Here is a 288,358-nt window from a genome sequence, read left to right as displayed (position 1 = left end):
AATTTATGCCCCAGAAGAATTGTTCGGTACTTTTGCAATCCGAAGATGATCGCCAGAAGTTCTTTCTCGGTGACAGTGTACAACAACTCCGGACCTCGCAGAATTCTGCTTGCGAACGCGATAACACCGTGCTCGCCGTCCTCCAGGAGTTGATATAACTCGACACCTAGGGCTACACCAGAACCATCCGTCTGCAGATAGAAAATTTTGTTGAAGTCGGGAAATCTCAACAGGACAGTGTCGAGGGAAAGTCGCTTTGTTTGCTCGAAAGCATCTCGCTCAACTGCAGACCAAACCCAACGGACACCCTTGCGAAGCAGGCGAGTGAGTGGAGCGATGCAGTCGCTATAACGATCACTGAATCGTCTATAGTAACCGCACACACCCAGAAAGGCTCTCAGATGTTTTTGGGTTTTGGGTGTTGGAAAGTCTTGGATGGCTTTGAGTTTGTCGAATGCTTTGAAATCTTGCAGATGTTTTAAACATATGATAAGCATAATAAATTTTTATTCAAAATATATTTACTTATCCCCTCCAAAAAATTGATGACGTCAGCCCAAAATTTTGCCAAATGAATCCCCTCTAAAATGTCCAAGATAGGATGAGACTATACTTGTGATTTATCATTCCATTCATATTTTTTAGTTTTGCTTATAGGGGGTGTCTCAAAAAAATTAATCACTGAGTCAATTTATTTTATTGATTGAATCAAGAATTGCAAAACTGAATTTTGAAATATTGCAGACGTTTTGAAGTTACTGTTTGACATGGTAGGTTTTTAATCAAAATATATCTGTTTATCAAGCCCAAAAACTCGATGACGTCATCTCAAGATTTTGCCGAACAAATCCTATCTAAAATGTGCAAAACATCATCAGTATATTTTCGTAATTTATCATTGCATTCATATTTTTTAGATTTGCTTTTACAGTGACTCCAAAAAATGTATGGATCAGTCAATTTATTTTAGAGAATAACTCAAGAGTTGAAGAAATGACTACTTTGAGATCTTGCAGACGTTTTAAAGTTATTGTGAGCATGGTAAATTGTTAAGAATATTTACTTATTCCCCCCAAAAAATTGATGGAACGGCCCACTCGATTTTCGCAGATAATTTTGGGAATACAATACAGCTATTTTTAGTATTACACTGCACCAATCCAAGGTGGTATACGTGTTGATCGTAAATGTTGATTAGGTCATCACAAAATTGTGTGAAGAAAAGACTCAACTCGAAAATGCTGAATATGTTTCATTATACTTTTGGTGCGAAGGAAGTTCTGTCGAAACAACGTTCGATCAAATTTTTGACAATGGTTGATATAAATAAAACTCAGTAGATGCTCATACTCGAAATACGATGTATCTACTCGAATATCAAATCAAAATATTTCTAGTTTTTCTAGATGATGCTAATACTTCAGTAGATAACAGTTGATGCTCAAGTAGTATCTCGATACAACAAAAACGGAAAACAGTGACAGTGTTCAACCATCAAGGCAAAAATCGAGTCACCAAAATATCAGTTAGTATGGGGTAGACACCTTGAGTTGGGAATCTCTATGGTCAGTGTTAGAAAGAACGCACTGCACAATTTATGCATAAATAAAAGCTAATTATCTTACGACTTTAGTTTTAATTTATCGGATTCCGTGATTCCTTCACTCGACAATGTTTAAATTTTGGGAAAATTTTCGAAACGATTGAAGTCGGTTGATCAAAGCTATACATTTGCATGATATAAATTAATAAATTTTAAACATAATTAATATCACTTATAATGTTTAAATATGATAAGCATAAATATATATAATAATAATAATAATAATGATGAAAACAGCCATAGCACGTCGCGATTTCATAAGAAATCGTGGCATACAACGTCGATATTATTACGCGGGATTTTGTACTTATGGGTCATGTTTGAAATTAGTAAAAAGTCGATAATTTTAGCCAAGAGCTCGAATTTTCTTGGTTTGAATCTGTACTAAATAAAATCTTATTAAAAACAACGTGGTGTAGTTTGTCCAATAACTTTCAGATGGCGCATTAAATTAATTTTTATACGATTCAAAGGAAATCATCTTACCACGTCGATTTTAGAAAAAAAAAAACTCTCATGGTTGTGAGATTACCTTATGTTCTTATGTATTTTCGCTAATGTCGAAGAAAAAAAAATGTTTATATAAGTCAAACACCTCATCCCACTTCGTCATAAGACATCGCTAAGCGATCCTGTAGGAGTATGTCTTAAGAACTGATTTACAAAATACGAGGCTTACTTCCACAAGGAATACTTTTTTACATTGTTGCCCCATATTTTCGTTTATTTCAAAGCCAGTACGCCTATGTAAAACGTGTTGAAAGAGAGCTAACACAATTTGAACCTTCATTGCTTATCGAGGTCTTGCTAACGTAAGATTTACTGAACAAAATCTACAGATGCCGTCGTTTCAATGGATCTATCTAGTGTCCCTAGATTTTAGAATTATTTTAGAAATCTAGAGACACTAGATCTATCTACTGAATAGTCGTAAAAGATACACCCTAATATAGCATGCGCAGTCACCATGTGTAAAGTTACCGCGTAATTCAAAAGTCTGACAATGAACGAGACAGGCAGCGTTCTCGGATATAACGTGGCAGATCGTGTAGGTGTGCTGTAGTTGTTTGTTTACGTTCATTATGTCAAAGAAATGCAAGACAAACCGATATGACTCAGTTGCCTCTCGAGGATGCCGATCGCCACCAAGCGTTTTAAATTGCACGATGTTGATTCGCTGTTTTAAAAATTGCGGTAAAGATGTTATACGCAAACCTCTGTCTCTTACTAACATGCAGTAATCCCCGGTCTGTTCGTGTTTACGACTATTCAGTAGATAGGTCCATTAATGTCCTGCAATCCCCAAGCCAATGTTAGTGTCTTCCAAAAATTTCAAAGAAATCCGTTATTAATAATTATTTTCTTAGATAAATTGTAAAACTTAATGATAGAAATTATTTTTTTTTCGAGGAAAACTCATATGCGTAAAGTTACAAAACTAGTGCATTATAAAAACATAAGCAAGGCAGCATATCATGCTGCAAATTACAAGTGGGATTTACTTAACAACATTTTAAGATGACTACGGCTCATGGTTGTGAGATTACTGTATGCACCTCAGCTTATGTAACAGAAAAATATATTTTTTATAAATAAATCAAACACCTCATCGCACTTCGTCATAAGACGTCGCTTAGAGATCCTGTAGGAGTATGTCTTAAGAGCTGACTTACAAACCACGATGCCTACCTCACACGAGCAACACCTTGTTGCATTGTTATCTAATATTTTAGTTTATTTGAAACCCAGTCCGCCTATGCCATTTTGGCATTGAGGCTTAACTGACAAAAGATCTTTCTAGATAACATAAATATATAAATCTTAAATATATAGGTTAATATATCCAATTGACGGTAGCATCGTTACATATGTATCAGTGTTTAAAAACGCGGAAATTTATAATTACATGATATTGATAATTTAAAGTTAAATTTAAAAAAATTAGTAACAAGTTTTCAAAAATATAAAGTTTTGAAATTTAATTTTGTTTCCTAGGATGAAAGGAACTCCCATGCGTAAATTTTACTATTTGTTAGTTATATGAGGCACGTGGAACAAAAACACGAACAACAGTTAACACATTTATTATACAAACACAAGTAAATATACATTACGGTGAACTTGGACACACGCGCGCGGATAACCGACCAGCCATTAGTGTGACGTTCGTCTTCGTCATGGCTAGGTCATCGCTGGCGCAGTCGCGCAGACTACCGCCGAACACGCGCTCCATCTATGTTTCCTAACTCTTCCCCTCGTGTTCAAGGGTCGCGAGTAACCGCACTTTAGTCCTCTAGCCTAGAACACTCAAACCGCTAGCCCGCACGCACTCGACATGTTTCGCTCTCGGCAGTCCTTTGGTCAGGAAATCCGCCACTTGTTCTTCAGTACACACGTAGTCCAACTTCAACTTAGGGTCTCGCGCAGAAAGTGATGACGGATGTCAATATGTTTACTACGCGCGTGGAAAACCGTGTTTTCCGCTAGTTTCAGCGCACTTTTATTGTCGCAACGAACAGTAACGTCAGAAAGAGTCCCGAACGCTAGCTCTTGCAAAAGTCGCTTTAGGTGCATTGCTTCTTTCACGCACTCGGATAGAGGCATGTACTCGGCCTCCATCGAAGAGAGAGTCACAGTCCTCTGTTTCTTGGCATCCCACGAGACCGGGCTACTATTCAGAAGAAGCACATATCCAGTGAAAGATCTTCTATCGTCGGGACAGTTACACCAATCTGCATCCACCAATCCTGTTAACGGACTCAGTTTCGATCCGAAAGTCAGTCCCAATTTGGAGGTCCCCTTCAGGTAGCGGAGAACTCTTTTCGCAGCTTTCCAGTGTTCCTCCCCAAAACAGTTATTGAACTGACCCAATCTGCTTACCGCAAAAGCAATGTCCGGTCTGGTTGTTGTTGATAAATAGGTCAGTGCACCCACCAATTCTCGGTATGGAACCTTGAGATCTTCTTCGCTTTGATTGTCTTTCTTAAAAAGCTTTGAGCCTATGTCGACGGGTGTGGCAACAGGCTTACATTCGGACATGCCAAACCTGTTCGGGATGTTGTCAAGGTGACATTTCTGAGTTATTACCACCCAACCTCCTCTCTGCTCGAATTCGACTCCCAGGCAATATTTGGCGTCGCCTAAGTCCACGATGTCGAACTCTTTTGTGAGAGCTCTATTTATGTCGCCAATCGTGCGTTGGTGTTTTGATGCGATTAAGATGTCGTCCACGTACACCCCAATCACGACTAAATCTTCCCCTTTACCGATATGATACAACAGGGATCTGAAACTGTCGGTCGTGCGCCCAAATTTCGCAACACCTCGTCCAATCTGCGGTTCCAACTTCTTCCTGCTTGACGTAATCCGTATAAGGCCTTCTTCAGGAGACAGACCTTGTTCCCCTTACGGTATGTCTTTAGCATCTTGTCGGCCTTTTGTTTAACCGCACTATCGCAATCGGACTCCAGGATGTCAGCTAATATGCCTTCGAAATTCTTGGGCACCTCCATGTACACCGCCTCCTCAAGTTCACCATTTAGGTACGCAGTAGCAACGTCGAATTGCCTGATACGCATTCCGTAACGAGTAGCTAAGGAGGCCATGACCCTGATTGATGAGAAACGGGCAACCGGGGCAAATGTTTGGGTAAAGTGGACACCAGGGCGTTGGCTAAAGCCCTGTGCTACCAGGCGAGCTTTTCTTCTCTCGAGTGTCCCATCTGATTTCAACTTATTTCGTAGGACGAGTCGACTGCCGATGGTTTCCTGTCCTCGGGCACGACGACGACCACCCAGGTATCATTTATCAGAACGGATGCCATTTCAGACACGATGGCGTCGCGCCATTCATCCGCGTCTGCACCGTTCAAAACTTCCTTCATCGAAATTTCAGAAAGTAACCCGACTTCGTTCAATTCGATGACATTCGAGTCGGGCCTCGGCACTTGATTGAATTCCCTCCTGGGTCGTCCCCTCTCTCTAGTTCTGACGATCTTAGGGCGACCAGGTCCTCGTTGTGTCTGGGGCTGCACCTGAGGTGGTTCGTCGCCGTCGTCGTCGATCGGGATCGGTTCATCTCGCGTCACTTCCTCGATTTCCGCATTAATGGAGGTGGGCTTTCTAGTATGGGATCTGCGCCTAAATTCTCGTCGACTTCTTCAGGAATCTCTCGCTCTTCGCGAGCAGGAAATCTGATGTCGACAAATTTCTTCGTGTAGTTCACTTCCTCGCAACATCTATCGACTTCAATTTCGCGGGGTTCGTTCGAAGAATCTTCTAAAAACTTCACGTCTCTGCTGATGATGACTTTGTGTTTCTTAAGAGACCAAATGCGATACCCCTTGTGAGAGTCGTCCTATCCGAGAAAAATCCCCTCTTCTCCTCGGGGAGAAAATTTTCTGTTATCCGGTTCGCGATTCAGGTAATAGACTTTTGACCCAAATACCCTAAAAATCGAGATGTTCGGCACCTTACCGGTCCACACTTCGAATGGGGTTTTGTCATCTAGATTTTTCGTCGGCAGCCTGTTTCTAACATAGTTCACGGTGTTAACCGCCTCTGCCCAGAATGAGTCAGGCAACCTGGCATCCAAGAGAAGACATCTTGCCGTTTCCAACAGTGTCCGGTTCTTCCTCTCCGCGACTCCATTCTGTTCCGTGTTGTAAGGAACGGTCAACCTTCTGGTGATGCCTTTGGACTTCAGATAAGCATCGAATTCGCCCCCCGTATATTCGCCTCCGTTATCGGACTGAAGGCACTTAACTGTCCTGCCCTTTTGATTTTCCATCAGCGTGATGAAATCCTTAGTCGCTTGAAGTGCGTCGCTTTTGTATCTTAGGAAGCGAACTTCTGTCCATCTCGACTTTTCATTGATGAACTCGATAAAGTACCTGGCCTTGCCTAGAGATTCGGTTCGCATGGGCCCGCAAATATCAGTGTGTACCATATCCAACACCTCTGTGTTCCGATTCGATTTTTTGGGAAACGGGGTCCTTATCATCTTCCCCTGAAGAAATGTCACGCATTCGAAGTTGCCACTGTTAGGTTTTAAGCGAACTCCGCGTACGACATTTTGCGAAACGGCACTCAACAAATCCTTCGCGTTCGCGTGTCCCGATCGCTTATGCAACAGCTCAAGCGATATGACGTCATCGCTGTCGATCGGTTTCGAGAATGCTACGCGAGCATCGTGCTCGTCCTCGCTTGCAAAGAATAAATCCCCGACCCTTTTGGCAACAAGGTGTATTTTACCTTTTGAGTCCGCAATTGTTGCCTCGTTTTTCCGAAAATTCACGCTGAAGCCCCGATCCGCGATTCTGCTCACCGAAAGAAGATTCGTCCGTAGATCAGGCACGAATAATGTCTCGTCAAGTGTCACCACAGTCTCTTTGGCGCGCACATTTGATTTGAACCGCACTAGCCCTTCGCCAGAAATGTCCGTTGTAGAGTTGTTAGCGAGATTTAAAGTTCCGCAATTACGTTCGTTAAGTTTTTCGAAACTTCGCGCGTCACAACACAAGTGCGCCGTCGCGCCACTGTCCAGGCACCATCTAGGGTCGGCGGGAGGAAAGGTTAACTTGTCCTTCGAAGCATTTAGACAGATATTTGCGAATTTCGTCCTGTCATTTTTGTTGTGGCTCCAACATTCCGCCGCTTTCTGACCCTTCTTCTTACACTTAAAGCAGCGAATCTCTTTCTAGTCTCTCTGTTTTGCGCCATTCGTGCTGCCCCCATCTACCCTGTCCTTGTTTCGCCGTCTCTGGTTTTTGGCCATCATTGCGTCAGATGAGTTCTGTCGACCATTGCTGCCGCGCATGCTGTTCTTGCGCGCGTCACTCTCTTCTATAATTTTAATACGCAGAATCTCGGGGGTGGGGAGTTCATCCCGCGATTCAATCGCGTATCGGAACATTTCGAAATTCGCGGGCAAGCTGTATAACAATAGAATTGCTAAAAGATTGGGATTTATTGTGATCTCCATATCGCCATGCTTGTCCACTGTATCACAAAATTCGCGCAAATGCTCGCGCACGTCGCCGTTTTCAGGCATCTTACACAAAATTAAATTTTTCAAGAGGGTGGCTTTCCTGGCTGGTCCCTTGGATTGATATATGTCCTCCAGTCTTAACCAAATCTCCCTAGATGTACCGCAGTTTTTTATCTGCTTTAACTCCGGCGGACTAATAGATAAAATAATCTCTGACCTTGCCTTAGCATCGTTCTTCTCCCAGTCTGTGACGGCTGCAACATTCGAACTATCCGCCAATAACTTCGGCTTCGGCGTCTGCCCATTGACGTAATTCCAGGCGTCTCCTTTAATCAGTACAGCTTCCATCTGCAACTTCCACGTGTCGAAGTTGTCCTTCCCCAAAGCTGCAATTCTGACCGCACCTGATGCCATTTTGTTTATTCACCGCCCAGATAATTTCGAGAATAGAGAAAAGAACCCGCAAGTACTCGTGCTACGTTAACACGGCACATGAAATTCGAATGTTCGACTTAACACCACGTGTTAGTCCTCAATGGCCGACGCGCACAGCTTCCGGTTCACCGTTTCGTTTTTTAATTCGCTCAAGTGGTTTTCTGGGCCCATAACCTGTTAGTTATATGAGGCACGTGGAACGAAAACACGAACAACAGTTAACACATTTATTATACAAACACAAGTAAATATAGATTACGGTGAACTTGGACACACGCGCGCGGACAACCGACCAGCCATTAGTGTGACGTTCGACTTCGTCATGGCTACGTCATCGCTGGCGCAGTCGCGCAGACTACCGCCGAACACGCGCTCCATCTATGTTTCCTAACACTATTCTTCTTTGTACATATTAAACATATATAATATAAGTTTTAGAAGATCACGTCTCTTGGTTGTGAAATTTTTGTATGTACCTCCGCTTATGTAGCAGAAAAATAAATTTTTTTCACTAGCAGCCATGAAGCATGCAAATGTCGACTCATTTAGAGGTAGCAAATTCAACTTTTGCGACCACGGGTTAAAAAAGAAGATTGAGGTTATGTACGCAATACTTGATGTGATTATTTCTTAAAAAATGAATAAATGTGTGCTACTAACATTACTTGAGTATACGCATGGTAGTTGCAGACGGTAGAAGATAAAATGATTAATTCAGCGACAAGTGTAAACGGTTTACCCTGTGTTGAAGATTTAGATTAAGTTTGATTAGAAATCCAAACAAAATCATGTTGCGTCAAAAAATTGAACGTTTATTTTTTCAATTTATTGTCTTATGGTTTCTACTAGTGAAAAAAATAGTACATTACCCACGGTTACAAAGCCGCTTCTAGACCTCGCGCTTCAGAGCCCTCGACGCTGCGCGTCTCGGGTTCTAATTTGCGCTCGGTCTAGAATGCTTGGCTTTGCAACCTTGGCTAATAATATACTATTTTTAAAAATAAATCAAATACCTCATCGCACTTCGTCATAAGAAGTCGCTTAGGGATCCTGTAGGAGTAAGTCTTAAGAGCTGATTTACAAAATACAACGCTTACCTCACACAAGGAACACCTTGTTGCATGGTTATCGGATATTTTTACAAAAGATCTTTCTAGATAACTTAAAACAATATTTCTTAAAATATATATGTCAATATTCCAATTAACTCTAGCAACGCTATATATGTATCAGTGTTCAAAAACGCTGAAATTCATAATTACGTGATAATTCACACTTAAATTTAAAAACATTAGTAGCAAATATTCAAAAATATAATATTTGGAAATTTAATTTTGTTTTATGAAAACGAAGAAGCTACCTAGGATCAAAAAGAACTCTTGTGCGTAAATTTTACTATTCTTCTTTGCACATATTAACCATATATAAGTTTAACTATGGAGACTTCAATTGAAAAAAAAGTTTCATATCTAGCAATTACTTTATTTTGTATTTTTTATTTCTTCTTTCTTTAAAAGTTCTACTGCAGCACACTTAGAGAAATGTTTACCTCAGACAATTTATTCCTTTTTGGTTTGCCGGTATAATATAATGCATTTTGTTTTAACAATTTTTGCAGATTGAAATTCAGATGGTGACGCAATACGTGTAGAAAGAAAGCTAACAGAATTTGAACCATAATTGTTTATCGAGGTTCTGCTTACATAAGATTTGCTTAACAAAATTTACAGATGCCGTCATCAATTTTTTTAAAAGGGATGAGTAAATAAATTTTAATCAATGTCCTGTAATTCTCAAGCCAATGTTAGTGTCTTGCCAAAATTTCAAAGAAATCCGCTATTAATTATTTTCTAAGAGAAATTGTAAAATTTAATGATAAAAATTTTTTTATTTTTTCCACGAACAACTATATGCGCAAAGTTACAAAAATAGTGCATAGTGAACAAAGCAACATATGCTGCAAATTCCAAGTGAGATTTAATTAACAACATTTTTAGATGACTACGTCTCATGATTGTGAGGTTTCTGTATGTACCTCCGCTTATGTAGCAAAAAAATATTTTTTTTATAAATAAATTCAATACCTCTTCGGACTTTGTCATAAGACGTCGCTTAGGGATCCTCTAGGAGTGTGTCATAAGATCTGATTTACAAAGTACGACGCTTACTTCACACAAGAAACACCTTGTTGCATTGTTATCTGATATTTTGGTTTATTCGAAACTCAGTCCGCCTATGCCATTTTGGCATGGAGGCTTAACCTACAAAAGATCTTTCTATAAAACCTAAAACTATATTTTTTAAAATAGATATGTTAATATTCCAATTAACTGTAGCATCGTTACATATGTATCAGTGTTTAAAAACGCTGAAATTTATAATTACGTGATAAGTCAAAGTTTAATTAAAAAAAATTAGTAGACTTGAATTGAACAAAAGTTTCATGTCTAGCAATTACTTTACTTTAAATTTTTTATTTCTTTTTTCATTAAAATTTCTACTGCAGCACACTTGGAGAAATGTTTACTTCAGACAATTTATCGTCTTTCAGTTCGTCGGTTCTGTATAGAGCATGTTATTTTGATAATTTTTGAAAACTGAAATTCAGTTCTGTTATTGACGCACTACGTGTAGAAAGGGAGCTAACATAATTTGAACTATAATTGTTAATCGAGGTTCTGTTTAAATAAGATTTGCTTAACAAAATTTACAGACGCCGTCGGCAATTTTTTTGAAAAGGGATGAATAAATAAATTTTTCCGGTTTTCTACGATTAATTTTTGACCTTGAATCTTCTAACTTTAATTTTTTAAAACAACCGCAATGCGTCAACTCGAAAAGAGCGACGGATTCTTAGACTACACACAAAGGAGCATTTGAGCATTTCGTGGTGCACTTTCAAGTGATAATTATTTGAGAAAACGTTGAATTGACATGATCTGTTTTTGGGAGGGGATTAGTTGATAAATATTGGTTAAATTCTTATAATCCTTGCATTCATGCTAGAGTCCTTATAAAATTTCTAAGAAATAGCTTACAAATTTTCCACGATTAATTGTTGACCTTGAATTTTCAAATTTTAATTTTTTTAAAACAACCGCAATGCGTCAACTCGAAAAGAGCGACGGATTCTTAAACTACACGCAAATGAGGATTTCTTGGTGCACTATTCAAGTGAGAATTATTTGAGAAAACGTTGAATTGACATTATCTGTTTTTGGGAGGGGATGAGTTGATAAATCTTGGTTAAATTCTTATAATCCTTGCATTCATGCTAGAGTCCTTACAAAATTTCTAAGAAATCGCTTACAAATTTTCCACAATTAATTGTTGACCTTGAATCTTATAATTTTAATTTTTTTAAAACAACCGCCATGCGTCAACTCGAATAGAGCGACGGATTCTTAAACTACACACAAAGGAGCATTTGAGCATTTCGTGGTGCACATTTCAAGTGAGAATTATTTGAGAAAACGTTGAATTGACATGATCTGTTTTGAGAGGGGATGAGTTTATAAATCTTGGTTAAATTCTTATAATCCTTGCATTCATGCTAGAGTCCTTACAAAATTTCTAAGAAACGGCTTACAAATTTTCCAGGATTAATTTTTGACCTTGAATCTTGTAACTTTAATTTTTTTAAAACAACCGCAATGCGTCAACTCGAAAAGAGCGACAGATTCTTAGACTACACACAAAGGAGCATTTGAGCATTTCGTGGTGCACATTTCAAGTGAGAAATATTTGAGAAAACGTTGAATTGACATGATCTGTTTTTGGTAGGCGATAAGTTGAGAAATCTTGGGTAATTTCTTATACTCCTTGCATTCATGCTAGAGTCCTCACGATATTTCTAAGAAATCGCATGCAAATTTTCCACGATTAATTGTTGACCATGAATCTTCAAACTTTAATTTTTTTAAACAACCGCAATGCGTAAACTCGAAAAGAGCGACGGATTCTTAAACTACACCCAAATGAGGATTTGTTGGTGCACTATTCAAGTGAGAATTATTTGACAAAACGTTGAATTGGCATGATCTGTTTTTGGGAGGGGATGAGTTGAAACATCTTGGTTAAATTCTTCTACTTCTAGCATTCACGCTAGAATCCTTACAAAATTTCTAAGAAATCGCTTACAAATTTTCCACGATTAATTGTTGACCTTGAATCGTCTAACTTTAATTTTTTTAAAATAACCGCAAATCGTAAACTCAAAAATAGTTTATTCTTAAACTACACGCAAATGAGGAGTTCGTGGTTCACATTTCAAGTGAGAATTATTTGAGAAAACGTTGAATTGACATGATCTGTTTTTGGGAGGGGATGAGTTGATAAATTTTGGTTAAATTCTTATAATCCTTGCATTCATGCTAGATTCCTTACAAAATTTCTAAGCAATTGCTTACAAATTTTCCACGATTAATTGTTGACCTTGAGTCTTCTAACTTTAATTTTTTTAAAACAACCGCAATGCGTAAACTCGAAAAGAGCGACGGATTCTTAAACTACACGCAAATGAGGATTACTTGGTGCACTATTCAAGTGAGAATTATTTGAGAAAACGTTGAATTGACATAATCTGTTTTAGGGAGGGGATGAGTTGATAAATCTAGGTTAAATTCTTATAATCCTAGATTCCTTACAAAATTTCTAAGCAATCGCTTACAAATTTTCCACGATTAATTGTTGACCTTGAGTCTTCTAACTTTAATTTTTTTAAAACAACCGCAATGCGTAAACTCGAAAAGAGCGACGGATGCATAAACTACACGCAAATGAGGATTTCGTGGTGCACATTTCACGTGACAATTATTTGAGAAAACGTTGAATTGACATGATCTGTTTTTGGGAGGGGATGAGTTGAAACATCTTGCTTAAATTCTTATACGTCTAGCATTCATGCTAGAGTCCTTACAAAATTTCTAAGAAATCGCTTAAAAATTTTCCACGTTTAATTGTTGACCTTGAATCTTCTAACTTTAATTTTTTTAAAACAACCGCAGTGCGTAAACTCGAAAAGAGCGACGGTTACTTAAATTTCACGCAAATGAGGATTTCGTGGTGCACTATTCAAGTGAGAATTATTTGAGAAAACGTTGAATTGACATGATCCGTTTTAGGGAGGGGATGAGTTGATAAATCTCGGTTAAATTCTTATAATCCTTGCATTCATGCTAGAGTCCTTACAAAATTTCTAGGAAATCGTTTACAAATTTTTCACAATTAATTGTTGACCTTGAATCTTCTAATTTTAATTTTTTTTAAACAACTGCAATGGGTAAGCTCGAAAAGAGCGACGGCTTCTTAAACTACACGCAAATGAGGATTTCTTGGTGCACTATTCAAGCGAGAATTATTTGAGAAAACGTTGAATTGACATGATTTCTTTTAGGGAGGGGATGACTTGATAAATCTTGGTTAAATTCTTATAATCCTTGCATTCATGCTAGAGTTCTTACAAAATTTCTAAGATATCGCTTACAAATTTTCCACAATTAATTGTTGACCTTGAATTCGTCTAACTATAATTTTTTAAAATAACCGCAAATCGTAAACTCAAAAAGAGTTTATTCTTAAACTACACGCAAATGAGGAGTTCGTGGTGCACATTTCAAGTGAGAATTATTTGAGAAAACGTTGAATTGACATGACCTGTTTTTGGGAGGGGATGAGTTGATAAATCTTGGTTAAATTTTTATGATCCTTGCATTTATGCTAGAGTTCTTACAAAATTTCTAAGAAATCGCTTACAAATTTTCCACGATTAAGTGCTGACCTTGAATCTTCCAACTTTAATTTTTTTAAAACAGCCGCAATCCATAAACTCGAAAAGAGCGACGGATTCTTAAACCACACGCAAATGAGGATTTCCTGGTGCACTATTCAAGTGAGAATTATTTGAGAAAACGTTGAATTGATATGATATGTTTTAGAGAGGGGATGAGTTAATAAATCTTGGTTAAATTCTTATAATCCTTGCATTCATGCTAGAGTCCTTACAAAATTTCTAAGAAATCGCTTACAAATTTTCCACAATTAATTGTTGACCTTGAATCTTCCAACTTTAATTTTTTTAAAACAGCCGCAATCCTTAAACTCGAAAAGAGCGACGGATTCTTAAACTACACGCAATTGAGGATTACTTGGTGCACTATTCAAGTGAGAATTATTTGAGAAAACGTTGAATTGACATGATCTGTTTTAGGGAGGGGATGAGTTGATAAATCTTGGTTAAATTCTTATAATCCTAGATTCCTTACAAAATTTCTAAGCAATCGCTTACAAATTTTCCACGATTAATTGTTGACCTTGAGTCTTCTAACTTTAATTTTTTTAAAACAACCGCAATGCGTAAACTCGAAAAGAGCGACGGATTCATAAACTACACGCAAATGAGTATTTCGTGGTGCACATTTCACGTGACAATTATTTGAGAAAACGTTGAATTGACATGATCTCTTTTTGGGAGGGGATGAGTTGAAACATCTTGGTTAAATTCTTATACGTCTAGCATTCATGCTAGAGTCCTTACAAAATTTCTAAGAAATCGCTTATAAATTTTCCACGTTTAATTGTTGACCTTGAATCTTCTAACTTAAATTTTTTTAAAACAACCGCAGTGCGTAAACTCGAAAAGAGCGATGGTTACTTAAATTTCACGCAAATGAGGATTTCGTGGTGCACTATTCAAGTGACAATTATTTGAGAAAACGTTGAATTGACATGATCTGTTTTTGGGAGGGGATGAGTTGAAACATCTTGGTTAAATTCTTATAATCCTTGCATTCATGCTAGAATCCTAACAAAATTTCTAAGAAATCGCTTACAAATTTTCCACAATTAATTGTTGACCTTGAATCTTATAATTTTAACTTTTTTAAAACAACCGTCATGCGTCAACTCGAATAGAGCGACGGATTCTTAAACTACACACAAAGGAGCATTTGAGCATTTCGTGGTGCACATTTCAAGTGAGAATTATTTGAGAAAACGTTGAATTGACATGATCTGTTTTGAGAGGGGATGAGTTTATAAATCTTGATTAAATTCTTATAATCCTTGCATTCATGCTAGAGTCCTTACAAAATTTCTAAGAAACGGCTTACAAATTTTCCACGATTAATTTTTGACCTTGAATCTTGTAACTTTAATTTTTTTAAAACAACCGCAATGCGTCAACTCGAAAAGAGCGACGGATTCTTAGACTACACACAAAGGAGCATTTGAGCATTCCGTGGTGCACATTTCAAGTGAGAAATATTTGAGAAAACGTTGAATTGACATGATCTGTTTTTGGTAGGCGATAAGTTGAGAAATCTTGGGTAATATCTTATACTCCTTGCATTCATGCTAGAGTCCTCACAATATTTCTAAGAAATCGCATACAAATTTTCCACGACTAATTGTTGACCATGAATCTTCAAACTTTAATTTTTTTAAACAACCGCAATGCGTAAACTCGAAAAGAGCGACGGATTCTTAAACTACACGCAAATGAGGATTTCTTGCTGCACTATTCAAGTGAGAATTATTTGAGAAAACGTTGAATTGACATGATCTGTTTTAGGGAGAGGATGAGTTAATAAATCTTGGTTAAATTCTTATAATCCTTGCATTCATGCTAGAATCCCAACAAAATTTCTAAGAAATCGTTTACAAATTTTCCACGATTAATTGTTGACCTTGAATCTTCTAACGTTAATTTTTTTAAAATAACCTCAAAGCGTAAACTCGAAAAGAGCGACGGATTGTTAAACTGCACGCAAATGAGGATTTGTTGGTGCACTATTCAAGTGAGAATTATTTGACAAAACGTTGAATTGGCATGATCTGTTTTTGGGAGGGGATGAGTTGAAACATCTTGGTTAAAATCTTATACTTCTAGCATTCACGCTAGAATCCTTACAAAATTTCTAAGAAATCGCTTACAAATTTTCCACGATTAATTGTTGACCTTGAATCGTTTAACTTTAATTTTTTTAAAATAACCGCAAATCGTAAACTCAAAAATAGTTTATTCTTAAACTACACGCAAATGAGGAGTTCGTGGTACACATTTCAAGTGAGAATTATTTGAGAAAACGTTGAATTGACATGATCTGTTTTTGGGAGGGGATGAGTTGATAAATTTTGGTTAAATTCTTATAATCCTTGCATTCATGCTAGATTCCTTACAAAATTTCTAAGCAATTGCTTACAAATTTTCCACGATTAATTGTTGACCTTGAGTCTTCTAACTTTAATTTTTTTAAAACAACCGCAATGCGTAAACTCGAAAAGAGCGACGGATTCATAAACTACACGCAAATGAGGATTTCGTGGTGCACATTTCACGGGACAATTATTTGAGAAAACGTTGAATTGACATGATCTGTTTTTGGGAGGGGATGAGTTGATAAATCTTGGTTAAATTCTTATAATCCTTGCATTCATGCTAGAATCCTAACAAAATTTCTAAGAAATCGCTTACAAATTTTCCACGATTTATTGTTGACCTTGAATCTTCTAACTTTAATTTTTTTAAAACAACCGCAGTGCGTAAACTCGAAAAGAGCGACGGTTACTTAAATTTCACGCAAATGAGGATTTCGTGGTGCACTATTCAAGTGAGAATTATTTGAGAAAACGTTGAATTGACATGATCTGTTTTAGGGAGGGGATGAGTTGATAAATCTTGGTTAAATTCTTATAATCCTTGCATTCATGCTAGAGTCCTTACAAAATTTCTAGAAAATCGCTTACAAATTTTCCACAATTAATTGTTGACCTTGGATCTTCTAATTTTAATTTTTTTAAAACAACAGCAATGCGTCAACTCGAAAAGAGCGACGGATTCTTAGACTACACACAAAGGAGGATTTCGTGGTGCACATTTCAAGTGAGAATTATTTCAGAAAACGTTGAATTGACATGATCTGTTTTTGAGAGGGGATGAGTTTATAAATCTTGGTTAAATTCTTATAATCCTTGCATTCATGCTAGCCTTACAAAATTTCTAAGAAATGGCTTACAAATTTTCTACGATTAATTTTTGACCTTGAATTCGTCTAACTATAATTTTTTATAATAACCGCAAATCGTAAACTCAAAAAGAGTTTATTCTTAAACTACGCGCAAATGAGGAGTTCGTGGTGCACATTTCAAGTGAGAATTATTTGACAAAACGTTGAATTGACATGATCTGTTTTTGGGAGGGGATGAGTTGATAAATCTTGGTAAAATTTTTATGATCCTTGCATTTATGCTAGAGTTTTTACAAAATTTCTAAGAAATCGCTTAAGAATTTTCCACGATTAAGTGTTGACCTTGAATCTTCCAACTTTAATTTTTTTAAAACAGCCGCAATCCTTAAACTCGAAAAGAGCGACGGATTCATAAACTACACGCAAATGAGGATTTCGTGGTGCACATTTCACGTGACAATTATTTGAGAAAACGTTGAATTGACATGATCTCTTTTTGGGAGGGGATGAGTTGAAACATCTTGGTTAAATTCTTATACGTCTAGCATTCATGCTAGAGTCCTTACAAAATTTCTAAGAAATCGCTTATAAATTTTCCACGTTTAATTGTTGACCTTGAATCTTCTAACTTAATTTTTTTTAAAACAACCGCAGTGCGTAAACTCGAAAAGAGCGGTGGTTACTTAAATTTCACGCAAATGAGGATTTCGTGGTGCACTATTCAAGTGAGAATTATTTGAGAAAACGTTGAATTGACATGATCTGTTTTAGGGAGGGGATGAGTTGATAAATCTTGGTTAAATTCTTATAATCCTTGCATTCATGCGAGAATCCTAACAAAATTTCTAAGAAATCGCTTACAAATTTTCCACAATTAATTGTTGACCTTGAATCTTATAACTTTAAGTTTTTTAAAACAACCGCCATGCGTCAACTCGAAAAGAGCGACGAATTCTTAAACTACACACAAAGGAGCATTTGAGCATTTCGTGGTGCACATTTCAAGTGAGAATTATTTAAGAAAACGTTGAATTGACATGATCTGTTTTTGGGAGGGGATTAGTTGATAAATATTGGTTAAATTCTTATAATCCTTGCATTCATGCTAGAGTCCTTACAATATTTCTAAGAAATGGCTTACAAATTTTCTACGATTAATTTTTGACCTTGAATCTTGTAACTTTAATTTTTTTAAAACAACCGCAATGCGTCAACTCGAAAAGAGCGACGGATTCTTAGGCTACACACAAAGGAGCATTTGAGCGTTTCGTGGTGCACATTTCAAGTGAGAAATATTTGAGAAAACGTTGAACTGACATGATCTGTTTTTGGGAGGCGATAAGTTGAGAAATCTTGGGTAATTTCTTATACTCCTTGCATTCATGCTAGTGTCTAGAGTCCTCACAAAATTTCTAAGAAATCGCATACAAATTTTCCACGATTAATTGTTGACCTTGAATCTTCAAACTTTAATTTTTTTTAAACAACCGCACTGCGTAAACTCGAAAAGAGCGACGGATTCTTAAACTAAACGCAAATGAGGATTTCTTGGTGCACTATTCAAGTGAGAATTATTTGAGAAAACGTTGAATTGACATGATCTGTTTTAGGGAGGGGATGAGTTGATCAATCTTGGTTAAATTCTTATAATCCTTGCATTCATGCTAGAATCCTAACAAAATTTCTAAGAAATCGCTTACAAATTTTCCACGATTTATTGTTGACCTTGAATTTTCTAACTTTAATTTTTTTAAAATAACCCCAATGCGTAAACTCGAAAAGAGCGACGGATTGTTAAACTGCACGCAAATGAGGATTTGTTGGTGCACTATTCAAGTGAGAATTATTTGAGAAGACGTTGAATTGACATGATCTGTTTTAGGGAGGGGATGAGTTGATAGATCTTAGTTAAATTCTTATACTTCTAGCATTCACGCTAGAATCCTTACAAAATTTCTAAGAAATCGCCTACAAATTTTCCACGATTAATTGTTGACCTTGAATCTTCTAACTTTAATTTTTTTAAAACAACCGCAATGCGTAAACTCGAAAAGAGCGACGGATTCTTAAACTACACGCAAATGAGGATTACTTGGTGCACTATTCAAGTGAGAATTATTTGAGAAGACGTTGAATTGACATGATCTGTTTTAGGGAGGGGATGAGTTGATAGATCTTTCTTAAATTCTTATAATCCTAGATTCCTTACAAAATTTCTAAGCAATCGCTTGCAAATTTTCCACGACTAATTGTTGACCTTGAGTCTTCTAACTTTAATTTTTTTAAAACAACCGCAATGAGTAAACTCGAAAAGAGCGACGGATTCATAAACTACACGCAAATGAGGATTTCGTGGTGCACATTTCACGTGACAATTATTTGAGAAAACGGTGAGTTGACACGATCTGTTTCTGGGAGGGGATGAGTTGAAACATCTTGGTTAAATTCTTATACGTCTAGCATTCATGCTAGAGTCCTTACAAAATTTCTAAGAAATCGCTTATAAATTTTCCACGTTTAATTGTTGACCTTGAATCTTCTAACTTTAATTTTTTTAAAACAACGGCAGTGCGTAAACTCGAAAAGAGCGACGGTTACTCAAATTTCACGCAAATGAGGATTTCGTGGTGCACTATTCAAGTGAGAATTATTTGAGAAAACGTTGAATTGACATGATTTCTTTTAGGGAGGGAATGACTTGATAAATCTTGGTTAAATTCTTATAATCCTTGCATTCATGCTAGAGTTCTTACAAAATTTCTAAGAAATCGCTTACAAATTTTCCACGATTAATTATTGACCTTGAATCGTTCAACTTTAATTTTTTTAAAACAGCCGCAATGCTCAAACTCGAAAAGAGCGACGGATTCATAAACTACACGCAAATGAGGATTTCGTGTTGCACATTTCACGTGACAATTATTTGAGAAAACGTTGAATTGACATGATCTGTTTTTGGGAGGGGATGAGTTGAAACATCTTGGTTAAATTCTTATAATCCTTGCATTCATGCTAGAATCCTAACAAAATTTCTAAGAAATCGCTTACAAATTTTCCACAATTAATTGTTGACCTTGAATCTTATAATTTTAACTTTTTTAAAACAACCGTCATGCGTCAACTCGAATAGAGCGACGGATTCTTAAACTACACACAAAGGAGCATTTGAGCATTTCGTGGTGCACATTTCAAGTGAGAATTATTTGAGAAAACGTTGAATTGACATGATCTGTTTTGAGAGGGGATGAGTTTATAAATCTTGATTAAATTCTTATAATCCTTGCATTCATGCTAGAGTCCTTACAAAATTTCTAAGAAACGGCTTACAAATTTTCCACGATTAATTTTTGACCTTGAATCTTGTAACTTTAATTTTTTTAAAACAACCGCAATGCGTCAACTCGAAAAGAGCGACGGATTCTTAGACTACACACAAAGGAGCATTTGAGCATTCCGTGGTGCACATTTCAAGTGAGAATTATTTGAGAAAACGTTGAATTGACATGATCTGTTTTGAGAGGGGATGAGTTTATAAATCTTGATTAAATTCTTATAATCCTTGCATTCATGCTAGAGTCCTTACAAAATTTCTAAGAAACGGCTTACAAATTTTCCACGATTAATTTTTGACCTTGAATCTTGTAACTTTAATTTTTTTAAAACAACCGCAATGCGTCAACTCGAAAAGAGCGACGGATTCTTAGACTACACACAAAGGAGCATTTGAGCATTCCGTGGTGCACATTTCAAGTGAGAAATATTTGAGAAAACGTTGAATTGACATGATCTGTTTTTGGTAGGCGATAAGTTGAGAAATCTTGGGTAATATCTTATACTCCTTGCATTCATGCTAGAGTCCTCACAATATTTCTAAGAAATCGCATACAAATTTTCCACGACTAATTGTTGACCATGAATCTTCAAACTTTAATTTTTTTAAACAACCGCAATGCGTAAACTCGAAAAGAGCGACGGATTCTTAAACTACACGCAAATGAGGATTTCTTGGTGCACTATTCAAGTGAGAATTATTTGAGAAAACGTTGAATTGACATGATCTGTTTTAGGGAGGGGATGAGTTAATAAATCTTGGTTAAATTCTTATAATCCTTACATTCATGCTAGAATCCCAACAAAATTTCTAAGAAATCGTTTACAAATTTTCCACGATTAATTGTTGACCTTGAATCTTCTAACGTTAATTTTTTTAAAATAACCTCAAAGCGTAAACTCGAAAAGAGCGACGGATTGTTAAACTGCACGCAAATGAGGATTTGTTGGTGCACTATTCAAGTGAGAATTATTTGACAAAACGTTGAATTGGCATGATCTGTTTTTGGGAGGGGATGAGTTGAAACATCTTGGTTAAATTCTTATACTTCTAGCATTCACGCTAGAATCCTTACAAAATTTCTAAGAAATCGCTTACAAATTTTCCACGATTAATTGTTGACCTTGAATCGTCTAACTTTAATTTTTTTAAAATAACCGCAAATCGTAAACTCAAAAATAGTTTATTCTTAAACTACACGCAAATGAGGAGTTCGTGGTACACATTTCAAGTGAGAATTATTTGAGAAAACGTTGAATTGACATGATCTGTTTTTGGGAGGGGATGAGTTGATAAATTTTGGTTAAATTCTTATAATCCTTGCATTCATGCTAGATTCCTTACAAAATTTCTAAGCAATTGCTTACAAATTTTCCACGATTAATTGTTGACCTTGAGTCTTCAAATTTTAATTTTTTTAAAACAACCGCAAAGCGTAAACTCGAAAAGAGCGACGGATTCATAAACTACACGCAAATGAGGATTTCGTGGTGCACATTTCACGTGACAATTGTTTGAGAAAACGTTGAATTGACATGATCTCTTTTTGGGAGGGGATGAGTTGAAACATCTTGGTTAAATTCTTATACGTCTAGCATTCATGCTAGAGTCCTTACAAAATTTCTAAGAAATCGCTTATAAATTTTCCACGTTTAATTGTTGACCTTGAATCTTCTAACTTTAATTTTTTTAAAACAACCGCAGTGCGTAAACTCGAAAAGAGCGACGGATTCATAAACTACACGCAAATGAGGATTTCGTGGTGCACATTTCACGTGACAATTGTTTGAGAAAACGTTGAATTGACATGATCTCTTTTTGGGAGGGGATGAGTTGAAACATCTTGGTTAAATTCTTATACGTCTAGCATTCATGCTAGAGTCCTTACAAGATTTCTAAGAAATCGCTTATAAATTTTCCACGTTTAATTGTTGACCTTGAATCTTCCAACTTTAATTTTTTTAAAACAGCCGCAATCCTTAAACTCGAAAAGAGCGACGGATTCTTAAACTACACGCAATTGAGGATTACTTGGTGCACTATTCAAGTGAGAATTATTTGAGAAAACGTTGAATTGACATGATCTGTTTTAGGGAGGGGATGAGTTGATAAATCTTGGTTAAATTCTTATAATCCTAGATTCCTTACAAAATTTCTAAGCAATCGCTTACAAATTTTCCACGATTAATTGTTGACCTTGAGTCTTCTAACTTTAATTTTTTTAAAACAACCGCAATGCGTAAACTCGAAAAGAGCGACGGATTCATAAACTACACGCAAATGAGGATTTCGTGGTGCACATTTCACGTGACAATTATTTGAGAAAACGTTGAATTGACATGATCTCTTGTTGGGAGGGGATGAGTTGAAACATCTTGGTTAAATTCTTATACGTCTAGCATTCATGCTAGAGTCCTTACAAAATTTCTAAGAAATCGCTTATAAATTTTCCACGTTTAATTGTTGACCTTGAATCTTCTAACTTAAATTTTTTTAAAACAACCGCAGTGCGTAAACTCGAAAAGAGCGATGGTTACTTAAATTTCACGCAAATGAGGATTTCGTGGTGCACTATTCAAGTGAGAATTATTTGAGAAAACGTTGAATTGACATGATCTGTTTTAGGGAGGGGATGAGTTGATAAATCTTGGTTAAATTCTTATAATCCTTGCATTCATGCGAGAATCCTAACAAAATTTCTAAGAAATGGCTTACAAATTTTCCACAATTAATTGTTGACCTTGAATTCGTCTAACTATAATTTTTTATAATAACCGCAAATCGTAAACTCAAAAAGAGTTTATTCTTAAACTACGCGCAAATGAGGAGTTCGTGGTGCACATTTCAAGTGAGAATTATTTGACAAAACGTTGAATTGACATGATCTGTTTTTGGGAGGGGATGAGTTGATAAAACTTGGTTAAATTTTTATGATCCTTGCATTTATGCTAGAGTTTTTACAAAATTTCTAAGAAATCGCTTAAGAATTTTCCACGATTAAGTGTTGACCTTGAATCTTCCAACTTTAATTTTTTTAAAACAGCCGCAATCTTTAAACTCGAAAAGAGCGACGGATTCTTAAACTACACGCAATTGAGGATTACTTGGTGCACTATTCAAGTGAGAATTATTTGAGAAAACGTTGAATTGACATGATCTGTTTTAGGGAGGGGATGAGTTGATAAATCTTGGTTAAATTCTTATAATCCTAGATTCCTTACAAAATTTCTAAGCAATCGCTTATAAATTTTCCACGTTTAATTGTTGACCTTGAATCTTCTAACTTAAATTTTTTTAAAACAACCGCAGTGCGTAAACTCGAAAAGAGCGATGGTTACTTAAATATCACGCAAATGAGGATTTCGTGGTGCACTATTCAAGTGAGAATTATTTGAGAAAACGTTGAATTGACATGATCTGTTTTAGGGAGGGGATCAGTTGATAAATCTTGGTTAAATTCTTATAATCCTTGCATTCATGCGAGAATCCTAACAAAATTTCTAAGAAATCGCTTACAAATTTTCCACAATTAATTGTTGACCTTGAATCTTATAACTTTAAGTTTTTTAAAACAACCGCCATGCGTCAACTCGAAAAGAGCGACGGATTCTTAAACTACACACAAAGGAGCATTTGAGCATTTCGTGGTGCACATTTCAAGTGAGAATTATTTAAGAAAACGTTGAATTGACATGATCTGTTTTTGAGAGGGGATGAGTTTATAAATCTTGGTTAAATTCTTATAATCCTTGCATTCATGCTAGAGTCCTTACAATATTTCTAAGAAATGGCTTACAAATTTTCTACGATTAATTTTTGACCTTGAATCTTGTAACTTTAATTTTTTTAAAACAACCGCAATGCGTCAACTCGAAAAAAGCGACGGATTCTTAGACTACACACAAAGGAGCATTTGAGCGTTTCGTGGTGCACATTTCAAGTGAGAAATATTTGAGAAAACGTTGAATTGACATGATCTGTTTTTGGGAGGCGATAAGTTGAGAAATCTTGGGTAATTTCTGATACTCCTTGCATTCATGCTAGTGTCTAGAGTCCTCACAATATTTCTAAGAAATCGCATACAAATTTTTAACGATTAATTGTTGACCTTGAATCTTCAAACTTTAATTTTTTTAAACAACTGCAATGCGTAAACTCGAAAAGAGCGACGGATTCTTAAACTACACGCAAATGAGGATTTCTTGGTGCACTATTCAAGTGAGAATTATTTGAGAAAACGTTGAATTGTCATGATCTGTTTTAGGGAGGGGATGAGTTCATAAATCTTGGTTAAATTTTTATAATCCTTGCATTCATGCTAGAATCCTAACAAAATTTCTAAGAAATCGCTTACAAATTTTCCACGATTAATTGTTGACCTTAGTCTTCTATCTTTAATTTTTTCAAAACAACCGCAATGCGTAAACTCGAAAAGAGCGACGGATTCATAAACTACAGGCAAATGAGGATTTCGTGGTGCACATTTCACGTGACAATTATTTGAGAAAATGTTGAATTGACATGATCTGTTTTTGGGAGGGGATGAGTTAAAAAATCTTGGTTAAATTCTTATACTCCTCACATTTCAAAGGAGAATTATTTGAGAAAACGTTGAATTGAGATGATTTGTTTTTGGGAGGGGATGAGTTGAAACATCTTGGTTAAATTCTTATACGTCTAGCATTCATGCTAGAGTCCTTACAAAATTTCTAAGAAATCGCCTACAAATTTTCCACGATTAATTGTTGACCTTGAATCTTCTAACTTTATTTTTTTTAAACTAATCCCAATGCGTAAACTCGAAAAGAGCGACAGATTGTTAAACTGCACGCAAATGAGGATTTCTTGGTGCACTGTTCAAGTGAGAATTATTTGAGAACAAGTTGAATTGACATGATCTGTTTTTGGGAGGGGATGAGTTGATAAATCTTGGTTAAATTCTTATAATCCCTGCATTCATGCTAGAATCCTTACAAAATTTCTAAGAAATCGCTTACAAATTTTCCACGATTAATTGTTGACCTTGAATCCTCCAACTTTAATTTTTTGAAATAACCGCAATGCTGAAACTCGAAAAGAGCGACGGATTCTTAAACTACACGCAAATGAGGATTTCTTGGTGCACTATTCAAGTGAAAATTATTTGAGAAAACGTTGAATGATATGATGTGTTTTAGGGAGGGGATGAGTTGATAAATCTTGGTTAAATTCTTATAATCCCTGCATTCATGCTAGAGTCCTTACAAAATATCTAAGAAATCGGTTACAAATTATCCACGATTAATTGTTGACCTTGAATCTTTTAACTTTAATTTTTTTAAAACAAGCGCAATGCGAAAACTCGAAAAGGGCGACGGATTCTTAAGCTGCACGGAAATGAGGATTTCGTGGGGCACATTTCAAGTGAGAGTTATTTGAGAAAACGTTGAATTGATATGGTCAGTTTTTGGGAAGGGATGAGTTGATAAATCTTGGTCAAATTCTTATAATCCTTGCATTCATGCTAGTCCTTACAAATTTTCCAAGAAATCGGTTACAAATTTTCCACGGTTAATTGTTGACCTTGAATCTTCCAACTTTAATTTATTTAAAACAACCACAATGCGTAAACTCGAAAAGAGCGACGGATTCTTAAACCACACGCAAATGAGGATTTCGTGGTGCACATTTCAAGTGAGAATTATTTGAGAAAACTTTGAATTAAAATGTGATGTTTTTGGGAGGGGATGAGTTGATAAATCTTGGTTAAATTCTTATAATCCTTGAGTTCAAACTAGACTCCCTACAAAATTTCTAAGAAATCGGTTACAAATTTTCCACGATTAATTGTTGACCTTGAATCTTCTAACTTTAATTTTTTTAAAACAACCGCCATTCGTAAAATCTAAAGGAGCGATTGATTTATTAAGCTACATACAAAGGAGCATTTCCTGGTGCCCATTTCAAGTGTGATTTATTTGCCAAACTTTAAGTTTACATGACCAATTTTTTGGAGAGGACGTGGTGCACATTTCAAGTGAAATTTAATTGAGGAAACGTTGACTTGACATGATCTATTTTTTTGGAGGGGATGAGTGGATAAATATTGGTTAATTTCCTATAATCCCTGCGTTCATGCTAGTGTCCTTACAAAATATCTAAGAAATCGGTTACAAACTTTCTACGATGGATGAGGAAACGATGAGTAGACATGACCTGCTTTTTGTAGAGAATTGTATAATCACTGCAATCATGCTAGTGTCCGTACAAAATTTTTAAGAAATCAGTTATATTCTTTGGGCGATGTATTGTTGACCTAAATTTTTAGAGTCGAAAAGAACGATAGATTAATTAACCACATGCAAAGGTGCATTCGTCGGCAAAATGTTTTAGCTAGGGCTCACTCGGCATCGTTTCGGCGCACCAGGCGTAGACGTCTGAAGATTTCAGACAAACACGTAAACGCAATTGTCGATACGTGAAAATTCATTTGCCTGGGCCTAATCAGGTTTAGTTGAATTCACTAAAAGCCCCAACAAAATCTCATGCCAGCTGTTTATTAAAAAGAAATATGTGAAAGGAATTTCATGTATTGTTAAAAATAACCATAATGTATTTGATATAATAACAAAAATGACGTAAGAGTAAAATATAAAAAAAGTAAAAGAAGAAAAATTGATCACACTTTGGTAAATGTTTTTCACAAATTCTAAGATCGTTAAAGCGACGTATTGTTGCTGTAAAAATGCAAGTTACAATGTTCGACCAGAGAACATAGTTCGACCGTCAAAGTGTAATTCCAATTCAATATCCCTTGGCGCCATCTAGAGAGAAATCATGTCTCAAATGCGTGGTTTGCAATTTTAAACCTTACGTGTTACGAGATTTTAGCACGTCGACGTTGTGAGAGCAAATTTTCGACGTCCTATGACTCTTTTAGGGGGCGATCTTACAACGATTTAGCGACGTTCGAGCGACGCGCTATACCGCTCGTTAATGGCCAAATGACGCTCTAAAGACATATTCATCATTATAATAATAATATTATTAATATTATTAATAATAATAATGATTACAAAGCTAGACACGACAACGCAGCCAAAATCATTCACAAAGAATTAGCAACACTTATGAACTTAATCGAAGATACGACACCCTATTACACTTACATTCCGTCTCCATTCCTTGAAAATAACAAATACAAATTATACTGGGATCGCACAATACTTACAGACTTAAACATTACAGCTAACAGACCAGACATCATACTTATCAAAAAACACACGAACGAAGCCATTCTCATTGACATTGCTATTCCTAACACAAACAACATTATTCAAACATACGACACCAAGATTTCAAAATATCTACAATTATCGATAGAAATGAAATCCATGTTGAATCTTAAAAAAATTTCAATTCTACCCCTAGTTATCTCTAATGTAGGTGTAGTTCCAAATAGCTTAGTTGAGAATTTAAAGTCTTTGCATTTGAATGATTCAATAATTGTCAAAATTCAAAAAGCTGTTTTGTTAGGAACATGTCATATTGTTCGTAAGTTTCTTGAACAGTCTGATCATGTCAGTCAGATTAGATTAGCACCAGTAGGTCAGAGTAGTGTAGGTCACTTTTCATGTGATGCGCGGATAAATGGTCGGTAGTTACGCTGGACTTTTGGGGATGGGGTGAGATTAGAGAATAATAGCAGACTAATTTGTATGCTGTAATTCTAGAATCTCGAAAGTTGTTCTGTTAATCTAATCAATGCATATCATTACTTGGTCTTAGTACCCGTAATGATAGAAGTCTTGCCTGAATGCCGGTCATTTCCGGGTCAGTGGTGGGTCTTAATAATAATAATAATAATATTTCTTGAAACGAGCTGAAAGAAATGAAATGTTTCGCACCATCACAAGAGCAGATTTGAACCACACACCCTTAAATCTGTCGAACACCGAAGAAATCCACACCCCCCACACAATAGATAAAATAATAAGTGGACTAAAACAAAAACAACTACATGGAAAATTCTACAAAGACTTAGAAGAAACTCATGTCAATAAGAAGATGTCATTGATTTGGTTAAAAAAATCAAGTTTGTATGCCGAAACAGAAGGATTTGTGTTTGCTATTCAAGACCAAGTAATCAATACCAAGAATTATAGAAAATACATCATCAAAGATCCGAACATAAGAAACGACTGCTGTCGCCTCTGCAAAGCAAAACCTGAAACAATCCAGCACATAATCTCTTCCTGCAGCATCCTAGCACAAACTGATTACAAAGCTAGACACGACAACGCAGCCAGAATCATTCATAAAGAATTAGCAACACTTATGAACTTAATCGAAGATACGACACCCTATTACACTTACATTCCATCTCCGTTCCTTGAAAATAACAAATACAAATTATACTGGGATCGCACAATACTTACAGACTTAAACATTACAGCTAACAGACCAGACATCGTACTTATCAAAAAACACACGAACGAAGCCATTCTCATTGACATTGCTATTCCTAACACAAACAACATTATTCAAACATACGACACCAAGATTTCAAAATATCTACAATTATCGATAGAAATGAAATCCATGTTGAATCTTAAGAAAATTTCAATTCTACCACTAGTTATCTCTAATGTAGGTGTAGTTCCAAATAGCTTAGTTGAGAATTTAAAGTCTTTGCATTTGAATGATTCAATAATTGTCAAAATTCAAAAAGCTGTTTTGTTAGGAACATGTCATATTGTTCGTAAGTTTCTTGAACAGTCTGATCATGTCAGTCAGATTAGATTAGCACCAGTAGGTCAGAGTAGTGTAGGTCACTTTTCATGTGATGCGCGGATAAATGGTCGGTAGTTACGCTAGACTTTTGGGGATGGGGTGAGATTAGAGAATAATAGCAGACTAATTTGTATGCTGTAATTCTAGAATCTCGAAAGTTGTTTTGTTAACCTAATCAATGCATATCATTACTTGGTCTTAGTACCCGTAATGATAGAAGTCTTGCCTGAATGCCGGTCATTTCCGGGTCAGTGGTGGGTCTTAATAATAAGGCTTTATTCCTAACAGGTTTACACCCAATAACAAGGAAAACTAAAACTTAGGCTCAAATCAACCGCAAACAGTAAATAAATAACATACAATTCCAAAGTCAGTGAACTTAAGTATAACATAAGGCATTATTAATAATAAAAGCTCCCACAAAACTACAAACTATAAATCTTACTACATACTTACTAATACAAAAAAAGGATTTGATTATAACCGATAGCGAATCGTAATGTATATCGCAATGAGTAGATATTTCATTAAACTTATTACACATAACAACTACTGGAGATTTACGTAATACGTTTGTCTTATATGGTGGACTATAAAAAGTTTGAGATTGGCGTGAATTAATACGAGGTACGACCAAGTTAAATTTATCCAGAAGGCTCGGACAATCTATTTTGTTGTTAAATAAATTAAAAACAAATTTAATGACAATAATATTGCGCCGATCCTGGAGAGCTAGAAATTCAAACCTACTCAGAAGTGCAGCATGATCACACCCCCTTTCAGGATAAACTTTATCTACACAATAACATAAAAATTTGAGAAATTTACGCTGAATAGCTTCGATATTTTTCACATGCACATCATATAAGGGATACCAAATTATAGTACCATATTCCAATCTAGATCTAATAAGCGCAAAATATAAATTACATAAAGTTCTTGTATTTGAGAACTCGCTACAATTTCTGTAAACAAAACCATACATCCTAAAAGATTTTGCTATTACATCATCTATATGTTTCACAAAATTGAATTTAGAATCAAACGTAATGCCTAAATCTTTAAAATTGTCACAACGATGTAACTCAGTATTGGCTATGGTGTAAGGAAATATACTAGGATTAAGTTTTCTTGTATAGGACACAACGAAACATTTGTCTTGGTTAAGAGATAAACGATTACGAATACACCATTGCAAAATAATCTGAATATTAGCTTGAAGAGTCACGCTATCGTTAATATTTTTAATCTCCATAAACAACTTGAGGTCATTCGCATATAAAAGTTTCTCGCATGATAGACCATCAACAATATCATTAACAAACAGATGAAACAATAATGGACCTAAGTTCGACCCTTGCGGCACACCAGAGGTAGGAGAAAATGGTTGTGAATAAAAGTTACGATATTTAACGATTTGGACTCTGTTCGTTAGATATGAACGGAAAAAGTTGATCAGAGGAGTGGAAAATCCAAACTGTTGTAATTTAGCAATCAAGACATAATGATCAATTTGGTCAAATGCTTTACGAAAATCCGTGTAAATAGTGTCAACTTGACCCCTATTATCAAGGCAAACAGAAACATATGATAATTAAACCGAAACTCGTTGTCCTAAAAGCCCGAAATTATTAAAAACAAATCAATTTGTTTAAACATTATTAAATTATCCCCGAAAATGTGCATTTTCCCGGCCAAAATATGAAAAATAATTTTTGCAATCTCATCGTGACGCACGATGACGTCACTGTCACCTGAGCTACCTGTACGAAGTTCACGTTTCGCGGTCCTTTGTGTTCAGTATTAATTTCTGTTTGATGGCGGCAAGATCGTCGCGTCGTTTTGTCGTAAAAGTGGGGCGTTTTAGCCAATTTCTACTTTATTATTAATAAATATTGCGGAAAGTATGTTGTGTTAGTGTTGTGAACACGAACGAAAATGGATATTTTTCCGAAAAGGACCGAAAACAGGGTAAGTACGATCTCAGTTTTAATTTATTGGGTTCGGTGATTCGTTTACTTGACAATGTTTAGATTGTGGGAATATTTTCGAAACGATTGAAACTAGTTGATCAAAGCTATACATTTTCACGATATAAATAAATAAATTTTAAACATAATTAAAATCATTTAATATGTTTAAATATGATGATTAAACCGAAACTCGTTTTCCTACAAACCCGAATGTATTAAAAACAAATCAATTTGTTTAAACAGTGTTAAATTGTCAAATATAATATAACAAGTGGTCTGATTTTTTCCGACAAAATTTGTGACACAAATTACCGAGTAGCTGTTGCGACGAAAATCACACGAGTCGACGAAGGAGACGAGTGTGATTTTCCAAAAGCAACAGATACGAGTTAATTTTCACACAAATTTTGAAGAAAAAATCAGATCACGAGTTATATTCGGCTTGACAATCCAAAGAGAAAATTTTTATTTATTTTTTTACGGACAATAATTCACATATTTTATAGTTAGCGTAGTAGTTGAGTAACCATACCTACCTAGTCTAAATAGTAACAAAACAACAAGGCAAAACGTAAATAAATTTCTAAACATCAAATTTTGTGTGTGCTGCTGGTTGATTTTCTTAATTATGGGAGCAAGATTTGGTAACAAGACTGTGTTTGAAATTCGAAATGCAGTGAAAGAAAGTCAGTACCGAAACACTGCAAGAACGCAAGATTCAATTTGGAAGCAGTGTACAGAATTTTATGAAATACGCAAGTTTTCTCTAAATAAAGCAGTCGAAATGAACGAGGTGGCCAGTATTTTGGAAGATTATGCCTTTAACGCCAACAGAAAAGTAATTTGTATTATCATTTTTTTATTAAAGTTCATTTGACAAGTTTGACAAATTAATTTGACATAATTTATTTCGCTGAAAAACAGTGTTGTTGCCTGACAGAAGAATGTTTTTTCACTGAAAAAATTTTTCGGTGGATGCCATTGGACAAATTTCAAACAATTCTGCAATTGTATTGGTTAAGAATTTTCGAGTTGGATTGTCCCCGAAAATGTGCATTTTCTCGGCCAAAATATAAAAAATAAATTTTGCAGTGTCATGGTGACGTACGATAACGTCAATGTCACGTGAGCTACCTGTATAAAGGTCACGTTTTGCGGTCCTTTGTGTTCAGTATTAATTTCTGTTTGATGGCGGCAAGATCGTCGCTTCATTTTGGCGTAAAAGTGGAGCGTTTTAGCGAATTTCTACTTTATTATTAATAAATATTACGGAAAATATGTATTTTTCCGAAAAGGACCGAAAACGAGGTAAGTACGACTCCAGTTTTAATTTATCGGATTCCGTGATTCGTTTATTCGACAATGTTTAAATTTTGGAAAAATTTTCGAAACGATTGAAGTTGGTGGGTCAAAGCTATACATTTTCGCGATATAATTAAATAAAATTTAAACATAATTAATAGAATTCATAATGTTCATATATGATAACTATCAATATATGATAATTAAACCGAAATCCATCTTCCTAAGAACACGAGGTTAGCAAAAACAAATTAGTTTGTTTAAACATTGTTAAATTAACCCCGAAAATGTACAATTTCTGATCTAAAACGTGAGCTACCTGATAAAAGGTCACATTTTTCGGTCCTCTGCGTTTACTTTTGATTTTGGTTTGGTGGTAGCAACATCAGAGTCCGTTTTGGCTTAAAAGTAGGGCTCTTTTCACGAATTTCTAATTTATTATTAACAAATAATAGTGAAAATGTGTTGTATTAGTACTGTGAACACGAACAAAAATGGATATTTTTCTGAAAAGGACCGAAAACAGGGTAAGTTCGAGTTCAGTTTTAATTTATCGGATTCCGTGATTCGTTCGGTCGACTATGTTTAAATTTTGGGAAAATTTTCTAAACGATTGAAATCGGTTGCTCAAAGATATACATTTTCACGATATAAATAAATAAATTTTAAACAAAATTAATATCTGTGCACGCGGGGTGCCGTGACTTAACTTTGCGCGAAGGACCGAGAATAACTGAGAAGTACCACTAACCTGGAGTATCCTGCTGGAGGTGACAGGGGCCCCTGGTTCTTGGTAGCCTGATGTTGAGAAGTACAACGAGGAACACGCGAGAGGAAAACCGTTCACTCATGCACCTTTTACGTTCAGTAGCGTACTACTTCCGCTCACTCGCGCGTGCGCCGGAATGGAGCACTTACTGTTCGAACATAACCGCCCACCAATTTTAACAAAATTTAACGAAAAATTAAACGAAAATTAAAGAGAGTTCTTTATGCACATTATGAGAGCTCACTCAATTCTCCATTGAGAATTGGGTTGGGAGAATCACGAGCTTGTTTACCGGACGCGTATATAAACCGGTCGAGGTTTTCACTGTGGCCACACGGACGACTCCATCGGTTCCAGGATGTACCTCTTGTACGCGTCCTAACGGCCATGAAAGGGGGGTAGTTTCTGCGCCATACAATGCGACAATGGCGCCGGGTTGAATGTTTGGTTGATCCTTATTCCACTTCTGACGTTGGAGTTGAGTATGGAGATACTCCGTAGACCACCTCTTCCAGAACCGCTGATACAGCTGGGAGAGTAGTTGCCACCGACAGGTCCAATTCAAGTTGTCCTCCAAGGGAGCTTCAGGAGGTTGCAATAACGGTCTGCCGACTAAGAAATGTCCAGGGCTTAGGTAATCTACAGCGTCTTCGGGGTTAGAGGTGACGGCACATAAGGGACGGCTGTTCAATACCGCCTCAATCTTACAAAATAGCGTGCTGTACTCTTCGAAAGTTAAGAGAGAGGTGCCGATTGATCGATACAAGAGACTCTTTGCGGATTTGATCGCAGCCTCCCATAGGCCGCCAAAATTGGGGGCGGCTGTAGGGTTAAAATGCCATTTTATCTCCAAAGAAGTTAAGGAACTCGTTATCTCAGAGGAGTGCGAACGTAGAAACTGACTCACCTCCCTCAGGTGTCGAGCGGCGCCGAGAAAGTTACGTCCGCAATCAGAGTATATGTCAGAGGGTAGACCACGGCGTGCGGTGAATCTGTTGAGCGAGGCTAAGAAGGCTTTCGTGGAGAGTTCCGAGACCATTTCTAAATGGACCGCTTTCGTAGACATACATATGAATAAACAGAGATACCCTTTGTATGTGTGGGCCTTACGTCGACGACTTTCCCTGACCGTGAAGGGTCCGGCAAAGTCAATGCCAACAGAGGAAAACGGTTTGCTAGGTTGAACTCGAGCTGGTGGTAGATCAGCCATGAAGGGAAATACAGGTTTCGATTTAAACTTAAAACAGCGAATGCAGCGAAAAATGCGCTGCCGTAGGAGGGATCGAATCGATATTATCCAGAACTTCTGCTGTATAAGCGTCTGCACGCTTCTAGGTCCAGCGTGGCAAGCGTACAGATGATAGTAGTCGCAAATTAAAGCCGAGAGATGAGCTGTCTGAGGTAAAAGCAGAGGGTGTTTCGCATCTAGGGGAAGGGCGGAGTGTCGTAGCCGTCCGCCCACCCTAACTATACCCATTGCATCCAAGAATGGGAACAGCTTCCTTAATGGAGTTGTGGTGTGACCTTTGGAACGCAACTCTTCTATAAGCAGAGGAAAATGGTTTTGCTGTGTGAGACGCACAAGCGATAAGGTCGAGTATCGCATCTCTTCGCTTGAGAGTGGACCCTTCATCTCGGGACATCTTATTCGGAGTAGCCATCGGCGAATAAATGCGAAAGCGCGTTGTAGTCTACTAAATGAAGAAAATCGTGACACAACTTCATACAGAGGATTTTCTGGGTCGGCTTGGATGCGCAAAACTATAGGATCGTTTTTACGCTCCGGGAGCTCTTCGGGTGCGACATAATTATCGCCTCTTACGGGCCACTTGGACGGCGGATTCTGCATAAAATCTGGTCCATTCCACCAGGAATGACAATCCATGATCTCTTCGGGAAATAATCCTCGAGACGCAAAGTCGGCTGAATTTTGATTCGACACTGTGTGTGCCCATTGGTGAAGAGATGTATGCTCTAATATGCGAACTACACGATTGGCCACGTAGGTTTTGAGAAGATGAGGAGAGGTGTGGAGCCATGCAAGGACAATCTGAGAATCGGTATAGAGATGAACATTTTCAAATCTTACGGCTTTAAGAGATTTAATCACATCACGAAGTAGTCTAGATAATAACAACGCTCCACAGAGTTCCAATCGAGGAATAGTCAATGTCTTGAGGGGTGCCACTTTGTTCTTGGCCTTCAAAAGATAATTGCTACAAGTGCTACTGGAATCATACGCATGTAAATAGATGCAAGCGGAGTATCCTTTAGAGGAAGCGTCCGAGAATCCCACCAAGAGCAAACGTGGCAAACTTTGGAGAATGTATCGAGGAATTTTAAGTGCGCGTAGACACCGCATTTGAGAAGAAAACCTTCCCCAAGCCTCCGATAGGGAAGGCGGCAGGATATCATCATAGCCCACTTTAGAGATCCATATCTGTCGCAGAAAATGCTTAGCCCAAAATACAATTGGAGATAACCACCCCATGGGATCAAAGATTCGAGCGATATAAGAAAGAACAGTGCGCTTGGTAACTTGAGAATCAAATTCTTGTACATAATAGGTGAAAGTATCAGACCGAGGATCCCACCGTAATCCAAGAATCTTAATAGAAGGATCGTCACTTGAGAAATTCAACGGAGATTCACGATGCTGTTCTGGAACATGATCTAGAGCAATTGGATCATTACTAGCCCATTTTCTCAGCTGGAAACCGCCACGATTGAGTAGGTTTGCGAGTTGTAACTGTAGCGACTTCGCTTCCTCAACTGTAGAGGCACCATGCGCAATATCGTCCACATAGGTGCTTTCTGTGATAGCTTGTACTGCCAATGGGAACTCATGCCCTTCGTCCTCGACGAGCTGGAGAAGGACACGTTGAGCAAGATATGCTGATGGTGCTAAACCATATGTCACTGTTTTTAACTCATACTCCTGCACATTAGAAGCGGGATCTGGCCTCCAGAATATGTGCTGGAGATAACATTGCTTTGGATTCAACCAAATCTGTCTATACATCTGTTGAATATCCGCTGTGACTGCTATAGCATGAAGGCGAAAATTCATGAGAATGTGGCTCAAATCCTTTTGTAGCTTAGGACCGGGCAGAAGTTGCTGATTAAGCGTTGTCCCGTTTGAGTCAGGGGAGGATCCGTTAAACACAACTCGCACTTTGGTAGTTGAACTAGTTTCCTTTTGAACACAATGATGAGGCATTACGTACATGGAAGGTTGTGCGGCTAGTTGCACATGTCCGAGATCGCGGTATTCTTGGAGAAAAGTAATATAAGCAGCGTTGAGTTGGGGACGCCGAGGCATTCGAGCTTCCATTTTGAGATAAGTGTTCAGAGTTGTCTCTCGGTTGCTGAGAAGCGGCGAGCGCTGCTCACGGACTGGCATTGATACCACATATCTGCCTGAGCGATCGCGACAGTGCGTGTCCTTGAAATGAGCTTGACAAAAGTCATCTTCAGGATTGGAGACTGAAAGCGAGAGTCTCAGTTTCCCAAAACTTACGAACGGTATCATCAAGAGAATCGGTGCATGTGAGAAGAGAACACAAGGGGGAATTTGTTGAAGATGAAATCGAGCCTATAATTATCCATCCAAAGATTTTGTCAATGGCAGAGGGTTGTCCTTGAATAACATTAGGCTGCGTATTACATAAAATGTGAGGATATAGATCTGCTCCAATTAAGAATTCAACTCGAGCAGCTTGATGGAAGTTTTCATCAGCTAACGTTAGATGACTGAACTGATCCTTAATGTGAGAAGGTAACGTCTGACTAGGAAATTTATTAGGAATATCCGAAAGTACAACAGCGTGAACGTTTACGACATCAGCACGAGTTCTAGAGCGTAGTGTGGTACGAATGAGACCTTGAGTTCGGACAGGAAAACTGGCGATGCCAGTAACTTCAATGGGAGATCTGCTTCTTTTTAATCCCAAATGTTGCGCCGTTGATGAAGTAATCACTGATACTTGAGAGCCGGGATCAACCACAGCTCTTATCTTGTGATAATCTCCATTACAGTCTTGGATCTGGGCTGACACAGTCGCTAGTAAAACAGTGTTGCGCTCCGCTGAGGTCTTGCACGAAAACACAACGGGAGATTTTCTTTCCTCTACAGAGGGAGAAGTACTAGTTTCGGAGGTATCCACCTTGGACTCCTGGTGTAACACGGAGTGATGCTTGTTGCTGTGACAAATACGACAAGTTTTACGAGATTGACATTCATTTCGATTATGAGCACCCAAACAGTTGAAACATCGTCTCAATCTCTTCAACGTATCATATTTCTGTTCATTTGTTTTCTGGAGAAATTCGCTGCATGCCGGAAAGGGATGTGAACCTTTGCAGAGCACGCACGGGACAGAGCACGTAGAGGGGGCATCGGATTTGGCATTTGTCATGAGTGAAGCACGGAATGACTTAACTGATAGAGATTTACATTTCGGTGATTTTGTGTCCTGAGAGAGAAGTTCGTACGTTCGATTCTGATCCGTTATGAAATCAATTAACGCCTGATAGCTGGGAACGGAATTTGAACTTTGCCTATTCTCAAAAGCTTTTCTAGATACAGGATCCAAATTTGCAAACGATAATTGAAACAGCAAAAAATCACCAAGGTCTTGAAGATTCAAAGCCTTAAGAGCATTAATGGAATTCGAATGAATATTCAAAAAATGTCTCAAACTGCTAGAACTTGGGGATGATAAAGGAGTAAAACCTAGAATTTGATTGACGTAGTGAGTCGCCAACCGTCTTTTATTCTGGTAGCGAAGTTGCAATGCCTCATACGCCAGTGCGTAATTTTCGGGGGTTAAATGAAAATTGGCAATGACTGTTAATGCGTCATCTCGCAGATAAGAGCGCAAATACTGGAATTTTTCAGCTTCTGATAACGCATCGTTTTTGTGGACAACCGAATCGAACAGTGAGAAAAACGCCGACCATTCTTCGATGCGACCGGTGAACGTAGGGATATTTATTCTGGGCAAATGCTGGTTGCTGTTGGCGACCGAATTACTGCTGGTTTGCTGCGGAGGTTGTGTCTTCACCAGGTCTAAATAACGACCACGTGTGTTAAATACTAAATCATCGAAAGCTGTTTGCACCTTACAGACTTCGAGAGCATGGCGATTATCCAATAAATCTGCATTTAGCTGAATAATTGCATTCTGAGTCTTATCCATTTCTATCTCAATAACCTCTAGTTTTTTGTACCGAGGCTTGAACTGAAGAGCTGTATCAACGGTGGTTCTCTTCACGGAGTCATAACAGTTTTGAACTTGAGCAAATAACTTTTCCCGTGTAGATTTCAGTACGGCGAGCTTCTTAATTTGAGATTGCAACAATTCTTCGTTAGTCATTGCGGCGATACGCGATAAAGCGTCGATCGAGAAACCGATAAACCGACAAATTTGAGGTTATGATCCGGCTTCGATTAGGACCAAATGTGCACGCGGGGTGCCGTGACTTAACTTTGCGCGAAGGACCGAGAATAACTGAGAAGTACCACTAACCTGGAGTATCCTGCTGGAGGTGACAGGGGCCCCTGGTTCTTGGTAGCCTGATGTTGAGAAGTACAACGAGGAACACGCGAGAGGAAAACCGTTCACTCATGCACCTTTTACGTTCAGTAGCGTACTACTTCCGCTCACTCGCGCGTGCGCCGGAATGGAGCATTTACTGTTCGAACAATATCATTTATAATGTTTAAATATGATGAGCATCAATATACGATAATTAAGCCGAAGCTCGTTGGCCTACAAGCCCGAAGTTATTAAAAACAAATCAATTTGTTTAAACAATGTTAAATTATCCCCGAAAATGTGCATTTTCCCGGCTAAAATATGAAAAATAATTTTTGCAATCTCATCGTGACGTACGATGACGTCACTGTCACCTGAGCTACCTGTATAAACGTCACGTTTTTCTGTCCTTTGTGTTCAGTATTAATTTCTATTTGATGGCGGCAAGATCGTCGCTTCATTTTGGCGTAAAAGTGGAACGTTTTAGTGAATTTCTAGTTTATTATTAATACATATTACGGAAAATATGTTGTATTAGTGCTGTGAACACGGACGAAAATGAATATTTTTCCGAAAAAGACGGAAAACAGGGTAAGTACGACTTCAGTTTTAATTTATCGGATTCCGTGATTCGTTCACTCGACTTTGTTTAAATTTTGGGGACATTTTCGAACGATTGAAATCGGTTGATCAAAGCTATACATTTTCACGATATAAATAATTAAATTTTAAACATAATTAATATCATTTATAATGTTTAAATATGATAAGCATCAATATACGATAATTAAACCGAAACTCGTTTTCCTACAAACCCGAAATTATTAAAAACAAAGCAATTTGTTTAAACAATGTTAAATTATCCCCTAAAATGTGCATTTTCCCGGCCAAAATATGAAACATAATTTTTGCAGTCTCATGGTGACGTACGATGACGTCAATGTCACGTGAGCTACCTGTATAAAGGTCACGTTTTACGGTCCTTTGTGTTCAGTATTAATTTCTGTTTGATGGCGACAAGAAAGTCGCGTCATTTTGGCGTAAAAGTGGAGCGTTTTAGCGAATTTCAATTTTATTATTAATACATATTAAGGAAAATTTGTTGTGTTAGTGCTGTGAACACGGACGAAAATGAATATTTTTCCGAAAAAGACCGAAAACAGGGTAAGTACGACTTCAGTTTTAATTTATCGGATTCCGTGATTCGTTTGGTCGAGAATGTTTACATTTTGGATAAATTTTCGAAACGATTGAAGTTGGTGGGTCAAAGCTATACATTTTCGCGATATAATTAAATAAAATTTAAACATAATTAATATAATTCATAATGTTCAAATATGATAACTATCAATATATGATAATTAAACCGAAATCCATCTTCCTAAGAACACGAGGTTAGCAAAAACAAATTAGTTTGTTTAAACATTGTTAAATTAACCCCGAAAATGTACAATTTCTGATCTAAAATATGAAAAATAATTTTTGCAATCTCATCGTGACGTACGATGACGTCACTGTCACGTGAGCTACCTGATAAAAGGTCAGTTTTTCCATCCTCTGTGTTTAGTTTTGATTCCGGTCCGGTAGCAGCAACACTGGAGCTCCGTTTTGGCTTAAAAGTAGCACGTGTTCGCGAATTTCTAATTTATTGTTAATAAATATCAGCGAAAATGTTTTGTGTTACGTGCTGTGAACACGAAGGAAAGTGGATATTTTTCCAAAAATGCCAGATTTTTTTTGAAATATGTTGTTAATGACATGCATTCAGGACTGATAAAGTACGGCTTTGGAATATACAAAGTGCAGCGTTCATAATTCACAAGATACCGTGTGCATCATTTTTAAACTACGGCGTCCAAATTTACAAAATACGGTGTCCTTCACCCATGCTATCAAACCCTAGTCCTCTCTTTTAATGGCAAGACGCACTCCAGACCTCCTCGTATTGTTTGGTTCTTGCTGGGCAACAGGAACGAGCGAGCACAGTCATCGCTCTTTGGCGGCAAACGTGGAGAAATTTGTATATTGTAACTTTTGTAATTGAAGCATGTTCTACTGTAAATTGTATTTGTTACTAACTTAACTTGGGTCTTGCCAATTTAGCTCCAGTGGTGCAAATGCTTTGTTTTCACGGTGCATTTGCTTGGGTTTTAATTTTGCAACAGTGCATTCTTTGGTTCCGAGGCTGAATTCTCCATGTCGTCAGACGCTCTGGCCTGGCGGGATTCTGCTGGCCCTTAGACGCTGGGTCATCATCCTAAACGGATGAGGTTCATCATCCTAAAGGGAAGAGGTCAGTCGGCCCTGTATCTATGCGGCTGCGTTCTCCCTTGGGCGTGTGAGCGCTGCGACCTATAGATTTCGTTTCGAGTTCCATCGGTGTGCTTGCTTGGGTATTAATTTTGCAACAGTGCATTCTTTGGTTCCGGGTTTGAATTCTCCATGTCGTCAGACGCTTTGGCCTGGGGGGGTTCTTTTGGCCCTTAGACGCTGGGTTGCATCGTTCTTTGAGAATGAGGTAAGACGACCTTGGATTTATGTGGCCGCGTTCTCCCTTGGGCGTGTGAGCGCTGTGACCAATAGATTTCGTCCCGAGTTCCATCGGTGTGCTTGCTTGGGTTTTCATTTTGCAACATTCTCAATTTTTGGTGCAATTTCTTCCGGTGGTGTATTGGGTACTAACTTTGCATTTGTATTGTATCTGAATTGTATCTGTATCTGTAGTGTATTCTGTATTGTAGCTAGATTGTAGGTACCTGTACTGTATTTCCGTTGTATTGTACTGTATAACGTTCTATCCCTCATTAACAATTCCTAGCCCTCTCCTTTCCTAGCGAGATCTGCTCCAGACCTTCCCGTGGTTCTTGCTGAGCATCAACTATCGAGGACAGAAAATTCAAATTCAAAACCAGCAAAGTTTCACAAAAATCATAAAAATCGCTCGTTGGTTGCCAACGTGGAGCAAAAGAGACTTTTGTAACTCAACTAACTTTGTTAACTCTACTCGTATATTCTTAAGGAAAAAAGAATATATTACATTTAATTTATTATTTATAAGGACAAATAGTCATTTGCCACGTCGATGCTCATTTTTAGATTAAATGCTCACAAAACGCGTAAATGTTCAATTTGTGTCCGGGGAGATACAATGTTTGCAAGTAGATACACAGTACATCGGGTAGATGCTCAGGTATATAAGATTATTACTCTTTCTAGGTACTTCGTACTTCGAATATGAGTATCTACTCACTTTTATTCATACCACCCAATGTCTCGCTTCAATGTTTGATGATGTTGATTATGAGCACAACGCTGATCAACTTCCGTATCCGAATTACCCATGAAATAAATCATTGCGATTTGCACTTGAAGTAGTTCGTCGAACATTTGATAGACTTCGTGGACCTATGTCAGCTTGTCGTCTTCTCGGCATTGTAATGAACTTCATAAAACGACATAGAATTATTTTCACAGTCAATCAAATGTGTAAATTTTGTCTTGAGAATTTTAAAATACTGAAAACTTCGAATTAAATCTTCGAATAACGGTAAAGTTTGAAGTTTTGTCGAAACCAACAAAGTGAATATAGGTAAATAGAATGGCAGATCAAAATTAATAAGAAACTTTCGCAATGCGTAACTAAATTCACTTTAACGAACACTTTTCTTAAAATAAACGACGTTTTTTGTTACGAAAAAACAAACAACGACTTGAAATGTAATAATACTTTTCACAATCGCACGGAAGAAATAGTTTTGTATGACACGTCAGTTAGACGACAGGTCCGTCAGGAACGCCAACTATTCAAATTCATTCGAAGTGGCGATTCCCATGCAAAATTTTTAAAATTTTTTTATCTTTTAGCCGTCGTATTTTTTATAAATTTTCTTACATATAAACCTTGTCCTGACAATGAGGAAGTAAATATAGTTTTTAAAACATCTGCAAGATTTCAAAGCATATGTCTCTAGTGTGTTAAACCACAAATAAAGTTTGAAAAAAAAACACGTAAAAAAAAGAATCGTCCAATTCGGTGCGGTCGTTCTGAAGTTATGGGCGTACATACATTTCGGCGATTCATTTTTATTAATATAGACTAGCTGACCCCGTGAACTTCGTTTCACCTACAATTTAATTTTGAATCTGCAAAACCGAATGCTTTGAAATTTTGCAGATGTTTTAAGCATAATAAATTTTTATTCAAAATATATTTACTTATCCCCTCCAAAAAATTGATGACGTCAGCCCAAAATTTTGCCAAATGAATCCTATCTAAGATGTTTAAAATAGGATGAGACTATACTTGTGATTTATCATTCCATTCATAGTTTTTAGTTTTGCTTATAGGGGGTGTCCCAAAAGAGTTACTCACTGAGTCAATTTATTTTATTGATTGAATCAAGAATTGCAAAACTGAATTTTGAAATATTGCAGGCGTTTTGAAGTTACTGTTTGACATGGTAGGTTTTTAATCAAAATATATTTGTTTATCAAGCCCAAAACCTTGATGACGTCATCTCAAGATTTTGCCGAATAAATTCTATCTAAAACTAACTGACCCCGTGAACTTCGTTTCACCTACAATTTAATTTTGAATCTGCAAAACCGAATGCTTTGAAATCTTGCAGATGTTTTAAAAACTATATTTACTTCCTCCAAAAAATTGATCTCGTCAGCCCAAAATTTTGCTAAATGAATCCTAACTAAAATGTCCAAAATAGGATGAGACTATACTTGTGATTTATCATTCCATTCATATTTTTTAGTTTTGCTTATAGGGAGTGTCTCAAAAAAATTAATCACTGACTCAATTTATTTTATTGATTGAATCAAGAATTGCAAAACTGAATTTTGAAATATTGCAGACGTTTTGAAGTTACTGTTTGACATGGTACGTTTTTATTCAAAATATATCTGTTTATCAAGCCCAAAAACTTGATGACATCATCTCAAGATTTTGCCGAATAAATCCTATCTAAAATGTGGAAAATATCATCAGTATATTTTCGTAATTTATCATTGCATTCATATTTTTACTTCCCGAGCGTAAGCAAAGGAAGTATTGTAATCGAGTCCGTCGGCCGACTCTCTACTTTTACGTTTTGTCGATCTTTCATGACCCCTAGAAGACGAAGAAATAGGTCTGCCATTTCCGTCTGTCTGTCCGTCTGTCCGTCTGTCTGCTGTCCCGGATTTTTATTAGACAGATAATCTCCGAAAGTACTGGACCGATTGTTGTGAAATTTTGTACTTATATTAGGAATATCATGTAGACGGTAAAACGCTAACCAAAATTAGTATAATCATCCCCACCACTTATGCGATGACGTCACTTCAAAATTGTACATAGTAAATGGGTTTTAAATTGTATAAAATAACATAGTCCTATACATGTAGTTTACGACTCCGAATTGAGTCTTTACCCGAAACGTCCAGATTTTTGGAAAAAAAATCAAAACTATAAAACAACATTTTGCAATTTAATTTTGAATCCGCTAACCCGAATACTTTGAAATGTTGCAGATGTTTTAAGGCTATAAAGAGCATCATAAATCTTTAGTCAAAATATATTTGGTTATCCCCTCCAAAAACTTGATGACGTCAGCTCAAAAGTTTGTCGAATAAATCAAATCTAAAATGTACAAAATATGGTGAGTCTGTAGTTGTGATCTATCATTCCATTCATATTTTTTGGATTTGCATATACAGGGTGACTCAAAAAAATTAATGAATGCGTAAATTTATTTTACTGATTTACTCAGGAACTACAACACCGAATGCTTTGAAATCTTGCAGATGTTTTAAGGTTATAAAGAGCATAATAAATGTTTAGTCAAAATATATTTGCTTATCCCCTCCAAAAAATTGATGACGTCAGCTCGAAAGTTTGCCGAATAAATCCTATCTAAACTATACAAAATATGATGAGTCTGTATTGTGATTTATCACTCCATTCATATTTTTTGGATTGCGTATACAGGGTGACTCAAAAAAATTAATGAATGCGTAAATTTATTTTATTGATTTAATCAGGAACTACAAAACCGAGTGCTTTGAAATCTTGCAGATGTTTTAAGGTTATAAAGAGCATATTTTGTCTATTATTTCTTGCGCTCTCGACAGTGTATGCACTTGTATGAAAGAACGTCTTCCCGCCATTTTTCAAAAACAAAAAAAAAACACACAACGTAGGTTCTCATTTGTTACACGATCACAGCCAAGGCCAAACTTTGAATTTTTGAATTTTTCGCGGGCCTTTCAAACTTTTTCAAGGTCAATTTAAAGGCGGGAAGGTTGCGTTATCACAAGTGACTGAAAAAAATATATGGATCAGTCAATTTATTTTAGTGAATAACTCAAGAGTTGTAAAAATGAATACTTTGAGATCTTGCAGACGTTTTAAAGTTATTGTAAGCATGGTAAATTTTTAAGAATATTTATTTATTGCCCTCAAAAAATTGATGGAATGGCTCACTCGATTTTCGCAGATAATTTTGGGAATACAATACAGTTATTTTTAGTATTATACTGCACCAATCCAAGGTGGTATACGTGTTGATCGTAAATGTTGATTAGGTCATCACAAAATTGTGTGAAGAAAAAACTCAACTCGAAAATGCTGAATATGTTTCATTATACTTTTGGTGCGAAGAAAGTTCTGTCGAAACAACGTTCGATCAATTTTTTGACAATGGTTGATATAAATAAAACTCAGTAGATGCTCATACTCGAAATACGAAGTATCTACTCGAATATCAAATCAAAATATTTCTAGTTTTTCTAGATGATATTAATACTTCAATAGGTAACAGTTGATGCTCAAGTAGCATCTCGATACAACAAAAAAGGACAACAGTGACAGTGTTCAACCATCAAAACAAAAATCGAGTCACCAAAATATAAGTTAGTATGGGGTAGACACCTTGAGATGGGAATCTCTGGCCAGTGTTAGAAAAAACGCACTGCACAATTTATGCATAAATAAAAGTTAATGACCTGAAAAGTTTTCGATATTCTCGCTCCTAATGTGTTTTTCAAACTGAATGCACCTTTTGACGACGTTCCACGTTCATGAAAGTCGCCATGTTTAATGTTTGTATTGATGAGGCTGATACATGTTTAAACTCCATATTAATCTTAATAATAATAATAATGAAAAAACTTTCAGAGTTTAAATAATATATTCGTAGTCACTGCTACACGTGTTTCGGTACACAGTACCGTCTTCAGGCAGAAGAGAAACTGGAGTTTTACAGAGCTATTTTTGAATTTATACCTGATTTTAACAATAGTGTTTACAAATTTATGTTAAGTAAGGGAGACTTGTTTATTTCAGTTTGGTCGTTCATTAGTATATTAAATCTATTGTACCTATTTATTTTCAGACATTCTAACGCGTTTAATTTTGCACCTTTATTTTCTATGTGTAAAATTTTGAATTCGTCGTTGAAATTATTATGTTCTTGGATAAGGTGGTTCGCGTACGTAGAATTTGATTTTTTATTGACATATGCTGATTTATGTTCTTTGATCCTTTCCTCAAATTTTCTCCCTGTTTGTCCGATGTATACTAAGGGGCAGTCACTACAACTTAGCATGTAAACTCCAGAATTCGATTTCTTGGGTGACTTGTCTTTACTATTGTTTATTAATTTATGTAACGAATTGTTGGTACGGAAGGAAATTTTATAGCCTGCATTTTGCAGTTTTAATAGAAAGTTTTCCAAAATGAGTAATAATGTTATACTGTTATATTGTTGTCTTCTCGGCATTGTAAAGAACTTCATAAAACGACACAGAATTATTTTCACAGTCAATCAAATCTGTAAATTTTGTCTTGAAAATTTTAAAATATTGAAAACTTCAAATTAATTCCTCGAATAACGGTAAAGTTCGAGGTTTTGTCGAAACCAACAAAGTGAATATAGGTAAATAAAATGGCAGATCAAAATTTATAAGAAACTTTCGCAAATGTTCTTTTTGTATGTTAAATCTCACTATTAAAACAATAGTTTAATCGAAAGGACGAATAAAATGTTTATAGCAACACTATATTCACACTGTCATTGACAACACGAATAAAGTAATAGCTATTTAACGAACAAGTTTTGTTAATAAAGGCGATTAATAATCGAGATATTTTAACGCGCGAGGAACGAGCGCGTTAATGGTCGAGATTATTATTCGCCGATTAACAGTCGAGTTAGTTACAATACTTTTCCGGTGATCGTAATTTTAAAAAAATTACTGAAAATTCAAAATAAATAAAGTGGATAGAAGCATAGAATACTTTGGCCGCAAGCGTGCTATTGAACCTTTTTGGGAAATTTCGGAGAAGGATCCAAGTAATACAGATTCCGAATACCTTACAACCAGCTTTCCGGTGCACCAAGCAACAGACTCATCCTAGGTTTTTTGGTAAAGCATTTTGCTTCTTTCTGGAAGTAAATTTAGTGACTCCCACATTTGCGTTTTCTACTTCAGGAAGAGTTAAAGAATCCATTTCTATGCAATTTTCCATTTTGAATCTTGATTTGGGAAATTTTTGACATTCAGAAATATGACGTTATACGCAAGGACCTGTATATCTGGTTGCCTAAAATCATGCATTAATAGCCCTTATTAATGAACGATTTTCGTACAGAAATCATGCATTAATCGCCTCATTAATAAACGATCACCGGAAAAAAAACTAAAAATTCGCACTACCACTGAAATTTTCGTTGCTATGGATGTGTGGATATTCAACTAAAATTTGCAACGCTTGATAGTCTACCTCGTCCAGCTCCTGTAAAACAATCGTAATGAAAGTCCAGGAGCATCGTTTGAATTTGACCGTGACGAAAGTACAGGAAGCTTAGGCAATTTACCTTCTGCAAATGTTCATCATATTAGTAATAGTGGTTACAATCTTAGATCATATAATAAATAGATACCAATACTCAAACTGAAAGCTGTGACTAGACATGAAGGTGTATGTTGTCGTTTTCTACGTCAAGGGGAGTAGTATAATGCTATCCTTGTGTAATCACCACATCTTCATCTTCGTTATATGCATTTCATCTGTATATGTCTATTTCACTTCCATCCTTGTACCGCACCAGCACAACAAATCTTTTGACAGATGTTTCTTCTAACCTCTCTTTCGAGTTGTTGTACAAAAAACAATTTTAGAATTTAGAACAAAGATCCTATTTTAAGTGATGTAGTCATAAAGGATCACAATTGCTGCCCAATAATTTACTATTCCTTTCGTTATCTACTGTGAATTATTTATAAAATCAAGCTGTCAACATCTTTCTTCCGAAGTTAGTTCAGACATACTTCCTAAAATTTAGGCGCGCAAAATTCAAATAGTGATCAGGCAAGGATAGCTTCATTGTAATCCCTCCATGCACGAGAAAGATGTGTGACAGGAGGATGTCGTCACAGGCTGTCCTAGGGAACGAACACGGCATGGTGGTATCTATTTATTATATGATCTAAGGTTACAATTAATATTTATGTATATGGATTTTATTCACTTATACCATAAATAGCTATTTCACAATCGCACGGAAGAAATAGTTTTGTATGACACGTCAGTTAGACGACAGGTCCCTCAGGAACGCCAACTATTGAAACTAATTCGAAGTGGCGATTCTCATATAAAAATTTTAGAATTTTTTGATTTTTTAGCTGTTCTTTTAAGTTTTCCCTATTTTTTTTTATTTATAAACCATTCCCGTAATATATAATAATAATATAATATGTATATATTTCCTTCCAGACTTACAGTCTATAGCGGAACTTAAATACAAATTGGAATTCGCTATATAATAATAACATGTAACTAATAATTAATAAATGCTATGTATGACGAATGTACAACAAAAAAATAAAAAAATACAACAGGGTGGTACACAACGCTCTAATTAAGCGTGCATCATATGGTCATTATACAAAATCGCAAATAATTTTTTCCTTATGTTAACTTTACAGAAGTTATAAAATATGTCTACAACTTTTCCTACACTGATATTATAAAGCCTAAGAGTAGTTATATTAGTGGACTGTTGAAATGATATGTTGTGTTCGCCGAATATCAAAATAAAAAGTTATTGATGTTCGATTATTTGTTCTTGGGCAGACAAAATGTAATAAATCTAAAAGCACTGGGCAGTTTATTTGGACATGAATAAGTTTTTGTAAAAAAATTAGAGATGCAACTTTTCTACGGGCCCATAGTTGGTCTTCATTAACTGTGCTGCATAAAATATCAGTTTCACAATGAAAAGGGGGATACAAAAGAAATATTTTTAAGTGCAAATATTTGCAAAATTTCCGCAATACATTTTCTAACATAGTAATATAAACCTGGTGATAGGGTGACCATATAGTACTACAATATTCTAACTTAGATCCTATTAATGTGTAAAACAACAATTTAATACAATGGATATTTTTAAATTCACTGGTGTTTCTTATTATAAAACCTAGATTTCTTAAACATGCTTTTACAGTTGCTTCAATATGCGGTATAAACGTTAGCTTCTGATCAAATATAATACCAAGATCCTTATACTGATTGCAATGCTCTCATGGTATACCGTTGATATTATAATAGTAGTTATGGCTTATTAATTTCCTTGTATAAGTCACTTGTTTACACTTATCTATATTGATTTCTAGAGCATTATCAGAACACCATTCGATCAATTTGTCTAAACTAGGTTGTAATTGCAGGCAGTCATTAAAACAATTAATTACATTTATGATTTTTGAATCATCTGCATAGATCAACATTTTGCAGCCTATATGTCTTGCAACATCATTGAAAAATATAACAAAGAGCAGAGGTCCAAGTGTGGAGCCTTGTGCGACACAGCTTTTTACATCAACATCAAAGAATTTAAAACCACCATATTCAACAAATAGCTTCCTCCCCGTAATAACAGATCTTAATACAAACAACAAATTTTTACAAATACCGTACATTTCTAATTTTCTCAAAAGTATGCAGTGGTTTACCCGATCGAAAGCTTTGGTTAGATCAATATATATTACATCCACTTGCATTCGATTATCTAAAGCTGACGAAACAAACTGCGTGAATTCATATAAATTAATTGCCGTAGACTTTCCTTTAACAAACCCATGTTGCTCCGGTGTAATATAGTTAATCACATGTGAGTAGATCTTATCTCCTAATATAGTTTCTAGAACTTTCGAGAAGTTTGACAAAAGAGCAATCGGCCTAAAATTACGTACGTCAGAGTTGTCACCAGATTTAAAAATTAGCCAAATACACTGACGTCATCCGAGGTCATCAAGATGGCAGCGTTTGACAACTAGCCGGTTTTCTCATAAGAGTCAATGCTAATATTTTCGGAATTCAGTACACAGTTTCTAGACTGTGTAGATATCTGTAAAACGCACCATAACGTTTGAATATGCTTAAAAAATAATGTTTTCCAATGTGATGTACAGGTTAACTTCGCTGCATCTTATATTATTTGTTTTGCAAATTAATTCTTTGTTAATGTACATCAATGTTTTTTTAAATACACTAGCATCTTAATATTATAATATTTTGTATTTTCGGAGAAAATGCCTAAATTTTGTCCTGTTGTGGGTTGCGCAAATCGAAGGACCAGAAATGCGGACAAACTTTATATTCCTTTCGCAGCAGTTAGCAACAATAAAGGTAAATATATACAGGATGGGGAAAAAGGCGGAAGCTTTGGTTAAAAGGCTTGAAACGAGTGGATTTAACGAAGCCAAAGTAAAGTATTCCTATGTTTGTTCGGATCATTTTATTTTAGGTACAGTACCTACCTATTAGATTTACAGTTTCTAACAAATTACTACATTGGTGCTCTTTTAGGTAAACCTGCAGATTTGTCGGATGTGGACCATCCTGATTATGTTCCATCATAAAATTTAGGATATCAAAATAAATCCACTCATAATACTTGTAATGTTGAAAGACTCAGTTGTTTAAAAAAGAGAAAACTGAATAAATGTCTCTAGACTTTTGAAGGCACGAGTTTTATTGTGGGTTATTTTACTTACTCTAAAAATAAAAAAGTTTAGAATGGTATTCATTGTTATGGTAGGGACATCGTCTAAACACAAACTAAAATCACTTGCACTCATTGTATAAGGATCTACGCCGTTTAAATTGTTTAACTTTTGTACATATCTGTTTTTGTCTTCGACGGAAAGACATCGTGCATAATCACTTAAATTATCCATACTTTAAAAACAAATCACACACCTTCACTTAAACCCGTCACAGTAACCTCAAAATATTAATATTAATTTCCAATTTCCCGCTTAAAACACACGGATGTATTTTGGATGACGAGGAATTCAGACCAAAACAGTGTTCTGTATTTTTATTTTTATTATGTATTTCTAAACTCAAATCGCCAAAAAAAGCACCCTGATACACAGAAAAGATATGAAAGAAGCTATTCACGTGTTTATTTTCTAAATAAACACCCACACTTTTAAATAAAATGCGAAAATGTTAACATTGTCGCTTATGGAGTTTCATGGCGCTTGTCAAACGCTGAGTTCCCGCCACAACATGACGTCACGTGTTATTGGCTAATTGGACTTATTTTAGATTTTTTCCAAACAGCCGGATAATTACAGGTGGTAAGTACTAAATTATAAATGTAACATAACGGATCAATAAAACAGTTAATACAGTCTGCTACTAGAAAAGCGGGGATGTTATCTGGACCGCAGACATTATTGCACTTCAGTTTCTTAGCGGCGTTTAGTATATCTTCATCATTAATTCTAAATGAATGCAGCACAGCCAAATTATCAACTAAATTAATCGGACGAGCAATACAGCACTTTTTCCCACAAAATGTGCATCCTTCATTATCATTATCTCTGCTATTATAAAATGTCGCTTGTTATGCAATCCATTATACACGACAGGATTTTTGCTACATTTCTCTAGAATACGTAATATTGTAATATATATAGTGTGGAAAGGTTTTGACATTTGATCCGTGGTTTTATTTACGATTAGCGAATGAAGTTTTACGTATTTAGCATTAGCATTGTTGCAGTCATAGTAAGTGGGGAATTGTGTGGTTGTAGTGTTGTTTACATTGGTCGTTCTGTGGTAGTGTAGTTCTATGTTCTATGTTCTATGTTCTATGTTCTGTGCTGTGGTTCGGATTCGGACAGTGGACGTTGGACGTTAATTCGTAGAAGTAAATTGTGTCGGAAAATCGGAAGTGTTCGGAATAGGGTGCTAGATAAACATCACAATAAACATCTAAACAACTAAACATGGTTCCTAGTCCAATTTCGCCCCTGTGAATTCTCCCAAGTAACTGGCACTCCATCAATAATTGTGAAAGCCTGTAGAATGTATATACAATCTGTTGCTATCAAGTTCAACTAATTACAAATTTTTTATAGTGCTTACAAAAGACGTATTGTACAACTAATCAACACGAAAATCCAATACACACAAAGGTCCTTTATAACCTAGTTAGTAGCAGTTTTAGTTTGCACAGATAAAGGAATAAGCTGTTAAGTACCCTCACCTATTCGTTAGAATGTTCCGACGTAGTCAAACTGATACTGATGGTCATCATGAGAATTCTAATAATTTAAATCCTCAGAACAATTATAGTTGTTCCCTCATGTCACATTCAAAAAATACAGTGTGTACAACTCCAATGAGATCATCGTTTAGAAGGTATTTTCACAATTGTGACATTCACTATAATAATTCATTTGTTTTTTTAGATACTTCTTGGCAGATACTTGGCATACACCTTCACTAGCTCAAAAAAAGATAGACAGTGAATTTCATTTTAGGTAAAATGATAATTTGTCTGATTTGTTTATCGAACATTTAAGTAGCTTGTTACCGCTAATATGAAGATTTGCAAATTTTACATTTTCTCACACAAACTTTGCTTACCCTTTGTGGTACCATATCACTTGTGATAACAAAAGTTGCCCTGTTGGCACTGGATTTTCAGCTGACGTTCTCATTCCCTGTTGTGAATTTAGAAAATGAATAAGACTGTTTGTTGATCAAGCGCCACATTGGAGTACATTTTTGGGGATTATACTTCATTTGATAGTTGTTAATTTTGTTTTAGTAGTAATAATAATATTTATCAAGCACATTGTGAATGATCAGTGGTTTAAACAAAAAATTCAATTAAGGTTATAATTGTCATTAGATTGACGTAAATCTGATGGGTATTACAAATGGCTCAGTTTTTTTAGATACTTAACTTTAACATACTGGAATAGTTTGTCTATTTGAAATTAATTGATCTATGTGTATTTTAAAGTATAATTTCTTTTTTAGCACTAAAATTGATTGTGAAAGTCCTGGCTATTCATCACGTGTGGTGCGATATAATGAAGAACAGGGAAAACCACAACCAAGTCATCTTTGCAAATATGATAAGTTAGGAGTTTTTCCAATTGTACACTTCTTTAAAAAAGAACTACCATATCTCAGAAGAAAAGGAGTCAAAGCACAATTTTCACTTAATTCATTAGAAATTTCAAAATTATACGCACCAGACCATAATCAGTTATTGCTAGAAGAAATGATAAAGTCTAGTCCAGGAAGTCAAGAAACAGTTTCTAATAACCCTGAGTCAAATACCAAAAGTGTTCTAGATGCTTTAAAAGAAATCTCTGGAAAAAGAATTCATGCAGATGGAGTAAGTTTTTTTTTTGTTGCTTACTAGCATGATTAGGTATGTTAGAGTAGGTTTCACCACGAAAGGGGACAGCAGCTGGGAGTGCGCAAAACACAGTTTTGGTTTAGTCTTACAACTATCGTGAAAGCAGTGGCAGCGGCGATGTAAATTTAAAAACATGCTGGGTATAATCCGAAAGGTATTCAAATAATAATTTGTGTGTTCCGACAATGGAATCGGACAGCGATGAAGATTTCTCGTGTACCCCCGAAAAAATTGTCAAGGCGGCAAATACGGCTACATTTAATATCTATGTTCCAAAATAAAAAGTTTTTGAAGTTGGTGGGTGTTGAGTTTTGTTACGAACGCGAAAAAAATTTTGTATGCGACTCGTGAGTAAAGTGGCTTTTTTTTTACTCGGCGAATTTGCGCACTCGCCTTCGTTTTTTTTCGCGTTCTTAACAAAACTCAACACCCACCACGAGAAATCTTCATCGCTGATTCCATTGTCCGAGCACACAAATTACCACAAAACACCGAGAAAATTAATACAAACCACTCGTGTTGATGAATTATCATAGCAACGGCAGGCTTCTATGTTTTACTTCCGTTAAAAAATGCCACGCTACGACACTTTTTTTCACTCAAATGCGTGAAAATATAATATGGTTGTCTCTATTTTTTTTGTAGATGTTCTCTTTTTTGTAGAGACAAAATCAATCAAATGTCAGTTTCTTTCAATACATATGAATGCATTTAATGCCGCCGTTACGTACTTCAGTGCCGGCGCTGATACGATATGACGTACTAATGGTCGAATTCTTTTGAAGCATAAACATAAACAAAACAGTTAAAGTTAAATAAGTACTTGGAATTAAGAATACATTGTTTCTCACTGATTTATCAGCTTTAAATATAATTCATACTGTCCGCATTTCTTCAGACCGTGCCCCCTTGGGCTTTATCAATTTACACCCTCCTCGAGACGCAGGGATTGGGAGGGTGTTATTTACCCTTCTGGGGCGAGGGAAGGTCTGTCGAAATAACTCCAATAGTTTATTGGTCGAAGCCAATTTTTTTAATTGTTTTTAAAAGAAATACAACTCAGCAGAGCCTCCCTTCTCAATACATTGATGTTACGCCACTGATAGCCAGAGTATAATTCGCGCAGCTGAAGCCACACCCCAGTCACCTTTCATGGTGAAATTAGTTCTCGTAAATACTTTTTACTTTCTGAGCGTAAGCAAAGCAAGTATTGTAATCGAGTCCGTCGATCGACTCTCTACTTTTACATTTTCTCGACTTTTCATAACCCCTACAGTACGAAGAAATAGGTCTCCCGTTTCCGTCTGTCGTCCCGGATTTTTATTAGAGAGATAATCTACGAAAGTACTGGGCCGAATGTTGTCAAATTTTGTATTTATATTAGGAATATGTATATGGTAAAACGCTAACTAAAATTTGACCAATCATCCCCAGCAATAATGTGATGACGTCACTTCAAAATTGTACATAGTAAATGGGTTTTAAATTGTATAAAATAACATGGCCCTATACATGAAGTTTATGACTCATATTAAGTTTTTACACGAAACGTCCAGATTTTTTGAAAAAAAAAAAATCAAAATTAGAAAACAACATTTTGCAATTTAATTTGGAATCTGCAAAACCGAATGCTTTGAAATTTTGCAAATGTTTTAAAGTTATCATAAGCACGGTAAATTTTTGATCAAAATATATTTGCTTATTCCCTCCAATTGATTACGTCGCCCCAAAATATTGCTGTGTAAATCCTATCTTAAATGTGCAAAATACGATGAGTGTATAATAGTGATTTATCACTGCATTAATATTTTTTAGATTTGTTTAAACAATTGGCTCAAAAAATTAACGAATGAGTCAATTTCTTTTGTTGATGAAATCGTAAACTCCATTTTCTCAGAAAATTTTGGGAATACAATACTGGTATTTTTAGTATTACACTGCACCAATCCAAGTTGATATACCTACGTATCCTTGTTTTTTCTTGCACTGGTAATGCGCTGTAACTACTTATCTTTGGTGGCGTAACTAGTATTATCCATCTTGATGACGTCGTCACAAATTTTTTATTGGTCAAAATAAGAAGGAGTCACCCCATTTTCTCGAAAATGTGAAGAATACGCACGTATATGTATATAATAATGATAAAATAAGAATTATAATAATCAGAACATTTTGTTAGATTGTGGTTTAATTAATAATTTTAGTCCTGTGTTTTGAGAAGGCAGACCCATTCAAATCAAAGTAATTTCTGCGTGACATTCTTTCGATGTATAAACATAAATAAACACTTGAGCGTTAGATTTCTTATACCTAGTGTTAAAGGACAAGGGTTGTTAGAGATGGATTATTTTAAGTTCAATATGGTGAGTCATCAGAATTTGACAACGGACTGCCAGTCAGTAGCGTAACATGCACACTTCAGAAGGGGGGTTTTTAAATTTATTTTTTTAAATCGTAAATAATAACACAATAAATTGTTTCCAAATTCACCAAGGCGAGTTTAAGTACTGTTTAATTTTTCTAAGGCATCATTTAGTTTAAAAAGTGTTCATTTTCCAAATAACAATGGTGTTTGATAAATTTTTGAAGTGTTTTTCTATGAAATTTAACTAATTTTCAGGATCAGGTTTTATAATAATTTCTTTACAAAATTTCGAATACTCATCGTCATTTAGATAAAAACAAAATTTTATAATTCATCAAAATGTTTCCAATTAAAATAAATTGCTTCCAACCATGTGCTCCATCGAGTTATTACCGGAACCGGGGCAGAGGTAATTTTGCAAGATCTTGTTTATACCGGGTGTCTGGAAAATGGCGATTTAACTCTTCAGTACGTTATATACGGGGGTTTCTTTTGCGACCACGGGTTCAAAAAGAAGATTGAGGTTATGTACGCAATACTTGTGATTGTTTCTTAAAAAATGAATAAATGTGTGCTACTAACATTACTTGAGTATACACATGGTAGTTGGTAGACGGTAGAAAATAAAATGATTAATTCAGCGACAAGTGTAAACGGTTCTCTTTTTATTGAAGATTTAGATTAAGTTTGATTAGAAATCAAAACAAAATCATGTTGCGTCAAAAAACTGAACGTTCATTTTTTCAATTTATTGTCTTATGGTTTCTACTTGTGAAAAAAATAGTATATTAACCACGGTTGTAAAGCCACTTCTAGACCTCGCTTTTCAGAGCCCTCGACGCTGCGCGTCTCGGGTTCTAATTTGCGTTCGGTCTAGAATACTTGGCTTTGCAACCTTGGCTAATAATATACTATTATGATGTAGATTACAAAAAAAAACATAATTTTATAAAAGTAAAATTGGCAACACTACTTACACCTAATGCGTGAATACCTCCGGCTTACTTTCTGATTTCTTAGTAACGATGGTGACTGAAATCCACCTTCGCTTTATATCAAGCAAACATTGTCAATAGTCCGCTCAAAATAGACATTTCAAATAACAAAAACTCCGACAGAACTGAATTTTGGTAGAAACCTTAGCTACACCAGTAGAAATAAAGTAGCAAAAGTCCCCATAGATCCTATGTGTGGTAAAAAAGTTATTCAAGGTCAAAGGTCAAAACTTTGTATTTTTAGATTTTTTTCGAAAACAGTAACTTTTATCAAAAATATAGCTCAGATAAAAATTGTAGATCATAAAATTATCTACAAAAATGATCTTTATACTTTTTTTCCTAAGAATCACGATTCCCAAGATATCGCCGTTCTAAAAGTTGAAGGAGTTGACATGCACACAAAGGCCAAGTAAGTAAGTTGGCAGCAACCTAACACTATAAGATACACTGAAATTTCTACGCTGTCACTCACAGCTGGCTGTCACTGTCGCTGTTACAAATGTAAGACTACTGAAAGTTCCATTACTAAGGTTAGGCCACTTTTGTGACTCTCACCTCTTGCTTTTTTAAGGTACGTGTCCACTTGAGAGGGCGCTTGCGAGAAATAATTTCAAGATCAGCCCGTAAAGCCATGGTCGGACCTGCCCTCAACTGGGTAAGCGCATCGCTTGCCCAGCGTTTTTACCTGGTTTCTCCGAGTTTGTGAGCGACTCTCACAATACGAACGCGTTTCGTAGTGCGACAATGATCTCCGATAACTCTGTTTTACGTATATTTTTTTGGAAATAACTCAATTCAACTTCAACTTTTAGAACGGCGATATCTTATGAATGGTGATTCTTAGGAAAAAAGAAAAAGGACCATTTTTGTAGATAATTTTGTGCTCTATAATTTTTGTCTGAACTATATTTTTGATAAAACTTACCGTTTTCGAGAAAAAACCAAAATATCAAAAATTTTGACTTTTGACCTTGAATAACTTTTCGCACACATGGGGACTTTTGGCACATTATTTCTACTGGTGTACCCAGGTGTCTACTAAAATTCAGCTCTGTCGGAGTTTTTATTATTTGATCACTATTTTTATGCCTACTTTGACCGGACTACAAATGGAATTTTATCAAATTATTACAAAAACAACACAACCATATCCTTGCGTATTCTAATTGAAATGGTAATTAAACATGGTCGTGGGTGAAAAAAATATTAACTAAAAGTTTTATTACTAGATATTGTGATAATGAATGAGTTGTTTAGTTGTTAAACGCAGCAAAAGAATTAATTTTAAAATCATTATAACTCCACCAAAATGTGAGAAGGATTTTTTTACTATTTTCCCAGACTCACCAGTTGATTGTTAAGAGCGTAGTGGAGAATTAATCCGCCATTTTCCAGACACCCGGTATAAGGAAACTCTTAATGGGGCTTTACGAAGTATTTTTAGTTCCCGAGCGTAAGCTAAGGACGTATAGTAATCGGGTCCGTCGGACGAATGGCCACTTTTACACTTTCTATAGTAGGGTGGCACAAAAAAACGACTATTTTTTTTTTTTACTCTCGTGTGAAAATATGTTAATTTATCATGTTTTAAGACCCTCTTCCAAAGGACAGCTCAAAAAAAAATCCTATGAGGCTGCTCCAAATTTTTAAAAAGTTCCCAAATCGTCAAAAATTGATTTTCTTTTTATTTAATTTTGTTGTTCTCGTTACGGTAATATTTTATAGATGAAAAAAAAAATAAGTGTCCCAAATTTTTAGCTCAAAATATTAATTGTTAAAGATCGCTCATATTTTTTTTAATTTACAAGAGCATTGCCTTGGATATTTTCGAGCGACTTTTTAATATTTATATTAAGCTTCAATGAATGTTTTAATTAGTGAGAAATCGATGAACATACACCACGAGATGGGAAAAATCAAACACAATGCTGGAAATATAATTTGTTAATAACTTGATATTTAGCAAATTAAAATAATAGTATGAGTTTTTATTGTTATTTTGAATTCTCAATTTTTCTTTCAATTCGGTATCATTTTTTGTCACATTTACAAATTACAGCAGTTTAATTTGCTGAAAACAGAAATTTGCTTTTGTAAATAAAAAAAAATTATGAGCAACCTTTAACAATTAATATTTTGAGCTAAAAATTTGGGAAACTATTTTTTTTTTGTCTACAAAATATTACCGTAACGAATAACTATGTAAATAGTATCTTATTATCTACAATTATGACATGATATTAGAAAACTTGTAGCTGACACATTTCACAAAATTATACCTTGAATTTCATTAGTTTTGAATTGAACAATTTTAGATTCTATAAATATATGTCTATGAAGTACATCTTTTGCACGGTCTAGGACAATTCGGCGCGGCCGACTTGGCGCGAGACATTTTGGCGCAAGCCATCTTGGCGCGAATGAACTTGCACCAAGAAAAATAGATATAAATATACAAAAATTGCACCCGTTGTTAGTATAACCTAATTTTTATAGTCTCCAACGCGGGGAGGGGTAATGTCGACTTTTTAATGGACACACGGGCGCTTCGCGCCCTGCACCCCATTATAAACATACTCCTAAACGTGGAATTTCTTGCTCCGTGAATCATTTAGTTATTGGAATTTGTGCGAATGAAAATGTGTATTTGGTTGCCTACACTTAGCATAAATAACAGGGTGCTAACCAAAGTACGAACAATAAATATTTTTTACTTCCTCTTGTCTTGTTAAAGTTCATTTACAGTCGTCTGAACTAACTCGGTAAATTAGCCTTTACACGCACCCTGCCTGTAAAGCGTTACCGTGGCAGCTTTACAGGCACCGTGCCTGTAAAACGTTGTCATGACAGCACCGGAATCAAACACACATTCGCTGCGTCGGCCTTTTTCTTAATCTCACTAATACTGTGCTAATACTAACGTTAAAATCACCTTCAAACTCTTCATCTTCATCGAATTCCACAATTAACAGAGCTCAGAAACAAAATTAAACCATTTAAATTATTAATCGAATTTACAAATTGACAGTCCCGTTATTTTCAAACAATTCAATTTTCCATAGTTACCGGAGCAAACTATGAAAAATGACTATAATTTCTATGACTGTAATTTCAAGTAAAATTTCTAGAGATGCCAAAGTTGTTCATTTTCAGGATTTTCAGCAAGAGGAAGTAAAACGTTGTACGCGGCTCGCTTGCAACTAGCCTTTACTGGGGCTCACCGGATTACAGAGCTCGCTCCTACGTCGCTCGCCCTGCAAACATTCCGGCTCGCCCGTAAAGGCTAATTTACTAAGCTTGCCACGTAAATAACTATTATATTATATACCGACGTACTCGCGCCAAGATGGCTCGCGCCAAGACGGCTTGCGCCAAAATGTCCCTGCGCCAAGTTGGCTTTGCGCCAAGTCGACCGCGCCAAGTCGGCCACGCCAAATAGTCCCATTCCGTCTTTTGTAATATATCGTTTTTCGTTTTTATGCACAGAATTTATTTTTATATTTATAATTATTTATAATTATCAAGATTATACAGGTAGTACTGGCGCAGTTGTGCCCTGTCCCCTAATCTCAACTGCATCTGACTACCTGATACTTGACCAAAATTTTAACTGCAATTCGATCAAAATTATCCATATACCTGCGTACCTGATATTTAAGCAAAATTTGCACCTCAATTTGTATACGATCACTAAAACACATATGTCTCGAGTAGCCAGATTGCCCCTCGAGAATTGAGGGCGGTACGACCCGAGGCGAAACCCGATCTCGGTCGTGTTTGTATGAAACGAAACATCCACCCATCTGGCCGTACTCGTCCAAAAAAAAACAAAGGGTCTAGATGGTCACGATTAATCTCTGACACGGTCACCGCACTATCTTCAGTGGGTAACACACACACAGACGATTGACGGTGCGTTTTGTCACTCCTATGCCTGTTTTGACAGTCACAACCTGCACATTGTTGTCACTTCCTGGATGCAATTCCACAATACGACCCAGTTTCTGTTGTAGCGGTGCGATATTTTCGTTCTTAAATATAACCATTGTTCCTACTTGAAGAGGGACCGGATTTTTGCGCCGCCACTTAGTCCGCGTTTGGAGACTGGTCAGATATTCTCTCGTCTATCATTTCCAGAAGAGTTGGCGAAGGTGTTCAACCCTTTGCAATCGAGAGACGCGATTTTCCGGCAAATGTAGAAGGCTTGACTCCGGTGGTACCGTCAAGAATGTGCCGATAAGAAAGTGTCCCGGCTTCAGAGGGTCCATATCGTCGGGGTCATTACTCATGGGAACAAGGGGGCGTGAATTAAGAATAGCTTCAATAAGGGTAATTAATATACACAATAATCGATGCTGCAGTTCCGAAAGGGCCTAGCAGGAGATACTCTGTCGGCTAGCAAATTACCCATTAATTATTGTTCATAACTAATAGGTTTTACTCTTTGAACTTCATGGAATTATTCTGTTTTCCTTACAATAATACTTCTGCTAGAAAGTGGCCAAAACACCTCCCTCATGGCCGCCAACGTTACCTGAGGTCCACCATGGAGTGTGTCCCCATGTGTGTCGCGTAATTTTGTGGCTTTTTGGTAGTACCACTTGATGTTTGCTCTTAAAATCTAAGTTCGCATTTCTTAGGCGGCCTCCCACTCTAAAGATTTCATTTTCGTCTAAAAAGACTTTAAGGGGGGTCGATTTGCTGCGGTTACTTAATGCTTCTGTATAAACTTAATGATGCATTTTTCCGCAATTTCAAGTTCATTTACCTTTACTTCTCCCGTTAATTTATCTTTTTTATTAGTGCAATTGTGTATAAATCGATAGCTGTAAGCCAGTACTCTTTTTAATTGTTTGTAAGTGGTAACTCGATGGAAAACGTTTAAATCTGGTTGTGTTTGAGATATTAATATTACATTGCGTCTTTCTGGCGGGAGTTCTGTTACATGATTAGGAGGCTTAGGCCAATGTGACGAAATAAAAAAGCTGGACCATGAAATCAAATAATAAATTTATCCCGATCACCTACCCCTTGTAATTATATCCGCAGGATTTTGCTGACTATTTACATAGTGCCATTGTTCCCTTTTTGTCATTTCCTGAATTGCCGCCACCCGGTGTGCGACAAAGGGCTCCCATCTTTTTGGCTCAGCTGCTATCCAAGATAGGGTTATCATAGAATCTGACCACAAATAAATCTTCACAACGCATACATCCAACGTATTGATAACCTTAACTGTAAGTTTTGCGAGAAGAACCGCCTCGCATAGTTCCAGTCGCGGAACTGTTGTCGATTTAAGTGGAGCAATACGAGATTTTGAACAAAGTAAATTTATTTGTCGTTGCTTGTTTTCACCAACGACAACTACATAAATCGCGGCCTCATAAGCTTTTTTACTAGTGTCACAAAATCCATGTAACTCTAGAATTTGAGGAGAAAAGGACTTAATGCATAATGCATCGCGGAATTACAAATTCGGTGCAAATTTACACAAAAATGGTGAAAGGTTTCGCTTAATTCAGATGGTATGGGCTCAGCCCAGTTTAATTTGAGTTGCCACAATTTTTGTAATAAGATCTTTGGTACCATTAACATTGGGCTTAAGAGGCCTAAAGGATCAAAAATGTTAGCAATAATTGATAAAACGTTGCGTTTCGTGGCCACCTTAGGCAGTTTAATCGCAGCCAATTGGTATTTGAATAAGTCCCTTTGACAATTCCACGTTAGACCTAGAGCTTTGGTTTCAAATTTACTATCCAATCTAACAACTGCGGTATTATTTTCATTATCCTGGTTTGGTAATAGCTTAGTTTCATTCGAGGCCCACTTGTAAATTTCAAAGCCTCCACCCTTTAAAGGTTAGGTCGTCACGTAACTTGATACCTTCGTCTACGTTATCCACCCCGACTAACAAATCATCCATATAGAACGAATTCAAAATCAATTTTGCAGCTTGTGGATAATCCGCACTTGCCTCGTATGCTAATTCTCGCAAACAACGCATTGCAAGAAACGGTGCGCAATTTAAACCGTATGTTACCGTTTTTAGTCGAAATGTTTGTATTGGTTCAGTCTGATAAAATCTGTACGCGATACGAAGGAAATCCCGATCTTCAGGTCGTACCCATATTTGTCTAAACATTTTTAAAAGATCAGCTGATAGTAAGTATTTGTGTAAGCGACATCTAACTATAATCGAAAACAAATCTGCTTGCAAATTAGGACCTGTCATTAAGTTGTCGTTTAAGCTATGCCTATTACTTGTCCGGGAACTAGCATTAAAAACAATTCGGGTTTTGGTGGTAAGACTCGTTTCTTTAATAACGGGATGGTGGGGCAAGTAAACACATTGAATGGAAGGATCGTCCGGAACTGGAACCCTTTCCATGTGATTTAACGCAAGATATTTCCCTAGAAATTTGTTACACTCGTTCCTTAAATCGTGGTTTCGGCCGAATTTACCTTCAAGGCTTTTAAATTGTTTTTTTTTTGCGGTTCGTTTCGATTGACCAATATCAAGAAGTGTTGTTTTAACGGGAAGCGCTACTGAAAATTGACCATCTGGGTCCCTTGCTGTGACGACGAATGAAATTTCGTAGGTTTCGTCGTCAGTGGTGGCAGGAATTTTCCCTTAACCCTTGACACTGCAGACCTACATTTGTATATGGGCCGCCCACTAGCCACCCAAAGCAGCTGTTCTGTACATAGGTAATGTAGTTTTGTAATTTTATACTTCCCCCAAAATGTCGTAAAATAGTCCGGCTCCGATTAAAAGGTCTATTTCGCCCGATATATAAAATTCAGGATCCGCCAGAGTTAAATTATCCGGTATTTGCAATGGTGTAGGGTCAAATGTTTCGGCTGATAAACTATTGGTGATTTCTGGCAGACAGCTAATTGTGTTTGAATAATTGTCACAAATTGATTTAATAAAGACCTTTGCAGCCCGAGTGAGAGTAGTACTAGTTTGCCCTATAGCGCCGATGTCCGTGTCGAGTTCAAATGAGGATGTCGTCACCACCGAGGGCTCGATCCGTCGTATTTCCTGGGCGTCGTCGCGTCATAAGCTCGGCACCAGTAATTCACTACACACGTTCTCGCGATCCGGCTCGAAAGACCATTTTTTGTTACTATCCGTAGGTATGAGTTCGCAGTAAAGAAATAGGCAGTGGACTTAAGTACTGTATATTAAGATAGTAACAAACAAGTGTTCTCTACAGGCATGTTCTCTATGAACTAAAACACATATGTCCCGAGTAGCTAGATTGCCCCTTGAGGGTTGAGGGCGGTACGACCCGAGGCGAAACCCGATCTCGGTCGAGTTTGTATGAAACGAAACAAACTTCAGCTGCAAGTCGGCGAGTGCTGATGTCAGGCTCTTCTTCGTCACGTTCCAAAATTTATTCATCGGCTTGCAGTATTCTTTCTGTCCTATCACGGCCACGATCCTGAGTTTGAGGTTGAAGATGCCATGATCTCGGAGATGTACTACTGATACAAATGTTCGCGCACACCGTAAACCATTACCATATCGACACACTCTGAATTGGAAAAATTCACCATAAACCAACTTCCGACCGTTCGATGCAAGGAACTGATACATGACTGGCCCTTTTCGTGTTTTTGCACGTTTCTTATCAGTCACTTTTTTGGTTCCTAATCCGAGTCGTTCTGTGCCATTTATTGAAAGAAATAGGTCAAGAAACACTACCAACGCCAGCGGCGTCTATAACAATTTATATTTAATTTCAAATATTTTTTCTAGACATTGCTACCACTTAGGTACGTGAATTTTACACAGTGAAATAATCTTATTGTGAGCTATTCCCCATTTTTTTATTGCACATATTTGGAAATCAAGTTGTATATTTCATACTGTCCACACTTGTGTGGACAGCGCTCCCTTGGAATTTGCAACCTCGCGGCGCACGAGCTACCGGGGTATTATTTACGCCATTCGAGTGAGGGAAGTTCTGTCGAAATAACCTTTTTTTTTTGCAAGACTTTCAATTTAATGTAAATTAAATTGTAAGGAAAAACACCATCCTATAATATTGTCATCCTCATCAACATCATCCTCACTTGAAGCCAGAAGCGCCTAATGAAACGTGACTGTAGCCTGAGCCGACCATCCCCTCTCCCAAATTTGGTCTTGTGTACACCATAAACTCGGCGGCTACAAGATCTTGAACCTGTTCTACCAATACTATTTTTTAACTTCCCCAAAAATTTCACTCACTGCGCATCCGCGTGTACTTAAATTTAGAAGAGAATTTTGCAAGGTGACACACAGGAGATAACATTATTTGGTTACAAGTTTAGATACTTTTTCTTTTAAGTAAATTTTGTACCAAATTTTGTTATAAGTCTAGCATCGTGTCAAACGCCCTGTATATTACTTTCTAGAACATCATAATTTTGTGTTGACAACAAACACGAACATTGAATTTGTGCGAGGAAAGGTAATTTACAAAAATAAGGAACATCAAGATTTGTTAATAGGTATTTATTGTAGATACTAAAGTTATGGCAGATTTTATGGTGATGATATTAACTATATACCGAAATCAATAGGTACATTGTTTAAATAAACTATGTTGACACCTTAGAGTTTTCTATTATCTGAAATATTGTGTATGTTGTACTAACCGGAAGAAATTTTTAAAATAATAACAGAACTCAATTTTGGTCGAAGGTTATTTCGACAGAACTTCCCTCGCCCCTGAAGTCACTACATACCAGTTTTTTCTAAAAATTATAAAATTTGATTTTGCAAATTTTTTATGAGGACCCCTACTAGTTAATAGTTATAATATATATTATGATTTTAGTTTATAATGCAAAGGATGGCATAAGCGCAGCGAATGCGCTAATTGCATGAATGCCACAATCCCGCATTATAAACGAATATCATACGCTATTTTGTCATCGACTAGGACATCACAATCCTGAAAATTGTATTAGTAAAATTTCAATAAATGCAGTTATGATAAAATCTCTCTAACCAGGATGGCTAAAAGAGTTAAATAAATAAGAAAATCTTTGCACAAATGTGCGAGAACAGATTTATTCGCTGAAATTTTAAAAAAAGCTGCAGTAGTTGAATCAAGTTTAATGCCAAAAAAACAGAAGCTTTTTAGATGAAAGAGATTGAAAAATTTTGGAAGTGGGCAAATAGTAATAAGGTGACAACAGTGACTGAAAAAGCTATGCTTGCATATTTTTTGGACTAGGTAAATTACATTTTTTATTACAATTAAATAAGTTAATTACAATTTTAGGTTTTAACATTTTGTATGAATTATTTTCTTGTTTTAATCAAAATTTTACAAATCTTTAAGTCTCTGGTTCCTATTCTAAGTTAAAATGTATGATCTGGATCAAAAATGACCTTGCAATTACCAGGGCTATGAAAGTGTCAGCTGTTCCCATAAGAAATACCTGGGGAGCTTACGGAACGACATAAAGAGGTCACTAGCGTCTCTAAAGGTGCTGCGACCTTGAAGAACAGTTTCTTTTTCATTTTAAGGTTTTCGGTGATCGTTTTGTCTGGTTTTGTCAACAAGAAATGTCATATTCACTACGGGATCATACGGGATGTTGGGTTATGGGGTTAAAAACAAACGTAAAATTTATTTTAACAAAGTAATAGATACTTACGATACATGTAAAAAATACTAGAAAATTACAGGCTAAAGAGGTCAACAAACTGCAGGTTAAAGGAAATAGTTTAATTTTCGATGTGTGCGTGTTTGAGCGGTCCAAGATTTATTTTTAAATTTTAGTGTGTAAAAAATTCTAACTAATAAAAACTGAAACGAGGTAATCAAGAGGAAAGTCTTTGCAGGGGTGGTGGAATGGTATTTTTTTATGGTTCGTTTTTTAGCTGCAAACCAGTTAACGGCTACAGTGTATAAATTGGGAAAAACTCACAAAATGTATTACCCATTACCGGAGTATAAACTGCAAAATGTTCAGGTGGCATCATTAAATCGCCAAAAATCAGATCTTCATTGAAGACCTTAAAATGTCACACAATTAAAACACGATGTACCACTTCGTAAGAATGTGCAAAGTTCACACAAACTTCGCAGAAGTGGTGGTGTAAGAATTTTCGTATTAATTAGCATCCACAAACATACCATAAACAATTGTGTTCTTTCAAGTTGAGTTTCCGGTAACTCACATCACTTAATGATTGTTGAAGAGGCCAGAATACAGGGAAGATGTGTTGTGGAAGTTTGTTTAAAGAGCACCTTACCAAATTTTTCATTTCAAATAAAATAGTGTTTCACAGTTGGTTCTTGCACTTGTATCGAAATAATCTGTGGTAAATAGTTTCCGAAACGCTCTTTGGAATTGTATTGGTGTGGGATTTATACAATTCCCAAATTGACGCCTCACAGAGCCAAACAATACTGATGTAGTTGCAGCAACCTTTTAGTGGAAATTGTAAACAAATTGTACTCTGTGAAAACTATTAAAAATAATAAGCAAAATGTTTATGTTGCTGATGTTGTTTTTAATTTTTTTGTGAGTGATTTAAAAATATTAAGAGTGAATTAAAAATTTTGCAATTCACTTGTGGATAACAACTTATTTGTCAGACTTGTTAAGGATTTAATAAACGCAGTTTAAAACGTCAGAATTGAATAAAAATGTTTTGCTTGAATATATTAATAATTTACAAAAAAGAAGAAAATCGCCAATGTTACTAGTACATACCAATTACAATTTTATTATTAGTATTATACGAATGCTACGAAATATTTGAATCTTCGGGTTTCCCGGGAACGGGCTCCCAAGGTCACACCCGTTCCGCAAATATTGCTGAAGTTTCGTTACTGATATACTGTGACATTACTAAACTTTCTAAGTTGACAGCCTTCTTGAAAAGCTGCGCTGTCAGTTACAAGGCCGGGAAATTGACACTATTTACTAAAGAGCAGTTACCTATTTTTTTTGTAAATGCTCCAGATGAGCAATACCTTCTGATAAAGGTTGTTTCTAATAAATATTTCACGTACCTATAGATTCACTAACAGACAAATTTTTCTAGGTTGTTGCAATTTTTGTTTTGTTTGGGGCATGTCGACGTGTTGAGTTCAATAATTTGTGCATTGGTGATATTAAAGAGGAAGAGTCAGTTGTTATCGTAGACCATGGCCGACTAGTATAAAGATTATGGCCTGTCCAAAGGTACCATACGTGCTGCCATCTATTAATATTTCAAAAACGACAAAAGAATTATTAATACTTTTTGAAAGGCACAAAGGCATTCATACCGAAACAAACGACCATTACACGTTTTGAAGTCTCATAATGTCAAATCAAATTAAAATTTTGCTAAATTATTAAGTGTAATTATTATTAATAGATGGCAACACGTATGGTACCTCTTGGACAGGCCATAATCTTTATACTAGTCGGCCATGCGTAGACATTAAACATACAATTACTAATTGTGCTACCAGCGGTATTTGTGCCTCCACTTGTACCAGGAGGTGTATTACTACTAACAGTGGAGCAATTTGTATTTCTAATACTGAGTCTACTGCTACTACTGCGCGAACAACTTCAGTCTCTGGGATAACAATTACTGGAAATAAAAATTGTACTTTTGGTTTAACTATTAATAAGGAATAAATATTGAATGGACGGGTGTTTACTTAAGTTATCTTGATGCCTTTACGGCACAGCATTACACATTATGGCACGCTTTGGCGGAATCGGCCTAATTATGAACGATTTTGAGATCTATAATGACAGAAATATAATGCTGGTGGACAAAAAAGATATGTATGTAATTTTAAAATAAATGTACAGACGCGTGTTTCCAATGAGTTTTTCCTTTACAAAACCTTGTGATATGAAATTTTCGAAAATCTGGAGTGAGGTGTTCCTAATTTAATCAGTAAAATAAATTGACATTTTTTTCAGCCACCCTATAAAATCAATTCTAAAAAATTGAAATTCAGTGATAAATCACAAATATGGATAGAGTCATCACATTTTGCACATTTTAAATAGGATTGATTGGACACAATTTTAAGATGACGTCGTAAATTTTTTGGGGGGATAAATATATTTTGATTTAAAATTTACCATGTTGTAAAACGTCTGCAAGATTTCAAAGCATTCGGTTTTGCAGTTCCTGATTTAATCCATTAAATAAATTGATTTACTCATTAGTTTTTTGAGCTACATGTATAAGCATCACCAACTCCATCAATTTCTCGAGATAACCGTTTCGATTTTGTAAAAAATTGTTCCCGCAAAGTAGGCCGCGGTGAACATAAGACTGCGCCATCTCCATAGCTCTACGTGAAGTATCATTTTCAAATGTAAATTTGACCTTTTCAAATTCATTTGATATATCCACGATGGGACGAAAATGTTTTGTTTGCGGAAATGCAGAAAAACCAATTTTTAGCATTCCAAATGATGTTAATGTGCGAAACAAATGGATGGAGTCGTTAAAATTAGTTTGTGGTTTGTAAAATGGAAAAAATGTAACAACTCGTTAAAACATTATTGTAGATTCGAGTAAAATAAGTGATTACACAGTATTATGTTCCAACCATTTTGGAAGATTCTGTTTCGATGCCAAAGCAAAACGAATGCGCCTTTGCAAAAACGCACTTCCCACTTTTAACGTAGATAAAAACAAATTTCCGTTAGCAACATACACTTTACTATAGCCTTATATATTTCAGATTACTGATTCTACTAACATCCCACCAGGTCCAAACCCGACTGTAGTTTTAGAACAACAAATTTCTAATCAAATTTCACATATGCAGTCTGATGAAAACAAAGAGTTTCAGGATTTCAAATATCAATGTAAGGTATTAAATTACAGCTTTAGAGAATTCAGGCAAAATATTCGCAAGGTCTATCAAAAGTAAATCATTTGGAAGAACAGGTCACTTCATTAAAAAAATTAAACATTGAGAAAATTATTGAGAATGCAACCAATGCAGATGAAAAATCTTTATTTATTTTAGACATTCTAAAAAACTATAATAAAAAAATACCAAGATGGTCAGAAATTACCGTCCGTATGTGTAGAGTATGGAGATTCTGCAGCCCTAAAGGCTATAAATTTTGTCATAACCATTTGATTAAACTACCCTCCAAGGCCACCATTTCTGTTCTGAGACTTGTTACAGATAATGCATCAATAAATGTTGCCCTGTTCAAAAAATTTGGTGATGACCGCATTAATCATCCTATTTTAGAACAACTTCCATTATTCTTGAGTTTTGATTTCTGTCATGCCATAAAAAATGCCAGAAATTTGTTTTTAAATCATAGTTTATTTTCTTCAGTAGGCATGATTTCGTCACATTATCTCAAACAACGTTATGAATTACAGAAGGATATGCCTGTAAAACCTGTAAGATACCTAACTAAAAAACATTTATTCCCATCAAATTTGGAAAGATGAATGTACTAAGAGCAATTCAAGTATTTCATCCTACAGTTACTTCATCACTAAGATTTTTGAAAGATTCAGGTGACAGTAATTTCTCAGGAGTCTCTAGCATTGTAAACTTTATGGAAATGATGTATAATTCTAAGTCGTGTTCGAATGCGAAATCCTGTCCTAAATGCAGTGAATCGGAAGGGCTTGATCACACGCCGGGCAACTGCAGAGCTGATGAACCTAAATGTGTTAATTGCCTTAGAGCAGTACGAGCGGATAAAGAACTCCTAGATGTTAGACACGGAGCTTGGGACTTATCATGTCCTATTTATCTGAGACACCTTGAAAAATTTAAAAAAGGATTACTGTTAAAAAAATAGCAATTAGGGTTAGACTCAAATAATTCATTTTGCTTGTTAGGGACTATTGTTAACACTTCATCGACATATTCAAGTAATAATAAGACGTTTAATAACTGTATCAAAATACTAGAGGTCTTGGAACGAAAACTGACTTAATTTACGAGTTTAGTACGACTTGCATTTTTGATGTAGTTGCTATTTCGGAAACTTGGCTAAGATCGGATATTGACAGTAGTGAGTTATTTTCATCGGATTTTGTAGTATTTAGAAAAGATAGCGACTTCGGAAGATCGGTGGAGTCTTATTAGCTGTGAAAAAATCGTTGTCGGCTACGTTAATCAATTTGAAAGGTCCTTTGTTTGTTTCGTTGACAGATATAGATATCATTGGTGTCAAAATTTCTAATTTTAATATTACCATCTACATATTTGTTTTGTATATACCTCCAGGTACTGCCTCAGGTACTTTTTACGATTTTGTGGATGCTATTTTCTCTTTAGAATTTATATTCCGTATTAGTATAGAGTATATTTCTTTACGGCACGATGTGTCATTACGTCCTGTTTCTGAGCAGGAGGTTCTCGAGGCAATTAACAAACTCAAGTCCAAATTTACAGCTGGCCCTGACAAAATTCCGTCCATAATAATTAGAGAATGCGCTTCTGTTCTACAGGGTCATCAAAATTGATTGGGAGAGTTGGTACCCCCTGTTTTTGTCGTGAAGTTTGTCAACCTTACGACAGATTTGTTTAAGGTTATATGGCAATGAATTCAGTGGCGTGACAAAAATTAGAAACTTCAAATCTGACAACCACGGCTAATGTTTTTACCAAAAAAAAAAGTCGAAAAAAGACGCCACTGAGTTTTGAAATTTGAAACTTGAAACTTCAAATCTGACAGCTAATATTTTTATACAACTTAATAAACCAAATTATTCAAGTTCAGGTTTACCAACTCTTTCAATCAATTTTGATGACTCTGTAGTTGCTCCGCTTAGGTTTTTAATTAACTTATGCCTAAAAAGTGCGACCTTCCCTGATGAGTGGAAAAAATCCAAAATTGTTCCTATTTTCAAAAGCGGTGACTAAAACATAGTTGAAAATTATCGTCCAGTGGCATTGATGAATAACTTCGCTTAGGTGTTTGAATTTATTATCTGCAAACAAATGATATTCCAACTTAAGAATTCCTTAACGGAAGTGCAACATGGTTTTGTACCTGGTAGGTCGACGGTAACTAATTTGTGTGAGATTACGCAGTTTATCTCTAGCGCTACTGATTCTAATTGTCAAACTGATGTGATCTATCTAGGCTGTTCAAAAGCTTTTGATAGACTGGATCACAGAATACTCTTGTCTAAGCTTGACGTCATTGGTTGTACACCTAAATTGTTAAAATTTTTCTCCTCCTATTTATCTGAACGTAAATGTTTCGTCCTTGTCCACGGACATATATCCGAAGAATTTGAGGCAGTTTCGGGCGTACCTCAAGGTTCAGTTCTTGGGCCGTTGCTTTTTAACGTTTTTATTAACGACATTGTCAATGGTCTGAATGTACAGTGGTCCTTATATGCTGAGGACCCCAAATTTTTTCTAAAATACACAGTGTATAAGACTGAAAATTTACAAAGAAATCTTGAAGCAACTGTCAAATTGGTGTCAGGTAAACAAGATGCCTATAAATAGAAAAAAGTGTGTGACAATGACTTTCGGACTGAAAAAGAATGAGATATTGTTCAATTATAAGATAGGGGAAGTACTATTGAGTAGGCCTGAAATCGTGAGTGACTTGGGAGTAATATTTGATAAAAAATTGTTATTCTCAAGGCATATTGAGACAACTGTTAGCAAATCCTTAAAGACCGATGGATATATATAGTACGCAATTCTAAAGATTTCATGAATAATTCGACATTATTGCGGATTTTTAACTCGTTGGTAAGGAGTCAGCTAGAGTATGCTTCTGTGGTATGGTTTCCGCATTATTCAAGTTATCGTCAGAATTTGGAGCGAGTATTGAGAAGATTTTTTAAATACCTCTGTTTTCGGAATGACGGCGTCTATCCAGTTCAAGGATACTCTCAAACGAAATTATTAGAAAGGTTCTCAGCAGAGTCTGACTGATCGAAATAAAAGAGCTCGAGTGATATTTTTGCACAAATTGTTAAACTCCACATTTGACTGTCCGAGTATGCTCGCACAAATAGATTTTCATAGCAAGATCATGTCACACTAGGTGCAAACATTTATTCTATCTTTATGTTTCCAGAACAGACGTGTTGAAATACTCGCCACTGTATACAATGTGCGAATTAGCTAACCATGTTCACAATGAACTTGATTTATTTCACTGTACGATCAGAGAATTAAAGAAGAGTGAATTTGCTGAGTAAATAATAAATTGAAGTTTGAATTACCAGGTGCATTCTAAGTTGTATGCTCAGTAATTGGAGCTTGACTCTGTTTGAGCATGCTATACAATAATATTATTAATAATTTTTTTCAAATGCATAATGTATCAAACAAACAACATTATATTCATTCTTTAAACAGCAGCGTTGCTCCGTTTGTAAATGTTGATGGTGAACGTCTCCATTGGTTAAATATCACGTTTCCAAATTATATTGAAGACATCCAGAACTGTTCAGCGCGGATTAGTTTAAAGGGACTTAGTAAAAAGACTGCCCATGCACTGTAGTTCACCTCTAAAACTACTTACTTTTGCATCAAGTTTTTGCTTACCCAAGCAGGATTTTATTACGTGTTGACACGTTCATTTAGTTGTGATGCCATATAAGCTACATTTTCCCATATTAGATTGAGGGGTGGTTCGCAGGATCAAACAGATGCCAGGGCAGCAGAATATGCACTACGGCAAATTCTCCGTTGCGGAATTGTAAAAGTTTCTGCTTCATCAAATCCAGCAGAAAAAAGTGGTTATGTTAGTAAATCTACTATTTCAACCTTGGAAAAAAGAAATGAAGAAAACAGTGAGGAAATTGACGACTAGATATTCTTACCCATTATTATAAAAGATGAAATCTACCACTTGAGTGAAAATTTCATACCTGCAAATAATATTATGTCTGCATCTGTTGCATTTTTGTCCGGATATATTATTAAGAAGGTAGAACAAAAATTTGCTTGTGATAAATGTAGCAGACAGTGGCGTAACAATCAATCTCCGGGCCTGTGTTCTACAACACTGTGGGGCCCCTAATGAACAGCGAAATAAAAATTATTTCAAAATACGAGTATAATGAGTAAAGTATGAGTATATTGCAATTAGGGCTTACGTTATATTAAAATCATTCTACCTGAAACACTGAATTAAAAAACAAAATATAATAACTACCTAAATACATATAACTAAAATATATATTAGAAATAAAAATGCTAAAAATGTCCGTTTTTTTTTTATCTCAAAATTGTTTTTTTCTTGCTTTCCAATGGGTACAAGTTGATACAAGATTTGACACATCTAAGCTTCTGGCAATTTGATTTTCAAGTGAGATAATAGCCAGTGAAGATAATCTGCATTGGCCCATTGTGTTACTTAAAAAAAATTTAGTCATTAGTTTCGAAAAAGATCTTTCCGCTGAAGCCAGCGAAAGAGGTACCTATTTCCTATTGTAAGAAAAGTAAAACATGTTGTGATAATTTCACTGAAACTAGTGCAGGTACTAGGTACTCATTCTGTAATAATTTGGCGGTCCAGTGGTTTTTCTACTTAAAAAATTAGTTCTAACATACATCAGATATATTTTATTATTCCAAAAAAGCACCACAAACAAAATTAAAATAGTGTTACGATTGACGGGCGAATAATTAATCGGGCGTAGATAAAAACTCAACAATTTATTTCTGTAGTTGGTATTTATTTACACGACTATAACTGGGATTACAACTTCGCAACTTAAATGCACTCCACTCTTGACTGAATAATGAATGCTTGGTTCCCGACGGTGGCCTCTATTTAAATCCCCGCGTGGCTCTCGATGGATCCAGAACGCCGCTCAGAGTTTGCTGGACGCCGCAATCGAGACTTCTTCTCGGCTCGTCGCGACTTCCGCTTGCATTCGCGCGGCCGATGAGTCAGATTACATACGAGAAGCAACGCGTGGATGCTAGAAGACGCATAGGCGTCGACCGGGGCGGCGTATGGGCTTATTTCGTAACAATAGTTTTGAAAATACGAAAGTTTTCATAAAACACAACTGAAACTGAAACTGAATTTTTTTTTACGTCTTACAGCATAAAGTTTCACTGAAGATCTGTATACAAAATTTAAGTATTTTGTTCTCCTGAATCATAAATTAGTCATACTTTTGTAGGCTAAAGATTGGTAATTTACTTAATGGGGTGTTTAGATTTGCCACAATGGTATTGCGACAGTGCGACAGGTTTATTAGAAACAGATGCTGCTGCATTTCTAGCCGCCGGTGCCGGTCGCTAAAACCCGAGTTTATTGAGTCTATGATACTGAGATGCCGTCAGAGGTCCAGCCCTTTGCAGCAAAAAATCGTAAATAGCAATGAATGATCGATCCTGGGATCACGGCACATTTTCGAATTTTTTATTTCGGGATGTAATTTGACCAATAATATAAAAAATCCAATAAAAAAAATCTTCGTGTGACCGGACCGGGCCCCTTGAAGAGGCGGGCCCGTGTTCCAACGAACACATGGAACACCGGTAGTTACGCCACTGGTAGCAGACTATTTTTATCCACAACAACACCAGGACCTCTTTTAAAATTAAATACTTGTCAAAATCGAGGCGGACTAATAAGTCCTAACGAGCGTTTTGTTGGTGTTATTTATAAATTAACATCAACAATTCAAAATTTAGTACCTTGCCTGAAAGGGGAAAATATTTGCAAAAAATTAATTGACTGGATACATCCTCACCTTTTTAAAAACACTATATTCTCCTGCACTGAACACAGAGATGCAGTTTGCAAATTTATTATAACTACAACTGCAAAACCTGTACTCGATAATATTTGTTTAAGAGCAACGGATTCGTTAACGAGATTATGTTTGAAAAATAAACCTTCGAGCCGAAAAGTGCTAAAATTATAACCAACAATTTTGGTTTAATTATTATTATTGTTATTTATGTGTAGAAAAGTTATGCTTTGTTTTTCTAAAATATTTTTTCACAACTCTAATGAACAAACGCTGTTAACACGCTGTCAGTTTAACAGTTTACTTTAAGTATATAGTAATGTAACTGTTTGGTGGCGACAGTATATGTCCATCAAACGGGAACATTTTTATCAATGGAAAATGAAAAATTGAAACGGCCTTATCTCGAGAGATTGATGGAGTTGACGATGGTATAAGCAATTTAAAAAATATGAATGCAATTATAAATCACAAGTATAGACTTATCATATTTTGCACATTTTCGGTAGGATTTATTCGCTAAAATTTTTAGATGATGTCATGAATTTTTGTGATTGTAATGGAGTTCGTCGGCCGACTCTCTACTTTTACGTTTCCTCGACCTTTCATGACCCCCACAGTACGAAGAAATACGTTTCCGTCTGTCTGTCTGTCCGTCTGTCTATTCGTCTGTCTGTCCGACTGTCTACCGTCCCTGATTTTTATTAGGCAGATAATCTCCGATGGTACTGGGTCGATTACTGTCAAATTTTGTATTTATATTAGGAATATCATGTACATGGTAAAACGCTAACTAATCATCTCCACCAATAATGTGCTGACGTCACTTCAAAATTGTACATAGTAAATGGGTTTTAAATTGTATAAAGTAACATAGTCCTGCACATATAGTTTATGACGCCGCGTTGAGTTTTTACCTGAAATATCCAGATTTTTGAAAAAAAAAATCAAAATTAGAAAACAGTATTTTGCAATTTAATTATGAATCTGCAAAAGCGAATACTTTGAAATCTTGCAGATGTTTTAAAGTTATGATAAACATGATAATTTTTTTTATCAAAATATACTTACTTATTCCCTCCAAAAAACTGATGACGTGAGCTTAAAATTTTGCCGAATAAATCCTATCTAAAATGTTCAAAGTATGATGTATATATGTACTTGTGATTTATCATTTAATTCATATTTTTGGAATTGCTTATAAAGGGTGACTCAAAAAAATTAATGAATGCGTGAATTTATTTTATGATTTTAATCAGGAACTGCAAAACCGAATGCTTTGAAATATTGGAGATGTTTTAAAGTTATCAAAAGCATGGTAAATTTTTGATCAAAATGTGTTTGCTCATCTCCCCTAAAATGTTGATGACGACATCACAAAATTGTGTAAACAAAAAACTTCACTCGAAAATACTGAATATGTTTCATTGTACTGCAGAAATGAGGGAAGTTCTGTCGAAACAACTTTCGACCAATTTTTTTAATAACTTGTATGAGTACAGAATCAACTGCGTAATTCATTGGTTTTCGAACAGTAACTCACCTGATTCATACTTTTGAACCTTTATTGAACAATTGCATTACAGAAAATTAACTGTATTAACACGTTTTAACGATATAGAACACTAAAACATCGTAAGATTGCACTACAGCTGAAGTAATATGTGGTGTCAACTTTAGAAGGGTGTCAGATTTAGACGGATGTACTGTATTTGAATTAATGTATCGTGTAAAATGTATTAATTTTAGTGTTTGATTCAAGGAGGAATTTATTTTAAAAGAAGATGGCAAAAGGATGTATATAAATTATGACAGCGAAAGCAATTCTAGTAAACGTGTGAAACAAAATTCGCAAGTTGAAGATTTTACCCGTGCTATTTCACCAATTAGAACAGCTATTTTATTAGATGAATTGATGGCATCATGCTCGTCAATGGATGAACAAAAAAAGTCAAATATAACGAGGCATAGTGGTAAGTGTACAAAAGAGTTAATTACATTATTTTATCTAGTATTTGTGTGTGTTTTTCTTTTTGTCTCGAGTGGTCAATATTTCGTAAGGTAGTATACAGTACAAAAACTCTGTCTATCCTACATTTCCCTAGCTCACGCTCGAGAAGTACTGTAATAGAGTCCATCCGGCGAACTGCTAATTTCATGTTTTCTCGAAGGTTTCATGATCCATTGAAAAAGAAAAAAGGGATCTTCCATTTTCGTCTGTCAATTGTCTGTGTCTATATTTATTAGACAGATAATATTCGAAAATACTGGACCGATTGTTGTCAAATGTTGTATCTACTTTAGCAATATCCTGTAGATGGCAAAACGCTAACCGAAATTTGTCTCATTATCCCTTCTCATTTCATGATGTCCTCGGAAAATATTTTTTTAGTGAAGGACAATTCAATTTTATAAGATAACATACATCTGTACTTGTGGTTTATAAATATGCATTAATTTTATGTATTGTTATATTTTTACTTCCCGAGGTAAGCTAACAAAGTATAGTGATCGAGTCCATTTGACGAATGACTTATTTATGTTTTCTCGACCTTTCATGACCCCTGCAGTACGAAAAAGTAGCCTCCCGTTATCGCCTTGGTGTGTGTATCAATTTTTATTAGACACGTAGTTTCCGAAACTGCTGGACTGATTGATGTCAAATTTTGTATTGTGTATTAGAAATGTCATGTAGATGGTTAAACGCTAACCAAAATTTGACTAATCATCCCCACCAACAATTTGATGACGTCATCTCAATGAATTGTATTTTTAAATTATTTGAATGTTATACAAAAATATACTTCTATGTTTGTAGTGTACGAATGCGCCATCAGTTTTTTGCTAAACGTTCAAATTTTCGCAAAAACATTTGTATTACCAACACGGGATACAAGGCTTCCTAGCGAAGGGGATTTTTAGGGAATGGCGACCTGTGCTCGTGGGTTCGATGCCGAACTTGGCCCGTTCCTTCGCTTACGCTCGGAAGTATTGTAGTCGAGTCTGTCGGTTGACTCTCTACTTTTATATTTTCTCGATCTTTCATATCCCCTAGAATGTCTCTGTCTGTATGTCTGTTTGGCGTCTCCATGATTTCAAAGCATTCAGTTTTGCAGTTCCTGATTGAATCAATAAAATAAACTCGCGCATTCAGACGCAGACAGACGGAAAAGAGAGACCTATTTCTTCCTGCTCTAGGTGTCATGAAAGGTCGAGAAGACGTAAAAGTAGAGAGTCGGCCGACAGACTCGATTACAATACTTCCTTCGCCTACGCTCGGGAAGTAAAAAGAATATGGGTTGAAAAGTGGATAAACCTCAACTCAAACTCAAAGGGAAAGGAATTTTCCATATGTTAAATATGGAATTATTAACGGAAGATCCGTCATCATAAGAATAGCTTTGTGCATTTTAGGTGAAGCGGTAACCACAACTCCCACAGTAGATATGAGGTAAAATTGTAATAGCAAAAACAATAGCAGTATGATACATTGCTAGTATCAAAGTAACAAAGATAAGCAGAACTCTTGCGGCCTACCTGTAGACTGCCAATTGGATAAGATGACGGGGCATTACAAAGATAGGTGGAAGGCAACTTGGACACTCAACTTTTTTATGACAACCGACAAATGCGCGACAAGGTTTTATTCGATTAAAATAAAGAAAAACAATTTTGCAAATTTAAACGCAAATATTGTTAAAACAAAAGGTTTAAATAATAAACTAATGCATCCATGGTATAGTACATAATACAGGATAGTCCAGGAGTAATAAAGAGTCTGAATCAATTTGAAACGCAACCCAAAATACATTTCACCAGTATAGCGGATTTTATTAAATTACAATAAGAGCATTAAATATAGTAACTTTAATGCTTGTAAAGAGTTTTGACAAAAACTTTCTCTCACACTAAATTGCTTGTTAATGAAGAACAAGCGAAAGGAAAATTTTCAAACTCATTACAGACAATCAAGGAGGTGAGAATGATTGTTTGTAATGGTCATCATTGATTTTCTTTTTTTTGTTAATTCTTCTTGTACGACAACTTTACTCGGTTTTCTTACTTTAGGCTGAAGACGAAGACAGTGGTCTTTCAAACATGTACCTTGTTTTTTATTAAACAGTTTACAACTTTTATCTGTGGAGTTCATTATTCAAATACCCAAATATCATTCTATTAGAAAATGTCTGATTCAGAATTTTTAACGTCTCCTGAATTAAAATATGCAGCAAATGAAGTTGCGCAAAATCTGCTACTAGAAAAGAACAAAAACAGGTACGAAAGAAAAGGCCTACTTCATATTTATCACAGCAAATGCCAGTGAGAATGTGAAACATAATCTTTAATTGCAACGGACCAGCAGAACTTCCACAATAGTCCACACTATTATAAGTGGTTCAATATAATTAATTATGACATTCTTCTGTTTCTTAATAATTGATACAATTGTTGTTACTAGTAGTTTATTAATAAAATTCAAAAATTAAGTGGGGTTCTTTCTGTCCTACATGTCAAATCAAAGATGTCAAGAAAATATTAATCTATGGCGGTAAACTTGAAGCATGTTGAATTGTTAAACTGTCGAAGTCGGTGACCAACTGCCCACAAAACAGCATTCATTCATTCATTCATTCATTCATTCATTCATTCATTCATTCATTCATTCATTCATTCATTCATTCATTACACACTTAGGCATGTATGAATTTCATTATTGCCCTAGATGTGTAATGCATAGTTACTTTAGTTACTAAAATTGACGTAATAATGTTCATTACATATATGATTGAGAATAAAAATAAATAAAATTCGCAAAACTAAAGTTTATAATTTTTCGAAGAAGCTGCATTTGTTCAACACTGGTTGTTTAGATTTTGAGGGCACGTTTCTCTCATTAGAGGGCGACGCCAGTGATGGCAGTTATAATTCAGTGTTCGGCGGGGCTCTTGTCCGTAAAATAGTTGCTTCCTCCCACTGTTTGATTCGATTAAAAAATACGCGTGGATTTATGTCAAAAATGTAACTCAGTGAGTCACTACTTAAATTTCTTACATCTCACATATTAATAGTAGCTTGCCGACCTAAGGCACTTATAGTAAATAACTTGGAATACTAGACAACCACTGAAATGTTACAAACAGATCACAAGAAGGTTGAAACTGCAGCTTTTCGCTGGTTGTCTAGCCGTCCAAGTTAGAAATTCTTTTTCGAGATATAATAAAACTAATAGTGTAGATTCAAACCAACCACCATTTTACTTCAATAGCGCGCAAATTGTTTCGCTTCGTCCATCGTTGCATTTTCGGCCATTGTAATCGCCACGCCACACTGAACGTGCAATGATAATTAGGTGTGGGCGAACTCTTCAAGCGCTTGGACTAATTTTGCATCACTATCCAACATGTTGAACTGGACCAGTGGGTGAACATTGAGTTTAATAAAGAGGGGTTGTTCATGCACAATTTTTAAAAATTATTATTTTTATGTTTCAGCATAATAAAAACAAAATTCATTATTGGTCGTTTTAAGAGTACTTTATCTTTGCTAATCAGGAAGCTACAAAAGAAATTATTTCAAATTACGACTTCTATTAGTTACCTTTGTTATACTTTGAATGGTGGCCACTTACATAACATAGTGCATAATAGATAATTTTATTCAACAGGACTGTACACTAAAATTATTTTATATTTTAGTTCAGACGGTGACACCTTTGAAGCCGTTTACAACAGCAGAGTATGTGGATGTTGAAACACAAACAAACGAATCTCAAGTTTCCACCAACTCTACATCGATTGACAACACCAAAGAAGTTACTAAAGAAGTTATAAATCCAAGCAAAACTCGACGAGAAGTGAAAGTCAAGAAAGTTTCACCGATCAAAATTTTTGATGAAACACCCTTGGAAACGATGAGAAAAAACAGACTTACTGCTCTAATGGGCTCATTAACTGAGAATAAGCTACAAAATAAAATCCCGTTAAGTACACAACAAAGTGAAGATAAGTTCGTTTTGGACAAACCCCTTGTATCTATTCTTGTGGGAAATACAAAGAATCTCCGAAAAAGTGTTAAACATGTCACTTTCGATGTGCCTGAAGTTGTTGACTTATCTGATGCCGGAAATAATACGAATGCATCAAAAGACGTTTTTTTCAGAAAGACTGACATAGATATAACTAGAACATCAACAGCTATATGCTCACCTATTGTCTCTGCCAGTATCACTGAATCAGATTCTTCGCAAAAAATGTCAGGAAATTTTATCGACAACGTAACCCCTTTGCTCAACAGCAGTAATACGTTGGTCAATCATAATCAAAAAATTCCAAATTCCAAAGTGAATTTGTCTACTTCTTTGTCTTCTTCACAGGTCATTCTTAATAACACAGTAACGTGGCCGTTTACACAAAACCAGCATTTAGTTTTTATAAATGATACTGTGGAGAAAAATGTGAGTGAATGCAATGCTGCTAATGCTAGTGTTATAAATAAAGGTGTCGGCATACAATTGAAAAAGAAAATGGTTGATAATAGTTTTACAACCGAAATAAATGAGACCGCATTTCCTGCTGCAAATACAAGTCAAACAACAGAATTAAAGGAAACAGTTTGTACACAAACTCTAACAATGGCAGCTCCTGTAACATTTACTGCACCTACCACGTCCATCAATTCAAAATCAACCACATCCTGTGGTCAAGAAAATAGTAATATTTTTAGTGATACGAGCACTAACCAGTCATTTAGTATACCTTCAGTGGGACCATTTTCAATAAATAAATGTCAAACGGGCAGTACACAACAAGTTATTGGTACTTCCGCAGTTTCAATAAATACTTTTGAACAACCTGTTATATCACAGACAAGTTGTACGTTCCCTACGAACTCACACATGAAAACTTCCACGCAAACTTTCAATACATGCTCAGTCCCTACAAATGAACCAACATCATTTGTTGGTGTTTCAAGTAGTCAGTTGACCACACCAAATTTTGCTTCTTCATCCTTTGGATCCAATAATTCCAGCTTAAATTTATTTAGTACCACAGTTGTTACCAAAAGTCCTTTGACTTTTTCTGTTGCAACAACACCAAATCAATTATCGTTTAACGCCCATAAAAGTACTAGTTCAACAACTTCCGCAGTTAGTAGTTCAAGTAAGGAGTTTGAAAGTTCTAATTCTTCAACATCAAAAATGTTTCCTGAAAATAGTAACAAAACACCAACGAACAGTTTTTTTTTTAATGAATCCAACTGTTCTTTTTTAAAAAAATCCGCATGCAATAGTGAAAGTACTACTTCTTCTAGTTATGGGGTGGTCGGAAATATTAAAACTATGTTCGGATACACTTCACCGACATTACTTAATGATACAACTTCAAATTTTGGAAGAAGTAGTGGCAACAGAGCGGGTGTAGATGCATTTGAAAACGTAATAACCACAACTAGTGCGGTCTCAGTTACAAATAGTTTTACCACATCCACCGACTTACCAGCTTTTGGTGCTAGTAAAAATCCAAATTTCACACCTAATAATTTTGGAATCAATCAGAAATCCAATTTTAACAGTAACTTAGGTAATGATTTTAAAAATACTCCGCCGTCGTTTGGATCTTCCTTTAACAAAACTTTTGGAGGTAATACCAATGTATGTGGTTTTGCTACAAATGCCAGTGGAGCGTTAACAAATTTTGATTCTAACAGAGATTTCGGCCAAACAAACAATGTTGGTTCAAGCTCGTCTTTTTCTGGTATGACTTCGTCATTTGAAAAGCCCGTTGGAGCTAACACTGGCGAAACAACTGCGTTTGATAGTACGAACCATACACTTGCTTCTACTAACCTTACTCAAAATTCCCAAAGTAATATATTTACTTTTGGCACAAACAACACCAATAAAACTGCAATTTTTTCATTTGCCACGAACCAGGCTGTTAAGTCACCGTTTACTTTTCAAGAAGAAACCAACGTAAATGTATTTGGAAATAAGAATTTAAGTGATAATGCATCATCCGTGTTTAATTCTTCCACAAATTCACAATTTAATGTTCAACCATCAGGGGGAAATATGTTCAATATAGGAGTTGGAAATTCGACTCCTAGTCGAATGAGGGCACAACATAAGACAAAACGGAGAAATTAATATTTGTCTTTATTATTTAATTATTTTTTAAACCTTTTGTTAAACTTTTAAAATTAAATTATTTTTACTGTTCTTATTCAAAATTAATAAATGTATGGATAGATCCGTGTTTTTTTTTACTTCCTGAGCCTAGGCGAAGAAAATATAGTAATGGAGTCCATCGGGCGTCTCTTTCATATTTTCTCGATGTTTAATGACCCCAAGAGTGCGAAAATAGTAATTTACACAACTAGTTCGGGATAGCCTGCTTCCCGCATGAACGCTTGTTTGCGGCACGACCGAAGGGAGTGCCGCATTTGCGTGAATGCGGGAAGCAGGCTCACGAACGTGTTGTGTACAATATTTTTTGCAACGAATAAACCTTTAAACTCATGATACAAGTAAATATGGTATGGACATCCCATGAACCAAAACTCGTCTTCTTCTGCGCAACGTTATCTGACGTCATGTGGAATGAATGACCTTCCACTTCTGTGTTGACATCTGATGTCAAATATCAATTTTAAGGGTTATGAGGCAGTTATGAGTTTTTGTGGTTATGAGGGTTATTGTTTATTGTTACCAAACTGATGCGTAAAAACAAATTGGTGGTTTGCTAGCGACCTAGCGTTGTTAAAAAAATAGCGGGGATGATAGCAAATAATAAGAAAATATCTGTGTCCTTGTTATGCTCCGTCTTTTCGACAGCAGGTATTTTTTGCTTCCAGTATGGCGATCCTGTTACTGTCATTTGGCCATCAATTGCCTTGGTGGTAACACGTCTTCCACGACTGTTTGCTGGTTACCGGTGACACTTTCTCGTTGAATAGGGCTGGAGTTACTTTGGGACTGGAATAGTGTTCTTTCCGGTCCGTTAACTCAATAATTCTAGTACAGTCTGTCGTAACCTCAAATCGTAAACACATCAACCTTTCGTTGACAGATAGCGAAAATTACTAGCCTCGCGCTATCTTTGTTTAACACATAGGTTAGGTTCCTCTCTGTCGAATTCCGAGCATAGGCAGTTTGCCGTACTTTCTAAAAGTAATCATAGTAGATTAACTAGTGACTTTAGTTGGGCTCGGTAAATATTTCAATTTCCCGCCTGAATACAGCCAGGTGACGTCAGCAAACCTGCGTATGTCCATACCATATTTGTATCATGTTTAAACTGAAGAAATTAACTGTGAGTTATTTATAAACAATGGCGCCGTCAACACATCACAATGTTGACACTACGCGAGTATTTTAAGGTTACCATGGCAACGGGAAGTTAAAATGCACGTGTGCGGGAAGTTCGAACTCCCGCACCCTGGTGAATGCACGAAAGCCATCAAAAAAGATCATGAGTGCAAAAAAGTGGTTCCCGTTTCTGTATGCGTGTCGTCTGTGACAATTTTTGTTAGATAGATAATCTCCGGAACCACAGCTGGACTGATTGGCGTAAAATTTTTTATGTACATTAAGAATACCATCTACATCGTGAAAAGCTAACCAAAATTTAGATAATCATCACCAAGAATTTGATGACGTCCCCTCAATTTTTTTTCAAGAAACGTCATTAAAGTTTTATACAGTTTGTCAGTTACAAACTCCCATACTTACGGTTTATGAATCCGCATTGAGTTGAGGCATCAAAATTTTCACAAAAAAATTGTTTAACAACTGGCGGTGTAGAACGTCTCGAGGCCGTGGCGTAGGGACTAGAAGCGCCGATAAAAAGATATTGGTCATTTGACATGTGAACAAAATTTCAAAAACCAGGAAAAATACAAAAATTTGGCAGTGGATTGTGATCGTGAATAAAATGGAACCCTACGTTGTGTGTTTTTCTTACGGGATGCATTCAGATGCAGAGTAGTGAACGCCAAGGTTAGAAAAGTGCCCCTAAATAAAACACAAAATGTATGAACGACACAAAATCATTTATTCCTATATTCTGACAAAAAAAGCTGCGACTCGAGTTTTCAACATGTCGCAGTTGTTAAAAATGCCCGATCAAATCCAATATAAACCATTCTAAGTTTGACTGGACCATATTAGGTTTGATTGGGTTAATTGGGATACATTTGAACTTATTTTGGATTTGATTGGTGTAGGTAAGCGAAGAAAAATGTTGTTGCCTCGGTGAGAATCGAACCCCACGCCTCCCGCTTTCCGGGCAGGTGTCCTGACCACTAGACCACCAGGCCAATTATCTTTCTCCGCTTACCGACGTGTTATTGTGCCCACAATTGGGAAAACACAATTAACGGCTTTGATTGTATTTAATTGGATCTGATTGTAAACATTGGAAATAATTGCCTATTACCAATAAAAACATGTAAAGGGCAAAATGTGATGGAATTAATACAATTTAGATTTGGATTGTGCTAAAGTGTGCAAATGGATCATTTATATTTAACTCATTTTATTTTATCACTAAAATTGGCGTTCCTAATAGAAACAATTTTGTTGTTTTTAAGTTGGTAGCATTTCTTTTACATTCCCAAAATGCCTTTGAGAGAAATTCATTTGTTTCCGCCAATTATTGTAATAGTATTATTGACCCTTTTCCTGTAAGATCGTAAAACTTCCATAGTGACTTTCCGTGCGCACGCATGTTCAAAACCACGTATCCGGCACTCCGGCAGCAGAGCAAAGGCCTGTGACAACAAACCGCTTTGACAGAATGCAACCAGCTACACATGCGTAATCTATCGCTCATTGGTTAATTTTAACTTGGCGCTCCAAAAATCTGACTTCGCCTGCGCGATGTTGTCTCACTCTGTATCATTGGAATTTATATAATGTCTACTCACTTTGCTTACAGGAAAAGGGTCAATTGTTATTTTCACATACACTCATCGGCATGAAAAACGGACCAGCTCATATGCAGTGCTTCACGTTTTTACTAAGCTTATTTTTTATATTGTTTCTTGACCATATTAATTGAGTGTATTAATGAGCTTCAGAATGCGTTTTTAAAGGAATGAGGGAATATTATAATGTTTAGAGGATGTGTATTACCCTTTACCAAAAATTCAACACATTCTTGCATCATTCCACGATGACGTAAAATTTTCCAACAGCGACTTAAAGGACGATTATCGTTAATTTGAATTAGATGAGAAGTCAAAGGATGTAGTCACAATATCCACACATAAGGGATTATACATACAAGTGGAATTGGAATTAAATTTGCTAGTTTTTATTGTCAAAAACACATAGAACAAATTTTTTAAGGTGTAGATAACGTTTTTGTATTTTAAGATGATATATTAGTAGGTCATAGAACAAATGAAGACCACATGGAAATATTACGAAAAGTTTTTCAAATATGTAGTAGCAAAGGCAGTGTGATGACCGAATTTAAATCAAAGTTTTCGCGCTGAAATTAATTAACAACGGCGCGAAATCACACTTGAATAATTTGAATTTGAAAAAAAAATTCAATTACAAAAAAAATCGTTAAACATAGGCAACCTGGTGCACGGAAACGCTTGCTTGGTAGTCGGATAATTAATAGCGCTTAGGGGTTAGTTTTGCATGATTATTGAGTTAGATGGCGGCACGTAGCGCTAGGGGATTTTAGTTAAGTTTTAGATTTTAGGTAGTTTTTCTTAATCGTCAGCTAATGCAAACACAATTTAACAATCAGGATTATTTAAATAAACCACCTGCTAGAAGATTTCATGAAATTCACTTAGTCAGGAAAACACCTTGTTGTTTAATTAAGAATAAGTTTCTGGATGCATTTACGTAAGTGTTACATTATAACACTTCTTAATCCTTCACACAAGATTGCTAATAGTTCATTTACGGCAGTTAAAAAAGTTCATTATACTGTGCAGTGGCGGGGGTTATAATAATTTCTTCCCTTCGGTGGTTATCAACGTTATCATGATTAATTCATCGACGCAATTCCTCGCAACGATTTTAAAATTTAAATCACCGAGACGATTTTTCCTCGCAACGATTTTAAAATTTACATCACCGAGACGCTTTTTCCCTCGGAGCGGTGATTGGATATTTTTGTGTTTGTTTATTATGTGTTTTGTTGAGGTAACCAGTTCGCGGTATTTTAAACTTTCAAAGTAAATTGTTTTTTTTTTTAAGTATCCAATCACTTAGATCATGATATAATTTGACATAATGTAAACTCTTTGTTTGAATCATTGAAAAAGTGTGACAATTATTAATCTCATGTAAATTTTGTTAACTCTGCAAATTTTCACTTCATACAATATTTCTTTAATCTCACAATTTTAACCTCAGTAATTTTTCTTTGTTGTATAATTTTAATTGAACGTAAATTTTATGCTCTACAGTTTTAACCTCACATAATATTTCTATTTGTACAAGTTTATTTCATACCAGATCTTTTGTTTCATAAATCCTTGCTAAGTTTTGTTTTGTAAATACTTTGTTGATGAATGTTTCGATCATATAAATTATTTTATATCAAATTTTAATCTCACATAAGAATTATTTGTTGTTTAGAATTTCACAAGATTATATGGCGAATTTAAATGTTGTTTGTTGCTCTTTTGAAACTTTAACACTTGTTCAGTTGTTATTGTTATGGTAAGTTAATCTATATTGATAAATTCTGTATCAAGTAAAATTATGACGTATTTTGTTTTATTACGGATAGATATTCCTTAAGAGAGGCAACATGTGAAACCCCATATGGCTACACCTGCCCTACACGGACGTTATAATATATTTTGGACCAATAATTTGCGTGCTTGGGACGTACATCTGAAGAAAAGTGAATCAGCTGAGGTCAGAGCTGTTGTCTCTGAAAATTCTTTTAATCCCCAAGTCAGCCTAAAAACAGCTAATGTTGAGGTACAACTTCATGAAAGCTTACGACAAACTGATGGGAGCGAAGCACTGCTTTGGCTATTGGGCCCTGAACCAGAAAGATCTGAAGAAAATCTACTTCATAGTGTCGAAGAACTATTAGTGTCTGAGGACTATTTAAATGGCCCATCAAGATAACAGTTTGTGGGTCAGTTTTTCACCAAAAGTGAATCAGATTATTTTGCATTAGGAAGTGCAATTTTTTATTGTCGAATATTTTTTTTTGTTTTGAAATAAATTGTTCTTTAAATTGTGATTTTTTTTTAAATGGGTGTTTCAGACCCAAGTCGTACTAAAATGAAAGTGATTTTTACTTGTACAGTTTGGGACACGGAATTTCAAACGACCTGTCAATCAAAATGACAATAAGGTATAATAAGACTACAATGTTTTGAAATGTCAGAAAGTTGGTTGTCGTTTGAAATTTTGTGTCCCTAACCGTACATGAAAGGTTTAATCAGGAATGCTACGTTTTTCCTTTTCTAGCAAAAATGTGTGAAAAGAAAAAAGCTTGGGATTGATGATGATTCTTAAATCAAAATTTGGCAATTGATTGAGAACATTTGCAAATATGAGATCTCCTTTATGTATTATTTTAAATTTACAGCCGTATCTGTAGCATCTGAAAATCAAAGCCAATTATGTGGAGAGGGATGTCAATGGCAGTATGAACCACTGTACGACATACGTTCGAGGCAAATGTAGCGGTAAAAGTTGAATTTAAATATTTATTAAATACCACCGGTTTCGTTCATGTTTGGTATCAAGATCAACAGTAAAAATATCAGTCTTAATGGTACAGGTAGTGGGATATATAAGAAAATTACTTTAATGGTCCAATTTAAGCGTTCCTCGATTTCACCCATAAGGATTACACGGGAAACTGAAATACGGGTCTCGTGTTATGAACTGAGTTCAAATTTCGCGCGTCTTTCACTTTACTGGTCGATTTATCCGAGATATCTTATTTTTTTTCATATACCAGAATTGTTAGAGGAGTTGGAAATTTACACAAGACGTCAGATGCGCCTTCGGCAAGATGGAGCTCCATGCCATTTTCATCGCATTGTGCGCAACTATCAATTTGAAGATAGGTGAATTGGTAGAGGCGCAGAACATCCGTAGCTCCCTCGTAGCCCTGACATGACCCCGCTGGACTATTTTGTATAGGGAGTCGTAAAGGCAAAAGTTTATGAGACCTCTATCGAAAACTTAAATGACATGGAAAACCGAATAAGGCATGTATGTAACACCGTTACCTCTGATATTTTGAGACGTGTTCGGAGATCTTTCTTGAACCGCCTAGGAGTTTGTGGTCACATTTTGAGCATTTATTGCATTAATTTTGTTATTCTATTATCGTTTTTCCGTATTAAAATGTATGTTTTTCTAAGTTCAATTTTCTGACAATTTGAAAAATTAACACATTTGATGTTTCTCAAAATCGGATAACTCTGACATTAAAAAAATATTTAAATAAATAATTCGCTAAGTGGCCTGTGAAAATGTATTTTGGGTTGCATAAACACAACTATTACAGCGGACGCTATTCGTGAATCACCCTGTGTATTAAATCACTTTAGCCATTGTTTAAGTATATTATAGTTGGACAACCTAATACAAATTTTACTTCGCCTAAATAGTGAGCTTTAGGACAAGGAATCCAGGGGGCGTGGGACAAATTTTTCGTCAACGCACATTTTCACTACAGTGAGCCAACGTATTAGGTTTATTTTACTCTACATCAGATGGCGCCATCAAACATTAGCAAAGACAAACACCCTTCACTCTGCTCTTATACGAGGAGTTATCCATAAATCCATAATTAACATTGTTCCGTAGACAGTAATGTGTATAAACCAGAGATATGTAAAAGACTAGATACAGATATTTAATGTTCTCGTGGACATACGTTTAGGCCCAAGATGTCACTGTACGTTTATATCTCCCTCTTTTTCTCTAGCACGTACAATGGTAACCCGATATCTGAAGGTCTCGCTCTGTACGGCGCAACCAATCAGTTGGCGCAACGTTTGTCGTTGATGCTGTTCTTGTGTTTGTGCCGGTCCCTGTCAGACCAATCAGACTGTGGGTGGTTATGATTATTTATAATTGCCGCCATCAGAACGGGCCAATAACAAGACAACCACCTTTTAGAGAGTGATCGATGTAGCCTTCACTTGGCAATCCATAGTACTGGTGCTGATATAGAAAAGGATAGGCGACACAAAGTATTGCTACTCTTAGATCATAGATGTTGGCCCTAGATTGGGAAAGCTATAACCGCATCTGTCTTTTACATATCTCTGGTATAAACATATACGTACAAAATCTGAAAATATGCTTGACATAAAAAATATGAAGCAACGCGTTGTAACGTGATACGAAAGAATTGAATTTAAATGCATTTGACTCCTATTTTTATTTGACTATATCTGAAGACTGACAGAAACTTTCCAAGGGTTTTTAAACTGGTATAATTGTTTAGTTTTACAAGATTAAAGTAAAACAAGATTTTAAGTAAAATGTAGATTCGTGGTTTTACAAAAATATTAACACAAAATGAAAATATATGTTCAAAGTAAATAACAGAATGACATAAACTTTCGGCGTTAACATTACAAATAATTACAAGAGAGAAAAAAACGCATTAAGAACTTTAGAGGCATGTTTGTAATATCGAGTTGTTAAAGGCTGCTTTGAAGACTGTTTGTTTCTATGAAAAACAATTGCTGTTATCCGACATTTTGGTAGATTTTGTTCAAAAAATACGAGATAACTAATTGTTTCTTGAACTAGTTTCCGTAACTTCTAAAATTTAAAAAGGATACGCCGTTCTGCTGTAATAAAATCTAGAATAAGGTCAAAATCACACTAATATTACATCTGATTTTGTTAACCACATGAATATAATTTACATTAAAATAAGTTACGGACATTGTTTGAAATGTTTATTATAGTTCGAAACCAAGATAAAATAAATAAATAAATAAATAAAATGTGCAGTTTATAAACTTCAGAATTTTAGTAAAAATATAATCATGTTTGAAGCTTTATTTTGTCTGTTCGATTTTATTGGGTGTGTTGGGCCCCTCTCGGGATATAACATCGACATCAGTGCACCGACCCAACGTTCTTCAACCGATGGGATGAATTATTACTTCCGTTATGCTGGCCCTACACACAGCAATTTGGTTTTCAGATTTTCGGCTAGATCTGCACAGTGACATAGAGTATTTTGTTCACGCGAGCATCAAAAATATTACCCCGAAAGCACTTCTTCAAGTGTTATTTTTTTTAAGATGTCATATTTGTCAGCGTTTCCAAAATTTTCTTCTTTGCACAGGTCAACTAATTTTTCGTAAACCGCATTTTAAAATTTTTGTTATTGTATTTTTTACTTTTTAATTTTCTAAGGCATGAAAAAATCCCATATAGGTTTCTATGAATTTATTAACGAAATCAACTGATAACTTGCGCGCCATTTTGTGTTAATTAACATCAATAGTGATTATGATAATTTTATAATTATCATTTTAATGAAATTGTGTTCTTCACTTCGCGAACGACAGCAAACAATTTAAAATTACCGCTAGTCAAGCACATGAAAATCCATCTCTCCCAAATATGTCTTTCTTGGCACGATTTGTAATCCGAAGTCTCCCTCCACATGCAATTTTTCGTCACCTGAGAACTTGTTTGATCTACAGACCAAAGCATACTCAGGCCAATATCGGCTTTAAGCGATTTATCTATAAGCCGACATTCGTTAGAGTTGATCTGATACACATCCATTACGAACTAACCCATTTCGACCATTGGACTTTACAACGAATAAGTGAACAAAGTTCTTGAACATCTTAACGATTTAATACATAATGTTCCCGAATGACAAAATTTACATTTCAAATTGTATTATCAAATTACACTCTCCAAAATTTGTCAAATTTTACAATAGTAAAATTGTAGTTTCGCCCCATTTACGATTTATGCATCCGTGTCGAGTGTTCAGCTTAGACGTCAAGATTTTTGGAAAAAAAAATCAACATTTTCCAATTTATAATGTTATTTAAATTTTAAAAAGTAGAATAGTCCTGATCTTGTGATTTATACCTAAATACGCTATTGGGATTTTTCGTCTTGTCGATTTCTTGATTTTTCAACTTTAAATGTCTCAATTTTTCAATATTTCAATTTTGGGCTTTTCCGATTCCTCCATTCTTTAAATTTTCTATTTCTTGATTTTTTTATTTTTCGATTTCTCAATCTTTCGATGTTTCAATGATACGATTTCTCAATTTTTGTCCTCTTCAATTTTACGGTTTTTAAATATTTCGATTTTTCAATTTTTCAAATTTTCACGTTTCTAAATTTTCAGTTTGCCGATTTCTAAAGTATTTTTTTTTATTTGTCCATTTCTGGACTTCCTAAAGTTTACATTTTTCACATCTTCAATTCTTCAATTTTTCGATTTTTTAAGATTACGATTTTTCAATTTTGCTTTTTTAGATTTTCGATTTCTCAGTTTTCCAATTTTTTAATTTCTCAATTTTTTGAATATTTCTTTCAGTTATGAGATTTTTCAATATTTCACTTTTTCGACTTTTCGATTTTTGAATTGACGGATTTTTTTGATTTCTCGATTTTTTACTTTTTGGATTTTCAATTTATTGTAAACTTTAGATTTTTCAATTCTGCGACTGTTTAATGCTTCGATTTCTCAATTTTTAAACTTTTCGATGTTTTAATATTTCATTTTTTTAAATTCTAGGTTTTTCGATATCTCGAGTTTTCAGTTCTTCTATATTTCAATTTTTCAATTTTTCGATTTTTTTAATTTTAATTTTCGATTTTCCAGTTTTTCTTTTCTAAAATTTTTCGATTATTCAATTTTTTATTTTCTCAATTTATCGAATTCAGATGTTTCGTTGTTTTGATTGTTCAATTTCTCAATTTTTCAATTTTTAATTTCCTTTTCGGCTTCCGACTCCTCAATTTCTCGATCCTCCGATTTTTCGATTTCTCGAAGTCTCAGTTTTTGAATTTTTCGATGTTTCGATTTTTGGGTTTTTCGGTTTTTCGATTTTTTTCTTTTGAGCTTTTCAATTTCTGGATTTTCCAATTTTTCAATGTCCCGATTTTTCAATTTTTCAATTTTTCAAATTTTTGCGTTAAATTTTCAGTTTTCTGATTTCTCAATTAATCTATTTTTGATTTTCCCACTTCTCAAAGTTTCGATTTTTCAGTTCTTCAATTCTTCGATTTTTCGACTTCGCTTTATTGGTTTGTCGATTTCTCAATTTTTTGATATTTCTTTCGGTTTTGATATTTTTCAATACTTCGATTCTTTCATTTTTCGACTTCAAGATTTTTCTATTTTTTATTTTTGGATTTTCAGTTTTTTGTTTTTTATTTCAATTTCTCAATTTTTCAACTTTTCCGTATTTTAATTTTTAAAATTCTAGATTTTTCGGTTTCTCGAGTTTCCAGTTCTATATTTTAATTTTTTAAATTTCCGAATTTTTAAATTTTTTGAGACCTCAATTTATTGACATTCGGATGTTTCGATGTTTTGATTATTCAATCTCTCGCTTTATCAATTTTTCCATATTTAAGTTTTCGATTTTTCGATTTTGGCCTATTTCGGTTTCTCAATTTTTTGATTTTTCGACTTCTCGATTTTTCGACTCCTCGATTTTTTTGTCTTTTGATTTTTCGATTTCTCGATGTCTCAATTTTTGAATTTTACAATGTTTCGATTTTTCGATTCGATTTTTTGCTTTTCGGTTTCTCGATTTTTCGATGTTTCGATTTTTGGTTTATCCGATTTTTCAATTGTCCAATTCGACTTCCGATTCGTTGATTTTTCAGTTCTTCAGTTCTTCAATTTTTCTATTATTTAGGTTTTTGTTTTTCACTTTTTCGATTTTTTAAGTTTGCGATTTTTAGACTCTGCTTATTTGACTTTTCTGTTCCTCAGTTTGTTAATTTCCTAATTTTTTGATATTTCGTTCAATTTTGTGATTTTTCAGTTTTTCGATTTCTCAATTTAAACTTTTCAATTTTTAAATTATTAATTTTTTTCGATTTTTTGAGTTTTCAGTCCTTCTATATTTCAATTTTTCAATTTTCGGAATTTTTAAATTTTCGATTTTCCAATTTTTATTTTTTTGATTCTTTTATGTTTCGATTTCTCGATTTTACAATTTTTCCATATTTGAATTTTTTAGTGTTTTAAATTTTCGATTTCGAGGATTTACTGTGACACAGTAGTCATCAGTCATTACTCATAAAGAACGATTATTGCTGTGCGTTAAAATGCCTACATACTGATAAGCACGTACATACAAGACACATTTAAGGCTGTTTTAAGTCTGCTAGATATAATTTTTGCAATTTTAAATTTATTTCTTGATGTCTAAATTGTATATATTTAAATGGTGATGAATATTTTGTGATAAAATCTTAGGATAAAATGCATTTTAGTTTCAAAGATAATATGTATTTAATGATTTGACTACTGCTAATGAAAAAAATACGTAAGAAGATGTTCATATTGAATTAATTTGGTGTTCATAGTTTGATGATAACTCATAGTTATTCTGGAGGCAATTTAGATGACTTGTTACTTATTAATTAAAGTAGTGGTCGTTTAATTTCGTACCTTTAAAGTGGACGAAGGGACGCATATTTGTTAGCCATGCAGTTCATGGATAATAGGTATACCGCGATAATATTAAATTTTTGTTACCTTAACCTTGAAACAGGTATGCACTACATATACATATATTACATATATGTAAAGTCTTCAACACGTACGTTTGCTTATTTTGTGACTGCTCCCCGTACAACGTAGTGATTAATACGTCCGTTTACTACCTTATCGACATCACGTGCTTACGGATTATTTTTACCCCCTTTCGTAAGGTACCGCCACTTCATAGTGAAGCGAGTGAGATGTAAAATGTATATTCATTCTTTTCTACATGGGAAAGTGATTGTCCGTATAGGTTGTCCAACTATAATATACTTAAACAATGCTTTAGCCTAGGAGATCACAATTTGTTGGTAATACTCGACTGTGACTCTAAATGAATCGACGCCTATTTAGTTAAAAATTTGTCATCGGAGACTACAATATAGAAATTAAGAAAATGTTTCGCGCGATTTGGTTTACCTGTTACAGTCATATCTGATAACGGCACGTCGTTCGTCTCCGACGAAATCGAATATTTTTTTCATAATAACGGTATAAAACATGTTGAAACACCACCTTACAACCCGCAAAGCAATGGTCCAGCTGAATGTGATGTTCAGATAGTCAAGAATAAACTGAAGTCAGCATTAAGCGATCCTAATAATCGTAATGTTTATTCAAACCTTATTCATTATGTAGATTTTTGATAATTCATAACAATATCCCTAATAGTACCTACTTCAAGTGAAATACCAGCTTAATTAATGTTTGGCAGAAAATTGCGACTACGTTTAGATTTGCTAAAATCACGCTCTGCAACAGTAGAAACGACTTCCTGTAAGAAAAGATTTAGAAATTTTGAGATAGGTGACTCAGTCATGATCCATGATCATAGAAATCTTGTAGGGAACATATTTTGATCAGTGGTCGTCACGTTTCCGACAGCGAGGGAAGTATTGTCTAAACTCTTTAGACCAATTTTTTTTAATGCATCTTTCAGACCCAGTTCGTACTAAAACTCGTGTTATGAACTGAGTTCAAATTTCCCGCGCCGTTCACTTTACTGGTCAAATATTTAACCGTTTCCATACATTCTAGGGAGCCTGTATAATTCTGATTTTTTTTTTTAATCTGGATATTTAGGATAAAAACTCGACACGGATTCGTAAACTTCACGTACGGGACTATCTTATTTTATTTAATTTAAAACCCATTTAATATGTGTAATTAAGGTGACGATGGGGATGATTAGTTAGTTTGGTTAGCGTTTTATCATCTACATGATATTCATAAGACATATATAAAATTTGACAACAGTTGGCAACAATTGATCCAGTAGTTTGGAGATTATCTGTTTACCAAAAATTGATACAGACGGGGGACAGACAGACGGAAACCAGATGGACTCGATTACAATACTTCCTTACCTTACGCTCAGGAAGTAAAAAATCAAAATTGTGTTACGTTTTGCAATTTAACTTTGAAACTGCAGAACCGAATGCTCTGAAATCTTGTAAACGTTTGACGAATATCATAAACATAGTAAATCGTTAATCAAAATCTTTCCGTTTATCCCATTCAAAAAAAAAATGATGATATCATCACAAAATTTTATAAAATAAATCTAAAATATGTACAATATTAAAGGTCTAGAGCTACTTATGATTTATTAATGCATCTATATTTTTTTAAATTGCCTATGTAATGTGACTCGAAAAAATTGATGAATAAGACGACATGTTTTATTGCTCTAGTGCCCATTCCATTTTCCTGAAAATTTGGGGATACGGAGGATTAATAGTATTGCACTGCACCTATTCAAATTGATACATATGTTCTTGCTAAAATGTTGATCAACAATTTTTGTATGGAAAAACCCACTAGAAACAAATGCATACGATGCTTCTTTACCTGTACTTTAACAATCCACGCATATATTAATTTTATCTCATATGGGTGAGGAGCCGGGTGGGTTAGTTAGCTGCGTGCTTGCCCGCAGCGCCTCTGGGTGTTGTGTATGTCCTGTTTCCCTGTAATTGGGCCTGTAGCCTGCCGGGGAATCATAATAGAATAAAAAACAGTAATAAATCATCGAAAAAATTCTCAAAGTTAAATTTGATAATTTTTTTAAGCTTTATTTGTTCTACTGTCCTTTAAGGGCGAGGGAAATTCTGTCGAAATAACCTTCGACCATTTTTTTTATAATTGCCAGTTGCTTTAATAAAATATCATAACATTTATCCATCCCTGTTTGGAATTCTTGTACCTACCTACGATAATTTTAACATTCTAAAATTGATAAAGCACAAGGCGCACAACATACTCGTTGCAAGCGTTATCTGTGCCATGTTATTTCAAATTACCAAAGTTGTTTAGCATTTCTTGAAAACTATGCATGTATAGGTTGTACAACAATATTTATGATCAATCGTTGCACAAATGGTTTCACTAGGTGTCCAAATTTTACAAAATTTGCCATTCACCTTTTCAGTAACATTTAATATTCAGGCAAAAATACACCAAATGTCGGTTTGACAGTTTGTTTACAGTTTCTCTCTCACCAACCACGCAGACAAAATCCATACATGCCCATTTTGACTTTATAAACAGTTGCAGATCCTTTCAACAAACACCATACATAAGTAATTTTAAAAGATTTTATTATGATTTACAAGTATGTAATTATTAATAATTACTATTTAATATAATTTACAACATGAGAATAATGTTTTCCTGTATAAATAAACTGGGGTAAATATTAAAATTAAAAGTGCAGTCTTTTTTGGTCCACAGTTCATAATTATATAAATTTACTTTATTCTAGGATAGTAATATAAAACTGATGATCCAGGCAATTGCCAGTTGGATGCGTGAAGTTCAATTAACTGCAGTAAAGTACGACGAACCGCAGGAGAACCAGCGCTTGCTAAAAAACCATCCCTTACATTATCTAATAATTGTTCTAGTTGCTGCGGAAGTTCCACTTCTAAGTCCCTTCCGATTGAAGTTAGAACGAAGAATAAACACTCGGTTTCCGACAAACATTTAATGGGTAAACAAACGCAGGCTTGACAGCATTTGGCTAAAATGGAAAGTAAAACTAAATCAGGTTGAAGAGATTCATACTGTTCTTTAATTTGATGTCGTTTTAACTGACCACACATTTCTGTTAAAAACCACATAAAAGCTGTAAATCTAGTACCGTCACCAGCTTTAATACCACGTAAAATTTTATCCCTTTCTTGATACCACTGTTGACACATGTTTAGTAACGATTCTAAGAAAGTTTGATTCGTTGCTTTTTCTATTATCGAGATAGATAATTTAGCTCCTGTTTCACAGTATCGTATACCTTCAACTACACGTTCCATTATTATTTTTACCAAATCCATCACAGTACGTGAAGATAACTGATCTGGATCTTCAACAGCCATTTTTAAATTTCCTTGATATTCAGAAGAAAATATCTCAAAATTGATTTCTTCCTTAGCCAAACTTCTTAATTTTGCTGCAAGATTTTGGGAATCCGTTGCACCTAAACTTTTGGAACGCTTTAGATTTTGGCTGGTATTGTTGTGCTGATAATTATTATTCCAGTTATTTTGTTGAAATGAATGATTTTGTCCTGTAAAAATGGGATGCGACATCATTTCATTTCCAAATTGATAACTAACTCTTGGGACGTGATGGAATATATGAGACGTCGATGTTGAATGCAGCAAGGGTAAAGGCAGAGGTGTAGAAATAAGTGGAATTATTGTAGGACTGACATGCTTTAATATGTTTCCACTTGATTTTGAGTGTTGTAAAGGCACTGATTCGAAATTTGCTGTTATATTTCCGCTAGATTTAGAAGGTTGCAATTCATGACTCATTGTAAATTCTTTGGCGTGCACATTTAACTTTCCCGTGTTGGCAACGTCACTTCTTACATTTGGTGGTCTGTAGATTTCCATTGTGGGCTTGCCTTTAATCGTGGCCATGGTTTGACTTCTTCTTTTTTGTGGATCTTTATTTGGTCTAATAAAACTTCTTTCACGTGTTACTACCACAGCAGAAGAAAAATCGGTTTTCTGACTACGTTTTAACGGAGTACCTTGAGACATAGTGTCTTCACTGTTGTCATAAACACACGCACTAATACTAATACTGTAAATAACTTTTTACAATGTTTGTGTAATACCAACCACGCAGTCACCAGTTTTGGCAAGCCAAGGTTGTGATAGACGTTTTTTATTTCGTAGGCCCCTACACGACACTTTCATATTTTACGCAATGATAACTAAACAGTAATTTGATCCGCGTACCTCGCTCAAATTATTAATGTGTAGTCGTGAAAAATAACTTCACTTTGGCTCTGCCTACATTCATGTGAGAACAACGAATAGAAAGCTAGGCTGACTCTGTATATTTAGAATGTGTATTTATATCAGAGATGCATACATGACCGAGATTATAAATAGTTATAACGTATATTCGTAGTACTTAACTCTAATTAAATAAATGTGACAGCGTATGAAAAAAATAAATTTAACATTGCATTATTGAGGATGTAATAATATCAAATAAATATTACTCATTTCTGAGTCAACACTGTATGAATTAGTCGTCTGCATCACTAAGAAAAATAACCAAATAAATTACAAAAATAGTAGTCACTTTACAGATATGGGTAGGACCTGGTTAATTGACCATTAAATTAAGGAAATGATATCACGATTTTAATTGCAATATTGCCTAGAAAAATAATTTACCGAAAGTGAGATCTTTCGTCATCTTTTATTTAAACGAGAAGAAGTGTAATTCAATTTCAGATGCTAAACGTTGAACAGTTTTTAAAATCGGTAGCATCTAGATATACGGTGTGTTGTAAAATGAATAATTGGTAAATTAATTTCCATCTTTAAGAAAATATGTTAAATATGTACTACTCCCTTCAATTAATCTTTAAATCAATGCTTATACATTAAAAATTGGTGGAAGGTTACCTGTTTCGACAGACCTTCCCTCGCCCATGAAGCATAGTCCAACAAATCCCGCGTTTCGAAAAAATTATAAAATTTGATTTTGCTGTCCGTTAGTTGATGACTACCACCTTGTCGAGTTTTTGAGAAGATCGGATTGTATTGAGTTCGATTGGTTAGTTCTCCACCTTTATTTCCTTTTTGAAAAACGTCACTAAACAATGGACACCTTCATTACCCCTTCACGCCAATTCTCTTGCAAGTATCAAAAAAATTGGTCTAAAGAGTTTAGACAGTACTTCCCTCGCTGTCGGAAACTTGACGACTGCATGCCTATTGCGTTTTTTTTGTCATTACATTTTTGTAGTGGGAATTTAAAAAAAAAGCTGCGATGACGTCATCAACATTTTTGCAAGGACACGTATATCAGTTGGGATAGATGTAGTGTAATACTAAGAATAAAATTATTGTATTCCCAAATTTTCGGGAAAATGAATTGGGTCGTTTTGAATATTGATTTGTAATAATCAATAAAATAACGAAACAATTTACTCACGTATACGGCGCCGGCGTGTACTAGGAGAGGCAACTGAAAATCGTTTATGTAAAAGCATTCTTAATTTAAGACGACAAGCGTAACACTTGCTGAGATTGTATACGTGAGAGACAAACAGAGAAACTGTAAATAAAACCGATGGTCGTCTAGAAATTTTTATTGCTTCGACTTCCGCTTATTATATAAAACATTGGGTTTTATTTTAATTTTTGACGGTGGAATTCGCAATTGGTTGGTTATAAACATGTCTATATCACATTCGCGGAACCTAGTCAGCGCACAAAACAAATGCACGTCTGTAATGTCAAAGTAAATGTAAATAAGCGTGCTACCCTTATATTTCAACCGAGTTTTTACTTTACAAAATTTTGTGTCGACCAAATTGGGTTGGTCCAATGTAATACTAATAATAAGTGTTGCCTTTAATTTAATCAATAAAATAAATTGACTTATTCATTAATTTTTTTGAGCCACCTCTTAAGCAAATCTAAAAAATATGAATGGAATGATAAATCACAAGCACAAACTCATCATATTTTTTGCATTTTAGATAGGATTTATTCAGCAAAATTTAGGGGTGACGTCATCAATTTTTTTAGGGGGGATGAACAAATACATTTTGAACAAAAGTTTACCATGCTTATGATAACTTTAAAACATCTCCAAGATTTCAAAGCATTCGGTTCTGTAATTCCTGATTAAATCGATAAAATAAATTCACGCATTCATTAATTCTTTTGAGTCACCCTGTATATGCAAATTCAAAAATATGAACGGAATGATAAATCACAAGTACAGACTCATCATATCTTGTACATTTTAGATAGGATTTATTCAGCAAAATTTTGGGGTGACGTCATCAATTTTTTAGGGGAGATGAGCAAATACATTTTGATAAAAAATTTACCATGCTGTAAGGATCCAATTCGAATTTTTAAATTTCAAACGAATTCCGCGCGCACAAGAAACGGTTGGTAAGAAGAGAAGGTTGGCAACCAACCAACCCCAAAGAAACAGACATGCGCAAGAAAATGTTAGGGTGATTTTGTCTCGTGTAAAATCACGCACTTCCCTCTGATCGCTTCGAACAAACGGTCGACTTCTTTTCGAGCGCTTCGAGCAACAGGTTGTATTTTTAACTGTGAATTATTCTGTGCCTTTTGCTGTTGTTTTTGCGTTTCCAGTGTTGATCCGTTCCATTGGAAAACCTAGCAGCCCCCGTTGAGCCATTGGGTGTTCCTGATTTCTCATCGTTCTTACGACGAGGTTTTTGCGTTCCTTTTGGCGGTAAGCCGTGTCGAAATCTTCGCATCTTTGGAGAGGTATGTTTTGAACACGTTTTCGACTGGGTCCTGTTTCGCGGCGAGTTTCAAGCCCCGACGATACTTCTGACCTCGTGACACAGCGACGCGTGCGCTTGTTTTTCCACTAATCTCGTTTTTTTTATCTTTCATTTAAAATCCATCGCAGTAGGGCTTTACAGGGAGTGATTTTTATTTCGGGCCATGCTTTATTTAGCTATATTTGTGAAATCTGTATTTTGGATGGCGGCAAACGAGTTGTTATTTTCACCGTTCTTTGTTCAGGCAGCAGCCATTTTGAAGCGTCCATTTGTTTCTTTTAATCGAGCACATGTTTTAACTGAATCTATTGAACAAAATAACAACATTGTGGGTCATGGGGGGGACGTGCCTTATTCTTTGGATTTAGCACATCGTTTATACAACGCCACAGGATTCATCGTATTTTTGCATCGCATATTTTCGACGCCTATTATTTGGAATGACGAATTCGTCCAACGCCATTTTGCAACTGCAGATTGTCTGCCATGTTTGTTTATGTGTTTTGTTTGGGGAAATGTATGTGTAATAATGGCCCACAATGCAGCTAAATAATTTCACGTTTGAATTTTAACCAATAACTTGACTGGACACGAATTAATATTAATCACATGTAAATCTGTTAACTTTACAATCTTTCACCTCATGCAATTTGTCTTTGTCTCACAATTTTAGCTTCAGCAATTTTCTTTGCTGTATAATTTGAAGTGAACGTAAATTTCCATGCTCTGCAGTTCTGACCTAACATGATATTTAATTTGTACAAGCTTATTTCACACCAGATCTTGTTTTTTTAAATCTTTGCTAAGTTTTGCTCATGTAAATATTTTGTTGATGAAAGTCTTTGTCCTGCAAATTATCTGATGTCCAATTTTAATCTCAATTAAGAATTATTTGTTGTTGAATTTTCGTAAGAGTGTGTGGCGAATTTAAATGTTGTTTATTGCTCTTTGTTGAAACTTTAACACTTGTTCGGTTGTCATTTAATATTAGAGTCATAGAGATTGAACATTTAAATGAAATTGAAGGTAAATAACACATAACTCGTAGTGTACGTGGGGCGCGCGACTCCTTCTCAAACTGACGGGATTAATCGCGTCACCTGCACAAGTCCGCGGGTTTTGTATAGCTTCAGGGGGCGATCGGGGGTTTTTAACGCTGCCGGTTTCGTGATAGCCGGGACCCCACTACGGATCTGCGATCGTAACCGCCTCGTTTCGCAGGGCACGTTCGTAATGGAGAGATGCGCGTGAGCAGGCGTTGGTGTAGATAGAATCACCGTCGTGGGGGAGAACAGTGACGATCAGGAGTCCCAACCTCTACTTGCGCTACAACGCCCCCTTTGGGTATTTTTCTGTGCTCGTAAATGAAATTGATATATTTTGTTCTATATTTTGTTCGATCGCCACACTCTCATAATGATTCGGGTTCTGCCATCCAATTTACATATGTGTAGGTCTTGTGTTTGTTCGGTTTTCATATGTGTATGTCTGTCAATTCGCGAGTGTTTTTCTTTGACATATCTTAAGGTGTTTGACATGTAATATGTCGGTGAATAAAACCCCAGGGGGTTTTGGGGAATGAAGACCGATGATGCCTTGGCCCTGCGGACTCGCCAGAAGGGCAAATCGAGCGTCTGTCGTTCTTCGTTTCTTTTTCCTCCTTAGGAAGGCTCCTAATTTTGTCTATTATTTCTTGCGCTCTCGACAGTGTATGCACTTGTATGAAAGAACTTCTTCCCGCCATTTTTCAAAACCACAAAAAAAAAAACACACAACGTAGGTTCTCATTTGTTAGACGATCACAGCCAAGGCCAAACTTGAATTTTTGAATTTTTTTCGCGGGCTTTTCAAACTGTTTCAAGGTCAAATTTTAAGGCGGGAAGTTTGGGTTATCACAATGCTTATAATAAGTTTAAAACATCTCCAAGATTTCAAAGCATTCGGTTCTGTAATTCCTGATTAAACCAATAAAATAAATTCATGCATTCATAAATTTTTCTGAGCCACCTTTATATGCAAATCCAAAAAATATGAATGGAATGATAAAGCACAAGTACAAACTCATCATATTTTGTACATTTTAGATAGGATTTATTCAGCAAAATTTTGGAGTGACGTCATCAATTTTTTAGGGGGGATGAACAAATACATTTTGAACAAAAGTTTACCATGCTTATGATAACTTTAAGATATCTCCAAGATTTCAAAGTATTCGGTTTTGTAATTCCTGATTAAATCGATAAAATAAATTCACGCATTCATTAATTTATTTGAGTCACCCTGTATATGCAAATCCAAAAAATATGAATGGAGTGATATATCACAAGTACAGACGCATCATATTTTGTACATTTTAGATAGGATTTATTCGGCAAACTTTTGAGCTGACGTCATCAAGTTTTTGGAGGGGATAACCAAATATATTTTGACTAAAGATTTATGATACTCTTTAGAGCCTTAAAACATCTGCAACATTTCAAAACATTCGGGTTAGCAGATTCAAAATTAAATTGCAAAATGTTGTTTTATAATTTTGATTTGGACGTTTCGGGTAAAAACTCAATTCGGAGTCGTAAACTACATGTGTAGGACTATGTTATTTTATACAATTTAAGACCCATTTACTATGTACAATTTTGAAGTGACGTCATCGCATTAATTGTGGGGATGATTGGTCAAATTTTGGTTAGCGTTTTACCATCTACATGATATTCCTAATACAAGTACAAAATTTTACAACAATCGGTCCAGTACTTTCGGAGATTATCTGTCTAATAAAAATCCGGGACGGCACAGACGGACAGACGGACGGACAGACAGACGGAAATGAGAGACCTATTTCTTCGTCTTCTAGAGGTCATGAAAGATCGAGAAAAAGTAAAAGTAGAGAGTCGGCCGACGGACTCGATTACAATACTTCCTTTTCTTACTCTCGGGAAGTAAAAAACTTTTTTGTAGTCCCGATGGTGTCTCTTTGTCCTACAAATTAATCATTTTTAGATATTCTTTATCTGTAAGGGCTGTTGACTTGCTTTTTCGCTTCTCTGGATCAACTTGTAAGTGACGCCACTTGCATAGTTTTTAAGGATTTCATTGAGTTCTTCAGAAGTTGTTGTCTCCAATAAACTATACACTCTCTGACTGCAAACATTTTCGAATTGCGACCAACTCGACTTATGGGAGGGAATTCCTACTGTTCTCTGGTTCGCCATTTTCCATTTTTTTTTTCACTGGCTGTTTACAACAAATGCCCGGTTACTGTGGCAATATGAAAGTAACTACTTTGATTTTGCACTGGATTTCGTTGCGCGCTCGTTTGAATTTTTGTGTCAAATACCGCTCGTGGTCCTGTGAATCGCTGACAATTTTTCCTCACTGACCTTCATTCATGGTTTGTAGAATTCCAATAACGACTCGTGCAAGCACTTGTTATGATATCAGCATAAGTCCACAATGCACAATCATTCTGCAGACCCATATCCTGCCACGTGCAAGATGCGCTTCCACACTTGCATCAATGTCAACATGAGAACTTCAATTCTGCAGTTTTCCTCCTTATAAAAGGCATTGGAATAATTCATTTTTTGAGTTCAGAAGCATCCGTCATCCACGTAGTTTATAAGCCCGTCATAATCGCCCTCTCCCAATAAGTTGTAATAATTTAGGTGAATAATTGTGAAGTAAAAATAAGTGAATAATCAAGTAATTGTGAATAACCAATCAATAACCAATCAATATAAAAATAATCCAATAATTAATAATCAAGTGTAATAACAATAATTGTGAATAAAAGAAAAGTTCTTTTTAAAAACAAGTTTATTAAACCAATAAACTTAACTGGCGCAGTCGGTAGGATCGTGTTAAGAAACAAAAATCGTTCGAGACCGATTCCGAAAAAGAACCATCTCAACCGCGAAAATTTCGGACAAGCATCGCCGAAACTTCGCATCATCTCCGCATCGCCTTCACACCGCAGAATTTCGGACAAGCATCGCCGAATTCTCCACAATCGCCACAGGACTCCTGGACAAGAATCGCCAGACCCCTACTTTGTTTCAAGAAAAGAAAAATGCAAACACACTTCGCACTGACGTTAATGTAAGTAAAAACTCGTTCCATTCTCAATCAAATCCCTTGCATGAACGATTCCATTGAGGATCTCGTACAATTAATCGAACGGTTGTTCGTTGAAACCGAAGACAATCAAAACAATCAAAATCAAAAAATGGCAGAATTTCATTCATCGTTTTTGGACATCATTCCCAAATACGCTGGAGAAGCATCTGAACTCGCTGACTTTCTTTCTGCTTGCGAATTAATCGTCACACAATTTCAAGACGCAGCAAATCCACAAGCATTCATAAACAAATTCCTATTAACCGCGATAAAAAACAAATTAACCGGACAGGCAAAAGTAGTAACGGGATCAAGAGAAATTAATACTTGGAGAGCTTTAAAAAATATTTTACAATTAAACTTCGCAGACCAAAGAGACGAAAACTCGCTCTTACGAGATTTAATGCTTTTAAAACAAGAAAACGAAACCCCGCAACAATTTTACATTCGCTGTCAAGATATGAAAAGTCTTCTTCTTTCAAATCTTGCAGTAACAGAACCCAATGAAGGAATTCGAATAGTAAAAAGAAACATGTTCGACAATTTAACCCTCAAATCATTTTTAAGTGGTTTACGAGAGCCACTCGGTTCAATAATTCGATCAAGAAATCCACAAACGCTGGAAGCAGCACAAGCACAAATACTCAATGAAGAAAACATTTTATACGTAAAAAATCGGACAAATTATTTAATTCAGAACAAATCGCGTGAATTAAAATCAAACAACATGCACTTCATAAATAGAAATGCAACTCAACATTCTTCTAATCATCAACCTTTACATCCGAATCAAGGACGCACACAGTTCCACTCGCGACCTCAACCTCAAATGCAACGCATACATCAGCAAAATACCGGACAAAGGAATATCTCAAACAGATTTCCGCGACAACTAATTTATCATCAAGTTCCCACAATGCCGAGCTATCAACAAAATTATCCGCAAAATCATCAGCAAAATCAATACCCGAATCTCAACCAAAATACGAATCCGAGAAATTTTCAAAGAAATGGTGCGAATATACCAAATCCGAATGCGAGACACAATTTTCCAAGACCAATTGCAATGGAAATACAAACAATAAGAAATCAAGTTGTACCAATGGACACACAGACAGCCAGGCCAACTCAAAATTCAAATCAAAATCAAAGAAGAAAATACACCTTCGAAGAATTATATCACAACGACAATGACTCACCTCAAACAAGTTATCTTCCATTTCCGAATGAATTTGAAGAAAATGAATCAGATGAAAATGGCACATTTGCACAATTTCAAGGACAGACTTTCGCAATAAGTGATTCCAATGAAGCTGTTATACCCGAAGAAATTTCTCCAAATCAAAATTTTTGGCTAACCCCCCTCTCGAGGACCAGACTTAACATTTCACCCACAACAGCCTACAATCGAACTCAACATAGACACAAACTACATTTCAAGATTACCATACATACACCGGAATTAAATTTAAAATTAATGATAGACACCGGATCAGCTAGCAGTTTGCTACGCCCTCAAGTCGCACAACAATTTTATCCTTCTTACATCAGAGAAGATGCATTTCAAATACATTCAGTTCACGCAACCACTCAACATTCAGAAAGCGTAACAATCCCAATTTCGTAAATTTTTGGAAGACCAGACATCAAACAAAAACATTTTCTATTTGACTTCAATCTTAAATACGATGGATTAATCGGAATTGATTTCCTACGTATGCTTAGACTTTGGAAAAAATCTTTTGATAACAGAAAAAGCCGTAGTTCCCATTTACTTTGAATGTGATGAAATAAAAAGAAGAAACCCAGTTTTTCAAATGAATCTTCAACCAAGAACTGAACAAATCATTCAAATACCTGTTGACAAAGATGTCACACAAGGAATCTTACACCACCAAAAATTCGACGCAGCCGAAATACCAGCCTCATACGTCACCGTCAAGGACAAAAAAGCAACGACCACTATAATCAACCCAATGGATCAAGAATTGACCTTCACATTATTCAAGCCTTTAGAAATCAATACGGTCAATACATACGAATTCAATCCACAACCACCATTATGTCCAATTCACCCGAACATTGACGAAATCTTAAAGGACAATCTATACAATCTCCGACTAAAGCACATGAACACAGAAGAAAAAGATGCAATTTGGAAATTATGCATGGCATATCGAGACATCTTTCACACCGGACGCTTACCCCTAACGTTTAACAACTCAATCAAGCATCAAATAAGAACCAAAGACGAAAATCCAACTTTTACAAAATCATACAGATACCCAGAAGTACACAAAGAAGAAGTACGAAAACAAATATAATCCATGCTAGGACAAGGAATAATTCGACCTTCAATTTCACCTTGGTCATCACAGCCTTCAGCACAGAAAATGGACATTACGAATTTCTACGTATGCCCTTTGGATTAAAGAATGCCCCAGCTACATTCCAACGAGTCATGGACAATATTCTAAGAGGAATACAGAACGAAAAATGCCTCGTTTACCTTGATGACATCATCATATTTTCAACATCACTTGAAGAACATATCTCACGACTAAAAGAAGTCTTTGAAAGATTAAGAAAAGCAAACTTCAAAATACAATTAGACAAAAGCGAATTCTTACGAAAAGAAGTAGCATATTTAGGACACGTTATCACACCCGAAGGAGTAAAACCAAACCCAGACAAAATAAAAGCAGTCATGAACTACCCATTACCGAAAACCCAGAAGGAAATTAAAGGATTTTTAGGACTACTCGGTTATTACAGAAAATTCATACCAAAGTTCACAAAACCTTTGACAAAATGCTTGAAGAAAAATGCCAAGATAACACATGACCAACAATTCATAACAACATTCGAGACCTGCAAGAAAAAAATGATATAAAAAAGATTGTTTTATTTTACGCATTGCCGATGGACTCAGGTACTCTATACAATCCCTAGGAGTTGTATACATTACCTAGGCAAAGTATGTAATGGACAATCATATTCATAATAAAGGGTGTTTCAAAATGATTTTCATCTAGTTAGCTTTAAAAGCGCTTCAACTCCTATCATTCCCTTGATGAAAATCTGAAACCATAGGTGACTAGATGAAAATCAATTTGAAACACGTTGTATTTCATACATTGCCTGGACGCCCCGGTATTCTACACATTGCCTAGGTATTGTATAGAATATCTGAATTATACAGATTGCCGGTAACATATACATTACCAAAATATTGACTAAAAGCACTCACAGTGACCGTGGGAGAAGACAATTCCCAGTTCTTGAAATTCTTCACACCTGGAATTGAATACATTTTTTTTTATTTTGGATAAATGCTCAGAACGATTTCGGTTTGATTGAAATATTCTGACATCACAGGAATTATAAACAAATTATGACGTTTTCAGTAACATCATTTGCATCTCCTAACGGAAGTGTACATGTTACCGCCAGTCAGTTAGGTACCTACCTAGGCCACTACGTCTCACCGAAACAAAAATCCGTGTCCGAGATGTTCGGTGCCTGAAAAAACGCTCACTATCAGGGAGGTAGAATGAGAGGAGAGAAGATAAATAGTTTGAAAACGTGAGTGGTACCGCGCTTTCGAATAGGGTCATAAATGGCTCTTCCAGCTTCTCCGAGAAACCGATTGTTTCAGTGCCGTGCTGGAAAGCGCTTGTCGGGTACTGGGCATAAAACATAAAATTAATTTAAAAACATAAAATGTAAAAGCGGTAGCAGTAGCATTTTATGTTGTTAGAAATCTCAGTTTTTATGCTATAATTAAACAAATAGTAAGACATGTTTACTCTCTATGAACATATTTTAAACCACTCTCGAAATGGTACAAGTATGATCAAAAATGATTTTTGATAACCCAAACATCCCGCCTTAAATTGACATGTGAAAAAAAATTGAAAGCCCGCGAAAAATTTAAAAATTCCAAAATTTGACCTTGGCTGTGATCGTCTGACAAAAAGGAACCCTACGTTGTGTTTTCGAAAAATGGCGGGATGCGTTAAGACGCAAATGGTGGACCCCAAGATTGGAAAAGTACCGCCAAATAAAACACAAAATTTATGGAGGACACAAAATTATTCTCCACTAACAAAAAAAAAAAAAGAAAAAAAAAGCGCCGTGCGAGGATGACTCCTGACTTGCCCTCAGGCTGCCCAATGGGGGCCGAATCGCAATAGCTGTTCAGCTCCAAAAAAAAAAACTTATTGAACTTCGGATGAAATTTAAAAAAAATTAAATTAAACGTTCTGAATCAATGCAAATATTTGATATCACAAATTTAATAAAACCAAATAAAAATCGGAATTAAAGTAACTGGATGCAAATATACAAGTTATTACAAACGTATGGCCGCAAATTTAAAATTATGACAGTCAACAAGAGCACAATAAAAATACATATAGGGGCGTTCTAACACAAGCGGAGTTTGGGATACCGATCGTGGCTGCTCTGCCCCGCGACGGTGATTCTATCTATCGCAAGCACTGTCGCAAAGCATCTCTCTATTACGGACGTGCCGCACGAGCAGGCCGTTGCGGTCGCAGATCCGCAGTTGGGTCTCAGCTATCACGGAGCGGATAGCGTTACAACATCGCGACCGCCCCTGAATTCTATACTAACCGGCATCTTTTGTGCAGGTAACGCGATAAATCTCGCCAGCCCGACTAGGAACCGCGCACTCCGCTCCTGCCACGTTTTCTGTGTTATTTAACCTCAATTCCATTTTAAATGTTCAATTTCTTATAACTCTGATATTAACGACAACTGAACAAGTGTTAAAGTTTCAAAAAAGAGCAATAAACATCATCTAAATTCGCCATACAAACTTGTGAAATTTTAAACAAATAATTCTTATGTGAGATTAAAGTTGGATCAGATATACGATGAAAACATTCATCTACAAAATATTTACAAAACAAAAACTAGCAAAAATTAAAAGAAAAAAACAAAAGATCTGGTGTGAAATAAACTTGTGCAAATAAAAATATTACGTGAGGTTAGACCCTGCAGAGCATGAAAGTTTACGTTCAATTTAAATTATATAACAAAGAAAATTACTGAGGTTAAAATTGTGAGATAAAAAAATATTGTATGACTGTGACGTCATCGTCACGATTAATCTTCGTTAAACAAAGGCTTCTTCCCTTTTATTAACTACCAAACCAACTAATTTAACTTAGCTAACTTACAGCGTCCTTTCACCATGCAAGTACAACACCACCAAAATCAACAATGACCCTTTTAACATGGCCGCTACCTTCTACCAAACCGCCCTCTTGTAACCAACCCTCTAACTAGCAAGCAGAACTACCAATTACCCAACAAGCGTTACCGTGCATATGGTTACCTGTGTTTAACGATTTTTTTTATTGTTTTTTTTTTCCAAATTCAAATTATTCAAATGTGATTTCGCGCCGCTATTAATTAAATTCAGCGCGAAAATTTGTTTCAAATTCGGTCACCACAGGCAAAGCGTGGAGCTGTTTTGCAAGCGTTTCTTTAACATTGATAAGAGAGAAAACAAGGAGCAGTGCATCAACGCAATGGATCTTACCAAATCATTCATTCTGAGAATTCGGCCTCACACGAAGTCAGTTTCAATACAGAACCACCACAGCTTTTAGAAACTTACCAGTTCTCAACTGTTTCCGTTTAAAAAAACCCTTCAGTGTTGCCTCAGAATTCACCATCCCCCTTCTGAAGTCTTTTGGTCAGGACCATTAGCTGGGATGACTGAAAATGCGACAAGAAATTCCTCGACGTTCCACAATAAGCTCTCCCCAGGCGCAACTGTATCGAACCATGCCTCATCTCTAATAAGTATTACCACCACCACCCGTATCTTGTCGGTTTGCACAGACCTACCAACTGTCACCATACTAAAAAGGCACTGGAAACTGTCTTTTTCTCTTATAAAGCTAGGCGGCCAAGTATCAATTTCGTATATCTGCCAGGCATTCAGCATTCGAGAGGTTCCGCGTTTAACCCCTGGTACTGCCTGATTTTGCAGTGTTTTTTTTTGAGTAGGTTTCCCATTAGGGGAATGTCTAATCAGTATTTATCCTTCAGTTACCTGACTCCGTTCCTTCCGAACTCATCGTTAACCGCACACATCTTTTATTACTTCGAGTGTGGCTGAAGAGGGCCGGGAACCCCTGCAGCAGCCAGTTTTTTTTTAGAGGGGGGAATGAAATATGAGTTTTTTTTTTTTCTTTCGGTCCTTCCCGATTTTTAGAAAACTTCAAGAGCGGTCCAATTCGACATGATAATAGTTCACTTTCACTATATAGGTATACATAAGTAAGTGAAGCATAATTAATTTGATTCAGGTAAATATCAGTAATACAGTAATTGGCAGATCTAAATGTCAACAATTTTAATGCTTTAGACAGTTATTAATTTTTTCAAAATTTCAAGTTTTCTTTTCTAATAAAATTGTTCATAATGGAAACATTCACACTCAACAAACTGCCTGCAGTCGCAAAACCAGTTTCTTTTGTGCCACCGCCCTACTGTAGAAATGCTCAGAGAAAAGAAGTCGTACGTGCACAGGAAAAACTGCTTTCTTTGAAGCTTAGAGTTTCAAATCCATCTAAGTTGTTATTACTATGTGAAACACTTACGGATAACTCAAGTAAAGCCCTTGAAGTTAAGCTCAATACCTACGTAAGTACAAAATTAAATTTAACTTTAATTACGTATTGGTTAACAATATTCTTTTCATATTATTTCAAGCTTTTGGCCCGCGGTTTCGCTCGCGTAGACGATTCGTTTTGTTGAAGAGCATTGTTACCAATCTTCAAGTAAAAAATCTGTTGAGGGGCATTAATACAATTTCCAGTAAAAATCGACATAAAAATATTATTGCTCATAAAAACTTTGTCACCTCCTTTCATCTTCTTAGGGGTGGAATCTCGAAATAGTCTGAAATACGTGTTTCATTATTTGTGTAGAAGAGTATTACCTAATACCAAGTTCCAAGTAAAAATTTAAATTTACAGTCGAAATATTTTTCCCATACAAACTTCGCCACCACTTTTCACCTCCTTAGGGGCTGAATCTCAGAAAATGCTTGAATACGTGTTTTATTATTTGTTTTGAAGAGCATTAAAACCAAGTTTCACGTAAAAATTTAAATTTACAATAGAAATGTTTTTCCCATACAAACTTAGCCTCCACATATCACTCCCCTAGGGGTTGAATCTGGGAAAATGCGAGTTTCATTCTTTGTATTGAAGAGCATTAATTTAATATCAAGTTTCACGTAACAATTTAAATTTGCAATAGAAATACTTTTCCCATACAAACTTAACCAGTACTGTTCGCCCCCTTAGGGGTTGAATCTTGGAAAATGCTTAAATACGTGTTTCATTATGCATTAATACTAAATTCCACGTCAAAACAATAGGAATAATTTTCCGATATAAAGTTAGCCACCACTTTTCACCCCCTTAGGGGTTGAATCTCGGAAAATGCTGAAATACGTGTTTCATTATTTGAGTTGAAGTTCATTAATGCCAAGTTTCACGTAAAAATGGAAATATACAATAGCAATATTGTTCCTATACAAACTTAGCCGCCCAAACTTGGACACCACTTTTCACCTCCTTAGAAGTCGAATCTGCCAAAATGCTTAAACACGTGTTTCGTTGTTTGTGTTGAAGAACATTAATATCTGGTTTTAAATAAACATTATTATAAAAATATGTTTGCCAATACACACCCCTTTTCGCCCTCTTGGGGGTTGAATATAGGAAAATGCTTAAACATGCATTTCATTTTCTGTATTGAATGGAACCAGGTTTCAGTTAACAATGTAAATTTCCAGTAGGCATATTGGCCCTATACAAATTTTATCACCTCTTTTCACCCCCTTAGGGGATGAATTTCGAGAAATCCCTTCTTAAACGATGCTTTCAGTATAAAGTGAACAAAACTCCAAATTTCAACTTTCGAGCATTAGCGGTTTGGACTGGGCCCATGATAGGTCAGTCGGAACATGGCCTTTTATATAGGTAATAATATAGATTAAGCACTCACTGCTAATCGAAGTGATAATCAAACAACTTGATGTGGCAACAGAAACACCAAAATACCATAGTATATATAATACACTGCCTTTCAAAAAAATTGCAACACTTAGAAAACGTTTCTTTTTTAATGACTTATATGCACCCATCGAAGCACCATGTTCTTCGGAAAAGATGATGAAAATATGGTGGTAAACAACGCACGCTTTGGAATATTTTTCTTGTTTTTCTTGGCGAAGAAGTTAGCATTTTTATCATTTTTTTAACAAACTTTATAAATTGTTTTTGTGGTTGTTTGTCAGTTCTGTCAGTTTATGCAATAAAATGCCACCGGTGCGAAGAAATGTTAAATTTGAACAAATTGGCGCCTTTGACAGAGGTAGAATTGTGGGTATGCGAGAGGCTGGTTTGTCGTACCCTTAGATCATATAATAAATAGATACCACCATGCCGTGTTCTTTCCCTAGGACAGCCTGTGACGACATCCTCCTGTCACACATCTCTCTCGTGCATGGAGGGATTACAATGAAGCTATTTGAATTTTGCGCGCCTAAATTTTAGGAAGTATGTCTGAACTAACTTCGGAAGAAAGATGTTGACAGCTTGATTTTATAAATAATTCACAGTAGATAACGAAAGGAATAGTAAATTATTGGGCAGCAATTGTGATCCTTTATGACTACATCACTTAAAATAGGATCTTTGTTCTAAATTCTAAAATTGTTTTTTGTACAACAACTCGAAAGAGAGGTTAGAAGAAACATCTGTCAAAAGCAATTTGTTGCGCTGGTGCGGTACAAGGATGGAAGTGAAATAGACATACACAGATGAAATGCATATAGCAAAGATGAAGATGTGGTGATCACACAAGGATAGCATTATACTACTCCCCTTGACGTAGAAAACGACAACATACACCTTCATGTCTAGTCACAGCTTTCAGTTTGAGTATTGGTATCTATTTATTATATCATCTAAGGTCGTACCGTGAAATTGCAAGACAATTTTACGAATATGCAGGGAATATGCAGGTCGTGGTAAATGAGGAGCTCAGAGCACGTCGTAAGGGCAGTGGGCGCCGAGGAGTAACTGGTGAACGTATTTTCAGTGTTGCTCTCTGTTGCAATTTTTTTGAAAGGCAGTGTATGTGTAGTGTGTACCCACTGTTTTCACTGCAATTCTTATTCAACGCAAACTATTTTTATTTTCACAAACTGGAGTTTCACCTTACAATAAAAGGTAAATGCACGCATAACTGTACGTTAAAATTTCCGGTTAAAGTAAGGGTGACTTGTAGTTACGACAGTATTTTAAAAAGACTGAAAAAGAAAACAATGTGCAGTATTTTCTGCAACAAACATGACTACCAATAATAGCAAAGTATAGTAAATGAAAATAAATTGGTCTAAAGAGTTTAGACTATTGTGTTTTTTTTTCTCATTACATTTTTGTAGTGGGAATTTAAAAAAAAATTGTGATGACGTCATCAACATTTTTACAAGGACACGTATATCAGTTGGGATAGATGTAGTGTAATACTAAGAATAAAATTATTGTATTCCCAAATTTTCGGGAAAATGAATTGGGTCGTTTTGAATATTGATTTCTTATAATCAATAAAATAACGAAACAATTTACTCAGGTATACGGCGCCGGTGTGTAATATCTAGAGAGCGGATTTCTGTCGGGCTAGGCAAGGCCAAACTCGGTACGGCTCGTACGGGATCCGAATTCTTTGCGATTGCGGACTGCACTTCGTTTATTTGAGATTAGAATAAAGCTGTTTCGTTGCACTCTGCTGTTAATTCCCGTTCTCATTTACTTAGCCGTTTGATTAATAAATCGTTAATTATATTTATGGAGTTAGTACCGATTAAACGTGACGTAGCCCGACAAAAATCCGCTGTCTGGTAATATGAAACTCAACTGAAAATCGTTTATGTATAAACATTCTTAATTTAAGATGACAAGCGTAACAGCATACGTGAGAGTCAAACAGAGAAACTGTAAACAAAACGACCATCGGTTTTATTGCTTCGACTTCCGCTTATTATATAAAACATTGGGTTTTATTTTAATTCTTGACGGTGAAATTCACAATTGGTTGATTATAAACATGTCTATTTCACATTCGCGGAACCAAGTGAGCGCATAAAACAAATGCAGGTCTGTAATGTTAAAGTCGATGTAAATAAGCGTGCTACCCTTATGTTTCAACCGAGTTTTTCCTTTAACAAATTTTGTGTCTACCAAATTGGGTTGGTTGGGGTGTAATACTAATAATAACTGTTGCCTTTAATTTAATCAATAAAATAAATTGACTTCATTAATTTTTTTGAACCACCTCTTAAGAAAATCTAAAAAATATGAATGGAATGATAAATCACAAGTACAAACTCATCATATTTTTTGCATTTTAGATAGGATTTATTCAGCAAAATTTAAGGGTGACGTCATCAATTTTTTTAGGAGGGATGAACAAATACATTTTGAACAAAAGTTTACCATGCTTATAATAACTTTAAAATATTCCCAAGATTTCAAAGCATTCGGTTTTGTAATTCCTGATTAAATCGATAAAATAAATTCACGCCTTCATTAATTTTTTTGAGTCACCCTGCATATGCAAATCCAAAAATATGAACGGAATGATAAATCACAAGTACAGACTCATCATATTTTGTACATTTTAGATACGATTTATTCGGCAGACTTTTGAGCTGACGTCATCAGTTTTTTGTAGAAGATAACCAAATATATTTTGACTAAAAATTTATTATGCTCTTTATAACCTTAAAACATCTGCAAGATTTCAAAGCATTCGGTTTTGTAGTTCCTGATTAAATCAATAAAATAAATTTACGCATTCATTAATTTTTTTGAGTCACCCTGTATATGCAAATCGAAAAAATTTGAATGGAATGATAAATCACAAGAAGAGACTCACCATATTTTGTACATTTTAGATAGGATTTATTCAGCAAAATTTTGTGGTGACGTCATAAATTTTTTAGGGGGGACGACCAAATACGTTTTGATCAAAAATTTTCCATGCTTATGATAATTTTAAAATATCTTCAAGATTTCGAAGCATTCGGTTTTGTAGTTCCTGAGTAAATCTGTAAAATAAATTTACGCTTTCATTTATTTTCTTGAATCACCCTGTATATGCAAATCCAAAAAGCATGAATGGAGTGATAGATCACAAGTACAGACTGATCATATTTTGTACATTTTAGATATGATTTATTCGGCAAATTTTCGAGCTGACGTCATCAAGTTTTTGGAGGGGATAAGCAAATAAATTTTGACTAAACATTTATTATGCTCTTTATAACCTTAAAACATCTGCAAGATGTCAGAGCATTCCGTTTTGTAGTTCCTGATTAAATCAATAAAATATATTTATGCATTCATTAATTTTTTTGAGTCACTCTGTATATGCAAATCCAAAAAATATGAATGGAGTGATAAATGACAAGTACAGACTCATCATATTTTGTACATTTTAGATATGATTTATTCGGCAAACTTTCGAGCTGACGTCATCAAGTTTTTGGAGGGGATAAGCAAATATATTTTGGCTAAACATTTATTATGCTCTTTATGACCTTAAATCATCTGCAAGATTTCAGAGCATTCGGTTTTGTAGTTCCTGATTAAATCAATAAAATATATTTACGCATTCATTAATTTTTTTGAGTCACCCTGTATATGCAAATCCAAAAAATATGAATGGAGTGATAAATTACAAGTACAGACTCATCATATTTTTACAGTTTGGATAGGATTTATTCGGCAAACTTTCGAGCTGACGTCATCAATTTTTTGGAGGGGATAAGCAAATATATTTTGACTAAACATTTATTATGCTCTTTATAACCTTAAAACATCTGCAAGATTTCAAAGCATTCGGTTTTGTAGTTTCTGAGTAAATCAGTAAAATAAATTTACGCATTCATTAATTTTTTTGAGTCACCCTGTATATGCAAATCCAAAAAATATGAATGGAGTGATAGATCACAAGTACAGACTCATCATATTTTGTACATTTTAGATATGATTTATTCCACAAACTTTTGAGCTGACGTCATCAAGTTTTTGGAGGGGATAAGCAAATATTTTTTGACTAAAAATTTATTATGCTCTTTATAGCCTTAAAACATCTGCAACATTTCAAAGCATTCTGGTTAGCACATTAAAAATTAAATTTCAAAATGTTGTTTTATAATTTTGATTTTTTTTCCAAAAATCTGGACGTTTCGGGTGAAAAGTCGATTCAGAGTTGTAAACTACATGTGTAGGACTATGTTATTTTATACAATTGAAAACCCATTTACTATGTACAATTTTGAAGTGACGTCATCGCATTAGTGGTGGGGATGATTAGACAAATTTTGGTTAGCGTTTTACCATCTACATGATATTCTTAATATAAGTACAAAATTTCACAACAATCGGTCGAGTACTTTCGGAGATTATCTGTCTAATAAAAATCCGGGACAACAGACGGACAGACGGACAGACGGACGGACAGATGGACGGACAGACGGACGGACAGACGGACAGACGGACAGACAGACGGACAGACGGACAGACAGACAGACAGACGGAAATGGGAGACCTATTTCTTCGTCTTCTAGGGGTCATGAAAGATCGAGAAAACGTAAAAGTAGAGAGTCGGCCGACGGACTCGATTACAATACTTCCTTTGCTTACGCTCGGGAAGTAAAAAACTAGAATAAATGGAAAAGACAATTGAATCGCATTGTTGAAGTTACTTGATTTGAGATTGCACTATAAAACCACAGTATATGTAAAACTATCTAATTCACGACCACTTGACTGTCCTCAACACACAAAAAAGTACCGTTAAGAATAAATTCTGTTTTAACAATCATATTAATAACCTAAGTTTTTTAAGTTTACCTCAATTTATTGCACTGAAAAGAAAAACCCGAGAGTGCATGGATTAATGGAAATGCAATCATTTTTTCGTCTATGGGCAATAGTGAGCATTTGGCTATTATTATTAAATTTAAGGGATTACAGCTTAAAGCAGAAGACAAATTCTGCATTTTAAAAATGCTAAATTTACTTGAATCTAACGGATAATCGTAAAATGGTTGCATTGACAAAAACGTATAGCCTATCAGGAAAATCTCGTTGTCACTACTTTTTACAATGAAGCGAAATGTGCCACGTATAGTAAGTTACCAAAAATTGGTCTAAAGAGTTTAGACAGTACTTCCCTCGCTGTCGGAAACTTGACGACTGCATGCCTATTGTGTTTTTTTTCTCATTACATTTTTGTAGTGGGAATTTAAAAAAAAATTGCGATGACGTCATCAACATTTTTGCAAGGACACGTATATCAGTTGGGATAGATGTAGTGTAATACTAAGAATAAAATTATTATATTCTCAAATTTTCGGGAAAATGAATTGGGTCGTTTTGAATATTGATTTGTAATAATCAATAAAATAACGAAACAATTTACTCACGTATACGTATCAGAGGCAACTGAAAATCGTGCATGTATAAACATTCTTAATTTAAGATGACAGGCGTAACAGCATACGTGAGAGTCAAACAGAGAAACTGTAAACAAAACGACCATCGGTTTTATTGCTTCGACTTCCGCTTATTATATAAAACATTGGGTTTTATTTTAATTCTTGACGGTGAAATTCACAATTGGTTGATTATAAACATGTCTATTTCAAATTCGCGGAACCAAGTGAGCGCATAAAACAAATGCAGGTCTGTAATGTTAAAGTCGATGTAAATAAGCGTGCTACCCTTATGTTTCAACCGAGTTTTTCCTTTAACAAATTTTGTGTCTACCAAATTGGGTTGGTTGGGGTGTAATACTAATAATAAGTGTTGCCTTTAATTTAATCAATAAAATAAATTGACTTCATTAATTTTTTTGAACCACCTCTTAAGAAAATCTAAAAAATATGAATGGAATGATAAATCACAAGTACAAACTCATCATATTTTGTACATTTTAGATACGATTTATTCGGCAAACTTTTGAGCTGATGTCATCAGTTTTTTGTAGAAGATAACCAAATATATTTTGACTAAAAATTTATTATGCTCTTTATGACCTTAAAACATCTGCAAGATTTCAGAGCATTCGGTTTTGTAGTTCCTGATTAAATCAATAAAATATATTTACGCATTCATTAATTTTTTTGAGTCACCCTGTATATGCAAATCCAAAAAATATGAATGGAGTGATAGATCACAAGTACAGACTCATCATATTTTGTACATTTTAGATATGATTTATTCCACAAACTTTTGAGCTGACGTCATCAAGTTTTTGGAGGGGATAAGCAAATATTTTTTGACTAAAGATTTATGATGCTCTTTATAGCCTTAAAACATCTGTAACGTTTCAAAGCATTCTGGTTAGCAGATTAAAAATTAAATTTCAAAATGTTGTTTTATAATTTTGATTTTTTTTCCAAAAATCTGGACGTTTCGGGTGAAAAGTCGATTCAGAGTTGTAAACTACATGTGTAGGACTATGTTATTTTATACAATTGAAAACCCATTTACTATGTACAATTTTGAAGTGACGTCATCGCATTAGTGGTGGGGATGACTAGACAAATTTTGGTTAGCGTTTTACCATCTACATGATATTCTTAATATAAGAACAAAATTTCACAACAATCGGTCGAGTACTTTCGGAGATTATCTGTCTAATAAAAATCCGGGACAACAGACGGACAGACGGACAGACGGACGGACAGACGGACAGACAGACGGAGATGGGAGACCTATTTCTTCGTCTTCTAGGGGTCATGAAAGATCGAGAAAATGTAAAAGTAGAGAGTCGGCCGACGGACTCGATTACAATACTTCCTTTGCTTACGCTCAGGAAGTAAAAAGTATCGTAGTATTACAGGCATCTACCTGTATATAATATCCAATATTACGTTATATATGAATTCACTGTATTTTTACTTCCCGAGCGTAAGCAAAGGAAATATTGTAATCGAGTCCGTCGGCCGACTCTCTACTTTTACGTTTTCTCGATCTTTCATGACCCCTAGAAGACGAAGAAATAGGTCTCCCATTTCCGTCTGTCTGTCCGTCTGTCCGTCCGTCTGTCCGTCTGTCCGTCTGTCTGCCGTCCCGGATTTTTATTAGACAGATAATCTCCGAAAGTACTGGACCGATTGTTGTGAAATTTTGTATTTATATTAGGAATATCATGTAGATGGTAAAACGCTAACCAAAATTTTTGAAGTGACGTCATCCCCACCACTAATGCGATGACGTCACTTCAAAATTGTACATAGTAAATGGGTCTTAAATTGTATAAAATAACATAGTCCTACACATGTAGTTTACGACTCCGAATTCAGTTTTTACCCGAAACGTCCAGATTTGTGGAAAAAAAATCAAAATTATAAAACAACATTTTGCAATTTAATTTTGAATCTGCTAACCCGAATGTTTTGAAATGTTGCAGATGTTTTAAGGCTATAAAGAGCATCATAAATCTTTAGTCAAAATATATTTGGTTATCCCCTCCAAAAACTTGATGACGTCAGCTCAAAAGTTTGCCGAATAAATCCTATCTAAAATGTACAAAATATGATGCGTCTGTACTTGTGATATATCACTCCATTCATATTTTTTGGATTTGCATATACAGGCTGACTTAAAAAAATTAATGAATGCGTCAATTTATTTTATTGATTTAATCAGGAATTACAGAACCGAATGCTTTGAAATCTTGGAGATGTTTTAAAGTTATCATAAGCATGGTAAATTTTTTATCAAAATGTATTTGCTCTTTCCCCCTAAAAAATTGATGACGTCACTCCAAAATTTTGCTGAATAAATCGTATCTAAAATGTACAAAATATGATGAGTCTGTACTTGTGATTTATCATTCCATTCATATTTCTTGGATTTGCATATACAGGGTGACTCAAAAAAATTAATGAATGCGTCAATTTATTTTATTGATTTAATCAGGAATTACAGAACCGAATACTTTGAAATCTTGGAGATGTTTTAAAGTTATCATAAGCATGGTAAATTTTTTATCAAAATGTATTTGCTCTTCCCCCCTAAAAAATTTATGACGTCACTCCAAAATTTTGCTGAATAAATCCTATCTAAAATGTACAAAATATGATGAGTCTGTACCTGTGATTTATCATTCCAATCATATTTTTTGCATATACAGAGTGACTCAAAAAAATTAATGAATGCATGAATTTATTTTATTGGTTTAATCAGGAATTACAAAACCGAATGCTTTGAAATCTTGGAGATATTTTAAAGTTATTATAAGCATGGTAAACTTTTGTTCAAAATGTATTTGTTGATCCCTCCTAAAAAAATGGATGACGTCACCCTTAAATTCGGCTGAATAAATCCTATCTAAAATGCAAAAAATATGATGAGTTTGTACTTGTGATTTATCTATCATTCCATTCATATTTTTTAGATTATCTTAAGAGGTGGCTCAAAAAAATTAATGAAGTCAATTTATTTTATTGATTAAATTAAAAGCAATACTTATTATTAGTATTACATTGGACCAACCCAATTCGGTAGACACAAAATTTTTTAAAGTAAAAACTCGGTTGAAACATAAGGGTAGCACGCTTATTTACATCGACTTTAACCATGGCCGACTAGTATAAAGATTATGGCCTGTCCAAGAGGTACGATACGTGTTGCCATCTATTAACAATTACACTTAATAATTTAGCAAAATTTTAATTTGACTTGACATTATGGGACTTCAAAACGTGTAATGGTCGTTTGTTTCGGTATGAATGCCTTTGTGCCTTTCAAAAGGTGTTAATAATTCTTTTGTCGATTTTGAATTATTAATAGATGGCAGCACGTATGGTACCTTTAGCATTCCTTTGGACAGGCCATAATCTTTATACTAGTCGGCCATGCTTTAACATACAGACGTGCATTTGTTTTGTGCGCTGTCAAGGTTCCGCGAATGTGGTTCTTAAATTAAGAATGCTTATACATACACGATTTTCAGTTCCCTCTCATATTACGCGCCTGCGCCGTATACGTGAGTAAATTGTTTCGTTATTTTATTGATTATAATAAATCAAAATTCAAAACGACCCAGTTCATTTTCCCGAAAATTTGGGAATACAATAATTTTATTCTTAGTATTACACTACATCTATCCCAACTGATATACGTGTCCTTGCAAAAATGTTGATGACGTCATCGCATTTTTTTTTAAATTTCCACTACAAAAATGTAATGAGAAAAAAAACACAATAGGCATGCAGTCGTCAAGTTTCCGACAGCGAGGGAAGTACTGTCTAAACTCTTTAGACCAATTTTTCAGTTGTCAGATTTGATGACGTTTCCATGTTGGAGATTTTTTCACTCATTTCCTGTATCATTTCTTTCGTTTCGCACATGTGTTTTGTATTTGTTTCAAATCTAGAATAAAATTATGTTCATTAGCATTAGTTCATAAAAGATTGCAGTAACATACCACAGTATACCATACAGTAAAGACAGCTCGTCAAATATTGGAACAACATGTCCTTACCCAACCGTTTTGATTAGGCGGGATTTTTGAAACGAAGTGGAATATTGGTTGCCTAAATTACAAATACAGCTCGTCCGTAAAACAATGTAAAAGGAACTGATATAAACATTGAATGAACTGAAACCAATTTTTGGAGTGTGGTATGAAGACTACGAAGAAAATACCATTTTGAACAATAAAAAAGAATTGTGCTTATATTTATTTTATTCATTAATAAAAGTCTATCACTTTACCAAGTTAATTTCAACATGAACATATCAACTACCTATTTTGTCAACGCCTTCAATTTTCGCCAAGTGTTAACCGTTTGAAGAGTCAGAAAGTGAACGCTGTTGTTTTCATCTTCCTTGGGAAAAGTACTTTGATGTTTTTGGTTGAATTTTTGTTGTTAGTTAAATTAGTGAAGTGATTCTGAGAACCTTTTCATAGTAACATGGACTACAGTGGTAGACCACCTCGTGATTGCAGGGACAATGAAAAAACCTGCTTCAGGGGCTTCTTTAAATTTCCCTTGGAATCTGTAAGATAAGAAATATAAAGAAGTATATTATTCTATATTCAATAAAAAATTATTTGGTATGCAATTTTTACAGCACAGTGAAAATTCCAATAGTTGTAATGATTTAGGATCTATTTTACTAGCAATTGAATCTAAAGCAAGCAACTAGTGTCAAATTATTAATACAGTTTTAAGCTGAACAACTTTTGCACATAAATCTGTGGAAGTAAATATGACAGACTACAGACACCTGGACATGGGGGAACAAAATTCTTTAAGTTATGTCTGTGGATACTTAATGAAGAAATGCTTGATGAAATATACCTGTGAAACATGTAGTTATTTTGCCATTGCACGTAATGTCATCATATATGATAAACTTCTCTGTCACTTCAACGCCTTTGATGATGTTAGTCTAAGAGCCAGTGGCCGGCTACCTGTATGTAATTGACCAGACCTCGAATTTTGTACAGAGAGTCTCCTCGATCCAACATACAAGGACTGAGGACTCACTAAGCCCAGCGCGGCTGGCGTAGCTGGAGCTCAGGTACGCCAGGTATCAAAAAATTACTAATTTTAAATGCATTTGACCATGTCTGCCATCTGGAAATTTTAAAATATATGTTTATTTTTATTAAAAAATAACCATGGCAGACCATTATCACGCGTCTAACATCGTGGCAGACGATTTTGAAAGTGCCAAAAAATATAAAATTTTCAAACTAAATTTGACCAAGTCTACCCGAACAGATATATAAAAATGACGCATTATATCTTACATTTATTTCATTGAAATTAAATTTATTGTTGTTTTTAAAAATTGATATTTGATTGTATAATATCATTAACAGTTCGTTAAGAATGACAGTTTCGAAAGTTCAAATGTATCAGTTGATTACCGACAAATCATCACTACACCAATCTTTAATAAAGAAATCAATGAGAGGTTCTTTAAATTTCATATTTTTTATCTCTTTTGTAAAATCTGATGGTCGTACCTGGTCAGGCCCAGAAATTGTGAAGTCAATTAACAATGCTTCATGTCGTAGACTTCTTTCATTGTCTTTTATAGATGGATGCAAAAATTACGTCGATTCTTCGTGCTAGATATTTTGTTATCATCTGCAAAATTTTTTTGGAAATATTTTCTAATGTTTTTGGTACTTCTTTCATAGAATGAAGATTGAAAAACCCATCAATTAAAAATGCATCTGTATTGTATGGTGGTTCCTGATCAATATTTGGTTCCAGACATTTAGAAAGCACGGATTTGACCGTTTTACAAATACTACAATCTAAATGACATAACGCTAGAGGTACAGGAGTTATCGGATCCGATATGTGAATTCCTACAGAAATATCAATTTTTAAAAACAACAATAAATTTAATTACAAAGCAGATGAAATAAATGTAAGATATAATGCGTCATTTTTATATATCTGCTCGGGTAGTAGTTAAGATTTTGTTATCTGCTGAAGTGTATACTCAATAAAAACGTCTGCCGTGATAAATATAATATTCTAAGACTACAATAAACAAAATATGTTAATGGCAGACTTGGTCAGAATTAGTTTGAAAATTTTATATTTTTTGGCACTTTCAGAATTGTCTGCCACGATGTTAGACGCGTGATAATGGTCTGCCATGGTTACTTTTTAATAAAAATAAACATATATTTTAAAATTTCCAATTGGCAGACGTGGTCAAATGCATTTAAAAATAGTCATTTTTTGGTACCTGGCGTACCTGAGCTCCAGCTGCGCCAGCCGCGCTGGGCTTAGTAAGTCCCCACCCCTTGTATGTTGGATCGAGAAGAGTCTCTGTACAAAATTCGAGGTCTGGTCAATTACATACAGGTAGCCGGCCACTGGCTCTTAGACTATGTATGATTGTATTGGATGCAACTGTTGTACAATTCTGTTAAAAAGTACATACACACGTTACGAACTTGCAGTTAAAAATTTGCGATCCTGATGACAACATGTCTGACGAAATGACGAAAATGTACTTTTATAGCTGCTCTCACGGTTTGAATAACATACACTGTTGAGTCATGTCCACACATGATCAAATTTCCATCCAATACAACAGGATTGCTGCTGCAGACAGACTTGTTCACCAACCGTCCACATCCAACCGATTTGCTTGATCGCATACACAGACGTTCAAAAACACTTCAATTTCGTCATATCCAAAACAATTGTACTGCGGCGTTGGAACGTGAGTAGCGAGCTTAAGATGCTACATGAAGCATCCACCTTTTATGTTGCAGCCCTAGAAAAACGATTTGCTTCACTATTTTCTACCAACTTAATTTTACCTTCATGTGGCCGATATATAAAAGCAGTCCTCGTAACTGTGTCCAGACCAGCATACCGCACCCCTGTGCCCTGTGTACAGTTTCCACAAGATTATTTATTCTATTTATTTGTTCGAACGCGCATTTTCTATTTAGTAAAAATAATAAATCACAGTTACAATATTAAATGCCAAACACCTAAAATGTCAAATTTGACGCACAATGTTGACATGGTGGTAAATTTTATTTAGTAACAAGGTTTGCCACTACAGTTTCAAGCCAAAATTCAAGGTCATGTCCTTACCCAACGGTCGATTATTGTTGTTCTGTGGTCCGTTACGTGTATTTCTTATGGGGCTTTCAAAAGCTGTCCTTACTGTATGATATTCTGTGAACATACCTTTGCAATATTTATGGCGCCTCATTTTCAAAAACAATCACCGTAAGTTCTTCATAACCAGTGGGAGTATCTTCAGTGATTAATGGTGGTCTTTCCAGCTTATCTGAAAAAACTGCTTTTGTTATCTAATAATATTCATAATAATAATAATAATAATACTTTATTTTTCGACAGGCTTAAAACCCAATTACAGAAAAATAATAATTAAGAAAAAAAAAACCAAATCATTCTATAAAAGAAAAAAGAAAAAGCAAGTCATTCTAAAAAAAGAAAGTTCTATCCTAAATTATTGAGTTCGATAACCTTTTTGATTGTTTTTACAGAGTCAAAATAAATATCGCATTTACTACAGATTTTGTTGTAGTTGTTACACATTACAAATGATGGTGATCTACGTAATAAATTAGTGCTGCATGCATCACAATAGAATGTCACCCTCTGACGTTTGTTTGATCTCGGCACGACAAAGTTTATTTTTTCTAACAACAGAGTACAATCCACTTGGTTATTAAGAAGTTTATATAGAAAACATACACTGAACATATTTCGCCTAGTTTGCAACGAGTTCATGTTGAATCTTCTTAACAATAATGAATGGTTATATCCTCTCTCCGGGTATGTTCCATTAATGATGAAGCAAAGAAATTTCAAAAATTTACGCTGTACAGATTCCAACTGTTTTATATGTACTTCGTACGCTGGTGACCATACAGTTGAACAGTATTCCAATCTGGTGCGTATTAGTGATGTGATATTAGAACTTGAATGTTATTAAATTCTTTACAATTTCGGTAGATGAAACCGTAGATTTTAAACGATTTCGGTACAACATCCTGTATATGGTTAATAAAAGTAAACTTTTGGTCAAACAATACTCCTAAGTCCTTCATTGTATCCGTTCTATTGATAATCAAATTTTCAATTTTGTAGTCAAAAATAAGTGAAGATAATTTCCTACTGTATGTCATCACAAAACATTTGGACGCATTTAGAGTGAGTCGGTTGATCATACACCAGCGAAGGAGTTGATTGATACAGATCTGAAGTACTTTGCAATCCTCTATACTATTAATTTCCATATAGATTTTTAGGTCATCAGCGAACAATAATTTACTACAACACAGTGATGAGCCAAGATCATTTATAAAAATTAAGAACAGCAGTGGCCCTAAATTGGAGCCCTGCGGCACGCCAGATGTTGGAACAAAGGGTTTAGATAAATAATTGCGATATCTGACGATTTGTTCACGACCCATTAAGTACGAATTAAATAGTTGTAAAAGCATGCTCCCAAATCCAATTTTATGCAATTTATCTAATAATATGAAATGATCAACTTGGTCGAACGCCTTCTGAAAGTCGGTGTATATCACATCCACTTGCTTATTCTTATCTACCGCTTCAGACACATCCTGAATAAAACATGACAAGTTCGTTACTGTGGATCTTTTCTCCATGAATCCATGTTGGAATGTGGACAATGACGGAGTTATAGCGGAGTAAATACGCTTGTAGAGTATTGATTCTAGGATCTTTGCAAAATTGCATAGTAGAGAAATTGGTCTATAATTACTAATATTAGATGGGTCGTCTTTTTTAAGGATCGGACATATAATGGATTTTTTCCATAAAGTCGGAAAAGTAGATGTTCTAAGTATAAGATTAAAGAGATAAAGGTTCAACTAGAACTGAGGCGCAATCCTTGATTATAAAACTTGGGATTCCATCAACTCCCGACGTGAGTGAATCTTTGGCTCTCTTCATTTCACTGATTATCTCCTCTTTTGTAATATGCGTAATTGTCACATTAACGTTGGTTGATTCTAACAAATTGGCATCCCTGTTTGTTCCCGTCGACTGGATATACACACTGCTAAAATAGTCATTGAAGGCGTTAACTATATCTTCAGGTCTAGTATATATATAAGCTTCGTTTACTTTGGTTCGTAATCCTCTGACGTTTTGGTAAAAACAAGAAATAGGAGAAGTGCAATTGGGTGATTTAATCAGTTTAAATTACTAATAATCTTTGGGACCCCATTCTGATATTTAAGTCTTAAATTCTTTTCACCATTAGCAGTACGAATTAAAAGTGGTTGTTTAAGCGTTTTATAATAAGCGACTTGACGAGGTGTACGATCCGAAGACAGAGAGATGTGCTTAAATTGATCACGACTTTTTAACACTCTAGCATTTCGGAGTATACCAATGACGTCTTCCTCATTATTAAGGGTAATTCGTATAGGTCGAGGGTCTGTATTAGTTTCAACACATTTACCCAGTCTTCCCTACTTGACTATTTGTTAGTTGAAGATCCGGTTTAATAGTAGATCGCCTTTACTTCTGCATTCTCTGCTTCAATACGTTGTTCCTTGTTGATTACCGATGTTGATTCAGCATGTCCATAGACAATTATATTCACTTTTCTCTTTTGACGTTCGGTAAATTCCTGGACAATGTCTTCGAATTCCATTTTTTCTGGTGTTACTAAGCTAGCTTTGTTTTTTAATTCATTAATTTGTTCCTGCAAGTTCTCTTTGAGCTGATTTATAGTGGTAGTAAATTGTGCCTCAAAAGACGTCATAAGGGCTTTCATGTCTTTGAACTGACTGATGTTTGCATTACATGTATTGCAGACAACTTTAATCGCTTTTGACCTAGAACGTGTCAGTTTTGCTTCATTTTCTGAAAGGCTTAAACAGCTCAGATGCAAGTAGCCCTGACAGGCATCACAGTTAATGAGACCAGTTTTATTTTTGTCGCCTATGCCACAATTTACGCATGTAAACATTATGTATTACAAAAGTGAGTGGAACAGGACAGGAACACAGTTCTTACGCAATTAATAAAGGTCTTATGTTTGAATCACCGCCACTTTCCCGCGTTTTTCCTCCTATGATCAGCTGTTCGCGTGCTCGCGCACTTCTGAAAGAAGACACACTCCGGTCGACCCGTCGGAAGTGTGTTTCTTATCACCTTATCAGTTTGCACTGCGTTTTTCTATGTACTACCTTGTTAACGTAGTTATATATCACGTTGCCTTCACTTTGATTATTATTTTGCAGAATTTCACACTTATTTAAACTGTAGCAAATCACCGCACGCACGCACGTGTGAGTGTCTCTCTGAATAATCACAATAATCCCCAGGTCCTATGCTAAAATAATACAAAAAAGAGATTATAGCAGTTATATAAATGAAATTCAAAGTTCTATCAAATCGAATTCGAGGGAATTTTGGAAATTTGTTCGTGACAGAAAAGCATCGGCGGCAATATATAATTCTATGATTTACAATAATATCGCATACTTACCACTCATAACTATCACGAAATTGTAGAAGCATTTGCAGATTATTTCTCTACTGTCTTTAGTCAAAATAATAATAAAAGAAATGATTCTTTCTACAATAAAAACAATGTTTTTTATTGTATTAATATAAGGTCGGTAAATGTAGAAGAAATTGAAATTGCTGCAAAAAAAATAAAATCTAATTATTGTGTCGGTCATGTCAGAATTCCTTAATTTCTCGTGAAAGACTGTATCAGTGTATTGTTGGAACTATTGCATTATATTTTCAATCTTTGTATAAAATGTTCTGAATTTCCGGAGGTTTGGAAACGGACACGGAGGTAGAAGAGACCGGAGGGAGCGTACCGTATGCTAGCAATGTAACGATTCTGGCATCGTTCAAGACCCGGTCAGACACCGGTTATGATCTTATTTGAACAAGGCGCCAATATTTGCCAGCCCGACGCAAACGCGCTCCTACACTCAACAGCTGACAGAGTTTGGATTTCCAGTGGCGTACTATCACGTAACACGTGCTGTTTATATGCAATTGTTCGTTCTTGAGTTTCGAGTTTAGTTGTGCTGTTTTAGTTTTGGACGTGTTGTTGGTGTTTTTAATTTGAATAGATTTTGATTATAATTAAAGATCATAATAACATTTAGAGACTTATATATAAGGTTGTCAACATAAAATATGTTGCCCCGCCACTGGTTATGACTGCTAAACATTTAGAGGGTGGAGCTTAGCACAGCGCGCATTTCAAGTAGGGTCATAAACGGTGCCTGAGTCTGTGTCACAAAATTCACGACACCTTCCCTCCGGTCTTTTCTACCTCCGTGGAAACGGACAAGAGTAGTTCCGTTACATAAGGGCGGTAATACATCTGATGTAAAGAACTATAGACCTAAGTATTTCAGTTTTATCAAACTTTTCTGTCTGATTACTAAAGAATAAGATATCGGCGGCTCAACATGGTTTTATACCAGGACGTTCGACGAGCACTAATTTGGTAAGCATTTCTCAATTTACATCTATTCCCTGGATGTTCGTAAACAGGTTGATGTTATTTATTTCGATATAGCCAAGGCTTTTGAAAGAGTGAACCACTGCTTGTTGCTTGCTAAATTGGAATCGTTTGGATTCTCAGTGTCTTTATTGAAGTTTTTTAAGTCGTACCTGTCTAATAGACAAGTTAACGTGACAATTAATGGATTTGCGTCGACATCATATTGTCAATTATAAGGCATCCCTCAAGGGTCTAACTTGGGTCCGCTGTTGTTTCAACTCTTTATTAATGACTTACCTGATATCTTTAGTGAGGTATGTTGCCTGTTATTTGCGAATGATGTAAATTTGTATAAGAAAATTAATACTGTAGATGACTGCCTGGTATTACAGTATTAATATAACTAATAATTATTAAATAAGATTTAATTGATTAAATTTTATATTTTATTCAAATTAAAATTCCATGTTTTGTATATAAATTACAAACATTAAATCCAACATAAAACCATTTTAAATTTCGCGGTCTGTTAAATGATGTTTATAATTTTTGTGTTTGTTAAGTTTCCGCCAGGTTTGCTCCACGGTGACGATACTATTTGTTTTCTAGGGGCTATAGATTTTAGTAGTTAGGTTTTTATATCTGATCTAATATTAGTTTGCCGCCCGTTTTTGGAATTTTTCTGTAGGGTGCTACATTAATAATAATAAAAACTGAAGAACATCTTCCAAATCTAACCTTACATTTTTAGCACCTATCTCTGACCTACTTGTGAATCTGAGATCATTGAAGTCGTTGGTAATTAAAAAAAATCTAAATCAAATGATTATTACGAGATAAACGTAAAAATTGTAAAAGAAACTTTGGGCATTATACTAACACCATTCACAAACCTTGTTAATGAATGTTTCAGTCAAGGTATTTTTCCCATTGCCTTCAATTAGGAAGGATTGTTTCGATTTTTAAGGGTGGCGACGATGGTATTACTGAAATTATAGGCCTATTAGTATTATTCCAATCTTTGGTAAAATTATGGAAATTCTTATTAAGTAAATTACAAGTAAAGTGAAAAGTAGTTTAGAATACAGTAATTTGAACACCATTATGAAACAAATATCATCAGAAGTCAATTGTCAACAACCCGAAGTTATCAGCTATTTGAAAATCTAAAATCGGAATCAATTATCTTTCGCAAGGCTGACAAACGATTACCGTACACCAACTAGCAAAAATCAACCATTCATCACACTTATATTACCGTTGTATCATACATATAATAAGCAATGGACAATGGGATTCTTGATTGAGCAGCGAGCGAGTGCACATTGTTAGCAACAGCTAAAGCTAAAGTCATAGTTAACAGTGACTTTCAGGGGTAACAAGTGTGATTACGTGATAGTAAAAGCAGCACAAGAGAGTATTTCGTAAAAAAAAAAACGCGAGTGCAACTGGTGAGACAAGAAAAACAACAAGGTTATGTCGAATCAGAAAAGAATTGAGAGTGATAAGATTGGTGACGTTTTTGCGGCCTGGCGAGAAAGAGCTGATAGTGAGGGAAGCGACAGCAGAGGCGTACGCCGCACGAGAGAAGACGACTCGCCGCGCAAAGAGCCAGCAAAAACATTGAAAATGGAAGAAAGAGAACAAATAAAGCAAGGACAAGAGCCGTTGATGGAAATGATGAAGCAACTAATGGAAGAAATGAAACAACTGAGAGAAGAAAATAGAGGGGTAAAAAAAGAATTACAGACAATAAATGGAATACTGGAAAGAGAAAGAGAAGAATGGAAACAAAAGGAGAGAAGCTTCGAAGAAAGAATCAATAATTTAGAGAAGAAGGTGGAAAAAAAAGAGAGGCAAGAAAGAAGAAACAATTTCATAATTACGGGTATGGAAATAAGGGAAAGAACAGATGCAAAAGAAGTAGAGGAATTTTTGAAAAAAGAAATTGAGGTAGAAGTAAAAGTGTTGGAAACAATAATTATAGGGAAAGAGGAAAGCAAGAAAATACTGGTTAAGACGCTTTGGGAGGAAAAACAAGAGGTGATGAAGAATAAAAATAAACTGAGAGGAAAGAGAATATATATTGATAATGATTGGACAGTACAAGAGCAAAAAATTCAAAAAGGAATTAGGGAGATAGCTAAAGAGGAAAGAAAAAAAGGATACACAACAAGGGTGGGATATAAGAAGCTGGAAGTAGGGGACAAAATGTATATATGGAATGAAAATAAAGGAAAATTGGAAGAAAAATTTCTCATATCAAGTCAGCACTAACCGAAGAAACAAACACAAAGGGGAGGGGTAGTAATGATGGGATAAATAAAGACTTTAGGTTTAAGAATGTAGATTTTGTACATAATAGGGGAATGGGAAAGAAGAATGGGGAAGATAAAAGTGGTTTAAAATTACTCTTTTGGAATATTGCGGGTTTGAAAAAGAAAGATAACTTATTTTGGAACTACGTGAAAAATTTTGATTTTGTGGGACTAACAGAAACATGGATACTAGAGAGAGACTGGAACAAACTGAAAGACGTGTTGCCAAAGGAATTTCAGTGGAAATTGCAAGGGGCAAAAAAAGAAAAGCGCAAGGGTAGAGCAAAAGGTGGAATCATAACAGGAGTGAAGAAAGATATAAAAGAAATAGGAGAGGGGGCAATAGAAATGGAAGGCTTAGTTGAAAGAAAACTGATTGTAAATAAAAAAAGATGGAGAATCTGCACAATATATAGTAGAGGAATGAGAAACACGAAACAAGAAATACAAGAAAAAATCGAAGAGTCCGAAGAAGAATTTCTATTGTTAGGAGGGGATTTTAATGCCAGAATAGGGAACAAAAGCAGGGAAAAAGACGGGGAAAACACACGAAAATCGAAAGATAAAGTAGAAAATAAAGACGGAAAAGTGCTATGGGAATTAATTGAAGAAAGAGGTTGGGAAGTCTTGAATGGGGTGAAGGAAGGGGACGAGGAGGGGGAATTTACCTGGATAGGAAAAAGAGGGGAATCGGTAATAGACTACGTAATAGTAAACGGATTAGCAGAAGAAGAAGTAGAAACATTCAAGATAGGAGAAAGAGTGGACTCCGATCACATGCCACTAGAAGTAAAAGTGAGAGGCATAAATAGAGGGAGCGGATGCTTAAGGAATGAAGTAGGAAAAGAGAAGAAGATATGGGTATGGAATGAAAAAGGAATTGAGCATTATAAAAAAAAAAATGTTGGAAGTGGAATTTAAAGAAAAAGGAACTGAAAAGAAAATGGAAGAATTAAAAAGAGAAATTGAAAAAGCAGCCATAAGAAAAGAAATTGTAACGGCAAATTCAGAAAAGAGAAACAGATGGTGGGATAGCAGATGCAGAGATTTAAAAACAGAAGCAAGGAAATGTTTACGAAGGTGGAAGAAAGGGAAAGGTATAAAAGAAGAGTACTGGCAAGCAAAAAATAATTATAGAAAACGATGCAAAGAAAAGAAAGAAGAGATACAGCAAGAAGAAGAAGAAAAAATTAAAGCCATAAGAACTGAGCAAGAGGTATGGCAGTATATAAATAAAGAACGGAAGAACAAAATCACGATTAGTGAAGACATAACTATAATACAGTGGAAGAAGCATGGGCGCCCATAGAAACCATTCTCAGGGGGGGCCACCCTGAAATTTTTGTAATATACTCTATTCTTGTATATACAAATAATATAATGATACAAATCTTTACTGTTACAAATATATATTTTAATCATCAACTGCATTAATCAAATCCACTCGCAAATAACCCTATAAAAACATTATTCTTATTATTAACAAAAATAAATGTAAAATATTAAAATTAAAAAGTTATAATAGTTATTTATTATACAAGCGGTTAAAGTGAATGTTTAATGAGCGGTCAGTTTAAGGCGAGAGCGGCGTATGCCGCGAGCGCCTTAAGACCGCGAGTTACACATTCATTTTAACCGCGAGTGAAATACAAAATTTTATTCAATTTTGACAACCCCAAGTCCCAAATTGTGAAAAAATTGGTGATTCAAAGTTCAGACTCGAGAAACGTCAGAATTGACAGCGACCAAATAAAAGTTTTATATGCGTAGAATTTAGTGTACAATATCAGGTGTGTGTGTGTAGTATGTGACTTTGGCGACGGTGTTTGTTTATTTTAAACAAACTAAAATTATCGAAAAATTGCAAAATCATGCAAGATTCTAACGACAAAACTTGCTCCCAGAAAAGACCAGATCAGAAAGTGTATCAAAAGTTCCTCAGATGGAAAAAGCAGCAAGACACTGGAGAAATTACAGAAATGGTAACCATGGTTTTAAAACAGCAAAATAAAAATTTTATTTCGCTAGAGGTTTAAAAATTGTATGGTGCTACCGGATAAACCAAAGCTTTAGTTGCCTACTGACGGCAAAATAAACGTTTGTTTACATGTCAAAATTGTATAAAAATATTAAATTAATCAAAAATTTTTTGATACTTGGAAAAAACTAACATGCTCTTTTGGCAAATCTTCCATAAAAATACTACTGTCAAGGTTTTTTATTTTTACAAAATCCTGCCAATTTTGGATTTCGTCTGATAAATTGTCAGTGGAGTAAAATTCGCCCAACCCTTTAAAGCAACTTGGTTTTAAGTTATGCATATTCTTTCGATGTAAAGAAAATAATGAGTATAGTGACAGTTTTGTTTCGGAAAATCGTGTTGTTAGGGAAAGAATTAAATGATCCAGGTATGGAATAAAAGTGCCTATTTTAAAATAATTTTCAATGCTATCTGTGTTGTGGTTCGTACGCCCACTGGTGAAACAGTTTTGGAGCAACCGAAATTTCCACTCGACGTCGATGGCTACTCTGAAAAACCGCCATCAGTAAAGTGTTTGCCATTTCTATTGAAACACCACTTGTTAATCGTAAATTTGGCAACGTTCATATTCAGACAATTTTCTAACTAAAAGCCGTTGTCAATCAACCGAAAGCTGATATCAATTGCTAAATTTTAAGCAAAATCAACAGGTGGTGTTTCAATAGAAATGGCAAAGACAATAGTAATAAATAACACCACTAGTGCACATTGTTACGTTATTACCGCTATCACGATCAGCCTTGTCACTTATTTTATAGTTCTTATTAGCTGAAGTATCATCAGTATTTGTAATTTTTCTCTTGAAGAATTTTCGAATATCTATATTTTTCTGTTTCTAAATAAAATATTAAATTTAAAATTTAAACAGATATTTAATTTAATTTAATGAAGAGTACTTACGCTCAAATTTTGAAATAAAGAAATAATAATAATTATAGCCAATAAAACGCCGGTTCAACAACTGTTCGTCACTTCACCACATATAAAAAGTGAAAACGGAATGGGTATAAGCAATAAAGTGTTTGCTCTTGTAATAACTGTAAAAAGCAAATAATGAAACAATCCATAATTCAGTACCGGTTAAAAACGATAGATTTATGACGTTTCCAGGCAAATCTGGGCCGAACAAAGGGTTTCAAAACCAGATGGTCTAAGTTTGTCACATTTCTGTGTTTGTGTGGCAATAAAACTGAAAATGTAGGGCATGTTGTAGGTACCTACTCTTACAAATGTGCTGAAGTTTAAATTTGACAAATAAAAAGGAAATTGACGTAGAATCTCAGGGGGGGCCATGGCCCCCCCTGGCCCCCCCATATGGGCGCCCATGGGAAGAAGCATTTTATGAAACTGTTGAATGGAAAGGAAGAGAGAATTGTAGTGCAAGATAATAAAACCGGGATTGGTGGTAGAGAAAGGAAGCGGAGATTCGAGTAGAGGAAGTAGGAAAACAAGTAGGAAGACTGAAAAGGGGAAAAGCACCGGGGAGGGATGGGTTGGTAAACGAAGTGTGGATATTTGGGACGGATGGGATGATTGAAAGATTGAGTGAGTTATTGAATGATGTGTGGAAGGGTAAAGGTTTTCCCAGGGATTGGAGAGTGGGACAAATATGCCCAATTCATAAAAAGGGTAGTAAAGAAAATGTAGAGAATTATCGGGGAATAACTCTTCTAAATACGGCATATAAACTGTACGCAATGGTGTTAAATGAAAGGTTGGTGACAGAGATGAACGAAAAGAGTATATTACCGGAAAGTCAAGCGGGATTTGGAAGAGGTAGAGGGGCTATGGACAATGTATATATCCTGCATCATCTAATAGAAAAAGAGTTGCTAAAGGAAGGAGGTCGGGTATATGCACTGTTTGTAGACCTAAAAGCCGCGTTTGATACGGTGGACAGAGAGTGTTTGTGGGAATGCATGGAAAGAAGGGGACTGAGTGAAAAGTTAATTGTAGCAGCAAGAGAGATTTATAGAGAGACAGTGACTAGTGTGAGAGTGCGAGGAATAGAAAGCGAAATGTTTTGGACGACGAAAGGATTGAGACAGGGATGCCCATTAAGTCCCAGTCTGTTTGCTTGTTACATAAGCGATATCGAGGAAATGTTTAGAGGAGTGCAAGCGGGAGGAATTGTGGTGGGGAGAGAAAAGGTATGGTGTTTGGCATTTGCAGATGATTTGGTAATATTGGCGAAGGATGAATGTGGAATGAATGAGATGAAAAAAAATCTGCAAAGATACTTTAAAAGAAAGAAACTGGAGGTAAATGTAGAAAAAACAAAAATGATGGTCTTTAGAAAAAAAGGGAGAAAAGGGGAGGAAAAAGTGTGGCGTTGGGAAGATCGAATCATAGACACAGTAAAGGAGTTTAAATATTTAGGATTTAAGTTTACAACAACTAACACGGTAAAAGCACACATAAGAGAAAGAAGGGTCAAAGCAATGCAGATAATGGGAATGGTGTGGAGTATAGGTGAGAGAATATTTGGACATGACGTAAGAAGAAGGATGAAAATGTTTGATAGTTTAGTTAGGAGTGTATTAATGTATGGAGTGGAGATATGGGGATGGAAGGAATATGCAGAGATTGAAGCAGTACAAGAAAAATATTTGAGGTGGATGTTAGGGCTACGGAAAGAGACGCCAGGCTATATAGTAAGAGAAGAATGTAAACGAGAGAAATTAAGAGTATACACTGGGAAAAGAGCGGTAAAGTATGATGAAAGGTTGAAAGAAAGAGAGGAATGTAGGATATTGTATGAATGCTGGAAGGAAAAAAAAAAGGAAGCAGGGAAAGAACATAACAAGGGTAGACAAGGATATTATCAAAGACTGGGATACGCATGGATGGAAATAGAGAGAAAGAGAGAAATGGGGGTGAGTATGAGAGAAGAGTTGTGTATGCGTGACAGAGACATAGATAAACAAGAGAGAAGAGCGAGTGTAAGTAATTCTAGGTACAATGCAGACTATAGAAAGATAATAACAGAAACAATACCAAAGTACCTAGACAGAGAAAGCGCGAAAGAAAAAAAAAATAATTGCGAGATTTAGGTGTGGAAATGAAGAAAGAAATAATAAGTTTTGGGTAAGCGAAGATGAGAGAATGTGTAGGATGTGTGGAGAAGGGGGAGAGACGATAGAGCACATGCTGCGTGACTGTGAGGAGAGCAAAGAAAGAGAGGAGAGTGTGACAGAGATATTGAATGAAGACGGAAGAGGGGTGGAATGGATGAAAGAAGTGGAGAGGACAAGAGTAAGGCTGGGGCAAGGGGGGATGGGGTAAAGGAAAGAAAAATTAGTTATTTAGTTTATAAAATGTATTTATTTGGTTTTTGTTAACTAGGGAAAAATTGTAGTGTCAAGAATCTTTTTAAGCCCGTAGGGTAAAAAATAAACACTTATTACTAATAAGCAATGGACAATTTTCAACCCAAATCTAGGAAACATATTTGCAACAACAACACTGGCAATCGATACAGAAGCAAGACTAACATTCATGCCCATGCAAAATTTAAGCGACAGAAGCATCTATACTGCTCAGGAAATTCGAGTCGCACAAGATGCTGTCATTCAATCACGAACGTAAAGCCATAAGTAACATACTCACACGTAAAGTGATGGGTCAAGAAATAGACAACCAATGTGTTTCAATGCTACATAGGTTTACCGTCGAAGAAATGGAAGAACTAGTAGAAACCACTATCGAAAAAATGTGGGGCTGATTCAAATGGATAGGTTCCTGGACAAATGCAGGGATCTATGTTATTATTTGCTTTATCAAAATTCTAACAGAAATAATTATAAACGCCATAGAAATCCAGAAGAAACATTAAAATATTAGCTAATTTTTGTCTTAGAACACTTTAATTATCTGGTTATTGCACCGCAAACACTAAGCGAAATGACATATTTAATAGAAAACCCACTTTTAACCCAACATACCTTCCCACTAACCTTGACCGGTGTGAAGACAGCAATGATTTATCAGAAACGATTTTAGTTCGAACCGTAATTTCATTCAGGCGGCACACACATAGAAATACATATAGGGCACCCCTGTAATTCGCTTATTAGTGTTTGTGTCACGATGAAATTCAATGTGGGAGATCTTTAGAATTTATTATGGATTATGGTTTGAAAAAATTTTGAAATTTTAGGGGATGAGGGTGTGCACGGACATACCATATATGACACCCCTGTAATGCGCTTATTAGTGTTTGTGCCACGATGAAATTCAGTGTGGGAGATCTTTAGAATTTGTGATGAATTATGGTTTGAAAACATTTTCAAATTCTAAGGGATGAGGGTGTGCACGGACACAGAATATATATGGCAACCCTGTAATTCGCTTATCAGTGTTTGTGCCACGATGAAATTCAGTGTGGGAGATCTTTAGAATTTATGATGAATTATTGTTTGAAAAAATTTTCAAATTTTAGGGGATGAGGGTGTGCACGGACATACCATATATGGCATCCCTGTAATTCGCTTATTAGTGTTTGTGCCACGATGAAATTCAGTGTGGGAGATCTTTAGAATTTATGATGAATTATGGTTTGAAAAAAATTTCAAATGTTAGGGGATGAAAGTGTGCACGGGCATACCATATAGTGCACCCCTGTAATTCGCTAATTAGTGTTTGTGCCACGATGAAATTCGGTGTGGAAGATCTTTAGAATTTATAGGAAATTATGGTTTGAAGAAAATTTCACATTTTAGGGGATGAGGGTGTGCAGGGGCATACCATAGAGTGCACCCCGGTAATACCCGTATCTCGCCCGTATCAGTGTTTGTTCTTTTTCTATAATTTCACCACATAGACAGTAGTCATTCATATTTTCATAATTTTTAATAATTAGTTGGTTCATTTCATTTCTATACAGATTTGGACAGCATGTGTTTTCAAAAGATTTTTTTAAAGAAACTTTTCGAATAATTGAATTATTGTAATTCCGCAGTTATAACTATCTTGCTGCCTCTTATAATTGTCACTAACTTAGCATGCCAGTTGGTTATAGGAATTGTTTTATTCGATACAGAATTATACAGCCTCACTGCGAAATATGTGCAAAAAAAAAATGGGGAATAGCTCACGATACGAGTATGTCACTGTATAGAATTCACGGTCCTAAGTGGTAGCAGTGTCGAGAAAAAATTATTTGAAATTACATATAAATTGTTACACACGCCGCTGGTAGTGTTTCTTGACCTACATCATTACTACAAAGAATGGCACACAGCGACGAAGTTTAAGAACGAAAAAACTAGTGCAAAAAGACGATAAGGACATTAGTGTATCAGTTACTTGCCGTAGCTGGGTGTGTTCGGTTGTGTTTGACAATGGTGAATTTTACAAATTCAGAGCGTGCCTTCATGGTAATGCTGGATGGGATGGCGGATGGGAACTCAAGCTTGGCCCGCGAATTGTGGATCGAACGCTTTCCAAATCGCGCGATTCCATGTGCGCGAACATTTACGTCAGTGGTACAGCATCTCCGAGATCATGGTACCTTCAACCTCAAACTCACGATCGTGGTCGTGATGGGACACAAAGAAGAAATTGAATTTTCGCAGCTTGTAGTGCATCCTACACTAAAAGTACACGGTCACAACCATACCATGTTGACAAAGTGCACGGTTTGGAGTCCACTGATTGTCCACGTTGTGTAACTCACTTTGTGTCCGAAGGAACTTCACATAGTCAACAAGTACGATTTCAAAAGACGGTTTTCGAAAAACGTGTATTGGTTGGATGAAACAATTCGTTTGTGGAAATCAACAGTGTCCAGAAATAATCGAAGAGCTTCAACAAGTGAAAGTGGCAACCGCTACTCCGGTGTTTTTTTACCTATCAACAAACCTCTTGCGACGCTCTGAAGCTTGAATTGCTAGTCAAGGACAACATTTTCAACATTTCTTGTAAAAAGGTAGTAGCATTCTAAGTTGCTCTTATTTCTGTTCCAATAAACAATGTAAAATCGTTGTGACAAGGACCAAACATCCGTCAGAATCAAAATTACCCAAAAACTTTCACACTGACCTTTAACGATGAATGAGTAAATGAATGAACGAATGATAAGCAGCAAAAAGTCGGTTTTACTTTTAATTGAAACTGAAAGTGTTTAGGTCGTTTTCATTCGAACGTTTTTCCTACTCTGTTTACAAGGTGGCTCAGTGCCTTCGTATCGAGGGTGTTTCATGGGGGTTTTGCCCCATTCGATTTTTAATTTATTTTTTCTATATTTCGGCTCTATTAGGGTGGGGGATGCCGTGGTTAAAATATTTGCACTTATTTCGCAGTCACCCTGTATATATAAACTGGTCGAAATAAGTTAAGGATATTATTTTATTTTTTTTTCCACTGGCGAAAAAGTATCAAAGGTGGCGTGGATATGTGTCTTATGGCTTTGTGTAACACCTCCGTGAGTAATAAAGTTTTTGGACGAATGCGTAAAAAGTTATCGAAGAAATTACAAAATTATCACAAGAGGCAGTACATTCAAATGTTTATTTCCTTGCATTTTGGTGACAGTATAGCGAGTAATTGTCAAAATTAAGCTTTCTAAAATGCAAAGAAGACATTTATCACCAGATGCTGCCAATAGAGCCATAGGAATGTTAGAAGCTGGTGCCCGCCAGGTAGATGTGGCTCAAATGTTAAATGTGAGTCAAAGTGTGGTCTCACGATTAAGTAATCGGTACCAAGAAACTGGATCTGTAATTGAACGACAAAGGCAAGGTAGACCCAGGGCTACAACAATACGTGAAGATCGTTTATTGATTCGAGAAGCCCGGGGAAATCCCAGATCTCACTGTACTTTACTCAGGCAGGAGCTTTTACACGCCACTGGTACTTCTGTAACGCCAAGAACTGTTCTGAATCGAATCAAAGAGACAGAGTTACGATGTAGGAGACCTTTAAGAACGGTTCCTTTAACTCATGAACATAAACGTGCCAGATTGGCATGGTGTGAAGAAAGGCTAAATTGGCAAAATGAATGGTCAACTGTAATGTTTACAGATGAGAGCAGAATTGGTCTTTATAGCGACCGACGTACTGTTCGAGTATGGAGAGCCCCAGGCAGACGAGTTGATGACCGGTATGTCCAAGAAGTACATCCCTTTAAAGGGGGAACAATTATGGTATAGGGAGGCATTTTTCTTGGAGGTCGTACGGAGCTGTACGTTTGCGAACGCAATATGACGTCCCAAATTTATGAGGCTGACATTATAGACGATATTGTTGACAATTATCGCTATAATTTGGAGCCCCATTTTCAGTGGCGGCTCGTCAGGGGAGGCAGGGGAGGCAGTGCCTCCCCTCGAAAAATTGACTATTAGTTTTTGTTTTAATATCTGTTAACTTCAAATATATTTTAAAGATATAGCAAATAACTTTTATGGAACACTGTGATTTATTAAAACGCGTCTTGGTAACATATTTTGAAGTACGCGCTTTCGACAAGAATAAGCGCTGATCACCGCCGTGTAGGCCAGCTTCAGACGGAGGCATGCCTCAGATAGACGGATATCTGCTAATATGTTTTTGAGTAAGACAATAGTCATCAGTGCTTTATCAAAGCGCCAGCGGAGGCACCAACGCCTACCGTCCTTAAGCCAATCAGATTGGATTTTTTAATCTCACGGTGAAACTGCGCAATGCTGAACAGGGATGCTGAATGCATTTAGTTGTGCATTAATTAGACGCAAGGAAAGGTGTTCACAGCATGTGCATTGACAAGGTTATGTATTAAAACTTTTAAGTTAACTTGAACATAGTAGGACAATGAAAATGTCAGTTTTGCAATGCTGATAGCAACATAAGAATCTATAATCTCCAGAATTTCTTATAAAGTTTAAATATTTAAGCACGGTTTTCTTACGACGAACAATTGTATGTCAAAGATTTAGAACCTCTCATCCAGATTTGAGGAGAACTTTATTAATTAATTGATTAATATATTTAAATTAGCCCTAAATCATATGAATTAATATTTAATGCTAAGAAAGCAAATTCTGTAGTCTTTAAACCTTCTCGTTGGTTTGTGTGAAGCAATTAAATGTTTTTTATTCGAGAAGTGTACCCGTATAGAATAGAGATATGTTACTGACTCAAAGCTATTTGTATTGTTTTCATAAAAACGAATAAACAATCTGTCTTTTAATAAAAGTAATTGCCAACATGTTAATTAATACCTGCTGATTTTGAAACGAAATTGTTGCCTCACCGAACGAAAAGACCACGAGCCGCTACTGCCCATTTTCGATTTCTGGATGATAACGCAACTCCACATCGAGCCCGCCGTGTGACGCAGCGCCTGCAGACTCTCGGTATTGAACGTTTACCGCTTCCAGCACGTTCACCAAATCTTAACCCTATCGAACATGCTTGGGATATGCTTGGCCGAGCATTCATTGAGCACCAACCACCTCCTGGTCACTTAAGAGATATGCGTCCTCTTCTTCCCATATTATGGGACAATTTAGATCAAGAGATGTTGGATCGCTTGATACTCAGTATGCCCAGACGTGTACAGGAGTGTGCCCAAAATCGCGGTGGTGTAACACATTATTAAGGCCCTGATTAAGGCTATTTTACGCCTACCTGTTTGCCCGGTGGTGTTAGGATTTTGCTTTCTTTTTAATTCTTGTGGTGTTGCAGATATATTTTTCGAATAAAACCTTATAAACATACTCAACATACTGCTCTTCATTAATTTATGTTATAAAATCGCCAGATTTTTTTTTGGATTAGTTGACTTTTTAATATCCTTAACTTATTTCGACCAGTTTATATTCTTAAAATTCACAAAAGTTAAAAAGTTTGCATGAAAGCAAGATAATAAGTATGACTGTAAGTACATTGACAAAAAGGAACTAACACTGGCAAGTGCTTCTAAAAACACGATGTACACTATAAATCAAGACTTGGCGCCCATAATTTGCCCAGTCCAAGACAATCCACAGCTCTATAACTTGAAGTGGCACACTGCAAGAAACAGTAGTAGTCCAATTCGTTGGAGGAGTCACGAAACAAATACCATTAGCAATATATCAACGATAATGACCTCTATTCTCCTCCCCATGAACTGCGGAGAACGACAAGCAATAAGTCTCATGCAGTACAACCCAGATGAAGCTCGTTTTGAGAAGTCACAAACCCTAACGTACCAACCCAGATGTCAACCATCATTATTACTTAAAGAACTGGAGCAATACAGCGACATCTTAATCATTGTATTCGGTTTGATCATAATTAACCTACTCTTATGTTACATGATCAACTTGTACCGTGGTTCTTCCAAACACAGCAACTCAACCATCAAACACATTCCAACCCGAACGGAGACACCGACCTTTCTGGAAGCAAAAACCCTAACACGAACTCCATCCAACATAACCTGGCGTTCCAACTACAAGGAAAATCCAGTGTACATGGAGAACAATGGAACATCAGTCATCTATGACTTTCCTAAACCAACCATACGAATTCAGAACAACATGGCCACTAACGACTTCAAAGAAACCCAAGTATATGCAAGCTTACAACAATCAAATAACATTCAGAAGAGTTCACAACAAATCAAACCTACAAGTAGTTCGAACGACGATATGTTGCACCCCTTCCATACGTACTCCAACGTACCCATACACCAAGGCCTAGTCCCTCGGAAAACTGAAGTCATTGAAGTACCAACCACCTCTTCCATCGAACGCGAAAGTGAAACCAAAATTCCAGAGTTGAGCCAGGAAGTTCCAAGCATCCCTTAAAGAACCATCACAGGCACCAGCATCCCGGTAATAATTTACGAAGATTGTAATATTATAATATTAAGTAATAGTTGGCACAACTTTTCACATCTCTTAATGATTAAATGATCAAAGAAGATCAAAAGTTTTGCTAACAGTGACAGCCGCGATTCAATAGAAACGGAGACTTGAGAGTAAACTACGAACATTTAAAAGCTCGCAGTTTACTTTTTGCAAGGGAGTGTTGTGACGGTCCACCCTTGAGAAGAAACCGCAAAATACCGCAATAAGAAAACTTCAGAACATAATTCTCTAACTCAAAGACTAAATTCGCATATTCGCAAAAAGCAAGCAAATTGCGCATGTCCAATCGCGTATGTATTACCCAACCACCAGATAATTGCAAACCTATATTCGCACACCATTGAGAAGCACTCACGCAGTCAACCCTAGCTAAATACCACACCCAAGCAAAAGTTCCAAGATGGTGACAGCACGTGACGTTAACATGATAACAAGACAAAGAAGAATCCACAACGTTTGCACGTGATACTAACGACATTCAATTAAAAACACAGAGGAACCAACACCAAATAAATCACACCAAATTAACTACCAAAGGCTTCCGCATACAAACAAAATATAACTTTAGTCAACCAGTAAATAAGGCACATAGGCGTTACACAATAACGCAACGCAAGATAAAAGAAGCATAAAACAAACCAAATCTCACGCATTACCATCAATCTATTTTGCGACTTATCAGTCTGACCAAATTCCCGGAACAACGAAACTAAGACTTATAAAACCTCTAAATAAAGCCCAAAAGGAGTGCATTTTTATCAACTGACCCAAATACGAATACCACGATGCAACGCGTGCACTCATAAAGATGCCACCAACGACATAATTAATGAGAAAAACGCCGTATAAAAGGTCACAAAATCGAGAGTAAAGAGGAAGTCGAATCCAGTGTGCCACGAAGACGAGAAATACCTACGACGAGCAATACCCAAGTAATGCCGTGTTGAAGCCTTGTCCAGCTGAGTGTCCTTTGTCCGAAATTGCGAACGAAGACTTAGAAAAGTTCCATGGTTTTCAGTAAGTTAAGATTCCAAATTTAAACCGTCATGCATGTGTTATCTTGCTTTTGTGTCTTCTTCGATAATAATCGACTGATGTGTGATTAACCTGAACCTCCGAATGGTCCATTAGGTACTGTCATCAAGAGGGCGAACGTTTATTAATTAAGAACTGAGGAATTATCTGAGAGATTGGTTACTATTTTGTCGCTTAAATGCAAACGCCATTAATGAAATGACGAATGACCCGTGTACTTTAATAAGACTTTAAGACTTGCCATAATTAATTAATAATCACATAGTAATGTTAAATTAGTATTTTCATTTTTACTCTTGTTTTAAGGTCCGGAAAATTCTTTTCCTAATATTATAATAGTTTTTTTTTATTATTATTTTAATTTGTATAGATTCTAATCATCCCAAATTTTATTATTGTAACTTAGGGTAATAAGGTATGATCCTTGTGAAAAGTACCATTCGAAGATTGGACCTCATACGTCCATGTCCTACCTATTTATCGTCATACTTGCAATTATTCACTGACATTTAATTTAAGTTTTGTGCTAATATTTTATTGATCAGGGATAGGAAAAGATTATTTAAGGATATTTCGAATAGCGTTTTCGTTTTAAATAACTTTAAGGAGACGTAGATATTTGGCCCTTTTGTAGCAACTGTTGATTACCATATATCTAAATAATTGAAGTGAAGAGTAATTATTTTAGTTTTGTATTATCAAGTAGAGATTATTATTTAGCGGACGCGTCAAATTACGATTTTTGGTTTCGTAGTCTTAAGAGTGCAATTATATTTAACCTTTGCCTGGGACTTACAATTTTAACTATTAATTCTGTTTGAATTTATATTTAATACACTTGTTAAACGAAGACCACATTTTACTTATTACCTCTCCCTGATTGCAATTTAACTTAGCTATCCATTTCCAAGGAAATGGGCCTACACCCAAATAAATAATTTTATTTATTTTTCACTCGTATATAATGTTTGTTTTATATCCATGATTTGATAAACGTGAAGCGGCATCTTATATCCGGGGCACAATGAGCGGGCATAAAGAGTTATTATGCCCTCTCATTATGCCCTCTTTTGCTAAACCGAATTAAACAAAAATTAAAAAAAATATTGTTTATTTTTAACTACTTATTTATTCAGGTAAACTTAAACTTTTCGGAGGTGCCTCTATTGGAATTATTTCTGCCTCTGCTTCCATTCTGCTAGCACCGAATAACGTATTATATAAAAATCTTGAATTGTGTTCACTCATCCTCCAACTACCTTTACTGCATAAAACATTCGTATTTAAATTAATTACAATCATCAAAAAATAGCGTAGTTTACCTTCTGAAGTAAATATCTGTTGTCGGAAGCATCTTTTACAAATTGCATGACTTGTTCGCCAGTCAAAACTCGGGATTTTTTTGCCACATAACCTTTTGGGTTTTTTATAGAAATATGTCAAACCATGATAATTAGAAATGTCTATGTTGTCGTTTACTCTTAAAGTTGTCTTGACCATCGAGTATTTTCACCATAAGGAACTGGGTGAATATTTTTCTGACTAAAAATGAAGAACACAGTTAAATACTTATTTTATAAACAGAATAACTCACCAATTCTTGGAAGTAAGCCACTTCTTAATCTTCCAATTAAGGAAAATTTTGTATTCTTTTTCATATATGGATCCTGATGTTCCAGGTAACACATTTTCATTGGCTTTTTGCGCTTTCTTCACAATGTTTTCTGGAATTTCACAATTTTCCTCATTCATTTCCGCGGTCGAAAATATACGTGTTGACACCGTGAATAGACGCCGTGTTTGTAATAAACATAGAATCTCCGTGACAACAAAAATCAACGCCACGTAAATTTTTTTTTTTTTAATTAATTATATAAATTAGTGTTTTTTTTAGATTTTCTCATGAAAAATAAAAGTTTGTATGCACCACGGGCACAACTTAATGTTTATAAATCTCGGGCAACTTACAAAATCTCGGGCCAGAGGCCCTCGATTTTGTAAACGTTGCCCTCGAATATAAACATTTTTTTTGTGCCCTTGGTACATAAATAACTATTTCAAACGTCATATAACTGACACTTATATGACGTTCTTACCGGGGTTTAAGTGTCATTTCTATGACAGCGTTTTTGAGCGGCGTATAAATAGAACTTATACTCCGCCGGCGTATAAATAAAACATTTATACTCCGCCGGAGTATAAATATGTGAAAATCATAGTGATTGTCAACCATAGTAACCATGGTAAGTGAAATCAAGGCAATTTCTTAATGAAGCAAGAAGATAGGAAATAATCATTTCAAAAGAAGATTAATCGTTTGAAAATAAAATATTGCATTTCATTCGGAGTTTAAGTGACTTCATGTGACTCGTATGGACTTAATTCGCCTCGCTATCGCTCGGCGTTTAATCGTCCATACTCGCCACATAAAGTATCACTTAAACTCCTAATAAAATAAATATCTATTGTTAGTGTTCTTCCTTGGCCACCGATAAATAACACAGATGGAGACGACACTAGCGATTTGCGATGTTGGAACCGAAACGAGAACAGATTAATACAGAATAATAACGTTTATACGGGTTGGAAATTAAATCAGCTGCGAAAGCGAAACGTAACGATGGGTGCCGAAATATCGCGAACGGTAACAAATGAATATCGTTTTTGGCGATTTTGTGAAATTATTAAATTTGAACAGTTAATTAATATTTTTATTGTAAAGTAGGAGTATAATATAAAAATTTATAAATGAACACAAAATGCAAATTATAAATAAAAAGTTTATACATATTTGAATAAAATGAACATATAATATATAAATACAATAAATAATAGTACATATAAGCAGAAAGGTAAAAAATAGAGAATTATTTGGAATAAAGAATTTTATTTAATAAAGGCACTGTTGTATTCGGATGCAGTGATACAATAATTTATATATTCAAGATTTAATATATATATTTTTTAATTTTGTTTTTTTCCAATTAAATAGTAAACTAAGAAATTAGATAACAGCAACAAGAAACAAGATATAAGAACGTCAATTTTCTCTTACAGGCTGTGTTGGTTATAAATAAAAATTATTAAATCTTTATATTAAACTAGCTGACCCGGTGAACTTCGTTTCACCTACAATTTAATTTTGAATCTGCAAAACCGAATGCTTTGAAAACTTGCAGATGTTTTAAACATATGATAAGCATAATAAATTTTTATTCAAAATATATTTACTTATCCTCTCCAAAAAATTGATGACGTCAGCCCAAAATTTGCCAAATGAATCCTATCTAAAATGTCCAAAATAGGATGAATCTATACTTGTGATTTATTATTCCATTCATATTTTTTAGATTTGCTTCTATAGGGTGACTCAAAACAATTAATGAATGGGTGAATTAATTTTATTGATTTAATCAGGAACTGCAAAACCGAATGTTCTGAAATTTTGGAGATGCTTTAATGTTATCGTAAGCATGGTAATTTTTTGATTAAAATGTATTTGTTCATTCTTCCTAAAAAATTGATGACGTCACCTGACAATTTTGCTGAATAAATCCTATCTGAAATGTGCAAAATATAATGAGTTTTTAATTGTGATTTATCACTGCATTAATATTTTTTTAGTTTTGCTTAAACGGGGTGTCCCAAAACAATTAAACACTGGGTCAATTTATTTTATTGACTGAATCAAGAATTGCAAAACTGAATATTTTGAAATATTGCAGACGTTTTGAAGTTACTGTAAGCATGGTAGCTTTTCAAAATATATCTGTTCATCAAGCCCAAAAACTTGATGACGTCATCTCAAAATTTTGCCGAATAAATCCTATCTAAAATGTGCAAAATATCATCAGTATATTTTCGTAATTTATCATTGCATTCATATTTTACTTCCCGAGCGTAAGCAAAGGAAGTATTGTACTCGAGTCCGTCGGCCGACTCTCTACTTTTACCTTTTCTCGATCTTTCATGATTCCTGGAAGACGAAGAAATAGGTCTCCCATTTCCGTCTGTCTGTCCGTCTGTCCGTCTGTCTGCCATCCCGGATTTTTATTAGACAGTTAATCTCCGAAAGTACTGGACCGATTGTTGTGAAATTTTGTACTTATATTAGGAATATCATGTAGATGGTAAAACGCTAACCAAAATTTGTCTAATCAGCCCCACCACTAATGCGATGACGTCACTTCAAAATTGTACATAGTAAATCGCTTTTAAATTGTATAAAATAACATAGTGTTTTACGACTCCGAATTGAGTTTTTACCCGAAACGTCCAGATTTTTGAAAAAAAAATCAAAATTATAAAACAACATTTTGAATCTGCTAACCCGAATGTTTTGAAATGTTGCAGATGTTTTAAGGCTATAAAGAGCATCATAAATCTTTAGTCAAAATATATTTGGTTATCCCCTCCAAAAACTTGATGACGTCAGTTCAAAAGTTTGCCGAATAAATCCCATCTAAAATGTCCAAAATATGATGTGTATGTACTTGTGATATATCACTCCATTCATCTTTTTTGGATTTGCATATACAGGGTGACTCAAAAAAATTAATGAATAAGTAAATGTATTTTACTGATTTACTCAAGAATTACAAAACCGAATGCTTTGAAATCTTGGAGATGTTTTAAAGTTATCATAAGCATGGTAAATTTTTTATCAAAATGTATTTGCTCTTCCCCCCTAAAAAATTGATGACGTCACTCCAATATTTTGCTGAATAAATCCTATCTAAAATGTACAAAATATGATGAGTCTGTACTTGTGATTTATCATTCCAATCATATTTTTTGGATTTGCATATACAGGGTGACCCAAAAAAATTAATGAATGCGTAAATATATTTTATTGATTTAATCAGGAACTACAGAACCGAATGTTTTGAAATCTTGCAAATGTGTTAAGGTTATAAAGAGCATAATAAATTTTTAGTCAAAATATATGTGGTTATCTTCTCCAAAAAACTGATGACGTCAGCTCAAAAGTTTGCCGAATAAATCCTATCTAGAATATACAAAATATGATGAGTCTGTACTTGTAATTTATCATTCCATTCACATTTTTTGAATTTGCATATACCGAGTGACTCAAAAAAAATAATGAATGCGTAAATTTATTTTATTAGTTTACTCAGGAACTACAAAACCGAATGCTTTGAAATCCACTGCGAAAAAAAAAACATAATAGACATGCAGTCGTTACGTTTCCGACAGCCAGGGAAGTACTGTCTAAACTCAGTACCAGTTGATGCTCAAGTAGCATCTCGATACAACAAAAAAGGAAAACAGTGACAGTGTTCAACCATCAAGGCAAAAATCGAGTCACCAAAATATAAGTTAGTATGGGGTAGACACCTTGAGATGGGAATCTCTATGACCAGTGAAAGAAAAAACGCACTGCACAATTTATGCATAAATAAAAGTTAATTACCTGAAAAGTTTTCGATATTCCCGCTCTTAACGTGTTCTTCAAACTGAATGCACTTTTTGGCGACGTTCCACGTTCATGAAAGTCCCCATATTTAGTCAAAACTCACTCTTACAACGATCCTGCTCGTTTTCTAAGCTGCTTTACAGACAGCTCAATTATTTGCCACGCCGATGCTCATTTTTACATTAAATGCTTACAAAACGCGTAGATGTTCAATTTGTGTCCGGGGAGATACAATGTTTCCAAGTAGGTACTCACTACATAGAGTAGATGCTCAGGTATATAAGATTATTACTCTTTCTAGGTACTTCGTACTTAGAATATGAGTATCTACTCAGTTTTATTCATACCACCCAATGTCTCGCTTCAATGTTTGACTATTATGTTGATTATGAGCACGACGCTGATCAACTTCCGTATCCGAATTACCCATGAAATAAATCATTGCGATTTGTACCTGAGGTAGTTCGTCGCACATTTCATTGACTTCGTGGACCTATGTCAGCTTGTCGTCTTCTCGGCGTTGTAATGAACTTCATAAAACGACACAGAATTATTTTCGCAGTCAATCAAATCTGTAAATTTTGTCTTGAGAATTTTAAAATACTGAAAACTTCAAATCAACTCCTCGAATTAAAGTTTGAGGTTTTGTCGAAACCAACACAGTGAACATAGGTAAATAGAATGGCAGATCAAAATTAATAAGAAACTTTCGCAATGCGTAACTGAATTCACTTTAACGAACACTTTTCTTGAAATAAACGACGGTTTTTGTTACGAAAAAACAAACAACGACTTGAAATGCAATAATACTTTTCACAATCGCACGGAAGAAATAGTTTTGTATGACACGTCAGTTAGGCGACAGGTCCGTCAGGAATGGCCAACTATTCAAATTCATTCCAAGTGGCGATTCCCGTACAAAATTTTTATTTTTTTTTTATCTTTTAGCCGTCTCATTTTTTATAAATATTCTTACATATAAACCTTCTCCTGACGATAAGGAACACGTAAAAAAAAGAATCGTGCAATTCGGTGCGGCCGTTTTCAAGTTATGGGCGTACATACATTTCGATGATTCATTTTTATTAATATAGATAAAACAAAATCTTAAGTAACAATTTCAGATTCCGAAGGCAAAATCCGAAGACCAAAATCGTAACGTAACGCTAACGAGTACGTAAAGAACAAATAACAGTTTTATCTGTAGCAAAGCCGCATAGTAGGTATACGGGATGAAAGTGTTCTTCCTAGGAAACGCAAGAACAAATTGTTCCAGAATCACTGTTATTTGGAACTGTTTCTAAAATGGAACAGTCACAATTGTTCCTGTTCCTCAAAAAAGTAACAGTTCCCCATCCCTAAATGTAAACGGTTTTCATTGCGTTGAAGATTAAGGTTAAGTTTGATTAGAAATTAAAACAAAATCATCTTGCGTCACAAAGACTGAAGGTTTATTTTTTCAATTTATTGTCATACGCTGTCTACTAGTGAAAAAAAAAAGTATATTAACCACGGTTGTGAAGCCACTTCCAGACCTTGCGCAAATCAGAACCCGAGACGCACAGCGTGATATTCATATTTATATGAGACGTTTCTTTAATAATAATAATGAAACAGCCTGACTACTAGGGGATTCTGCATAATATATAGTATATTTTTAGGATAAATCAAAGATAAAGAAGCCTTCCACTTTATGGTCAGTTTATTCGATCTTACGAGTTACCATTTCATTAATGCAAAACATTGATTGAAGTACGAAAGTGACGGTTTGGGACGCAGTACTTGCTAGCTGTCGTATTTCTATTATCTCTGTTAATGTTATCTTCCACCGTCTACCAACTACCGTGCGTATACTCAAGTACTGTTAGTAAGCAGCGTCTCGGGTTATAATTTGCGCTTGGTCTAGAATGCTGGGCTTCACAACTTTGGTTAATAATTTACTAGTTATACAGCCTGTTATTGAAAGGTACGTACAAAATAAAATCAGCAATTGGTCTCGAAGTATGGGTGCTAAAAGTTAAAAAAAGTTCAGGTAAAAGTGTTCTCCTTTTAGAGATAAAAATTATTAAAATTTATGTCCAAATTCGTTGTACGCCTCTGATAAAAAGATCATCTTTCGTTTCTATAGCAACATTTAGTCTTGACAAAAGTTTTATTGTTACAGTTGCTAGGATTTAGTAAAATAACTTTATTTTACCTATTTATCCTTCAGTAGCGTCTGAAAAGGTTGGATAAGGGTTAATTTTCCCCTTATAAATTTGATAACACAAAATAAGTTTTTCCGACTTCTTAGACTTCGCGAAGAACTGTCCATTTTGTTGTACGTACCTTTCAATAACACCCTGTATTAACAAGGCGTCATTAATTTCAAAATACGCCCCTAATAGTCCAAGAGGCCATGACACATGTTTCATGAAGTGTTTGATGCACTTTGTGATTTTGCCTGGTGGTTCAGATAGTATACAAGGTGATTGCGAAATACATGCAAAAAAAAAACTGGGAATAGCTCACAATATGATTGTCACTGGATAAAATTCACGGTCCTAAGTAGTAGCAGTGTCTAGAAAAAATTATTTGAAATTAAATGTAAATTGTTATACGCGCCGCTGGTAATGTTTCGTGACCTACATGATTACTACAATGAATGGAACAGAGCGACTCGGATTAGGAATCAAAAAAGTGACTTTATCAGGCACTTTTTTAATTTCAACGTGAAAAACACGAAAAGGGCCAGTCATCATCGAGCAGTCGGTGAAATCGGTTTATGGTGCAGTTTTCCCATGCACACTGTGTCGATATGGTAATTAGTGTGCGCAAACATTTGCATCAGTGGTACAGATTCTCCGAGATCATGATACCTTCAACCTTAAAATCACGAACGTGGCCGTGATAGGACAAAAAGAAGAAGTTGGATTTTCACAGCTTGTAGTGCATCCTGCATTAAAAGAATGCGGCCATATCCATATCATGTTGACAAAGTACACGGTTTGGAGCCCACTGATTGTCCACGTTGTGTAACTCACTTTTTGTCCTATGAAACCCCACATGCTCGTCAACAAGTACGATTTCAAGAGACGGTTTCCGATAAATGTGTATCGGTTGGATGAAACAGTTAGTTTATGGAAATCAACAGTGTTCAGAAATTATCGAAAGACTTCAACAAGAAGTGAAAGTGGCAGCCGCTACTCCGGTGTCTTTTTACCTATCAACAAACCTCTTGCGACGCTCTGACGCCTCTATTGCTAATCAAGGACAACATCTTCAACATTTCTTGTAAAAAGGTATACTATTTCCAGCGATAGATTGGAAAATTTTGAATTCACAATCGCCAATCGGAGAATCCAAAATATACTAACATTATACGCTTAAAGCAGTTAAAGAGTTGTAGTTTAAGTTGGCAACCAACGTTCGTTTTCCCGCGCAACGAATTTCCTACGCCTCTATGCCTGCGCCAGTCGGCCGGTTTCGTTTAACCTGTGTTTTGGTCGATCAGCTAATTGACCAGTAAAGTGAATGACGCGCGAAATTTGAACTCAGTTCATAACACGAGACCCGTATTTCAGTTCCCCGTGTAATCCTTATGGGTGAAATCGAGGCGTCACTTTAACGCTTAAATTGTACCATTAAAGTAATTTTCTTATATATCCCACTACCTGTACCATTAAGACTGATATTTTTACTGTTGATCTTGATACCAAACATGAACGGAACCGGTAGTATTTAATAAATATTTAAATTCAACTTTTACCACTACATTTGCCTCGAACGTATGTCGTACAGTGGTTCATACTGCCATTGACTTCCCCCTCCACATAAACGGCTTTGATTTTCAGATGCTACAGATACGGCTGTGAATTTAAAATAATACATAAAGGAGATCTCATATTTGCAAATGTTTTCAATCAATTGCCAAATTTTGATTTAAGAATCATCATCAATCCCAAGCTTTTTTCTTTTCACACATTTTTGCTAGAAAAGGAAAAACTTAGCATTCCTGATTAAACCTTTCATGTACAAGTAAAAATCACTCTCATTTTAGTACGAATTGGGTCTGAAACACCCATTAAAAAAAAATCACAATTTAAAGAACAATTTATTTCAAAACAAAAAAAAAGTATTTTACAATAAAAAATTGCGCTTCCTAATGCAAAATCTGATTCACTTTTGGTGAAAAACTGACCCACAAACTGTTTTCTTGATGGGCCATTAAAATAGTCCTCGGACACTAATAGTTCTTCGACACTGTGAAGAAGATTTTCTTCAGATCTTTCTAGTTCAGGGCCCAATAGCAAAAGCAGTGCTTCGCTCCTATCAGTTTGTCCTAAGCTTTCATGAAGTTGTACCTCAACATTAGCTGTTTTTAGGCTGACTTGGGGATTAAAAGAATTTTCAGAGACAACAGCTCGGACCTCAGCTGATTCACTTTTCTTCAGATGTACGTCTCAAGCACGCAAATTATTGGTCCACAATACATTATAACGTCCGTGTAGGGCAGGTGTAGCCATATGATGATATACAAATGCACCTCTTGGGGTTTCACATGTTGCCTCTCTTAAGGAATATCTATGCATAATAAAACAAAATACGTCATAATTTTACTTGACACAGAATTTATCAATATACATTAACTTACCATAATCTTCTCGCATTCTAGCTCGAATAAACTCTTCAAGCACATTTAATTCAGTATACCAATTGACTTTCGCTACATTATTTGACTGTAAAGAATTTTCTCCAACAAAAAAAAATGGCAATTGCCCCTATTGTTAACACATGTCTTTCTGTCATTATTAATAACAAATACAAAAAAAACCAGTCCACAGATACATACAACCCAATGTGAATCAATATCACAGAACTAATATATCATCCAAAAATTGTGATTATGATTGTTTGTTGTGATGAAAATACGAAATCAACTGTCATATTTTGGGGATTTTCACGATCTAAACGTCACTAGTACCGCAAAATATTCGCGTTCTTTTTCTTTCCCAAGTGTTTCTGGATTTTCCGTTTCACTCATGCGCAAGACGTTAGAAACGATGTACGTTACTTCGATGGATAGCGTTGTTTTTAATTTGCAATATATCTTTAACAGAAGCTTTTTATATAGTTAAACCTTTAGTAACAGGAAGATAATTGTACAGTCTTTATCGCTTGTAGCATGAACTAGTTAAGATTTCTACCTATGCGGCGTATTTTGGCTGTAAAATCAAGCTCCCATAAGAAACCCATAGTAGAATTTTTGAATTATGAACTGCCGCGCATTCTAAATTCTAACCTTACTTTACTGGTCAATTTAAAATTTTGGTTCAAAAAGTTAAAAAGTGTGTTTTTTGCGTTTAGTGTTTGTGTTTTTTTACTTCTTTTGATTTGTTAAGTATGATATTATAGACCTTTGTGCTGTTTTTGGTATACTGGCTGAAGTTTGGACATTTTAGGTTAAGTTGTTTGTGTCAAAAAACGTTTCATATGGACCCCATGGAAGACATTACGAATAAAATTCATAATTACGCAAGTGACTTGTTGATTTATTCTGTGCAATTATTATATACCATTATATTTTGTAGCCACTGAAATCATATAGACTAGAAAGAGTACGCGGACTTATTGTTTGTAACCCACATAACCTAAAAAATTGTTGTGTTGTGTTTATTCGAGACACAGTATATGATTGGTTCATTTAAATCCCCTCCATCGTAAATAATGCCGCGAAAGTACTGATGGCCAGCTGTGGATTGTTTGGAATCGCCATTTGACCACGCATTTGTGTGTTTCAGTGCATTCATTGCGGAAGCTTTTCAAAAAGTAATAATGGTAAATTCATGTGTAGTGTGTGGATCAGTCTACATAAAAGGGTCAACAACGTCCTTCCACAGGTAAAAAGTAACAAATCTTTATCAAAATATTGTAAATCCAGTGGCGTAACATACTGATTGTTTATGATGAAAATTTGTGAAATGTGAAAACGGATGTAAAATCGCAATATATGCTGTTTTTTCATGCAAAGGTTACCAACTGATACAAACTTGAGGGAAGAATGGATCAAAGCACTAAATTTGGTAGGTCTTGCACTCCCAAAGTTCACATATGTGTGTTCTAAGCACTTCAGCAACACGTGTTTTGTGCTTTACCCATCTACAAGGAAAAAAGGACTTAAGAAAGGAAGCGTACCAAGGCTTCATCCCATAAAACCACGTGTGGATGTACACGAATTGAGGTATTGATTGTTTTAACTATAAAAATTAATGTTATAAATATTTAATTTTTTAGCACTGCAGAAGAACAAAGTAATGTTAACGCTCCATCAACTGCTTTGCTGATGCCAGGTGAAATGTAAGTACCTATCTTTGTATAAATTTTTGAAGTCATGCATTGTAACATTCACTTATTATGATGTGTGTTAACAGTCCATCAACATCAAAAGGTGAAAGGGGAGAAAAACAATCAAGTTCAACAGTAACAGCAACCGAGTCAGATAATGGTCGTACATCAATAATGAGAGTAGCTAAAAGGACACACACAAGTTCATCAACATTGACTGCTAGTGAAACAGAGCGTGTGTTGGGGACAAGGGGCTCTTTTGCAACACCAACAAAGAGGTAGTTTATGGACTATATCAATATATAAATGATGTAAATATATAATGGAGTTTATGTTTTCAGAAGAAAAATTATAAATAAGCGGTACATGGGGGACTGGTCCAGTGAAGCAACAATTACTCCAAAAAAAGCTGGAGTGCAGTTGAGAATGGCCAAACAGCAGCTTCAGAAACAAAGTAGGCAAATAAGAAATTTACAGCAAGCAAAGAGGCGATTAAAAGCAAACATTTTTTCTATGAAGTCTATGCTGAAGTTCTTCCGTGAGAAAAATTTTATTTCAAGTCAAGCAGAAGATGTTATAAAGGTATGAATTCTTCAACCTACAAATATTGACATTTTACTTATTATGCGAGACTTGTATATCAAAGGTTTATGAAATAGTTGGATTGCATAAAAAATTTACTTATAAGTACTAATAGTACCACATAAGTTTTTACTAACAATTGTATAGGAGCTTGGTGTTAATGCTAATTGCTTGTTTTGTTTTGTTTTTTTTCTTGATACTTTAGGTAACAAAAAAATAATTTATATTTTTATTTATCTTCCAGACTACTCAACCTGATGAAAGTGGAGAAATAATACGCCGTTTTTTACGAGGACCTTCAAAAGCCAAATATTCCCCAGCATTAAGGGCCTTTGCATTAACACTGCATTTCTTTTCTGCAAAAGCTTACAATTATATTCGGCAAAAATTTAACAAAACTTTGCCTCATCCAAGAACGCTTTCCAAGTGGTACTACACTATTGACGGTTCACCTGGTTTTACTGAAGAATCAAAGAGAGCTCTGGCTGCAAAAGTGGAAGAAACTAACGGGAAAAGTCAAATTCTATGCAATTTGGTGATGGATGAGATGGCGATAAAACGAAAAATTGAGTGGGATGGCAAGAAATTTACGGGTTATGTAAATATAGGTGTGGAGCTCAGTAGCGATGAACTAGCTGAAGCAAAAGAAGCACTGGTATTTATGCTTGTAGCACTTAATGGTAGTTGGAAAATACCCATCGGTTATTTTCTGCTTGAGGGTTTATCTGCTATGGAAAAGGCCAATCTAGTAGTAAAAGGATTGGAGTTTGTGCATCCGACTGGTGTAATTGTAACATCCTTAACATTTGATGGAACCCCAACAAATCTTTCTATGGCGGAGTATCTAGGTGCAGACTTTAAAAATTACATGGTTCCTCCATCCAATTTCTAATGAAAAACTCTTCATATTCTTAGATGCATGTCATATGCTTAAATTATTACGCAATTGTTTTGCTGTATACAAACAGTTAGTGGATGGATCTGGTGGAATTATAAAGTGGCAGTTTATTGAGAAATTAGTGGAATTGCAAGAAGATGTACAATTGCAATTGGGAACGAAGCTGCGGAAAAAGCATCTTTATTGGTCTGATCAACCAATGAAAGTTAATTTAGCTGCTCAAACTTTGAGCAACAGTGTATCTTGTGCTCTGATCACATTGGAGGATGACTTCAAGATGAAGGAATTTGAAGGTGCTTCTGCGACAGCTTTATTTACAAAACATATTAATGATTTGTTTGATGTGTTAAATTCTAAAAACAGATTTTGTACTGTAGAATTACGAAGAGGTCTATCCCAAACAAATAGAGAGCAAATTTTTAGACGATTATCAGAAATTATAAATTACTTGACAAAATTGAAAGTGCAAGACGAAGTTTCTGTTTTAAACTGTCGCAGAAAAACTGGATTTGTAGGATTCATTGTTTGTATTGACAGCTTGATGGGATTATACAATGAATATGTAGTCGAAAAACAACTATTACATTACATATTAACCTATAAACTATCCCAAGACCATTTAGAGTTGTTTTTTAGCTCCATGAGGAATCGCCTGGGGATGAATAATAATCCGACAGCTAGAGAATTTGAGAGGACATATAAAAGATTAATTGTCCACACTGAAGTAGGACCTTCAGGATCTGCTAATGTTAAAGCATTAGATACGACATCCATCCTCCACTGTTCCAGTGCAACATCAAACACTTTAACACACACTGCAGCTGGTGAAAGCAATGAAACAGTAGAGCAGTCTGTTAATACTTTTGAAAAATTTTTGGAGGATCATGATTATTTGGGCTCACAATCGTGGATATTAACAGATTGCGCTGAAGATATTGTTGCATACATTGCAGGCTTTATAGTCAAATCTTTGCAACGTGATGTTGTATGTAGCAGGTGTAAGGAACTCTTGGAAGGAGAAGAAGTTTTGTCAAAGCTACAAATCCGCAAAACTTTTGGTCGGCTCTACAGGGCATCAAATTTAACTGTTTTAATTTGTAAAGCTGGGGAACAAGCTGTACGTTTTTTAAAGGCTGAATCAAAATTGTTTATTCAAAATGAACAGACCCTTCAGGCATTAATTTTGAATATAATTCAAGAACTTCCATCTGATGTGTTTCAATCATTTGGAAACCACGTTTTTGATGGTGAAATATGGAACAATCATTCCATTGAACTACCGAAATTGATTTTAAAAAAATATATTAATCTACGAATATATCACGAAACCTCCAAACTGTCCGATGTACGAACGTTACGCAAAAAATTAACGAAAACTATTTTATTCCGAAATGAATAAATTGCATTATCATTATTCATATCACAATGTTATTTTTGTCATAATAACTGTACTTTATTGTGTTCTTATAACCCACGTGCTTATTGTTTATTTCATATTTTTTAAATTAATTAAATACATTTTTGTTTGAATCGTTTTTTTTTTTAATATTTAGGTATGTATGTACTTGAATGTGATTGTATGATTTTTTTAAAGTAAATTCAGAAATTTCAAATGCACGCCACTGTCCCCGTGGGAAACGTAAACACAACGCCTTTTAGTTTTGAGGTTATCCCTGTTACCTGTTACAAACAAAGCAAGAGTACTGGGATATACATGGCCATTCTAGTCTATATGATTTCAGTGGTGGAAACACTATAGTAGCATTCTAAGTTGCTCTTATTTTTGTTCCAATAAACAATGTAAAATCGTTGTGACAAGGACCAAACATCCGTGAGAATCAAAAGTTGATCATCATGAAGTATTACCAAAAAACTTTCGCACTGACTTTTAACGATGAATGAATAAATGAATGAACGAATGATAAGCAGCAAAAAGTCGGTTTTACTTTTAATTGAAACTGAAAGTGTTTACGTCGTTCTTATTAGAACTTTCCAACTCTGTTTACAAGGTGGCTCAGTGCCTTCGTATCGAGGGTGGCTCATGGGGGTTTTACCCCATTCGATTTTTAATTTATTTTTTCTATATTTGGAAACTACTAGGGTGGGAGATGCCGTGGTTAAAATTATTGCATATATTTCGCAGTCACCCTGTATACGAGTAAATAATGAACGGCCTGAGTGACCTACCGTGGGACACCAGGCACTTCACATAGGGGAAAGGTGGAAAAAAAATGTTGTAAAAAATTTTTTTACAGGAACAAGGACATTTCAATAATTGAGTTGGTTTACAATCAAAAAATAAAAAAACAGCAAAGGCCGACAGTTTGGAGGGGGTTAATTTAGAAGCAAACCACCCTAAAGTTGTATTCATAAAAACCCAAAAAAAAGTGCTTCATTCACGCTGGAAATCTAATAGCGTGTTCATTATACATATTAAGAAATATGTGCAAAAAGGCCGACAATTTGGAGGGGGGTAATTTAGAAGCAAACCATTCTAAAAATCCAAAAAAAAAGTGTTTGATTCACGCTGAAAATTTAATAGCGTGTTTATTATACATATTAAAAAATATGTGCAAAAAGGCCGACAACTTGGAGGAGGGTAACTTAGAAGCAAACTACCCCAAAGTTGTATTTTTAAAAATAAAAAAAAAGCGTTTGATTCACGCTGAAAATTTAATAGCGTGTTCATTATACACATTAAAAGATATATGCATAAAGGCCGAAAGTTTGGAGGGGGGTTAGTTAGAAGCAAACTACCCCAAACTTGTAATTATAAAAATTCTAAAGAAGTGTCTGATTCACGCTGAAAATTTAATAGTGTGTTCATTATACATATTATCTAAGTTAACCCCCTCTAAACTGTCGGCCTTTTTGCAAATATTTTTTAATATGTACAAAGAACACGCTATTAAATTTTCAGCGTGAATCAAACACTTTTTCTTGTATTTTTAAAAATTCAACATTGGGGTGGTTTGCTTCTAAGTTAACCCCCTCCAAACTGTTGGCCTTTTTGCACATGGTTTTTAATATGTATAATGAACACGATATTCAATTTTCAACGTGATTAAAACACTTTTTTTTGGATTTTTATAAATACAACCTTGGGGTGGTTTGCTTCTAAATTAACCCTCTCCAAACTGTCGGCCTTCGTTGTTTTTTTATTTATTGATTGTAAACCAGCTCAATTATTGAAATGTCCTTGTTGGCTGATGAATAATATGAATAAAAAAAATTTTTTTTGCAACATTTTTTTCCCACCTTTCCCATATGCGCAGTACCTGGTGTCTCACGGTAGGTCAGGCAAACCGTTCATTATTTACTCGTATACATATACTATCTGAACCATCAAGTAAAATTACAAAGTACATCAAACACTTCATGAAACCGGTCTAGGACAATTCGGCGCGGCCGACTTGGCGCGGCCAACTTGGCGTGGCCGACTTGGCGTGAGACATTTTGGCGCAAAGCCAACTTGGCGCAGGGACACTTTGGCACAAGTTATCTTGGCGCGGGCCATCTTGGCGCAGATGAACTTGCACCAAGAAAAATAGATATAAATATACAAAAATTGCAGCCGTTGTTAGCATAACCTAATTTTTACAGTCACCAACGCGTGGAGGGGTAATGTCGACTTTTAATGGACACACGGGACACGGGCGCTTCGCGCCCTGCACCCCGTTATAAACATACTCCTAAACGTGGAACTTCTTGCTCCGTGGATCATTTAGTTATTGGAATTTGTGCGAATGAAACTGTGTATTTGGTGCCTACACTTGGCATAAGTAACAGGGTGCTAACCACAGTACGAACAATAAATATTTTCTATATTATATACCGACGTAGTCGCGCCAAGATGGCTTGCGCCAAAGTGTCCCTGCGCCAAAATGGCTCGCGCCAAGTCGGCCGCGCCAAATAGTCCCATTCCGTCATGAAACATGTGTCATGGGCTCTCCGACAATAATAACAGTGTTAAACATTCAATAAGGTTTCTTTTTATAGTTAATGGAAGAATCGGAAAGTAAAGCAGTATTTTTGCTGCACTTGCATCCTTCCTCCCAAGAGACCTTTATTCAAACGCTTGGAAAAAATGAACTGGAAACTTCTCAGCGATTTTCACTGTCAAGCGAAACTGTGTCTCAAATCATTCAGCATGAAAACAAAACTTTAAAATGGGATGAAAATATAAACTCAGAAATTCTAGCAGTGTTTACTGAAATGTTCGATGATATACATTACAGAATTACAGTCGTTCCCATAGTGAAGAAACAAAACTGTGAGTATATTTTACAGATATACTTTCAACCAAATAACTTTTTTGTTTTAAATAGTTTATCCCTGTTCAATCCAGAATTTGAAACCCACGCTCTTGACTTGTTTTCTCGACAGTGGGAAAAATGAGGATTATCTCATAAATCTAGCAGAGGAATTGTTCAAGTATTGTTTGCCAGTTTTATTAAATATTATGTCATCCGAAGAAGAGATCAGGAAAAGAATCCAATACCAGTCATTATTGGCAGTAATTCGAAACTTACTTTTGTCGGTGGAAGATATTAATGGACTAATTAAAACAATGACTGAGGAAGCAAGAAAAATAACAAATTCAAAACACTGTACACTGTTTTTAAATAATGCAGGTCGAGTGGATTTAATTTCAAAAGTGTTTACTACGTTTTCCAGTAGTAATATTCGTGCAAGTATCAAGTCTGCAGAGGACCATATTATACCTGGTTAGTATGTTTATTATTAAAGAAATTTTTTTAAAACGAATATAGATACTTACCTACAATTTAACAACACTACGTACTTAAATTACGAGATATGACTTTCTGGTCTGTATAAGTAAAATCTTCTAAATTAATGTACATACCTAATATTAATCACGAACAATAATCTCTTTATGTTTTAAAGTTTTTATTGACAAAACCATTAGGCTGGTATTGAAATCGCGTCAAAAACCTCCTTTCTAAGTTTCTGCTTGATTTAAATATTCAAACAACGGTCGGTACACAAGTAAACATACTTGTGTACCGACAGTATCGTTCACGGCCGTATATAACAGGTCTGCGAACTCCCAGTTTAAAATGGTCTTTTTTCGACGAGATCCTAGGAGGCCACGGAAACTTAAAGTTCCTAGCGCCGTCTACTGGACACTATGATGAAACTATTCACAAAGGTCGAGCAATAATTGACCCTTTTCCTGTAAGATCGTAAAACTTCCATAGTGACTTTCCGTGCGCACGCATGTTCAAAACCACGTATCCGGCACTCCGGCAGCAGAGCAAAGGCCTGTGACAACAAACCGCTTTGACAGAATGCAACCAGCTACACATGCGTAATCTATCGCTCATTGGTTAATTTTAACTTGGCGCTCCAAAAATCTGACTTCGCCTGCGCGATGTTGTCTCACTCTGTATCATTGGAATTTATATAATATCTACTCACTTTGCTTACAGGAAAAGGGTCAATGAATGAAATTTGCGTAAAAATGTCCTTGAATGCAAGTTGTCAAAAATGTCAACTTTATAGGTTAAGTTTTGTGACGTCTTTTTGAAAGATGAGGGGGAATATACGTCAAATGTCATGTCAAACATCAGTTGATAGTGCAAATAGTACAATTAACTACCACATGGTGGCGGTCATCTTAAGCTCCCACAACCTACTACGATACCAGTTTTTAAGCGCCCGTTTTATGAAAATTTATGAATGGAGTTGAAACACCTTACTTATACCACCGTGGTATCGTTCAAAGATATTGAATAAGCAATAAGTACATATAAAACGTCTTTGGTACCGTTAAGTAGGGCAGGTTATGTACACTTCAGTGGCAGAGAACATAGAGAAAGAGAAGTGTCATAGTTTAAATCAGAAGACGGTTGAGGACTCCTCGATTTATGTTGGTAGCAATGTTTGGTTTCTAACTAGGAATAAAATTAACTAGAAGAATTGTCATAATATTTTTAACGACGCTTTTTACTTTCGACAAATTGAGAACAGTTTTGCCAGAATATTACAAGCTGCTTATTGTTTCCTTCACTTTAATTCAGGTCACACGAATTACATTACAATTATAATGAAAGAAGATTTTTATTGTCATCGACTATTTAAATTTGGCGCGCCTGCCTTTGGCGATTGAGGACCAGAGATATGGAGAGGGAGAATGAGCTTCCCCTTGCGCAGACCATAGATGTTAAATTAAGTTACCTAGATACCCGACTACCTAACCCTGCGCTGCAGAAGTGAAGCTTCAAGGTCGAGTGGCCGCCATTTGTCAGAAAGGCAAAACATTGCTGTCAATGTATGATCGCTTGGTAGAGCTTATTTGAAACCAGAAGTACATCGAGCGGGAGGGATGACCAGGACCATTAGTGTTGTTATTGGGGTTTATACGTGCTGGCGTTAGTACATATAAGAACGTACAAAACAGGTCCAAAGAGTAAAGGAAGTTCGTTCTCGACGCCGCTGATTCTGTGAAAGTAGTGCTCATGCGCACTGAATAGTGTTTCAAATACTGGTATCTGCGCTCTTTTATTGCTGTGTACTTCTGCTTTCAAATAAGCAATATTAGGAAAATAGTGCTAAATACAACGTGTTTTTGAAATACATGGAAACAAAAAATCTGGTGAATGTAGGGAACCTAAGAAGTCAAATGAACGTTTGTTGTTTTAGTAAAATTTTGAAAGGAAAATTTAACCCCTATCCAAACATTCATTCCTCCACTGATAAATAATGGTTTCACGAAAAAATGTGAAACCTAGTAACTGAAAACTGCCGAGGTGTAACTACTGTTGCTATTAATTTATTGCTAGCAACAAATAAACAATGACAATAATTAATGAACTGACAATTAAAACTTCAAAATCATAATTTAATCAACCATAAAATGAAACAAAACGTAACGTATGCAACTAGAGCAAGTTTTCAAAATGTCCACCACCATTTCGTATACACGTTTCCGCACGTCTAATCAATGATTGTTGCCTTGTTCATGTAGAGTTCTCCACACCACAAAAGGTGAAACTCCCACTCGGTAAGACAATCGTCTACTGCTTATACCTGGATCGTTTTCAACGACATTCAAAATTTCTTCTTCGGCATCAAGTGTCCGTTCTGTCCTTTCACGACCACGATCACTAAAACGAGGTTGAAATTTCCCATTTTCTCGTAGACGCTGCACAACGTTAGCAAATGTTTTATGATTTGGCAATCTTCGTTCGGGAAATGCTTCTTGGTATAAACGTCGAGCTTCCAAGGACTTTCTTAAGGCTTGTCCATACATCAGAACCATGTCAGTCATTTCAGAATTAGAAAAATTCATTTTGTTCTTCCAAAAAATTGCAAAAACGTCAAAAAATGATGGGCTAATGAATGTATTGTCATGTTAACAAGCAACAATTTTACCTACTTTAAATTACTATAGTGATCAAATTTACCTTTAACATTTTTGGAATCAGTAGCGCACACGCAAATTTTAACAGATTTTCAATCAATTTTATCTCAAAAACTAAAGGATTTTTATTAGATCAATATTTGATGCATAAATTCTCTACATCATGACCAATTACGTTAAAAAAACTTTCCATCTATTTCAAAAATACCCTGTAAATGTATGTACGTTGCGAACTGTTTCATGTGTATTGGGAGTGAATGTGTATGATTACGTGAATTAAAGTATAGTTCCAAAAAGTGTTGGTTTATTAAAAGCGAAATATGCCGGCATCGTGTTCCGCATTTGGGTGTACAAATCGGTTTAAACCAGGAGGAAACGTCCAGTTTTTTGGGTAATTTGCGGTCGATTGCTAAATCGGTTTGTCGTTTTATTATGTGATTTTGTCTTTAGATTTCCCCTGAAAAATGAAAAGCTCTTGGAACAGTGGGTTAGAGTAATGAAAAGAAAAAAATTTACACCAACAAAAGTCAGTAAATTGTGTAGTGACCCTTTCACTGAAAGTGATTATTTGGTGCGTCCTGGCACGTATTTACTGCTTAGGTATTTTTTTAATTTTAATGACTTCTGATTTATGTAAGAATTGGAAAACTATTTTAATTATTTTTCCTCAATAACGTAACATTTGTAGTATATTTTAAGTTATATGTACTTTTGTTGTATGTCAGGATTGGCAAGCTAACAATAAAATGTGCACCTGATTTCCTTAGAACAAATAAATAATATTTTACCCTTACTTTCACCATTACTGTAATACGATTCTACAGTATTTTGCCTCTTTGACAAATGGCCGCCATAGGCTTCACTTTACGCGACGCAGTTGCGCATCTAGTAGAGTATAAGGTTAAAATCTATGGCACAGACCACGGTGGTATCGCAGACCCAAAATCCTTGGTAAAATTGAAAGCAGCCATTTTATCAGTTGACTGTTGCCAACATAATCACAAATCACTAACAGAACTTGATATCCCTAGATGATCGCTTGATTATTGGGCGGGAAGTTTAAAATCATTAATTAAAATCACCTAATAATAAATCACAACTAAAATATATTCCACCTTACATAAATAAATAAACATAATTATACTTAAATATATTTATTGATGCGAAAACAGTACCAATTATGTGTACGCATGTCTAACAGAAGTGCCTTGAGCAAGACATGAAGTCTTTTGCTCAAATTAAACATTCTTATTTACATGTAGGCATTAATTACTTGTTTAATAAGAATATATAAATGGCCTTCATCGATGGCCGCCGTCTCGAGTGCGTGGGTCCTCTAAATTAGGAAAAAGAATGCTGGCATGCCGAAAGTTTTAAAAAATTGTTCATCGCTTGGAAGGTTGTTATCGGTGAGTTGCAAAATTTTTCGTATTTACAACTCACAGTAACAACTAGTCTTTACAACCCCAGCAAAAGGTTTAAAAAGCCCACCTAAAATCAAAATTTTGTCAAGAATTAAAAAATAACTATTGTAAGTATTTTATTTTGCCCATGTTTTTTTTGTTCAATAATCTGTAAAACTGTAAGTCACTTCGTTGTGTTTCAATGCAAGAAGAAATGCAGTCTGCGCACTTAAACATCTTCACCACCATTTTGACAACATAGCTACCGATCAGAGGCGGCTGGTCAGGGGCGGCAGGGTCGGCCACGCCGTACCAGTCATTTTAAAATACTTAGTAAGCATTAAAATAAAAAAAAATAAAAAAAGAAATACAGTTTGAATCTACGTTAGGATAGAACATATATATTAAAAATAGTATATTATTGGCCAAGGTTGCAGAGCCAAACATTCTAGACCGAGCGCAAATTAGAACCCGAGACGCGCAGCGTCAAGGGCTCTGAAGCGCGAGGTCTAGAAGTGGCTTTGCAACCGTGGTTAATATACTATTTTTTTCACTAGTAGAAACCATAAGACAATAAATTGAAAAAATAAACATTCAATTTTTTGACGCAACATGATTTTGTTTTGATTTTTAATCAAACTTAATCTAAATCTTCAACACAAAGAAAACCGTTTATACTTGTCGCTGAGTTAATCATTTTATCTTCTACCGTCTACCAACTACCATGCGTATACTCAAGTAATGTTTGTAGCACACATTTGTTCATTTTTTAAGAAATAATCACATCAAACATTGCGTACATAACCTCAATTTTTCTTTTTGAACCGGTGGTCGCAAAAGTTGAATTTGCTCCCTCTAAATGAGTCGACATTTGCATGCGTCATGGTTGCTAGTGAAAAAATATATTTTTTCCACTAGTAGCATTACAATGGCTAATTGTCCACTTGTCTAGAGGTCTGTAATTTGGAAAATTGTGAACCTTGGTCAATAATGTAAACGTGAAGTTGGCCACCTAATGTGACAACTGTCCACAACTGTCAGAAAAAATGAGACATAACCTGAAAACGATCATTTAGGAAAATTTGCTTTTAAATTATGCCCTGGAATGATTTCCAAACCCTGAATTGATTATTCTCGGTGTAATTGAGGATAAATTGGTGAAACTAAGTTGATGAAGTTGATGGGAGTGAAAATGAAGTTTACGGGAGTGAAACTGACTCATGGTTCCGATTTGGTTTGACTTGATTTGTCGTAGACGAGCTTTGGACGGTTTCGGCGATTTTTTTTTTATTGAAGATCGAGCCGTCGTTGTATCCTTCTGCTACGCTGGAGGATTTCCATTCCCCGTGTCGCTTTAACGATAAAAGGTCCATATCTGTTTCAGCCAAATTTGTCGCGGTCGCGTAAGTACGACGGAAAGAGGAGAGGTACATGATGGTTCACTTTACAACATTTTTCACACAAAAATTTATTAAAAACGGGAAATATGGAGGAAATTAAAACAAAAGTTCTGGACCATTTCTGGATTGTCAAAAAATAATAAAATTGCAAAGCTTACTAAAATGACGTGAGTACATGTTTTTATTGATGCACTTCAGAAAAAACATTTTGAAAATTCGCAAACCTCAAATGGGCTACTAGTGGAAAAAATAGTATATTAACCACGTTTGTGAAGCCAATTCTAGACCTCGCGCTTTAGAGCCCTCGACGCTGCGCGTCTCAGGTTCTAATTTGCGCTCGGTCTAGAATGTCTGTCTTCACAACCTTAGTTAATAATATACTATTATTATATTGTAGGTACAAAATAAAGCATTTGTTGCTAATTTTAAATGCTGATAAACACGCTTTGCCGGCGAGATTTCGGCACGCCGTATCCAGGAATGCATAATGCTCGATGTTTCGACTTCGTAGCAGCTTACGGTTTCATTATTCTCTTTGTCTACTGCACTGTAGTAGACAAAGACCTGGCGGAACGTATGTTGTGCCAGGTCCGGCGAGATCCTTCTTCGCCGTACCCAGCAATGGGAATTTAGTTATTAAAACGTTTAATATTTAAGATAGCTGACAAAATTACAAAACAATAACGACTTCGATGTTCTTCAGTGCATACTATTTTTTTTTAAATAATAATTGTCGATTTAATACATTTTCCTGTGTATGAATAAAAAAATTACATTAAATTTTCTAAAATTTTATTGTTCGTACATAACTTAGCTACAACATAAATGCGCTTTTTCTGTATTTTTAGCATCTAAGCGTTTTCAGATATTTCAGAAATGAATTTAAAAAATTTTAAATCATTTTAAGTTTAATTCAATAATTATTAAATTAATTTGACAATTTGCCATATACATTGAAAACAAATTAAATGTAAATGAAGATAGTTAACAGTTGGTACTTTTATTATTACTTTTTTTATATTTTTTAACTGCATGTCATTATTTAATTATTATTATTTAATTGTGGATGTCCGGGGTCGGCAAGCCGTATAGCCGCCGCTCGACGCGGAACCCAGCAAAAATAATTTTTTCGGTGGTTCTCAATTAATGATAAAGCAGAACAAGTAGAATTAAGGATTAATAGTATTTGGAATCAAACTGACATTGTCAAGTTCCTATAAAAAAATTATTTTAACAAGTCGAGGTCGAAGCATTTGAGATGTTTTGTACATCCTAGCACGTAAAATGTCAGTGGTTAACGAGTAGCGGCCATACATTACGAAAATATATAACACCAAAGTGTACACTCAAAATATTTGGCCGACCCGAAATTTTGAACCACCAGCCGCCACTGCTACCGATATATGCCACAACGTTTTCTGCCACTTCACTCAGCCCAATAAATTTAGACGGTCATAATCATGATCTGCAAGTGCTTCAGTCAAAATATCGAGACCATATTTTTTCAAGACAAACACGTCAACTGATTGTTGAACATTTGTGCTCTTTTGCTTTGGGCCACTGCTAACAGAGAGCATACAGGTGGTGCAAAGCACTTTACAATTTCCTCCTTCCCTCGTTATGTTTGTAAATAGAAGCAATCTTCTAAAAGTTTGACAAAATTGTAGAGGAGTAGGGTTATTGTTTCACTACATTTATGTTAGCAAGTCATTCCACCTCTTACTACTAACAAATTCATCAAAAATTCCCATGAACGACGTAACAAAGCCCAGAATTGACGTTTTTCGGGGCGTGCACCACAAAGGCCTGCCAGTGACATCCTTCAAATTCAGAAGATATTCATTGGTTTCGATGAGAAATGGACGCCACATTTCTTCATTGTTTTCTCTCAAAGGCGCCTTAAACTTCTTAGCACGTACACTTCGGGAATTGAGAATATCAAATAAAGAATCTATCCTTCTGATGAATTCTATTGTTGCTTCACAACCTTGAAAGTCACCAATACCAAGATCTTTTAAAAATTCAAGTGCATCCGCAACTCTTGCTAAGAGTTTGTGCTGCTAAACTCACCTATAGTAGAACTTAATTATTAATGTCAATAAGGAATATTGTCAGGAAAACAACTTACTTTCTTCAATATGATAAAATATTCAAACCTTAATGTCCTCTTTACACCTTGAGGTATAATCGATGGAGACTCTTCTCAAATATCAGCTGAAGTAGCACTCACAGTACTCATTGAAGTTGAAGAAACTTCTAGACTTTCATCTAAATTCACACTGGGAATTGCGTTCGATTTCAATCGTTTTCTCTCATTTACAACAATGAAATCAGTTGTTGTTAAATGATCTGAGCACACCAGCTTATACTGCTTAGTCAGTTTGAAGCTGTCATCTTTTTTCACAACAATCAGCCACTTTTTTAAAAGTTCTCGAACTTGCAGAAACCTAAACTCAGATATAATAAATATTGATCACATAGTATTGCAATAACCAATTGTTATTAATTATAAATACCTACGTATTCGATTTTAATAAGATGATGAAGAAAACTTACTGATGAAAAGATACACGTTCTGAACGAAATCGTTGACAATTTTTACAGTGAGAAACTCTACCAGACATGTTTGTTGTCAATAATAATGTCCTTTAACACTAACAAGCACGTTCACACGTACACTAACGGTAAAACAAATTAAGTAATAATTTTAACTCCAAATTACAACTGGTTCAACAACGTCGTAGCCTCATAGGTAAACAAAACTTTAAGGTTAACTGATAAAATGGCGGCCCCCATAGTGTACCTATGCGCAGAAGTCTAAGCTCATTCTCCTTCTATATATCTCTGGGTTCTCCTCGTCCAATCCCCCGACGTGGATAATCGCCATCTAAAAATCGGCACACCATACGACTAAAATGAGCTGGACCTCCCTCGTGCAAAAACCACATTTTACCATGACGGTTTAGAGGCACCTCTTCTAGCAATTGTAGCAAATCATGTCGCAAAAACTGAAGATAATAATTAGCACCCGTCAGTCTATCGGGTAATTCAAATGGTCCTATCAGACGATCATCCCCAATGCCGGTCTACAAATTTATGGTAAACTGCCACTGAAAATGTCTTGGTCGAATTGCATGTGGATTTTCGTCGGCCCAAAAATGCGTATTGTGGTAGTTAAACCCTGCTTCGTTAGTTGTTAAAATGTACCGCGGAAAATCGGCATTTTGTACTTTCCTCAGGAACCAAGTGTAAAACGCAACTCTGCGTGGGTAATCAGCAGGACGCAAAGCCTGCACACGGTGTACATGATAGGGGTACAACAACTGCTCCCGAAGAGTTCTCCAAATCGTCCAATGCGACTCGTGAAATCGTTATGTAAGGCCTCGCAGACTAATTCCCGGTTGCTCTTCGACAGTCTCCAAAACTTCTTTCACGATATTAATTATTTGATGTGGACGTTGTGGATCTTGTTCAATCCGCCTTGGCAATAATGTTCCCGTTTCACGTAGCCGTTCATGCATACGCTGCAAGAGAGTGCGAGAAGGCACCCGTCTATGAGGAAAGCGATTTCGGTATAAACGGACTGCAAGACGAGAACGTCCTCGTGCTTCACCACAAATGAGGTGAATGTCCGCTAATTTGCTCTTTATTGTTTACAAAGTGTTCTAACAATTCAAATCCTTAGCAACAAGTGCAGACCAAACGCACATTAGCTTTGAAATTGTTCAGTGGTTCTCAAACGTGGACATTCGTATGTTGTACATTCAGTAACACAACTGACCACTCAAGTAAGGTTAGAATTTAGAATGCGCGGCAGTTAATAATTCAAAAATTCTACTACCTATGGGTTTCTTATGGGAGCTTGATTTCACAAACAAAATACGCCGCATAGGTAGAAATCTTAACTAGTTCATGCTACAAGCGATAAAGACTGTACAATTATCTTCCTGTTATAGTAGCCTGCATAGATATTGTAGCCGTCCATAGAGTCGAAATTTGCGAATACAAATAAAATAAAACCGGCTCAAACGGAGCCGACGACGGCTTGCAAGTTCTGTGGCCATAGTAACGCCCACACAAAGTACAGTTTTTATCGGCTCTTTTTAAGCAATTGACAGATGAATGGAATAGTCATAAAAATTACTCCCTTATAAGAAAAACGAAAAATGTATTTTGTGCAGATCTGTCTTTTTGACGTGGATTTGATCATTTTCTAGTGGTTTGTCGCATGATTAAACGAGAAAGCCGAGAATATCTTTGGTTGAATATGCAAAAAAAGTCTTTGGGCTCTTATTAACGACCATTAATGAATCAGACCTGAATCATCTCAACAGCACGTAATTTTTTATTTTTAGAAACAATGAACTAATTAACAATATTTTAATAAATATACAATTAATATTTTGTTACTCCACCGTTTGCGTGTATCTCATTTTGCAGTCTGCGAGGCATCGATTGAACTAATTGTCCGGTAAATTCTGATGTTATATTTTGCCAAGCGGTCACAACCTTTCTTGCAACCCGCCAATATTTTATGGGCGGAAATCATGTGTATAAATAAATTTGGCCATACGTGCCAGGACATCCTCTATGGGATTCAAATCTGGGCTCTTGGAATGCCACGGTAATCTATTGATTCCCTGTTCTTCTAAATAATTTCTAACTATCCGTGCTCTATGAATTGGGCAATTATCCTACAATTTTTCTACTTAAAAAAGCAAAGTTAGCAATAAATAATAATGATTACATCTTGAAAAATAAAGTTCGGTTTTGAAACATGGGTAAAACTGATGGAAGCATAACTTCTTCTAAAATTCTGCGGTATACTATCGCATTTAAGCGATTCTGAACAACTAAACATACTCCGCTATGTATCCACCCGCAAAGATTCATTGAAAACCGACTATTCTGGTTAGATCTATGAACATATCGTTCTTCATACCGTGTCTCAGCTGGCCGGTAAACACGGATTTGCCCATTACTGTGGGAATGAAATGCCTTTTCATTAGAAAGGACTACAGTTTCCTACATATTGAGTGGTTGATTTACAAATTACAGATTTTGTTTGCATCTATAAGATGAATCTTTCTTGCAGCAGCTCTATTCCGTAACTCAGTCAACCTTATTTGTCTTCGCACGGGTTTAAAGATGCGGGGAAATGTGTTTCCTGTCTTGCTCTAATCACTGATTCAAAAGGATTCTCAGGGAGAAAATCAGCCAGTGAAATATCTTCGTCTTCTATAGTAATTTTTAGACGACCCGTACCTGATGTGCGTGTAATCTGCCCGAAATTTTCATTTTTTTTCAGTGGCGGCTGGTGACCTTTTGAAATGGGGGGACACAATTTGATTGATGAGTTAAATATGAAGATATAAAACAAGTTGTTATTACCAATTAATAGACGAAATTGTGTGACGGAAATAAATACAAAAATACATTCAATAAAAATAAAAAAGGATTTCTCCACATACCTTTTTGCCTTCGGTGTTCATGGCATCTAAAAGTTCATTTTGGACAGTTTTAGGCGTTCCTTTAAGAACCGTTGCTTCTATCAAATGAGCTAATAAAGTCCAATTCAGCCATAAAATCAATCAGACCTCGAAATATACCTGAATTTTGTGATTCCCTACTTCCGTTTTGTCCACGTAAAGCAAATTCAAACACTCCACAAAATTTTATGCACATTATCAATCGGCGTTATATATGGCGATTTTTGTCGACCCTTGCGTTATGTGCCCGAATATTATTAACATAAGCGGTGTGTAGTTGTTTCCGAATGTCTGTATTACCGAGAAAATTATCCAAGAATATTTATCATACGTGCTCGCGTAGAATGAAAATTAAAACCCGCGATAGTAACTCAATCCTCCAGAGCACGGTCGCAAAGGGCTCACAATCCAGTTGTATCAGGCGCATATCAGGCGGCTACGACGTGTTCTTTCCATAGCAACGGTGTAAACAAAACATCTAAATCAGCCTTGATTCGATCCATTCGGTCTCTGCGCCGGGCTTTTATCAGAAATAACATATCATATATCCAAGACACATCTTTAGGTGGAAGTAGAAGTAAGTTTTGATACATTTTATACAAGTGGAGCGAGATAAAAAAATTAGTTTTGATAATTATGACACAAATTTCCGAATAATTTTTTAAATATTGAAATTTACTATTTTGCTATGTCCAGTGTGTTTGTAGACGTTGTAATTTTGGGGGGGGCACGTGCCATTGTGCCCCCCGGCACCAACCGCCCCTGTTTTTTTTTTCACTAACAAAATTGTGCTTTTGCTGATATGTAATTCATCAGCAATATATCTTAGTGCCACTTCCTCATCATGTCTTTGTTCAATAATATGTTTTTGAAACTCTGTTAAAGGCATTTTTTTAATTTCGCCCGAACTGTTAACTTGACAATTTAAATTTTATTTGACATTTGTGCAAGCTTGATACACATTAGTAAAATTTTCTTTGTATACTGCGTACGGTGAGAGACTGAGTGACAGAAAAGTCACTAAATCTAAGCGAAGAGAATTTTTGTGGTGTCTTTTAATAACAAAAAACGATGACTATTATCATTATACCTCTGTCTTCTCCTGAAAATTGTTTCAAATATTTCCTAAAACATTCATCTTTAGGGTACGTGTCCACTGGAGAGCAACTCTCACGAGAGTTCTGGTTTTGATCTTATCCCCTTTAGTCTTTAAGTTGTCATTTCAAATTTCAGAGGTCTATTATTGCAATTAATTGAGTTATTACCAAAAAAATATACGTAAAACAGACTTATCGGAGATCATTGTCGCACTACGAAAGGCGTTCGTATTGTGAGAGTCGCTCACAAATTCGGAGAAATCAAGTAAAAACGCTGGGCAAACGATATACTTACCCAGTTGAGGGCAGGCCCGACCATGGCTATAAGTGCTGATCTTGGAATTATTTCTCGCAAGCGCCCTCTCAAGTGGAAACGTACCATTAAAGAAACACTGGAGATGGGAGTCAGAAAAGTAGCCTAACCTTAGTAATGGAACTTTCAGTAGTTTTATATTTGTAACAGAGACAGTACTGACAGCCAGCTGTGAGTGACAGCGTAGGAATTTCAGTGTATTTTTAGTGTTAGGTTGCTGCCAACTTACATGTCAACATGTCAAGAAATCCCAGTGTTCTGTGATCCCAATCTCTCACCGGAACCACTATACAAGTTTTATATGTCCACTGATTGTACGTTACTTTGATGGATATCGTTGATTTTAATTTGTAATATTTCTTTAACACAAGCTTTTTATAGAGTTAAACATGTAGTAACATGAAGATAATTGTACAGCCCTTATCGCTTGCAGCAAGAACTACTTAGTTAAGATTTCTACCAATTAGGCGTATTTTGTTTGTAAAATCAAGCTCCCATAAGAAACCTATAGTAGAATTTTTGAATTATAAATTGGCGCGCAATGTAATTTCTAACCTTACTTGCGTGGTCAATTCGAATATTTGCCTGAGAAATCACCAACTCGGGTTGTCATTTCAAATTACAATAGGTTAAAACATATGAGCATAAGTAGAGGTGTGAAAACTGTACTGGCTAGAGACATTTTCAAGTTGAATACAATGATTTGATAAATTGATGTTTACAAGTGATGAACAAAAGAAATACTAGAGCTGATCCCATAAGAAATACCTGGGGAGCTTACGGAACGACATAAAGAGGTCACTAGCGTCTCTGAAGGTGCTCCGACCGTGAAGAACATAGTTTCTTTTTCATTTTAAGGTTTTCGGTGATCGTTTTGTCTGGTTTTGTCAACAAGAAATGCCATATTAATTACGCGATCATACGGGATGTGGGGTTACGGGGTTAAAAACAAACGTAAAATTTATTTTAACAAAGAAATAGATACTTACGATACATGTAAAAAATACTAGAAAATTACAGGCTAAGGAGGTTAACAAACTGCAGGTTAAACGAAATAGTTTAATTTTCGTGCGTATTTGAGCGGTCCAAGATTTATTTAAATTCTAATTACTCTAAAATAAAAAGTGAAACGAGGTACTCAAGAGGAAAGTCTTTGCAGGGGTGGTGGAATGATATTTTTTTATGGTTCGTTTTTTAGCCGCACACCAGTTAACGACTACGGTGCATAAATTGGGAAAAACTCACAAAATGTATAACCCATTACCGAAGTAGAAACCGCAAAATGTTCAGGTGGCATCATTAAATCGCTAAAAATCGCATCTTCATTGAAGACTTTAAAATGTCACACAATTAAAACAGGATGTACCACTTCGCAAGAATGTGCAAAGTTCACACAAACTTCGCAGAAGTGGTGGTGTAAGAATTTTCGTATTAATGAGTATCCACAAACATACCGTAAACAGTTGTGTTCTTTCAAGGTGAGTTTCCGGTAACTCACATCACTTAATGATTGTTGAAGAGGCCAGAATACAGGGAAGATGTGTTGTGGAAGTTTGTTTAAAAGAACACCTTGGCAAATTTTTCATTTCAAATAAAATGGTGTTTCACAGTTGCTTCTTCCACTCGTATCGAAATAATCTGTAGTAAATAGTTTCCGAAACACTCTTTGGAATTGCATTGGTGTGGGATTTATACAATTCCCAAATTGACGCCTCACAGAGCCAAAGAAATGTGCCAAACAATACTGATTTAGTTGCAGCAACCTTTTAGTGAAAATTGTAAACAAATTGTATTCTGTGAAAACTATTAAAAATTATAAGCAAAATGTTTATGTTCCTGAAGTTGTTTTTTATTTTTTTGTGAGTGATTTAAAAATATTAAGAGTGAATTAAAAATTTTGCAATTCAAAAATATTGTGGATAACAATATATTTGTTAGACTTGTTAAGGATTTAATAAACGCAGTTTAAAACGTCAAAATTGAATAAAAATGTTTTGCTTAATTTACAAGAAAGAAAAAAATGGCCAATATCACTAGTCGTACATACCAACCATTTTTATTTTTGTGTATAATTATTATTATTATCCGAATGCTACGAAATATTTGAATCTTCGTGTTTCCCGGGAACGGGCTCCCAAGGTCACACCCGTTCCGTAAATATTGCTGAAGTTTCGTTACTGATTTACTGTGGCTATGTACTACAATAATAATTTTCAGATCACGTGGCAACGACAGGAAAACTCATGAATCTGCAGCAGGGCTGTGAAATTGATTTAATTGATAAAAATTTGATTGAATATACAGGATTTGAAACTAGAAATATTTTATGTTTTCCAATTAAGGATGAAAATGGAATAATGGGTGCTGTGCAACTTTGCAATAAAAGAAACGGCAATTTCAATTCCTATGATGAAGAAATCGTGAACATTTTAAGTTTCTTCTATGGGGAATTAATCACACACACTATTAAATTTGTACAGGGAGAAAATTTTAAAGTTCGAAACCACTTATCCAACGAATTGATGATTTATCAAATTCACGTAAGTATTAGGTAGTGTTAATTTTAAGTTTTTATTTTCTGGTTTGTTCACTGAAATCGATCTCTATTTTGAAAATAATATTAAACTGATAATTAGTTGAAAAAGTATTTTACTAATTAATCAACTGCACAAAAAAAAGCGTTTTTGTTCAAAAAGATATTATTGCTACTAATTTTTTTTTATTAATATTATTTCCACATACAAATTTATTCAATAAGACATGTGATAAACCAAACATCTCGCGTTAATTTCACATGTGAATAAAATTTTAAAAGCAGGGATAAATTCAAAAACTTGGTCTTGAACTGTGACCTTCAATAAAGTGGAACCATATATTGTGTGTCTTTTTTTGTGACGCAATGCGTTCAAATGCAGTGATGAACCTCAAGGTTAAATAAAATATAAAATATGGAGTGAAAAAATCGTTTATTCCTCCACTCTCATAAGAAAAAGGAACAAAAAAACCGTGATTAAGTGCACTTTTAAGACCCCTTAAGTTCTTACCTACAAAACAAAAACTCGCTTGGCAAATCAAACGTTCCGAATCAAAGCATATAATATATAGTTTTTAATATATGGGTATACCCACTAAAGTTTAGTTTAAAATTGAAAAATTTGATAAGATTGCTGTACAGGGATTTATTTATTTGCCTTTCTATCATTTTAAGTTTGTAATATTCAAAAATATTTATTGTGTTAAGAATTTGTCATTCAGTTACCAACAGGGCACAGATATAATTACATATTCACTAGAGGAATGGAACTGACAAGGATTTTATCAAAAAAGTGGCAGATTACAAGAACTTTATTGAAGTCGCGGCAAAACGTTCCAATAATAATCAAATGTTATAAAGAGCTCAAGAAAACTTATTGAGCCAAAATAACACAAACAAAGTTGGCAGCTAAAGTGGGAACCATTTTTACAGTTGCGAAGCGTAATTTTTATTTCCCGAACAGAGAATAGTTTTTTTGTGGGTTTGCATAAACACTGCCCAGTCTATTTTAAAAAGTTTCACTACCCATTCGAGAGAGATGCCAGAATCAAACGCTGGATCCGTGGCTGGACGAAAACACTGTGAAGCAATTAATACTAATGAATATTTAAATTTCGAACTAAATAGGAAAATGCAAAATTGCTGTGATAAAAAGCCACATTTTGTTCATTTGCATTTCATTCATGTATTTTCTATAAATTGTTGATTTTCCTCCAATTATTAATTCAATAATAGTTGTGCAATAATAAAGTATTATTCAAAGTGTAGAGCATCAGCTGTCCATTTACTGCAGACTTTAGTCCACACCAAAAAGTACTACATTGCCACATCAAACAACAGAAGCTTGCTAGTTTGAAGGCCTTAGCTGTGAGCACCAATGAATCTGCTAAAGCTGCCATTTTCCCACCACAAAACCCCTAGTAGAACCCATGAAAATGAAAGGAACTAGGTACACATTGATGGAAACCCAGAATCTGTCCCCACTCACGTTTCTCACAATATTAACACTAAAATATTATTTCGAGTATTCATGTCCACAAACGAACGACAATGGATACTCACATCGAAGTTTTTGCTGTAAATGCGAAATCAATAATTTAAATTTGCTAGAATTTAATATTTTGACGTAGGATTTTAATAAGAACAAAGTGAGATAAAAATTAGGCCCGGTTTTTCAATTGATGGTTAACTAAAGGTTGGGCAGTAACCTGTAGTTAATTATCAAAACGCGTATTTCAACTGATGGTTAAGACGAAAACTGCCGGTAATCTGGTGGTTGATTTTACCTCCGGAAATTCCTTCGGTTAACCGTCGGTCAGCAGTTACCACACCACCAGGTATCGGTGTGAGGAAGAAGCTATATTATTTGTTGAGTAGTGAATTAATTAAAACAAAGATACAATGGATTTGTATGACGTCAACGCATTCAGCAGTGATGAAGAAGTGCGGAGACCTAAAACAATAAGATACCGGAGAAATCATTATGAGGAATGGGATGAAGTAGATTTTTTTGCAAGATTCCCGTTATCGAAAAGATGTGTCGCAAATGTATTAGAGCAAATTGAAGAAACGATAACATATCCTACATTACGGTTAGTAAATTAAAACGCGGCGATGCGTCACAGGAGACCTAGAGAATGCGACCCTGGAGATGACGACGTCGGCGATGCGGCACAGGGGACCTGGACAGTACGACCCTTGCGACGAAATTCCGGATGATGGGACGGACGGACGGTCCGGTGACGGTCCGGAATCTCGCCGATAACGTATGGGGTGGCGGCGTACTTGGGTGCCAAGCTTTGGGTCGACTAGTATCGCTGATGTCAGTAACACGTCTGGTCGACCAAGCTTATGCGGCTACCTTCACGCCGCCGGGGGTGGCGCCTTCGGTCAGGAGCGACGGTAGCTCGGGCGCCAGCTCCCTCTCCGGGGGAGGGAGCGCCGGGGTGCTCTAAAGCCGGAGACACGGAATTCAGGTGATGAGCCGCCGCGAAAAATCGAAAATAATAAATAAAACGGCGAGGATGTGTTATAACAAAAATAGGGTTTATTCCCTGCCACCAGCTACACGGTCTAAGATAATAAAACTTACGGCTAATCAACTTAAATATCTAACAAACGGTTTTACAACAAAAAAAAGAATTAAACGTCCGGCACGGTCGTTCCTCCTGGGCGGCGACTTCCTTCAGGCCGGGCTTCTCTTGGCTCTGGGGGCGGCGACCTTGAACCTGGAAATCGCGCGAAGACGGTACGGCGACCCGGGAGGGGAGCGCGGTGACGGTAACGACGCGTGCACGACGGTGTCGACTTTCGACGGTGACAAAAAAAACGCGGTGACGGTGACACGGTTTCTCGCTCGGGGGCCGGCGATTCCAAAACCGGTACAAAACAGGCAGGCGACCCAAAAAGGTACTTACGGTGGTCGGAGAGTCGAACTGCTCACTTCTCGCTTCTCAAAAACTAAAAACAGCTAATTTCGCCACAGCACTTCCGCACTCTTTAGAGTTTCAGGTCAGAATCCTCTTTCTTCCGCCGCGGCGGCGCGGCGATCGCCAATTTACCCCCGGCTCTCGCGGTACGCGGCACGGTTTCCGGCCCGCGAAAATTCGCTTCGTTACACCCTGGAGATGACGACGTCGGCGATACGGCACAGGGGACCTAGAGAGTGCAACCCTGGAGATGACGACGTCGGCGATGCGACACAGGGGACCGTAAAACAGTGCAGCCCTGGTGATGATCGCGAAGCAGCGCAGGGGACCGTAAAACAGTGCAGCCCTGGTGATGATCGCGAAGCAGCGCAGGGCGACCGTAAAACAGTGCAGCTCTGGTGATAATATCGAAGCGGCGCAGGGGACCGTGAAACAGTGCAGCCCTGGTGAAGATCTCGAAGCAGCGCAGGGGACCGTAAAACAGTGCAGCCCTGGTGATAATCTCGAAGCGGCGCAGGGGACCGTAACACAGTGCAGCCCTGGTGATGATCTCGAAGCAGCGCAGGGGACCGTAACACAGTGCAGCCCTGGTGAAGACCAGAAGGGGACTTAGACAGTGCAGCCCTTAAGGTGGAGATGGTGGCGTTCCATCCGTGCGGTGCTCACCAGAAGGGGACCGAGACAGTGCAGCCCTTAAGGTGGAGATGGTGGCGCTCCATCTGTGCGGTGCTCACCAGAAGGGGACCGAGACAGTGCAGCCCTTAAGGTGGAGATGGTGGCGTTCCATCTGCCTGAAAAGTGGTCACGGTGGCCCTTTTATAGGCAGGGTTGAGTGCGTGGGAGTACCTGCATAATGAAGTAGCTTCAGGTGGGGTGCGTTCCAGTGGGGGTGAGCTTGGTGGGGTTGATACCGTCGCTGCCGAGGACAGCGCCGTCGAGAGGGTACTAGCGGAGCGCTTTGAAAGCTCCGCTACACAAGGAAATAATTAAACTTCTCCCGTTTTTTTCGAGTCCACGAGAGTATGAATTATAAAACGATATTTTGCAATTGCTTTGAAATCTTGCAGACGTTTTAAATAATATTTTTATGATAAGCATAATTATAATCAAAATATGTATATTTACTTATCCCTTCCAAAAAATTGATGACGTTCGCTCAAAATTTTGCCGAATAAATCCTATCTAAAATGTTCAAAATATGATGAGTCTGTACTTGTGATTTATCATTCCATTCATAATTTTTGAATTTACATATACAGGGTGACTCAAAAAAAATTAATGAATGACTCAATTTATTTTATTGATTTAATCAGGACATGGTAAATTAAAAATATATATATATTTGCTCATCTCCCCTAAAAAATTGATGACACCATCTCAAAATTTTGCTGAATGAATCCAATTTATCATTCCATTGGCGGTCGAAATTTATTCATCCTCACTACCCGTCTGGAGTGCGGCTGGTGCAACCTTGCCTTACTCGCTTCTCGCTTTCCAATTTTGGATAATTTTGGACAATTTACAGAAATAGTTTTATTTTCAGGGAGACCGACATTTGAAAATTATTAAAAGTATTATTATTATTATGTCGTAACTGACGTTCAGTTAACATTAGTTAAAAGAAAAAAGCCAACTAAATTTTTTAATTAATTAAAAATCAAGAAGCAAGAAAATTGTTGCAGTGTTAAGACAACCGCTCAAATTTGTTTTAAACAACTGGTCAGTTTTTAGAAAAAAAATTTGTTCAATCGAAAAATGAGCCTCCCGTTCGAAATAAAAGAAGCTGCTGCAAATGTAGTGTGTTCATTGTTGCCTGATAAATCAAAAACCATATACGAAAAGTTTTATAAACGGTTCAGTGAATGGTTTGCATCCAAGAAAATAATGATGGTTGGCGGTCCTGTACTGTATGTGAAGGTTATATCGATATCTCAATTGAAAAAGAGAAAAAGACCCCTTCTAAAATTCTTGGAGGTGATCCTGGAACCGAAACAAGTACTGCCAGCAGCTTCAACCCAGATTCAAACATTGTTAGAAGAGAAATCTTAAATACTAGAGCTGTAACAGACATTTGCCAACAAAACCTAAGCATTATTAAAACTAATGAAACTATTGTCTTCGCCATTTCTATTGAAACACCAACAGTTGATTTTGCTTAAAATTTAGCAATTGGTAACAGCTTTCGGTTGATTGGCAACGGCTTTTAGTTAGAAAATTGTCTGAATATGAACATTGCCAAATTTACGATTAACAAGTGGTGTTTCAATAGAAATGGCAAAGACTATAGCTTCTAATGTGATGCCTGCCATAAACTTTTACACGCTAAATGTATAGGATTATCCGAAATCGATGTAAAAATGACGAGGTCTAAGTCAAATTCTGTCAAACTTACCTATATGTAATTCTTGCGAAAACAATTTAAGCGCACTCAGCGATTTAAAATCTCTTATTTCTACCATTCGTGCTGAATTTACTTCTTCGCTTGACGATCTAAAAGCCACCTTCCAGCAACCAATAAATGATTTAAAATCGATGATAAACAATCACCACCAACCTAAACCTGCTCAGCCCAATTTTGAAGATGTGTTACAAGAGGTTGTAGAGAGACAAAAACAAAGTAGAAACGTCATGATTTACAATGTTCCCAAGCAGCCTGAAACAATGCCTCGTAATCAGCGTTTAATGTCTGAGCGAGTGACATCTCTAACATCCTGCAAATAGCTAGTAATGATGTGAATATCGCTAATATTCGTATACAAAGATTATGTAAATTTATTCCTGGTCGCTGTCGCCCAATTAAGTTATTAAACATAATTAGAGGCGCTAAAAATCTCAACACCAGAGATATTTATAAAAACGTTCGGTTGTCTTTTGATAAAACACCTAAACAACTCGAAAAATGGAAGCTACTAAAATCTCAGATGTTTGAAAGAATCAACAGTGGTGAAACGGGACTGACGATTCGGCATTTCAATGGTGTTCCTCGCATAATTCGCCATTTAAACTAAATACTGCACCTGATTATGATTCCCATACTCAATTTTTTTACCAGAATGTACATAGCTTGCGTTCAAAAGTTCCTACGTTGTATAATAATATTTATTCTAATATTCTTCTTTTTCTGAATAGGGAATTATTTCCAGACAATTATTTAGTGTATAGAAAAGATACAAATTTTGCTGCAACTAATGTCACAAAAGGGAGGTGGAATTCTTATTGCAGTTCTTAATACATTTATGATCCGAGATTGACTTACCGCATATCACGTCAACTTTACCAATAATAGACATACTTGGGCTAAAAATTAAATCTTCATGTGGACTCCTCCCTCTCTATATCTTCGTTGTTTATATTTCTCCTTCAGTTAACCTCAATGATTATGAGCTCTTTCTGAATTTATTCTGTGCAGTTGAAGAATCTCATATGGACAATGTCGTTGTTCTTGGGACTTTAACGTACCAGATTTTTCAGCCAATCTTGCTAAAAAATTTTGCGAATTTTCATAAATTTTTACAGTATAATAATACCGATAACAAATTCAATCGCATTTTAGATCTGCTATTTTCTAATCTTCATTGCTCTGTAAAATACTCGGATCTTCCCCTTGTACCAGAAGATGACTACCATCCTGCATTAAATATTTCATTATATATATATATCCCCATCATTCCTAGGAGGAACATAGGGCTTCCACAAGTGTTCTCCATCGGGTTCTGTCCTTCGCAATAGATTTTATTTCATTCCACGTCTTATTAAGGCCATTTGTTTCTTGTATGATTGTTCTTCTCCATGTGCTTTTTGGACGTCCTCTAGTTCGCTGTCCTTGGGGGTTTCAATCAAGTGCTTGTCTGGCTACGTGATTTAACGGTTTCCGAAGAGTATGGCCTATCCAACCCCATTTTCTACGTCTGATTTCTATTCCTATTTTTTCCTGTCCGGTTCTTGACCATAGCTCCTCGTTTGTTATGCGGTTTGGCCAGAAGATACGTAGTATTTTACGTAAACAATTATTTATAAAAGTTTGCAGTTGACTTGCTATGTTCTTTGTGATCTTCCAGGATTCCGAGCCGTATAAGAGAACTGACTTAACGTTCGTGTTGAAAATGCGCAGCTTAACCTCACGGGAGTAGCTACCTGACTTCCAGATATTGCTGAGCATGCCAAACGCCCCTCTGGCTTTGTTAATTCTTGCTCTTACGTCTGCTTCTGTACCTCCAGTCTCGTCGATAGTACTACCTAAATAAGTGAACTCCTGTACTTGTTCGATTACCGTGTTCTTCAAACGTAGTTCTCTGTCGTCTTGAATTCGCATGCGCATCTCTTTTGTTTTCTGGATGTTGATCTTCAATCCTATCTTCTCTGCTTCATCGCTTAATCTGGTTAGTTTATGTGCCATCGCTCGTACGGACTGTGAGATGAGACAGATGTCATCTGCATATTCTAGATCGCCGAGTCTGCTTACCATGCCCCACCGAATACCGCTTGCTGTGTCATTTATTTTCTTCATGACATGGTCTAAGCATATGTTAAATAGCAGTGGTGACAGAACACATCCTTGTTTTACCCCATTTCTTACTGCTATTTCTTTACTGATATTGCCCTTGTGCATCACTCTGCAGTTTGCGCCGCGGTACATTTCTTTTATCAGGTTGACGATCTTTGCAGGGACTCCTCTATTTTGCAGGATTTTCCATACTGCCTCCTGGTGAAGCGTGTCGAATGCTCTTTCGAAGTCGACGAAACATAGTGCTAACGATGTTTGGAATTCTTGGGATTGTTCTACTATAAGGCGTAAGGTATTGATGTGGTCTATAGTTGATCGGTGTGGCCTGAAACCTGCTTGTTCCCTTCGTAGGGTTGGTTCTAGTGTATCCGCGAGTCTGGTGTGCAGAATGGTCCCGACGAGTTTGTTTATTACATTGAGCAGTGTAATGCCGCGCCAGTTCTTGCATAAGATTAGGTCACCTTTTTTAGGTAGTTTTACTATGAGCCTCTCTTTCCAATCATCAGGGAGTTTTTCTTGTTGCCAAACATTTATTATAAGTGAGTAAATGACGGTCTCGACAATGTCCGGGCATTGTACCAGTAATTCTGGAGGAATATTGTCTGGGCCTGCTGCCTTGTTGCATTTTAAAAGTTTTATAGCTTTCTTGACCTCTTCGTAGCTTGGTTCAGTTGTGGGAATTCTTGCATCGTTTGAGGGAGTTGGAGATTCACTTATATCTTCGTTTCCATCGGGGAGCGTACTTAAGCTAGTGTTGATGTGTTCATACCATCTGTTTATTTGGTCAGTCGTGGAGGTGAAATTTTCGCCATTTTTGTCTTTCACAGTTGAGCAGTTATTGGCAAAATTCTTATTCGCTAATTGCCTGGTGATTTTGTACAGTTGTCGCGAGTTGCCTTGGACAGCTGCTGTTTCGGCTTCTTGGGATAAGTTTGTTACCCATTGTCTTTTGTCTCGTCTGGCTAGTTTTTTCACTGCTTTGTTTACTGCTCTATATTCTTTCCTCAGTTTGTTTTTTGTTCCGTTGCACTTGTGTTGTTCATGCTGTTGTGTATTACCTTACGAAGTCCGATTTTGTCCCATGTTTCATCGGTGATCTAGTCTTTTCTGTCGCCTTGTTTCGTTCCCAGAATTTGCTCGGCGGATGCGAGCATTGCTTTTCGAGCCGTCTCCCAACTCTTCCCACTCTCTTCGCCTATGCCTATATTGTTAGTTTTTTCTAGGACCGCTTGTTGGAATTTTTCTGTTATCGCTTCTTCCTTGAGAAGGTCAACATTGAATTTTGGTCTACAATTTATGTACATGGAGTTTTCTCATCGTGTTTAGCTTGATTCTGCTAATGAGCAGGTAGTGGTCGCTTGCTATGTCCGCGCCCCTGTAGCTTCTTACATCTAGTAACGTTTGTCTCCATCTGCTACTAACTGCGATGTGGTCTATTTGGTTCGCGGTGCGGTGGTCGGGGAATCGTCGCTTTGTGGATATCCTTATGCGGAAATAATGTACCACCTATGACCATTTCGTGACTGCTACATAAATCAATGAGTCTATCCCCGTTATCATTTTTCATTCCCAATCCATGTTTTCCTATGACGTGCTCTAAATTTGTGTTGTAGCAATCTACTTTCGCATTAAAGTCACCTAGTAAAAAGATTATGTCTCCTCTTCTAATCTTGTCTAGCGTGGCTCTCAACACGTAGAAAATGTCTTTGTCTTCCACACCGGCTACCTCTGTAGGAGCATAACACTGGATTATACTGACTTTCTTATGTTGTGTCTGGATTCGTACGGTGATGATTCTGTCATTTATCGGTTTCCACTCTATTATGGAGTTACGTGTCTGCTTTCTTACTAGAATGCCAACGCCGCTTTCATGTTTCTCACTCTGATTTTTCCCCGAGTACAAAAAGATGTCGCCATTTCCTATCACATGTTCTCCAGTTCCTTTCCAACGTGTTTCGCTGAGCCCGAGGATGTGTATTCTATACCTGCCCATTTCCCTTGAGACTTGTGCCAGCCGGGATGGTTCTGTCATGGTGTTCACGTTCCAGCAGCCAATTCGTATAGCCTGATTCTTGCGGTTCGTCGTCGTCGTAGGGTCGGTCCGGTTATTTCTTGTGGAAGTTTCTGGAATCAGTTAATGTAGGGCGTATAGATGATTGGTCTGTAGCGCCCGATTCTGGTGTCGGGATTGCCGACTGTGGCTTCCAGACAAGCCCTAAATACGTATATACAGGGTGACTGCGAAAGATATGCAAATATTTTAACCATGGCATCCCCCACCCTAGTAGAGCCGAAATATAGAAAAAATAAATTAAAAATCGAATGGGGCAAAACCCCCATGAACCACTCTCGATACGAAGGCACTGAGCCACCTTGTAAACAGAGTTGGAAAAACGTTCGAATAAAAACGACCTAAACACTTTCAGTTTCAATTAAAAGTAAAACCGCCTTTTTGCTGCTTATCATTCGTTCATTCATTTACTCATTCATCGTTAAAGGTCAGTGTGAAAGTTTAATTAATTAGGTAATTTTGACGGATGTTTGGTCCTTGTCACAACGATTTTACATTGTTTATTGGAACAGAAATAAGAGCAACTTAGAATGCTACTACCTTTTTACAAGAAATGTTGAAAATGTTCTCCTTGACTAGCAATACAAGCGTCAGAGCGTCCCAAGAGGTTTGTTGATAGGTAAAAAGACACCGGAGTAGCGGCTGCCACTTTCACTTGTTGAAGCTCTTCGATAATTTCTGCACACTGTTTATTTCCACAAACGAATTGTTTCATCCAACCAATACACGCTTCTCGAAAACCGTCTCTTGAAATCATACTTGTTGACGACTATGTGGAGTTCCATCGGACAAAAAGTGAATTACACAACGTGGACAATCAGCGGGTTCCAAACCGTGCACGTTGTCAACATGGTATGGTTGTGACCGTGTACTTTTAATATAGGATGCACTACAAGCTGCGAAAATCCAATTTCATCTTTCTGTCCCATCACGACCACGATCGTGAGTTTGAGGTTGAAGGTACCATGATCTCGGAGATGCTGTACCACTGTTGGAAATGTTCGCGCACACCAATTACCATATCGACACACTCTGCATTGGAAAACTGGACCATACACAAATTTCAACGACCGCTCGATAATGACTGGCTCTTTTCGTGTTTTTCACGTTGCGATTAAAAACGTGCCTGATAAAGTTACATTTTTGGTTCTTACTCCGAGTCCCCTGCCCATTCATTGCAGTAATTATGTAGGTCACGAAACATTACCAATTATAATGTAAATAATTATAACAATTTACATTTAATTTCAAATAATTTTTTCTACACACTGCTACCACCTAGGACCGTGAATTTTTGCCAGTGACATAATCATATTGTGAGCTATTCTCCATTTTGTTTTGCATGTATTTCGCAGTCAGCCTGTATAATTTTTTTATTTTTTTTTAATTATTATTATTTCCTTTTTTTTTCTTTTTTTTTATTTATTTATTATTTTTTTTAGTTTAATTTTTATATAACTATATCTATTTATTTTTTTTATTTTCTTTATTTTTTTTTTTTAAACATTTAAACTAAGTTAACTCGGTCTGTATATCTTCTTTGTTTGTGATTTTGTTTTAGATCCCTCTTCTGGTGAACATTCGGCTGCGGTGCGCTTTTTAAATTTTATTTCTTCCTGGTCTACTTGGTTGAAGTGTTTAATTCCGTATTTAGCCCCTTCGATTATTAGTTGGTCATATTTTAGGAATGCTTTTTCCCCGTTTTGCCGCGCTACTTTTAAGTGGGGGATCAATCTTCTTCTTATATCTTGAACAGCCTTAGTGACAGCGTCGTCTATCCAAATGTTGCTGTCTTTCAACTTTTTAGCGTTTTTGTATATTTCAATTTTTTTATGGAATGACTGCAGTTTAACTAAGATCGGTCTTATTTTTCCTTCTCTAAACTTACCTAATCTAAATGTTTCGTTTGTGTCTAAACTGCCGTTTAGTGAAACACCGATCCTAGCTATAAGCTCTTCTATTTTCATTTGTAAGTCTCCAGTGCTCTCATCTGCTGTGTCTTCCAGGCCTTTTATTACTATGTTTCTTTTCCTGGTCTCATCAAATATTCTGAACTATACAGTAAAATACGCTTAATCAAAACTGTTTTTGGTTAACCACAATTGCTTGCTTTGAAGTGAAACTGACAATTCAAAAACCAGGCTTAAAGTGACTTGATTGATGGTCAGCAAACTTATCCATATTTGGTGATGAGATGCATTCATTTATGATATTCGTTAAAGAAAATCTAAATAAAGAAATGTGCTTCGTATGAATTTCCATTGAAGTGATTTGACTGGGTGCTGTCTCTATTTAGGTGTTGGAATATGCTTAGGAGATTATTCGCAGGAGTAAGTCTAGACATAAAGATAAGCGCGATGTGATTATTGGAGGCTGTGAAAAGTAATAAGTGGTTTTTGGCTCAGTTATTTGAACATATTTCTGGCAAGAGGGGGTAGGCCGAATGACGAGAGGGAAACTTTGTGCCATGAGGGGTTATTTTAGTGACAAAACTTCCGGTCCGCCGCAATTTCATGTCTTACGTTTACAGTAGGTTCAATAAAATTGACACATAAATAGAAAATCTATGTACGATATGATAACATACGTTAACGCCTTTCTTAAATATGCAACTTATATTATTTAGAACGCTTACTATTTCTAAAGTACTTATTACTTTTGTTTATAATTTTGAATTAAGGTAGTAAGCTTTTTATTCATATTTTTTCGTACTTCGCTGTATTTAGGGCCGGTTTATAGAAACCGAGTTAAAGTTAGTTCGCGATTACCTTTTAATTGAGGTCCGTTGCTGGGTAACGTGCATGTTTTAGCCAATCACAGGCTCATATTCTACAATTAAATCCTGTGCTAAATTAATTGAGGATTAAGTATTTAATTCGCTTTCTATAAACAGGCCCGTAAGTTTCTAAAACACATATTTTCTTTTGATAGGTAGAAGAAATAGAAGTCGAAAAGAAGTTAACTTGTCCTCTCATCCACTGGTACCCAAACTTTGATCAGTTTAGTTTTTCTCCTCGAACAATTGTACCGACGGAAACTACCTGTTTCGTAATGAAAATGTTTCAAGATCTCGGATTTTGTAAAACTTTTTCAATTGAGAAGAGTATTTTTCTTCGATTTGTCTTCCATATCAAAAATGGATGTCGCAATATACGTTACCACAACTGGAAACACCTGTTTTCCACCGCTCACTTTGCGTACTTATGCTTGAAAAATCTGCAATTGATGGAAAAAGCCTATATAACGTAAGTTGATTTTTTGTGTCTGACTTGACTGGTGTCAGTTACCCTTGCGCTGCAGCAGTGGCGGCTGGTCAGGGGCGGCATGAACGCCTATGCCGTACCAGTCATTTAAAAATAATAACCGTTTACTTAGGAAATAGAAAAAAGAAACAAAATTAGAATATTTTTCTTAGTAAATTACTTACGAAGTAATCCCATACACCGCCCCGGTACTCTGCCACGGCGGAGTTCAAATAACGAAACGCCTAGAAGCTGAAGTATCGGTGGGGGTTCCAGAACAAACTCCAAGCAGCATACGCGAACTCTTGAGAAGCAACACGTGGGTGTTTAAAAAGGGACCACCGTCGGGAAGAGTCACTCTAGTTTTTTAATCGAGTTCAGAGTCCAAGTCAAATCAGGGCGCAGATTACACGGACCGAATTATCCGCTATATAATTAGTTAGTCCACGGCCAACTAAGATCTGGCGTCCGCTGCGCTCCCGACGGCCGTAACATTATGTCGAATTTCAATTTGTTGAAACATTTTGAATTATTTTTTTTTAAATATACCCCGCCATAAAGGCAACAGATGCTGAGTATATGGTATTTTCCGCATTAATGGTAATGGGTTTTCCAAAATTTCAAATTTTCTCTAATAAAGGAAATGGTAATATTAAATCTGCATCACATAAATCAAATGGCGTAATAGAATTATGTCTTGAAAAATTTGAAATTTTTGCTCTACTAACGCAATCAACATTTTCAGCTGTATTTGAAGATTTAGATTTTACTATTCCACAACGTAAATTTGTCTTAACAGGGCCGCCGTAAGCGGGGGTGCAAGGCGTGCACCGCACGCGGGCGCTGCCAAAGGGGGGCGGCAAATTGGCAAGCAAAGCAGCACTTTTCCAAATTCTCAAAATAATTAAAAAAAAATTACAACTCTAAAAAAATTGTTTATTGAGACTTTGGGAGAAAGCAAAGTAAGGATCATCCGGTCATCAATAAATCAATAAACATCTGTTTTTTTTTTATAGTGCATGGTGAACAGTGTAGATCGGTAAAGCATAAAGGAATAAGATTTGAGAATTGCGGGTGTTGTTTGTCGGAACATGAAGGAGGATATTAGCAATAAATTAATAAATTATTTTAGTGATTCACAGAAAGGTGTTAAAAGAACATTGCTCTAAAAATTTGTTGGTATCCGAGCTGGCAAATGCAACAATAGTTGTTATTATTTGTACTTGTGGTTTGGAGCTTGCACTGTTCGGAGGAACAGACGATAATTTTATTTTATTTATACGGTATCACATTTGCAAAATCTTTGATGATTTGCTGGAAATATCCAAAGATACTTCTTCATGGTACTGTATCATAACACATGAAGTGTATTTATTGGCTTTAAACATACAAAAGTATAAATTTATTTGTTCAACGATAATTTAATTTGATATTTTGAATCAAATCAACATCTTAACTAAAATGATGCAGAATCCTAACATCAACATCAAAGTATGGATCAACTGACTTAAAGATGTAATAAGTTACTGTAACAAATATCGTTCAGATGAAGGTTTTGCTAAAATTATAACTGAAGCAGACAAACTTGCCTATGAAATTAATGTTGAACCATTTTTTCCGTCAATGTTACCGTGCGTCCAAGAAGAAAACCAAAACATTTTGATTACGAGCAAAATGACGAAGTTCTTGTAGATCCAAAAATTAATTTTAAAATAATTTTTTTTTACCGAATTCTAGACCAAACTTTGTCTTCTTTAAATAATAGATTTGAGGAACTAAACACATATGATAATGTATTTGGGATTTCAATAATGTGTTTTAAGTCCTCAGAAGAAGACATGTTAAAATCCTGTAAAGATTTACATTTAAAACTTACAGTTGATTTCCTTGGTGAGATCGACATTGACATATTTAATAAGATTAAAGCTTTAAAACTGCACCCTTCAGCTAAACCGTTAGAAGATCGCCACCAAATTTTACGTATTTGTGTGAAAACAATTTAATCCCAACTTTTCCAATACATCAATAGCATTTTATTAGAATTTTGCTTAAACCACCAGTTTCGGTTGCATCTGGCCAGCGATCCTTTTCAAAATTGAAAGTAATAAAAAAATATCTCAAATCAACTATGAGTCAAGGCAAGGTAAGTAACTTGTCTATTGTTGCAATTGAACATTCTTTTTTTTGTATTCAGTTATATTACATATATGAATACATACGTATTTATGTTTTTTATTAGCAAAATAGATTTCGGTTCGATAAAGATATTTGTTTGTTCATTGGATACAAAATAAATTTTAATTTAATTTTAACGTTTTAAACACTGGTCCTTAATTTTCCACTTATTTTAACACAATTTTAAAAAAAATCATCTTATCATCTATATTGAAGATGGGCGCCAAATTCAAACTTGCACTCGGGCGCCAAAAGTCCTAGCGGCGGCCCTGTGTCTTAACACATATTCCGCCGCTCTAGCATCTGTGGTATCGTTGGATGCTCCCTTGAGCCTTATATGCGAAAACATTCCTTCCACAGCATCAGAACTGAAAGATTTTGTCAGAACATAATAAAAACCTGACTCCTCCAGAAGAAATAAAAAAAAAGTGTGTCGACCCAGACACTGATGGAGTTTTAACTCTGCGTTGTCAATTTGTATAAATTAAACACGTACACGCGGCGAAGTCATTAATTTTCTCTTAAAAAATAATAAAAACCAAAAATATGTTGCATTTGTATTTTTTGACAAAATGATAATTAATGATGATGATTGGGTTAATTAAAGTAAATATCCATGTATTGCCAACTATTGTTTATTATAAAATATACTTTTTTTATTTATTTATCACATAGAAATATCATAATTCATTATTATTATAATATTGTAATAAAATTAATGTAGAATGTGTAATTTACAATTTACCAACTAAAGTAACGAGTAAATGTTTATAAATGCTAGAGTATTTATAACTTACCTATTCGATTTAAAATACCAATTACTGTTCAATCATAGCGTTATCGCCTTCGGTATCTTTATCCCTATCATTTAATACAGTTATTAGTGGCCTATGGTAACTAAAATGAGTTATATACATATCAGCTCTTAAATGAGTAATAAAGCGTGTGAAAACGGCATCAATTGTTGTACCTAATTTAGTCGTTGGAACAGTCAAACGAACACATTTTATTAAATAGTTTATTTCTCTCTCTCTATAGCGCGGCGTTACATGCCTATGTTCATAAGAAATACATGGGGAGCTTACGGAACGACATAAAGAGGTCACTAGCGTTCTAAAGGTGCTCCGACCTTGAAGAACATAGTTTCTTTTTCATTTTAAGGTTTTCGGTGAACGTTTTGTCTGGTTTTGTCAGAGATTTCTTAGTAACCTAGATACGGCTATGGGCAGCAAAGAGTGGAACAACATGTATGAAAATAGTGTCGACATATTTTCAGTTCTCTGTCTTTCTCTTACTCGTTGTAATGTGCACTACATACTAGTGCTATCTTCGTCTAATTCTAGCGACTGTTAACATTGGTTGATAATTTGGCGCACTGATTTAAAATGGTATAAATGAGAATCATAACTCGAGTTTTTTAACAAGTGGCAAACGAAAAGTTTCTAAGCAATCTCCAAAATGATTTGTAATGTTAAGATTAAAATATTACAAGGACAAGATCGTTGGAATAAATTTGACTGTCGACTTCCCTTTTTTCGTACTTTTTCTTTATCATTCACACCGGCGAAACTCTTGAAAAATGACATAATACAATTTTCTTATAGTCAAAAGTTTTTGTTGCCACGAACGTTTCTAACATAAATAGAGAATCGTATTGTATTTATTTGCATGCACAATGTTGAGAGCTTAAAACGAAAAAGAAAAAAGACGTACAGCTGTGGTATAAATTTATTAACATTATTATTAAATATTGGTGATTTAATGTAATCTTAGTTACTCATTATTAAATAAAATGTATTTTACTAATTTACTTCTTATTTTCGCCTGTTTTGAAGCAAAATTTACCAGTTTTGCTTCGTGTTGCAAGCGAACTTTTAAATTAATAATTTTAAATTTGCGCTATTGCCTTCATCAATTGTATTTTGTGATTATCTAGTAATCCCTGAGAAATGCACTGATTGTTCATGTCGGGATTATTAAAAATCTTTGTAATATTTTTGCGAAACAAAAGAATTATTAGATGTTTCTTTGCATACAACACACACTCTGTAACCCATTTTTAGAAATTCTATGCAGTTTAAACTTATAACCGTAATATAAATCTTATAACCTAAGAAATCTCTTAGAACAAACTAACAAACACACAAACACCGGCCATTGTATGAATTAAGAACCGACTTGCGCTAGCAGAATTTAAGGGTTTACTGCGCAAAATCGTAAATTGCTAGGTTTAAACAAAGACCTACAAAATCATACTCCTGCGTTCCCATGCTGTAAAAGAAGATGGAAAGCAAAACGCATAGTGTACATGTTGGCCAAGAACGTATGTTCGCTTTTGCATAGGATCACCGTATCTAGGTTACTAAGAAATCTCTGGGTTTTGTCAACAAGAAATGTCATATTATTTACGGAATCATACGGGATGTTGGGTTATGGGGTTAAAAACAAACGTAAAATTTATTGTAACAAAGTAATAGATACTTACGACACAGTCTTACGATACATGTAAAAAATACTAGAAAATTCCAGGCTAAAGAGGTCAACAAACTGCAGGTTAAACGAAATAGTTTGATTTTCGATGTGTGCGTGTTTGAGCGGTCCAAGATTTTTTTTTAAATTTTAGTGTGTAAAAAATTCTAACTCTAATAAAAACTGAGACGAGGTAATCAAATGGAAAGCCTTTGCAGGGGTGGTGGAATGGTATTTTTGTATGCTTCGTTTTTTAGCCGCAAACCAGTTAACGAATACAGTGCATAAATTGGGAAAAACTCACAAAATATATTACCCACTACCGGAGTATAAACTGCAAAATGTTCAGGTGGCATCATTAAATCACCAAAAATTACATCTTCATTGAAAACTTTAAAATGTCACACAATTAAAACAGGATGTACCACTTCGTTAGAATGTGCAAAGTTCACACAAACTTCGCAGAAATGGTGGTGTGAGAATTTTCGTATTAATGAATATCCACAAACATACCATAAACAGTTGTGTTCTTTCAAGGTGAGTTTCCGGTAACTCACATCACTTAATGATTGTTGAAGAGGCCGGAATACAGGGAAGATGTGTTGTGGAAGTTTGTTTAAAAGAACACCTTCGCAAATTTTTCATTTCAAATAAAATAGTGTTTCACAGTTGGTTCTTGCACTCGTATCGAAATAATCTGTAGTAAATAGTTTCCGAAACGTTCTTTGGAATTCTATTGGTGTGGGATTTATACAATTCCCAAATTGACGCCTGGCAGAGCCAAACAAATATGTCAAACAGTACTGATTTATTTGCAGCAACCTTTTAGTGAAAATTGTAAACAAATTGTATTTTGTGAAAACTATTAAAAATAATAAGCAAAATGTTTATGTTACTGAAGTTGTTTTTTATTTTTTTGTGAGTGATTTAAAAATATTAAGAGTGAATTAAAAATTTTGCAATTCACTTGTGGATAACAACTTATTTGTCAGACTTGTTAAGGTTTTAATAAACGCAGTTTAAAACGTCAAAATTGAATAAAAATGTTTTGCTTGAATATATTAATAATTTATAAGAAAGAAAAAAACGACCAATGTCACTAGTACATGCCAACCATTTTTATTTTTGTGTACAATTATTATTATTATATGAATCACATACGAATGCTACGAAATATTTGAATCTTCGTGTTTCCCGGGAACGGGCTCCCAAGGTCACACCCATTCCGCAAATATTGCTGAAGTTTCGTTACTGATCTACTGTGCAGACTCAGTTCAGACCTCGACACCGACACCGAGATCGAGCTCGTAGCTCGAACTCGACATCCTATTCCGGCGCGCGTCATATACGTGTTCTATAATTGTTGTAATATTTATACATTTATATCTTATTCTGGTTAAGGTTAGGTCGAGAACAATCGAGTAACTTCGGGTAAGTGTCGCCACCTATAGTATAGTTTAGTATATAAGTGCGGACTCTGTAAAAACTCTCACTCTCCTTTTAGTCGTCGTAGCAGTATAGGAAGTGTAAACTAGTGTTGGGCATAATCGACATATTTCACTAATCGAATGAATCGAAATAATCGTTTAAAATAATCGAATAATCACTCGAAAATTCTATTATTGTCCAGTGCGCATGCGTGGCTTGACGAAATCTGAATCGAACATTCAATTACGATTTATTTATTGATTGAAAATAGTTTCATTGTCAGTGGTCCGTATTCTTTTCCATTTATTAATATTTAGAGACGTTCGTTATTTTTTTTTCTCTGATATATGCTTTTATCGTATTCTTTTCCCACTCACTGTAATCAAAATTTTAGAAACCGATTGGCTTAACAAAAGGGAAATCATACGGCCCAATATGTTTGTAAATTATTATATTATGTATTTAGTTAGTTATATTCAGTCACATTTGTAACACACTACCACCAACCTAACAAATGAAATTTACTAATGATTTCGATTATTTTCTACGGTTAGTTGCCTGAATCCGAATGAATTATTTCGAAATCTCGAATCGTAATCGGTTCGTGTACTCGTGCGCAATCGAAATGAAAAACGAAACGAATAAACAAATGATTTCTAAACGATAATCGAATGATCGATTATTCGGGTATAATCGAAATATCTCGATTATATCATTCGTAATCGCCCAACACTAGTGTAAACTTGTACATATAGTAACTACAATAAAGTAAGGTTAACCACATGGTGTATAGTTTTTCTTATTGACAATAACACGAAAAGAAAGGGTTAAAACTCCAATTTTACACAAAGACTTGTGCGTTTTGCAATGAACGCCAACGCGTGGGCGGTCTCTTTCGTTAACCCTGGTAAACCAACTGAACTGGAAAACATTTGAATATCTTCTATATAATTTGGAAAAATAGTACCCAATCACAGTAATGTTTCTTCACAGATATCCAAATACCTACTAGACGATAGTGCTATTTAGTGATTTAATATAAAAATTTTTACTATTTACGGTATGTACCTGAAAAAAATTGTACATAGTCTCAATATATTTAACAGTAGCATCAACTCCTTGAAATTGACGGTGCTTATTTTCTTGCGAAAATTTTAGGGACGAACTGACAGCTGGTGAAAATATTTGAATCGGTCCTAAGACCGATTCTCTCAACATTTTTTGTATTGATGAGGCTGATACGTGTTTAAACTCCATATTAATTTTAATAATAATGAAAAAACTTTCAGAGTTTAAATAATATATTTGTAGTCACTGCTACACGTGTTTCGGTACACAGTACCGTCTTCAGGCAGAAGAGAAACTGGGGTTTTACAGAGCTATTCCTGAATTTATACCTGATTTAACAATGGTGTTTTCAAATTTATGTTAAGTAAGGGAGATTTATTTATTTCGGTTTGGTCGTTCATTAGTGTATTTAATCTATTGTACCTATTTATTTCCAGACATTCTAACGCGTTTAATTTTGCGCCTTTATTTTCTATGTGTAAAATTTTGAATTCGTCGTTGAAATTATGCTGTTCTTGGATAAGGTGGTTCGCGTACGTAGAATTTGATTTTTTGTTGACAAATGCTGATTTATGTTCTTTTATCCTTTCCTCAAATTTTCTCCCTGTTTGTCCGATGTATACTAAGGGGCAGTCACCACAACTTAGTATACATCGGACAAACATGGAGAAAATTTGAGGAAAGGATAAAAGAACATAAATCAGCATTTGTCAACAAAAAATCAAATTCTACGTACGCGAACCACCTTATCCAAGAACAGCATAATTTCAACGACGAATTCAAAATTTTACACATAGAAAATAAAGGCGCAAAATTAAACGCGTTAGAATGTCTGGAAATAAATAGGTACAATAGATTAAATACACTAATGAACGACCAAACCGAAATAAATAAATCTCCCTTACTTAACATAAATTTGAAAACACCATTGTTAAATCAGGTATAAATTCAGGAATAGCTCTGTAAACCCCAGTTTCTCTTCTGCCTGAAGACGGTACTGTGTACCGAAACACGTGTAGCAGTGACTACAAATATATTAAATATTTAAACTCTGAAAGTTTTTTCATTATTATTAAAAAAAAAATCTCTCAACATTTGTCGGAAACAAATGTTTTCGTGTTAAGTTTCTTACTGGTTTAATCGGTAATTGTTTTTAATTGCATATATTTTTTTACATAATCTGAAGATATTATTCCATTACTGGAATTCATACCGCGATTCAAAAAGAGATTTCTCGTATTTTTGAGCGCACGACAAAAATCAAAACTTAAAAAAAAGGTAATGGCGCTAAAAACGGGTGAGAAATAGAATTTTGGAGAGAACCATTACAAAGAATTTTGAAAAGTTTCATGTTTGCGGAGAAATCGTCGGTTATAATTTTTAATACTATAAAGCCACAAGATGTTAGAAGTTTCAAAGCTTTTATGGTAATTTCAAGATGTACTTATCTCGGAATCATAGCATCGAAGCAACCGGATTTTTAAGGATATTCTAAGATCTCTACTGCATAGAACTCGATTTAATTTCTTGAAGGCAGAGCGGACCTGCTCTATTCGACAGCTAATTTCAGAGTGGCTGTCTCCATTGTTATTTATTTGGGACCCCAGATAGCGGGTATTATTAGGTAACTTGTTTTAATTTTATGTTTCCAACTCTAATATTTGCTCTAAGATTTGTTTGGTTGCTTATGACCATTACATGAGTTTTTGTGATATTTAAATCAAGTCCAGCTTCCTCACATTTTGCTACTACGCAGTCTAGCAGACTTTGATCTTCTCTGCTGGAGGCTATCAGTACGGTATCATCCGCATAGCGTAAGTTGTTTATTATTTCTCCATTTACTACGATACCTTATTGTTTGTCCGAGAGTGCTTTTGTAAATATCATTTCAAAATAGATATTAAACAAAACTGGTATAGAATGCATCCTTGTCTGACACCGCGTTTGATGTTCAGTACTGTTGTTTCTGTGCCATCTGTAGGTACTACCGCTGCCTACTTCCAGTATAGATTCTCAATGATTCGAATATCTCTGCTGTCCAGCCCAATATCTACAAGAATTTGTATCAGTGTTTCGTGCTTTTCGGAAGTCAATGAAGCATGGGTACATATTTACTGGCACATTGACTCTGAAAAGCGCCTCTCTTGTACCGAAATCACTGCGGAAGCCAAACTGTGTTCCGCTTAGATATAATTCGCATTTCCTATATATTCGTCCGTGTATCACTTTGAGAAATATTTTGAGTAGGTAGTTCATTAAGCTAATGGTCCTATAGTGGTTGCAAGTTTTAGCACTTCTTTTCTTGGGTATCGGAATAAATACTGATTTTGTCCATTCTGTTGGAAAACATCCATTAACATATATGTTGTTGAAAAAATCTGTTAGTATTTTTAAAGCTTTGTCGTCGTTTATCATTTTGTATATTCCACATAGTATTTCATCTAGTCCCGTTGCTTTATAATTTTTTGAACTGTTGATAGCACGTTGTATTTCATCTATCGTAATGATAGGTCCTTCTAGAGCTGTTATTTCAGGTGACATACTTGGACGTCCATCGTCATCAAATAAAGTGGTTATGTGCTTTTCCCAGTCTTTTAGCTTCTCTTCTAGTTCAAAAATAGTATTTCCTTGCTCGTCACACAACAAACCCGCATTTCTTTTTATATACAGTCCCGCCGCTTCTTTAACCCTTTTATGCATGTTAAATGAATCAGCTTTATTTACAATTCTTCTATGATTTTACATTGACTGGTCAAATATTCAGTTTTGCTTGTCGGGTCTTTTATCTCTTCTTTGTTTGGAGTTGTTTATACATGTTCTTATCGTTTTTAGAGACCCTTCGTTGTTTCATCAAGTCGATTATTTCTTTTGTCATCCAAGACTTTTTTTTTATTTTATTATTTCTCTTCAAGTTATCGATGCAGATCTTGTTTAAAGATGTTTTAATTTCATTCCATTCACAGTTCCTTTAATTGTTGCTTTTAAGCTATTCCTATGTCGATTTTTTAGCAAAATATAGTCGATTTGGTTCCTTACAATCTTTCCATCAGTTTTGGTGTTTGATTCCCATGTGTAAATTCTCCGTGCGGGCAGCTTGAAACAGATATTTGCTACGAAAAAATCGTGTTTTGGCAAAACTGTATTAATCGGTCTCCACGTTCGTTTCTGTTTCCTAAACTGCAGTTTCCGATGACGCGTTGGCATCTTCCTTTGAAAACTTTAGCATTAAAGTCATCTAAAATTGTGTTTTCTGCGGACTTTACTAATTCAAGAGCTGAGTTGATATCCTGGTAGAATTTTTCCAACTCATCCTAACTGCTGGTGGATGTAGGCGCATAGACTTGGATTATATTAATGTTGAAGGGTTTTGCCTCGACTTGTAATATGATGACTCTGCCTGATACCGGTACATAACCTGTGACTGATTTTGCCACACGACCTGTTGTTATAACTGCCACTCCGTTATAGTGATTTATATCTCCATTCCCAGCGTAGTACACTCGAACCGTCAACTTCACATTCTTCAGACCCAGGCCATCGCGTTTCACTCACTCCTAGAATCCACATTTGTTGTTCTCATTTCTTTTATCGCGTTATGTGTTCTGCCTTCTTCATACAGGCTTCTTACATTCCAGGTACCAATTCTTATCTTTTTGAAGTTGTTAAGTCTTTGTTTTTCAAATGTTCTCAAATATTTATAGTTTACTGCATTGCTCATGTCGTCTGTCAACACTTACTTCCTCTCTCGTAAATAATAAGTAAATTTTACTTCATTTAATTAGCTAAATACGTCGAGCGCGAACACTTGTTCACGAGAAAATCAACTGTTACGGGGTAGTCAAATAAAAACACAAATGGATAGTCACAGTTTTTCAGCAAAACTAAACGCTGAGAAATTTGTACCATAAATGCGCTAAAGTACAGTAAGAATATTATTATTAATATTAATTATTAAAATGAAATGTTTTCAAAGCTATGGAAAAATAATAATCAGAAAACGGGATCATATTGAACGGCAATAAATTCAAAATAAAATTATCGACTGCAAGAAAATCAGATTAAAATGGTTTCCATTCGGAAATTTCCCAAAAACTCATCTCAGTGTCGCAAACGCAGGGGTCGAGTCCTCAAATTAAGGAAACGATGGATTAATTTTCATAAAAAGCGATCGGTAAATTATCGAAAAATCCTCCCCGATGACCAAAAGCTGACGCAAGGCCAAAAGTACCACCCACAAACGAGAACATCTGTTAACGGTAAAAATTTCTTTCGCCCCGACGCTATCTGTTTACACCAAACGTATCGAAGACCCCCCGACTAATACGCATAAATTAAACGCTTCGTAAGTACGGTCGAACTCGAGAACATATTATGGCAGAGGGAGAGCGAGATAAGTTAGAGCCAGTGGCGGCTCCTCAGAGGAGGCAGGGGAGGCTGAGCCTCCTCTGTTTTTTGGGGCTGAGCTTCCTCTAATTTTTTCGATGAAAGAATTTGTATTTTTGTAGACATTTGTTACTTTTCAGAATATTTTGTTTGATTTAATTTACTTTCACCAGATATCAGGTTAAAATGTAGAAAAAAATTATATTTGCGTCCTTACAATCATAATTTACACCACTCCGCGTTTGGCTTCAGCGATAAAGGCTAGCCTCCGCCGGGAATGTATCTTACTATTGAGACCGCAACCTTGACGCATCGTCATTTGGTACTGCATTGGCTAAAACGTTGATCAGGGTGCCGCTTCAGGCCGCTAGCCTCCGGCTAGTTCATCTCTTTTCAGATCAAGTCGCACGGATAATTTTATCTCTTTCTTATTAGGTAATTGGAGCGATCGGGTGTAAATTGGAAAAACATTGAGGTGGTTTCGCGTGCTCCCTATTCAGTGGTGAGTGGTGTTTAGGCTTTAGTACCTACGTAAAGCCTAAGGTGTTTTTTGTATCATTTATTTGCGTTTTATTTCTGATCGTTAAAAACAGCTGGTATTATCGGCATATTAATATTATTTATACTTAACGTGAATGAGCAACGAAAATAATTCAGTCTCATGTGCAGATACGTAAATTATCTATTAAAAAATGAATTTAGTAGCTTTGATTGTGATAAAGAGATCGCTATAAAGCAAAAGGGGAGACCAACACCACCACTCCCATTAATGGTAATGACAGGTACTCGTAAAAAGCAAAACATGAAAATAATTATAATAAAACTAAATGGTTAACGGTTTCGGTTTTTTAAAAAACAAATTATACTGTTGGAATTGTGTATTATTCACAAGTGATAAATTTTCCGTTTGGGATAAAACAGGCTATAATAATTTACAAAATTTGTCATGAGCAATAGAAAGGCATGAGAAATCACAGGAACACATATTTTCTTCTACTACCAGTTTAGATTCCGCTCATAAGAGGGATATTGAGAAGTATAACGAGAAAGTTGGTAAAAATAGGGCAATTTTGAAAAGACTTATCGATGCAATAGTTTATTTATCAACGCAGGAGTGTTCTTTTCGTGGGCATGACAAAAAAAAATACTCAGGCAATGAAAGATATAAAAAGTAGTGCTTTTCAAATTTGAGCCTCCTCTGAAGAAAACCTCACGAGCCGCCACTGATTAGAGCTTATTTCAAATCAGAAGTATATCGAGTGGGAGGGACGAATGCGCGAAGCGCGGAAATGGGCGAAGAGTATGGACGAGCTAGTGGCAGACCATTAGTGTTGTTACTGGGATTTGCATGTTGCACGCGTTAGCATCACAACATACAAAACAGGTCCAAAGAGTAAAGGAAGTTCGTCCTCGACGCCGCTGATTCTGTGATAGTAGTACTTATGCGCACTGAATAGTGTTTCAAATACTGGTATCTGCGCTCTTTTATTGCTGTGTACTTCTGATTTCAAATAAGCTATAAGTATGACTGAAAGCAGGGGCGGCTCATGATTGAAAAATTGATGAGGCACAGCACAAAACGCTCTAAAATATAAATAAATCAAGATTACTTAAATATTTTCTATTTAGTCAAATAAACAAATTTGTAAACTTATTTAACTGTCCACAAAGAACCAACGTGAAGGTGTAAGGAGGTCTTGCAAGGAAAGGATGAGAATGACAGGACAAAAGGAAAGGGAAGCGTGGTCAGAAAAAACTAATATAACTTCTAACAAAAAACAAAATTAAAATAAACTTTAAAGGAAACATATCGAAAAACATCAAATACAACATAAAATAAAGCTAATTTTATTTATAACAAAAAACAAAATGAAAAAAATATAAAATATAAACACGGATTTATTTTAAATTTTTTTTATGGATCAATTAACGATTTACTCAAATCAGGAACCGGCGGTTTTAATTCCTTAACTACATACAATTTATCATCATATGTGAAAGTAGAAAAAACAGAACTGCCATTGTCATTTAACGTTAGTAGAGAAAAATTCCGATTTACTCGTAATCTTAAATAACGATTACCGAAATCAAATTATGACAAGCACAAAGCACTAACGCGACCCACGCAAACGTAGGCACTTTTAAGACAAAATTCTGTTACCGAAATTTTGAATCAATTTATACACACACAGATTTGTGGCAAAACAATCAACGGCCTAATTTTGAATACTCCTGCGAATGCAGACTGCATTGCAATCGCACGTTCCCCGCGCGCTAATATTATAGTTGTCCATCTCTTTTGCAAGCACGGAAATGAGGCTAGCCTCAATTTTGTCTTTTTTCAACTCATACCGCTTATAAGTGTATTGCAGGTTGCTTGCCTATTAACGACATGATTTCGATATATGCTGTAGAGGCAAGCTTCGAGTCGGCCTCATTCGCGTCACAAAATACATGTTGTGCCGAGTGTTTAAGCGCGCTGTTTAATTAAGGGAGCAACGAGTACCTACCGAGATAAAAATAAGAATATAATTTTCTATATTTATTTTTAAAATTTTAGAAAAAAGACACAAATTATTGGCCGAAATGTGTCCGTATAAAATAAAAAAAATCCTAATAAGGCGTAAAATTCATTGGTGAGGCACTGCCTCACCTGCCTCATAGGACAAGCCGCCCCTGACTGAAAGGCAGACTTACACAGATGCAGCATAGAGATTTTTCTATCTTCTTCTCGGTCTCAGCAAATTTTTCCAAGTTCGGATTTCTTCAAAATTCAGGCAAAATAGTAAAAAAAACTCGGTGCGAAAATGGACAGCGTGTCCCACTACAACTAGGAACTTGAATAAAATCACTTCCTACGCTACTGCTTTTATAGGGATTTTTACCCATTTATCTTGTCTCTTACGACGTTAGTGAGCCATAATTCTAAATGATTTATGTGTTACACGGAACGCGACTTTAGGTCTTATTTCGCTGTTTTATAGGGTTTAATTTCGTTTGAATCATGGTACAAGAAGTATGCTATTCCGATGGATGAATTTTCGTCTGCTTTGCGCACCAGCCACGTGACGTCACATTGTAACATGTGAGGTTATGACAGAGGATGAGATTCGGTTCATTTTTTAACCATGGGTTAACTTATCTTCGAAGGTGCTAAGTTGAAATCAGATGCTAATAACATGTGTTCAAAATTTCGCATGGTTCGCTTATAGTGATAATACGAACATGCAACAAGCCAAAATTTGAAGTTGGCGGACATGACAGGCACATGACGTCACACTAAATGCGCAATATCGTACCATGTCTTCTTGTATGGTTAGAATATGGTTTTGTTTCTGACGTTCTTTATGGGGCTACTGTGTCGTAAATTGTCGGTTTTTTTCAACTTGCCTCATGGTTCCCATGTCGTCATCGCTACATTGCGTCAGCCTGTTGCATCTGTTCGTAAGGGCGGCGTTCTTTGATGTTTTTTATGCGTATGCGTTTCGTCTGCAGCTGTTTTAGTTTGAGTACGAATTCGGATGAAAGTAATTGTCATTGGTAGTTTTTTATGGTGTACGGTTCTGCGCATGTCGTTTGCAATGTTTGACAATATTTGCAAATTGAGAATATGCGAATTTTGTTCTCACGTTCAGGGATTGGTGGTCGAGCTTGATTATCTGATTGAATGGTACTATATGCAAAATTTTCGAATTTTGTTGTTATAGTCTGGGCATTTGTTATTCGTCTTTTTGTTACGCTTTTTTCGTGCACGAATTTAGTGACGGCTCGTCACAGCAATTTAAATGTAAATAACATTCTTAGACTTTTAAGGAACCAAATTATTCCTGAAATTGAACCACTAAATACTCAGGACATTTGGTTCCAGATGGATGGTGCGCCAGCACATTCGTGTAGAATAGTTACGAATTATTAAAATGACAGATTTGGTCCTGTTGTTTGGCCTGCACGATCACCAGATCTTTCGCCAAATGATTTTTTTCTCTGGGGACATCTACATAATACAATTTATAATCATGTAGAAATTCAAACAAATGAGGAGTTATAAGAACGTAGTCAGAGCTTCCCAAGAATTGAATCCAAATTTCGTACGATATGCAGTGCAAGGATTCCATCGCAGACTTGGTTATTGCTTGGAACAGGGAGGCGGTCATTTCGAATATTTGCTATAAAATTTAGTTATTGTTTTATAAAAAGTTTGTCTCGTGTTTATGGTTTTGTTTATTGTTGAACATGTGCATAACACTCTGTAGTTTCAGTATACATTGAAAAAGCACTGCTTTACTCAAACGATTTATCTTGGTTTGACAACCAACAATGTTCCTGCGTTGGCAGCGTCGTTTTAAAACTGAACATAGGCCTATGTTCAGTTTAAAAAAAAATGTCCGTTATATAACTACAGTGACCGGCAAAAAAAAACCGGCCACCCTGAAAAATTTCGCAAAACCACTTCAAACATTATTTAATTTAACTATTGATCGTTATTTTATTAAATAATCATTCACTATTGACACATGATGTACAAATTAGCACAAAAAAGAATGCAGTTAAACGCAGAATTAAATTTAATTTAACAAAATAACAGAAACATACCAAGTACGATATCTTCTTAAAAAAAAAACAACAAAGGAGGCTGTTGTTGTAAACAGTGTTTTTCATCATTTGATTATAAGTTTCGCAATTAATAAACGTTTTCACGCGAAAATAATTCCGTTAACTCTTATAGACGTCTCTCAAAGTGTCGTTCTGTTTCTGTTATTTTGTTAAATTAAATTTAATTCTGCGTTTAATTGGCTTCTTTTTTTGCTAATTTATACCTCATGTGTAGAGAGCGGATTTCTGTCGGGCTAGGCAAGGCCAAACTCGGTACGGCTCGTACGGGATGGGAATTCATTGCACTTCGTTTATTTCAGATTAGAATAACGCTGCTTCGTTGCACTCTGCTATTAATTCCAGTTCTCATTTACTTAGCTGTTTGATTAATAAATCGTTAATTGTATTTATGGAATAAATGACGATTAAATTCAGTGATTCTCTATCACCCGCTACTGAGTCTCGGCGAACCAGCGCGTCCTCACCTATAATCGTGACGTAGCCCGACAGAAATCCGCTGTCTACTCATGTGTCAATTGTGATAACCACTGTTTACCATGAATCCCCTGATGGGTGGTTACCAGGGTGGAAACATACTAACAACTCACTTTCACATCTTTATTTCACTGTTCTTTACTACACTAACAATAACTACTTCTGCTTCTCCCTTTTTCCCAATTCATACACACGCCTTAAATAAACTAAATATTGCTAACTCTACTATTTCATTAACCTAAACATTATGCCACCTGATTTCGCCAGAGGGATGTACGGAAGTTGGCAGTTTGTTAACATTGCAACATTTCGTTTGTCTTTTCGACACTACCGCATTCCTTACACAATAGTGAATGGTTTTTTAATAACATAACGATCACCAGTTAAATTAATAATTTTTAAACCTTGGTTTTGCGAAATTTTTTAGGGTGGCCGGTTTTTTTTTTGCCGGTCAGTGTATTACAATAGTATATTATTTCATATATACAGGGTGCCGCATCCAAGTCTGGATATAGGGAATTAACATGCGAATTGGTTTTTATTTTATAATATCTCCCCAGATCACTTTAAAGCTATTATTGAGTGACGGCTTTGTGGAGGTCGAAGAGGGCTATCGGCCAGTATTTTTTTCAAATCGTTGCATCGCGCTCATTCACTGTAAAAAGGTTTTAAAAATCGTATTTTGAAATTCGCGCCCGATCCGAATTGTCGCGAAGTGTTCCGTCGTACTGTCGAAGTTCGGCGATCGCGTATTTTCATTATCCATGCAAAATTCAAATGTCAAAGTGAAATTAGAAATTATTCTCATCAGAAATCAACGAACAAGTCAAACTGAATTATTTTATCCAGTGTGATGATTATTGTAGGACAAATTAAACGGAATAAATGCACAAATTGATCCATTCATTCGTCATAGTGCGCGACCCCGTCAAACGAGCCATCTCGAACTACAATCAGACCGTATCCAAAAAGCCCAAGATGAAGACTTCAAGACTTCGAGCAGCTGGTATTCCTCAAAACCCCATCAAAGCCCATCGGCAGCATTGCGACATTTTCTGGGAGCCCTCAAGCTAGGAATGTACTCGGGCTGCTTCACTCAGTAATCACTGAACGACTCAAATTGAATTATTTTATCCAATATGACGATTATTGTAGGTCAATTTAAACGGAATAAATGCACAAACTGCACAAAATATTTTATTAGGTTATGCTATGTTCTACTGCGATTAGATGAAAAAGCGGGGGCCTGCATGTTCTTCAAGAGTTAATTTAATTAGTAGGTAATTTGGATAAATTTCACCCTTTTTTTTGGAATCACTAAAGATTGGAAGTCAATTGATTTTACATTCGTTAAGCAGGGATGGATTTTTTGCCTCCAGGAAGCATCTTCATTACAGGAAATTTTTGAGAGAGAAATGTAGAACATTGACTCATCAACATTTTAAAGTATTTATTTTTCTCTATTACGAATGTGTTTTGGGATTCAGAAACTTTTGTATTACTGTTTTATTTGTTTATTGTGTTAACAACAACAAAAATAAAAATAATATTTCGCAAAATAAAGTTACATTTATTTTCAAAGGTGATAAAAATTACATAAAATCAGGTGGGCACGACGTTTTCTAGGGGTCTTAAACAGATGAGATAGAAGAATTTCAAAAAGCATCATGACAAAAAATTGAAGCCTGGGGATTACTTCTCACATATAGAATTTTACGAAGGAACGCTTGAGAGAATCTAGGCTGATGGAGAGTTTTTGAGGAAAATTTGTTTTACTGACGTTCATTTGGTCTTAAGGGAAGTTATAATCGTCAGAACGATCAAATTTGAGCATTACACAACCCTCACGTGGTCCACGACCTTCGTTATCAATGGCGTGCAATTGTCAGTGTATGACTGGGGCTTCTAGGACATCATGTCATTGCACCTTTTTTCATCGAATCCGGATTGAATGCTCAGAAGTAGGATAATATGCTAGCTCAGCAAATACTTCCTGGGACCCGAAGGGTGCGGCATCTGCAGCAGGTCTTTTACATCCAGGACCAAATCTCCAGCCATACAGTTCGCATAAATGTTGTTTATTTGAACCAGTATTTTTCCGTAATGTTGGAATGAAAAGTTTGCACCGCCCCATTGGTCTGTGCAATCGCCGGATATAAACCCCTGAGAATTTTTTCTTTGGAGATTTCTTCACGACCATCTGCATTCAGACAAGCTATACAAACAGAGAAGCGCCAGCAATATTGTCTTCAGATTTCAACTAAAATGCTGATCAACACGCGTAGGAGTTTTGAAGATTGGCTTACTTACTGTACAGCTGCTGAGAGCAGTCTTTTTGAGCAATTCTTGAAAATAGTGCAATACTTCTCCAGATTCGTACAATATTTCATTGCTTCATTCATCAACAATTGTTAAGTTTTGTTATTTGTAGTTATCTAAATGGTTCATTAAAAGGTCCTCTTCAAAAGCGCCAGCTATTTTGATGGTGAATCTTATCATCACACAATAAGAAAAGCGGGCCCTCGCTTTTTCATCTAATCGCAGTAGAACATGGCATTTTAATGAGATTTTAGTAATAAAGACTCGATCAGCACCAGCAACATAACCTAATAAAATATTTTGTGCAGTTTGTGCATTTATTTCGTTTAAATTGACCTACAATAATCGTCATATTGGATAAAATAATTCAATTAGCCAAATACACTGACGTCATCCGAGGTCATCAAGATGGCAGCGTTTGACAACTAGCCTATTTTCTCATAAGAGTCAATGCTAATATTTTCGGAATTCATTTAAATTTGAGAGCGTGTCAACTGTGTTTTTATAGTTTGGTAAGTTTGTTACAGTTTCTAGACTGTGTAGATGTCTGTAAAAGGCACCATAACGTTTGAATATGCTTAAAAAAAAATGTTTTCCAATGTGATGTACAGGTTAACTTCGCTGCATCTTATATTATTTCTTTTGCAAATTAATTCTTTGTTAATGTACATCAATGGTTTTTAAATACACTAGCATCTTAATATTATAATATTTTGTATTTTAGGAGAAAATGCCTAAATTTTGTGCTGTTGTAGGTTGCGCGAATCGAAGCACCAGAAATGCGGACAAATTTTATTTTCCTTTCCCAGCAATTAGCAACAATAAAGGTAAATATATACAGGATGGGGAAAAAAGGCGGAAGCTTTGGTTAAAAGCCTTGAAACGAGTGGATTTAACGAAGCCAAAGTAAAGTATTCCTATGTTTGTTCGGATCATTTTATTTTGGTACAGTAACTACCTATTAGATTTACAGTTTTTAATAAATTATTACACTGGTGCTCTTTTAGGTAAACCTGCAGATTTGTCAGATGTGGACCATCCTGATTATGTTCCATCACAAAATTTAGGATATCAAAATAAATCTACTCATAATACTTGTAATGTTGAAAGACAAAAATAGAGAAAACTGAATAAATGCCTCTTGACATTTGAATGCACAAATTTCATTGTGGGTTATTTTACTTATTCCAAAAATAAAAAAGTTTAGAATGGTATTCATTGTTATGGTAGGGACATCGTCTAAACACAAATTAAAATCACTTGCACTCATTGTATAAGGATCTACGCCGTTTAAATTGTTTAACTTTTGTACATATCTGTTTTTCTCTTTGACGGAAAGACATCGTGCATAATCACTTAAATTATTCATACTTTAAAAACAAATTACACACCTTCACTTAAACCCGTCACATTAACCTCAAACGAAAATATTAATTTCCGATTTACCGCTTAAAACACACGGATGTATTTTGAGTGACGAGGAATTCAGACCAAAACAGCGTTCTGTATTTTTATTTTTATTATATATTTTTAAACTCAAATCGCCAAAAAAAGCACCCTGATACACAGAAAAGATATGAAAGAAGCTATTCACGTGTTTATTTTGTAGATAAATACCCACACTTTTAAATAAAATGCGAAAATGTTAACATTGTCACTTATGGAGTTTCACGGCGCTTGTCAAACGCTGAGTTCCCGCCACAGCGTGACGTCACGTGTTATTGGCTAATTTGAGTCGTTCAGTGATTACCACGGGGGTGCAAGTGGGTTACGGAATTAGACATCAAATATGGCGGCTTGCCAGGCAAAAGGTGGGTCTAAAATACGCTGCGCATAAGTACCGTGCGTCGTATTTCACAACATTAGAGGTGCACGTGGGTCTTGGGAACGACGGTTTGACACATGGTGATGTGAGAAGTGAGGAAATTACAAAAGATTGCCCGGCAAACAATTCTATCCTGTGAGAGTAACCTGGAGAGTGGACAGCAACTCAAAAAGAACATAATAACATGTATAATGTTATAATGGTAAACATACATACCAAAAGCAAAACATCAAATGTAAATTTACAGTTTTAGGTGGTTATGTTTTCAAAATTCACTGAACTGTTCCCTGCTGAAAACTGTGGCCCATGTGGAAATTGAACAACAATAATGGTAAGCACACACGATAAAAGCGAAACATATTTAATTTGTTAAGTTTTAGGTGGCATGTACAGAAAAGTCTGGCCGACATGGCAGTGCAATATCTTTATGTATAAAGTAGCATATAACAATTTGTGATGGAGCAAACTAGTATAATTTCAAGTATAACAGGGCGAATTAAATATTCATGTAAGTTCCCAAAGTGTACCAACCGTTACTATGCACCAAACAGTGGAGTAAAAAATAAACGATTTCATCGATTTCCTTCATCAAATCAAGAGATACAAGATAAGTGGAAATTAGTGTGTGGTATTGATTTGCATATAAATACCAAACATTTTTATGTATGTGAAGATCACTTTACTGCAGCAGATTATAGAAGTCATTTACGTAATCGATTAAACTGCCAGGCAGTCCCTTCACTCGATGTTTTTAGTAACACCACTAATGTGTTATCAAAGGACTGTGCTGTTGATAATTTCAGTTCATCACTCAATGAACATGATTATAGTAAGGGGCCAATTTTGAATTTAGAGGAAATAAATAAAAATATTCAGGAAGATCATTCCTATTTCGTCACAATAAACGTGCAACACTTAGATGACCATTCTTATACTAAAGTTCAACCCATAAATGTCAACAATGTCATTAAATCAGTTCAGGACGATCATGACTATTTTCATCGCACAAACACAGTGCAAGTAAATAATAGTGCTTCTAATAATGTGGACCTGGATGTCTATTTCTCAGAACATGATTATTGCACCCCTACATCAAACAATTACATTTCTTGTGACAACGTGATAAACTCTGAAGTCATTAATAACCCAACAAAAACACCAAAAAAACAACGTGGTTTCTTAAAATGTTGTGGTCTTCGTAGTACACAGTTAACGCCACGCAAAAAAAAGATGTACAGAATACACCGATCTGTAAAATCAAATTTGTTTAAAACAAAAAAAAAATTGGCGACTGAAATTCAAAAGTTGGAGCATTTAAAAACCATGTATGAGGACAATAGATTTGAATTTATTGAAAAAAAACTAAATCTTGTCACCAAAAATTTCATTAACTCCCAACTGCGAAACGTTGAGAAAAAACCATCAGCTAAACGGTGGACTGAACAAGATAAAATATTTGCATTATCTCTATATAAACGAAGTCCTAAATTGTATAGATATTTGTCTGTCTACTTCCAAGTACCTTCAACAAGAACATTAAAGACAATTTTGTCCAATATTCCACTGGATACTGGTATAAATAAACCACTTCTAGATCATCTGAAAAACGTATGTCAAACGATGAATAAATTAGATAAATGTTGTTCGCTAATATTTGATGAGATTTCTTTGAGTTCTGGTTTTTTTTACGAAGCAAGTAAAGACATGGCTTTTGGGTATGAAGATTTGGGACATCTAGGTAGAACAAGCAGACATGCAAATCACGCATTAGTATTTATGTTGCGGGGAATGCGAAAAACGTGGAAACAAGTTGTGGCCTACTATCTCACATCTGCAACAATCTCTGTGGCTAATCTAAAAAATATCATTACATTAATAATTAATCAGACTTTGGAAGCTGGATTTAACGTAATGGCCACAGTGTGTGACCAAGGGTCCACTAATCGTGCTGCCCTTAATGAACTGTGTTGGGAAAATTCATCGCGCTTTCAGTTTAAAGTCAAGGGACATGACATTGCATGCATATTTGATGTCCCACATCTACTTAAGAACACAAGAAATGCACTATATACTTGTGATTTTATATTCGATGGTGATAAAAGAGCAAAGTTTGAACATATTGTTCAACTTTATGAAATTGATAAACATAAAGAGATCCCAAGTCTATATAAACTCAAGGACGAACATTTTAATATAAATGACAGCTACATGAAAATGAGAGTTAACATTGCAGCTTGGATGCTGAGCAATACTGTCGGTGCAGGCTTAGAAACATACGCGGAGACAAACGGCCAAGGTTTGTTACCACCAGAAGCAAAAAACACTGCAATTTTTGTCAGAAACATGGATCAGCTTTTTGATTCACTTAATGGTTACACTCTCAATCCAGATGCTGGGAAAACATATCGAACTGTCCTTAGAGATAATTCTCCCCATTGGGAATTGTGGGATAGGCTTTTGACACAAATAAAAAATTGGAAACTGATTCGAAAGTCTGATGGTAGGGACCACACAAATCAATTTCAATTCATAAATGGATGGATGGTAACAATACAATCGGTTAAAAAATTATGGCTACGATTGAAGCAAATGGGAATCTCCTACTTAAATTTACGAAATCTGAATCAAGATCCACTTGAAAATTTATTTTGCCTTATTAGACAACATGGAATGTCTAACAATAATCCAAATTGTCATCAGTTTGTGGCTGCCCTCAAAACAACAGTTTTAAATAGAATGTTTTTATCTGGAGTCAGAGGAGCAAATTGTGAGGACGATCGTTGCGAAAGTTTAGATAATTTTGCGGTATTTTTAAATGGGGAGCACACGAAACAAGAAACAATAGAATCTTCCTCGAGTGATCAACTTGAATTTGTCTTCAATGCAGAAGCTTTGACTCCAGAAGATTCGCAGGGACTTGCCTACGTATCAGGGTATATTCTGAAAAAAATTAACTTACCCGACGTAAATTGCGAAACTTGTAAGAAACAGTTATATGCAAATAAAAAAAATCAGTTTCATAAGTTTACTTTGCTAAAAGAACATCGCCCTGATAATGAAAAATTGATTTATCCGAGTAACATAGTTATTTTATTAGTTAAAAATATACATAGTTTGCTCCAAACATACTTAGACAAAAATGGCCATAAAGCAAATTTGGAAACAAGTTTCAAAAGTAGTTTTTTAAAAATGTACACCAATGTTTTATGTGATATTCATAGCTGTGAATCGCTTATTATAGATAAAACCGTAAGACTGTTCATGTACAAATATTTTAAGAATAAGCAAAACCAAATTCCAAAGAAAACTGCAGGTAGTAAGAGAAAAAAGAAACCCATTTTTTCTCAAAACAAAAAAAATAAGTTGTAGGAAAATACATACAAGACTGAATGTTAGTTTCCTATATTTTTTAATCAGTGTTATTATATATTTTATTCCTTTTTATCTGTTTTTCTATTTTTTTAGTTTTATATTTTTTATTCGGAGAATTAATATTTTTGTTTTTTTTTTTGTATTGTTTTAAATATTTTTTGTTTTTTACATTTATGTGTCGTTTTATTTTGATTAATTTGTATATTATTTTAAATAAATATTTCTTTTTATATACGAATTTTGTATTTCTCTTTCAAATTTCAATCAAGGTTATTGGCATAAAGCGTTACTGGGCGCCAGTTTTTAAATTTCAACTTTTTAACTTTGAATAATGTGCCAGGCATCCGCCAGATGGCGCCTGCAATTGACATTTTGGTGATGCCACTAGTTAACTAGGAAGTTTCGCTTCTCTTTAGTAACTGTTCCCTGGTGATTACTGAGTGAGGCAGCCCGAGTACATTCCTAGCTTGAGGGCTCCCAGAAAATGGCGCAATGCTGCCGATGGGCTTTGATGGGGTTTTGAGGAAGACCAGCTGCTCGAAGTCTTGAAGTCTTCATCTTGGGCTTTTTGGATACGGTCTGATTGTAGTTCGAGATGGCTCGTTTGACGGAGTTGCGCACTATGACGAATGAATGGACCAATTTGTGCATTTATTCCGTTTAATTTGTCCTACAATAATCATCACACTGGATAAAATAATTCAGTTTGACTTGTTCGTTGATTTCTGATGAGAATAATTTCTAATTTCACTTTGACATTTGAATTTTGCATGGGTAATGAAAATACGCGATCGCCGAACTTCGACAGTACGACGGAACACTTCGCGACAATTCGGATCGGGCGCGAATTTCAAAATACGATTTTTAAAACCTTTTTACAGTGAATGAGCGCGATGCAACGATTTGAAAAAAATACTGGCCGATAGCCCTCTTCGACCTCCACAAAGCCATCACTCAATAATAGCTTTAAAGTGATCTGGGGAGATATTATAAAATAAAAACCAATTCGCATGTTAATTCCCTATATCCAGACTTGGATGCGGCACCCTGTATATGTTTATATATTACAATGTATATTATTAGCCAAGGTTGCGAAGCCAAGCATTCTAGACCGAGCGCAAATTAGAACCCGAGATGCGCAGCGTCGAGGGCTCCGAAGCGCGAGGTCTAGAAGTGGCTTTACAACTGTGGCTAATATTGTGGTAACCCAAACTTCCCGCCTTTAAAATTGACCTTGAAAAAAAGTTTGAAAGGCCCGCGAAAAATTTAAAAATTCAAAGTTTGGCCTTGGCTGTGATCGTCTAACTAATAGGAACTTACGTTGTGTGTTTTTTTTTTGTTTTTGAAAAATGGCGGGAAGACGTTCTTTCATACAAGTGAGCATATACTACATGTGAGCTGAGAGCGCAAGAAATAATAGACAAAATTGTTTTGGAGGGGGGAGTACGGCACCCCCCTCACAGGAGGAAAGACGCTGCGAAGATTTACTCCTCAGCGCAAAAACCCCCTTTTTGTTTTATTCCCGGACATATTACATTTCAAACACCTTAAGATATATGAAAAAAAAAAAGGGAACACTCGCGAAATGACAGACATACACATATGAAAAACGAACAAACGGAAAATTCTATACATCTGTTTGGAATCAATGCAAATACTTGAATATCACAAATTTAATAAAACAAAGCAAAACTGAATCAAGTAACTGGATGCAAATACACAAGTTATTACAGGCGTGTGGCGGCCGATCTCTTTTTCCTTTTTAAGTTACGGCAGTTAACAGGGGCACAACAAAAGTACCCCTGGAGCGTTGTAGCATAAGCGGAGTCTGGGCTACCGGTCTGGAACTGTTTTCTCCCCGCGACGGTGATTCTATATATCGCAAAGCCTACCCCATACGAATATCTCCATTACGAACGTGCTCTGCGGAACTAGGCCATGACGGTCGTCCAACCCGCAAGAGATCTCGGCTATGTGCAGATGTCGAGAAATTTACAACATCGGCGGCCGCCCCTGAATCTATCCACACCTGTGGACTTGTACAGGTGGCACGATAAATCTCGCCAGTTCGACTAGGAACCGAACTTCGCTTCTGCCACGTTTTCTGTGTCATTTAACCTCAGTTCCATTTTTAAATATTCAATCTCTTATAACTCTGATATTAACAACAACTGGACAAGTGTTAAAGTTTCAAAGAGCAATAAACAACATTTAGATTCGCCATACAACCTTGTGAAATTTTAAACAACAAATAATTCTTATGTGAGATTAAAGTCGGACATCAAATAATTTATATGATAGGAACATTCATCAACAAAGCATTTACAAAACAAAACTTAGCAAGGATTTATGAAACAGAAGATCTGGTGTGAAATAAACTTGTACAAATAGAAATATTAGGTGAGGTTAAAACTGTAGAACATGAAATTTACGTTCAATTAAAGTTATACAACTAATAAAATTACTGAGGTTAAAATTGTGAGATTAAAGAAATATAGTATGAGGTGAAAATTTGCAGAGTTAACAAAATTTACAGGAGATTAATATTTGCCACACTTTATCAACGGTTCAAACAAAGAGTTTACATTATGTTAAATTAGGTCTTGATCTAAGTGGTTGGTTACTTCAAAAAAAAAAAAACAATTTACTTTGAGAGTTTAAAATACTGCGAACTGGTTACCCCAACAAAACACATAATAAACAAACACAAAAATATCCAATCCTCGCTCCGAGGGAAAAAGCGTCTCAATGATGTAAATGTTAAAATCGTTGCGAGGAAAAAGCGTCTCGGTGATGTTATTAATCTCTAGCGTCGCGAGGACGGACCTCTATCAATCTGTAGCGTTGTGAGCGCATGCCTCGATTAATTAATCAATCTGTAGCGTTGTGATGGCATGCCTCGATGAATTAACCAATCTGTGGCGTTGTGGGGCATGCCCCGATGAATTAATCATGATAACGATGATAACCACCTAAGGGAAGAAAATATCATAACCTCCGCCAGTTCGCAGTATAATGAACTTGTTTAACTGCCGTAAATGAACTATTAGCAACCTTGTGTGAAGAATTAAGAAGTGTTATAATGTAACGCTTACGTATATGCATCCAGAAGCTTATTCGTAATTGAACAATAAGGTGTTTTCCTGACTAAGTGAATTTCATGAAATCTTCTAGCAAGTGGTTTATTTAAATAATCCTGATTGTTAAATTGTGTTTGCACTAGCTGACTATTAAGAAAAACTAACTTGATTGGTGAATTTACAAACAATGAAACAAATTTACAGCACGTGTTTTGTGTGGACCGGAAGTTCGCATTTTCCGATTAAAAGGCTGCAAGAATTGACCGTGCGGGTTGGGGACAACTGTATCATTATGAAAGTTACGATTGATTGTCGTTAAACAAAGGCTTTGAGAGTTTAAAATACTACGAACTGGTTACCCCAACTGTGGTGGTTGGCTTTGCAGGGGACCAGGTATTAATTTATATTCGCTACGGCGTCTTTCGCCATGCTTCCCTCTTTATTCATTTCCCAACCAACTGTCAACAGTACCAACGTACAATACCAACCTAAGGTCTACCCTACATCTCCCTTTCTTAAGAAATACAAATAAAATAAACTTAACAAATGAACATGAATGAGGTTACATAAAAACTAAATACTGACAAAAATAAGAATACAAACATTAACGAATAAAGTCATTAAATCTTTTTGGGGCAGTCTTCATTCGTTCACTGCGGCGCACATTTCCTGAAGCCCCGTAGGTACTTTCTTTCTTCGTTGACTTCTCTCTTGGGATGCGGTTTTCTTCTGGGTTGTTAACTTCTATTTCGTTTCCTATATTCATTGGTTGTAAGTGTACTCTATTTCTTGGAATGACTCCCTCGTTTGTTTCTACTTCGTATGATCGTGGTTCATCTCTTTTCTTTTTCACAATTCCTTCTTTTCTGGAGTTTATGATCCATACTTTGCAACCTGATTTCAATTCAGAGTTGTATCGTGTTCCGTGACGTCGATCATAATACTTCTTTTGATTCTGTTGTTCTTCCAATAGTCTTTTTCTCACTTCTTGGTGGTTTGGTAGTATTGGCTGCAATTTATTTGACAATATCGGTACTCTTTCTCGTAGTGATCTACCAAATAGTAGCTGAGCTGGTGACATTCCACACTTTAGTGATGTGTTTCTATATGATAAAATAGCCAAATATGGGTCTTCATTCTTTTTGAGAATTTTTTTTACCAACTTCACTGCACTTTCTGCTTGTCCATTAGATTGTTGATATTCTGGACTGCTACTTATCCATTTGAATCCATATTGGTTTGCAAAATTACGAAATTCTAAACAGTCGAATTGTCTTCCATTGTCGGTTCTAACTTTGTCGGGTATACCATGTCTTGCAAAAATTTCTTTAAATGCCTCAATGACGTTTTTGCTAGTAATTCTCTTCATCTGTTTTATTTCTGGGTACTTCGTGTAGTAGTCTTGTATTACTAAGTAGTTTTTGTTTTCGTAGTATGCAAGGTCTGCACCAACAACTTCCCAAGGTCTTGTCGGTACCTCGCTAGATATCATTGGTTCTACACTCGGGTGTTTATGTTTTATACATATTTCACATTGTTCTACTATGTCTTTAAGCTGTCTTGTTATTCCAGGCCACCAGACGTTTTCTTTAGCTTTTGCTAGACATCTTTGAATCCCAAAGTGGCCTTCATGCACGACTTGCAAACACCAGCGTCTCAAGGATTTAGGAATGACAACGCGGTCTTTGTAGCAGAGTATGGAATTGCTTACTTTGATGTCGTCTTTATATTTCCAGTACGTTGTTTCCTCTGCAAGTAATTCGTGTTTTGGTGGCCAGGATGTCTGGATATAGTGTACGACTTTTTGGATTGTGGGATCCTTCTTTTGTTGCATTATTATTTCATCTTCAGAATGCAGTTTCGCATTGACTTCTTTAGTTATTGCATTAATGTATACATCGGTGATGTCCCTGTTGATAACATCTGTTTCGTCGTTGCCTTTCGTGATTGGAGCTCTAGATAAGGCGTCTGGCACATAAAATTGTTTACCTGGGACGTAGTGTGTCGTACTCAAATTTTAACATTCTCATGCGGAATCGTTGTAAACGGTTGGTTAGTTTGTTTATTTCCTTTGTTTTTAATATCACAGTCAATGGTTTGTGATCCGTTAAAATTTCAAATTTGCTGCCGAGTAAATATTGTTCCAGTCTTTCACAAGCCCACGTGATCGCTAACGCTTCTTTTTCAATTTGTGCATACCCTTTTTCTGCAGGACTTAACGTTTTTGAACAAAAGTAAACTGGTTTCCACGTATCGTTCTCGTACAACTGTTCTAATACTGCACCAATTCCATATGATGATGAGTCCGCCGATAAACGTGATTTTCTTGTTACGTCAAATTTTGCTAATACACGTGGTGACGCAATTTCACTCTTTATGTTCTCAAATTCTTTTTGATGGTTTGGAGTCCAAGTGAATTGTCGATCTTTTCTTAACAATTCGCGCAGCAACCTGGTTTTATCTGCGACGTTCTCAATAAACTTAAAAAGTTGATTTGTTAACCCTAAAAACTGTCGGACTTCTGTTTGGTTTCTCGGTGTTGGGTAGTTTGTTATTGCTTCTACCCTCTGGGTATCCGGTTTTATTCCATCACCATCTATTACAAATCCCAAATATGTGGTTTCAAAATTGCGAAGTTTACACTTTTCTTTATTTAACGTTAGACCTTTTTCTTCTAATAATTTCAACACTTTGTGCAAATTTTTGTCATGTTCGCTCATTGTGCGGCCTGTAACTAAAATGTCGTCCATGTGTACTTGTACTTGATCAGAGTTTACTTCAGTTATAATGTTGTACAGCACTTTTTGGAATACTTCTGGAGCAGATGTAATCCCAAATGGAATGCGCTTGTAGACGTATCTTCCAAATGGTGTAATAAACGATGTGTACTTTCTTGTTTCTGTATCCAGGTTCATTTGCCAAAAGCCGCTTGAAAAGTCTAATTTACTGAATATCTTGGCATCTTGCAATTTTGCGAGAGTTTCTTCCACTGACGGTAATTGGAATTTTTCACGTTTTACATGTCGGTTTAATTCTGTTAGATCTGCACAAATTCTAACTTTACCATTTTTCTTATGTGCTATGACCATTGGCGCGCACCAGTCTGTAGGTCCTTCTACTTTTTCTATCACGTTGTCGTTTACCATCTTGTTTATTTCCCTTTGAACATCTTTCATAAGTGGAAGCGGAATTCTTCTTGGTATGCCTATTGCATATGGTTCTGCTCCCTCCTTCAATTCTATTTTGTATTCATAATTCTTGAGGTTTCCCAAACCAGAAAATAAATTTGGATATTTTCTTATAATTTCTTCCTTAAACTTGTCTTTATTTTCCACACTTTGTATATCTTTTCTTATCTTTAGTGTTTTCTTGTTCCACTCCACTATTTCTAACTTCTCTAATGCTGGCCTACCTAAGAGGTTTTCTTGCGTGTTTACCACAAAGCACTTAATAATTTCGCTCTTATTGTTCCACTTTATAGGTAATTTGATTTTTCCTAATACTTCCAGCTTTTTATTGTTCCCTGGTCCCATTAAAATAGCATTAGTTTTTCGTATTTCTACTATATGTTGTAGCTTTTCCTCAAAGTCTTTTTGCGTGATAATGGTTTCGTCTGCGCCTGTGTCGATTTTAAATTTCAATGTGGTATTGTTAACCTTTAGTTTAATATTCCACGAGCCCTCATGTGTTATGCCATTTACATTAATTATTTGATCAAAACTGTAGGTTGATTCGTCTGTTTCTGTGTCCGTGTTTGTTTCTTTTTGAGTGACTTCATGTACTTTCTTTGTTCGACATTGTTGTGCAAAGTGTCCCAGCAAGTTGCATTTCCGACATTTTGCATTTTGTGCAGGGCAATTTTCTTTTCTATGTGTGGGTTTTGTTCCACATCGTATGCATGTCTCACGTTTTCTTTGAAACTTTCCTCTTTTTTCCTCTCGGAATGTGTAGCTTTTAGTTCCTTTTTCCCTGTAAGTTTTATTAAACGGTTTCCTGTTTTTGGTCACACTATCAAGTTGACAACTTTGCTGTCTTAGTTCTTTATTCTCGTCTTTAATACGTTCTGCTTGAGTCATTTTATTAACTACTGAATCTAATGTTAACTGGCTATCCATCTGTAATGCTTCGGAAAGTTTTCCATCGTGTATGCCCACGACAAGACGATCTCTTATCAGTTCATTTTCTAATGTCTGAAAATTGCATGATTTTGCTAAACTTATTAATGCACTTATGTACTCTTGTGCAGTTTCGCCCTCCTTTTGTTTACGCATATTGAATTTTGCACGTGCATATATTACATTGGTTGTTCCTGTAAACTTTTTGTCGAAGAACTCTTTTAGTTCTTTGTATGTCGAGAAATCTGTTTCGGTGCACTGATGGCTTTCTAAAAATTTAGTTACTTTCGCGCCCATATGTAACAAAAGTGAATTTATTTGTGAGCTTTCACTTGCCGTATTTATCTTTGTGGCTTGTCTGTACCGTTCGAAATGCGTTATCCAAGTTTTCCAATCATCTTTGCTGAACGAAAATCTATCTGGTGTAGGGACTGTGTTAATTATGGTGCTGTTATTAGTTGCATTTTCGGCGTTACTGTGTTGAGGCCTACTCTCTAATCTTTGTAGAGCTTGCTGTAACTGAGCCACTTGTTGTTGTAGTTCTTCAACGGTCGCCATTGTGTTTACCTCGGTTATTTAACGATGTCTCAGCGATGTTTTACTGAAAAACACGTCGGTACAAGTTTACTGTGTATCTTTAACACTTTTTACTGTATCTTTCGACACCTGACACCATGTGGTGGTTGGCTTTGCAGGGGACCAGGTATTAATTTATATTCGCTACGGCGTCTTTCGCCATGCTTCCCTCTTTATTCATTTCCCAACCAACTGTCAACAGTACCAACGTACAATACCAACCTAAGATCTACCCTACACCAACAAAACACATAATAAAGAAACACAAAAATATCCAATCGGGATTTTGCTGGGCATAGTAATGTGAGTTGTGTCTGTTTACACACCCGTTATTGGTAAATTTGGCTTCATCCGTAAACAAAACGTTCAATAAAAAATCTTGATTGTCTGTAAAATCTCGTTCTGTTAAATGTTGGATAATTGTCACATGGTATGGATGAAATCGGTTTGGCATTAAGGTGTTGAAAACCCAACCCAAACTAATCTCCATTTGTCTTGCAATCTGTCTTTGACTCACGTGGGAATTTTCTGCTACAATTTCAATTAGAGCAGCTTCATTATCCAGCGTTGTTACAGTTCGATTTTTAACTTTATTTTTTTTTTAATTGCCCGAATTCTCCTACATTTCTTTCAAGTTTTCTAAACGCTTAATTTGAGAGAGTTCTTCTATTGGGATATTGCCTGGCGTAGAGACGAACAGCAGCATCAAAATTTTTGTCACACTTTCCCAATATTAATAGCATGTCTGTTTTTTCAGAATTGGAAATCTTTTTTTTTTCTACCGCGGACGTTTTTTGATTTTCTAATAGAGGTATTAAAGCACGCAAATGACGTCACAGCAGTTCGTTAATAGCGGAAAGGGGTTCTTTAATAGATCTGGTGTAATTTAGATCGGTAAGATTGGTAGCCATGACGAGAAATGTCAGTGGCAAATGTCAAATTAAAATTTCCCGTATTTCCGGAGGCGTAAGGACTTCACTAACTTCCTCACAAGACATTTTAACCAATTTTAACTTACAAAAGCTCGAATTGATTCGAATTACAGTTGTTGTCGTGGAAATTCGAACCTCAAATATTTCGTGGTTAGTGTCAGACCAACCCATCACCAACCACGACAAAAATCCCCAGATTTAAAAAAAGGCAAATTTCAACTTTGCGAAAAAATGTGCGCGGTAGAAAAAATAGTATAAATTACTCGTTCATAAGGCTATTGTGGCACTCATCCATGATATAATAATTCTCTAGGTATGATACTCGTGCGGCTCAAAATGAAACCAGTTCGCGCAGTGACGTCACTCGGTGAGTAGAACCATTGTTTAAGTATATTAACCAAAAATCGAAACATCGAAAAATCGAGAAACCGAAAAGCAAAAAATCGAATCGAAAAATCGAAACATTGTAAAATTCAAAAATTGAGACATCGAGAAATCGAAAAATCAAAAGACAAAAAAATCGAGGAGTCGAAAAATCGAGAAGTCGAAAAATCAAAAAATTGAGAAACCGAAATAGGCCAAAATCGAAAAATCGAAAACTTAAATATGGAAAAATTGATAAAGCGAGAGATTGAATAATCAAAACATCGAAACATCCGAATGTCAATAAATTGAGATCTCAAAAAATTTAAAAATTCGGAAATTTAAAAAATTAAAATATAGAACTGGAAACTCGAGAAACCGAAAAATCTAGAAATTTAAAAATTAAAATACGGAAAAGTTGAAAAATTGAGAAATTGAAATAAAAAACAAAAAACTGAAAATCCAAAAATAAAAAATAGAAAAATCTTGAAGTCGAAAAATGAAAGAATCGAAGTATTGAAAAATATCAAAACCGAAAGAAATATCAAAAAATTGAGAAATCGACAAACCAATAAAGCGAAGTCGAAAAATCGAAGAATTGAAGAACTGAAAAATCGAAACTTTGAGAAGTGGGAAAATCAAAAATAGATTAATTGAGAAATCAGAAAACTGAAAATTTAACGCAAAAATTTGAAAAATTGAAAAATTGAAAAATCGGGACATTGAAAAATTGGAAAATCCAGAAATTGAAAAGCTCAAAAGAAAAAAATCGAAAAACCGAAAAACCCAAAAATCGAAACATCGAAAAATTCAAAAACTGAGACTTCGAGAAATCGAAAAATCGGAGGATCGAGAAATTGAGGAGTCGGAAGCCGAAAAGGAAATTAAAAATTGAAAAATTGAGAAATTGAACAATCAAAACAACGAAACATCTGAATTCGATAAATTGAGAAAATAAAAAATTGAATAATCGAAAAATTTTAGAAAAGAAAAACTGGAAAATCGAAAATTAAAATTAAAAAAATCGAAAAATTGAAAAATTGAAATATAGAAGAACTGAAAACTCGAGATATCGAAAAACCTAGAATTTAAAAAAATGAAATATTAAAACATCGAAAAGTTTAAAAATTGAGAAATCGAAGCATTAAACAGTCGCAGAATTGAAAAATCTAAAGTTTACAATAAATTGAAAATCCAAAAAGTAAAAAATCGAGAAATCAAAAAAATCCGTCAATTCAAAAATCGAAAAGTCGAAAAAGTGAAATATTGAAAAATCTCATAACTGAAAGAAATATTCAAAAAATTGAGAAATTAAAAAATTGGAAAACTGAGAAATCGAAAATCTAAAAAAGCAAAATTGAAAAATCGTAATCTTAAAAAATCGAAAAATTGAAGAATTGAAGATGTGAAAAATGTAAACTTTAGGAAGTCCAGAAATGGACAAATAAAAAAAAATACTTTAGAAATCGGCAAACTGAAAATTTAGAAACGTGAAAATTTGAAAAATTGAAAAATCGAAATATTTAAAAACCGTAAAATTGAAGAGGACAAAAATTGAGAAATCGTATCATTGAAACATCGAAAGATTGAGAAATCGAAAAATAAAAAAATCAAGAAATAGAAAATTTAAAGAATGGAGGAATCGGAAAAGCCCAAAATTGAAATATTGAAAAATTGAGACATTTAAAGTTGAAAAATCAAGAAATCGACAAGACGAAAAATCCCAATAGCGTATTTAGGTATAAATCACAAGATCAGGACTATTCTACTTTTTAAAATTTAAATAACATTATAAATTGGAAAATGTTGATTTTTTTTTCCAAAAATCTTGACGTCTAAGCTGAACACTCGACACGGATGCATAAATCGTAAATGGGGCGAAACTACAATTTTACTATTGTAAAATTTGACAAATTTTGGAGAGTGTAATTTGATAATACAATTTGAAATGTAAATTTTGTCATTCGGGAACATTATGTATTAAATCGTTAAGATGTTCAAGAACTTTGTTCACTTATTCGTTGTAAAGTCCAATGGTCGAAATGGGTTAGTTCGTAATGGATGTGTATCAGATCAACTCTAACGAATGTCGGCTTATAGATAAATCGCTTAAAGCCGATATTGGCCTGAGTATGCTTTGGTCTGTAGATCAAACAAGTTCTCAGGTGACGAAAAATTGCATGTGGAGGGAGACTTCGGATTACAAATCGTGCCAAGAAAGACATATTTGGGAGAGATGGATTTTCATGTGCTTGACTAGCGGTAATTTTAAATTGTTTGCTGTCGTTCGCGAAGTGAAGAACACAATTTCATTAAAATGATAATTATAAAATTATCATAATCACTATTGATGTTAATTAACACAAAATGGCGAGCAAGTTATCAGTTGATTTCGTTAATAAATTCATAGAAACCTATATGGGATTTTTTCATGCCTTAGAAAATTAAAAAGTAAAAAATACAATAACAAAAATTTTAAAATGCGGTTTACGAAAAATTAGTTGACCTGTGCAAAGAAGAAAATTTTGGAAACGCTGACAAATATGACATCTTAAAAAAAATAACACTTGAAGAAGTGCTTTCGGGGTAATATTTTTGATGCTCGCGTGAACAAAATACTCTATGTCACTGTGCAGATCTAGCCGAAAATCTGAAAACCAAATTGCTGTGTGTTGTGTAGGGCCAGCATAACGGAAGTAATAATTCATCCCATCGGTTGAAGAACGTTGGGTCGGTGCACTGATGTCGATGTTATATCCCGAGAGGGGCCCAACACACCCAATAAAATCGAACAGACAAAATAAAGCTTCAAACATGATTATATTTTTACTAAAATTCTGAAGTTTATAAACTGCACATTTTATTTATTTATTTATTTATTTTATCTTGGTTTCGAACTATAATAAACATTTCAAACAATGTCCGTAACTTATTTTAATGTAAATTATATTCATGTGGTTAACAAAATCAGATGTAATATTAGTGTGATTTTGACCTTATTCTAGATTTTATTACAGCAGAACGGCGTATCCTTTTTAAATTTTAGAAGTTACGGAAACTAGTTCAAGAAACAATTAGTTATCTCGTATTTTTTGAACAAAATCTACCAAAATGTCGGATAACAGCAATTGTTTTTCATAGAAACAAACAGTCTTCAAAGCAGCCTTTAACAACTCGATATTACAAACATGCCTCTAAAGTTCTTAATGCGTTTTTTTCTCTCTTGTAATTATTTGTAATGTTAACGCCGAAAGTTTATGTCATTCTGTTATTTACTTTGAACATATATTTTCATTTTGTGTTAATATTTTTGTAAAACCACGAATCTACATTTTACTTAAAATCTTGTTTTACTTTAATCTTGTAAAACTAAACAATTATACCAGTTTAAAAACCCTTGGAAAGTTTCTGTCAGTCTTCAGATATAGTCAAATAAAAATAGGAGTCAAATGCATTTAAATTCAATTCTTTCGTATCACGTTACAACGCGTTGCTTCATATTTTTTATGTCAAGCATATTTTCAGATTTTGTACGTATATGTTTATACCAGAGATATGTAAAAGACAGATGCGGTTATAGCTTTCCCAATCTAGGGCCAACATCTATGATCTAAGAGTAGCAATACTTTGTGTCGCCTATCCTTTTCTATATCAGCACCAGTACTATGGATTGCCAAGTGAAGGCTACATCGATCACTCTCTAAAAGGTGGTTGTCTTGTTATTGGCCCGTTCTGATGGCGGCAATTATAAATAATCATAACCACCCACAGTCTGATTGGTCTGACAGGGACCGGCACAAACACAAGAACAGCATCAACGACAAACGTTGCGCCAACTGATTGGTTGCGCCGTACAGAGCGAGACCTTCAGATATCGGGTTACCATTGTACGTGCTAGAGAAAAAGAGGGAGATATAAACGTACAGTGACATCTTGAGCCTAAACGTATGTCCACGAGAACATTAAATATCTGTATCTAGTCTTTTACATATCTCTGGTTTATACACATTACTGTCTACGGAACAATGTTAATTATGGATTTATGGATAACTCCTCGTATAAGAGCAGAGTGAAGGGTGTTTGTCTTTGCTAATGTTTGATGGCGCCATCTGATGTAGAGTAAAATAAACCTAATACGTTGGCTCACTGTAGTGAAAATGTGCGTTGACGAAAAATTTGTCCCACGCCCCCTGGATTCCTTGTCCTAAAGCTCACTATTTAGGCGAAGTAAAATTTGTATTAGGTTGTCCAACTATAATATACTTAAACAATGGTAGAACTATTGGGATTTCAACATAAAAGCACGAAGAATCGCTAATATTTTTGATTTTTATTGTTATAATTCATTTTGTATTTAAAAAAATGTGTTGTGCAACCTCTATATTATAATATAATAATTGTAATGCTGCATTAAACAACCTGAAAACTAAATTTACGTGAATTATCTGAATTAAATTGTAAAAACGAATTTAACGGAGTTTGATACGTATTTCTATTGTGTGCATCAAATTAAAATTTCGCGTTTAATATTATTTTTCGTGTACTCAATAGAAAAGTGCGGCTTTAATTTGAAGATAATTATAAAAAAGTGCTATTTTTCTCGTTAGTTAGTAGCGCACAGGTTATCTGAAAATTCCAAGATCTTCAGAATTATCCATTTTTTGCTTTTTTAGGTTTTTATTTGATTATCATGAACAGACTTGTTGTTATGGTAATTGTGCACATTTAACGTGAACATAATTATCTTAAATATAAATATACGTTAGAAATTATGTTCTAATCTTTCAAAAACTGAGTACAAGAAAAAGTAACCACTAAAAATAAGTACAATGTACTATTGAACTGTAACCTACATGTTAATTAACAATTTTTCGATGATTTGTCTTGGAGTGAAAATTGTTATAGCTTGATTTTCTTTTGAAAGTTCGTCGTTTGGTTTTTTAAGATAAGCAATTTTTGCTTCTAGACCTTCTGTCTGTATATCTTGATCTGTATTTGTATGTACTACGTAAAAAACATAATTAAATATACAAATAATCGTTTCCCTTGAGAAAGAAATATACATCATGCAAAAAAAACCGTGCAAACATAAAAGTAATTGTGCAAAAAAAAAAGAATCCTTGAGTAAATACAATAAATGTTCAATATACCCAACAGACTTACTTGTAGATTCTGTTTTATCATCCGAAATAGCATTTGCGTCATTGGTTTTAGTGCTATAAAATAAATGAAAATATAAAATAATTGCTAAAAAAAGAGTACTACAAGATGTTCTTTGGGAACTTTTTTTTTTAATTGAATTTGTTTGATTTATATCATTATTCAAGTAAAATAACCTACTTAATTTCTGAGATTTCATCCCTAGAACAAATGTCTTTAACTAACTTGGCTGATCTCCAAATTTTAGTGTTTTTTTTTTTCCTTTTTTAGGAAGATAATTTAGAAGTTCGTGTTGCAAATTTCGCTCGAAATCGTCTTCACTAAAATGCTGTGGACACACTCCTGCATTTTTTACTATAAAAGAGTCCGAACGACAAGAAATAACCCATACTTGTCCCTTGGAAACGAATAAAATTGTATGTCTTTTTGAAAATGTCTTGATTGTTTATCGCTATTACACCCAAAAACGCCACAACGCATCGTTGTAACTTTATCAAATTATTAAAACATAACGTGCAGCCACTAAACCTTCTGAAAAATACGTGGAAGACAGAAAAACGTTGCAGAATACGCGCGAAATGCCTGTGTTTACTCACCGAGTGACGTCACTCCCCCACTCCGTACGTGCGCAATATCATACCTAGTATTTATTGTATCATGGCACTCATCCTTTATATAACTCGCGGCTTCGCCGCTCGTTCTATAAACTTGGATTCGTGCCTCAGTTTTTGCCTTATGAAACTTGTTCTTTAATATACTAAAAGCAAACGAAAATTGAAAATATTTGGCCGACAGAAATAATCTGTCATAATTTTGGTTCTGATCATTGTCTTCCATGCGTTCATTATTATTTTAAAATAAAAATTATTCACAGCTGTTTATAAAACGTAAAATGGGTAGCCTACGCAGAAATATTCAGGCGTGAACAGATAAAATGAACAGCCTGTATATGTATAGTAATTATACATACTAGGAATTATGGAACGAGAAATCGCGCGTGCTCAACGGTCTTGGCTTTTTGCGGGACGGAGGAAAAAAATGGCGACGGCGGCACGGCTCGTGGGCGGCGACTCAAAACCGGTACGCAATCGGGCAGACGACCCAAAACGGTTCCTTCCGTATTTTTCTTATGGGAGATTCAATACTCCTACCCCAACAAATATATATCTTACGAACCATCAACAATATTGACTAAAATTTTATGTGTATGTAGTATTCTTAATAATCTCAACAGAACGGATTTAGAAAAATTTAAGTTTTCCTTCTGTATCATTTCGAAATTAATGCCATAATTAGACTTTACACTAGAGTAATCTTCTTTGTACCTGAGATAAGTTTTTAGGTATTTTAATTTTAATGTCTTGATGTATGGTCTCTCAACAATAATTTTTTTATTGCCTTCCACTTAATACTTGTAACCCATCTTTTTTAATATATTGTATAATAAAGAGCGAGAAGTTGTATACCCTAAATTTCATTTAGCAAATCTTAATAATATATCTAAACTGAAATATTTCTCTGACCATTTATATTCATGAATTTTTCGACTCCGTTCTTCGCAACAATAATTTTTTATATAAAATTCGGATTTTTTGCGACCATCGTAGGTTTTTGAAGAAACTAGCTCCTGGCTATTGGCAGAAGCTTGCAAAATCTGCGAACAGCTATTCTAGATATCTAGAATAATGATTATTGAAAATTTTGAACCAAAAATTATCTGAAAGAGCACGTCAAAACAAAAATTTTGCACAGTTTTTCTTCCAACTGGCGACTAGTCAAATATGAAGCTAAACTTCTTAATTCATCACAACAATTAGCAAGGGCGTGTTTCAATTTGTGATCTAATAAATTTCTTGTTTTGCGTGGCATGATGGTTTCAGTTTGAAAAGTGACATTTTGCGGAAAAATTGTGACAGATTTTAAAAATAATCATTGCCAATTTGTTCAACAAAATTACTAACACATAGGGTTTTTTTGTTATGGCAACTGCAATCAACAAGTGGTGGACTTTAAAAAAAATAACGATTATTATTATTATTTATGTCAATTTTTTCAATTTAAAATCCAAATTGTTAACTGTGGCATTCTCCAAAATCATGTGTGTACGACATTGTTTTGTCAAAAGGTGATAGTGACATTGTCAAATTTGATGCAAAACCTAATTTAGGCTGTGCAAATATTTAAAATTTTTAAATAATGCGCCAAAATGCACTCTGGTACTGTTGAACGACCGCGACTGTACCTTGCTTTACACAACGAAAATCACTGCTTTATGCCACATTGTTTCTGATTTTTTAAGGAAACTTATTCATGTTTATTTCAGCCATTTGGAAGCGTTGGCATATTTTATTTCGTGTTTATGTCACGATGTGGATTACAGAGGAATAACAAATCCTTTTCATCGAGAAGCTAATAATATTTTAGCAAGCTTATATTCTAGTTATGGTTCGATTATGGAAAGACATCGCTTATCGCAGCTTCTTCGAATTCTGAACACAGAAGTGAGTACTTTTTAACTGTCATTCATCACACCTACAATGAATTTTTTTTCATTGATATATTTTAAAGTTCGTTAATATTCTTTTCTTTTTTTCTAAATTCTACGAGTATTCCACACAAGAATACTTATTCATTTCCTAAAATTCGTTAATAATGTCACTCTGCCTTCAAAGTTTTTCACATTGCATTACAAAAATAATATTGATATACTAGAGCAAGTTGACTTTGGCCCTTTTTGACATAAACCATTGGCTTCTAATATTGTTTTTGCCATTTCTATTGAAACACCACATGTTGATTTTATTTAAAATTTAGCAATTGGTAACAGCTTTCAGTTGATTGACAACGGCTTTTAGTTAGAAAATTCTCTGAATATGAACGTTGCCAAATTTACGATTAACAAGTGGTGTTTCAATAGAAATGGCAAAGACTATAGTTTGATAACTTTTTTATGTCATCCGCGTACATGTCACGTTTACATATGGTTTACACATAATATTTTTAAATCGGAAAAGCTGCAACCGTACAAAATTCAATTCTCCATGAGCTTATTGAAAAACTGAAGATATTTACACACAATTGTAAATTTCTTTGATAGATGGAAATATAAATTATTATAATCTGTAAAATTGTAAATAAATAGGTCGACTACAATCTTTCAGATTTGACATTTATTCGAATACGAAAAATTCAATGTATTTTTGACATTCACATAGGTCGGAAAATACTCACCACACATCTAATAGATCATAATTATTGCAAATTGTTTTGTCACCACATCATACCTAACTAACTTATGTTTTATTTGATCATTATTATATTTTCAGGGATGCAATTTTTTGGAAACGCTTGAAAAAGAAAAATATGCATTGTTTTTAAATTTGTTGAAAGATTTTGTGCTTTCTGTGGATCTAGCCACCCATTTCAAGTTCTATAAGAGACAGTACAAAATGATTTACGTAAGTAAAAGTATTGTTAAATTTGTAGTAAGCAGTAAAATATTTAGTTACCGCGATAGCGTGGAATTATGGAATTTTAAAAATATTATCCTCTCGGGTAATGTCCTATTTGAATGGAAATTTCTACTGTATTGCTGTCAGTTTCACAAGACTGCAACACAAACTGCAACACAGGTAGTATCTGTTATCGTAGCTGTAAATAAAATAAATGAAGAAATTAGTGAACGTTGAACGAAATGTAATCGTTGCTTCGTCTGACACAATAACTTCTCTCTCTGCATTTCTTATCATACATATTAAAATTTTGACATAACTTGCAAAATAATACCACATCTAGTAGACTTAAAATATACAGTCGGTGTTTCAACTCCATCCATAATGACCGCCACCATGTGGTACTTAATTGTAGTTAGCATCGAATGACTTTTCGCCGAAAAACAGTTCGTATACGCGCAAAACCTACACAAACTTAACATAATTATATAATCTAACTCATCGAGTGTGAGCAGTGCTAAAGTAAAAGTAAAGAATCATCCTCTGTGTATGTTTCAAGTGTTTCCATCACAAAATTTTGTAATGACGTCATTATCAACATTTTCTCAAGCACCTGTATCATTTTCAGGAGGTGTAGTGTATACTAGTAACAAGAGTACTGTATTTCAAATTTCCGGGAAAATGGGGTAAACCGTCCTTGATTTAATTAATTAAATCAACCCCGTGCAAATTACAAGGCAGTGTCGTCTGCAGACATACGGACAACATGAAATATATTTATCGAAAGAATGTCACGTAGAAATTTGTTTGATTTGAATGAGTTGTCTGAGGACTAAATAATTAATTAACCCACATTGGAAGAAAATATTTCGAATATGATTATTATTCTTATTTGATTATAATTAAATAAAGACGTGATATTTTCTACACAATGAGGTTCTTAATTTGATCAATAAAAAATTGGTCGAAGGCTATAAGTATAATCCGACAAATTCAGCTCTTTAAAAAATATATAAAATTTGACATTACGATTTTCGTTTTGCGATAACCTCTGTAAAGGAAAACGCAGCGGCATAAATAACACCCCTGCAGCCCCTGCGCCGTATGGACAATGTAAAATATATTTAAAACACGTAACTAATGGAATAAAATGTCCTTCAACACTATGTAATAGCAATGTGAAGCGTTTATTTATGTTTATATATAGAAAGAAGTCGAAATTAGCTTGATTTGAATGAGTTTGTCTTCTCAAAACAGAAAACTAAAATTATTAATTAAACCACAATAGAAGAAAATGTTGTGAACATTATAACTCTTATTTTATCATTATTATACATACCGTGAGGTTTTTTTTTTACTTTGAACATAGGATAAATGTTAAGTTGGTTGCATACCTGCTTGTAATAGATTGACTTGGACTTTTAAAAACTGAACATAAAATCTAATCGAGATTTAGGATCTGTCAAAGATATTGCCATTGACATTTGGCACTATTGTCTTCATGTTAAGGTATTGTAATAAGTACTACTTTAAAGAACAGAAAATTTACGTTATTGACCTTTTTAAAAAAAATTTGTAAAAAATTTTACTGTAAATGTCATCGTTGACATGGCCTACTCCTCAATTATTACGAATCTTATGTGATCTTATGTTCAGTTTTTAAAACTCCAAATCAATCCATTGGAGGATAAATATGCAACCCAACATACATGCATTATCCTATGTTCAGAGAAAAAAAAACTACACGGTATAAAGACGCGCGTATTCTCTCATTTTCGAGACAATGGAGTGACTGACTCGTTTTTAATTTGATCAATAAAAAATTTGTGATGACGTCAACATGGATAATACTAGTCACAGCAGAAAAGAAAAGTAGTCACAGCGTATTACCAGTGCAAGAAAAAAAAAAAGAAAAAGGCCAAGTTCGGCATCGAACCCACGACGGAATGTCGCCGGTTCGCCAACAAACCCGCTGAGTCACTGAGCCGCGAGCTCATATATAACGTTATTATACCGTGCAATTGTTTGTGTGAAAATTTGAATGTTTAGCGAAAAAAACTGAAAGCGGATTCGTATACTATAAGTATACCGTTCATTGAGATGACGTCATCAAATTGTTGGTGGGGATGATTAACTAGATTTTGGTTAACATTTAACCATCTAAAGTTGCGAGCATTAAAATCGGGCCACTACTCAAATATAGCGTATATCCTGTTTGGACTGGCCAACACGTAACCCGGATATGAATCCTATAGAACATCTGTGGAATGAACTTAAACGAAGAATTAGAGATAGGATCCCGGGTCCTAGTCCCAAGAGCTCAGAATAGCCATGAAGAAGAATGGGCAAGAAGTTGTCGGTCACCTTAATTGAATCAATGAATAGACGAATGCGAGGGGTTATTAGAGCTAGGGGTGGCAACAACATCATTTTCTTCTTTAAATTGTTGATTTTGTTAACATAAAAAATTTCGTTATTGAATATTTTTCTTTTTTGCCGAAAAAAGAATATTGCAAAATAATTTCATGAGGTTTTTCGTAACTCTGTTTTAAAGACAAACATCTGGTTTTTTTAATGGCTTTTCAGTTTCTTTAAGTGTAAATATAGTTCGGTGGAAAATTTGATTCAAAGTCAGATGTGAATAGTATCCCGATTTGTGTGGCCCGGTTTAATGCTCGCAAGTTTACATTATATTTCTAACAATACATACAATTTGACAACAATCGGTCCAGCAGTTTCGGAGATTACGTGTCTAATAAAATGGATACAGACACCAAACAGGCAGACAGACAGATAGATGAAAACGGGAGACCACCAAAAATCCTGGTATTCAAAAACAAACACAAATCAAATTTCGGCTTGCTGGAATTTATAGTTGTGGCAGGATCTAAGTATTCACATTACAGGCAAATATCTAATCTAATCTAATACTATTAAACGAGCAAAGTTTGTATATATATATTTATATATATATATATATATATATAATGGGTTTCTCGAAAACGGCTCTAACGATTTCGATGAAATTTACAGGTTAGGGGTTTTTTGGGTCAAAAAATCGATTGATCATAGTTTTAACTTCTGAAAATTACAGCTTCATGCATTTTCAGCAATTTTCAGGCAGTGAATTATATTTATTGCTAGGCAACATCAGATGACACTACACGAACACGAGATTGTTTTATATGAGAAGTTTGGGTGACAGTCTGACAGTACGTTTGACGTACCTTTTTATCTTCAATTGTACGTACCGAAACATACTCCACTGTATAGAGGACGTTGAAATTCACCTCCTGAGGTGAGAAAATTTACCAAAAACTAAACAGTGAGCGGATAAAAGGCACACGAAAGTGTGTTGAATTGAGATTATTTTGTCAAGCATTCATTTCAGAGGTTCCACGGTCAGTGTCAACATGTGATCGTTTTCGGGGATGGGACCGTGTTATTTGAGTTTTTGGGCTCAAAGTTTCGCACACTTTCGTAAATGGCATCTTCGGGAGCAGGGTTGAGATTGAGAAATTAGGAATAACACAAAAGAGCACGGTAACTCAGTATGTTAACCACACCAGAGGCGAAACTCTTCTGGCAGTAAGAATGTGGTTGTGACCTTTTTCTAGAGTCGAGAGAGAGAACTAGGAAAAAAAAAACGACAGAGAGAAAACTTGGGTAACAAATGAGATGTCAAACAATAATTCCAGTTTTCTGTTCTTTAATCTCTACATGTCACTTATCAGTGTTTAAAACAAAGATTGCTTATGGAATTTCTTTTTTAATGTGTATTTTTAAGTAGCGCGTGTACTTCAAAATGCATACTATACGCATATTTATCTGTCCTAATCTGATCTAATACTACCAAACGAGCCGAGTGAAACTCGGTCAACCAGACATTGTTCCTTTAATTGATCTTATTGAATTTATCAATTGGAAACAATGCAAACAAGTGCTAAATGAAAATAACAGACTCCTTGATATAGTGCTGCCCAATATGAATTATACTGTAGTGAAGTCTCACGATCCGTTAGTAAACGAAGAAGGGTACCATTCTTTGCTCTTCATATCTGCATTCTTTTTATTACCCATGAAAACTTTCTTCCATAGGACGAGTGTACAGATCCTAATACTGCTTGTGAATCTTTTTATGACGTCCTAGCGAACCCTGCGAACTCCGTACCACCTTAGAACAATGGCGACCAGTGGCGGCTCGTGACTTTTTCTGTTGGGGGGGCAAAATTAATACACAGTATTATGCTAAATTTAAAATTTATGCTAGGTAAAAATTATTGTTTCTTTTTATTAAAAATTTAGAAAAATGTCAAGTTAGAGGTCCGTTAGCCAGAAATTATTGATTGAAAATTGATAATTGAAAATCGATAATTTCTGTTTACCATCTGGAACCACGAGGAGGTGGACCTAATTCCAGACTTCCCCAACGGTGATGGGGCGAACTCAAAGTTCCTTTTAAATTTGTTGACATAAGAAATATAAATAAAATTTTGTTAATCGCGTGTCCAGTAGATGCAATAGGTATCCCCCACTTTAAATTATTTTCAATTTTTTTAATTAATGTTTCTATATATAAAATCCATACGTCTTTCTTTGTTACGAACAAAATGTTCTATAACTAGTTCATTGAAATTCGTGGTTTCTTGCACTAGTTTTTTTTCTATTGAACACATTGCCAAGGCACACAATCTTTCTTGACACATTGTATTTCGTAAAAATGTCTTTATACGTTTTAACGTCGAAAAACATCGTTCGCATTCACTTGTCACCATCGGTAATGTGCAAATAATTTTCAATAATTTTTTTGTTTCTGAAAATACGTCTAATAAATTGTTTTCATACATAAACTTCAAGAATGTTAAGGCACCATTTGCTGTCGAAAAATCGGGATGATTATAAATAACGTTTAACTCATTTTTTAACACATTAAAATTTAAATCATATTTTGTAGCACATAATTCAACTTCTTTTGATGGAAAATTTAGTTGAAAATATGAAAATAAGCTAGTCTGAAACAAATTTGCTGCTGTAATATAATCTGCTTCTAAAAATCGATCATTTATACTAAATTTAATATTGTCACAAATTTCTTTAGCAATTGCAATTTTATTATCATTACAACGAGACCGCTTTTTTGAAGATTCACCCTCTTCGTTTTCTTCTCGATAATAATCGTAGTCGACTGTGAAGCTACATCTGTAGTTTCATCAGCTAAAATAGATATATAGTCCGCTTCCAAAATTTCATCTTTGATTAAATTAATACAAACAGCATAAATTGAATCAAGTAGTTCGTTTTGTATGGTTTTTGAAAGACCCATAAAAACGCGATTGTTCGTTTTTTCTATATGAGATTTTAATGTAGTGTCAAGCTCTGCCATTAAATTAATTAAACCTCTGAAAATTCCCGGATTTGTAGAATCATGCGTTTCATCATGCCCCCTTAAAGCCAACTCAAAGACTCCACAAAATTTTATACCGTCAATCAGTTTACTTAAAATGTATCTATTCTGTTTTACCTGATCATTATGTTTCTCGACGTTCTCTCTATAAGCACTATTTAACTGATTTCTTATGTCTACTTTACCTAAGACTGCGAACGATACGTTGAGATTTAAGTGTTTTTTACTCGAGCGATGCTTTTTTACTTTTTCTCCCAAATGTTTTAAATCCGTGATTCCGGTTTCAGTCCAAGCTTTATCAACATCTCCGTTATTCATAAGGGTACATACAAAACAGAAAAGGGCGTTTTTCGCGTTGCAACCACATAACCACCACTCACTTTGATACATAGTCTTATTAAATTTTCGATGCACGAGTTTGTCTTTAACTTTAGACGACACAGCAATGTCCAAATCGGGTCTTGGCGGTCCAACGTTTTTTATTAATAGTTTTTCATCATGGCTTAATTTATTTTCAGATTGTAGCCGCAAAATTCTCTCAATCGAATTCATATTGATATTATTGACAACTCTACAACACAGTTTTTTAAGTTTCTTAAAATCACTGCAAACGCACAGAAAACTAAAACTGACGAAGTTAGCAAATTTCACTCGACCGTTTTGTTTCAAAATCGATGACTAAATCGATAAAAGTGTATGCAATCGTATATGCATTTAAGTACTTAAGTTGCAGTACATAATTAAGACGAAGCGATTACTATGCCCTGCCGAGATGTTGCAATATCGTGCATTTGTGCATATAATCGCGAAGATTGCCAAGTACGGGTCACAGACCATTAAGCAAATAGAAAGACGTTCAAAAACCACTACGATTTAATGTGGCGATTACAGCGCTGCTCGAGCTCCTGCATGAATTAAATCCACTGATTACTAGATTATAATTACTATAGTAGTATTTTTATTTTTAATTACAATTTTAATTCTATAAAAATGAAACTAAATTCAGTAATGAAAAACATATATTTAATAACAATGACAAAATTACAAAACAACTCTCAAAGAAAAACAATTTCATTTCGAAATACCTAAAAAAAATAATTTAATTACAAACTGCTTAAAAAAAACTCTTGAAACTACGGGTAGGTGTTAATTTTAAAACCTATTTGAATTATTAATTCTTCTACGATTATGTACTTCAAATTGTTTTTGCAGATTGGTCAATTTTTTATTTATTATTAGACGCACTGCCAAATTAATAATTTCCGTTCTTAAATCAGCAATATGAATGTCACAGTTAATCCAAGTAAAGTTAATTGTTGCTGTTATATGTTCTTTTAAATTTCTTGCAATATTTGGAACTTCTCCAAAATTATCTAAAAAGAAGACTATGGTATCGTAAATCTCAGCTAAGCATGTTACAAATTCTTTTGTAGCATATTTCAACCTTAATTTTTGATCCTGTTCTTTGTAAAGAGTGAAAATATGATGTCCTTCGGTTTTTTGTGCAATTATACAATTTTTACAGTCTTTACATGTGATAGCTTTTAATTTTTTTATTAAAAAGCCACAAACATATGTAATAGCCTGAAGATCATATAAATCTTTAAATGCAGCTCTATTAGTTGAGCTAGAATTTTCTAAATTTACCAACTCATTGATATTTTCTGTAAACTGAAAATTTGTTGGTTTTGATGACGAGGATAAAAATATTCTAAGATTATCGAGAAGTTTTCCTACATCTTCTTCACAATTCTTACCATGTGCTTGATATGCTATCAAATTATTCAAAATACTTGTTTTTAACGCCTATATAAATTGAAAACACGATGGATTACTATTTCCTGAACCGTATTGTCGTATCACTGAAAATAAATTTTCTAGAGGATCCTGATTCAACATTCTTGTTCGCAAAAATTTGAATTCATTTTTTTCACACATCTGCCAAAGAAGTCTAATTCCACGAATGTTATTTAACCAACCTTCTTTAAAGGGCATAGTTGTTTTGAATTGACCACGTACTTCGTCATAAAATTTCCAACTTTCGATTTTTTTTTCCATTTTATTCCAAAAATCAAAATGACCAGATTTCTTTGTTAAAGCACATCTTAGCTTTGGATTGCAGTGGTTGTTACGCATATTAATACCAGTGGAGTTGAAACTGTCGAATAAATCATTTGCGTCTTTTACAAAGAAAGCCGTTTCGATTGCTTCTGAAGGAATATTTTCTTTTGAATCTATTAGAGTTTCAAGTGCAGCTGCCATACTGGCACTAAGTGTTTTTGCTGCAATTGACACTTTCATCTTTAATAATCTATATCTGTTTACGTAAAGAAAGGGTTCTCGGATTTTATGCAAAGTTTGAAATCTTCGAGTACTATCAAATTGATAAGCTTGTCTCAAATACATAAATTTAGCTTTCTTGGTTTCATCATAATAAATCGTATATTTAAGGAGAGCATTTCTTAATGATTTCAATAAATGGGGACTATTATATAAACATACAATTTTTTTTTAATTTACCTTAAAGTATGGTTCCTTATACTCTACATTTGATTCTTCTTTTAACAAACGTAGAGCCTTTACATTCGAACTGGCCTGATCACAAACGGTGCATATGACTTTTGCGCCGGCCATATTAAGTTTGCTAATAATTTCTTTAATTATTAGTTTTAATTTTATACTTTTAATAGAGTCCTTAACAAAATAGTACGCTATTGGTTGTTTCCATCCGGAACTAATACCTTGTATCATAAATACTAACGCATGGTTAGCATAATTTTTATTTCGTCCTAAAGATCCCAAATCCTCAAAACCAATAATTTTGTCAGTAGATCTCGAATAGGTTAAATTTGTAGATAAAGACACTTCATCAAACATAAGCTTGCATAATCGATCTCTTGGTTTCAGTTTCTCAATTCTCATTTTTAACTTATCAAATAGTTCGTCATTCACGCCACATTCAAAAGGTATATTTTTCAAAAATTTGTACAAAGTTGTTTTTGACGGAAGTCTGAAAAAATGGTTTAAAAAGCGATAACATTTTGGACCTCTTTTGTACATAGCCAAGGCAAATATTTTATTTTCAGTTGACCATCTAGGAATTTTTTTTTCATGTTATCAAATTGGGATTTTATGAAGCTTGCACTTACAGAATTGCAATTTTCTTGTAAAATGTTAATTAGATGATTTTGGGGAGCACGTTTTAGAAGATCCAAGTTTTTTTTTGATTTACATAATTTTAAATTTAATCTGTTTATTGCCTGTTTCTGGCGTTTTGTTATTCTAAATAAAGTTTGCTCTCTAGGAGTTAAGTCGTCCACTCTTTTGCATCCTACCTTTTTCAAAACACTGGGTGAATATTTTCTTTTTTTCGGAGTATGTGATATTGTCGTGAGAGTATCACAATGGCGTTTGCGTCTTTGTGAATTTACGCTACCATCATACTCAGATTCCGGAATAGTTCCGACTAAAAAAATAAAAATTTTATAATTTTTTTGTTCACTTTTACTGGAATACCCATCACCATTAGTATTAATCACAGCTTGACTACTGTCCTTAAAAATAGTGGGAATTGCGTATTTATGAAGGTTCGTTTGTGCGGTGCTCGTAAAGTAATTTTTACTGAAATGATCTTCACAAATGTAAGCTTTTTTACAATTAACAACAATTTTTTCTGTGCAGGAGGCATTAATGGTATCTATCCACTTTTGTTTTTGAACTGGAGATTTAGGAAAAATAAAAAAATGTTTATTTTTGTTCTTGTTGATTCCTGTTGCGTATACTGACGGACAATTTGGAACTTTGCATCGATATTTATTAATAATTTTCATTTCCGTTGTATCTGAAGCAAGTAAAACTATATTAATATGACTTAAAAATAGCAGATATAATAGCCACCAAACTTACTACTGAAAACCTTTTGAAAAAATTATAATTTGGCGTTTGAATTTGAATGATGTTAAAGGAGATATTTGTTGACAGTAAACACGATCTATTACGAAATTTACACGAGTATAAGCGAATGAGTGTTTGCTCCAGCCGCTCGCGCAGCGCTAGTGTCGCTTCCTAGACTATACGATTAAATGGCAATGAACTGTCTTCCTATTTGTTTAATGGTCTGTGGTACGGGTCAATGAAAATATTCACAATTTGGCAACATGCAGGACGGGCAAAGGTGTATGATACCCCGCCGAGATGATGTCAGATTGTGTTCTGAACATAGGCAACTCGTAGGTTTCGTAATTAAATGCATTTTGATAATTAATAGCGCGAAATTCTCAGATTTAAAAATGTGATGTGCTTTCATTTTGGTGGGGCATTGCCCGTTTGCCCTTCCTGCACTAGCCGCCACTGATGGCGACTTCATCTATTGTCGGAGCGTTGAATTGTTGTTTATCTGCTCTGATCACGACTTTATAGCAATCACTTGGCATAAGATCCAACGCAGTTTTGAACAACCGAATCAATGCAAGATGTTCATGAAGTATTTGCTGCTAATCTTGAATAACTTCTCTTTTCATTGCGGTATTGATCGTTTGACGCCGATCAAGTTGGTTCTACATATTGCCCATGAAGTAATTGTAACAGTTTATGCTGTGAGTCTTCAACCGGTTCTATGGTGAATTTGTCCTTGGATTTGTAAAGTCGAAACCGAAAATCCCAATGTCGCTGGTAAAACTAAAATAATAATACATTCGTATACAATACCAGATGTCCCCACTTTGTAAATTTCCCGGTGGAGCCCCATCTACCCAATACGACACTGCTTGTGCATGTAAGGTTATTTGATCAAAAGTTTTCCCGATATTTGCAGTTGTACGGAGTTCATCTATTTTAAAGATGGAGATTTGAAATTTGCACAAATTTTTTTAGTAACCTTATTAGTTTAAATGGTTATGGTTTAACATATGTAAACAAAATTAGCTTAAACTTATTTATACAGAATACGACCAAGACGGGCAATGCTTTTCAGCATTTACGTCGTCTGGTGAACCATAATGTTGAAAAAGTGCTCTTAAATCAAAATGCAAATTAGAGGGAGAGAGAAAAGCTGTCAAATCAGCTGTAAAAACTCTCTCCACCTTTCAAACATGTAATCAAATATTACAAATAGATACAAATTTAAAAACACGAAGGAAAGTTAAAGCATCATTAAAGTGACTGAATAGTAACAGGTACACAAGTTATTACGATGGTGTGGCGGCAAATTTAAATATGAACAAAAACCCACAGACTGCATCGGCAGTCCAAATCATAGATCATGGTTACGCTATCAATGGCTCTGACCAAGGCGATAAAACTCTCCTCAGTTTTCTGTGCTACGTTGTACTGCGCTAAAATATACGTAAAAAAAATGGCTAGATACCATGCGCTACAAATTCCCCCTACTAACATTGTTGCAATTGACTGATGAATTTCAGCTTGTTCATATTGATATTGATGGTTAACATTTTTGTTGACACATTTTAAGTTGAGAACAAGTCAGAAATCTGTCCGTGCCTATATTGGTGACTGCATTAATCTGAAATTTGTACTCCCAAATTTCCGATGATGATTAAATGAATTACTGGAACTGCAAAGCAACAAATCTTGGTTACGCCATTCAGTAGCAAGATCTTTAAACAACAAAGAATGTACATGGTATTAAATTATACATTAATTCAAGCGAATGGTTAAATAAAAAACGAACTCATCAATATGATATGGTGGACTCAATGAATTCATACATCATCACATAAAAAAAAGCACATTTGAAATAAACACAAGGCACATAATGGAGATAGGGATCATCTCCTCAATCTGACACTACTTGTGCACGTAAGGCTTTGGGCAACAATTCAAAACTGGACAACACATTTTTTCAGCTTGACTTAGGGTCCAATTCCAAGTTGGTGGCGCAAGTCACTGGTGCAGCGCAACTTTATAATGCTAATTTGGGTATCAAATGCTGGTTGCTAGGGGTGACGGAATTGTCGTGTCCATCCGTGTTATTATCGGTGGCCAAGCATGGACACTAACAAAATTATTTATTTGGGTGTAGGCCCATTTCCTTGGAAATGGATAGCTAAATTGCAATCAGGGAGAGGTAATAAGTAAAATGTAGTCTTCATTTAACAAGTATATTAAACATAAATTCAAACAGAATTAATGGTTAAAATTGTAAGTCCCAGACAAAGGTTAAATATAATTGCATTCTTAAGGCTACGAAACCGAAAATCGATATTTGACGCGTCCGCTAAATAATAATAACTTTTACTTGACGATACAAAACAAAACTACTTACTATTCACTTCAATTATTTAGATATATGGCAATCAACAGTTGCTACAAAAGGGCCAAATATCTACGTCTCCTTAAAGTTATTTAAAACGAAAACGCCACTCGAAATGTCCTTAAATAATCTTTTTCTATCCCTGATCAATAAAATATTAGCACAAAACTTAAATTAAATGCCAGTGAATAATTGCAAGTATGACGTTAAGTAGGTAGGACATGGACGTAAGAGGTCCAATCTACAAATGGTACTTTTTACAAGGATCATCCCCTATTACCCTAAGTTACAATAATAAAATTTGGGATGATTAGAATCTATACAAACAAATTAAAATAATAATAATAAAAAAAAAAACTATTATAATATTATGGAAAGAAGTTTCCGGACCTTAAAACAAGAGTAAAAATGAAAATACTAATTTAAGATTACTAGGTGATTAGTCATTAATTATGGCAAGTCTTAAAGTCTTATTAAAATACGCGGATCATCCGAAAACCTCCAAGAACCATCAAAATGCCGCGATTCACATCTAAAACAGGGGCCGCAGAGTGCAATGACCGATTTCGTTATCTTCGTCATTTCATTAATGGCGTCTGCATTTGAGCGACAAAATAGTAAACAATTTCTCAGATAATTCGTCAGTTTTTAATTGATAAACATTCGCCCTCTTGATGACAGTAATGGACCATTCGGAGGTTCGGGTTAATCACACATCAGTCGAGTATTATCGAAGAAGGCACAAAAGCAAGATAACACATGCATGACGGTTTAAATTTAGATTCTTTCACTTACAAAAAACCATGGAACTTTTCTAAGTCTTCCTTCGCAATTTCGGGCAAGGAACTATCAGCTGGACAAGGCTTCAGCACGGCTCTACTTGGGTATCGATCGTCGTGGGTACTTCTCGTCTTCGTGGCACACTGGATTCGACTTCTTCGACTTCCCGATTTTGCGACCTTTTATACGGCGTTTTTCTCATTAATTATGTCTTTGGTGGCATCTTTATGAGTGCACGTGTTGCATCGTGGTATTCGTATTTGGGTTAGTTGATAAGAATGCAATCCTTTTGGGCTTTATTTAGAGGTTTTATAAGTCTTAGTTTCGTTGTTTCGAGAATTTCGTCAGACTGATAAGTCGCAAAATAGATTGATGGTAATGCGTGAGATTTGGTTTGTTTTATGCTTCTTTTATCTTGCGTTGCGTTATTGTGTAACGCCTTTGGTAGTTAATTTGGTGTGATTTATTTGGTGTTGGTTCCTCTGTGCTTTTAATTGAATGTCGTTAGAATCACGTGCCAACGTTGTGGATTCTTCTTTGTCTTGTTATCATGTTAACGTCACATGCTGTCGCCATCTTGGAACTTTTGCTTGGGTGTGGTATTTAGCTAGGGTTGACTGAGTGAGTGCTTCTCAATGGTTTGCGAATATGGGTTTTGCAATTATTTGGTGGTTGGAATACATACGCGATTGGACATGCGCAATTTGCTTGCTTTTTGCGAATATGCGAATTTAGTCTTTGAGTTAGAGAATTATGTTCTGAAGTTTCTTATTGCGGTATTTTGCGGTTTCTCCTCAAGGGTGGACCGTCACAACACTCCCTTGCAAAAAGTAAACTGCGAGCTTTTAAATGTTCGTAGTTTACTCTCAAGTCCCCGTTTCTATTGAATTGCGGCTGTCACTGTTAGCAAAACTTTTGTTCTTCTTTGATCATTTAATCATTAAGAGATGTTAAAAGTTGTGCCAACTATTACTTAATATTATAATATTACAATCTTCTTAAATTGTTACCGGGATGCTGGTGCCTGTGATGGTTCTTCTTTTCATTAATTGTGATGATTCGTTAAGGGATGCTTGGAACTTCCTGGCTCAAATCTAGGATCTTGGTTTCACTTTCGCGTTCGATGGAAGAGGTGGTTGGTACTTCAATGACTTCAGTTTTCCGAGGAGCTAGGCCTTGGTGTATGGGTACATTGGAGTACGTATGGAAGGGGTGCAACATCTCGTCGTTCGAACTACCTCTAGGTTTGGTTTGTTGTGGACTCTTCTGGATGCTATTTGATTGTTGTACGCTTGCATATACTTGGGTTTCTTTGAAGTCGTTAGTGACCATGTCGTTCCGAATTCATATGGTTGGCTTAGGAAAGTTATAGATAACTGATGTTCCATTGTTCTCCATGTATACTGGATTTTCCTTGTAGCTGGAACGCCAGGCTATGTTGGATGGAGTTCGTGTTAGGGTTGTCGATGTGGGTGTTCTTTCGGAAGCTGTGGTTACTTCCAGGAAGATCGGTGTCTCCGTTCGGGTTGGGATGTGTTCGGTGGTTGAGTTGCTGTGTTTAGAAGAACCACGGTACAATTTGATCATGTAACACAAAAGAAGGTTAATTATGATCGAACCGAATACAATGATTAAGATGTCGTTGTATTGCTCCAGTTCTTTAGGGAATAGTGATAGTTGACATCTGGGTTGATACGTTAGGGTTTGTGACTTCTCAAAACGAGCTTCATTTGGGTTGTATTGCATGAGGTTCATGGTTTGTCCCTCTCCGCAGTTCATGGGGTGGCGAACAAAGGTCATTGTTGTTGATAAATTGTCAAAGGTGTTTGCTTCGTGACTCCTCCAACGAATTGGATTAGTACTGTTTCTTGCAGTGTGCCACGTCAAATTATGAAGTTGTGGATTGTCTTGGACTGGGCAAATTATGGGCGCCCAGTCTTGATTTATAGTGTACATCGTGTTTTTAGAAGCACTTGTCAGAGTTAGTTCCTTTTTTTTTTCATTTTACTTACAGTCATACTTCTTATCTTGCTTTCATGCAAACTTTTTAACTTTTGTGAATTTTAAGGATATATATTTTTTATGGATTATATTTTAACATCATTGCATGCATTGTTAGTATATCTAGTCTAGTATGTAGGTGTGGTTACCGGTCTCTCTTAAGTTATCGTCCGTTTGTTTAAGGTCGACGAATGTTATGGTACCTATGTGTTTCGGTTAGTCTCTTTTTCGCGGTTTTCGTGATATCTTCTAAGCTGAATGAAAATGGTTTTTCTGATATTTTAGAGTAAGATAGTTCTTGTCGTTTCATAGTAAATCTTTTGGATTTTATAAATCATTGAACTATAAAAACGATTTATTAATAAACAGCATTAAGCAAGTGATTTGTTACATCTTGTTTCTACCACGGATCGAAAAAGAGAGGGAGATGTTTTGATTGGTGCCGACAACACGGCATCCCTTATAACTGTTACTAATTACTAAAAGTTCTTAACTGTCAACAGTAAAATTTGAATCAAGATTAGTGGTATGTTGGGTTAAAAGTGGTGTTTCTATTAAACATGAACAAATAATTAAAGTATTCTAAAACAAAAACTAGGTAATATTTTAATGTCTCTTCTAAATTTCTAAATAATAACATAGATCCCTAGAATGCTATTTGTCCAAGAACCTATCCATTTGAACTAGCCCCACATTTTTTCGATAGTGGTTTCTACTAGTTCTTCCATTTCTTCGACAGTAAACCTATGTAGCATTGAAACACATTGGTTGTCTATTTCTTGACCCATCACTTACGTGTGAGTATGTTACTTATGGGTTTACGTTCGTAATTGAATAACAGCATCTTGTGTGGCTCGAATTTCCTGAGCAGTATAGATGCTTCTGTCGCTTAAATTTTGCATTTGCGTGAATGTTAGTCTTGCTTCTGTATCGATTGCTAGTGTTGTTGATGCAAACATGTTTCCTAAATTTGGGTTGAAAATTGTCCATTGCTTATTATATGATACCACGGTAATATAAGTGTGATTAATGGTTGACTTTTGCTAGTTGGTGTATGGTAATTGTTGGTCAGCCTTGCGAAAGATATTTGATTCTGATTATAGATTTTCAAATAGCTGATAACTTCGGGTTGTTGACAATTCACTTCTGATGATATTTGTTTCATAATGGTGTTCAAATCACTGTATTCTAAACTACTTTTCGCTTTACGCTAATTCACTTTACTTGTAATTTACTTTCTGGTAATTAACTTTATTTCAATTTACTGTACACTAACTCACCTTACATTGATCAATTAACTTTCTTCTAACTTACTGTCTCTTAATTAATTTTCTTCTAATAAACTTCTATCTTGCAACATTTTTCTCAGATTTTTCCTTCTTTCGGATTTTAGTTGCTCTCTTGTACTTGTCATTCATACCAGGACATTTTTTTTTTTCATGTACAGAACATGCGTGTTGTTTAAACGTCGTAGAACTTCTCATTCAAGGGTTTGGTCAATAATAATACACTGCGAAATGGCCAGTTTCGAAAGTGTACCTTGTCAAACAACTTGACTACTTGGTGGTATTGTCGAGAAATTTTTCAACGAAGTTCTGTATCATCGATTGATCTAGTGATCTAGTACGGTCTTCATTTTTCCGAGGTTTATGGTAATGTTGCTGGTGTTCCAGTACTCTTCACTTAATTCTTTTGATTTTTCGTAGCCTTTGATACCTTTAGTAACTAATCCTAAGTTAATACTACGGGTTGCTTTGCTTCAATTACTTCCCTTTTTTTTTCTTAAATTATACCGCTTCTTCATCTACTTGTTTCCAATAATTCACGTCTTCTTCACTAACTCACATCTTCAAAAAAAAAAAAAAAAACTTTCAGGAGCTCCTATATTCGGGGTCGCCACAACGTTAGCCCCTATTTCTATTAAATTCTCCCACTCGACATCTTCTCCTAATCCCAATGAAACTACATCTTCGCCTGGGGTTGCCATGACGGTATCTCTAAAAACTAACGCATCTGTAATGAATGCATCTGCATCTTCATCTGGGGTTGCCACGACGGTATCTCTTAAAAACTATCGCATCGGCATCTTCGCCTGGGGTTGCCATGACGGTATCTCTAAAACTAACGCATCTGCAACTACTGCATCTGCATCTTCGCCTGGGGTTACCATGACGGTATCTCTTAAAACTAACGCATTTGCAACTAATGCATCTGCATCTTCGCCTGGGGTTGCCATGACGGTATCTCTAAAAACTAACGCATATGCAACTAATGCATATGCATCTTCGCCTGGGGTTGCCATGACGGTATCTCTTAAAACTAATGCCTCTGCAACTTCGCCTGGGGTGACCATGACGGTATCTCTAAAAACTAACGCATATGCAACTAATGCATATGCATCTTCGCCTTGGTTTGCCATGACGGTATCTCTTAAAAACTAACGTAGTTTCATTTTCGTATGAGGTTGCCAAAATGGTATCTCTTAAATCTAATGCGATTCCAGCTTCGTATGGGGTTGCCATGCCGATATTGCTTATTTCGAATGTGATTCCAGCTTCGTATGGGGTTGCCATGCCGATATTGCTAAATTCGAATGAATCTTTCCAGCTTCGTATGGGGTTGCCATGCCGATATTGCTTAATTCGAATGAATCTTTCCAATTTAACTCTTCTTCTAAATTTAACGGATACGTATGGGGTTGCCATTACGGTATCTTCTCTCTTTAACTTTTAAATCTTCTCTTAAATCTCTTATTATCTGCGGTCTTTTCATACTCGTTAATTCTTCTCAATTTATGCGCGCTTTGTTGGGGTGTTTTACCACCAATCCAACACGATATTTGAAACATCGTCTTCAAAGGTTTCTTTTGCTACGATATCAAAAAAATAAAAATAAAAAAATTCTAAGGTGGCTTAGTGCCTTATTTAAACTGTCACAAATGGAAAAATCGTCGATTTTTGTTGGAGATGTTTTTTTTTTTTACGTTATCCTTTTTTCTTGAATGTTCTTCTCATTATTATTTATATTTGTTATGTTATATAACCGGATGCTATAATTATTCTAAAGTGATCGCTATGAATTTATTGAATCGATTTTATTGATGACAATTCCGTAGTACGTGCAGAATTGTTCTTCACACGGTTACAACCCTTACCTTGATACCGCTAACACTTACTAGGTAGTGTCTGTCTCTGTGTTTCTCTTTTGGGCACAAACGATTACCAATAGTTTTGATTTCTGGTATTATTATTATTATCAGCGCGACGTAAAGGCTGCGTACAGCTTTTATCAGCTTATCGGTTTCTATTTGTCTGGTAATGCTAACTTATGAACTAAACTGCTATTCTACTATTCTACTATTCTACTTTCTGGTAATTGAGTAAATATACTAAGTGCAAAAAAAATCCGAACACTTGGATAGAATAATAATTTTTTGAAAATATTTTGGGTTTATAGTCTACTACTTACTACTAGTAAATGATGAAAAATTCAAATGGATATATTAACACCTAAGCTAGTAATGGGTTGGAGCAGCCCTGTTATTGAGGCATTCGTTTACACGTCTTGGCATGGACCTAATGAGTCGATCAATGTCATCCTGATTTAATTCATCTCGAGCAGCTTATACTTCACGCTTCAGGTCGTTTAAAGTTTGTGGTGGCCGCTGAAGATGAGTTAAACGTCGTCCTATCATATCCCATACATGTTCTATGGGTGAGAGGTTAGGAGATCTAGGAGGCCATGGCAATAACTCCACTTCATATTCTTCAAAAAAGTTAAAAGTGTTTCTAGCGATGTGTGGACGCGCATTGTCTTGTTGAAAACCAAGCCCAAGTTGCGTTCTTAAGAAGTGAAGCAGATGTGGTTCTACCACTTCTTCCACATATCGCGGAGAGGTCGTACTCCCCCTAATAAACACTAGCGTAGATCTACTACCGTAAGCAATGCAGCCCCACACCATTAATCCTACTGTGCGGTGTACATGTCTTTCCACAGCAAATTGAGGATTCCGTCTTTCTCCACGTCTTCTTCTCACTAACATACGGCCATCATGCATGGATAAACAAAAGCGCGATTCGTCACTGAATGCAACAGTGTTCCATTCCTTGTCCCATCCACTACGTTCCCTGCACCATTCGAGTCGTTGACGCTTATGTGCAGGTGTTAAAGGTAAAACAAAATGTGGGTGGTAAGTTTTAAGGACAAAAGATCTAATACGGTAGTATTCGGAACGCATGTTTATAGGTCTAACAACATCAGCAAACCATTCGTTGGCAATTGCCTGAGTTGTAGACTTTCGGATTCTTAGAGCTAACAAACGCAGACGATGGTCTTGGAGCCCAGTAGTAGCTCTTCGTCGCCCGGATCCTGTAGCTCTGTGTCTTCTACCGTCTTGACTTCACGCCTGCCAACATTCCGTCACTGTAGACACAACTCTGTTAACACGAAGTGCAATTTCTCTAAAGGACAATATTGCTTCATGCATGCCTATTATTCGACCCTTATCAGAATCACCTAATTGTGAATACTGAAGACGTCTTCGCACTGGGGGCATATTAACGGCTTTTTAAGGAATTTAAATTGTCGAAATGGAATACCGAAAAACGTCAAAATTTTACAGAACAGCCCCATCTTGCTAGACCTCAAATCAGGACAATAAAAATTAAAATGACGTAAAAGTTCTTCAATTGTCTTCGTATGTTCATCATTTCTTACTTATACAACAACCAATATGTGTATAAAATTTCATTTAAAAATATTGACGTTTTCAAGGTGTTCGGATTTTTTTTGCACTTAGTATAGTTGTTATACAAATTGCATCTTTGTTAAACCGACATTATATCGGAGCCTTTTTCACTTAATTATGATAATTCTTTTTCCTAAACGTTATTACCTATGCTTACTTCTTGTCAATTCTGCAAACTATTGTTGTTAATAATTTCTGGCTTACGTAATTTTGAATCTCTGAATAGTTAATAAGTTCACTATTTTCACGCCTTACAGTTCCAACGAAACTGTTTTAAATAAAAACTTCTTAATTCGTTATTTGGGGCACTATCTTGGGTGGTGATAACTAGTGATAATTTTGAATTTTAGGAACCTTCTTGTGGTAACTGCGGTAGTGTATACTCTGTTGTAAAATTTCGTCAGTTGGCTTGATGATCGTTTTGGAAAATTTATCCGTACTTTAAGTTAAAGATTAAAAAATCGCTATTTTTTTTTTGAGACAATTCTTGCTATAAGTTTAAAAATAATTTATTGATTAAGTCAAGACTGAAATTGAAATTTTTAATGTTATAAATTTTTTGTATTTTATTAGTTCCAATTTGTTAAAAAATTTTGATATACAATAAAATCTCTCCATGGACTGATGGTCGTTATTTCTTAATGTATTTATTTAACAAATGCATTTTTTTTTCATTTACGCATAATTTTCGTTAGTTTTTCCGACCATTTTCACATGCTTGATATGATAATCGTGTCCCTTGCAAGTTCATCTTTTTCTTTTATTTTCATTGTATGTTTGACTTAAAGTCACGCTATTGATACAACTGAGGTTACTGGGGGTTACAGCCACTTATGTGTAAGTTTACGTGGGTTTTAAGCTGTTTTGAGCCGTGGTTTAAAAAAAAAATGTAATTCTTGACATATTTAGTTCTTGTTTATTGTATGTTTTCTAGCGATATGACTTGAGAGTGTAAAATTATCGGATTTATTTTGTTTCAACATCTGGTAATGCTACAACGATTTGTTGACGGGGTACTCTGAATAGGTACAGCACAAGTTAAGTGTCGACAATCAGCCTTTAATTTGCTTAAATCTTATGCATATATATATATATATTTTTTTTTAGTAATGGGTGTAAATTATCTCCTTATTTGTTTCACCTTGCTGTTCTAGTCTTTTATGCTGTGGAATTCACACTTGTTTTTATTCGGCTCAACAAGAAAGTTTTCTAAATGTTTGTTTTATTCGTTATTTACTTAGCTATTTATTTCTTCTCTATTATAACAAAATTTACTGTATTGCCTTATCGAGTTACTTATTTGTTTAATCATGTTTCGTTCTTAAATCTGGGTTATTTACAAGTACTGATTGATTTTCTTTACATTATTCCAAAAATTAAAATTTAAATACATATATTATTATTACTTTATTTTTATGCTGGAAGTTCAATAAAACAAAATGACTTTTTTTTTTTTTACGTAAAATCTACTTTAAAAAAATCCAAACAGAATTCGTTTATTATTTTAACTGTGATTTATAAAATTCTTTCTTTAAATTCAACAAGACAAAATTACTTATGGACAGCTTTAAAGTCTAATTTCAGGAAATCTAACAAATATATATTTTTTTTTGTTAATTAATGTGTTGTTTATCAAAGTTCAGATAGAGGTTCTATTTTTATCAAATATGAATTAGACGTTCAGAAAAAAAATTAGTAGGGCATGGTTCATTCAATAAAAAAAAATGATTGACTGATTGGTTTAGATATTGATTTTTCTTTTGTTATTTTAGAGTCGAAAAGCTAAAAAATTGCCTGTAATTATTTAAAGTAAGTTTTATAAAATTTAAATGAAAATTCTTTAATGATATCGTACATGACAAAGCTAGCAATGATTTATCTATTTGTTTAAATTTGTTTTACTTTATTTAAATTTCGAAAATGATTTTTTTTCTCTTTTTACTGTTTTATCTCAGAAGCGTTTCCGGTTCTAGCTGTTCCGAGTCAGGGTGAATATCCCTCGCCAAATAGAATGAAGTCGTTGGGTTTTATTATTAATTATATGCATAAGCGTTATTTAAATAAATTGTTCTTTCTTATCATTTACTCTGATGTTGCGAAATTAAGGTAGATTATGGTATGTTATTAAACATCTGGGTCTGTGAAAGATGCACTAGGCAGGGGAAAGCTATCGTGTTTTATTAAACATCTGGTACGACTTCTTGAGTTGGAGGGTCGCGATTAAGAACTGCGCTACTGCACGGGTTTTTGTACTGATGCATTTCGGAAAGGTACTTGCAGGGTTGCAGCGTTCGCGTGAATAAAGTTAGCACATTACCGATATTGACAGTCATGACGATAAGAACTTTTTGCGAAAATAAACGGAACAAAATAAGCGAAAGTCTTCTCTTTACTACTTAATAAAATTCCAGTTAACAATTTTATTTATTCCTTTAATCCTGTATGTAAAACTTTGAACTTGAAATTCAACGAGAGTGTGAGCAATTAATAATGGTATAACATGTAAATCACTGTTTGTGTGACATCTGGTGTTGTATAACCACAAGGGCGCAATTCGGGTGCATCTTCGCACCAAATAGGGGTTCGATAAAGCGAGAGAACCCTCTTGTCCCACTGTTTCTAAATTTGAAAACTTGAGATAACCGTTTTAGTGTTCAGTGATTTTTAATACAAGTAAGATCGTGTCTGTTGTTGTGAAAATTAATCTAGCAAGCAAAAGCAGAAATAGGTAAGTAATGATTTTGTTTTCTATTGTGTTCTCAATGGTTCAAACGTATGTCTGTTAATTTACTTTAATTTTGTAATGAAATCTTTTCAACGATTACTTTTTTTATTTGTAGGTGAACAACGACGAGTTTCTACCGATTTTCTACGTTATCTTCGGACGGAAGAGAGCTTTTCCTCGACGCCTAGACGCTTTGCGAGCTTATCAATCAAATTCGCGTCGGTTCCACGTTAGAAATCGCGGGTTCGACTTGGGACGGACTTTCGACATCGCGCCCCGCAACCAGCAGAAGATCCGTAGTTGGGGTACAACGGAGACTTCTGCCTACCTACGAAGCGGACTTTGTTCCATCACCGCCGAATTTTTCGCGAGTTGGGATATTATCTGGTCAGTTCATGGTGGTACTACTGACTCACACTGCGATCGTCGCCTATTCCGAACTAAATTGTCGGTGGAGTGATTATTATACATGATGATGTTCTTATGGTGTATGTCTTATAATTTGAAATAAATTTCAAGTGATTGAAAGTTTCTGGCGTGTATTTCATGAGCTTTCTGTGCTATTCGAAGTAATCGAAAGAAAAGTTGTTCCCTGGTTTAAAAGTGAGAAAAGTGATAAAGATGAAGTAAAAATTATCAAATGTTCTTATAGGCAAAACTTGGTAGGTATGAAGTATTTAAAATCTGTTTACTCTAACCGAATAAATTACGTGAATCCTCGAAATTAATTTTTCTGGAATTATCATAATAAGTGTGCTCCATATTAAAGAGACTCGTTAAATGAATGCGGCTGTTTAGATACAAGTTAAAATGCCTAATTGTAAAAGAAAAAATGCTCAAAAACTGATTTCATTTACCTTGCCGTTAACACATTTTTCTAAAATCTGCAACTTACAACAGTTATTTTAAATTTGTTCTTATGAGAACGGTTCACTAAAATCGTGCGAGATTAATTTCCATTTTCCAAAGCGATATTCCGAGATAAGTTCGGTTGAAAAGCATTGAAAATAGTACGAACGAACTTACGCTAAAATAGTTACGCTTCACTTCAAAAAAAACTAATAGTAATACACTAATCTTATTTTACACTCTAGGTTGATCGTGAGTTTAAATTTTTCTGATTTTTGTGATTTTTATGTTTTTAAGATTTTAAAAATTTTCCTTTAAGTTAATTCATTATTACAACTCCCTTTTTTTTTGCAATTTAGCGAATTATCCCACCGACTGCGCCATTTTGTCGTGTCCATCCGTGTTATTATCGGTGGCCAAGCATGGACACTAACAAAATTATTTATTTGGGTGTAGGCCCATTTCCTTGGAAATGGATAGCTAAATTGCAATCAGGGAGAGGTAATAAGTAAAATGTAGTCTTCATTTAACAAGTATATTAAACATAAATTCAAACAGAATTAATGGTTAAAATTGTAAGTCCCAGACAAAGGTTAAATATAATTGCATTCTTAAGGCTACGAAACCGAAAATCGATATTTGACGCGTCCGCTAAATAATAATAACCTTTACTTGATGATACAAAACAAAACTACTTACTATTCACTTCAATTATTTAGATATATGGCAATCAACAGTTGCTACAAAAGGGCCAAATATCTACGTCTCCTTAAAGTTATTTAAAACGAAAACGCCACTCGAAATGTCCTTAAATAATCTTTTTCTATCCCTGATCAATAAAATATTAGCACAAAACTTAAATTAAATGCCAGTGAATAATTGCAAGTATGACGTTAAGTAGGTAGGACATGGACGTAAGAGGTCCAATCTACAAATGGTACTTTTTACAAGGATCATCCCCTATTACCCTAAGTTACAATAATAAAATTTGGGATGATGAGAATCTATACAAACAAATTAAAATAATAATAATAAAAAAAAAACTATTATAATATTATGGAAAGAAGTTTCCGGACCTTAAAACAAGAGTAAAAATGAAAATACTAATTTAAGATTACTACGTGATTAGTCATTAATTATGGCAAGTCTTAAAGTCTTATTAAAATACGCGGATCATCCGAAAACCTCCAAGAACCATCAAAATGCCGCGATTCACATCTAAAACAGGGGCCGCAGAGTGCAATGACCGATTTCGTTATCTTCGTCATTTCATTAATGGCGTCTGCATTTGAGCGACAAAATAGTAAACAATTTCTCAGATAATTCGTCAGTTTTTAATTGATAAACATTCGCCCTCTTGATGACAGTAATGGACCATTCGGAGGTTCGGGTTAATCACACATCAGTCGAGTATTATCGAAGAAGGCACAAAAGCAAGATAACACATGCATGACGGTTTAAATTTAGATTCTTTCACTTACAAAAAACCATGGAACTTTTCTAAGTCTTCCTTCGCAATTTCGGGCAAGGAACTATCAGCTGGACAAGGCTTCAGCACGGCTCTACTTGGGTATCGATCGTCGTGGGTACTTCTCGTCTTCGTGGCACACTGGATTCGACTTCTTCGACTTCCCGATTTTGCGACATTTTATACGGCGTTTTTCTCATTAATTATGTCTTTGGTGGCATCTTTATGAGTGCACGTGTTGCATCGTGGTATTCGTATTTGGGTTAGTTGATAAGAATGCAATCCTTTTGGGCTTTATTTAGAGGTTTTATAAGTCTTAGTTTCGTTGTTTCGAGAATTTCGTCAGACTGATAAGTCGCAAAATAGATTGATGGTAATGCGTGAGATTTGGTTTGTTTTATGCTTCTTTTATCTTGCGTTGCGTTATTGTGTAACGCCTTTGGTAGTTAATTTGGTGTGATTTATTTGGTGTTGGTTCCTCTGTGCTTTTAATTGAATGTCGTTAGAATCACGTGCCAACGTTGTGGATTCTTCTTTGTCTTGTTATCATGTTAACGTCACATGCTGTCGCCATCTTGGAACTTTTGCTTGGGTGTGGTATTTAGCTAGGGTTGACTGAGTGAGTGCTTCTCAATGGTTTGCGAATATGGGTTTTGCAATTATTTGGTGGTTGGAATACATACGCGATTGGACATGCGCAATTTGCTTGCTTTTTGCGAATATGCGAATTTAGTCTTTGAGTTAGAGAATTATGTTCTGAAGTTTCTTATTGCGGTATTTTGCGGTTTCTCCTCAAGGGTGGACCGTCACAGAATAAACAAGCGCAATTTTTCGAGATAAAGAGGCCTATTCTGTAACTTTTATGTTATTTTATAACAGTCTGTTAAAAGATAACACCCCTTTAATAATAGCAATCGTATTCTGTAAATGCAAATCTTGTTAAATTTTAACGTAACCCCTGTTAAAATTTCCTGTTAAAGTTATAATTTAAAGGGAAGTTATGACATGCCTTCATAATATAACTGTCATGTCAAGTTTTAAAAATGGCTGCAGTACCAGGGTTGTTGTTAATACAAAACGAAGAAAGAAGACAAAGGTACCATATCTAATACTATACTTTTACTTAAACTACGAAAATCATTTTAGACGACAATTTCGTCTTGCTAGGCGTTGCTTACGAGATGGTGCGAATCCTTTCGACCTTCCAAATTTTTCTTTTCTAAAACTTTTCAGATTAAGTAAAGACGCACCAAGATATCTTACAAACACACTAGCACCCCATATGAATAATGTCTTGCGACAGACAGGTATCCCAAATTATCTTAAAGTTCTATGCTCTCTTCATTTCTATGGTCATGGTAGTTAGATATTGGTTATGGAGGAAATTTTAGTATTAGTCAACCGTCCGTAAGTCGCTGTTTGTTGCAAGTAATAAATATCATAAATGAACATCTTTTAAATACCTGAATAAAGTTTCCTGTTATCGTACAAGAAATAAATTACAAGAAGCAATTTTTTTTTTTTAAATACCAGTTTCCTCGTAAGGGTCTGATTCAAAAACAAATATTATACCATCAACTTAAAACAATTTCTTCCTGATTTTAGATGCTGTAGGTGCAAATGATGGCACGCACGTTGCAATTGTTACCCCTCAAGTTAATCATCCTGTCCATCCAGCAGCACCGTATTTAAATCGAAAGGGGTTTTATAGCATAAATGTTCAAATTATAGTAGATGCTCATTTAGAAATTTTAAATATGAATGCTCGTTATGCGGAAAGTGTATATGATTCCGCTATATGGATGATGTCTAATGTAAACAGGCATCTAAGAAACAAATATTTAAATGAAAATATTGACTACCATCTTATAGGCGACGAAGGATATCCATTGAGCCCTTGGCTGATGGTACAATATCCGGGACAAATTAATCCAATTGAACCTCGAGGAATATTTAACTAAAGATTACGTAGGAGCAGAAATTGTGTGGAAGTACTGGATGGAAGGCTAAAACGAAGGTTTCGATGCACCTTAAAAGACAGAACATTACACTACAACCCCATTAAAGCTGCAAAAATTATTTATTATTTATTCGATAGTCTGAATATTTCCAAGTTTTCAAATAATTGAACAACAAAGATGGAAGTCTAGCATTTAGTGCGATAGAAAATGATAGATATTGAAACTCGATCTGACAACCTTGTATATTTTAACACCCCTGTTATAAATTGCAAATTTAACAAGATATGTTAAAAATGGTGATAAAGAATATCGATTGCGGTTATTTTTTTAACGTTCATGTTATAATTTAACTTTTAACAGGGGTGTTAATTTTAACATAAAATTTACAGAATAGGCCTCAAATTGCGCCAACTTGCACTGCCTACTAGAGGTGCCGCAACTCCATGGTGCAAATTTCAATGGAAAATTCGACACAACTGCGTTTGTTGATTCCGTCACCCCTAGGAACCAGCATTTGATACCCAAATTAGCATTATAAAGTTGCGCTGCACCAGTGACTTGCGCCACCAACTTGGAATTGGCCCCTTAGAAACTAATACACAACAGATTGCTCTCATCAGAATTCATCTGTTTGTCTCATTCAAAAACTTGAAGACGTCATCTTAAAAGTAAAGTTCTCTTGAAATTTATAGCGTAACATCTTATATTTTGTAAAATAATGTAACAACCCAGGCAACATGATGTCGTCTTTTTCACGTGAATAAATGGTCATCATTTACGTCATAGTGACCAAAGATTTCACGTGATATTGACGTACCAATGACGGTCAAATGTCTCGTCCAGATGACGTCATTTTCTAACGAACTATTGACGTGATGTACTGACGTCTTAAAGTCGTCATTTTATAACGAACTATTGACATGATGTACTGACGTCCTAGAAACGGCATTTATTGTCCATTTTAAGACGTTTTTTAAATTTTGATTTTTAGAAAAAAATATGCAATAAATAAAACGCTGAAATAATTTTATATTTTTATATTGTTTACCTTGAATAAAATATTATAATTCGTTATAATCACCAGGTAAACCCCATAACAAAGTATATATTAATTAAAGTTAAAACAAATTAGTGTAAAAAAATTAAATTTACTACACTTCTGTACAATCAACAATGAACTTCAATAAACAAATAAAAAAATATGTCAATTAAACAAATTAAAGATAAACCACTCCTAAGAACACAAACAAATCTGCATACAGGTAATTACGAGTATAATTAGTATAAACAAAAAAAAGGATAATGTACAATATATAATCAAAAATCAACGTTGGAATAAAATATGCTATTTAAAGAAAAATCAGTTTTAAAAACACAAAGAGAACTATTTAGTTACAAAGAATATTAAAAGAAAACTATAATAAACTATACATCAGTCTTAAAAACACAAACAAATCTATTTACAAAAAATATTTAAAAAAACTAGAATAAAGGGAAAAGACAATTGAATCGCATTGTTGAAGTTACTTGATTTGAAAACGCACTGTAAAACCACATTATATGTAAAACTATCTAATTCACGACGACTTGACTGTCCCCAACACACAAAAAAGTACCGTTAAGAATTAATTCTGTTTTAACAATCATATCAATAACCTAAGTTTTTTAAGTTTGCCTCAATTTATTGCACTGAAAAGAAAAACCCGTTAGAGTGCATGGATTAATGGAAATGCAATCATTTTTTCGTCTATGGGCAATAGCAAGCATTTGGCTATTATTAAATTTAAGGGATAACAGCTTAAAGCAGAAGACAAATTCTGCATTTTAAAAATGCTAAATTGACTTGAATCTAACGGATAATCGTAAAATGGTTGCATTGACAAAAAAGTACAGCCTATCAGGAAAATCTCGTTGTCAATACTTTTTACAATGAAGCGAAATGTGCCATGTATAGCAAGTTACCAAAAAGTATCGGAGTATTACAGGCATCTACCTGTATATAATATCCAATATTATGTTATATATGTATATATGAATTCACTGTATTTTTTTTAACTTACAAAGAAATCTGCTTGTTCTAATTTGCAAAGATAATCTTGTAATTCGTCAAAATTTGTTTAGGTGTGGTCTTGGCGGCATAACTTCTATTTTTGTTTTCTTTTTCAGTTGTCAGATTTGATGACGTTTCCATGTTGGGAGATTTTTTCACTCGTTTCCTTCAGCATTTCTTTCGGTTCGCACATGTGTTTTGTATTTGTTTCAAATCTAGAATAAAATTATATTCATTACATTAGCATTAGTTCATAAAAAATTGCAATAACATACCTTTACAATATTTTATGGCGTCTTATTTTCAAAAACAATCACCGTAAGTTCTTCATAATCAGTGGGAGTATCTTCAGTGATTACTGGTGGTCTTTCCAGCTTATCTTAAAAAACTGCTTTTGTTATCTACGTACAGTTATCAAAAATAACAGTAACACGGAAAAATTAAAATGATTACTTTATTAGATATTAACTTACCTAGTTTAAATAAGTACAACCTACACTGAATGGCAGAAATTTTCACAAAACTGCGTTCAAAATGAAGTGAGTAATAACGGATACACGAGAAAGTTTCGGTGGTTGAGAACCAACTGGAAATATTGGAATGCTTCACTATGAAGTGCAATAAACATAAATACCGAAAAAAGGGCAAGTCCGAATGCACACCCCAAACATCTGATGTATTGTATAGTAAACACGGAAGTTGAGCATTATTTTTTCATTAGATGAAATAAATTTAATAAAACTGAATACTAATCACTCTCTAATTTTTTTGGTAACCACCATCACTTTATAAACGTCTTTATAAAATCAAAATTCGACGAAGGAATTCTTCAAAACCTTGTCCCGTTTTAGGGACAATGGACAAAGAATTTTTATGACTTTGTTTGTGTCGTAGGATCTTTTCACTATTATACGCTCAACCCCGGATGTTCTATTTATAATTTGCCAAGCAGGTACTTACAAAAAATTATTTTATTAGAAATTATTAGAATGAAAAAACTTGTCTTTGGTGAATTTCTAATAAAGCCGTTGTATTTTTTGCTCTAAATATAATTAAGCATTATGAAGGCCACTTTTTAAAGAATACGACGACCCACATTTAATTGATCATATAAATATAATCTATAAAAAATGACGAAGGAAAGACGGCCTTTTGACGTCATTAAATGACGTCAGAAGTAAGTCATAAAAATCTCGTCATTATCACGTGATTTTTTAGGCGAATGACGTCGCCGACGAGTTATGACCAAAAATTGACGTGAATTAGACGACAGTCTGCTGCTTGGGAACACTTTTAACGATCCAGATACTAGATATTTTTTATTAGAAGTTTTAAAAATTTACGAAGGAATTTTACAGTTCGCCTTAGAATTTACGAAATAAACTTTTAGTATTCAAGTAGAACACAAGCCGCCAAATTTTGTGCAATATTTGAAACATTAGTTAATCAGTTTATTGAAAATTACTTAAGTGTAAAAACACAGGAAATATTTTTAGTGCCTTCTTAACCTGCAAATAGAACTTGTTGAACATAAGCAATATTGTTACTTAGATTTACGCCACACTAATACATAGAAAAAAATATCCTTTCATTAATAATATAGCCCCTGTTTTCTAGGGGCTATAATTAATAAGTATGTAGACATCTGAAGTTTGACATTTAATGCAAAACCTTAGTCATAGTTGCAAGAAAAGTATAATTTATAACTCCCATTTAACTCGCCTTCAGCTTAAGTAGCAGACTTTCATAATTGTGAAAATTGTATAGTGTTGCAGAATATTTTATACTGTGTGATTTTTTAAATTTCTGACCTAATTAGCCACGTAAGCATCACGGCCGATAATTTCGCGACATATTTTACATCTCAACGAAAACTGCAGTATGTAGTAATTTTGTTTTCAGGAAAACACAAAAAAGTTCGACTAAATACTAAATCTTAAGGTAAAAGAATTGATAACTTAGCTACACATATCAGTATCACAAACGATCTACAACAAAATATAACTGAGTAACTGTCGGTCTAAAATTATTATTGTTTTAGGGTGGGTATAATAAAAATAATCCCGAACACCGATATGTCTTCGTTGGTCTTTTGGTCACATGCGCAGACTTGTCTGATCATACAAAGGTAAGTAAAAAACATAAAAACATTTAATGCATAAATAAGTTATTATAATCTAAAGTTTATATTAGACTAGCTTTTCGCCGGCGGCTTTGCTCGCCTAGACAATTCGATGTTTTGAAGAGCATTATTACCAAGCTTCAAGTAAAAAATGTGTTGCAGGGCATTAATACAAAGTTTCCAGTGAAAATCGATATAAAAATATTTTTCCTCATACAAACCTTGTCACTCCTTTTATCTTCTTAGGGGTCGAATCTCGGAAAAATCTGAAATACGTGTTTCATTATTTGTGTCGAAGAGTATTAATATCAAGGTCTACGTAAAAATTTACAGCAGAAATATTGTTCCCATACAAATATCGCTACCACTTTTCATCCACTTAGGGGTTGAACCTCGTAAAATACTTAAATACGTACTTCATTTTTTGTGTTGAAGACCATTAATATAAAGTTTCACGTAAAAATTTAAATTTACATTAGAAATATTCTACAATCTTAAATACCTTACGTGTTTCATTATCAAGGCGCGGAATAAAATCTCACACGCTCGAACCAGCGCTGCCGCGTCGATACTTTGATTACAAATGTTTTTTGCTTTTGGATTATATTATATATAACATAACATTTCAAGATCACAAATCTGTGGCCCTGTGGTTGAAAAATTAAAAAGAGCACTGAGTATTATTATTTAAAGTAATATCATTAATAATAATAATAATAATATCATGTAACCAAGACACACATCTTTAGAAGTAAGTGGATGTAAGTTCTGATACATTTTATACGAATGGAGCGACATAAAAAAATTAGTTTTGATAATGATGACACAAATTTCCGGATAATTTTTTAAATATTGAAAATTACTATTTTACCATTTCCAGTGTGTTTGTAGACGTCGTAATTTGGGGTGCCGGGGGGCACGTGCCCTTGTGCCCCCCGGCACCAGCCGCCCCTGCGTGTATTACAATAATAGACCTCTGAAATTTCAAATGACAACTTGAGATTAAAGATGGTATAAAATCAAAATCAGAACTCTCGTGAAAGTTGCTCTCCAATGCACACCTACCCTGAGAAAGTAATGATTAAGTAAGAAATTAATGAATTTTCTGTTTGATCAAACTCCCTTAATTAAAATGTAAAAACAAAAAGTGAAAATTTATTTATAAAAGGAAACCAAGAAAACTAAACAAATTCGGGATCTGATTCAAATGGTGAATTTTCATCATCATCGCCGAAATCATCTTCTGAACCAGACTCGGTCAGCGTAATAATGATCGGGGGGATATTGTCTACAGTTGAAGTGCCCATTAACTCTGTCTAGTCTTTGCTAATTAATTTTTCGCAATGAGAGACAAAGTTTTTCCAGTGGTTTGCAGTGAAACGAAGTGAGTTGAAATTAGAAAAAAATTAGAAAAACTTTGTTTTTCCACACAATTCAGATTTGACATTTGAATTAGAAAATTAGACAGTTTGTCTATAATGCCAATTTTAGTTTCTAGTGATCTTAAGATTGAAACTTAACCACAGAAAAATTTCTGTCAGCTACATCTCCCGAACGTGAATGCTTATTACAAGCTGATTCAACGTAAACGACGAATTTGACTTGTCCCTATAGGCACCCCAAAATACATTTTTATTCTGTTCCTTGATTCATAATAGAATTTAAAAAATCTCATGAATCCAAGTTTGCATTCTTATGTTACTGTCAGTTTTGAGCAGTGTCAAAAATGTTCTAGTGGGAGAGTGGGACAAATTTGTACGCCCAGAAATATCCCGAACGTAGACATCCAAGAGACAAAATTTTCAGAAGACTTGAAATTAAATTACGAAACGTTTGGCCCCTGAATAAAAGAAAAAGTGTTTTAACCCCTACACATTTGCACAACGAGATATGAGTTCTAGAGACTCTTTGTTTTTCACACTGGACAACGGGCAGTTGCGAGAGAAATTGGCGTAGGTCAATCTTCTGTCGGATGTTAAAGACTAATAAGTTCCATCCGTATCATATCCAATTTGTCAATGAACTACTAGAGACTGACTTTTCATGAGGATTAGCATTTTGCAATTTTGTACCGGTGTGAAGACAGCAATGATTTACCAGCAACGATTATAATTCGAACCGTGATTTAATTCATGCAGGCGGCACACACATAGAAATATATTTCAAAAATATCGTTACTACTGTTTGTGAAACTAAATATGAAATTATGTGTCTCAGCTGTCTACCCTTATATATATATATATATATATATATATATATATAAAATATAGTTCCAACAAAAAGTCAATTATAAGGGATATATACGGGCTTATATCATTGGCGGTACGACTATAATACGCACATCAGTGTTTGTGCCACGATGAAATTCAGTGTGGGATTATTTAAAATTTATGATGAATTATGGTTTGAAAAAAAATTGAAATTTTAGGGGATGAGGGTGTGCACGGGCATACCATATAGGACACCCAACGCGACGCAAACATATAAACAATTCGTCCAAATAAAAACAGGCATGAGTGGTGGACTGGTGGAACATGGGCTAAGGTAACATTTTAAAGGAAACTCGAATATCGTTGGCCACAACAAAGGTGGATGTTATGGCGAAGTAAAGTGTGTTACATCACTGAATGTTGAACAAAAATGTGGTCTAGGTTTACTTATACACAAGTTCCCTCGGCCTTGAAATACAGTCGAACAAATACAGAGTTTAGCTTTGCCTAGATAATGCCAGCATGGTTGACGAAACGCGTCGAAAAATATTTTGTGTGTTTTCGAAGTTGCACGATTCGGCATCCCACTACGAATACCCACCTAAACCGGATGCTAGGCACAATCCATTTGAACTAATTTGAAGACAACAGTATATCATCCCGCCGCCAACCGCATGGTCGAGCGTAACTAAAAGCAGCGATCATGTCTCAACAAAATGTGCGCTGGATGGAAGCACTGTCCACCGTATTATTGAGCATTCGTTCCACCTGGCGAGAAGACAGGGTACAGTCACCGAGATATTATATGGCCAGTCTTTCCGTCTTCCCGGAGAATTTATCGGGTCACACCGCTCCAACGACAGCACCAACAACCATGTCGAGTTCGTGAGACAACTCCACCAGCACATACGCAACCTCTGCCCTAGTGATGCATCACGACACAACAAAGGGAACATCTTCGTATTCAAAGATCTCGCCCCCTCCGAACAAGTTTTGTACGACACGAGATGGTCCCAAGCAGCCACTTCAACAGCCATGCGACGGGCCGAACAGAGTCGTAAGGCAATCGGCGAAAACGTTCGTCGTCAACATAAAAGGTCGAGATCAGTAGCGGCTCGTGGTCTTTCCGTTAGGTGACGCAACTTTTTCGTTACAAACTTTTGTTAAAACACAGATTGTTTATTCGTTTTTATGAAAACAATACAAATAACTCTGAGTCAGGTTCATATCTCTACATGGGTACACTTCTCGAATAAAAAACATTTAATTGCTTCACACAAACCAACGAGAAGGCGTAAAGACTACAGATTTTGCTTTATTAGCATTAAACATTAATTCATATGATCTAGGGCTGATTTAAATATATTAATCAATTAATTAATAAAGTTCTGCTCAAATCTGGATGAGAGGTTCTAAATCTTTGACATACAATTGTTGATAAGAAAACCGTGCTTAAATATTTAAACTTTATAAGAAATTCTGGAGATTAGAGATTCTTATGTTCCTATTAGCATTGCAAAACTGAGGGCCGGTTGCATAAACGCAAATCAAATTTAATCTCTGATTAACTCCATAGTAACGATTGTTATTATCATAGTTACAATTGTTCTTAATCAGAGATTAAATTTGATTTGCGTTTATGCAACCGACCCTGAGATTTTCATTGTCCGACTGTTTTCAAGTTAACTTAAAAGTTTTAATACATAACCTTGGCAATGCACATGCAGTGAACACCTTTCCTCGCATCTAATTAATGCACAACTAAATTCACACTAAATGCATTCAACATCCCTGTTCAGCATTGTGCAGTTTCACCGGGAGATTAAAAAATTCGATTTGATTGGCTTAAGGACGGTAGGCGTTGGTGTCGCCGCTGGCGCTTTGATAAAGCACTGATGACTATTGTCTTTCTCAAAAACATATTAGCACCACTGACTAATCATACTGAAGATATCCGTCTAGCTGAGGCATGCCTCCGTCTGAAGCTGGCCTACACGGCGATGATCAGCGCTTATTCCTGCCGAAAGCACGTACTTCAAAATATGTTACCAAGATGCGTTTTAATAAATCACAGTGTTCTATAAAAGTTATTTATATATCTTTAAAATATATTTGAAGTTAACAGATATTAAAACAAAAACTAATAGTCAATTTCTCCAGGGGAGGCACTGCCTCCCCTGACGAGCCGCCACTGGTGGAGATGTCACCGTTTCCATAGATCGGCTCAAACCCGCGTATGTACTCAATGACGACACGGCCACGTCATGGTTTGGCGGCGACACTACGAGGACGACGCCCACAACAGACGAACCAGCGTCCTTCACAGATCAACCGCACGACGACGACAAGGTGCCAGCTTTCACAACAGCGAGGACCGCTAGGTCAGGAAGACGGATGCGCTTCCCTGAACGCCTGCAAAGCGGTTTTTCATGAAAAACACTAGCAGGAACAACCGTTCCTCCAAAAACACATGATCTACCTGAACGCAGTTATAATTTATGTAAATCTCTGTACAAATGTAAATACTTGCGTCCTATCTTTCGTCTACCTGCCCTATGCTCACAGATTAAAGATATTATATGCTATGCTCCTACTTTCTCTTCCCATTTCGAAAATTTTCCAAACTCTTTTTTTACCTACTTCCACCTCTCCAAAACCTAGCCCACTTGTTGACAATTCAAACACCCTTCCTGCTTCTTCCTCGAACTCTCAAACCGTAAGCAGCTAATAAAAATCTGAAAACCGTAACTGTCGCTATTTCTCAAAATCACCGAGACCCACAAAAGTATGATACATTAATGAATTCAAAAAAACAATCTGTATAAGACCTCTAAAAAAATGTAGTGTGTCATTAAAAAATAAGTGATATGTGGTAGAGGAACAAAAAAAATTATCGGGTATCAAAACGAATTTATATGATGTAATTTACCTTCTTAGGCGGTTACTGGTTACAATTTCTACTTTAATTTATCGCGGCTATCACAATCACAAATTCGCAAAATTAATTTTTCAAAGAAGCGGGATTTGTGGTACTGCATTTCAGGCCAATTTTTTTTCTAGTCTTTTCAGATCTATCAAAAAAAGGCTGATTGGATTGCTGCAGTAGCTAAACTTTTATCATGCCTAATTTTTATAATTTTATTATAATCGTGTTAACTTTATGAGATTAACTTTATAATTTTGCAGGATTGGTCAGTTGTCAAAAATGTGGCTCTAGATCTATACGAGGAACTACTTGCGGAGCAGAACATCACACAAGACATATCTGCGAAAGAAATGGAATCGTTTCCGTTACCTGATTTTCAAATTGAATTTTTAAAACAAGTGTGTTTACCCGTCTTCAAGTATCGTATACAATTTTACTTATATACTTAAGGCATTACGAAATACTTTAGGTTACTGGGTGCAATGTTTGTACCTTTAAAAGAACTTACATATAAGCTCAAAAAACACATCCTCTACTGGGAATGTTCGAAACATATATTTCAAAAAGCAATTATAGAAGGTATTCCGTGTGTTGAAATGTTGCAAAGTGAGCAGTTCGATGCCACAATTGAGGCTACAGTCAAGCTGCTACAAAAAAAATAATAAGCAATATTATAGTAAGTATACACTTTCATTATAAAAATTAATTTCATTTCCGATACAACAAACTGAATCCTCAGCACCTAAACATACACAGAATAAAAAGCAATACACATTTAGTCAATATTATTAAAACGAAAATATAATATACACGGTATATCAAAAATGGCGCACTAACGGAGCGCCACACACTAGAACGGCCTGCAGTCATCACCAGAAAAGTATTTAAAAAATTCTAAGGCACTTATTTCTTGATCTTCTGGTCTTTAAAGACGGCATTTAAAAAGTAATTAATTAAAAATCTATTAATTTGATGTTGTTTAAAATTACCTCAAAACATGCATATTATCACAAAAAAAACAAGATTACTCACTGAGAATATCTGATTTTTGAAAATAAAGAATCTACAGGATCCTTAAAATCCTTGGAATTAGCTGTAAACTAACAGTAGCAACATTGCAAGGTAATGATATACATACTTTTCTTTGTCGGGGTGTCTTACCATGGTAATTATATTAAACAAACAATGGAAACAAAATAACAAAATAACGAAATGTCAGTAATTGTGACAATTCTGTCGTTAAATTTCAAAAATGTATTCCATCGATGATTACTGTGATATGAGCCAAGAGAACACGCTTTGCATTACCCTTTCAGACGGCACCCAGACAAAATGTATCTGTGAGGCTTAATCAACGTTTGAGAGAAACTGAGAATATTGCACAAGTGTGTTATCTATAACGTGGGGCTGCAGGATACACAGACTTTTGTAAAATAGAGGCGCCGAATTCAAATATAGCGAACATTAACTTTAAGTTGTTATTGAACCCCCACTAAAGTGCTCTCAAGATTATAATGATGATCATTTGCAGCTGTCTGCCATGACACATGTTTCATGAAGTGTTTGATGCACTTTGTAATTTTACCTGGTATATATAATTCGGATAGAATATACGAGTACATAATGAACGGTCGCTCTGCCTGACCTACCTGGGAACACCAGCTACTGCGCATAGGAGCAAGGTGCGAAAAAAAAATTGTTTATTCATATTATTCCTAAGTCAACAAAGACATTTCAATAATTGAGCTGGTTTTCAAAAGAAATAAAGTAAAAACATAAAAAAAGCCGACAGTTTGGAGGAGGTTAATTTAGAAGCAAACCACCCCAAAGTTCTATTTCTAAAAATAAAAAAAAAATGTTTGAGTCATGCTGAAAATTTAATGGCGTGTTAATTATACATATAAAAAATATAATGAAAATTATGTTTGCCCAAGCAGAAATTCAGGACGATTCTTTGTCAACGTATGGGAGTGGATAAATGTGCACGGACCAGTTGCATAATAAATGAGCGCCTGACTGCAATGCGTTACATATATTAGAAAATGTTGGCATCTGTTCGCGCAGTTTTTCCTAAACATTTTATTTTCCTGCAAGTGGTGAAACCAAATTATAATATTGGGTCACTGTTTACTGTGGATGAAGAAACACTCCTGAAAAAAAGACCTAAGTTCTCGATTAAGAATCGGAAGAGAATCGTTTTAAAGAGAACGTTAGGTTACGTTGACGACTTTTGTATTTGGAAGGAAGATAGAGACGATAATCTGAGAAAATTCATGCATTTTCTAAACCATTTGGATGAAAACATCAACTTCACAAAGGAAGAAGAAACAGACAACACACTGAATTTCCTTGACATCAAGATTATGAAGAAGGACGGTAAACTGAAATTTGGAATATACAGAAAAGCAACGCATATAGACACAGTTATTAAAAAAAAATTCACAACATCGTCTCACACAAAAAATTGCTCCATTTAGATCGTTCTATAATATAATGACACATTTGGAACAAGAAGAAAAAGAACAAAATGTAATTAGACAAATAGCCATAAATAATAAGTATACAAGAAATGACATAAAAAGGCTAGGGGATAAGATACAAAAAGCAAAGAAATAAAAACACAAAGGCAAAATAGTAATCAAGAAACATTCATATATTGTAGCATTCCCTTTTTGGGTAACATATCGGAAAAAAATAGGGGAACTCTCTTGAAATACAATTTAAAAACAACAATGGAAACTACAAATAACCGTATGAAGCTGTTTAGAATTAGATTAGAGTAATAATCTAATTCTGTCCATGAGAAGAGGACTCCAATTTTAATCTAACGGCGCCCTTGCGGATTACTAACGCTTTTACTCGTATGATTGTATAATTATATCAGCGTATTCTATTTTCCACTAGCTACAATAATATTACTTTGTTTAATATATGTATTTACTTTCCTATTTGGTCAGCTTTTTAACGCAGAATCGGTAGAAATTTAAATGTCGCCCAAAGTAGTATATCATAAATTTACAATTAAATTTTTGATACGAATTATAATGATGCTGATAATGCATCTGTAGGTAATAGTGTTACACGGATGCCACTGAACAAACCCTGACTTAATATGTATATCAAAAAATTGTAACATTTGAGTGACATCGTCCACTTTTGGGTGGCCGCGACTGTACTTAACAAACGAATGAAATTCAGTTTTTACTTTTAAAATTTGTTGTTTCCTGTCATTAACTACGGCAACCGTAAAGAGATTCTGGATTCTTAATTTATGAGGGTTGACCGTAGCCAGCCCACACTTAGGCCTCGCCTTTGGGCCCATTATACCGTCCCCAAGTCCATATCACGGTGTTTTCCCGCTCCTCTACTCGTCAAGCTACCTAACTGCTTGAATGTTGCACTTGAGTAATGCAGAGGGTGGAAACTCCCTGATTTTTGCAACACTAGGCCAGATGTTCCCTAGTATGGATTTCCTGTAGGAGGCTAGGGCTGGACACTCACGAAGAATGTGCTCAGCTCTTTCCTCTTCTTCATTGCATCAACGACACATTGGGTCTGCTACGCTCCTATCGTATGTAGATGTTTGTTAATCTGGTAATGTCCCGTAAGGAATCCTACTAGTTTACTCAATTTGTCCCTTGAAACTTACGGTCTGGTGTTTCCATACAAGCTCTACTTTGCCGACAGCTGCTCAACGTCGTCCATATTTACTCATGGCGTCTATGGGTATATTGCTTTACGAGTTCATTCGAGAGGGCGGCGGAACGATTGCCGGTTCGGATCCCCGCGCGACTCGCTTCGCCATCTCATTTGCCCTCTCGTTTCCTTCGTTACCACTGTGTCCTTTGATCCAACAAAGTTTTACACTATGCCTCTGCGTTACATACCTTAGCGTTTGTCTGCACTCCCAAACCAGCCCGGATCGAACCATGCAGCTGTCCAGGGCTAGTAGTGCAGACTTGCTGTCAGTAAGTATGCGTATTGATTTGTTGCCGATTTCACGTTCAGCAACGATTCTAGCTCCCAGCATTATTCCCATCAGTTCTGTTTGTAAGACAGACATGTGGTTGCCGAGAGGTACCTACACTGATATGTGCGTTCAGTTGTTCGGAGTCGCTGCCGGCTCCTGAACCAATATCTGTTTTGGCACCATCGACATAGATATCGATGTCCGCTCTTCCTTCTGAATTATCATTCATTGATATTCCATATGTCTTTTCATATATTAATTTTGTGCCCATTCGGTCACAATCCATCCTTAACAAGGGTATTCTGTTGAACGCCTCCGTCAAGATGCGAGTGTGTTTCTTTATGCGGGCTTGCTTGTTCCATACTCCCAGAAAGTGAAGCCTTAGAGACGTCCTCATTGTCGTTTCCTCTATGTAAAGGTTAAGAGGTGCTAAGCAAAGAAGTGTCTCCAGAGTCGCTGTAGGAGTGGTTCCCACTGCTCCTGTAACACTGAGGTACGCCTTTCTCTGAACGTGTTCCAGTTGCAGGGCTGTTGCTTTTTGTCTGGCTTTGGGCCACCAAACTAAAGCTCCATAGCACAGCATAGGTCTGACTATTGCCGTGTAGATCCAGAGGGCGATCTTGGGGTTTAAACCCCACGACCTTCCCACCACCCTACGACATTGCCAAAGAGCCGAGCGTGCTTTTTCCACTTTATCATCTACATGCTTCTTCCAATTCATTCGCCGTAAAGAGATTATTCAATCCAAATGCCTAAGATTTGGTTGAAATTATTAAGGTAATGTCGTTGTTGCTATTAATTAATTCTTTGTTAAACTTTGTTATTACTTATGAAAAAAAATGGCTTCACCGCGGATGAGTGAGCATTTCGTTTGAGATTTTCGTACTAGGCTACGTCTAAAATGCTCAATTTATATGAAATACTCAAAACTACCGTTTAAAATTCGTAACTGTGGGGCCACCTATGAGCATTAACGTAATAACGAATAACAATGTACTGTGATAGATTCATCGTCATATTGTAACCGTTCCCAGTACAGTGCTTTAGTTTGTTGAAAACATATCATTTCTTATACTCATAATGCACTGTGTCACTGTTATTATTTAAGGTAAACCTCCAATATTGCAATATGTTCTTATATAATGTTCAAGGCGTGTTTGATAAAAATTTCGGGACAAACTAAGATGTACTTCTTAAATGTAATCCGTATTTCTCCTTAGGGCCAAAATACACGTAGTCGGAGCCGCCTTAAGATGTTCTTTGTTCACAACCGAAGGATTTGGGAAAGTTAAAATCAAACAATCACTATTCTCCTTCAAGCGTTTTTATGGTCTATCAAGCGTACTGGTTGAAAACAAAAGTTTGGAGATGGAGCAAGCCCAGTAAACCCCTTGCAGTTCGTAATGCTTACACTCTTTTTTGTTACGACCGACAAAATTCTAGCGTTTTTTATACAATTCCTGATGCTGAAAGAAACTTATCACACATCAAGGAAGCCTGCTTTCAGTTTTCAAAATTTATTACTATGGTTTCATCTACGCAGAAACATAATTTTGAATATGTAATTACTTACCGTTCACTCGACGGTAAGAAATGATCTCATCGTCGTGTTAGCCGTAGCAACCAGTAAACAAGGCCTACTGCCCTGGAAACATACCCCGTAGGTGATCAAAGAATGCAACAACGGTTGTATATAAAGAAGTCACGTTCGGTAGATGTAACTAGATTTGGTAACTTTTTTTTTAAGCTGTGTAACTGCGGACATAATTATTCTAGTGTATAATGTATCAGAAAGTAGGTATCAGTTTGACTGTTTCCGTTTTACCCAAGGATTGACCATTTTTCTCTGTAATTTTTTGAAAAGCACGAAATATTTCTTGTTTCTTTTCCTTTAAAATGGGCTTTCTCGTGACTACTTTTGTGTAAATTGTTTCCATGGTGTATTTAAGGATTTTCTTGAAACCAAGCGTGTTGAAATTGGAAAAAAATTAGAAAAACTTTGTTTTTTTTCCACACAATTCAGATTTGACATTTGAATTAGAAAATGAGACAGTTGATGCCAATCCTTAATTTCTAGTGATCTAGAAAAATTTCTGTCAGCTACTTCTACCGAACGTGAATGCTTATTACAAAAATGTATTTACAGGATGATTCAGCGTAAATGACGAATTTGACTTGTCCATATAGGCACAACAAAATACATTTTTCTTCTATTCCTTGATTCATTCATAGTAGAATTTAAAAAATGTCATGAATCCAAGCTTGCATTCTCCTGTCAATTTTGAGTAGAGTCAAAAAAATATTCTCGTAGCGACAAATTTGTACGCCCAGAAATATCCCAAACATAGACATCCAACAGATAAAACTTTCACAAGACTTTAAATTAAATTACGCAACATTTGGTCTGTAAGTCAACGAAAAAGTGTTTTAACTTGGACAGCGAGACTTGGGTTTTGGAGACTGTTTTTCACATTGGGCAACGGGCAATTGCGAGAAAAATTGTCATAAGTCAATCTTCTGTCTGTCGAATTTTAAAGACTAACAAGTTCCATCCGTATCATATGCAGTTAGTCCATGAATTATGAGAGACTGCTTTTCATGAAGATTTGCATTTTGCAATTTTGTTCGGCTGCTATTAAATGATCTCAGTTTTATAAGGAACATTTTATTTAGTGATGAATCTAAATTTTCCAATAATGGCACTGTAAAGAAATACAATTACATTACGCACAAGAAAAATCCACGATGGATTCGTGAAACTCATTTTCAGAGAATTATTCTTTTATTTTAAACGTAATGCGTTACAGAGTTTCGACGTTTTTAAAACCACATATTTCGTGGATTTGTGATATTTTTGGAATTCTGGTATTCTTAATCAAGGAATGAATAAATAATGTATTTTGGGTTGCCGCTAACTACAAATCACATTCCTCATTTAGGCTAAATCATCGTGTATATAAAGTGTTTCTAGAAATATTTGGAAACAGAAAATAAAAGTGATTAACTCTACTTCCAAATACGTATTTCTTTATAAGTCTGTTCGTCTCGTGAAGGAACGAAATTTCGTCATTTATTTATTTTCAAGTTCCGACATACATATGACACAAATTTCCAGTGAGTAAAAGAAAAATATAAGATTTTCGACTTTGTTGTTTCGTGAGACGATCGACTGATAAGCACTGAAAAGTTTTAAGTGGTGAATTCGACGGCTAGAACCAGTGCAATGCGGGATAAAACTCTAGGTTTGCAGTGGAAGACCACGGCGCGGCGGTGTGAATATTAACTAGGTAGCTATTCCAAAGTAATATGAGCACTGATGACCAGTGATGAACACCTTCTCGAATCTAATAAAGAGGTAATTCCAGATGCGCTAATTAAAATTAGGTACCTGTGTGCAAGGATGTTGTATTAAGAGGGCGAAGGATGCCCTATCTTTCCTGTGGTGAAAAAATGCCCCATTCGTTCACTCCACAGTTACCGTTTACAACCCGCCGGTTAAAATGATGCCACTCAGGCAGTGTGAAATCAGTGGCGTCTCGAACTGATTTGGCATGGAGGAAAGAATATATTCATTCGTCCGTAGATTTGGCGGTGTGTTGTTATCGCAGTTTCTCTTAAAACACGTTCCATCTCTCTTTTTAGTTAATGTTTTTTGCTTTACCGGAAGGGGTCACTTATTTGAAATCATCCTCCGTCGTCTTAATATGACGTCCTTTGCTGTGTATGTCCCCAACTGCCATAAAGCTAAAGTTACCTAATTTACTCTCTTTTTTTTTAGATTAAAGACACTGTATTGGCGAAATGCTGAACACTTACTATGTAGGCCACACTGATTTTTGGAACAGAATTTTTATTGACTCTTTTATTTTTGTGCACACTGTATCAAATATATTGTATTAAAATTCTTACAAATTCATAATGTTGTCTTCTGATTGACGTACACACAAAGTGTGACTCTGCAAAACGTAACACAGTAATCATATGGCGTTTCTTTTTACTTAAAATGCTAGAAGTTGTGGTGACCGAATTTAAATCAAAGTTTTCGCGCTGAAATTAATTAACAGCGGCGCGAAATCACGTTTGAATAATTTGAATTTGAAAGAAAAAAAAATTCAATCACAAAAAAGGAAATCGTTAAACATAGGCAACCGGGCGTACGGAAATGCTTGCTTGGTAATCGGACGATTTAGCGCTAGGGGTTTCTAGTTACAGGGTTGGTTTATGGGTAGAGAGAGAAACTGCATGGCGTAGATTCAGTCTGAATGTACTGGTGTGGGTGTAACCACGTGATAAGCGCTACGTTTAAATTAGTTGGTTTGGTAGTTAATAAAACGGGAGGAAGCCTTTGTTTAACAACAATCAATCGTAACTTTCATAATGATACAGTTGTCCCCAACCCGCACGGTCAATTCTTGCAGCCTTTTAATCGGAAAATGCGAACTTCCGGTCCACACAAAACACGTGCTGTAAATTTGTTTCATTGTTTGTAAATTCACCAATCAAGTTAGTTTTTCTTAATAGTCAGCTAGTGCAAACACAATTTAACAATCAGGATTATTTAAATAAACCACTTGCTAGAAGATTTCATGAAATTCACTTAGTCAGGAAAACACCTTATTGTTTAATTACGAATAAGCTTCTGGATGCATATACGTAAGCGTTACATTATAACACTTCTTAATTCTTCACACAAGGTTGCTAATAGTTCATTTACGGCAGTTAAACAAGTTCATTATACTGCGAACTGGCGGAGGTTATGATATTTTCTTCCCTTAGGTGGTTTTCATCGTTATCATGATTAATTCATCGGGGCATGCCCCACAACGCCACAGATTGGTTAATTCATCGAGGCATGCCATCACAACGCTACAGATTGATTAATTAATCGAGGCATGCGCTCACAACGCTACAGATTGATAGAGGTCCGTCCTCGCGACGCTAGAGATTAATAACATCACCGAGACGCTTTTTCCTCGCAACGATTTTAACATTTACATCATTGAGACACTTTTTCCCTCGGAGCGAGGATTGGATATTTTTGTGTTTGTTTATTATGTGTTTTGTTGGGGTAACCAGTTCGCAGTATTTTAAACTTTCAAAGTAAATTGTTTTTTTTTTTTTTTGAAGTAACCAATCATTTAGGTCACGATATAATTTGACATAACGTAAACTCTTTGTTTGAACCGTTGATAAAGTGTGGCAAATATTAATCTCATGTAAATTTTGTTGACTCTGCAATTTTCCACCTCACACAATATTTCTCAATCTCACAGTTTTAACCTCAGTAATTTTCCTTTGTTGTATAATTTTAATTGGACGTACATTTCATTTTCTACAGTTTTAACCTCCCAGAATATTTCTATTTGTACAAGTTCATTTCACACCAGATCTCTTGTTTCATAAATCCTTGCTAAGTTTTGTTTTGTAAATACTTTGTTGATGAATGTTTCTATCATATAAATTATTTGATGTCCAACTTTAATCTCACATAAGAATTATTTGTTGTTTAAAATTTCACAAGGTTGTATGGCGAATCTAAATGTTCTTTATTGCTCTTTGAAACTTTAACACTTGTTCAGTTGTTGTTAATATCAGAGTTATAAGAGGTTGAATATTTAAAAATGGAATTGAGGTTAAATGACACAGAAAACGTGGCAGAAGCGAAGTTCGATTCCTAGTCGGGCTGGCGAGATTCATTGTGTCACCTGTACAAGTCCACAGGTTTGGATAGATTCAGGGGCGGCCGCCGATGTTGTAAAGTTCTCGCCTTCTGCCCATAGCCGAGATCCTCTTGAGAGTCTGGCGATCGTAATGGCCTAGTTCCGCAGGGCACGTTCGTAATGGAGATATGCGTGTGAGGTAGACTTTGCAATAGATAGAATCACCGTCGTGGGGGGAGAACAGCTCCAGACCGGTAGCCCCAAACTCCACTTGTGTTACAACACCCCAGGGGTACTTTTGTTGTGCTCCTGTTAACTGCCGTAACTTTAAAAATCTGCCGCCACACGCCCATAATAACTGGTGTATTTGCATCCAGTTACTTAAGTCGGATTTTGCTTTATTTTATTAAATTTGTGATATTCAAATATTTGCATTGATTCCAAACAGATGTATAGGATTGTAGTGCTTGCCGGGGGTAGGCAGCTTAGCCAGGTTACGCACTATTGAAACTCACCACTTAACTACTACATATCTTTATTATTCTTCTCTCTTACACCGCTTGGTTGCCTAGACACTTACTCCTTACTTACTAACTTCTTACTCTCTACTTAATACATTTCTTATTAGTCTTATTACATACACTATTGCTTACATCTACATTAATCCCTACTCTAATCATTCACTCTCTCTTTCACACATTACTAGAGAGCGGATTTCTGTCGGGCTAGGCAAGGCCAAGCTCGGTACGGCTCGTACGGGATGGGAATTCATTACAGTTACGAGCTGCACATCGTTTATTTGCGATTAGAATAACGCTGCTTCATTGCATTCTGCTGTTAATTCCCGTTCTCATTTACTTAGACGTTTGATTAATAAATCGTTAATTGTATTTATGGAATAAGTAACGATTAAATTCAGTGATTATGTATATCACCCGCTACTGAGTCCCGGCGATCCAGCACGTCCCCACCTATAATCGTGACGTAGCCCGACAGAAATCCGCTGTCTACACATTACTCATTGATTACTCCACTACACCTTCCGGGATTTCTTAAAAAAAAATGTTTGTAAATACACACTTTTTTTATATGTTCGTATTACATGTAATTGTACTACTAGGTTAATAGTTACAAGATTCAGTTTCAACACATGTTATATGCATCAGCAAGAAACAATACACTCGTAAACAATTATGTAGGTTAAGATATCTAATGTCAATGTCACAAAAGAATTACTTATTCTAATCATAATACCGCTTAGTTCTGTTTTTATGTACAACTAACTTCTTATTGTCCTTTAATACTTCAACATTGGGCGATAGGTCTTTTGTCACTTTAAAAGGTCCTTCAAAAATTACACTAAATTTATTACCTGTTTCTTTTTTGATTAAAATTAAATCGTCTTTTTCATATTTTGCTGACCTAACATTCTTATCATACACCTGTTTCCTTTTAATTTTATTTGTAATTAAATTATTCCTAGCATCTAAATGAGCTTGTTGTAACCTAAACTTCAATTCTAATGGATAACTATTAAAATTATACAAAGGATCTACGCATGTAGTTAAATGCGTTGGAAGACTACATATCTTACCAAATACTAATTCAAAAGGCGTGTACTGAGTTTCAGTATGAACAGTTGTATTATAACTGAAACACCAATAAGGTATCCAAGAACTCCAGTTTGTTGCCTGATTATTACACATGGTTCTTAAATATGCACCTAAAACTTTATGTGAATTTTCCAAAGCGCCTATACTCTCATGATGATATGCTGTTGGATGAATTTTATCAATTTTTAGCAAACTGCAAACTTCATTCATTGTACTTGAAATAAATTCAGTTCCTTGATCAGTGGCTATTATTTTAGGAACTCCATATCTTAAAATAAAATTTTCGACAAATGCCTTAGCGATAGTTATAGTTTCTTTGTTTTCTAAGGGATAAGCTTCTACATATTTTGTTAGTTCACATTGTAAGGTTAAAATATATGAAAAATTACTTACGTCTCTTTCGATTGGACCTACAATATCTAGATATATTTTTTCAAATGCAGTGCTTGCTGTTGTCGTTACTACCATAGGTTCCTTTATACTGTTACTATATTTCTGTCTTTGGCAACTATCACAATGTTTAACAAAATTACTAATATCCTCTGTCATGCCTTTCCAAAAGTAATATTTTTTAATATTATTTGTCATGCGCTTTACACCCGCATGTCCGCTAGTTGGAAGTAAATGAAAGTCATTTAAAATAACTTTTTTCATATCATCGTCTGTAATTCTTTTAGGATTATTTACAACACATATTCTTGGAAAATCTTTACTATTATTTAATCCTACGGTTTTCTTACATTCATTAATCATACTAGCTAGCTTTTTGACTTCATGCATATTACTTTCAGTTTTAATAACGATTAATTCTTGCACATTTATTTCCTTGCATAGAATTTCTAAATCTTTCAACAATTCGTGTCGCGCTATCATTGATAAAGAATTCAGATTCATATACAAAGCTGACAAGGAAGGGTTGTACAGAAAATTTTTATTTTTGGACATTGTATGTTCCAATTTAAGCTTTTTGTTTATTTCTGATTCGTTAGTTATTACAAGTTCTACACTGTCTGCTGGCTTTTTAAGAATCTCTACAACACTCGGATGGCCAGTCCTTATATTATCTAAATTCTCTTCCGCCTTGTTTGATTGTAGTTCATTTTGTATCGTTTTCTGTTTTGCTCTAGTCATAACATTAAGTATTTTTTCATTCATGCTTTTTAACTCATCTGATGTAATATTGTTAATAAAAACACGTGACAACGCATCTGCAGCTACACTATCACATCCTTTTACATACTCGTACTCTACTGTAAAATCATATTCCTCTAAACACAACCTAAATTTTGTGAGTCTACTTGATGGATTTGTCATATTGAATAAATAAATTAACGGTCGGTGATCTGTTAAAATTTTGAAATGTTTACCATATAAGCAAGGTCGGAAATGTTTTACTGCCCATACAATGGCGAGTAATTCTTTTTCAATAGTAGAATATCGTACTTCTGCTTTATTTAAACTTCTGCTTGCATAAGCAACTGGTTTTCTATTTTTATTCGATAACACTGCTCCTACTGCAAACCCACTTGCATCCGTTTGAACAATAAATTCATTATTTTCAGAAAAAATTGGATATTGAAGCACGGGTGGTTGTATTAACGATTCTTTCAAAGTTCGAAATGATTCTTCACATTCTTTTGTCCAGTTAAAGTTAACATTTTTCCTACTTAAAATATTTAACGGTATAGCAATTTCAGCAAAGTTTGGTATATATTTCCTATAGTAATTTGCAAAAGCTACGAATCTTTTGACTTCATCGGAATTTTTCGGAACGGGATACTCTTTTAGCACTTGAATTTTGTTTGGATCGGGTAAAATACCTTCAGAAGTTATGATGTGTCCCAAATATAATATTTCTTTCTTTAAAAATTCGCATTTGTTAGGATTGAGCTTTAAATTTACTTTTCGGAGCCTCTCAAAAACTTTAATTAAATTAGAATTGTGATCGTTCAAATTTCTTCCAAAAACTATTAAATCGTCTAAATATACGAAACAACTTTCATAGTTTAGGCCTGACATTGCAACTGTCATTATACGTGAAAACGAACTAGGACTTGTTTTTAAACCCATTGGAAGCCTCTTCATCTGAAATTGTCCTTGACTCGTTGTAAATGCTGTGAAGGGTCTACTATCTTTATCTAGTTTTACTTGATAAAATCCTTGACTAAGATCTAAATGAGAAAAATATACTGCACCTGAAAGTGAGTCAAAAATATCTGTTATGTTGGGAAGTGGAAATTTATCATCCTGAATTTTCTGATTTAAAAGACGATAGTCGACCACTAATCTCCATTTCTTTTGATTATTTACGCCTACCTTTTTAGGTACTAGGAGAATAGGTGATGACCATTCGCTTTTCGTAGGTTCAATAATATTATTATCACACATTTGACGTATCTGCGTGTCAACTTCGGTTTTTTGCGCATGTGGTATTCTATAAGGTTTAACGTAAACTGGTTTTGTATTTTCTTTCAAAGTTATTGATTGTTCATAAATATTTGTTGTTGACAATTTATCATTTGGTAAATGGAAAATATCTGCATATTTAGCACAAATTTTCATGATAGAATCTCGCTCTTCTTTGTTTAATTTATCAGCATTGATAGTATCTAAAACTTCTTTAACTTTGTCGATTGAATTTTGTGTTAAATCAAATTTGCAATACTTATAATCACTTAATTTGTGAGTTTCAGGAATCCATGTTTTTAATCGAATTTCCTCTTCGTTAGTATTTAAAATTTTTACCGGTATTTCTGAGTTTCGAGGTCTCGCAACAACTCCTGCTAAAAACACATTTTCACCTAATTGTTTCGGTAATACTACACAATCTTCATTAGTTGCTATTGGTAAATACTGAATTGTTTCGCAACGTGGTGGAATTACTAAAATATTGTGATTCTGGTCTGATTCCAAAGGTACTGTTACTGTACTGTCGCAATTTGACAATGTCATTGTATTTTCCGCGTAATTAATATTTCCTTTGTGTTTTTTAATAAAATTTCTACCAAGAATTCCATCATTTACACAATTCAAATTTTTAAAAATGTAAAATTTTTGTTGAAAAATGTTTCCCTTTATATCGACAGTTAAATATGCAAATCCTTCTGAAAAAATGTTACCTCCTATTCCTCTAATTTTTATTCGATCTTGTTGAATTATAGTGCCATGAGGTAAACAATGTAACTTTATCGCTGACAAACTAGCTCCAGTATCCACTAAGAACCTTAATTTGTTTTCTTTGATATTAACTTTTATGCAATCTACTCCTGAATATGCATTGATTCGATTAATTTGCTTGGGCACGAAAAAACTGTTCCCGCATATTTTCTCCTACAGTATGATTCACCTGATTACGGAAATTTGAATGTCGACTGTTTGTAGTGCGATTGTTTAAATTTTGATTGTTTGTATTTCGCCTATTTGGAACCTGATTGTATGTATTTCGACCTCTATATTGATTGTTTCTGAAATGATTACCGCGATTGTTGTTAAAATATCGAGCATTGTTATAATATCCAAAATTTTGTGTTCGGTTTGGATTATTGACGTTAAAGTTACTGTTTGGAATATTATTATGGAACCCCCTGAAATTCCTTTCAAATTGACCACGACTCCTATCCTGATAAAATTTTGATCCTCTGCCACGAGTAGACATGGATAAGACCTGTGAATCATTTTCATGCCTTCGAGTAGCATTTTCATCAATGGCAGATCTAATACAGTCTTTTAAACTGGTAAAATTTCGAGCTGTTTATTATCGTACTAAGTTTGGAATCTCGTAATCCATCTGAAAATTGTTTGATGGCAATTCTTTCGTTCACGGGCTTTAGTACCTTAAAATTATCATCATCTCCATTAGCTTGGGATATTGTTAAATTTACAAAGAGATCTTCAATTTCCTTACCGAAATCCTCTATTGATTTATTACCTTGAATTGTGCGCATTAATTTTGTTTGTAGGGCCGTATCGGATTTCCTAGTTAGAAGATGTATTTTCATATCTGTAACTAGCGCTTGTACTGAGTTATAAGTACGATTCAGCCTAATTTTTGCGCTTGGAGACAAACGAGTTTTTAAAACAAAATTGATTAAATTTGTTTTATTATTTGTATCCAACATGGTATCGTATAATTCAATGGCATCTAAAAGTTGCAAAGTGACATCTTCTTTACCATTCATTATTGGCAACAGATTGCAAGCTACTTTGAGATCGAAAGCCATTTTGAGAAAATCGGTGCTTTTTTCTTTCACAAAACTTAAAATTTCGTGGTATACCTTATTAACGGCAGCTACGGATTTTTTAAACTGTTCAACTTCTTCCTCAGTATACAAATTCAAATCTTTATCAAAGTGCGTTATAACTGTTTGTAATTGTAAATATACTATTTTGGCTTCCTCTACTTTTCTAACCAAACATTCACCCTTATTGCGCCGGTCACTCCCTATTTTAATTAAATATGTCCTAATACTTTTCAATTCGTCATAGATTTTCTGTATTGCTACCATCTAAAATTACATTAGAAATCAAACTTGAAACAAATAGCTGACTCTAAACATTGATCATCCGGGAAATGACTACTTATTTCTATTGCAAATATAAAATTCAGCAAAATACAATATACCCACTTCGCTTACGGTAGGTTTTCCTGTATCGTGTATCGATGTCCTATCAAAGTTCATAACTGAAAACTTGCTGCGTTTTGATTACGACATATCCGCTCCTGTCAATATACCTTAATTCCGTTTTCTTCACCTGCACAAAGTTTACAAATACACAAAATTTTATTAAAAGCCCATATTTCACTGCACTGACGAAAACAACGCACAGACACTTAACTAACATCCAGCGAAGGTCGTCTGCAAAGATGATGAATCTATTCCTCGGTTGTCACTACCTGTCTGGATCTTCGTAGGTCGTTCCGCCGAATTTCCTGTTGTACTGTCCGTCGCAGGTACTGTTTCATCTTCTTGACGCAAAACAACACAATAACGCAACTAATCACCCCTGCGAGTCCCAGTGTTGTCCATTCCATGCTTGAAAAAGAAGTTGCGGCATTTCCAGCGCCTGTTTGGGCTATTATTACCTCCTCCTTTGACAGTGAGTTTCCCATTTTTTTTCCGGTGACCACGTTATTTTTTCCAATAGGTAGCTGGCAGGGTCGGTATGTAGTGCTCTGGCAGGGTCGCCATGTAGTGCTTGCCGGGGGTAGGCAGCTTAGCCAGGTTACGCACTATTGAAACTCACCACTTAACTACTACATATCTTTATTATTCTTCTCTCTTACACCGCTTGGTTGCCTAGACACTTACTCCTTACTTACTAACTTCTTACTCTCTACTTAATACATTTCTTATTAGTCTTATTACATACACTATTGCTTACATCTACATTAATCCCTACTCTAATCATTCACTCTCTCTTTCACACATTACTCATTGATTACTCCACTACAGGATTTTGCGTCTGTTCGTTTTTCATATGTGTATGTCTGTCAATTCGCGAGTTTTCTTTCATATATCTTAAGGTGTTTGAAATGTATTATTTCGGTGAATAAAACCCCAGGGGGTTTTTGGGAATGAAGACCGATGACGCCGTGGCCCTGCGGAGTCACCAGAAGTGCACGCTGAGTCACTGTCGCTCTTCGTTTCTTTTCCTTCTAAGGAAGGATTTCGACCTCCCTAATTTTGTCTATTATTTCTTGCGCTCTCAACTCACATGCAGTATATAGTATATGCTCACTTGTATGAAAGAACGTCTTCCCATGGGTTCAAATAATCATCAAACCAACCACAACTTGCCCAGTTTAGGGTGGAGTATGATAAGATGGAAGATATAACTTTATGTGAGGAAATCACGTAAACTGAGATTGGGACATAATACATAATAAGATTTGAACCTATAATTAAAAAATTCATAAAGAGATTTAGATTTTCAGAAAAAAATTAATAATGTGTACCTACTCTAGCATTTTACACATCCGACGTTAATTGTCGATTGCACAGTGCAGAGATCATTCAGCAGGCCATGGACAAGGATAAATAGGACCGTGAACTACGCACATCGCTTGTTAAAATTTCTGACCCCCTCTACCTTCCATTATTTTTGCTGGGACCACTAGAGGTGCTACCGTGTAGGGTCCCTACGCAATCGGAAGGGTCACATTCTATCTTCGAAGGCACTGCCACTGACTCCGACAAGATTAAGGCCATCCAAGAGTTTCCAGCCTCAAGAACACAGAAACATCTTCGAATCTTCTTTGGCGTGTGCGGTTATTACCAGCGATTTAGAGATCGCTATAGTGACTGCATCACTCCACTTACCCGCTTGTTGCGAAAGAAATTTCGTTGGATTTGGTCCATCACTGAACAAGACGCTTTCGATCGAACCAAACAGCTTTGCCTCGACACTGTCATGCTGAAATTTCCCGACTTCGAGAAAGTTTTCTATCTTCAAACTGACGGCTCCGGTGTAGCTCTAGGTGCTGAGCTGTACCAACTCCTGAAGGATGGTGAACACGGTGTCATTGGTTTCGCAAGCAGAGTGTTGCGAAGTCCGGAATTATTGTACACTGTCACCGAAAAGGAGCTTTTGCCGATCTTTTTCAGATTGCAGAAATATATTTTACTATTCTTCTTAGTCATTGGCACCGATCATTATGCTCTGAATTTCTTGAAGTAGTGTAGGTTGTTGTCGGGTCTAAAAGATCTTACAAAACATTTTCGAAACCTCAGAAATCTCCAACTGGAGGACGAATTCCTGAAACCCCTGTTATGTGCCAAACTTCGAGGCAAATATTAATTTCGAAAAAATCGCTTAGCTCATCATTCACTGAAGATGCATCAAAACTTGTTCGTTTTGATTATAATTATATGGGGGCGGACCGTAGCCAGCAAGCACATAGGCCTCGCCTTTGGGCCCATTGTGCCTTTCTCGATCCATATCAGGGTGTCTTTTCGCTCCTCAACTCGCCAAGCCAACCATCTTCTTTACTAGGCCAGATGTCCCCTAGTATAGATTTCCTGTAGGAGACTAGCGCTGAACACTAGCAAAGAATGTGCTCAGCTGTTTCCTCTTCTTCATTGCATCTACGACAGTTTGGGTCTGTTACTACTCCTATCGTATAGAGATGTTTGTTAAACCGGTAGGAATGTCTGGTAAGGAATCCTACCAGCTTACACAATTTGTCCCTTGAAATTGAGAGATAAAATTTCATCAACTTACGATCTGGTGTCGTTAAACAAGCTTTACTCTGCCGACAGGTGCTCAATGTCGTCCATATTTGCTCAAGGCGTTGTGATAACTCAAAGTTCCCGCCTGAAATAGACACTTGAAAAGTTTGAAACGCCCGCGAAAAATTCAAAATTCAAAATTTGGCCTTGCCTGTGATCGTCTAACAAAAGGAACCTACGTTGTGTGTGTCTTTTTTTTTTTTTGAACAAATGACGGGAAGTTCCATCATACAAGTGAGCATACACCGCGTGCGAGTAGAGAGAGCAAGAAATAATAAACAAAATTGTTGGGAGGGAGCTAAAAATCGCACCTCTCTCTAGGAGGAAAAGAAGCTAAGAGCGAGGGCGACTCGTGAGTTGCCATCAGGCTGTTAATTGATAAAAAAGGTACACTAAAAAGTATTCAGGAGATGAAAACAAAAAATGTATAGAATATCGAGCACAGTACACCTACAAAGCGAAACTTGGAAAATACAATTTTGTCAACAAG

The 288,358-nt window shown here is 35.4% G+C and overlaps 4 protein-coding genes and 4 long non-coding RNA genes across 12 annotated transcripts; 3 read left to right on the top strand and 5 right to left on the bottom strand.

Moving 5' to 3' along the window:
- Positions 1–33,383: 33,383 nt before the first annotated feature.
- Positions 33,384–38,517, bottom strand: LOC135129980 (uncharacterized). Its single transcript, XM_064057250.1, has 3 exons — positions 38,268–38,517; positions 36,660–38,210; positions 33,384–36,625 (listed from the first exon to the last, which is right to left on the bottom strand). The coding sequence occupies exons 1-3, from the start codon at positions 38,515–38,517 to the stop codon at positions 33,384–33,386; spliced, it is 5,043 nt and encodes a 1,680-aa protein (XP_063913320.1).
- A 13,162-nt stretch (positions 38,518–51,679) lies between these two features.
- LOC135130172 (uncharacterized) lies at positions 51,680–83,722 on the top strand. 2 transcript variants are annotated; one of them, XM_064057522.1, is made up of 6 exons: positions 51,680–52,052; positions 52,111–52,393; positions 52,444–52,515; positions 53,021–53,384; positions 77,234–77,444; positions 81,168–83,722. In XM_064057522.1, exons 2-6 carry the CDS (start codon positions 52,251–52,253, stop codon positions 83,615–83,617), a joined length of 3,240 nt encoding a protein of 1,079 aa, XP_063913592.1. In that variant the 5' UTR covers positions 51,680–52,052; positions 52,111–52,250; the 3' UTR covers positions 83,618–83,722. The 2 variants fall into 2 exon arrangements, with proteins under 2 accessions (XP_063913592.1, XP_063913591.1); XM_064057521.1 differs by having other exon boundaries at positions 51,680–52,059.
- A 14,140-nt stretch (positions 83,723–97,862) lies between these two features.
- On the bottom strand, positions 97,863–99,549 carry LOC135130089 (uncharacterized). The gene has a single exon (XM_064057408.1). It carries the CDS (start codon positions 99,245–99,247, stop codon positions 97,952–97,954), a length of 1,296 nt encoding a protein of 431 aa, XP_063913478.1. The 5' UTR covers positions 99,248–99,549; the 3' UTR covers positions 97,863–97,951.
- A 12,962-nt stretch (positions 99,550–112,511) lies between these two features.
- LOC135130175 (cGMP-dependent 3',5'-cyclic phosphodiesterase-like) lies at positions 112,512–277,236 on the top strand. 4 transcript variants are annotated; one of them, XM_064057531.1, is made up of 14 exons: positions 112,512–112,803; positions 163,708–163,981; positions 164,037–164,435; positions 179,015–179,337; positions 191,767–192,080; positions 232,754–232,931; positions 233,757–233,888; positions 264,180–264,266; positions 269,657–269,814; positions 269,866–270,072; positions 274,587–274,748; positions 274,810–275,026; positions 276,482–276,721; positions 277,145–277,236. In XM_064057531.1, the coding sequence occupies exons 1-10, from the start codon at positions 112,582–112,584 to the stop codon at positions 270,056–270,058; spliced, it is 2,280 nt and encodes a 759-aa protein (XP_063913601.1). In that variant the 5' UTR covers positions 112,512–112,581; the 3' UTR covers positions 270,059–270,072; positions 274,587–274,748; positions 274,810–275,026; positions 276,482–276,721; positions 277,145–277,236. The 4 variants fall into 4 exon arrangements, with proteins under 4 accessions (XP_063913601.1, XP_063913602.1, XP_063913603.1 ...); XM_064057532.1 differs by having other exon boundaries at positions 274,587–275,026; positions 276,617–276,721; XM_064057533.1 differs by having other exon boundaries at positions 274,587–275,026; positions 276,609–276,721.
- Positions 123,928–126,920, bottom strand: LOC135130186 (uncharacterized). The gene is made up of 3 exons (XR_010280698.1): positions 126,562–126,920; positions 124,565–126,515; positions 123,928–124,259 (listed from the first exon to the last, which is right to left on the bottom strand). It is a non-coding gene; the product is annotated as an uncharacterized LOC135130186 (long non-coding RNA).
- Positions 147,630–148,256, bottom strand: LOC135130686 (uncharacterized). The gene is made up of 3 exons (XR_010280830.1): positions 148,062–148,256; positions 147,790–148,009; positions 147,630–147,731 (listed from the first exon to the last, which is right to left on the bottom strand). It is a non-coding gene; the product is annotated as an uncharacterized LOC135130686 (long non-coding RNA).
- LOC135130634 (uncharacterized) lies at positions 211,378–212,110 on the top strand. The gene is made up of 3 exons (XR_010280822.1): positions 211,378–211,519; positions 211,763–211,952; positions 212,015–212,110. It is a non-coding gene; the product is annotated as an uncharacterized LOC135130634 (long non-coding RNA).
- Positions 277,237–279,544: 2,308 nt separating the features above from the next.
- LOC135129821 (uncharacterized) lies at positions 279,545–280,214 on the bottom strand. Its single transcript, XR_010280647.1, has 2 exons — positions 280,040–280,214; positions 279,545–279,728 (listed from the first exon to the last, which is right to left on the bottom strand). It is a non-coding gene; the product is annotated as an uncharacterized LOC135129821 (long non-coding RNA).
- Positions 280,215–288,358: the final 8,144 nt, after the last annotated feature.

Source organism: Zophobas morio, unplaced genomic scaffold, assembly GCF_036711695.1.
Source record: "Zophobas morio isolate AGI-343-1 ecotype UQ-CSIRO unplaced genomic scaffold, CSIRO_AGI_Zmor_V1 ptg000017l, whole genome shotgun sequence".
Classification (NCBI taxonomy): domain Eukaryota; kingdom Metazoa; phylum Arthropoda; class Insecta; order Coleoptera; family Tenebrionidae; genus Zophobas; species Zophobas morio.
The sequence above is the reverse complement of the archived record's forward strand: the minus strand, read 5'-3'. Positions and strand labels throughout refer to the sequence as shown.

What these genes read in the sequence shown, in the direction of transcription:
- LOC135130175 (XM_064057531.1), top strand. Translation starts at nt 112,582, where the DNA reads ATGGAAACATTCACACTCAACAAACTGCCTGCAGTCGCAAAACCAGTT. An exon ending in AAGTTAAGCTCAATACCTAC is followed by an intron (nt 112,804 to 163,707) that starts GTAAGTACAAAA and finishes TTCTTTTTATAG; the next exon opens with TTAATGGAAGAATCGGAAAG. An exon ending in GTGTGTTTACCCGTCTTCAA is followed by an intron (nt 269,815 to 269,865) that starts GTATCGTATACA and finishes GAAATACTTTAG; the next exon opens with GTTACTGGGTGCAATGTTTG.
- LOC135130172 (XM_064057522.1), top strand. Translation starts at nt 52,251, where the DNA reads ATGTTCCGACGTAGTCAAACTGATACTGATGGTCATCATGAGAATTCT. An exon ending in GACAGTGAATTTCATTTTAG is followed by an intron (nt 52,516 to 53,020) that starts GTAAAATGATAA and finishes TTTCTTTTTTAG; the next exon opens with CACTAAAATTGATTGTGAAA. An exon ending in AAAGAATTCATGCAGATGGA is followed by an intron (nt 53,385 to 77,233) that starts GTAAGTTTTTTT and finishes GTTTGATTCAAG; the next exon opens with GAGGAATTTATTTTAAAAGA.
- LOC135130089 (XM_064057408.1), bottom strand. Translation starts at nt 99,247, where the DNA reads ATGTCTCAAGGTACTCCGTTAAAACGTAGTCAGAAAACCGATTTTTCT.
- LOC135129980 (XM_064057250.1), bottom strand. Translation starts at nt 38,517, where the DNA reads ATGACTAACGAAGAATTGTTGCAATCTCAAATTAAGAAGCTCGCCGTA. An exon ending in TCGCCATGCTCTCGAAGTCT is followed by an intron (nt 38,211 to 38,267) that starts GTAAGGTGCAAA and finishes GTCGTTATTTAG; the next exon opens with ACCTGGTGAAGACACAACCT. An exon ending in TTCTCTTGATGATACCGTTC is followed by an intron (nt 36,626 to 36,659) that starts GTAAGTTTTGGG and finishes TCTCGCTTTCAG; the next exon opens with TCTCCAATCCTGAAGATGAC.